The sequence below is a fragment of the Ranitomeya variabilis genome, chromosome 2, assembly GCF_051348905.1.
Source record: "Ranitomeya variabilis isolate aRanVar5 chromosome 2, aRanVar5.hap1, whole genome shotgun sequence".
Classification (NCBI taxonomy): Eukaryota; Metazoa; Chordata; class Amphibia; order Anura; family Dendrobatidae; genus Ranitomeya; species Ranitomeya variabilis.
The window spans coordinates 180001777-180251879 of NC_135233.1; the positions used below are offsets into that span (position 1 = coordinate 180001777).

At 44.3% G+C, this 250103-nt stretch overlaps 2 protein-coding genes and 1 pseudogene across 5 annotated transcripts; 1 reads left to right on the forward strand and 2 right to left on the reverse strand.

Moving 5' to 3' along the window:
- Positions 1-25720: 25720 nt before the first annotated feature.
- LOC143804798 (uncharacterized) lies at positions 25721-84327 on the reverse strand. The gene is made up of 3 exons (XM_077283247.1): positions 83871-84327; positions 26899-27055; positions 25721-26776 (listed from the first exon to the last, which is right to left on the reverse strand). Exons 1-3 carry the CDS (start codon positions 83917-83919, stop codon positions 26413-26415), a joined length of 570 nt encoding a protein of 189 aa, XP_077139362.1. The 5' UTR covers positions 83920-84327; the 3' UTR covers positions 25721-26412.
- Positions 68620-175929, forward strand: SRD5A2 (steroid 5 alpha-reductase 2). 4 transcript variants are annotated; one of them, XM_077283245.1, is made up of 7 exons: positions 68690-68705; positions 68823-68908; positions 116522-116929; positions 162687-162850; positions 166085-166186; positions 166496-166646; positions 173442-175929. In XM_077283245.1, exons 3-7 carry the CDS (start codon positions 116658-116660, stop codon positions 173506-173508), a joined length of 756 nt encoding a protein of 251 aa, XP_077139360.1. In that variant the 5' UTR covers positions 68690-68705; positions 68823-68908; positions 116522-116657; the 3' UTR covers positions 173509-175929. The 4 variants fall into 4 exon arrangements, with proteins under 4 accessions (XP_077139357.1, XP_077139360.1, XP_077139361.1 ...); XM_077283242.1 differs by lacking the exon at positions 68823-68908 and having other exon boundaries at positions 68620-68705; XM_077283246.1 differs by lacking the exons at positions 68690-68705; positions 68823-68908 and adding an exon at positions 86469-86708.
- Positions 175930-208356: 32427 nt separating this feature from the next.
- LOC143809210 (piwi-like protein 1) lies at positions 208357-216235 on the reverse strand (annotated as a pseudogene).
- Between the last annotated feature and the right edge of the window lie 33868 nt (positions 216236-250103).

Genomic DNA, 250103 nt, shown 5'->3' on the forward strand with positions numbered 1-250103 from the left:
TGCAAGCCGGCGAGAAATTGTGTGGTTCATTTTCTCCTGTTGCCCTTCTGAAAATGAAAAAAATGGGGCTAAAGCAACATTATTGTGGAAATTTTTTTTTTTTCATTTTCACGTCCCAATGTTATAGAATTCTGTGAAGCACACACAAGTCACATTTGGGCATTTTCTGGCATATAAGCCCCTAAAATTACCTTCAAATGTGACATGGTCCCTAATACAATAAGTTTTGTAAATTTAGGTTTGAAAAATAAAAAATTGCTGCCAAACTTCTAACTCTTCTACATTTGTTGGTTACAAATGTAGAAGAGTTAGACGTTTGGCAGCAATTTAAAATAAATAATTTTAGTGGCATGATTATGTGTTTTAAAGGGAATCTGTTAGAAGATTTTATTATGTGATATGAAGGCTGAATGAAATAAGTGCTGAGACATTGAATTCAGTGATGTAATTTATTAGACTGTGTGCTGTTGTTTTAATACAAAGAGTGTTTTTATCATAAGGAAATTATTAGTGCCTGGACTAGGTATGCTGTACCAACTTTATTAGATTCTACATCTAAGGCTGTGTGCCCACGTTGCGTTTTTTATGCATTTCTGCTGCGTTTTTTGCCGCAGCGGAAACGCTAAAAAACGCTTAAAAAACGCATTTCCATGCAATCCTATAGGATTACGCAGTTGCTGTGCCCATGCTGCGGATTTTCCCACTGCGGAATTGCATAGCGGTAAAATCCGCAGCATGTTCATTATTTCTGCGGATTTCAATGCCCACCATGCGTAAAGTGAGCGCTTCATGTGGGGATGGTACCCAGTCTGGAGGAGAGGAGACTCTCCTCCAGACCCTAGGAGCCATATACCTGAAAAAGAAGAATTAAAATAAAAAACAGGGATATACTTACCTTTTGATGGCCCCGGAGTCCTCTCGCCTCTCAGCGGTGCACGGTCACGCAACCATGATGTCACAAAGATCCTTTGCGCAAAGCATTCCTGGGAAAGGAATGTACCGAGAGCGCCGCTGAGGAGATCGGGGGCCGTCGGTAGGTGAGAATAACCATATTTTGTAGTTTTTTTTATTATTTTTAACATTCTATCTTTTACTATTGATGCTGCATAGGTATAAAGTATAAGTGACCAAGTAAGTAACCTTGCCGTGCACTTTGGGTCCTGATCTCTACAGGATTCTCAGTAACTCTGCCATGCACTTTAGCCATTTGAATGCAGGATCTTGCACCTGCCGTCCTCGGGACGTCTTAGGGGATTGCTGACATCTTTTCTCTTACTTTATCACAAATGGTACAGCGCCCCACAGGCTTTCATTATTTGGCTGCCTACTCTATGCTATAGGCTTATTGGCTGAGGCAGGATTGTGGGAATCGTGCATTAGTCCAAGAATTGGTACTATGAAACTTTGTTTATCTCTGCAGTATGTATATGGGAAACCAATTTATATATGTACTGATGGCACTTGCTCTAGGCCAGCTGGCAGCTTAAGGTTATTGGTGCGTGTTATGCAGAACTATTTACCATTTTTTGTGTATGTTATTTTAGGACACACATTTATGTGTCTGTAAAAACTGCTATATTTATTGCCAGATTTGATTGTATCTATAAAGGCATTAATAATTGTGTGCATATTATCTCCTGGGGGATCTTGGTCGTTGCACTTGGCCTGTTGGACTTTTTAAATGTTTTTAAACTGTGTGTCCGTCTTTTGCTCCTGTTTTTGTAATGTTTATCGAATAAAGATTCATATGGTTAGTTGATCCCACTAGTGTGCATATCTTTTCTTCTTCTTTTTTGTGTTCTCTGTTGTCTATATGCACGTGGTCGATCCCTGATAACAATATTTGTTGCGGTGCCCGCTCTCTCTTAGTTTTCAGCCCTGCTCCTGAAGGTGCGAAGACTTTGCTCGCACATCCGCCGGTCGCCCGTACACTCCAGCCGTATGCAGAACCATCAGCAATCGCTGAATCTTCCCCAGCACCGCCTAATAATCGACGTTGCAACAAGGTGGAACTCCACACTGCACATGGTTCAGAGGCTGTGCGAACAGACGCGTGCTGTAATTAATTTGTGGGAGGATACACATACACGGGCAGGCACTTGGATGGCAGACATGGAGTTGTCTGGTGTGCAGTGGTCGAAGCTACAAGACCTCTGTCAAGTCCTTCAGTGTTTTGAGGAATGCACACGGCTGGTAAGTGCAGACGACGCCATCATAAGCATGAGCATCCGACTAATGCGTCTGCTGATGCAAAGTTTGATGCACATTAAGGAGCAGGCGTCTGCAGCTGAGGAGGAGGGAAGCCTTGATGACAGTCAGTCATTGTCTGCTCAGGGAACTCTCCTGGACGAGGTGGCGGATGAAGAGGAGGAGGAGGAGGATGATGGGGATGAATATTTATGGGAGGAGGATGCTTCTCAGGGGGCAATAGAAACTGGGGGTGTTGCAAGGTCAGGTACAGGGTATTTGCGGGACACAAGTGATGCTGATTTGCAAGAAAGTGCTCCTCAACCCAGCACAAGCAGTGAATTGACACCTGGAACATTGGCCCACATGGCTGAGTATGCCTTGCGTATCCTAAAAAGGGACCCCCGCATTATCAAAATGATGACCGATGACGATTACTGGTTGGCCTGCCTCCTGGATCCACGATATAAAGGAAAATTACAAAATATCATGCCACATGAGAACCTTGAGCAAATATTGGCTACCAAACAAGCCACTCTTGTAGACCGTTTGGTTCAGGCATTCTCAGCACACAGCGGCGGTGATGGTTCTCACACGAGCCGTAGGGGGCAACATGGCAGAGGTGTTAGAGGTGCACAAATCCGAAGTGGCGTTGGACAGAGGGATTTTATGACCAGGTTGTGGAGTGATTTTGCAATGACCGCTGACACGACAGGTACTGCTGCATCGATTCAAAGTGACAGGAGGCAGCATTTGTCCAGTATGGTTACGAACTACTTTTCCTCCCTTATCGATGTTCTCCCTCACAAGTCATTCCCCTTTGATTACTGGGCATCTAAAATAGACACCTGGCCTGAATTGGCAGAATATGCATTGCAGGAGCTCGCTTGCCCTGCTGCTAGTGTGCTATCAGAAAGAGTCTTCAGTGCTGCTGGTTCAATACTGACCGAAAAAAGGACACATCTGGCTACCCAAAATGTTGATGATCTAACCTTCATTAAAATGAACCAATCATGGATTTCAAATTATTTTGCCCCACCTTCCCCTGCTGACATGTAGCTTGCCTGAAAAATGTCTTGCTTTTGGCCTCCTCTTACTGACTTCTCCAATTCCTCCATTTGCAGCTGCTGAATGTCCACCATAGGCCATTTTTATACCTCCCTAAATGGTCTGACTCCCCCCACAGGGCCGTGGTCATCACCTGGCGCAAGCACCAGTGCGAGTGCTGTTTGCCTGGATAGGTGGGTGTGCCCACTCTTGGGCGATGGCACTGTCACAGGGTCCCTCATAGTACAATGAAGTGTCTCTGATGGTGGTGGTGCACAACCAACGTCAGACACACCATCGTAATATGAGGGGCCCTATGCCAGTACCGCCGCCCATGAGAGAGTGTTCCCCCCAGCTCGAACAGTGCTCTACCACTTGCAATACTTACCTCTCCCTGCTCCACTACCGTGTAGTCTGTGCTGTTAAATCCTTCAATGGCACTGCCAATACAAATTTGTTGAAATGATAGATGATAGTTAAAATATACAGGGGCCCTGGCCTCCATTTAGACCAGTTAATACTTTGCGCCTACTATCACTGTCTGCTACTCAGCAGAGGAGCCCACCCCTGTACATAGCTATGCCACCTGTTTATTTATGAACAATTTTTTGGCAGACATTTAGCCTACTTTATTATTTGGGCCTACTAACTGTGTCTGCCACTCCTTACAGTTGTCCTCCACTGAACAAAGCAATGCCGCCTGTTTAGTCCTGTTACCAATTTTGAACTGCATTTAGCCTACTTTATTATTTGGGCCTACTAACTGTGTCTGCCACTCCTTACAGTTGTCCTCCACTGAACAAAGCAATGCCGCCTGTTTAGTCCTGTTACCAATTTTGAACTGCATTTAGCCTACTTTATTATTTGGGCCTACTAACTGTGTCTGCCACTCCTTACAGTTGTCCTCCACTGAACAAAGCAATGCCGCCTGTTTAGTCCTTTACCAATTTTGAACTGCATGTAGCCCACTTTATTATTTGGGCCTATATCTGTGTTTCCTCCTCATCCTGCCCATTGCCCAGCCACTGCTAGATGAGTCTGCTGGTACATTGACCCAGACCACTACATTCCCCTTGCACTCTACACAGCCGGAATCTGACCCTGCTGAAAGTCAGGTTCCCCTTCCCGCATACTATACCACCTTACATGGGGACAAAGAGGAAGGTGCAGATGAAAGTGCAGGTTCCTTCATCAGGTCGGGGGGCATACTCGTTGGCGACGTCACTGGCACAGGGCCCCTCATAGTACGCAAAAGTGCCTCTGCCGGTGGGAGGCACCACCCACCGTCAAACACACCGCCGTACTATGAGGGGCCCTGTGCCAGTGCCAATGCCAACGAGTGGGCCCTCCTGCTTGCTCAGGATCACAGCACTTGCAAAGTTGAAATACTTACCTCTCCCTGCTCCACCGCCATGACGTATTCCGCGTTTCCTGGGCCCACGAAAATCTTGAGCCAGCCCTGCCCCCCCACAACTTTAGCCAAATGACGCCTAGTTTTCAATGCCTAACTATTATTATAAAGTAAATTAAGATTGACAAGCTTCAGTAATAAGAATTGATGTTTTTGGCATTAAAATGAGCACTGTATGTGTTTTCCTGTCCTCCACTCACTGCCGACATTGATTCCCCATTGACTTGCATTGGGTTTCGTGTTTCAGTCGGCCCCCGACTTTTCGCAATAATCGGCCGATTTTACCCGACCCGACTTTTGACAAAGTCGGGTTTCGCGAAACCCGACTCGATCCGAAAAAGTAAAAGTCGCTCAACTCTAGTCATTACCATTACATGGCTCAATTAAATTGGAGAATCATACACAATGGGTTAATTTAGCAAAGTTCATTGCCAGGACATAACTCAATATGTTTCCCCTTTTTACAAGGTTCACCAGGAGTGATGATTCAGGCAATAGACATAGAGCATAGAAAATATGTACTTAGCTGATCAGCAGAAAAAATGATGGTATCTTGAATAAGGATGCCATTTGATAAGGTCCCTCTAGTTGCAAAGGGTATAATCCCTCTGGACGGTCTGCATACTGATTGGTATATCTGGCATCTTAGTACACACCCCGATAATTAGCGAACGTTCCAACAATATATTGCTCTTACTGTGATCTACTTGTTCAGTATTGATATAAACACAAGATGAAATGGAATATAGAGGTAAAACAGTAAATTTTTATTGAACAAACATCATAAAAATCACAACTAGCGTGAAAAGGGTGTGAAAAAAAAACAAATGGAGACCAGTCTGAAGCATACAAGAAAGAACACACCACATCTAGTTACATGTGTGTGAGTTATACTGAGGGTGAGAGAAGCACACCACAACCCCTAGATTAATATCTATGTAATACCAAGTGGGCATAAATATAGGCTTGGGGGAGGCACATTACCACAGCTGGAGGAAGCTCAGGCTGGCCAAAAAATGGCAGAATCCTGACAAGCATTTTGCATATAGAAGACCGCTTTCTCAAGGAGATAATAGGTATGGTGGCAGACCACACAACTATTTGCACGCAAGCTCATCTGAAGAAGCTACATAGTAAAAACCCTACCATACAGGATCCCCTGAGTGAGACAGAAGGAGGCACTACAAAATCTGGAAGATCTGTTGGGCAAACAAATATCTGAACACCAAGGTGGGTTCCTGCAGACTGTAATGCCTAAATGGACAAAGTCCCCCCCCCCCCCCGGCCATAAGTCTGACATTTGAAATATTCACAAAATTGGTATCTGAAGATTTCAAAAAATTATCCTCGAGGCGGAGCTATGACAACCTCACATATTGCCATCAGACAACTTCAATTATATCACGATGTTGTCTACAAATCGACTGACAAGGGTGGAACATTGTCGTATATCCTAATGACAAATATGAGCAGGAAGCTTTCCGGCAACTAAAAGATTCAGATAGATATATGAAATTATCATATAAAACAGTGGTCTCCTTCTCGTCTCAACTCCAGGAGATCCTTATTAAAGCGTTTGAGGAAGGAGTCATTAGCAAAAAACGCAAAGGAAGGATTAATAGTCAGATTCCCAAAGATCCCTACATTGTACCCATTGTAAAAATCCACAAAAGTGCTGTCAGGCCACCTGGGCGTCCAATCATATCTAGAATTGAAGGGTTATGTGATCCAATTTGCAAATGTATTGATTTTTATCTGATGCCCATAGTAGGGATACTACCATCCTATGTTCGGGACATGACGGACGCCTGGGTTGATGGCAACTTTGTGAATAAAGGTACCTTGCTCATCACTGCCGACATTGAGACATTAAACACCTGCATTAGCCATAAACATGGCTTAGATGCGACCCGCCTCTTCTTGGGGGGCCTCCCACCTGGACGGCCCTATGTGTCAGCTTATTCTCAAGCTGCTGCACTTTGTTGTCACCCTCAACTTGTTTGTATTTAAAGATTCCTTTTATCTTCAGAGACATGGCATGGCCATGGGTGCAGCCTGCGCTCCCTCGTACGCTAATCTCTTCCTTTGTTTGTGGGAGAGATTCCTTTTTGGTGACGCGGGTGTGCAGGCCGCCGACCATGTGCTGTGCTGGCTCAGATATATTGATGACATTCTGTTGTTGTGGAATGGGATGGTGCAGCAGCTCAAGATACTCATGGAGCAACTAAACACCAATTCACACAACATCAGCTTGACATATAACTACAGTGTCAAAAGATGGTTTTCCTGGACATCACTCTTGAAATTGATGAGAACCAGTGTATACAGACTGATGTCTACAGGAAACCTTCAGTTAATGACCTGATACTTGCAGACTCTGCTCACAGTCCTTCCACCTGTCAGTATTCCGGGTTTTCGAAGTCACCTTGTGAATGATCTTGCCCTTTGTTAAGATGGAGTTTGCTGTTTTTGTCTGCCCTGCTTCCTGTTCGTTTGTTTAAAACCCGGCTCAGGTGTCAGCCTCCTTGCTGGAGTATTCTGCTTTCATTCCCCTTCAGCTCAGCTGCTTGTTCTACTGTGCTTCTACCCATGGCTCTGGACATTCTCTGCCTATGTAAGCTACACTCTCAGTTATCTTTAGTCTGTTGACTTTGGAACTTAACCCTTGGTTCACTCCTCCTGGTAAGAACTCTGTTTCTGAACTGTATTTTGGAACTATGTTGCTGGACTGTGTTTTTGCTACTTAATCCTTCATTTACTCTCCCCAGTGGGAGCTACTGGAATCTACACCAGTATAATACTTTAATGTGAACTTGTTCTGGACTTACCCGTGTTTATGCCACAACTGAGATCAACTTGAGAACTTGTTTCTGGATTTACCCGTGTTCATGCCACACCTGGGATTAACCTGAGGACTTGTTCTGGACTTCCCTGTGTTTACTACATACCTGGATTTGACTCTTTCTGCACCGACAGTGTTTTGGATCTGCACCACGTCACCTGTCACACTCACCTTGCCGCGGACTCTACCCTAAGAACTCTGCCGATTTGCTGTATATGGTTAAGGGACTTGTTTCATTGCGGGTTATCAGTATACTGTTTTGGGTGTTATTGCTGTGGTACAAAATACACTATTTGCACTAAAGAAACCTGTCTCTGTCTGTTCATTGCCCCATGCTACCAGAATCCTCGAGTTCCTACAATAGTATTACACCATCTTTAGATTCGTCCCAGTTGGACAGTTCCTAAGAATGAGGCAGATCTGTTCCTCAGATGACAAATTTGAGATACAAGCCAGTGATCTTAAAAAAAGATTTGGACAAAAAGGCTATAGTTATAGATGTATTAAAAGCAGCTATGACAGAGCAAGGACAACACCTCGTAACAACCACTTATATCAAAAGAAATGGGCATAGGTACCAATGATAACATTAGATTTATATCCACGTATAATCATGAGTGGACAAGTGTGAGGAACATCTTGGCCAAACATAGCGCCATACTTAAGACAGAACCCTCCCTGGGATCCCATTTGGGCAACTTCCCAATCTCAATGATCTTCTAGTAAAGAGTCACTGTGTTCCTATCAAATCCAATCATTTTGGATCAAAATACCAGTGCTGGGATGTTTCTCATTCGGCCACTGTCTTGCCTGCACCAATGTTCTCCGCTGCTCCACATTCAACTCTTCCAAAATATCTAAATAATTTCAAATGATACATTACATGTCGTACAGTAGCACAAATGTAATCTACTATGCCATATGCAGTTGCCCACTTGTGTTCCTAGGCTTAACATCTAGGGAACTTCAAGTACGGGTGTGAGACATTGGCGTGGCAAAGACAGTGGCCAACCTCTCCGATCTCAAAACAATCCCCGCCATTTTAAGGTTTATCACAACTGTGACCCTAGATTGTTTACGTTAGGGGTATTAACATAATCCATACAGGGATCAGAGGAGGAAACACCAAAAAACTCCTAGCCCAATGCAAAATCAAATAGTGGATAGTGACACCAGACACAATGACCCCTAAAGGTGTGAATGAGACACCCAGTTTCACCCCTTTCTTGTAAATGTGTGTACCAATGTTCCTTATTTTTATTCCTATTCTGCTTCCCATTTTATTCCGGATGTTCTGTTTTTAACATTCTTTTGTATTTTTATATGTAGTTATTTTTGTTTGTATATTCCTTTTTAGTGTTGTTACCTCTGTAGGTTTTTGTACTCACTGTGCTGCGGTTTGAGGTAGGTACAGGAAGCAGTTTCATGAAAATGTTCAGGCAGGTCTATAAGGAATGCATAAACCGCTCAGGGAATCAAACCAAAGAACAGTCTTCTCCGGCTCCCAGAGAAAACGCAAAGTAAAAAGTCCATACTGCGGGTCCGCAAGCTCAGGATAGTGTCTGGTTCTTTAGGCCTTAGCACAGACCAACACACATCTCCAGACCGAAACACTGAATGAGACACTAGGTCTTCATTTTATCTGCCAAACCACGCCCCTGGGGTGGGGATATATGAGCAGTCATTCCTACCCATCTCTTTTGACTGCTCGTAAAACCCGGCCCTGGAATGGCCTAATAACTCTAAATAACTCTCTCCGCACTATATGTGGTGGAGCATGCTTCCAAGCTCACATCATCACGGCTAATAGCCGCGATGACACATATCTCCCCTCACGGACTCGTCTGGCGGCCATCTTACAAGGGTTTATGGTGTCTTAAGTATTACAAGATGGCATTTTTAAGAGCTTTGAGCCAATTCAGTTAGTTGGTCATTCCACTTACATGTAGAGCTTTTTACCAATATTTACAACTCAGGCATGCATATATTACACAGATGAACTGTGCCATCTGTGTGGTTAGAATGATGGTACTGGAATGGAATTTTGGGTTTCCTAGAAGATGATGTTGAATTAGATTCTCCAGTCTCATTGGGCACTTTACCCATATTGTTCCAAGTTAGAAAGCTGATGACCTATCACTGGTTGGACGTAACTTCCTCCTCAATTGCTGAACTCCCCACCGCCGTCAGGATACCTTGTCCCTAGTAGTAACCTATTACTGGCTAGTGCACTGGCCAGCAAGGCGCACTAGTCTCACCTCTGCAAATAACACACGCAGGGCAAAGTGATAAACACCAAAAGGGACAAGGTAAGAAAAACACCACACTTAGCTTGCGAACACCGCTGCTAAGCTCCACAACGTAGATAACAACAGCAACTGGACTCCAATCACCAGATGAGGCTAACACCAGATAGCTGCTCCTTCTAGGATGGTCTCCAGTAAGAAACTGTATCACCAATGTCAGCTGATGCATCGGGTGACCTTTTAATGGATGATGGGAGTGTCACTACCTGCATCAGCTAAACCAGCAGCACTGCCGTAACATCAGATTTCCAGAGCGGGAAAGAAACTGACATTAACCCGCGATGGTCTAAAAGGAAAAAAGTTTTAATCTGAGTGGAACCAGAGCTGCCACAAATCCAAAAATGTATCTTGACAGTACCCCTTTTCAGTGAGGCGCCTTTGGACCCTCAACACTAGACCTCACCAGAAAACGACACATGGTGAGGATGCCTCGATCCACCTGACTTTACCTCTGCAGTCACCTGAACCTCAGGTTTACGACGAACGCAGCCCAATGGAGGTGACAATAACATAGGCTCCGGAGGTGCCACAAATCTTCTGTGGAATGAGTTGTGTATGTGCATTACAGGGGGAACTCCAGCTGGAAAGTCCCCAGGCTGAGAATGGCGGACACCCGATATGACCCGATCACCCAAGCACACTTCCACTTGATGTTTTTGGTGGACACCCACACGTACTCGTATACACACAGGTCCGGACCTGAACGTTTATTTCCTCGCATATGTTTGCCAGAAGATGGTGAACTCTTTGAGGAACTGACAACAGAGGTATCCCCCTGTGTCACCACACTCATACCCCCACAATGCAGAGGAAACCACCACCCTCCTTTGACCCATCCTCCTAAGAGGACTCTGACACACAGGGTGACGACATGCGCGACCGGAAGATGGTAAGACGAGCAATGCAGGAAATGACCCTGGGTGATGATATAGAGGCGTTTCTGACTGCTTTTGAGCGGGTAGCAGACCAGTGGGCGGAGTGCTGGCCACCTATGTAACCAGCGAGCCCCAGAAGGCTTATTACGACCTGCCCTTACAAGATGCCCAGGAATATGCCAAAGTAAAAACTGAAATACTGGCATGCTCAGGGATGACTATGTCTGTCCGAGCACAAAGCATTCATCACTGGGCGTATTGCGGTGATAAACCCTCACGCTCACAAATGTTCAACTTGCTGTATCTGGTGCAGAAATGGTTGTAGCCAGAGTACTCCACCCCAGCCCAGATAGTGGAGTGGGTTGTAATGGACAGTTTTATCCATTACCTTCCAAGGCCGGTACAGACATGAGTTTCCCAGGGGATTGCCAAAATGCGGATGACCTGGTCAGCCTAGTAGAAAGGTACCAGGTGGTCGACAAGTCCCTAAGGAAGCTGGGGGGGTCGTGCATCTCCATACCAAGTGGGAGCCCGAGTCCCAAAAGAGGGGTAGCAGAGCCACAACTGGGGGAAGTCTCAAGTCCCAAAGAGCTGTTGAAGGGTTGCAAAAGACTACCGGTAAAGACCTGACCTGTTGGCGGTGTCACAGTCCTGGACACATTTCTGCCCATTGTCCTTGGTCTTTTGAGCAGATGGATTGCAGCCTAGGCAGGCGCTGCTCGTATTTTGCTTATCCTGCTTACAGCATGGACCATCAGCCCGGAGATGGGCCTCGGTCATGTCCCGTGTCCATCAATGTGGTGCTGGTGTCAGGACTATTGGACTCGGGGAGTTTCGTGGCCCTGATAAGGGCCACACTTCCCCACCAGTTGATCCCAGGCAAAAACGTGGGCGTCTACTGTATCCACGGCGATGCCAAGGACTACCCCATTGCTAGAGTGTATATAAAAACAAACTGTGGCACTGAGTCCCATGAGGTCGGGGTTGTGAAAGACTTGCTACACCCCGTGGTAATCAGGTAGGACTTCAGCCTGCTTTGGGACTTGTGGGGAAAGGCTGGGATGCTAAGTGACTCAGACAGAAGCCAACTCAACCCTAATAAATCCCCATCTCAGCCAGAGGTGGAGGAGTTCCTCTTGTGTGTCCTGGCAGGTGATGAGGATGAGACTGTGGTCAATGAGGCTGAGGTTCCTGATCTGGGGGTTTCTGGGGAAAATTTTGGTTTGGCTGAGATGCGGAATCTTACCCTAAAAAATGCATTAGAAAATGTGCCTGTGATAGATGGGAGCTGACACCAGGTTCCCGCACTTCATGGTTAATGCCCAGTTACTGTATTGGGTGACCACACTGAGGGGAGGGGAGATAGTGGAGCAGCTCTTGGTTCCAGGTCGCTACCGGCGGAGGGTTTTAGACATGGCCCATTCACATGTTTTGGGGGACATCTGGGGGTAGAGAAAACACAGGAAAGAATAATGCAGAGGTTCTATTGGCCGGGGTGCAACCAGGAGATCCTAAATTATTGTAGGTCCTGCCTCACTTGCCAGACAACTGCTCCCTCTAGTCACTTCCGAAGTCCCCTAGTTCCATTACATGTGATAGAGGTCCCATTTGAAAGGATTGCCATGGACCTAGTGGGTTCTCTAGTTAAATCTGCATGAAGGTACCAATACATCTTAATGGTCATGGACTATGTGACCTGGTACCCTGAAGCTGTACCACTAAGAAACTCCTCGGCCAAGATTATAGCCTGGGAACTTGTTTATATTTTTGCATGCACGGGTTTGCCGAAGGAGATTTTGACAGTTCAGGGAACCCCTTTCATGAGCAAGGTAATGAGGGAGTTGAGTAAGGTCCTTCAGATTGCCCAGCTGCAAACCTCAGTCTACCATCCATAGACAGACGGAATAGGAGAGCGCTTCAATAAGACCTTGAAGGCGATGTTCAATAAGGTCATTGAGAAGGACGATCAAGACTTGGACTATCTGCTTCCATTCCTGCTCTTCTCAATCAGAAAAGTTCCACAAGCTTCTACTGGCTTCTCACCGTTCAAGCTCCTGTATGGTGGACATCTGTGAGGGCTCCTGGACATTGCCAAGGAAATCTGGGAAGCTGAGGTCATGCCACACCGGAGCGTCATAGAGCATGTAACCCAGTAACAGGAGAGGATGGCGAAAGTGATGCCAATCGTAAAGGAGCATCTTCTGCAGGCACAGGAGGCACAGGTAAGGGTGTATAACCATTCAGGGAGAGTGAGACAGTTCGAGCCCGGGAACCGCGTGCTAATGCTTATCTCCACAGTGGAGAGCAAGTTCCTAGCCAAGTGGCAAGGCCCATACGAGGTGGTGGAAAAACTGAGTGAGGAGAATTACAAAGTACACCAACCAGGCCGAAGGAAGCCACACTAAATATACCATGTGAAGTTGCTCAAGCCATGGCGAGATCGGGAATCGCTGGAAACCTTTTGTCTGGGAGCCTGTCTGATCATGTCAGGGGTTAACTTTTTTCACCCTCAGTCTGGTCTCAGGTTTGCTATTTAGCCCCGCTGTGTCCTGCAGATCATGTCAGTGATAGTTTCTGCCTAATGCTGCTATAGCTGACTCTGATTGCTCCAATTTGTCCTGCTGTGTTTACTGTCTTAACCCATGTCTCTGTTTTTCCCTGTTCCCATCTTGACTGAGTGTTTCTCTTTGGTGCGAAGACTCCCTGGTTTGACTTGGCTTGTATCCTGACCTGTTTCTGTCCTTTGTCTTTTTGCTTATCCGCTCCTGACAGTTACTGACCCCCTGGCTGGTCTCTGACCGCGAGTTTGCTTATTCCTTTGGTACTGCGCTACAGTCTAGGATTTGACCCGGATTGTTTGACTATTCTGCTGCCACCTTTGGTAGCCTCACTGTTGCACTGCAGGTTAGCTCTGTTTAGGTGCAGACCTGCATCCTCTCTACTGCCATCTAGTGAAGCCTGCACCTACCTGCATTGCAGCAGCATGACATTATAACTAACCAGAAAGTTTTTTTATATCTCTGCTCTGCTTTCTATGGATCCTCTCCGCACCTTGGCAGATCAAATGGCTAGTTTGACACAAACGATACAGGATATGTCTGTGGAACATAGGGCTTTGGCCACGTCTCATAACCACCTGCAAAGAGAGCTTTCTGACACAGTGAGATCTTTTCAGGGATCTTCTTCTCAGTCTGGCTGTAACCACTCTGACACTGTTGATGTCTCATTGCACGCTCCTGAACCTACGGTCAGGCTCCCAGATACCTTCTTAGGGGAAAAGGAAAAGTTCTGTACAATCAAGGAGAATTGCAAGTTGTTGTTTTCTCTTAGACCCCGAACTTCTGGAGATGAGAGTCAACAAGTGGGAATAATAATTTCTTTACTTCAGGAGGGATCTCAATGATGGGCTTTCTCTTTACCTGCTACTGCCCCTGAACGTATGTCTGTTGATAAGTTCTTTGAGGCCTTAAGGCTTGCTTTTGATGAGCCTGATCAGGTTGGGGTGGCAGAGGACACAATCATGAGTCTCTTTCAGGGTAAGCTATCGGCTGAATGGTATAGCTCTGAATTCCGTCGATGGTCCACTGAGGTGTCCTGGGATGATTCTGCGCTGAGGTGTTAGTTCAGGAGAGGAATGTTGGATCACCTGAAGGATGCTCTGGCTCTCCATCCGCCACCCAGCTTACTGGAGGAGGCTATGACTCAGGCTATCCATATGGATCGGAGGCTGCGGGAAAGTGGTGTTACATAGCAAGAGGTTCCGTTGCTCCCAGCTAATCCTGTTGTTTTGCCACCGTCGGAACCTATGGAGGTGGGGGCACTTTTTGGAGGGGGCAGTTCATCGGATCACGGTGATTACGGACCACAAGACACTGCCTTACATTGAGTCTGCCAAGCGGATAACTCCTAGGCAGGCAAGGTGGTCACTTTTTTTTCTCGTTTTCATTTTTCTACCACCTTTCTGCCTGGTTCCAAGAATGTCAAGGCGGATGCCTTATCTCTGTCATGATCCAAACTGGGTTTTGAGTCCTGTCTTCCCTTTTCCTGGTCTGATCATGTCAGGGGTTACCTTTTCTCAGCCTCAGTCTGGTCTCAGGTTTGCTATTTAGCCTTGCTGTGTCCTGCAGATCATGTCAGCTATAGTTTCATCTAAGGCTACTTTCACACTAGCGTCGTGCACTGCACGTCGCAATGCGTCGTTGTGGAGAAAAAAATTGGAAATTGGTTCCATTGCCAATTCCAGATAGACCTTGGACTCATTTGTCCATGGATTTTATCAATGATCTCCCTACTTTCAATGGCAAAACTGTAATCTGGTTGACAGATTCAGTAAACAGGCGCATTTTGTACCTCTGGCAGGATTGCCTAATGCAGAAACACTATCTACGTTCTTTGTTGAGCACGTTGTGTGGTGCATGGCATGCCTTTAAGTGTGGTTTCTGATAGAGCGGTACAGTTTGTGTCCAAATTTTGGAGGGCATTTTGTAAAAAATTGGGTGTTTGCTTGACCTTCTCCTCTGCCTACCATTCTGAGACCAACGGTCAGACGGAGAGGATCAATCAGTCACTTGAACAGATTTTGCGCTGTCTTCAGCAGGATGATTGGTGTTCTTCATTGCTAGTGGCTGAGTTTGTGTTTAATAATCGGATTAACCAGTCCACTGGCACCTCTCCTTTCTTTTGTAATTACGGCTTTCACCCCCATTTTGGTGAATTTCCTAGGCTGGATTCAGGATGTTCAGGGGCTGATCAATGGTTGGGGGAGGTGTGGAGGGAGGTCCAGAAGAATATTGGGGAGACTCAGGGCAAACATAAACATTTTGCTGACAAGTGACGGTCGGTAGGACCTATAATCCTGGTAGGAGATGAAGTGTGGTTGTATACCAAGAAAATCGTCTGAAAGTTCCTTCTACTAAGCTAGGGCCCACGTATATTGGTCCTTACGAGATCATTGAGGTTGTCAATCCAGTTGCCTTTCACTTATGCCTACTTCCGTCACTTCAGATTCCCAATGTGTTCCATAAGTCCCTTCTTAAGACATTTGTACCTTCCTCTGTGGAGTCTCCATCCCCTCCACCTCCTGTCTCTGTGGATGGCCAGACTGAGTATGAAGTTGAACGGATTGTGGATTCTTGCATGGTCTGCAATTCACCTCAGTATTTGGTCCATTGGAGGGGTTACGGTCCTGAGGATCGATCTTGGGTCCCGGTGCAATCTGTCCATGCTGATCGATTGGTTCGGGCATTTCTTATATGTTATCCTGGGAAACCTGGGGGTCCGGTGGCCCCCCTTGAGAGGAGGGTACTGTCATGATCCAGACCGAGTTTTGAGTCCTGTCTTCCTTTTTTCCAGTCTGATCATGTCAGGGGTTAGCCTTTCTCAGCCTCAGTCTGGTCTCAGGTTTGAAATTTAGCCCCTCTGTGTCCTGCAGATCATGTCAGCTATAGTTTCTGCCTAATGCTGCTGTAACTGACTCTGATTGCTCTGATTTGTCCTGCTGCATTTGCTGTCTAAACCCGTGTCTCTGTTTTCCCCTATTCCTGTCTTGACTCAGTGTTTCCCTTTAGTGTGCAGACTCCCTGATTTGACTTGGCATGCATCCTGACCTGTTTCTGTCCTGTCTTTTGGCTTATCCGCTCCTGACTGTTACTGACCCCCTGGCTTGTCTCTGACCGTGAGTTTGCATATTCCTTTGGTACTCTGCTACAGTCGAGGATTTAACCCTGCTTGCTTTGGCTATTCTGCTGCCACCTTTTGTAGCCTCACTGTTGCACTGCAGGTTAGCTCTGTTTAGGTGCAGACCAGCTTTCCCTCTACTGCCATATGGGGGAAGCCTGTATTCACCTGTATTGCAGCAGCATGACACATACGTAGGAGGTCATGCATGATTTGTTGACAGTGCCACATGTAAGAGTGAGCCTCAGGCCCTATAGAGTTCCAGAAGCATGTCGGGAGGTAATAGCCAATGAGGTGATGAGGATGTTAGATCTTGGCGTGACTGAAGAATCGAAAAGTGGATGGTCGAGTCCCATTGTCCTCGTGCCAAAGCCCAACAGTGAGTGGCGGTTTTGCAGTGATGACTGCAAACTGAACGGGGTCTCCAAATGTGATGCATATCCAATGCCCCTTGGTGAATGAACTCATTGAGAGACTGGGAATCACTAGGTACATTACAAACATCGACCTAATGAAGGGCTACTGGCAGATCCCCATGTCCCAGAGTGCTAAGGAGAAGACGGGCTTCTACACAAGAATGCCTTTCGGTCTACAGGGGGCTCCAGCAACCTTCCAGAGGGCTATGGATCAGGTCCTGGCTCCGCATGAAAAGTATGCCGCAGCCTACCAGATGACACTGTGGTCTTCAGCCCTGACTGGGGTAGTCATCTACCAAAGGTACAGGCAGTTCTGGATGCATTGAGGAATGTGGGGTTCACTAAAAAAAAAAAAAAAAATGTGCTATAGGAAAGGAAGAGGCCAAATACCTAGGCTATGTCGTCGGGCGGGGAGAGATCAAGCCCCAGATAAACAAGATTGAGGCGATCCAGAAATGGCCACAACCTCTTTCCAAGAAGCAACTGAGAGCGTTTCTTGGAATTGTGAGTAACTACCGGTGGTTTATACCAAGATTTGCCATGATTGCCGCACCGTTGACGGACCTCCTTCAAGGCACAAGATCGACGTTGATTAAATGGTCTGCTGAGACTGAGGCTACTTTCACACTAGCTTCATACGACGCACGTCGCAATGCGACGTTGTGATGTACTGATGCACTGTGATAGCGCCGCACAACGGTGGCAGCGGATGCAGTTTTACAACGCATCCGCTGCCCCATTGTGATGTGCGGGGAGGTGGGGGCGGAGTTCCAGCCGCGCATGCGCGGTCGGAAAAGACGGTCACGACGGACCAAAAAACGTTACATGTAACGTTTTTTGTGGCGACGGTCCAACGCAACATGACGCAACTGTCGCACGACGGTTGCGATGTGTGGCAATGCGTCGCTAATGCAAGTCTATGGAGAAAAAACGCATCCTGCAAGCACTTTTGCAGGATGCATTTTTTTCTACAAAACGACGCGTAGCGACGTGCAGTGCATGACGCTAGTGTGAAAGTAGCCTGAGATGGTGTTCTAGGAGCTGAAGTAGGCTCTATGTAAACATCCAGTTCTGGTCGCACCAGACTTCAGCAAGGAGTTCATTGTTCAGACAGATGCATTAGAACTCGGCTTGGGAAGAGTGCTTGGCCATAAAATGGGCTGTAGATACCCTGAGGTACTAACTGTTAAGCCATAGGTTTCAGCTGATATCTGACCATGCCTCTCTGAGGTGGTTGCAGGAAAAGTAAGGTAAAAATGCTCGGGTAACTAGATGGTTCTTAGGCCTCCAAGATTTCACTTTTCATGTCGAGCATAAGTAAGGAAAGTTGCACTGGAACACAGATGCCCTGTCCAGACTCCCCTGCTTAGCAAGTGAAGGTATCAAAACCCCCGGTTTTGGGCAGAGGGGGGTAATATGTGACAAAGTCACTGGTAAGGTAATAGAATGGAGATATGTGTCACTGCGCTTAATGGCGTCAGTGATATGAAACTAGAGTATTTTCCTCCAGCACACTACGTGTTGTGAGGGTTATATTAAAGTTGCATAAAGGGCTGGTTTCATGTGGACCTTCATAGAGCGGGTGGGAGAAGGTCCACTTTATCTCCACTGGCAGAGTTACCAGGACCTGTGTGATGTCATGATCATGTAATCCTTCACATGATGGAAAAAGTCACATGGTCTGGGGTTTAAGTAAATGGGCTCTACAGGCAGTCTGGGTTCAGCAAGCTTGCAGAGAGGAGTCTCCAGTGGCTTTTGTGTCTTCTAGAGGACAGACTGAACCTGTGGTGCTCTAGAGCGGGGTGCCACCCGCAATGTATGGACTGTATTGCAGCATTTTGTTTTTTTGTTGCTTTTTCCTGTTTTAGCCAGAAAGGCTGAGTTTATTTTCCGCTTACTATTAAACCAACCCAGGATTTAAAGAGATGGTGTTCCTATTTTTCCTACCTCCGTATACCGCCACTTGAGTTGAACTGCCACATTAGATAAAAAAGGAAAACACTGAAACGGAACTTGTGCGGGATAAAGTTACAATGATTCATATCAAGAGATTTGGGCTCCTAAAGTGACTCACTGTTCAAGTTAATGCATCAATACATCTCTACCTATCCAATCGTATTAATACTTACCCTATATCGGGGTAAGTACCACAATATGTTACTAATCTGGACTTGATAGAGTAAGATACAATAAATAGATCAAACAGAGATGAAGCATACATATAAACCTCTAAAAATAGGAACATATATCAATTCCTTGAGCAGAGAGTAAATTGTAAAGTGCAATGTGCAATAGAGCAATAAATCACTTAAATAGATAAATACTGAAAGGTGTTGGAGGTTACCATAAGTGCATGGTTTTTACAATCCAAACAAGAATTCCAAACCATCTCATTGGTTGACCATGACAGGTTTTTACAAGTGTGGACATTTTCCATGTAAAACATGTTCACATTCTAAAAAAACTTCGACTTTTTCAGATAATAAAAATGAAAAAAATCTACAAAATTAAAAATTTTTTGAATTGCAATTCTGACCATGTGATCTATATTATTGAGTGCTTAGCAGGTAAATTTCAATATGTTGGTTCCACTATTCGCAAATTAAAAAATAGAATAAGAGAACATTTATATGACATTTCACAACCAACTACACGTGATATTTCTAATTTTTCAAATCATTTTCTTACCGTTCACAATAGACAAACTATGTTCCTTCAAGTTTTTGCAATAGAACAAATTAATATACAGTAGATCCACTGGGTGGGGTCAGAGAGATGAAATTAAGTGATAAAGTAGCATTTTGGATATATTTATTAAATACACGTGTTCCATCAGGTTTAAATCTTAAAAAATAAATCATGTTGCATTATTGATTGTTCTTTGTTTGTTTCATCAACATTAGCTTGACAATTCCAGCTTTTAACATTTAATGCATTGTTTTATATATTTGTTGAAGGTGGTGGTGGTGTGAGCTTTATTTTTTTTTCTTTCCACACCTGTTATGTCTTTGTATAAATTGATGCTATGCCTGGCCAGAGCTAACTGAGACTAAGAGCACTTGTGTGTTCGAAATGCGTACAGTTTATACAGGCACTCTCCTTCCAATATATCCTGGTTTTGTATGTCTCATAGCCTATTTCTATATTAAATGAATACTATTAAAGTTAAGTGATTTTATCTCTTGGAGCTGGATTCCCCTATTTCCACATGTGCCTCTCTAGGCGTCTGGCAGAGACGCGAATCCATGCTCAAGATTTCCTGGACTCATAAAGAAATTCATCTAAAGGGTGAGCTGAATATATCCTTTTTTGCTGCATCAATATATCTCTACCTATCCAATTATATTAATATTTACCCTATATCGGGGTAAGAACCACAATAGGTTACTAATCTGGACTTGATAGAGTAAGATACAATAAATAGATCAAACAGAGATGAAGCATACATATACACCTCAAAAATAGAAACATATCTGAATTCCTTGAGCAGAGAGTAAATTGTAAAGTGCAATGTGCGACAGAGCAATAAATCACTTAAACAGATAAATACTGGAAGGTGTTCGAGGTTACCATAAGTACATGGTAAACAGCTAGAAAGACTCAATGTATTATGTAAATTATATCATAATGAGTGTTAATAATCACAATAAAGAGACACTGTAGCAGGCAGACTTTCCCTAAATCAATCTACAGTGGGGAAAAAAAGTATTTAGTCAGCCACCAATTGTGCAAGTTCTTCCAATTAAAAAGATGAGAGAAGCCTGTAATTGACATCATAGGTAGCCCACAACTATGAGAGTCAAAATGAGAAAACAAATGCAGAAAATCACCGTGTCTAATTTGGCAAGATTTATTTTGCAAACTATGGTGGAAAATAAGTATTTGGTCATTAACAAAAGTTCATCTCAATATTTTGTTATATATCCTTTGGCAATGACAGAGGTCAAACGTTTTCTGTAAGTCTTCGCAAGGTTGGCACACACTGTTGGTAGTATGTTGACCCATTCCTCCATGCAGATCTCCTCTACAGCAGTGATGCTTTGGGACTGTCACTGAGCAACACAGACTTTCAACTCCGTCCAAAGGTTTTTTCTGGGGTTGAGATCTGGAGACTGGTTAGGCCACTCCAGGACCTTCATATGCTCCTTATGAAGCCACTCCTTCATTGCCCTGGCGGTGTGCTTGGGATCATTATCATGCTGAAAGACCCATCAACTTTTCATCTTCGATGCCCTTGCAGATGGAAGGAGGTTTGCACTCAAAATCTCATGATACATGGCCCCATTCATTCTTTCCTGTACACGGATCAGTCATCCTGATCGCTTTGCAGAGAAACACCCCCAAAGCATGATGTTGCCACCCCCATGCTTCACAGTAGGTATGGTGTTCTTTGGATGCAGCATTCTGTCTCCTCCAAACATGACGAGTATTGTTTCTACCAAACAGTTCTACTTTGATTTCATCAGACCATATGACAGTCTTCTAATACTCTTCTGGATAATCCAAATGCTCTCTAGCAAACTTCAGACAGGCCCGGACATGTACTGGCTTAAGCAGGGGAACATGTCTGGCACTGCAGGTTCTGAGTCCCTGGCGGCCTAGTGTGTTACTGATGGTAACCTTTGTTTCGGTGGTCCCAGCTCTATGCAGGTCATTCACTAGGTCCCCCTGTGTGGTTCTGGGAATTTTACTCACCATTCTTGTGATTATTTTGACCCCACGGGGTGAGATCTTGCGTGGAGCCCCAGATCAAGGGAGATTATCGGTGGTCTTCTATGCCTTCCATTTTATTATTGCTCCCACAGTTGATTTCATCACACCAAGCTGATTGCCTATTGCAGATTCAGTCTTCCCAGCCTGGTGCAGGGCTACAATTTTGTTTCTGGTGTCCTTCGACAACTCTTTGGTCTTCACCATAGTGGAGTTGGGTGTGTGACTGTTTGAGGTTGGGGACAGGTGTTACTGATAACAAGTTTAAACAGGCGCCATTACTAGAGGTAATGAGTGGAGGACAGAGGAGCCTCTTAAAGAAGAAGTTACAGGTCTGTGAGAGCCAGAAATATTGCATGTTTTTAGGTGACCAAATACTTATTTTCCACCATATTTTGCAAAATAAATCTTGCCAAATCAGACAAGGTGATCCTCTGGATTTGTTTTCTCATTTTGACTCTCATAGTTGTGGGCTACCTATGATGTCAATTACAGGCCTCTCATCTTTTTAAGTGGGAGAACTTGAGCAATTGGTGGCTGACTAAATACTTTTTCCCCACTGTATATGCTACTGTGAATGCATTGTCAGAGCATAGCTGTAACTACATGTTACACAAATTTAAATAGTGATTATACCAAGAAAGTTATAGTTACATAGTCAAAACATGGCAGAAAGTAAGTAACGTTGCCCAAGAGCACAGATCGGATCAGTGTCACACCTTGACGTGTGTTTAGGCCAATCTTCCTCAGAAGGGGTGTATCAAGTTTGTATGAGTTTAGCAATCAAAAGAATATAAAAATCACCTCTTACTTTTCAAATAATTTTACCCTTGCAGAACTGTGTTATTAGTGGACAATTAATGCTGTAAAAATTTTTTAAAAAAGTAAAAACAATGGTGGAATTGTGTTTTTTTTTTCACAACTTCACCACACTTGTTTTTTTTTTGCCATTTTTCCTTGCCCTATATGATAAATTGAAAGATGGCATTCAAAACCTCAAGTTGTCCTGCAAAAACGTAGCCCTCATATGACTATGTTGTAGAAAAAAAATTAATATTTGAAAAGAGGGAGTAAAAAATGAAGCCTCAAAAACAAAAATTGTCTTCTCTCTGAGAACACTCAGCCAAATTGGTTCAGAGAAGAAAACAGTTGAAGGTAACTAATTTTGTGGTGCTGAAAACAAATATGATGATAAATGATACATTTGCTGATTGGCTCTACTTTTCAAGATCCACAGGAGGTTGCAATTAGTTAAGACACCTTTCATGCAGGATTATAGAAAAATTGCGTCTTTATTATTTCATCATCATTATTGCATTGTTAGTAGCTAGTGTATTATATCATCTCTTTATTGTCTTGTGCCTTCAGCATTCTGTCATCTTAGGGTACTTTCACACATCAGGTTTTTGGCGCCTTGCCGATTCCAGCGTAACGCCGCAGAGCCGGATCCGGCATAATTTGTGAAAACTGTATTGGACGGTTCCGGTTTTTCGATGGATCCGATACCCGGATCCGGCGGAAAACTGAATCCGTTCCATACGGTTGGCATCCGTTTCTTCAGTTTTTTCATCTGGTTTTTTGACGGATCTGGTTTTCAAAAATGCCCCAGGGAGGCTCCAAAATGTGATTTGCCCCCTGAAAACTATATATACAGTGTTCTTACAGCCCATCAGTGACAGGTTGTAGAGGAGCAAGTGTTTTGAGAGCAAGATGGATGTCGTTATTGCAAGTATTCTGAAGATAACGTGGATTTCACTGTGGAGGCAAATTGCTTGAAAACAATTGTTCTGGAGAAGGAGTGAGAGAGACAGTGCATCATGCGTTTACGCCAATGGCGTTTGTGGATCCACCGCATCACTCACAGAGAATGACAAGTGGGGTGTTTTCTACACTGTAAATGGAGCTACGAGGAGACCCAGAGAAATAATTTTTCTCATATGTGCGGATGAAAGCGGAGAACTTCGATCTATTGGTGGACTGAATTGGACATGTAATCCGAAGGAGTGATACATATTGCCGATTCTCAATTTCACCGGCGGAGCGTCTGATGGTCACTCTTCGGTAAGCCATTGTTATTGTATCTCATCCTGTAAAGCACACTTTAATGTTGTTGCTAGTAAATTTTTTTAGAATAGTTTTTAGTGATCTTTTTTATCATATCTCCTACTGTTTAATGCTGCCTTATAACTGTAATGTTATTGCTGGTATTTTGCAATAATGTTTGCCTTGCTTTTATTCACAGATTCCTTGCAACTGGAGAATCCCTTTCATCACTCTATTTCCAGTTCAGACTTGGAATTTCCACCATGTCCGGAATTGTCAAGCACACCTGCCGTGCACTCTGGGACTCTTTGCACGGTGAATTTATACCACATCCCACAATGGAGAGTTGGTTGGAAGTAGCCGAGAAATTCCAGCAAGTGTGTCAGTTTCCCAATTGCGTGGGCGCAGTGGACGGGAAACATATCCGCATCGTGAACCCAGCTGGTTCTGGCTCGGAATATTTCAACTATAAAAAAATACTTCTCCATTGTGCTGATGGCCATTGCCGATGCGGAGTACAAATTTATAGCAGTGGATATTGGGGAGTATGGCCGCTCCAATGATTCCCAAGTTTTCAAACTGTCTGCAATGGGGCGTCATCTGTATGGAAACACCTTCCAATTCCCCCCCCCCTAAAAAAAAAACCACTGCCTCAAACCTCTGGGCCACCAATGCCTTTTGTTTGTGTTGGGGATGAAGCGTTCCAACTATCGGAACACCTGCTGAAACCCTACTCCAGTAGTGGATTAATGCAAGCTAAAAGAATTTTTAACTACCGCCTCACACGAGCACGGAGAATGGTGGAGTGCGCTTTTGGGATTTTGACCGCCAAATGGCGAGTTCTATTTACAGCTATAAACTTGAAGACTGACACGGTTGATGAGGTGGTGAAAGCGTGTGTTGTCCTGCACAATTATGTGATATGCAAGGACCATATTTCCATTGAAGACCACTCTGAAGACACCACCTTGACTGATTATAACAACATTACGTATAGACGTTCTGTGGCAGTTTCCCGAATGAGGGACCAATTTGCAGAATACTTTATCTCACCTGAAGGAAGAGTAGACTGGCAGGATGAGAGAGTTTGAACAATTTTTCTTGGACCTTGTTAACCGTATTTTACCTTATTGTAGCCAAGTTGTGTACCTGTTTATGTTGCCCCCAAAGTATTTAACCTTTCACCTTATATTAACAAAGTTGTGTACCTGTTTCTGTTGTACCCAAAGTATTTTACCTTATTTTACCAAACTTGTGTACCTGTTTGAAGTATTTAACCTCTAACCACATTCTTAAATGTATTATTATACCTTATAAATAAAATACAAATTTTGTTTCACCAAAACAGTTTTATTAAAGAAATTTTGTTAACAAAAATAACTTTTATAAGTTAGCATAATTTGGGGTGGAGATATTGCTGGAGGGGCTGTCAGATTGGGACACTTCGACAGTGGGAGTGTTGAGAGAGGAATATGGTGGTGTGTTATGATCTGGTGGCCTAGGAGCAGCATGAGACCTACTCTGGAGAAGGTGGTACCTGTACTGACCGCAGACCCTGAACTTAACACCGCAACTAGAAGTAGCCGTGGAATGTACCTAACACTCCCTAGACATCTCGACACAGCCGGAGGACTAAATACCCCTAGAGATAGAAAAGGGAAAACTATCTTGCCTCAGAGAAAATCCCCAAAGGATAGACAGCCCCCCACAAATATTGACTGTGAGAGGAGAGGGAAATAACATACGCAGACTGAAATCAGGATTTAGCAAAGGAGGCCACTTCTAGCTAAATAGAAAGGATAGGACAGAGTACTATGCGGTCAGTATTAAAACACTAAAAAATATTCACCACAGAAAATACAAAATCTCCACATCTAACTAAAGATATGGAGGGTATATCTGCATCTCCAGAGATACCAGCTTGGCTGAACAAATCCTTATACAGACCAAGCTGGACAAGACAAAACATGAAAAAGAACTGAACAAAAAGGCCCACAGCATGTGGGCTGCAAAAAACAAGGCCAGAACTTATCTTTGTTGAAATGAACAGCAAAGCAGGAGAGACCAGGCAGAGATGTGAATCCTCCAGGAACAATGGACAACTGGCCCTGACTAAAGGGTCAAGCAAGACTAAATAGCCCAGTCAGAATTGCAATAAGTGGACACACCTGATGAATGCTGCGATCCAAAGACAGCAGCACTACCACTTATAACCACCGGAGGGAGCCCAAGAGCAGAATTCACAACAGTGGTGGTGGTGAAGGATCAGTAGGTAGTGGTGAAGAGGTGGAGAAGGAAAGTGAAAGGGTGGACAGGAAACTGGAAGTTGGATTTGGAATTTGAAATGATGAAGGGGTGTAGTTGATGGATTGGGAGGCAGAAGAGGTGATGGGTGGAGAAAAGGGTTGGGATAGTGACATGATGGGTGAAGGAGACTGGTGGTAGTGGCAGGGAGAGGAGGCGCGGAAGATGTTGTTGGGAACTGGTATGGGGCAGGATGTTGGTACGGGTCAGGATGCTGGGACTGGGCATGAGCAGAATGTTGGTAAGGGTCAGGATGCTGGGACCGGGCACGATGCTGGTACGGGTCAGGATGCTGGGACGGGGCACAGGCAGGATGCTGGTACAGGGCAGGATGCTGGTACATGTCAGGATGATGGTAGTGGCTGGAGAGAGGGACAGTGGCTGGAGGGGGGCAGGTGCAGGAGGGGGGGCAGGTGTGGTGGCTTGAGAGGTAACAAGCGCTAGAGTAGACTGGCACAATTGCATTACTTGCATCTGCTGATCAGGAGATAGCTTATCCATGCGCTCGAGTACCGACCGGAAAAAAATGTGGTTCAGTGATTGACTTGCTTCTGAATGCATCCATAGCAGAAGTGTATGCAACTCGAGAATGCTTTTATTTACCAAATTGAAACCAGCATCCATTTGCCCGGACAAAACTTTGAGACAGTTCTGGAAGGATGCATTCAGGTGCAAGAACCATCTGGCGCTGCCACCCCAAAGCCACAGGTGTAGTAGAGGTGGCAGCATCAGAGGGGTGGGGTAAAGGAAAAGCTATATCCTCACCAGCAGATTCATGCAATGCAGCCGGCCAGGATGCTCCAGCGCTGGTGGATGGGACCGAGAGATCAGATGTGAGGGAAGGCTGGGAAGGTGCAGAGGGGCCGGGACTGTCGAAGTGTCCCGCGGTGGCGGACTCCTGAGGGATCGCCGCAGAAGGGTTCAACTCTGCTGCAGGCTCCCGAGTGCTGCCGACGGTGCTGTGGAACAAAAAGAAAAGAAAATATAATTAATATACTGATATTGCATAGCCCGGCTGAAACAGCAAAAGAGGGTTAGACATGTAAAACATTGGTTATTAAATGTGGTGGGTAATATTTACCTTCGGCTCAAGATCGTTGACCTGAAGAACGACAGGGCTTGGGCATATTTATATCTGCTCCTGCGTCCTCCAGATCCACTCAGGGCCCGCATCTCTTTGTTGAACTCCTTCTTGAAGCAATCCCTGATCAACCGCCACCGCTTGACAATCCACTCACCTGTAAAAAAAGGAGAAACACAAATTGGTTAGGATACAATACTTTAAATCCATCAACATAACTGAACTGTGTATACTGTACTTACGTGCTTGATTCTGGGACCGAACATCGAGGTCCAGATTTGCTCCCAGAGCCGATGGGTCACAATGACATCAGCGTGGCGGCGGTCAGCCATGTTCCACAGCAGCTCCCTCTTTCTGATCAGATCGATGAGGAGGTCAATATTTAGCCCGACCTCCTCACCATCCGACTCAAGAGCACGCTGTGAAGCCTGTTAACCCCTTTACTCCCAAGGGTGGTTTGCACGTTAATGACCAGGCCAATTTTCACAATTCTGACCACTGTCCCTTTATGAGGTTATAACTCTGGAACACTTCAACGGATTCTGGTGATTCTGACATAGTTTTCTCGTGACATATTATACTTCATGAAAGTGGTAAAATTTCTTTGATACTACCTGCGTTTATTTGTGAAAAAAATGGAAATTTGGCAAAAATTTTGAAAATTTCACAGTTTTCCAAATTTGAATTTTTATGCAATTAAATCACAGAGAGATTTCACACAAAATACTTAATAAGTAACATTTCCCACATGCCTACTTCACATCAGCACAATTTTGGAACCAACATTTTTTTGGTTAGGGAGTTATAAGGGTTAAAATTTGACCAGCAATTTCTCATTTTTACAACAGCATTTTTTTTAGAGACCACATCTCATTTGAAGTCATTTTGAGGGGTCTATATGAAGAAAATAACCAAGTGTGACACCATTCTAAAAACTGCACCCCTCAAGGTGCTCAAAACCACATTCAAGAAGTTTATTAACCCTTCAGGTATTTCACAGGAATTTTTGGAATGTTTAAATAAAAATGAACATTTAACTTTTTTTCACAAGAAATTTACTTCAGCTCCAATTTGTTTTATTTTACCAAGGGTAACAGGAGAAAATGGACCCCAAACGTTGTTGTACAATTTGTCCTGAGAACGATGATACACCATATGTGGGGGTAAACCACTGTTTGGGCGCATGGCAGAGCTCAGACACGAAGGAGTGCCATTTGACTTTTCAATGCAAAATTGACAGGAATTGAGATGGGACGCCATGTTGTGTTTGGAGAGCCACTGATGTGCCTAAACATTGCAACCCCCCACAAGTGACAATATTTTGGAAAGTATACCCCCTAATGAACTTATCTAGAAGTTTGGTGAGCACTTTGACCCACCAAGTGCTTCACAGAAGTTTATAATGCAGAGCCGTAAAAATAAAAAAATCATATTTTTTCACAAAAATGATTTTTCACCCACAATTTTTTATTTTCCCAAGGGTAAGATAAGAAATTGGACCCCAAACGTTGTTGTACGATTTGTCCTGAGTACGCTGATACCCGATATGTGGGGGTAAACCACTGTTTGGGCGCATGGCAGAGCTTGGAAGGGAAGGAGGGCCATTAGACTTTTCAATGCAAAATTGACTGGAATTGAGATGGGACGCCATGTTGCGTTTAAAGGGCCACTGATGTGCCTAAACATTGAAACCCAAAAAAAGTGACACCATTTTGGAAAGTAGACCCCCTAAGGAACTAATCTAGATGTGTTGTGAGAGCTTTGAACCCCCAAGTGTTTCACTACAGTTTATAACGCAGAGCCGTGAAAATAATAATTATTTTTTTTTTCCCACAAAAATGATTTTTAGCCCCCAGTTTTGTATTTTCCCAAGGGTAACAGGAGAAATTGGACCCAAAAGTTGTTGTGCAATTTGTCCTGAGTACGCTGAAACCCGATATGTGGGGGGAACCACCGTTTGGGCGCATGGGAGAGCTCGGAAGGGAAGGAGAGCCATTTGGAATGCAGACTTAGATGGAATGGTCTGCAGGCGTCACATTGCGTTTGCAGAGCCCCTAATGTACCTAAACAGTAGAAACCCCCCACAAGTGACCCCAAATTGGAAACTAGACCCCCCAAGGAACTTATCTAGATGTGTTGTGAGAACTTTGAACCCCCAAGTGTTTCACTACAGTTTATAACGCAGAGCCGTGAAAATAAAAAATCTTTTTTTTTCCACAAAAATTATTTTTTAGCCCCCAGTTTTGTATTTTTCCAAGATTAACAGTTGAAATTGGACCCCAAAAGTTGTTGTCCAATTTGTCCTGAGTACGCTGATATGCCATATGTGGGGGAACCACCATTTGGGTGCATGGCAGAGCTTGGAAGGGATGGAGCGCCATTTGAAACGCAGACTTAGATGGATTGGTCTGCAGGCATCACATTGCATTTGCTGAGCCCCTAATGTACCTAAACAGTAGAAACCCTCCACAAGTGACCCCATATTGGAAACTAGACCCCCCCTGGAACTTATCTAGATATGTTGCGAGAACTTTGAACCCCTTACAGATTATAACGCAGAGCCGTGAAAATAAAAAATCTTTTTTTTCCACAAAAATTATTTTTTAGCCCCAGTTTTGTTTTTTTTCCAAGGGTAACAGGAGAAACTGGACCCCAAAAGTTGTTTTCCAATGTGTCCTGAGTACACTGATACCCCATGTGTTGGGGTAAACCCCTGTTTGGGCACACGGAAGAGCTCGGAAGGGAAGGAGCACTGTTTTACTTTTTCAATGTAGAATTGGCTGGAATTGAGATCAGACGCCATGTCGTGTTTGGAGAGCCCCTGATGTGCCTAAACAGTGGAAACCCCCAATTCTAACTGAAACCCTAACCCTAGCCCCAACCCTAACCCTAGCCCTAACCCAAGCCCTAACCCTAGCCTTAACCCTACCCCTAACCCTACCCCTAAACCTAGCCCTAACCCTAGCACTAACCCTAGCCCTAATCCTAACCCTAGCCCTAATCCTAACCCTAGCCCCAATCCTAACCCTAGCCCTAATCCTAACCCTAGCCCTAATCCTAACCCTAGCCCTAACCCTAACCCTAATGGGAAAATGGAAATAAATACTTTTTTTTTAATTTTATTATTTTTCCCTAACTAAGGGGGTGATGAAGGGGGATTTGATTTACTTTTATAGCTTTTTTTAGCGGCTTTTTATGATTGACAGCCGTCAGAGACTAAAAGACGCTTTTTATTGCAAAAAATAGTTTTTGCGTTTCCACATTTTGAGAACTATAATTTTTCCATATTTTGATCCACAGAGTCATGTGAGGTTTTGTTTTTTGCGGGACGAGTTGACAGTTTTATTAGTAACATTTTCGGGCACGTGTTTTTTTTTATCGCGTTTTATTCCGATTTTTGTGAGGCAGAATGACCAAAAAACAGCTATTCATGAATGTCTTTTGGGGGGCGTTTATACCGTTCTGCGTTTGGTAAAATTGATAAAGCAGTTTTATTGTTCGGGTCAGTACGATTGCAGCGATACCTCATTTATATTTTTTTTTATGTTTTGGCACTTTTATACGATAAAAACTATTTTATAGAAAAAATAATTATTTTTGCATCACTTTATTCTGAGGACTATAATTTTTTTCTTTTTTTGCTGATGATGCTGTATGGCAGTTCATTTTTTGCGGGACAAGATGATGTTTTCAGCGGTACCATGGTTATTTATATCTATCTTTTTGATCGCGTGTTATTCCACTTTTTGCTTGGCGGTATGATAATAAAGCGTTGATTTTTACCTCGTTTTTTTTTTTTTTACGCGTTCATTGAAGGGGTTAACTAGCAGGACAGTTTTATAGGTGGGATCATTATGGACGCGGCGATACTAAATATGTGTACTTTTTTATTATTATTATTTAGATAAAGAAATGTATTTATGGGAACAATATTTTTTTTTCTTTATTTAGGATTTTTTTTTTTTTTTTTACACATGTGAATATTTTTTTTTACTTTACAACATTGCCCCAGGGGGAGCATCATGTTATGGGGTCAGATCGCTGATCAGACACTTTGCACAGCACTGTGTCAGATCAGCGATCTGACATGCAGGGCTGCAGGCTTACCAGCGCTTGCTCTGAGCAGGCCCTGGTAAGCAACCTCCCGGCCGGACCCGGATGCAGCCCCGTGGCCATTTTGGATCCGGGGCCTGCAGGGAGAAGAAGGTAGGAGACCCTCGGAGCAATGCGATCACAACGTGTTTCTCCGAGGGTCTCAGGGAGCCCCCTCCCTGCGTGATGCTTCCCTATGCCGCCGAAACACTGCGATCATGTTTGATCGCAGTGTGCCAGGGGTTAATGTGCCAGGGGCGGTCTGTGACCGCTCCTGGCACATAGTGCTGGATGTCAGCTGCGATAGTCAGCTGACACCCGGCCGCAATCGGCCTCGCTGCCACCGTGAGCGCGGCCGATCGCATATGACGTACTATCCCCTCACTGGGAATTAAGTCCCAGGTCACCTCAACGGGATAGTACGTCATATGGGATTAAGGGGTTAAAGGGGCTGTCACGGTGGCTGCGACCCGGTCCTTGGCCCTGGGCATCCAATTAAATGGGGAAAGGTCTTTTAAGGGGAATTGTGGTAAAGTCTGGCGTGAAGCTATCTGTGGTGTTCGGTTAATAGGGGGGCCGACGCTGCTTTAAAGGGGTCCTCTGGGGGATGTTGTTGCAGCAATGATGGTGACGCTTCCCACAGGTGAAGTGGGGTCCCCAGGGCTCCCAAGGTGTGTGGCAAGGGTGTTGTATGCTTACGAATAAGTGGAAGACACAGTATGATAAGTGTCATGATTCCCAATGGCAGGGACATAGGCAAAAACAGGACTAGCTCTAGGAAGATGGAATCTAAGCTGACCGCGATGCTGAACCTAACGCACAACTACCAGTGGCCGGGGAACGTACCTGCGTTTTATCCCTAGACGTCTCGCACCAGCCGGAGATCTAGCTACCCCTACCAGAGGAAACACAGACCTGGCTTGCCTCCAGAGAAAACCCCAAAGTAATAGTAGCCCCCAACATATAATGACGGTTAGTTAAGAAGAAAACACATACGCAGTATGAATACAGGTTCAGCAAAGAGAGGCCCACTAACTAGATAGCAGAAAATACAAAAGTGGACTTCGCGGTCAACTCAAAACCCTACAAAATACCATCCTGAAATGACTTTAAACTCCGGTATCAACTCATGACACCGGAGTGGTCATTTCAGTTCACTAGAGCTTCCAGCAGCAAGATTAATATAAATGCACGCTGGACAAAAGGTACAAATGATCAAACTTATCTGACTCAGCAGACTTGGAGCAGGTAGCAAGTAACAGAGGAGCTCTGGTAACATTGATAGCCGGCAAGTAAATGAGTGAGAAGCCAGACTATATAGGAAACTCCCATTTCCTGATGGGAACAGGTGCACTGGAGATAGAAGACCGAAGTCAACCAGTACCACCAGTAGCCACCAGAGGGAGCCCACAAACGGAATTCACAACAGTACCCCCCCCTTGAGGAGGGGGCACCGAACCCTCATGAGAACCACCAGGGCGATCTGGACGAGCCCTATGAAAGGCGCGAACCAAATCAGAGGCATGAACATCAGAGGCAGTCACCCAAGAATTATCCTCCTGACCGTATCCCTTCCATTTAACCAAATATTGAAGTCTCCGTCTGGAAATGCGAGAGTCCAAAATCTTCTCCACAACATACTCCAATTCACCCTGCACCAGCACAGGAGCAGGAGGCTCAACAGAAGGAACAACCGGTATCTCGTACCTCCGCAACAAAGACCGATGTGTTATGGTTCTCAATGGCAAGAGAACATAGCCCAGCATACATAAGAACAAGCTCTTGGAAGGATGGAAACTAAAACTGACCATGAACTAAACCTGCCGCACAACTAACAGTAGCCGGGTAGCGTGCCTACGTTTTATCCCTAGACGCTCAGCGCCAGCCGGAGGACTAACTAATCCTAGCAGAGGAAAATACAGTCCTGGCTCACCTCTAGAGAAATTTCCCCGAAAGGCAGACAGAGGCCCCCACATATATTGGCGGTGATTTTAGATGAAAATGACAAACGTAGTATGAAAATAGGTTTAGCAAAATCGAGGTCCGCTTACTAGATAGCAGGAAGACAGAAAGGGCACTTTCATGGTCAGCTGAAAACCCTATCAAAACACCATCCTGAAATTACTTTAAGACTCTAGTATTAACTCATAACATCAGAGTGGCAATTTCAGATCACAAGAGCTTTCCAGACACAGAAACGAAACTGCAGCTGTGAACTGGAACAAAATGCAAAAAACAAACAAGGACAAAAGTCAGACTTAGCTGGGAGTTGTCTAGAAGCAGGAACATGCACAGAAAGGCTTCTGATTACAATGTTGACCGGCATGGAAATGACAGAGGAGCAAGGTTAAAGAAGTTGTCCACTACTATAACCTTTTTTTTTTTCTTTCATAAATCTTGCTATTATGTGCCACTGAAAACATCTACTGTGTTTATTTTAGCAATATTATCTTTTATCATGCTGTAGCAGCACATTTTAGTGCTGGATTCAGCTCTCATGGAGTTAATCGACAACTTCCTTTCTCCTGAGTCATTGTGCTCTAATACTACAAGTTCCATGATGCATTGCACTGCTACTAAGCCTGAACCTAGCACACCCACTCCAAAACACACCCCAACCCCTCCCTCCTCTCCCTCCTCTAGCTTCAAAAAGATTTGTGATGTCATTTCTGTCCAACCTCCTGTTTTACATTTGTCCAACCCACACTCCATTACACACAGATAGATAGAGGGATAGATAGATAGTAGATAGATAGATAGATAGATAGATACATACAGATATATATCTATGTCTATTTCCATAGGTATGTCCATATCCATGTTTCTAAACCCCTTCACCCCCTGGAGCTTTTTTGTTTTCGTTTATCGCTCCCCTTCTATCCGGAGCCATAATTTTTCCGTCAGTATGGCCATGTGAGGGCTTATCTTTTGCGGAACAAGTTCTACTTTTGAACGCCATCATTGGTTTTAGCATGTCGTGTAGCAGGAAATGTGAAAAAAATTCAAAGTGCAATGAAATGGCAAAAAAAGTGCAATCCCACGCTTGTTTTTTGCTTGGCTTTTTGGCTAGGTTCACTAAATGCTAAGGCTGTGTGCACACATTGTGGATTTGATTGCAGATCCGCAGCGTTTTTTGCTGCACTGAATTGCATCAAATCCGCAGTGTAGTGTACAACCAATGTAAGTCTATGGGAGCCGCAGACTTGTGCACATGCTGCGGAAAAAGCCGCACCGAAACCGCACCAAGAACTGCATCAAAACCGCACCAAAAACTGTATCAAAACCGCACCAAAACTGCGAAACTGCACCAGGTTTTGATGCAGTTTTTGGTGCAGTTTTGATGCAGTTTTTGGTGCAGTTTTGATGCTTTTTTTGGTGCGGTTTATGCGCGGTTTTAATGCCGTTTTTGGAAATAAGTAAATAAACGGAAAATGTGCATGATTTGAATGGAAACATGCATGAAAAAACGGATTCCAAGGCCGGATTCATCATTTCACAGCTCAGTTTCATACTTTTTTTGCCGGATCCGTCGCTGTGCGTTTTTTCGCCGGACAGAAAAAACGTTCCTCTGTATGTGTTTTCCATCCGGCGGAAACAGCTTTTTTTGACGGATCCGGCAAAAAACGGATGAAACTCTATGAGAAAAAGATGGATCATCGGAAAAAAATGGATCCGTTTTTTTCAAAACTCGCCGGATTGTGCCTCACGGCAAAAACCTGATGTGTGAAAGCACCCAAATATATGGATAGATACATCTATGTATCTATAGATATATCTATAGATAAATATATCTATAGATAGATATATTCATAGATATATAATAGAAAGGCCGATGTTTCTATAAGGCTACTTTCACACTTGCGTTTTTCGCAATCCGTCTTTTTGGGAAAAAAACGGATCCTGCAAATGTGCTCGCAGGATGCGTTTTTTACCCATAGACGTGTATTAGTGAAGGATCGCGACGGATGGCCACACGTCGCGTCCATCGTGCAACGGATGCGTCGTGTTTTGGCGGACCGTTGGCACATCCGTCACGTCTGCCATTTTCTACCGCGCATGCGCGGCCAAAACTCCGCCCCCTCCTCCCCGGACTTCAGAATGGGCAGCGGATGCGTTGAAAAACTGCATCCGCTGCACACGACGTGCACAAATTTCACAACGTGCGTCGGTACGTCGGCCCAACGCATAGCGATGGACCCGTGCCGACGCAAGTGTGAAACAGGGCTTAATGAGCGTTTAATTTAATAAAAAACTGAAAAAAATGGCGTGGGCTCCCGCGCAATTTTCTGTGCCAGAGGGGGAAAGCCGACGGCCGAGGCCAATATTTGTAGCCTGCTATGAATATCAGCCCGCAGCTGTCTGCGTAGCCTTTACTGGCTATTAAAATAGGGGGACCCCCCAAAAAAAATGACGTGGGGTCACCCTATATTTTATAGCCAGAAAGGCTACGCAGACAGCTGCGGGCTGATATTCATAGCCTAGAGAGGGGCCATGGATATTGGTCCCCCCCCCCCGGCTACAAATACCAGTCCGCAGCCACCCCAGAAATGGCGCATCTGTAAGTCTACGTTCACATTAGCGTTCGGCGCCGCAGCGTCGCCGCATGCGTCATGCGCCCCTATATTTAACATGGGGGCGCATGGACATGCATTGTGCTGCGTTTTGCGACGCATGGGTTTTTTTGGCCGCAAGCGTTGGGCGCAGAGGACACAGCAAGTTGCATTTTTTTTGCGTCCAACTTTCGGCCAAAAAGGACGCATGCGTCGTTTTAGCGTGCGTTTTGTTGCATTTTTGTTTGCGTTGCGTCTCCGACGCTGCGGCGCACAACGCAAATGTGAATGTAGCCTTAGATGCGCCAATTCCGGCACTGAGGCTGGTTTCACACTTGCGTTTTTGGACGCTGCGTTTTAGCGCTAAAAAACGCATGCGTTTTTTTCCTATACTTAACATTAAAAACGCATGCGTTTTTTCACATGCGTTTTGACGCGTTTTCGGCAACGCATGCGTTTTTGAACGCGCGCGTTTGTTTGCGTTAAAAACGCATGTGTTTTTATAGAAAAAAAAAAACAGAAAAAACACTGAAAAACCACCCACCACCATCAGGGTGATAAAGGGATCCAAACCCTAACCCTACCCCTATAACCTCACCCCTAACCGTGTAATGAACATTTTATGACATAGTGCCACGATATTTAAGTGCCACGTATGTAAGTGCCACGTATGTAAGTGCCACGTATGTAAGTGCCACGTATGTAAGTGCCACGTGTATAAGTGCCACGTATGTAAGTGCCACGTGCCACGTATGTAAGTGCCACGTATGTAAGTGCCATGTATGTAAGTGCCACGTATGTAAGTGCCACGTGCCACGTATATAAGTGCCACGTATGTAAGTGCCACGTATATAAGTGCCACGTATGTAAGTGCCACGTGCCACGTGCCACGTATGTAAGTGCCACGTATGTAAGTGCCACGTGCCACGTATATAAGTGCCACGTATGTAAGTGCCACGTGCCACGTATATAAGTGCCACGTATGTAAGTGCCACGTGCCACGTATTTAAGTAAGTGCCACGTATGTAAGTGCCACGTGCCACGTATCTAAGTGCCATGTGCCACGTATGTAAGTGCCACGTATGTAAGTGCCACGTGCCACGTATGTAAGTGTCACGTATGTAAGTGCCACGTATATAAGTGCCACGTATGCAAGTGCCACGTGCCACGTATATAAGTACCACGTATGTAAGTGCCACGTGCCACGTATCTAAGTGCCATGTGCCACGTATGTAAGTGCCACGTATGTAAGTGCCACGTGCCACGTATGTAAGTGTCACGTATGTAAGTGCCACGTATATAAGTGCCACGTATGCAAGTGCCACGTGCCACGTATATAAGTGCCACGTATGTAAGTGCCACGTGCCACGTATATAAGTGCCACGTATGTAAGTGCCACGTGCCACGTATTTAAGTAAGTGCCACGTATGTAAGTGCCACGTGCCACGTATATAAGTACCACGTATGTAAGTGCCACGTGCCACGTATCTAAGTGCCATGTGCCACGTATGTAAGTGCCACATATGTAAGTGTCACGTATGTAAGTGCCACGTATATAAGTGCCACGTATGCAAGTGCCACGTGCCACGTATATAAGTGCCACGTATGTAAGTGCCACGTATATAAGTGCCACGTATGTAAGTGCCACGTGCCACGTATTTAAGTAAGTGCCACGTATTTAAGTGCCACGTGCCACGTATATAAGTACCACGTATGTAAGTGCCACGTGCCACGTATCTAAGTGCCATGTGCCACGTATGTAAGTGCCACGTATGTAAGTGCCACGTATGTAAGTGTCACGTATGTAAGTGCCACGTATATAAGTGCCACGTATGCAAGTGCCACGTGCCACGTATATAAGTGCCACGTATGTAAGTGCCACGTGCCACGTATTTAAGGACAATGGCTCCTGCAGTGCATCACTGAGGTTACTATACACTGGTCTCACTTTATGGCAAAAAGCTGCGTGGGAACTTTCTCATACAGCATACCATAAAGTGAGACTAGGGACTATTTTCTCACAGGGGCGTAGGAATACATTGTGAGGAATACATTGTGGAAGGATACCTTCCTCCCCTCATTGTGTTCCTGGAGCCCCTAGAGAGTGGTTGCATCACCTGATGCTCCTGCTCTCTACGGGAGATCGTCGTGGGACACTCGTTTTAATTGGATTTCTGCGGATCAGGGAGTATAGTGTTTGTTTATTATTTTAATATTTTTTACAGATGACAATGGCTTCGGGGATCAAAGTGACAAGTGATGGTGAGTATGTACTCTATGTTATATGTACTGTATGTATGTTGTATGTATGTACTGTATGTGGCATGTCACATGAAGTCACATGTTGCATGTTGTCGCATGCTGCATGTCGTCGCATGGCGCATGTTGTCGCATGACGCATGTTGTCGCATGCTGCATGTCGTCGCATGTCATCACATGCTGCATGTCGTCGCATGGCGCATGGCGTTGCATGGTGCATGTTGTCGCATGCTGCACGTTGGCGCATGTCGTCGCATGCTGCATGTCGTCGCATGGCGCATGTTGTCGCATGGCGCATGTTGTCGCATGCTGCATGTTGTCGCATGGCGCATGTTGTCGCATGGGCATGTTGTCGCATGCTGCACGTCGTCGCATGGTGCATGTTGTCGCATGGTGCATGTTGGCGCATGTTGTCGCATGCTGCATGTCGTCGCATGCTGCACGTCGTCGCATGGCGCATGTTGTCGCATGGCGCTTGTTGTCGCATGCTGCATGTTGTCGCATGGCGCATGTTGTCGCATGGCGCTTGTTGTCGCATGCTGCATGTTGTCGCATGGCGCATGTTGTCGCATGCTGCATGTTGTCCCATGGCGCATGTTGTCGCATGGCGCATGTTGTCGCATGCTGCACATCGTCGCATGGCGCATGTTCTGTATGTGTGTATGTACTGTATATGTGTTTTTTTTTTTTACATTCAACACATTAGCCGGATGATGGGACTACTACTGTCCCATCATTGGCTAATGTGTCACTCACTGTCACTGTAGCAGGTAGAGCCCGATGGGACTTGTAGTCCCATCGGACGATGCCTGCACAGAGACACTGGGGCTCTGCATGCCGGTATGTGCGGGCGGCGCCGGTACGTGCGGACCGTGGCTCTGCGTGCCAGCATGTGATGGCCGGCGCCGCCGCCCGCACATACCGGCACCGGCACGCAGAGCCACGCACATCACATCGAGGATTCCCTGCCTAGCCCCGCCCCCAGCACATGCACAGCCCCGCCCGCCCCCAGCACAGCCCCGCAGGCAGCGGGGCCGGGGCTCTGCATGCCGCGCCGGTATGTGCGGGCCGGGGCTGTGCGGGCCGGCGCTGCCCGCACATACCGGCGCCGGCCCGCACATACCGGAGCCGGCACGCAGAGCCCCGCACATCACATCGTGTATTCCCTGCCTAGCCCCGCCCCCAGCAAGTCCCGCCCGCCCCTAGCACAGCCCCGCAGGCAGCCCACAGCCCAGTCACTCTTGAGTGACTGCTGACTGTGCGGCTGGGACACGCCTGCTGCTGACGTCACGTCAATTTCCAGAGCCTGGAAATTGACGTGACGTCGGCGGAAATAAGCGGCGGCTGCAGCCTGGGGATCACGTGACCCGGACTCAGCCGCCGCTACTGCGCCGCTCACAGGCGAAAACGGCAACGGAAGGTAATCACACAATTCATCAGGGGCCCCGGGGGGATACATTGGGGGGTTAATTGAAAGTAGTGGACAACCCCTTTAAATAGCGACTCCCACATCCTGATGGGAACAGGTGAACAGAGGGGATGATGCACACAAGTTCAATTCCACCAGTGGCCACCGGGGGAGCCCAAAATCCAATTTCACAACAGTACCCCCCCCTCAAGGAGGGGGCACCGAACCCTCACCAGAACCACCAGGGCGATCAGGATGAGCCCTATGAAAGGCACGGACCAGATCGGAGGCATGAACATCAGAGGCAGTCACCCAAGAATTATCCTCCTGACCGTATCCCTTCCATTTGACCAGATACTGGAGTTTCCGTCTGGAAACACGGGAGTCCAAGATTTTTTCCACAACGTACTCCAACTCGCCCTCAACCAACACCGGAGCAGGAGGCTCAACGGAAGGCACAACCGGTACCTCATACCTGCGCAATAATGACCGATGAAAAACATTATGAATAGAAAAAGATGCAGGGAGGTCCAAACGGAAGGACACAGGGTTAAGAATCTCCAATATCTTGTACGGGCCGATGAACCGAGGCTTAAACTTAGGAGAAGAAACCCTCCTAGGGACAAAACGAGAAGACAACCACACCAAGTCCCCGACACAAAGCCGAGGACCAACCTGACGCCGGCGGTTGGCAAAAAGCTGAGTCTTCTCCTGGGACAACTTCAAATTGTCCACTACCTGCCCCCAAATTTGATGCAACCTCTCCACCACAGCATCCACTCCAGGACAATCCGAAGATTCCACCTGACCGGAGGAAAATCGAGGATGAAACCCCGAATTACAGAAAAAAGGAGACACCAAGGTGGCAGAGCTGGCCCGATTATTGAGGGCAAACTCCGCTAAAGGCAAAAAAGCAACCCAATCATCCTGATCTGCAGACACAAAACACCTCAAATATGTCTCCAAGGTCTGATTCGTCCGCTCGGTCTGGCCATTAGTCTGAGGATGGAAAGCAGACGAGAAAGACAAATCTATGCCCATCCTAGCACAGAATGCCCGCCAAAATCTAGACACGAATTGGGTTCCTCTGTCAGAAACGATATTCTCCGGAATACCATGCAAACGAACCACATTTTGAAAAAACAGAGGAACCAACTCGGAAGAAGAAGGCAACTTAGGCAGGGGAACCAAATGGACCATCTTAGAGAAACGGTCACACACCACCCAGATGACAGACATCTTCTGAGAAACAGGAAGATCCGAAATAAAATCCATCGAGATGTGCGTCCAAGGCCTCTTCGGGATAGGCAAGGGCAACAACAATCCACTAGCCCGAGAACAACAAGGCTTGGCCCGAGCACAAACGTCACAAGACTGCACAAAGCCTCGTACATCTCGTGACAGGGAAGGCCACCAGAAGGACCTTGCCACCAAATCCCTGGTACCAAAGATTCCAGGATGACCTGCCAACGCAGAAGAATGAACCTCAGAAATGACTTTACTGGTCCAATCATCAGGAACAAACAGTCTACCAGGTGGGCAACGATCAGGTCTATCCGCCTGAAACTCCTGCAAGGCCCGCCGCAGGTCTGGAGAAACGGCAGACAATATCACTCCATTCTTAAGGATACCTGTAGGTTCAGAATTACCAGGGGAGTCAGGCTCAAAACTCCTAGAAAGGGCATCCGCCTTAACATTCTTAGAACCCGGTAGGTATGACACCACAAAATTAAACCGAGAGAAAAACAACGACCAGCGCGCCTGTCTAGGATTCAGGCGTCTGGCGGACTCAAGATAAATTAAATTTTTGTGGTCGGTCAATACCACCACCTGATGTCTAGCCCCCTCAAGCCAATGACGCCACTCCTCAAAAGCCCACTTCATGGCCAAAAGCTCCCGATTCCCAATATCATAATTCCGCTCGGCGGGCGAAAATTTACGAGAAAAAAAAGCACAAGGCTTCATCACGGAGCAGTCGGAACTTCTCTGCGACAAAACCGCCCCAGCTCCGATTTCAGAAGCGTCGACCTCAACCTGAAAAGGAAGAGCAACATCAGGCTGACGCAACACAGGGGCGGAAGAAAAGCGGCGCTTAAGCTCCTGAAAGGCCTCCACAGCAGCAGGGGACCAATCAGCAACATCAGCACCCTTCTTAGTCAAATCAGTCAATGGTTTAACAACATCAGAAAAACCAGCAATAAATCGACGATAAAAGTTAGCAAAGCCCAAAAATTTCTGAAGACTCTTAAGAGAAGAGGGTTGCGTCCAATCACAAATAGCCTGAACCTTGACAGGATCCATCCCGATGGAAGAGGGGGAAAAAATGTATCCCAAGAAGGAAATCTTCTGCACCCCAAAAACGCACTTAGAACCCTTCACACACAAGGAATTAGACCGCAAAACCTGAAAAACCCTCCTGACCTGCTGGACATGAGAGTCCCAGTCATCCGAAAAAATCAGAATATCATCCAGATACACAATCATAAATTTATCCAAATAATCACGGAAAATGTCATGCATAAAGGACTGAAAGACTGAAGGGGCATTTGAAAGGCCAAAAGGCATCACCAAATACTCAAAGTGGCCCTCGGGCGTATTAAATGCGGTTTTCCACTCATCCCCCTGCTTAATTCGCACCAAATTATACGCCCCCCGGAGATCTATCTTAGAGAACCACTTGGCCCCCTTTATGCGAGCAAACAAATCAGTCAGCAGTGGCAACGGATATTGATATTTAACCGTGATTTTATTCAAAAGCCGATAATCAATACACGGCCTCAAAGAGCCATCTTTCTTAGACACAAAGAAAAAACCGGCTCCTAAGGGAGATGACGAAGGACGAATATGTCCCTTTTCCAAGGACTCCTTTATATATTCTCGCATGGCAGCATGTTCAGGCACAGACAGATTAAATAAACGACCCTTAGGGTATTTACTACCCGGAATCAAATCTATGGCACAATCGCACTCCCGGTGCGGAGGTAATGAACCAAGCTTAGGTTCTTCAAAAACGTCACGATAGTCAGACAAGAATTCAGGAATCTCAGAGGGAATAGATGATGAAATGGAAACCAAAGGTACGTCCCCATGCATCCCCTTACATCCCCAGCTTAACACAGACATAGCTTTCCAGTCGAGGACTGGGTTATGAGATTGCAGCCATGGCAATCCAAGCACCAACACATCATGTAGATTATACAGCACAAGAAAGCGAATAATCTCCTGATGATCCGGATTAATTCGCATAGTTACTTGTGTCCAGTATTGTGGTTTATTACTAGCCAATGGGGTGGAGTCAATCCCCTTCAGAGGTATAGGAGTTTCAAGAGGCTCTAAATCATACCCACAGCGTTTGGCAAAGGACCAATCCATAAGACTCAAAGCGGCGCCAGAGTCGACATAGGCGTCCGCGGTAATAGATGATAAAGAACAAATCAGGGTCACAGATAGAATAAACTTAGACTGAAAAGTGCCAATTGAAACTGACTTATCAAGCTTCTTAGTACGCTTAGAGCATGCTGATATAACATGAGTTGAATCACCACAATAAAAGCACAACCCATTTTTTCGTCTAAAATTCTGCCGTTCGCTTCTGGACAGAATTCTATCACATTGCATATTCTCTGGCGTCTTCTCAGTAGACACCGCCAAATGGTGCACAGGTTTGCGCTCCCGCAGACGTCTATCGATCTGAATAGCCATTGTCATGGACTCATTCAGACCCGCAGGCACAGGGAACCCCACCATAATGTCCTTAATGGCATCAGAGAGACCCTCTCTGAAATTCGCCGCCAGGGCGCACTCATTCCACTGAGTAAGCACAGACCATTTACGGAATTTTTGGCAGTATATTTCAACTTCATCTTGCCCCTGAGATAGGGACATCAAGGCTTTTTCCGCCTGAAGCTCTAAATGAGGTTCCTCATAAAGCAACCCCAAGGCCAGAAAAAACGCATCCACATTGAGCAACGCAGGATCCCCTGGAGCCAATGCAAAAGCCCAATCTTGAGGGTCGCCCCGGAGCAAGGAAATCACAATCCTGACCTGCTGTGCAGGATCTCCAGCAGAGCGAGATTTCAAGGACAAAAACAACTTGCAATTATTTTTGAAATTTTGAAAGCAAGATCTATTCCCCGAGAAAAATTCAGGCAAAGGAATTCTAGGTTCAGATATAGGAACATGAACAACAAAATCTTGTAAATTTTGAACTTTCATGGTGAGATTATTCAAACCTGCAGCTAAACTCTGAATATCCATTTTAAACAGGTGAACACAGAGCCATTCCAGGATTAGAAGGAGAGAGAGAGAGGAAGGCTGCAATATAGGCAGACTTGCAAGTGATTAATTGAAAGCACACTCAGAACTGAAGGAAAAAAAAAAAATTTTCAGCAGACTTCTTTTTTCTCTCCTTTCTCTGCCAATTAATTTAACCCTTTGTGGGCCGGTCAAACTGTTATGGTTCTCAATGGCAAGAGAACATAGCCCAGCATACATAAGAACAAGCTCTTGGAAGGATGGAAACTAAAACTGACCATGAACTAAACCTGCCGCACAACTAACAGTAGCCGGGTAGCGTGCCTACGTTTTATCCCTAGACGCTCAGCGCCAGCCGGAGGACTAACTAATCCTAGCAGAGGAAAATACAGTCCTGGCTCACCTCTAGAGAAATTTCCCCGAAAGGCAGACAGAGGCCCCCACATATATTGGCGGTGATTTTAGATGAAAATGACAAACGTAGTATGAAAATAGGTTTAGCAAAATCGAGGTCCGCTTACTAGATAGCAGGAAGACAGAAAGGGCACTTTCATGGTCAGCTGAAAACCCTATCAAAACACCATCCTGAAATTACTTTAAGACTCTAGTATTAACTCATAACATCAGAGTGGCAATTTCAGATCACAAGAGCTTTCCAGACACAGAAACGAAACTGCAGCTGTGAACTGGAACAAAATGCAAAAAACAAACAAGGACAAAAGTCAGACTTAGCTGGGAGTTGTCTAGAAGCAGGAACATGCACAGAAAGGCTTCTGATTACAATGTTGACCGGCATGGAAATGACAGAGGAGCAAGGTTAAATAGCGACTCCCACATCCTGATGGGAACAGGTGAACAGAGGGGATGATGCACACAAGTTCAATTCCACCAGTGGCCACCGGGGGAGCCCAAAATCCAATTTCACAACACCGATGGAAGACATTATGAATAGTGAAAGATGCCGGTAGGTCCAAACGAAACGATACAGGATTAAGAATCTCCAAAATCTTATAAGGACCTATGAACCGAGGTTTAAACTTAGGAGAACAGACCCTCATAGGGACAAAACGAGAAGATAACCACACCAAGTCCCCAACGCGAAGACGATTACCAGCACGACGATGACGATTAGCAAACTGCTGAGTCTTCTCCTGGGACAACTTCAAGTTGTCCACCACATGACTCCAAATCTGGTGCAATCTATCTACCACAGTGTCCACTCCAGGACAATCCAAAGATTCCACCTGACCAGATGAAAAACAAGGGTGAAACCCCGAATTGCAGAAGAAAGGAGAAACCAGAGTGGCAGAACTAGCCCGATTATTAAGGGCAAACTCCGCCAACGGCAAAAAGGCGACCCAGTCATCCTGATCAGCAGACACAAAACACCTCAAATAAGTCTCCAAGGTCTGATTAGTACGCTCTGTCTGGCCATTCGTCTGAGGATGGAAAGCAGACGAAAAAGACAAATCAATGCCCATCCTGGCACAGAACGCCCGCCAAAATCTAGACACAAATTGGGATCCCCTGTCAGAAACGATGTTTTCCGGGATACCATGTAGACGAACCACATTTTGAAAAAATAGAGGAACCAACTCCGATGAAGAAGGCAACTTGGGCAAGGGTACCAAATGAACCATTTTAGAAAAACGGTCACACACCACCCAGATGACGGTCATTTTCCGAGAAACCGGGAGATCCGAAATAAAGTCCATAGAGATGTGTGTCCAAGGCCTCTTCGGAATAGGCAAGGGCAACAACAATCCACTAGCCCGAGAACAACAAGGCTTGGCCCGAGCACAAACACCACAAGACTGTACAAAAGTACGCACATCCCGAGACAGGGAAGGTCACCAGAAGGACCTGGCCACCAAATCTCTGGTACCAAAGATTCCAGGGTGGCCTGCCAACACAGAAGAATGAACTTCCAAGATGACTCTACTGGTCCACTCATCTGGAACAAACAGTCTCCCAGGCGGACAACGATCAGGCCTATCCGCTTGAAACTCCTGCAAAGCACGTCGCAAGTCTGGAGAGACAGCAGACAATATCACCCCATCCTTAAGGATGCCCGTAGGCTCAGAATCACCAGGGGAGTCAGGCTCAAAACTCCTAGAAAGGGCATCTGCCTTCACATTTTTTGAACCTGGTAGATATGAGACCACAAAATTAAATCGGGAGAAAAACAACGACCAGCGCGCCTGTCTAGGATCCAGACGCCTGGCTGACTCAAGATAAATCAGATTCTTGTGATCAGTCAAGACCACCACCTGATGCCTAGCACCCTCAAGCCAATGACGCCACTCCTCAAAGGCCCACTTCATAGCCAAAAGTTCTCGATTACCAACATCATAATTTCGCTCGGCGGGCGAAAATTTTCGAGAAAAGAACGCACATGGTCTCATCACCGAGCAATCAGAACCTCTCTGCGACAAAACCGCCCCCGCTCCGATCTCTGAAGCATCAACTTCAACCTGAAAAGGAAGTGAAACATCAGGTTGACGCAACACAGGAGCAGAAGAAAAGCGGTGCTTAAGTTCCCGAAAGGCCTCCACAGCCGCCGAGGACCAATTGGAAACATCAGCACCCTTCTTAGTCAAATCCGTTAGAGGCTTAACGACACTTGAAAAACCAGTTATAAATCAACGATAGAAATTAGCAAAGCCCAAGAATTTCTGAAGGCTCTTAAGGGAAGTCGGTTGCGTCCAATCACAAATAGCCCGAACCTTGACAGGGTCCATCTCAATAGAAGAAGGGGAAAAAATATACCCCAAAAAAGAGATCTTCTGAACTCCAAAAATACACTTTGAACCCTTTACAAACAAAGAATTAGCCCGCAAAACCTGAAAAACCTTCCTAACCTGTTGAACATGCGACTCCCAGTCATCGGAAAAAATCAAAATATCATCCAGGTACACAATCATAAATTTATCCAGATATTCACGGAAAATATTGTGCATAAAGGACTGAAAGACTGAAGGGGCATTAGAAAGACCAAAAGGCATTACCAGATACTCAAAATGGCCCTCGGGCGTATTAAATGCAGTTTTCCACTCATCTCCCTGCTTAATCCGCACCAAATTATACGCACCCCGAAGGTCAATCTTAGAGAACCACCTTGCCCCCTTAATACGAGCAAACAAATCAGTCAACAGTGGCAAAGGATACTGATATTTGACTGTAATTTTATTCAACAGCCGATAATCAATACAAGGCCTCAGGGAACCATCTTTTTTACCCACGAAAAAAAAACCTGCTCCCAAAGGGGATAAGGATGGATGAATATGTCCCTTTTCCAAGGACTCCTTAATATACTCTCGCATAGCAGCATGCTCTGGCACAGACAGATTGAACAAACGACCTTTAGGAAATTTGCTGCCAGGAATCAAATCTATAGCACAATCGCAATCCCTGTGAGGAGGGAGCGAACTAAGTTTAGGCTCCTCAAAAACATCACAATAGTCAGACAAAAATGCCGGAACCTCAGAGGAAGTAGATGAAGCAATGGGAACCAAGGGTACTCCCTCATGAACCCCCTGACATCCCCAGCTTAATACGGACATTGTCTCCCAATCAAGAACTGGGTTGTGAGTTTGTAACCATGGCAATCCAAGCACTAAAACATCATGCAAATTATGCAACACAAGGAATCGAATCACCTCCTGATGGTCTGGAGTCATACACATAGTCACTTGTGTCCAGGATTGAGGTTTATTCCAAGCCAATGGTGTGGAGTCGATACCCTTCAAAGGAATAGGGACTTCCAGAGACTCTAGACTAAACCCACAGCGCCTGGCAAAAGACCAATCCATAAGATTCAAGGCGGCGCCAGAGTCCACATAGGCATTCACATTAATAGATGATAACGAACAAATCAAAGTTACAGACAAAAGAAACTTAGACTGCAAGTTGCTAACTGCAAAAGACTTATCAACCCTTTTAGTGCGTTTAGAGCATGCTGATATAACATGAGCAGAATCGCCACAATAGAAACACAACCCATTTTTAGGCCTATAATTCTGCCGTTCACTTCTGGACAGAATTCTATCACATTGCATATTCTCCGGTGCCTGCTCAGAAGACACCGCCAAATGGTGCACCGGTTTGCGCTCCCGCAAACGCCGATCAATCTGAATAGCCATTGTCATGGACTCATTCAGACCTGTGGGCGTAGGAAACCCCACCATGACATCTTTAACGGCGTCAGAGAGACCCTCTCTGAAATTCGCCGCCAGGGCGCACTCATTCCACTGAGTAAGCACAGACCATTTACGAAACCTTTGACAATATATTTCAGCTTCATCATGCCCTTGAGAGAGGGCTATCAAGGCCTTTTCAGCTTGAATCTCCAAATTCGGTTCCTCATAGAGCAACCCCAACGCCAGAAAAAACGCATCCACATTGAGCAGCGCAGGATCCCCTGGCGCCAATGCAAATGCCCAATTCGGGGGGTCACCCCGCAGCAAGGAAATAACAATCTTAACCTGCTGAGCAGGGTTTGTTTCCAGCGGAGTGAGGTCTCAGAGAAAGATACAATTTACAATTGTGCTTGAAATTCAAAAAACGAGATCTATCTCCAGAAAAAAACTCTGGTATAGGAATTTTAGGTTCAGACATAGGAGCATGTATGACGAAATCTTGTATATTTTGAACCTTAGAAGCAAGATTATTCAGATTTGAAGCTAAACTCTGGATATCCATTTTTCAGCAGCTGAGATCTGAGCCATTCAGGGATTAAGAGGAGGGAAAGAAGCGGACTGCAATTATGGCTAAACAGACTTCAGAGTAAAAAAAAAAAAAAAAGGTGTCAGAGACTTCTTTTCTCTCCTACTTCAGCCAATACTTAACACATTAGGGCCGGCTATACTGTCATGATTCCCAATGGCAGGGACATAGGCAAAAACAGGACTAGCTCTAGGAAGATGGAATCTAAGCTGACCGCGATGCTGAACCTAACGCACAACTACCAGTGGCCGGGGAACGTACCTGCGTTTTATCCCTAGACGTCTCGCACCAGCCGGAGATCTAGCTACTAGGGTTGAGCGAAACGGGTCGATCATTTTCAAAAGTCGCCGACTTTTGGCTAAGTCGGCGTCTCATGAAACCCGATCCGACCCCTGTGCTTGTCGGCCATGCGGTACGCGACTTTCGCGCCAAAGTCGCGTTTCAATGACGCGAAAAGCGCCATTTCTCAGCCAATGAAGGTGAACGCAGAGTGTGGGCAGCGTGATGACATAGATCCTGGTCCCCACCATCTTAGAGAAGGGCATTGCAGTGATTGGCTTGCTGTCTGCGGCGTCACAGGGGCTATAAAGGGGCGTTCCCGCCGACCGCCATCTTACTGCTGCTGATCTGAGCTTAGGGAGAGGTTGCTGCCGCTTCGTCAGAAGCAGGGAGAGCGTTAGGCAGGGTCCACTAACCACCAAACCGCTTGTGCTGTAGCGATTTCCACTGTCCAACACCACCTTCGGTGTGCAGGAACAGTGGAAGCTATTTTTTTTTTTTTTTCCTCAGCGCTGTAGCTCATTGGGCTGCCCTAGAAGGCTCCGTGATAGCTGTATTGCTGTGTGTACGCCACTGTGGAAACCAACTGCTTTTTTCAAAGCACATATCCTCTTGTTCCTTTCTGCACAGCTATCTTTTTTGTTTGTCCACACTTTTTATTTAATTTGTGCATCAGTCCACTCCTATTGCTGCCTGCCATACCTGGCTTAGATTACTGCAGGGAGATAGTAATTGTAGGACAGTCCCTGTTTTTTTTTTTTTTTTTTTGTGGGAGATTAAGATTGGCATTTCTGCTACAGTGCCATCCCTGTGTGTGCCATCTCTCACTGAGTGGGCCATAGAAAGCCTATTTATTTTTTCCGTGATTTGTGTTCTAAATTCTACCTCAACACAAAAACACTACATCAATCAGTGGGAGAAAAATATTGGCCTCAGTCAGGGCTTGTGTGCCACTGCTGTGTGTGCTATCTCTTATTCAGTGGGCTATAGAAAGCCTATTTATTTATTTATTTATTTTCTTATTATTTGGTTTCTAAAGTCTCCCTGAAAAAAAAATAAAAAAATAAAAAAACAGTGGGAGAGTAATATTGCCCTTTCAGCTTGTGTGCCAGTCTTGACTCCTGGGTGTGCCACCTCTCTCTCTCATTCAGTGGGCCATAGAAAGGCTATTTATTTTTTTGGTTTTTTTAATATTATTTGGTTTCTAAAGTCTCCCTGAAAAAAAAAAAAAAACATAAAAAAACAGTGGGAGAGTAATATTGCCCTTTCAGCTTGTGTGCCAGTCTTGACTCCTGGGTGTGCCACCTCTCTCCCTCTCATTCAGTGGGCCATAGAAAGCCTATTTTTTTTTTTTTTTTAATATTATTGGGTTTCTAAAGTCTCCCTTAAAAAACAAAAAATACATAAAAAAACAGTGGGAGAGTAATATTGCCCTTTCAGCTTGTGTGCCAGTCTTGACTCCTGGGTGTGCCACCTCTCTCCCTCTCATTCAGTGGGCCATAGAAAGCCTATTTATTTTTTTTTTTAAATATTATTGGGTTTCTAAAGTCTCCCTTAAAAAACAAAAAATACATAAAAAAACAGTGGGAGAGTAATATTGCCCTTTCAGCTTGTGTGCCAGTCTTGACTCCTGGGTGTGCCACCTCTCTCCCTCTCATTCAGTGGGCCATAGAAAGCCTATTTATTTTTTTTTTTAAATATTATTGGGTTTCTAAAGTCTCCCTTAAAAAACAAAAAATACATAAAAAAAACAGTGGGAGAGTAATATTGCCCTTTCAGCTTGTGTGCCAGTCTTGACTCCTGGGTGTGCCACCTCTCTCCCTCTCATTCAGTGGGCCATAGAAAGCCTATTTATTTTTTTTTTAAATATTATTGGGTTTCTAAAGTCTCCCTTAAAAAACAAAAAATACATAAAAAAACAGTGGGAGAGTAATATTGCCCTTTCAGCTTGTGTGCCAGTCTTGACTCCTGGGTGTGCCACCTCTCTCCCTCTCATTCAGTGGGCCATAGAAAGCCTATTTATTTATTTTTTTAAATATTATTGGGTTTCTAAAGTCTCCCTTAAAAAACAAAAAATACATAAAAAAACAGTGGGAGAGTAATATTGCCCTTTCAGCTTGTGTGCCAGTCTTGACTCCTGGGTGTGCCACCTCTCTCTCTCATTCAGTGGGCCATAGAAAGGCTATTTATTTTTTTGTTTTTTTTAATATTATTTGGTTTCTAAAGTCTCCCTGAAAAAAAAACAAAACATAAAAAACAGTGGGAGAGTAATATTGCCCTTTCAGCTTGTGCGCCAGTCTTGACTCCTGGGTGTGCCACCTCTCTCTCTCTAATTGTGGGCCATAGAAAGCCTTTTTTTTTTGTTTTGTTTTTTATATTATTTGGTTTCTAAAGTCTCCCTGAGAAAAAAAAAAAATAAATTAGGTGGGAGATTAATATTGACATTAGTGCTTGAGTGACAGTCCTGCGTGTGTGTCATCTCTGTGATTTTGTGCCACAGAAAACAGAGTGTGTAACATTGTGCCTGATTTTCCTTGTGGTCTCACCAACCTGTTAAGGGATATTGAAATCATACTGAAGTTATAGCTCACCGTGTAAGTTGTTTGACAGCAACAAATAAAGTTACTTTGGTTAAGATTTTAAAACAATGAGGAAGTCTGGTGCAAGAGGTCGTCGTGGGCGTTCATTGTCAGCTGGTAATGATGGTAGTGGTAGTGGAGCATCAGGTGGTCGTGGGGATAAAAATATTCCACCTAAGTCTGGAGCTGTGGAGCCAGTTTCGTCGTCAGGCTACACAAGGCCTCGAACGCTCTCTTTTCTGGGAGTAGGAAAACCGCTTTTAAAGGCGGAGCAGCAACAGCAAGTTTTGGCTTACATTGCAGACTCAGCCTCTAGCTCTTTTGCCTCCTCTTCCGAAACTGGTAAATGTAAAAGCAGCGCGTCGCTTGTGGATGTTCACGGTCAGGGACAAGTCGCTTCCTTGTCCTCCTCAGCAAAAACTACAACAAGAGAGAAGGATGCAGCAGGCGACACAACGGGTCACTCCATGGAGCTCTTTACACATACCGTCCCTGGCTTAGAAAGTGAAACATTTAACAGGCCATGCCCGTTACAAGTAGATTCTGACATGGAGTGCACTGATGCACAGCCACAGCCAGAGTACTATGCTGCTCCTTTGACTCAGACCACCACATTGCCCTCTCAGGGTACAGATCCACAATCAGACCCTGATGAGACTATGTTGCCCCGCCACGAACGCTATACCACCGACCGACACAGTGACACAGACGAAGTTGCACACGAGCTCGAAGAGGAGGTAATAGATGACCCAGTTATTGACCCCGATTGGCAGCCATTGGGGGAACAGGGTGCAGGCGGCAGTAGTTCAGAAGCGGAGGTGGAGGAGGGGCCGCAGCAGGCATCAACATCGCAACAGGTTCCATCTGCCGGGCCCGTATCTGTCCCAAAATGCGTGTCAAAGCCAAAACCTGTTGGAGGACAGCGTGGCCATCCAGTTAAAGCTCAGTCTGCAATCCCTGAAAAGGGATCCGAGTCTAGGAAGAGTGCAGTCTGGCATTTTTTTAAACAACATCCAACTGATCAGCGCAAAGTCATCTGTCAAAAATGTTCAACTAGCTTAAGCAGAGGTCAGAATCTGAAAAGTCTAAATACTAGTTGCATGCATAGACACTTAACCACCATGCATTTTCAAGCCTGGACTAACTACCAAACGTCCCTTAAGGTTGTAGCACCCTCGGCCAATGAAGCTAGTCAGCAACGCAACATCCCTTCCGTCACTGTAAGGCCACCATTTTCCGCACCACCGGCAGTATCTGTGCAGGTTTCTTTGCCAGCCAAAAGCAGTCAGGGTCAGGGAACCACCAGTTTTGTAGGAGGAAATATTGCATCTAGGGCACCGGCGGAAACAATACCGTCTCCAACCGTCTCTCAGTCTGCCATGTACACCGGCACACCCGAAAGTTCCACGATCTCCAGCTCTCCAGTCCAGCTCACCCTACATGAGACTCTGGTTAGAAAAAGGAAGTACTTATCCTCGTATCCGCATACACAGGGTTTTAACGCCCACATAGCTAGACTAATCTCGTTAGAGATGATGCCCTACCGGTTAGTTGAAAGCGAAGCTTTCAAAGCCCTGATGGAGTACGCTGAACCACGATACGAGCTACCCAGTCGACACTTTTTTTCCAGAAAAGCCATCCCAGCCCTGCACCAGCATGTTAAACAGCGCATCGTCCATGCACTCAGGCAATCTGTGAGTACAAAGGTGCACCTGACTACAGATGCATGGACCAGTAGGCATGGCCAGGGACGTTATGTGTCCATCACGGCACACTGGGTGAATGTGGTGGATGCAGGGTCCACAGGCGACATCAATTTAGGGACAGTTGTGCCTAGCCCACGGTCTAGGAAACAGTTGGCTGTAGGCGTTCGCACCCCCTCCTCCTCCTCCTCCTCGTCCTCCTGCAGAAGCTACAGCTCTTCCACAGAACGCAGTCTGCCAACCACTCCATCGGCAGATGACACTGTTGCACACCAGTTGTCCCATTATGGGCCAGCTACTGCCAAGCGTCAGCAGGCTGTATTGGCTATGAAGTGTTTGGGCGACAACAGACACACCGCGGAAGTTCTGTCCGAGTTCTTGCAACAAGAAACGCAGTCGTGGCTAGGCACAGTAGATCTTGAGGCAGGCAAGGTAGTGAGTGATAACGGAAGGAATTTCATGGCTGCCATCTCCCTTTCCCAACTGAAACACATTCCTTGCCTGGCTCACACCTTAAACCTGGTGGTGCAGTGCTTATTGAAAACTTATCCTGGGTTCTCCGACCTGCTCCTCAAAGTGCGTGCACTTTGCTCACATATCCGACGTTCGCCTGTACACGCCAGCCGTATGCAGACCTATCAGCGGTCTTTGAACCTTCCCCAGCATCGCCTAATCATAGACGTTGCAACAAGGTGGAACTCAACACTGCACATGCTTCAGAGACTGTGCGAACAGAGGCGTGCTGTTATTTATTTGTGGGAGGATACACGGGCAGGCAGTAGGATGGCAGACATGGAGTTGTCAGGTGTGCAGTGGTCTAAGATACAAGACATGTGTCAAGTCCTTCAGTGTTTTGAGGAATGCACACGGCTGGTTAGTGCAGACAACGCCGTAATAAGCATGAGCATCCCCCTAATGCGTCTGCTGATGCAAAGTTTGACGCACATAAAGGAGCAGGCGTCTGCACCAGAGGAAGAGGAAAGCCTTGATGACAGTCAGCCATTGTCTGGTCAGGGCAGTGTACAGGACGAGGTAGCGGGCGAAGAGGAGGTGGAGGACGAGGAGGATGATGGGGATGAGTATATTTTTAATGCCGAACCTTTCCCAGGGGCACAGGAAATTGGTTGCGTGTCACGGCCGGGTTCTGGTTTTTTGAGGGACACAAGTGACGTAGATTTGCCTGCAACTGCCCCTCAACCAATCACAACCGGAGATTTGACAACTGGAACTTTGGCCCACATGGCGGATTATGCCTTACGTATCCTAAAAAGGGACACACGCATTACGAAAATGATGAACGATGACGATTACTGGTTGGCCTGCCTCCTTGATCCACGCTATAAAGGCAAATTGCAAAATATTATGCCACATGAGAACTTGGAACTAATATTAGCAACCAAACAATCAACTCTTGTTGACCGTTTGCTTCAGGCACACAGCGCACGTGATCGTTCTCACACGAGCTCCAGGGGGCAGCAGACTAGGAGTGTTAGGGGTGCACACATCAGAAGTGGCGTTGGACAGAGGGGTTTTCTGACCAGGTTGTGGAGTGATTTTGCTATGACCGCAGACAGGACAGGTACTGCTGCATCAATTGAAAGTGACAGGAGACAACATTTGTCCAGTATGGTTACTAACTATTTTTCATCCCTTATCGATGTTCTCCCTCAACCGTCATTCCCATTTGATTACTGGGCCTCCAAATTAGACACCTGGCCAGAATTGGCAGAATATGCATTGCAGGAGCTTGCTTGCCCGGCAGCAAGTGTCCTATCAGAAAGAGTATTCAGTGCTGCAGGTTCAATATTAACCGAAAAAAGGACTCGTCTGGCTACCCAAAATGTTGACGATCTAACATTCATTAAAATGAACCACAACTGGATTTCGAAATCTTTTGCCCCACCTTGCCCGGCCGACACCTAGCTTTCCTATGAAAAGCTCTTGCCTGTGAATTACTTTTCTAATGTCTAATTTGCTGCAGCTGATTGTACAGCATACGACATGTTTACACCTCCCTAAATGGCCAAACTCCCCACACGGGGCCGTGGTATCGCGACTTGGCGCAAGCACCCGTGAGACTGCTGTTTGTCTGAAGAGGTGGGTGTGCTCGCTTTTGGTTGACGGCATTGCTACTGGGTCCCTCATAGTACAATGTAGTGTCTCTGGCGGTGGTGGTGCGCACCCAACGTCAGACACACCGTTGTAACATGAGGGGCCCTGGGGCGGTCCCGCCGGCCTCAAGAGAGTTCCCCCCTACCCCAGCTCAAAATGTGCTCTACCACGTGCAAAATTATGTCGCACAGCTCCACCAATCTTTAGTCTATTCGCTGACATCATTCAATGTCTGGCACTGACAATACAAATTTGTAGACATCTATGATGCAACTTAAAGTAGTCTGTGTCTGTGTCCTATATTGGCACCATTAAATAGTTACTGCCAAATTACTATGTCAGAAACTCAGTAGATGAGCCCACCCCTGTACCTAAGTATGCCACCTTTTTTTTTGTTTTGGTTGTTTTGCGAGACATTAACATCTATTTATATTTTGGGAGTACTGGGACAGACACTCCTTGCACTACTCCTCCACTCACCACCAAGCTGCCTGTGTATCCATGTAACCGCTGTAAAGCTGCCATGAGCCTATTGTTTGTTATTTTAGGCCTTTGATAGCCTGTCTGCGGTCCCTACTTTAAATACTCCTCCACTCACCACCAGCTGCCTGCCCGTGTATCCATGTAACCGCTGTAAAACTGCCATGAGCCTATTGTTTGTTATTTTAGGCCTTTGATAGCCTGTCTGCGGTCCCTACTTTAAATACTCCTCCACTCACCACCAGCTGCCTGCCCGTGTATCCATGTAACCGCTGTAAAACTGCCATGAGCCTATTGTTTGTTATTTTAGGCCTTTGGTAGCCTGTCTGCGGTCCCTACTTTAAATACTCCTCCACTCACCACCAGCTGCCTGCCCGTGTATCCATGTAACCGCTGTAAAACTGCCATGAGCCTATTGTTTGTTATTTTAGGCCTTTGATAGCCTGTCTGCGGTCCCTACTTTAAATACTCCTCCACTCACCACCAGCTGCCTGACCGTGTATCCATGTAACCGCTGTAAAACTGCCATGAGCCTATTGTTTGTTATTTTAGGCCTTTGATAGCCTGTCTGCGGTCCCTACTTTAAATACTCCTCCACTCACCACCAGCTGCCTGCCCGTGTATCCATGTAACCGCTGTAAAACTGCCATGAGCCTATTGTTTGTTATTTTAGGCCTTTGATAGCCTGTCTGCGGTCCCTACTTTAAATACTCCTCCACTCACCACCAGCTGCCTGCCCGTGTATCCATGTAACCGCTGTAAAACTGCATGAGCCTATTGTTTGTTATTTTAGGCCTTTGATAGCCTGTCTGCGGTCCCTACTTTAAATACTCCTCCACTCACCACCAGCTGCCTGCCCGTGTATCCATGTAACCGCTGTAAAACTGCCATGAGCCTATTGTTTGTTATTTTAGGCCTTTGGTAGCCTGTCTGCGGTCCCTACTTTAAATACTCCTCCACTCACCACCAGCTGCCTGCCCGTGTATCCATGTAACCGCTGTAAAACTGCCATGAGCCTATTGTTTGTTATTTTAGGCCTTTGATAGCCTGTCTGCGGTCCCTACTTTAAATACTCCTCCACTCACCACCAGCTGCCTGCCCGTGTATCCATGTAACCGCTGTAAAACTGCCATGAGCCTATTGTTTGTTATTTTAGGCCTTTGATAGCCTGTCTGCGGTCCCTACTTTAAATACTCCTCCACTCACCACCAAGCTGCCTGCCCGTGTATCCATGTAACCGCTGTAAAACTGCCATGAGCCTATTGTTTGTTATTTTAGGCCTTTGATAGCCTGTCTGCGGTCCCTACTTTAAATACTCCTCCACTCACCACCAGCTGCCTGCCCGTGTATCCATGTAACCGCTGTAAAACTGCCATGAGCCTATTGTTTGTTATTTTAGGCCTTTGATAGCCTGTCTGCGGTCCCTACTTTAAATACTCCTCCACTCACCACCAAGCTGCCTGCCCGTGTATCCATGTAACCGCTGTAAAACTGCCATGAGCCTATTGTTTGTTATTTTAGGCCTTTGATAGCCTGTCTGCGGTCCCTACTTTAAATACTCCTCCACTCACCACCAAGCTGCCTGCCCGTGTATCCATGTAACCGCTGTAAAACTGCCATGAGCCTATTGTTTGTTATTTTAGGCCTTTGATAGCCTGTCTGCGGTCCCTACTTTAAATACTCCTCCACTCACCACCAAGCTGCCTGCCCGTGTATCCATGTAACCGCTGTAAAACTGCCATGAGCCTATTGTTTGTTATTTTAGGCCTTTGATAGCCTGTCTGCGGTCCCTACTTTAAATACTCCTCCACTCACCACCAGCTGCCTGCCCGTGTATCCATGTAACCGCTGTAAAACTGCCATGAGCCTATTGTTTGTTATTTTAGGCCTTTGATAGCCTGTCTGCGGTCCCTACTTTAAATACTCCTCCACTCACCACCAGCTGCCTGCCCGTGTATCCATGTAACCGCTGTAAAACTGCCATGAGCCTATTGTTTGTTATTTTAGGCCTTTGATAGCCTGTCTGCGGTCCCTACTTTAAATACTCCTCCACTCACCACCAAGCTGCCTGTGTATCCATGTAACCGCTGTAAAACTGCCATGAGCCTATTGTTTGTTATTTTAGGCCTTTGATAGCCTGTCTGCGGTCCCTACTTTAAATACTCCTCCACTCACCACCAGCTGCCTGCCCGTGTATCCATGTAACCGCTGTAAAACTGCCATGAGCCTATTGTTTGTTATTTTAGGCCTTTGATAGCCTGTCTGCGGTCCCTACTTTAAATACTCCTCCACTCACCACCAGCTGCCTGCCCGTGTATCCATGTAACCGCTGTACCACTGCCATGAGCCTATTGTTTGTTATTTTAGGCCTTCGAAGCCTGTCTGCGGTCCCTCCTTCCACTAGGCCTACACTGACCAGACCACTGCTGCCCGTGTACCCCTGGAACCAATTTTAAAGTGCCTACAGCCAGCCCATTTTATTGTGTTAGGCCTTCGAAGCCTGTCTGCGGTCCCTCCTTCCACTAGGCCTCCACTGACCAGACCACTGCTGCCCGTGTACCCCTGGAACCAATTTTAAAGTGCCTACAGCCAGCCCATTTTATTGTGTTAGGCCTTCGAAGCCTGTCTGCGGTCCCTCCTTCCAATAGGCCTACACTGACAAAGGTACACCTGACAACAGACACATGGACCTGTAGGCATGGCCACGGAAGGTTACGTGTCCTTTGTGGCTCAATGGGTTAATGTATTGGATGCATGGTCCACACAGGGGACAGCCTGCTAAGTCTGTATGCAGTCCCTAATTCGTGTTGCCCTCAACTGAATAAAGCTGAGCTTCTACCTTCCAGCTCTGATTAACTGCTGTTTTTAAACACATTGGTGGTTCCGGCCTACTAACGGTATCTGCCCCTGCCTGGTGTTGCCCTCAACTGAATAAAGCTGAGCTTCAACCTTCTGGCTCTCATTAAGTGTTTTTTAAAAAACAAAATGGTGGTTAGGGCCTACTAACGGCTTCTGCCCCTCCCTGGTGTTGCCCTCAACTCACTAAAGCTGAGCTTCTACCTTCCGGCTCTGATTAACTGCTGTTTTTAAACACATTGGTGGTTCCGGCCTACTAACGGTGTCTGCCCCTGCCTGGTGTTGCCCTCAACTGAATAAAGCTGAGCTTCAACCTTCTGGCTCTCATTAAGTGTTTTTTAAAAAACAAAATGGTGGTTAGGGCCTACTAACGGCTTCTGCCCCTCCCTGGTGTTGCCCTCAACTCACTAAAGCTGAGCTTCTACCTTCCGGCTCTGATTAACTGCTGTTTTTAAACACATTGGTGGTTCCGGCCTACTAACGGTGTCTGCCCCTGCCTGGTGTTGCCCTCAACTGAATAAAGCTGAGCTTCAACCTTCTGGCTCTCATTAAGTGTTTTTTAAAAAACAAAATGGTGGTTAGGGCCTACTAACGGCTTCTGCCCCTCCCTGGTGTTGCCCTCAACTCACTAAAGCTGAGCTTCTACCTTCCGGCTCTGATTAACTGCTGTTTTTAAACACATTGGTGGTTCCGGCCTACTAACGGTGTCTGCCCCTCCCTGGTGTTGCCCTCAACTGAATAAAGCTGAGCTTCAACCTTCTGGCTCTCATTAAGTGTTTTTTAAAAAACAAAATGGTGGTTAGGGCCTACTAACGGCTTCTGCCCCTCCCTGGTGTTGCCCTCAACTCACTAAAGCTGAGCTTCTACCTTCCGGCTCTGATTAACTGCTGTTTTTAAACACATTGGTGGTTAGGGCCTACTAACGGCTTCTGCCCCTCCCTGGTGTTGCCCTCAACTGAATAAAGCTGAGCTTCAACCTTCTGGCTCTCATTAAGTGTTTTTTAAAAAACAAAATGGTGTTTAGGGCCTACTAACGGTGTCTGCCCCTCCCTGGTGTTGCCCTCAACTGAATAAAGCTGAGCTTCAACCTTCTGGCTCTCATTAAGTGTTTTTTAAAAAACAAAATGGTGGTTAGGGCCTACTAACGGTGTCTGCCCCTCCCTGGTGTTGTCCTCAACTGAACAAAGCTGAGCTTCCACATTCTGGCTTTCGGCCTATACTATCAGATATTAAACTGCATTTGGCCTACTAGTGTGGTTAGGCCCTTGAAACAGTGTCTGCTGCTCTTGGGTTTGCTACTCCACTGAACAAAGCAATGCCGCCTGTTTAGTCCTGTTACCAATTTTGATCTGCATTTAGCCTACTTTATTCTTTGGCCCTATATCTGTTTCCTCATCATCCTGCCCATTGCCCAGCCACTGCTAGATGAGTCTGCTGGTACATTGACCTAGACCACTACATTCCCCTTGTACTCTACACAGCCAGAATCTGACCCTGCTGAAAGTAAGGTTCCCCTTCCCGCATATTATACCACCTTACACAGGGACAAAGAGGAAGGTGCAGATGAAAGTGCAGGTTCCTTCATCAGGTGGGGGGGCATACTCGTTGGCGACGTCACTGGCACAGGGCCACTCAGAGTACGCAAAAGTGTCGCTGCTGGTGGGAGGCGCCCCCGCCATGCAAACACACCGCCGTACTTTGAGGGGCCCTGTGCCAGTGCCAATGCGAACGAGTGGGCCCCCCCTGCTTGCTCAGGATCACAGCACTTGCAACGTTGAAATACTTACCTCTCCCTGCTCCACCGCCATGACGTAGTCCATGTTTCCTGGGCCCACTAAAACCTTGAACCAGCCCTACCCCCACAACTTTTGCCAAATGACCCCCAATTTCCAGTGCCCAACTATTATTATAAAGTTAATTAAGATTGACAAGCTTCAGAAAACAAGAATGGATGTTTTTGGCAGTAAAATGTGCACTGTAGGTGTTTTCCTGGCCTCCACTCACTGCCGGCTATGCTTCCCCATTGACTTGCATTGGGTTTCGTGTTTCGGTCGATCCCCGACTTTTAGCGATAATCGGCCGACTTCACTCGACTCGACTCTGGACTAAATCGGGTTTCACAAAACCAGACTCGATCTTAAAAAAATGAAAGTCGCTCAACCCTACTAGCTACCCCTACCAGAGGAAACACAGACCTGGCTTGCCTCCAGAGAAAACCCCAAAGTAATAGTAGCCCCCAACATATAATGACGGTTAGTTAAGAAGAAAACACATACGCAGTATGAATACAGGTTCAGCAAAGAGAGGCCCACTAACTAGATAGCAGAAAATACAAAAGTGGACTTCGCGGTCAACTCAAAACCCTACAAAATACCATCCTGAAATGACTTTAAACTCCGGTATCAACTCATGACACCGGAGTGGTCATTTCAGTTCACTAGAGCTTCCAGCAGCAAGATTAATATAAATGCACGCTGGACAAAAGGTACAAATGATCAAACTTATCTGACTCAGCAGACTTGGAGCAGGTAGCAAGTAACAGAGGAGCTCTGGTAACATTGATAGCCGGCAAGTAAATGAGTGAGAAGCCAGACTATATAGGAAACTCCCATTTCCTGATGGGAACAGGTGCACTGGAGATAGAAGACCGAAGTCAACCAGTACCACCAGTAGCCACCAGAGGGAGCCCACAAACGGACTTCACAACAGATAAGCCTTTACCTGGTTTACTGTAGATGTAACAGGCCTCAGTCCAAGGTACCAGGTACAGGTGTAGATAAGGTCCAGCCGGCTTGGAGGCAATAGGGAACTCCTCTCCCCAGTTGAGGTCCGTAAGCCTTTCCTACCAGCGCTGTTATATGTGAGGTCCCTGGCTCCTCTGGTGCTGCTGCGTCTCAGGTGTGGTGCGGGCTGATCACTACAGTTCTTAGCCCTCCTGTTCTGCCAAGTGTCCTACAGTTCCACTAAGGCCTCGCCTCGGGCTCCCGGTACCTGGCTTTCGCGCTATGGCTACGAGGGTATCCTCCCCGCTGTTCCCTTCTGAGCCCTTTATTTCTCCTCTGCTCCTTTCCTCTGTAGCTCCACCACAATCAACCCTTCAGGCTATCGCTCTTTCCAGAGGATGCAGCTCCCACGTGGCTGCCAGGCCTCTCTCTCTGTTTCAGACATCCTTCTGTCTCAGTGTCTCTCTCTAACTGACTTAACTCCTCCTACAGACCAGGACACTTAAGGTACCTTCACACGAAGCGACGCTGCAGCGATAGCGACAACGATGTCGATCGCTGCAGCGTCGCTGTTTGGTCGCTGGAGAGCTGTCACACAGACCGCTCTCCAGCGATCAACTATGCCGAGGTCCCCTGGTAACCAGGGTAAACATCGGGTAACTAAGCGCAGGGCCGCGCTTAGTAACCCGATGTTTACCCTGGTTACCAGCGTAAAATCTAAAAAAAACAAACAGCACATACTTACATTCACGTCCCCCTGCGTCCACTTCCTGACTGACTGAGCGCCGTACAGTGAGAGCAGAGCGGTGACGTCACCGCTGTGCTGCTTTCACTTTCACTTTGCGGCGCTGAGTCAGAGGAGGAAGCAGACTGCAGGGGACGCAATGTGAGTATGTGCTGTTTGTTTTTTTTACATTTTACGCTAGTAACCAGGGTAAACATCGGGTAACTAAGCGCGGCCCTGCGCTTAGTAACCCGATGTTTACCCTGGTTACCAGTGTAAAATATCGCTGGTATCGTTGCTTTTGCTTTCAAACACAACGATACACAGCGATCGGACGACCAAATAAAGTTCTGGACTTTATTCAGCGACCAGCGACATCACAGCAGGATCCTGATCGCTGCTGCGTGTCAAACGAAACGATATCGCTAGCGAGGACGCTGCAACGTCACGGATTGCTAGCGATATCGTTATAATGTCGTTTCGTGTGAAGGTACCTTTAAAGCTCAGGGAAGCTCTCCTGTATCCTGGTCGTGAGCTCCCCCTCCTAGCCTAGATTTGGAATGTGTTGCATGTGAAGGAAGGCAACATCACTTTAACAACCGGTCCCCCGGGGTGTTACACTCCCAAACCCCCCCCCGCCGGTAACACCAGTACTCCCGGACTGGGAAAAGAAAAACATAATCAACAGGTTGAAGGCAATTTTTGAGACATGCATGTCAACGAGTTAAAACTTGAACATCCCTTTAAGTTCCCTATATTTATATATATATATATATATATATATATATATATATATATATATATATATATATATATACACTATTCCGCATGTGGTAAAATTGGTAGGGCTGCTTCATTCTTTTGGGTCAGTACAATTACAGTGATACCTCATTTATATAGTTTTCTTATGCTTTGGTGCTTTTACACAATAAAAACTTTTATTCAAAAAATAATTATTTATGCATCACTATATCCTGAGAGGTATAACTTTTTTAGTTTTTCTGCTGAAAAGCTGCCATACAGCTCTGTTATTTGCGGGACAAGATGACTTTTTCAGTGGTACCATTTTTATTTCCATTAATTTTTTTATCACGGCTTATTGCACTTTTTGTTCGGTGGTATGATTATAAAGCATTGTTTTTTGCCTCAACTGTTTTATAGATCAGGTCGTTATGGATATGGCGATACCAAATATGTGTACTTTTATATGCTTTTTTTAGTTTGTTTATTTACATGTATTTATTGGAAAAATATTTTTTTTCTTTATTTGGTGATTTAAAAAAATATATATTTTTACACTTTTTAATTTTTTTGTTACTTTTTTACATTGTCCCATCCTTGGACATCACTGTATAGCATCAGATCGCTGCTCTGATGCTCTGCAATGCTTTACAGCAGAGTATCAGAGCAGCATCTGACAGGCAGGGAAGGAGGCATGTCAGTGTCTGCTCTCAGCTGGCGCTCACAAGCCACCTTGCCTGCTGGACCCCGCGGCCATCTTTCGGCTGGGGGGTTTCCACGGAGACCATAAGGATAACGCAATTGTATCAGAGCAGTATATGTATGACGCATGTCGTGAAGGGGTTAAAGATTAATTTCTTACTCTTGCATCTAGTCTTTTGTCCACCAAACTGCAGAGCAGTGAATGATGGGTACAGCAGTCTTTGTGCTCATGGGTGCTCCTGTAAAATGACTGTGGGGTGTTTATGGTTTGCCATGATGGGCAAGAGACTGCTGAAGACCCCTCTGCCTGCCATAACAGTACTCCTGTGAAATCCAGACCATTATTTTTTCTATACACAGCAATACTTAAGGGGTTAAAATAAATGTATTTAAACAGGAACCGATGATCCAGATTTTACGGCTTGCTCATGGGGAGAAATACTTTCAGTTTCTTAATTTTTGTAAGGTTAATTTAAAGAGGACTTTCAACCTCTTAAACTGCACATTCCTGCACATAGTAGTATGAATGTACAGGGTGGAGCGCGGTAATTTGCTGATTTGGGAATGAAATAAAAAAATTTTGATCATTAGAAAAATTTATTTTATATTTTAATTATACTGAACAGTAATGGAATTTTTAAATTACATGGTTTTAAATAGTGTATCTGGCAAATGTCGACCTTCGCTATCCACACACTGCTGCATACGTTTTCTGAAGTTTTCATGAACTCTAACAAGCATGTCCACTGGTATTCTGCCAATTTCAGCTTCAATATTGTTCCTTAGGTCTTCCAAGGTGTTGGACGGTTGATATACAGTTGATATACGGTTGATATACACCTTAGACTTCAGGTAACCCCAAAGGAAAAAATCGCATGGGGCTAAATCTGGTGAGCGTGCTGGCCAGTTCACATCTCCCCTCAAAGAGATAAGCCATCCAGGAAACATTTGCCTCAAACAATTCATGGTAACCCTCGCTGTGTGTGCAGTGGCACCATCCTGTTGGAACCATGTATCCTCTAGTTCCATTGCCTCAAGAGCCGGCTGAAAATAATCCTGTATCATAGACAAGTACCATTCGGAGTTCACAGTTATGGCACGACCGTTATCCTGAAAAAAGTAAAGACCAATGATGCCTACTCGTGATATGGCGCACCACACAGTGACGCGGTCCGAATGCAGAGGTCTCTCGTGAACTTCTCTGGGGTTTGTTTCACTCCAGTAACGCATATTTTGTTTGTTTACACACCCACTGAGGTGAAAATGTGCCTCATCAGAAAAAAACACAATTGCGTCACGGGGTATCGTTGCTAACATGTCTTCACAAGAGGTCCGCCGTGTCAAATAGTCCCGTGCTGACAATTGTTGGACCACGCACATTTTATACGGGTGAAAATTCAGTTCATCATGAAGAATCCGGTGGAGAGAACGTCTTGAAATGCCAAGAGCAAATGATTGCTTCCGAGCAGAGCGTTTCGGAGATTGCAGTACTGCTGCTCTAACTCTCTCGATGTTTTGTGGTGTTGTAATCCTTCTCTCAGGTCCCGTTCGTACACATGACACATTCCCTGCTGTTCTGAATGCATTCACCCAATTTACAATTGATTGCCGTCCAGGAACACGTCCGCGTGGAGGAACAGCGAATTGTAAACGAAAAGCACGCTGCACTGCAATGATCGAGTGGGCATTTGAAAAATACGCTTCAACACAAAATGACCTCTCCTCACGTGTCCACTGCATGATGGCAACTGAAAGGCGGAGGAATACAAATCTCCCATCAGCCACTGTAAGCCACACCCACTCTCCCCTCTCTTCGACCGACAGTGCCGCCACAGCATGCAGTGCAAAAAAGCAAATTACCGCGCTCCACCCTGTATATGAAACATTTTTTTCAGTTTTCATTTTCTCCTGTGGGGATACAGGACGCCTAAATTACTGCCTCTTAATGTGTAGGGGCCCTTTCACACTACATTTTTTCCCACGTTCGGTGGCCCCCTTAGGGCTTATGTCCAAACCTACCACAAAATGGAACTTGGACGTATACACCGATGAAGCCATTGACTATAACAGAGCAGACCAAGTCACCGTTTACTCTGTCGTGCATTATTTTTGACTGTATTTGCCTACTTGAGGCGGACACCAAGTCTACTTTGTAAAACTGTCATCCTCGAATAAGTGCATACAGCCAAATGGGTTTTCAACTTACTTCTGACAGTTTTGAATTTGTTTGAATTCCAGAGGATGGGTTTTATTCAGTAGAAGTCTTGGAGGTGATTGGGTGAGGAACGTATGAGTGTGGAAGAGAAAAGAAGGTCTTGCGAGGACTGGAGATTAAGTGTGAGAAGATATTGGGAGATTAGTTTGGAGGTACAGTGGCATGTAAAACTTTGTGCACCCCTGGTCAAAATTACTGTTATTGTGAACAGTTAAGCAAGTTGAAAATTAAATGATAGCTAAAAGACTTAAAAGTTAAAAATGTCATGTTTCCTTTGCATTTTAGGCAAAAAAAATATATTGTTATATTGTTATAAATTACAAAAAGAAAAATGGTCTGATGCTAAAGTTTGTGCACCCTGCAAAGTTAGTGAATGTGGCCAAGTACAGAGATATCCTGGATGAAAACCTCTTCCAGAGTGCTCTGGACCTCAGACTTGGCCGAAGGTTCACTTTCCAACAAGACAATGACCCTAAGCACACAGCTAAAATTACAAATGAATGGGTTCAGAACAACTTCGGGACTATTCTTGACTGGCCCAGCCAGAGCCCTGACCTAAGCCTGATTGAGCATCTCTGGAGAGACCTGAAAATGGCTGTCCACCAATATTCACCATCCAAACTGATGGAACTGGAGAGGATCTGCAATGAAGAATGGCAGAGGATCCCCAAATCCAGGTGTGAAATACTTGTTGTATCATTCCAAAGAAGACTCATGGCTGTACTAGCTCAAAAGGGTGCTTCTACTCAATACTGAGCAAAGGGTCTGAATACTTATGTTATGACCATGTGACATTTCAATTATTCTTTTTTAATAAATTTACAAAAATTACTACATTTCTGGTTTTTTTTCAGTCAAGATGGCGTGCAGAGCGTACATTAATGTAAAAAAAAATTAACTTTTTTGAATTTACCAAAAATTGTAAAATGTAAAGGGGTCTGAATACTTTCTGTACCCACTGTATACCAGAAACTATAGCTCTCCATCATCACAAGAAGCAACATCTGTAGTTCATTTGGGAAAAGCAAGCCAGCCAACAATATGAGCAAGCCTCAAGTTGTTTTCCTACTACTTCACTTCATGTTCATCTTTCTATCAGCCGGGCCACATCCTCATGTGATTGGCAAATTTTCTGATGATTCTACTGCCTTATGATTTTTTCCTTTTTCCTCTATCCTGGTTCTGACTTGGGGGACCTGACCATTTCTGCTTCATTGGCCAGCGAGTATTCTGAGGACTCAACACAGGGCCCCTGTGCAAAACATCCACATCCCTGTACAGGGGATAAAGAGTGAAGGCCAGGAGTCAAGTCACTTGGGACCTGATAGACAGGGCAAAGCCTGGCCGTGGTGCCCTATTTTGATCTGGCAGACAACAATTTTTGCATCATCTTTTGTGGAAAAAGCCATGGCTTCTTCCGTTTTCCCCACCTGTGTATAAACATCAGCAAGGCAGGCATCTGCTCCTAAAAAGCTATAATTTTTAGTCCGTTTTTACAATTTAAGTAGCATAATACGTCTGTTAGCGCAGTATGTAATAACTGTGGGTTGTTGTTTACCAACTATTTGCTCCTAGCCAGATAAGTTGAAGTCACTTTGACATTTCTAAATCTGCACTTCCACTGAAGAGCTAGAAAGAGATTAAACCCCTTAACGACCTCCCCCTGTTTGGTGTGGGCTCCAGCAATGAACCCACACCTTTTCCGGCACATGACAGCCGATCTGTTCATTTGACATGTGCCGTTAACAGCCGCAGGAGGAATCGCGATCCTCTCTGTTAACCCTTTAAATGCCACTGTCAAATGCTGACAGCAGCATTTAACATGCATCTCCGGCAATCACGCCGGAAATCCGCCCATCGGTGACCCCCAACACGTGATCGCGGGTCACCGATGGGTTGGCATGACAACCAGAGGTCTCCTGGAGACCTCTATGGTTGTCACTGCCGGTTTGCTATGAGCGCCACTTAGTGGTAGGCGCTCATAGCAAGTGAAGTATTCTGCTACATGCAGGTGATGTTATCACCTCACATGGAGACTATTGAAGCATACTAAAAGTGAAAAAAAAAGTTTTAAAAAATATTTAAAAAAATTTAAAAAATTAAAGTTAAAATCACCCCCCTTTTGCCCCATTCAAAATAAAACAAGAAAAAAATCAAGCATGCGCATATTTTGTATCAACGTGTTCAGAATCACCCGATCTATCTATAAAAAAATAATTAACCTGATCACTAAACAGCTTAGCGAGAAAAGTCAAAACACCAGAATTACATTTTTTTAGTTGCCGTGACATTGCATTAAAATGCAATAACTGGTGATCAAAAGAACGTATCTGCACCCAAATGGTATCATTAAAAACGTCAGCTCGGCACGCAAATAATAAGTCCTTACAAGACCCTCAATCACAAAAAATGGAGACGCTACAAGTATCTAAAAAATGGTGCAATTTTTTTTTTCTAACAAAGTTCGTAATTTTTTTTCACCACTTAGATAAAAAAGAACCTAGACATGTTTTGCCACTATGAACTCATAATGACCTGGAGCATCATAATGGCAGGTCAGTTTCAGCATTTAGTGAACCTAGTAAAAAAGCAAAACAAAAAACAACTGTGGGGTTCCACTTTTTTTTTGCAATTTCACCACACTTTGAATTTTTTTCCCATTTTCCAGGACACGATATGTTAAAACCAATGGTGTTGTTAAAAAGTACAACTCATCCCGCAAAACACAAGCCCTCGCATGGCCATATTAACGGAAAAATAAAAAAGTTATGGCTCTGGGGTAAGAAGGGGAGCAAAAAACGAAAACGCAAAACCGAAAATACCTCCAGTCATGAAGGGGTTAATACAATTCTATTAGACCTGAGAGTCTAATCTCTCCTGTTAAATTGTAGGCTTAACAGCATTTGAAAATCAAATTTTTGGGAAATGTTCGCCAAAGCTGAGCTGACAAATTTGAATTTTGATTTTCTGTACTAGTTATATTTACTCAATATCCCATCAAAATGATCTCAGATTTATAATAAGAATTTATATACAGGAATATGCCATATGTTCCACACATCATGTGTAAATAAAAAAATAGATTTATTAATAAATAGATATATCTACAAAGTGTCACAAAAAAGTGCTGTCAGTGACACAATGTACAGTACATACGGTACTTTTTTTTGGCCATGGTTTTGTTCTTGGCTAAGAAAGCCAAGGGTCAAATCTTCCTAGCAAACCATACTCATACTAGTGTTAGATTATACCAGGTATGTAATCTCAATGTACTTAGAGTAACTACTACACAAGTTAATAAATAACTACTAGTTCTTTGTATGCTTAAAAGGTGCAACAGATGACCTTAGATTTGCATGAAACAGCAGAGTTGAATTGGTGTGCGTGATAGAGAAACAGTGACTTGTAAGTAGCAATATCTCTTTTCATAAAGTCTTGCTTAATTTTCTTGCCCTAGTCTTTTGTAAACTTGATGGCTTGTATTTCTAAGATTTGCTAATACTACGCTCATTGCATTGGCAGATTTCCTAGATACAAAACAAGATAAGGAAAAAGACAAATACGGAGCAGCAAATCTGTGATGGATAATCCATACGTTACCTTCATTAGTAAGCGTAGATGCACATTGCTTTTTATTTGAATTTGGCCTACGGAATTTATTGTCCTAAAATATATAGAGTAACACCTCTTTGAGCCCAAAACCCAAAATTGCAAACACAATGGTCCTCTCAAAGAGGAGTTATAGAGAAGGCAGGTTAAAGTGTCTAATGCAGTCAGTAAAGAAGTAAGCCACACAAAAAACAACCCCAAATGCTCCGAGCAGAAACACAAATTGATACCGCATTATGCTTACCATAGACAATAGTAATTCCCCTGCAGTGCTGGACAGTATTCTTGAGCTCTAACTTTGCAGTGCCGCAGGTACGATGGTAGGACAACAGCATGCAAGTCCTCTAACACCGTAACCAACTTTGACACAATTGCAGGTGTTCAGGGCTTTCATACCAGCAGGCAGTGTTGGACTGGGGTGTAAAGAGCCCACCAGTGACATTGATTCTGGGGACCCACTTTCCAGTTACATGAAATATTACCTGACCTTTGATCACAATTTAGTACAAATTATAAGCTAAGTAGTCGTTAAAATATACATGAAATGCTGATGTTGTATGTACACATATCATGTACGGGAGTGGGGGGGGGCCTAGGCCCCTGGGGGGATACATCTGTACCCCAATGGATCAGTCAGAGCCTGCCAGCAAGAATAAGGATTGACATTACATTTGCATATCACACATAACCAAATTAGAATATTCATAAAGATGCATAATACAGTATTGAATACCACTATATAACAAGGAAAAATAAGGGGCATTGCACTACATCGGACCTACTTGTTCTTATGTGCCATTTCTTAATTCTAAGACTGTACTTCAGTGAATGTTATCACAAAGCAGAGATCACGATATGGTTAGATAGGGCAGCTGCCTTCATTCAGTGATCTGTTATGTGTGTATTGGGTTGTATCCACAAATGTATCATGTTATTGTGCTTATTGGCCTTTGTATCATGCTTTATAGCAATAGCCTTTATTTTAGGGTGACCTCAAATGTGGAGGCTTTTTCAAGTTTCTGTCTCTGTGTTTATGTTTTTTTATAAGAATTAATAAAATGCGGTACATAACTTGTTTCATAGTGGTGTGTACCATATTCTATAGTGTATAAATTTCTAAATGTACTAACCAGGCTCAGACTAGGACCAAGAAAACAGCTGCGGTCCACCTCCCCCTCACAGTCACAGTCGAGCCTACATTTGTAAGCTCCTTATATGGACCATAGTGCCCAGACAGACCTTGGTTCTTCTGACCCAAACTTACAGCTTCATAGGGATACAGGTAAATTTCACAAAATTAGCATATCCTCAAAAGGTTAATTTATTTCAGTTCTCCAATACAAAAAGTGAAAGTCATGTATTATATAGAGTCATTACAAACAGACTGATGTATTTCAAGTGTTTATTTCTGTTAATGTTAATGATTATGGCTTACAGCCAATGAAAACCCAAAAGTCATTTTCTCAGTAAATTACAATACTTTATAACAGCTTGAAAAATAATTTTAAAATCCAAAATGTTGGTCTATTAAAATGTATGCTCAGTAAATGCACTCAATACTTGATCGGGGCTCCTTTTGCAGCAATTACTGCATCAATGTGGTACAGCATGGAGATGATCAACCTGTGGCATTGCTAAAGTCTTATGGAAGACCAGCTTGCTTTCATAGCAGCCTTCAGCTAGTCTGCACTGCCTTGGATTGTCTTGGATGTCATAAAGTATTCTAATTTACTGAGATAATGATGCTTGAGTTTTCATTGGCTGTAAGCCATAATCATCAACATTAACAAAAATAAACACTTGAAATAGATCACTCTCTTTGTAATGACTCTATATAATATATGAGTTTCATTTTTTGGATTGAAGAACTGAAATAAATAAACTTTTTGATGATACTCTAATTTTGTGAGATGCTCCTGTATATGAGACTGTTAGTTCAAATAATGGCACCCACAGTAAGGCCGGGGTCACACGAGCGAATATTCTCTTGTGCGAGTGTATCGGGAAGATTATGCTAATGACACTGGGATCAAACTCTGTCACAGCTTGATCCGAGGGTCACCTTAGTGTGGTCCGATTCTCCTCAATGAGAGAATCGCAGCACAGGTGCAGGGAATATAGAGAACAAAATTTCTCCATATTCTCCATTGACTCTGTGCGGAGTACATTGGACTGCACTAGGACAGTGTCGGATTGGGGTGGCAAGGGCCCACCAGCAACATTGATTTTGGGGGGGGGCACTTTTCATTACACGATCCTCATTCACAAAATTACCTGTATCTCTATATAATAATAAACTGGGTAGTAGTAGTTTGGTTACTGAATGATGAGATGCTCCTTTTTTTCCTGTACAGAGTGAGTCAAGTGAATTATGCCAAGTACTGCTCACACAGTGGGGTGGGAGTCCAGATCTGCACTGGGGCCCACCAGGGGATTGCCCTGTTACACTATGGGCCAGTCCGAGCCTGCACTAGGATGACATGTCAGTGCAGTTGGATTTTTCACATGCACCCATAAACTTGAATGGGCAAAAGCGATCCAATCGCCTAATGCACTCCCAGCATGCTGCAAAAAAAAAAATTGCAGATCTTCACTGCCCTATAGTTTTACATTGGTCCGAGTGCAATCCAAATTTTTAGCAAATTGCACTCATCCGATTTATTCGTTCGTGTGAGCGATCACAAACATCGCGGTTGTGAAGGCGTGTTAGGCTGCTTTCACACTAGCGTCGGTACAGCCCGTTGTACCGACACATACTGTGAAAAAAAATGCCCGACGTGCGCAGCGGACTAGACGCACAAAAAAAGTTACATGTAACGTTTTTTTGTGCCGGCGGTGCGCCAAAACACACCGTGCGTCGCTAATAAAAGTCTATGGAGAAAAAACGCATCCTGCGGGCAACTTTGCAGGATGTGTTTTTTCTCCACAACGACGCATTGCGACATGCAGTGCCCGACGCTAGTGTGAAAGTAGCCTAAGGGTAGGTTCACATTGCGTTAGTGGGTGATCGCTAACGGACAGCGTTGCACGGCGAAAATGTCGCAATTAACGCCGTGCAACGGGTCCGTTAGCGCACCCATTGACAGCAATGTAAATTTCACCTGTAGCGCATCGCTAGCGCGTGCCTTTTTCGGCTGGCGCTAGCGATGTGCCGTTCTTTTGTAGCGCGCCTCGGACGCTGCTTGCAGCGTCCGCGGCGCGCCCAAGGTCCGTTCCCCGCTCTCGCAGATCGGGGATCTGCGAGAGCTGGGACGTTAGCACGACCCCTAAACGTGGCCCCTACAAAAACATTGCGTTAGCGCAATCCGCTAGCGCTAAACAGATTGCCCTAACGCAATGTGAACCTAGCCTTAGACGTGTGAATGCAGCATAACTTTGTCACTATAGTAACTGTCTGCAGGCTCTCTGCTCAGCAATTACATACACCATTAAGTATATCATCTCCCTCCCCACTGCCTCTGTAGTCTTTAGTCGAATATAGAGGTGTATAGTTCTAATTTCTTATAAATTGTGTTATATGCATCACTATCACAACAAATTTGACATGTCATAAAGGCTCTAAAACACTCATCAAGAAGTGCTGCTGTCCTGTGAGAGCTCATGGACTGTTATATTTAGGCCACAATCACACTAGCAGTATTTGGTCGGTATTTTACATCAGTATTTGTAAGCCAAAATCAGGAGTGGAACAATCAGAGGAAAAGTATAATAGAAACACGTCACCACTTCTGTATTTATCAACTGGTTTTGACTAACAAATACTGATGGAAAATACTGAATGTGTGAACATGGCTCTTAGTATCACAAAAGATCAGTATTTGGCTGCATTTTCTCTTCTGTGATTTGTCCTTTGTCCTAGTGTAAAATCTCATGGCTTTCAATACAACTTTTACTTCAATCACACCAAACATGTTCCTTTCTGGTCCCTGGTGTTCTCAGTTCCAAACTCTATTATTCCCTAGAGTAACTAAGGAGGTAATAGCACAAGTAGAACTTGGCACCAGTTTTAAAACCATATATTATCAGAAATTATTATAAAGATTGGCATTTTGTCTAAAATAAAAAAGATAATTGAATCAAATAGTGTCAAGTTTATTAAAATACTCTCTACACCGTTTTAGACTGCCCTAAATTCATGAAATGAAATCTACATCAAATATGAACAGGTGTAGTTTTAAGCCACAATTTGCAACATTTTCTGGCATGAAGCTTAATAAATCTGTCTAAACGTTGATGGCTATGCCCCCTCCTGTTACTCTATATCAGTGGTGCATTTTTATGTCCAAGGCCCACATTGTCATACCGAACTAATCCAACTTACATGAATTCATCACCAGGACCATCGTCATCATATCACCAGAACCAAGTTTGAGTATTTGAGGAGGATTTGGAGAGTTTCGGCTCCAAAAACTCAGTGTAGACATACATTAACATACACTGAGTTTTTGAAGCAGAAATTGAGCCGAAAACGGCAAATCAAGGTTTGAGGAATTTTCATTTTTCACATAATCATGAGACACACTATGGATTGCTACATGTGTACAAGATCAGAACCACTGACAGTAGATGAGGGCAGCGCTAGAACTACTGTCAGCAGATGATTGCAGTGCCAGAACCACCTTCAGTACATGAATGCATGAAAGCTTAGTACAGCAATCACTTACAGTGTCAGGTCAGCCCCATACACAATTTTATCACATGAACCTGCATTTCCTACTATGCCTTTAAGAAGATGCTGGGAGTTGTTGTTACCAACCATTATCAGACTACAAACCATTCAAAAACAACAGTACTGATGTGATGTAGTCAGCATAGAAATTAAACATTTACACCCAGGTACCTTATAGTTGACATCTTTCCCATCCTTTCTGTCTCCACATAGTACAAACGCCCTGATGAGATTTCATGCCCAGAACTCATCTCTCCAACGTCCCTCTTCTTCATCTTTAGCAGCACTTCCCAACAAGGTGCCCTTAAAAATAAAATGATCGTAATAATGCTCCATAAATAAAAATATTTCCCATGCTGTGACCATGAATAAATAATTGCCCCTCACTGTGCTTTCTGCACAAAATATCCCCATCACACTGCACCTCTCAATAATATTTCCCAGCACTTTCTCCATAAAATCCCCCCACACTGCCCTCTGTATAACATCTCCAACACTGCCCCTCTCTATATTACACCCCCCCCGCTGTCCCTCTGTATAATATCCCCCACACTGTCCTTCGCCATAATTCTCCCCCACATTGCTGCTCTCCATAACATCCCGCCATGCACACATTGCCCTTCACTATTCTGTATACCCTTTCACAATTTTTCCCCCAATTGCCCCATAATATGCCTTTGCAGTAACACCCTGCTCCAAACCCCTTTCCCTCCCCTCCCATCTACAGTAATTGTCAGGGCATGTGCTCTTCGGCTCATCCATGGAGAGCTTACCATTACCCTTCACGTTCTCGTCACCTCTGCACAGCACTGTGTTGACAGCAGCAGTGTGATTATGTCAATAGCTTGACAAACTAATCACGCTTCTGCACGTCGGGGCGGGGGCTCATGGGCACACATTTTCCCCGTCTTGTGTCTCTAAGACACAAATACATTTTGACATAAGAAAATGAGAACTTTAGTTTCCCTACTCTCTGTGGGCCACCATGGAACCTATGGCGGGCCCTCGGGCCACATGCTGTGAAGACTTTCTACTGTATGTACATATGTTTTCAACTTCTATCCTGATTAGAGCAAAAAACTCATTTGTTTGCGCAATTTGTAGTTCTTTGGAACTTACTTTATGTCAAGAACTATAGACTACTTAATGAGAATCTGTCACCCCAAAAATGGCCTATAAGCTAAGGCCACCAGCATCAGGGGCTTATCTACAGTATGCTGTAATGCTGTAGATAAGCCCCCAATGTATCCTGAAAGATGAGAAAAAGAGCTTATGTTATACTCACCCAGGGGCGGTCCCACTGCGGTCCGGATCCGATAGGCATCGCGGTCCGGCGCCTCCCATCTTCATACGATCACGTCCTCTTCTTGTCTTCTTGCTTGCTATATATAAACATAGTCTATATATATATATATATATATATATATATATATATATATATACTGTATATATATATATACAGTACAGGCCAAAAGTTTGGACGCAGCTTCTCATTTAAAGATTTTTCTGTATTTTCTTGACTATGAAAATTGTACATTCACACTGAAGGCATCAAAACTATGAATTAACACATGTGGAATTATATACTTAACAAAAAAGTGTGAAACAACTGAAATTATGTCTTATATTCTAGTTTCTTCAAAGTAGCCTCCTTTTGCTTTGATGACTGATTTGCACACTTTTGGCATTCTCTTCATGAGCTTCAAGCGGTAGTCACCAGAAATGGTTTTCACTTCACATGTGTGCTCTGTCAGGTTTAATAAGTGGGATTTCTTGCCTTAGTTGGGGTTGGGACCATCAGTTATGTTGTGCAGAAGTCTGGTGGATACACAGCTGATAGTCCTACTGAACAGACTGTTAGAATTTGTATTATGGCAAGAAAAAAAGCAGCTAAGTAAAGAAAAATGAGTGGCCATCATTACTTTAAGAAATGAAGGTCAGTCAGTCAGTCCGAAAAATTGGAAAAACTTTGAAAGTGTCCCCAAGTGCCAATGCAAAAACCATCAAGCGCTACAAAGAAACTGGCTCACATGAGGACCGCCCCAGGAAAGGAAGACCAAGAGTCACCTCTGCTTCTGAGGATAAGTTTATCCGAATCACCAGCCTCAGAAACTGCAGGTTAAAAGCAGCTCAGATTAGAGACCAGGTCAATGCCACACAGAGTTCTAGCAGCAGTCACATCTCTACAACAACTGTTAAGAGGAGACACTGTGCAGCAGGCCTTCGTGGTAAAATAGCTGCTAGGAAACCACTGCTAAGGACAGGCAACAAGCAGAAGAGACTTGCTTGGGGTAAAGAACACAAAGAATGGACATTAGACCAGTGGAAATCTGTGCTTTGGTCTGATGAGTCCAAATTTGAGATCTTTGGTTCCAACCAACATGTCTTTGTGAGACGCAGAAAAGGTGAACGGATGGACTCTACATGCCTGGTTCCCAACGTGAAGCATGGAGGAGGTGGTGTGATGGTGTGGGGGTGCTTTGCTGGTGACACTGTTGGGGATTTATTTTAAATTGAAGGCATACTGAACCAGCATGGCTACCACAGCATCTTGCAGCGGCATGCTATTCCATCCGGTTTGCATTTAGTTGGACCATCATTTATTTTTCAACAAGACAATGACCCCAAACACACCTCCAGGCTGTGTAAGGGCTATTTGAGCAAGAAGGAGAGTGATGGGGTGCTACGCCAGATGACGTGGCCTCCACAGTCACCAGACCTGAACCCAATTGAGATGGTTTGGGGAGAGCTGGACCGCAGAGTGAAGGCAAAAGGGCCAACAAGTGCTAAGCATCTCTGGGACCTCCTTCAAGATTGTTGGAAGACCATTCCCAGTGACTACCTCTTCAAGCTCATCAAGAGAATGCCAAGAGTGTGCAAAGCAGTCATCAAAGCAAAAGGTGGCTACTTTGAAGAACCTAGAATATAAGACATAATTTCAGTTGTTTCACACTTTTTTGTTAAGTATATAATTCCACATGTGTTAATTCAGAGTTTTGATGCCTTCAGTGTGAATGTACAATTTTACAATTTTCATAGTCATGAAAATACAGAATAATCTTTAAATGGGAAGGTGTGTCCAAAATTTTGGTCTGGACTGTATACTGTATATATATATAATGCAGGGAGCGTCACTCTGTCCATCCCCTTTATAGACTGCGCAAGCACAAACGCCTGCGCAGTCTGGACCCCACAGAGTGACGCAGCCCAGGAGATCGCGGTATGCATAAGCACTGAACGCATACCACAATCTCCGATGGAGAAGCCAGGAGGTTGAGTATGCTATATTCACCTGTCCCTGTTCCACCGCTGCATGCCGCTCTGTCTTCCGCATCCCCTGCATGTGACGTTCAGGTCAGAGGGCGCGATGATGTGATTAGTGTGCGCTGCCCTATGCCTGAACAGTCACAGCCAGAGGACCCGGAAGACAAAGCGGTGAGCAGCGGTGGAACTGGGACAGGTGAATATAGCAAGTGCTGGGGGCCTGAGCCAGCGGCGACTCCGGCACCTGACCCCCATAGCATGCTGGTGTCCCCGCCTGCTCAGGCCCGTGGCACTCAACACCCAGCGACGATAGGTGAGTATGTCATTTTTTTTTTTTTAATCGCAGCAGCATACGGGGCATATTCTACTATGGAGCATCTTATGGGGGCCATCAACCTTTATGGAGCAGCATACGGGGCATTTTATGCTATGGAGCATCTTATGGCGGCCATCAACCTTTATGGGGCAGCGTACGGGGCATATGGATGGAAGCAGCACAGGATGGGAGCAGCACATTACAGAATGGGGGCGCAGGATGGGAGCAGCACATAACAGGATGGGGGCGCAGGATGGGAGCACCACATGACAGGATTGGGGTGCAGGATGGGAGCACAAGACAGGATGAGGGCTCAGGAAGAGAGTAGCACATGACAGGATGGGGGCGCAGGATGGCAGTACCACATGATAGGATTGGGGCGCAGGATGGGAGCACATGACAGGATGAGGGCTCAGAAAGAGAGTAGCACATAACAGGATGGGGGAGCAGGATGGGAGCACCACATGACAGGATTGGGGCACAGGATGGGAGCACATGACAGGATGAGGGCTCAGGAAGAGAGTAGCACATGACAGGACGGGGGCATGATGGGAGCAGCACGTGACAGGATGGGGGCGCAGGATGGGAGCACCACATGACAGGATTGAGGTGCAGGATGGGAGCACATGACAGGATGGAGGCGCAGGATGGGAGTACCACATGACAGGATTGGGGCGCAGGATGCGAGCACATGACAAGATGAGGGCTCAGAAAGAGAGTATCACATGACAGGATGGGGCGCAGGATGGGAGCAGCACATGACAGCATGGGGGTGCAAGATGGGAGCACCATATGACAGAATGGGGGTGCAGGATGGGAGCAGTACATGACAGCATAGGGGTGCAGGATGGGAGCACCACATGACAGGATTAGGGTGCAGGATGGGAGCACATAACAGGATGAGGGCTCAGGAAGAGAGTAGCACATGACAAGATGGAGGTGCACAAAACAGGATGAGGGTGCAGGATGGAGACTGCACATGACAGGATGGGGGCGCAAGATGGTAGCAGCACATGACAAGATTAGGGCGCAGGATGGAAGCAGCACATACCAGGATGGAGACCATATACCAATATACTGTAAATGCTCGCCACCCGGGCGTTGAACGGGTTCAATATCTAGTATATATATATATATATATATATATATATATATACATATATTTTGTGAGATAGCGCTACCTGAGTGTGTTGGGGAATACTTACTTGGCAATGGGATTAAAGCACTCAGGCATGGTTTCTCACAAAGCAAGCCTTCAGTCCATAGCCTCCCCAGGTGCTTCCAGGTATTCAGTCCACTCCAGGACATTCCAGCACACAGGCTATCAGTCTATGGCCTCACCATGTGCTTCCAGGAATCTAGTCGACTCCAGGACATTCCAACACACAGGCCATTCACAGGACCTCACACTTTCACCGTTCAGGTCCATACACTCTGAACATGTGACCCAAACCCTGGTCACATTATGTACCTGTAACCACCTCCATAGGTGGGAGGTGTGTGTGGTTAGGTAGACTCACCCAGCTCTCTAACTAACCCTGCAAGCCTCCCTTTACAAACTATAAAAATACTTGTTGGACTACAGGTCCCAGAACAACAATACTGCAGGCTTACAGCGCAGACTCCCTCTGTGACACATACCGGCCATTTACAATCATGCCGGACACAGTTTCATTATCACCATTACACTACTGCTGACGTCACTTAGGCTGCGCAGACTCCCCGCCTGACGCGGTGAACTTGACAGCATGGATAAATGTTCAGAAACTTTCCCACGCTAATGAGTTCATGTCTGGTCAGGCGGGGAGGCTGCGCAGGCAGCTTGTCATTCATTCCTCTGTGGTTTACAGCCCGGCAGGGAGCATTAGCACCACTCCGGGTTGTAAACGATTTAACCCCATGAGATGGATTGCAGCATGGGGCTTGACTGTACAGCTGACAGGTATGGGATATTGTTGCTTTTTTATTTTGAAATTTTTTTTACAGAAGAATGAGGGTTTCGCTTGGATTGAGAGTGTAATAAAGATATTTAACCTGTGTGTTTAATTATTTCATTAAAAGACTTTATTCTTAATGTGTGTGCGTATTTTTAACCCTTTCATACTATTGGATTAATAATGGATAGGTGTCTTATTGACACCTTTCCATTATTAACCAGGCTTAATGTTACCTTACAATAGCAAGGTGACATTAACCCCTTATTACCCCATATGCCAATGCTACAAGGCAATGGGAAGAGAGAGGCTAAGTGCCGGTTTCTGGGGTGGCTGGGGGCAAATTTTTTTTAGCCGGGGGAGGGGGCAATAACCATGGTCCCTCTCTAGGCTATTATTATCTGCCCTCAGTCACTGGCTTTCCCTCTCTGACAGAGAAAATTGTGCGCCAGCCCACGCCAGTTTTTTTCGTGAATTAATCCTTTAATTTAACACCTACAGCTCCAAAATTTAACACACACACACTCTACTAACATTATTAGTGAGGGACATATAAAAATCTAACTGATATGCAATGGTTTACTGTGTGTAAACCATGTCTTATATCCTGTCGGGTTCTGCAATGATTTTTACAGAACCTGACAACTGAATTATCGGCTATTCTGCTATCAAGCTCTGTATGAAACCTAAATATATATATGTGTGTGTCACTGGCATATATATATATATATATATATATATATATATAGTGCCTTGCGAAAGTATTCGGCCCCCTGGAACTTTTTAACCTTTTCCCACATATCGTGCTTCAACCGTAAAGATACCGAATGTAAATGTTTGAAGAATTAGCAAGTGGAACACAATTGTGAAGTTGAACAAAATTTATTGGTTATTTAAAATTTTTGTGGAAATTAAAAAATATTTAGAATTGAGAGTCCTCAGTGGTTGATACCTAGGGAAAAAAAAAACCAAAGGGAGAGGGGAAAAAACCCATGGATAAGCCAGGTGACATGAAGCAGAATTACCATGGGTGTTTTTTTTCCTATACTATGTTGTGCATAAATATGTGATTCTTCAGAATTTGTTTTAGTCTTTGCCTGATGAAGAAGTATGTAGTCTCGAAAGCTTGCAATTTGTTACCATCTTTTCAGTTAGCCATTAAAAGGTATCAACCACTGAGGACTCTCAATTCTAAATATTTTTCTATCTACTGGCTAACACGGTACCAAGATATATTTCTTTCCTGTGTGGAAATTCAAAAACTGAAAAGTGGGGCGTGCAATATTATTCGGCCCCTTTAACTTAATACTTTGTTGCGCCACCTTTTGCTGCGATTACAGCTGCAAATCGCTATCTGTTTTGTATATCGAGAGACTGAAATTCTTGCCCATTCTTCCTTGGCAAACAGCTCGAGCTCAGTGAGGTTTGATGGAGATCGTTTGTGAACAGCAGTTTTCAGCTCTTTCCACAGATTCTCGATTGGATTGAGGTCTGGACTTTGACTTGGCCATTCTAACACCTGGATACGTTTATTTGTGAACTATTCCATTGTAGATTTTGCTTTATGTTTGGGATCATTGTCTTTTTGGAAGACAAATCTCCGTCCCAGTCTCAGGTCTTTTGCAGACTCCAACAGGTTTTCTTCAAGAATGGTCCTGTATTTGGCTCCATCCATCTTCCCATCAATTTTAACCATCTTCCCTGTTCCTGCTAAAGAAAAGCAGGCCCAAACCATGATGCTGCCACCACCATGTTTGACAGTGGGGATGGTGTGTTCAGGGTGATGAGCTGTGTTGCCTTTACGCCAAACATAACGTTTGGCATTGTTGCCAAAAAGTTCGATTTTGGTTTCATCTGACCAGAGTATGTTCCTCCACATGTTTGGTGTGTCTCCCAGGTGGCTTGTTGCAAACTTTAAACAACACTTTTTCTGGATATCTTTTAGAAATGGCTTTCTTCTTGCCATTCTTCCATAAAGGCCAGATTTGTGCAGTGAACGACTGATTGTTGTCCTATGGACAGACTGTCCCACCTCAGCTGCAGATCTCTGCAGTTCATCCAGAGTGATCATGGGCCTCGTGGCTGCATCTCTGATCAGTCTTCTCCTTGTTTGAGATGAAAGTTTAGAGGAATGGCCGGGTCTTGGTAGATTTGCAGTGGTATGATACTCTCTCATTGATTTGTTGTCTTTCTTTTCATCTCCATCTTGTCCAAACAGCATGATGACTTTTCATATCCACAGCTCGTCTCTGCAGATTTCCATCTTCTGCAGCACATCCTGATATGGTGCCCTTAAAAGTAAAAGTGTTATCAAAATGCCCTCTGCATGAAAATATCTGTCCATATAATGCTCTAAATAAGTCTACTATGATGTGTATATATATATATAAGGCTTGAGAAAGGTCCCTGTTGGGACCGAAACGTCGCTTTCTGGGCTGATTAAATACCTCCTTTTCACTACAAACGGTGTGCTGCCTCCAATTTTTCTGGATATATATATATATATATATACACATACACCTATTCTATGTGTAGACTTTATTTTATCTATTCTATTCTAACCTGTCAGTGTGATTTTACTGTACACCGCACTGAATTGATGGCTTTTCTATGGGTCACTGGTGCGTATTTCTCGCAAGTTACACTGATGGTCCGTGTGGTGTGCGAGTTTTTCTTGCAGCCATAGACTTTCATTGGTGAGTCTCGGACGATATACGCTGCAAATAGCAGCATGCTGCGATTTCCCTCGCACGTATAATATGGCCGAGAAAACAACCGATGATGGGAGCTGCCCATAGATTAGGATTGGTCCCAGTGCTATGCGACTTTTTATCGCATAGCACTCATTTGTATTACGCTCTATTGTGACTCCGGCCTTACCCTTTATAGAGCGTGGGTCTGCGATAATTCACAAGGGAATAGTCCATAAAAACAATGGACCAGACTCATTATTGCATTCACATCTGTTTTTCATCAAGTTTTTGGTATTTTTCACTTTTTTGTTTACACTAAATTCATCTTTCCTTTTGCGTTTTCTTTTGTCTTTTTTTTTTAAGTTCAGCACTGTGGGTAAGGTTTAGGTTTTTTTGATGATTTCGCCTGATTCATCATTTGTAACTTTTCAAAAAGTCACAAGATTGGCGGCAAATGTACTCTAGTCACCCCAAAAGTGATTTTATATACGCAATTAATTTTTTGCAACATTTCGAAATGTTATAAAAAGTCACAAAAAAAAGACAATTTTTTTTTACTTTATACAAACTTCATGAACAATGGCCCTGAGTAATCAAAGTGATTATGCCAGAATTATGTAACAAATCACTTTAAAAAGTCACAACACATTTATACAACTCGGAATGCGAATTTTTTTTGTCACTTTATGTTTTTACTGCAGTTTTGCCCTCCTCAGAAAAAATGTCCCGAACTGGGGAGGATGAGGTCCAAACAGTACCGTGATGCCACAGTTCATCTAATCCATGATGAGCTGTAGTATGCCTTACTCCAGAAATTTTCTCTCTGAAGTAAGATTTGCAGTGATGTGCAGGTTTTTGCTATGTAATTGGAAGACATCATGAGGTCAGGGTTAAAATATACATTTCAACAATGTTTCTTTTATCAAGCTCTCTCCTGTTGTTTACTTGCAATGATTGTTTTAGCACCAGGAGCTTACTCGGACACAGCATTATGGGAGCCCAAGCCCGACTCCAACCCCTCCTATGAAAGCAGCTCACTGTCTATAGACATTGTACAGATGCTTCTCACAAAATTAGCATATCATCAAAAAGTTAATTTGTTTCTCTTCTTCAATACAAAAAGTGAAACTCATATATTATATAGAGTCATTATAATCAGAGTTATCTACCGCATTTCAAGTGTTTATTTCTGTTAATGTTGATGATTATGGCATACAGCCAATAAAAAACTGAAAGTCATTATCTCAGTAAATTAGAATATTTTATAACACCAGCTTGAAAAATTATTTTAAAATCCGAAATGTTGGCTTACTGAAATGTATGTTCAGTAAGTACACTCAATACTTGGTCAGGGCTCCTTTTGCATCAATGTGGCGTGGCATGGAGGCGATCAGCCTATGGTACTGCTGAGGTGTTATGGACACCCAGGTTGCTTTGATTGCAGCCTTCAACTCATCTGCATTGTTGGGTCTGGTGTCTCTCATCTTCCTCTTGACGATACCCCATAGATTCTCTATGGGGTTTATGTCAGACACAGAGGCTAGCTAGGGCTTCGGTTGCTTGGGGTGAAACTTCTGAGTGGGTCCCTAACAAGGTAAGCTTAATTACAACTGGGTGACGCACCCTAATAGTGGATGTAGGAGCAGTGTTTGAACTGGGGTGCCAAGGGCCCACGAGTAACATTGACTTTGGGCGGCCTCACTTTTTACCTGTATGCAAATATTATGCTCCCCTCATTCACAAATTTTCCTATGCTTCTATATAATAGCAAATTTGGTAGTTTGGTTAATGAGTGATGAGATGTTGCTTTTTCTGTACAGAGTAAATCAAGTGATTTATGCCAAGTATTGCTCATACAGTGGGGTTGGGGCCTATATCTACACAAGGGCCCACCAGAGGATTCCCCTGTTCCCCTATGGGCCAGTCCGAGCCTGTGTAGGAGAACCTCAGCAGATGACCGCGCTGTTACTGAAAATAATTTCTATTTAAAGACCAACATGGATATTACCGCCATATGGTCAGTGTTAGATACCAGTCCTACGGAACATATAAGTGATTACAATACAGTTATAGACAGTGACTTACAGGTGACATTCTTTCTGATGGAATCGTTCACTTTTCCCATCTTTTCCATCTGACCCAGACCGCTATGACAACTTCCAGCCAGGACTCAGCTGCAGAAATCACAACAAAGACATATTTCATGTCTCATATTTTCAGCACTGTCCCATCTATTCCCAACCTGCACAAACTCCTTATCCTGCTGATACCCCAATGCTGAGCTGCTGCTGCTGTATGTATCCCTATTACTGCACCTGCTGTGTGGTTCTCTGTGCCTTCTAACTTCTAAAGCAATCCTCTAGAATAGGGGTCCTCATACTATGGCCCGCTGGCCACATGCGGCCCACCGAGGACATTTATCCGGCCCGCCTGTCCTGCTTAGCAACTGACTTGTTCCGAACCCGCAGTGTGCATGTTTGGAATGTGGGTCGCACTCTCCGACTCCCCTCCTTCTCTCTGTCTCTCGACCAGAAGCAGAACTACCTGGGTAGCAGATGTAGCAGCTGCTTCAGGGCCTGTGGTCTCAAGGGACCCCGAGCCCCGTGGTCTCAAGGGACCCCGAGCAGCTGTTCCTCCTACCTCTGCTACACTGGTAGTTAATTTCCGCGGCCGCCCATGGGCCCGGCCGGCATTGAACTTCACTACAGTTCAATACCGGCGGACCCTGTAATCGCGGGCCCTGATGACGTCACGCTGCCAGTGCCAGAAGAAGACGAAGTTGAACGGGTGCCTATTCAGAGCAGCGGGGGACATAGGTGAGTACTTTTTTTTGTTTGTTTTGTTTTTACGCCGAGTTCAGTCTATCATGCTTATTGGGGACATTTACCTGCCTATTGGGGACCCATGCTGCCTATTGGGGAAATTTACCTGCCTTTTGGGAACCTATGCTGCCCATTGGGGACATTTACCTGCCTATTGGGGACCTATGCAGCCTCTTGAGGACATTTACCTGCCTATTGGGGACTCTCGTACCACACCAGTCTGAGCCTGAGGTAAAAGCAGAGTTCCACCAATATGGGCACTGGTGAAGTTGAAATGATATGGACTGGCAAGGCTGCATTGATGGGCACTGATCAGACTGCATTGATGGGCAGTCCAGTCTCTATGTCTCTGTGTGGGCAATTTTATTGCTGGTATATTGTTTTTGCAGCGCTGTATATATATTGGTATTTTACTAATAGCAATTTGGAATCCCTAGGAAACAATGATATCAAGAAAGAGAAAAAATGACTCGGAGTGTTGGATATTCAAAGAACAGGACTTATGATTACTTTTTCATGCAGTACAAGGAAAGAGCTGTGTGTTTGATATGCCAGAATATAGTGTCTGTGTTCAAAGAATACAATTTGCGTCAACACTATCAAACTCAACATAAAGATAAATATGATGCTTTGGTCAGAGAAGTGAGAAAAGATAAAATATTAAAACTGAAAAATACATTGACAACTCAGCAAAATACTTTTGTGAAGCAGAAGTAGCTAAATATTTCATCACTGCAAACAAGTTTTCAAGTTGCCAAGCTAATAGCGTGCACTGGCAGACCATTCAAGGAAGGATAATTTGTTAAAGAATGACTTCTTTTTGTTGCCAAACAGATGTGTCCATAGAAGGCCAATTTATTTAGAACAGTGAGTCTTTCAGGAACTACAATTACACGAAGGATTGAAGAAATGGGAGACAATTTGCATCAGGATTTGCAAAACTCTGCAAAAAAGTTGCTATTTTCCTTTGCACTCGACGAAAGTAATGCTATTCGTGATTCTGCACAACTTCTAATTTTTATTCGTGGGATGAATGACTATTTCGAAGTCACAGAAGAGATTGCCGCACTGCAAAGCCTCAAAGGAACAACTACAGGAGATGATATCTATGAAAAGGTTTGCCAAACTGAGTGGTTTGGAGCTGGACTGGACTGGGCTAAACTAGCCAGTGTGACAACTCCTAGCATGGTGGGGTCTAAGAAAGGAGTGATTGCCCTCATTAACCAAGAGATGGACAAATATAACCAATAGCCATACACTGCCTCATCTATCAACAGGCACTGTGTAGTAAATCACTGAAGTGGGACTCTGTTATGAAAATTGTGGTATCTTGTGTTAACTTAATTAGAGCTAATGCATTAAACCAAAGACAATTTCAGGAATTTCTGTCTGAGCTAAATGTTGCCTATGAAGATGTTCTGTTCCACACAGAAGTCTGTTGACTGAGTTGAGGGAGAGTTTTGAAACATTTCTATGACTTACTTCCACAGATTACAGAGTTACTTAACAGTTTTCATGTGCAACTTCAAGGAAAGCATTTGAAGTAAAATTATGCCTCCTCATCAAACAAGTGAAGGAGGAAAATTTCTACGATCTCCCCACAACTAAAAATCTGTTAGCAGAAAAAACATTGGTTTCATTCCCAAACAAAACATGTGTGGATTCACTGGAAAACTGACAAAAGCAGTTCCAATTTAGATTTAAAGAGTTTCATCTCCATGAACAGGACATACAGCTTTTCTGTAACTCATTTTCTATTGACATTGAAAATGTGGATACTATTTACCACATGGAACTGGCTGAACTGCAGATCTGTGACTCTCTGAAAGACGCATTCAAGTCAAGCAGCCTTCCTAATTTCTATGCATCTCTCCCCTCTGAAACATATCCTAATCTCAGGAACCATGCACTCAAAATGGCAACCATCTTTGGCAGCACTTATGTAGGTGAACAAGAATGAAACATCTGAAATCTCCAACCAGACCTATACTAACTGATGCACTCTTGCATCACTTGTTACAACTAGCAGTGACAAATATGGAACCAGACACTGACCCTCTCATTAGCCAAAAGCAGGCCCATAGTTCCCATTGAAATACCGGTAAGTTTGTTGATTTAACTTTACTTGTTCTTCATTTTAAATATTGTGTTTGTTTCTGTTTTGTTTGTTTTTTACTTCAAAATAAGATATGCGCAGTGTGCATAGGAATTTGTTCATAGTTTTTTTAAACTATATTCCAGCCCTCCAATGGTCTGAGGGACAGTGAACTGACTCCCTGTTTAAAAAGTTTGAGGACTCCTGCTCTAGAATATAGTAATACCGGGTGCAAGTGCTCTAGAAAACAGTACCCACATTTTGTCCCCTAGAAAGTAATAATGCTCTGTGTGCCCCTTTGACAGTCACAGTAACCTGAGGTCCCCTATGACAATAAGTCCCGTGTCCCGTGTCTCCCCCTGTACAGCTCCCTTATACACAGTGATGCTCTCTTATACACAGTATAATGCCCCCTCACTATATAGTACCACTCACACAGTATACTGACCTCTTAGTATCCCCCAAACTGTTTGATGGCTACAACACTGTAGGATGGCCCCCTCATTGTAATCTCCACACTGTATGATGGCCCCTTAGATAGCCTCCATATAGTATAATGCACCAGATAGTCCTCAATATAGTATAATGCACTCCCCATAGGCCTCTATATAGTATAATGCACCAAATAGTCCTCAATATAGTATAATGCACTCCCCATAGGCCTCTATAGTTTAATGCACCAGATAGTCCTCAATAAGGTATAATGCACTCCCCATAGGCCTCCATATAGTATAATGCACTCCCCATAGGCCTCCATATTGTATAATGCACTCCTTATAGACACTCCCCATAGGCAGACTCTATCTAATATACACTGTGTTCCAAATTATTATGCAAATTGGATTTAAGCGTCATAAAGATTTAATTGTTTTGTTTTTCAAATAAACTCGTGGATGGTATTGTGTCTCAGGGCTCAATGGATCACTGAAATCAATCTTAAACACATGTGATAATTGGTTTTCCAGGTGATTCTATTTAAAGGAAAACTACTTAAAAATGATGTTCCACATTATTAAGCAGGTCACAGTTTTCAAGTAATATGGGAAAGAAAAAGGATCTCTCTGCTGCTGAAAAGCATCAAATAGTGCAATGCCTTGGTGAAGGGATGAAAACATTAGAAATTTTCCAAAAACATAAGCGTGATCATCTTACTGTTAAGAGATTTGTGGCTGTATCTGAGCACAAATGTGTTTGTGTGATAAAGGCATAATGAGGAAGATTTCTGCCAGGCAAGTTCATCGGATTAAGAGAGCAGATGCTAAAAAGCCATTACAAAGCAGCAAACAGATATTTGAAGCTGCTGGTGCCTCTGGAGTCCCTCGAACCTCAAGGTATAGGCTCCTTCAAAGGCTTGCTGTGGTGCATAAACCTACTATTCGGCCACCCTTAAACAGTGTTCGCAAGCAGAAATGGTTGTATTGGGCCCACACATACATGAAGACTAATTTCCAAACAGTCTTGTTTACTGATAAGTGTTGAGCAACCCTGGATGGTCCAGATGGATGGAGTAGTGGATGGTTGGTGGATGGCCACCATGTCCCAACAAGGCTGCAACATCAGCAAGGAGGTGGAGGAGTCATGTTTTGGGCCAGAATCATGGGAAACAGCTGGTAAGGCCCTTTAAGGTTCCTGAAGGTGTGAAAATGACCGCTGCAAAGTATATAGAGTTTCAGACTGACAACTTTCTTCTATGGTCTAAAAAGCAGAAACGTGCCTTCAGGAGCAAAATCATCTTCATGCTGACAATGCCCCATGTCATGCTGCAAAGAATACCTCTGAGGCATTGGCTGCTATGGGCAAAAAAGGAGATAAACTCATGGTGTGGCCACCATCTTCCCCTGACCTCAACCCTATAGAGAACCTTTAGAGGATCATCAAGCAAAAGATCTATGAGGGTGGGAGGCCGTTCACATCAAAACAGACAGCTCTGGGAGGCTATTCCAACTTCATGCAAAGAAATACAAGCAGAAACTCTCCAAAAACTCACAAGTTCAATGGATGCAAGAATTGTGAAGGTGATATCAAAGAAAGGGTCCTATGTTAACATGTAACTTGGCCTGTTAGGAGGTTTTGGAGTTAAATAGCTTTTTTGTTCAGTGAATGTGACCTCCTAATGCTGCAAATTCAACAAATGAGCATTTTCAATTCTTTAAAACATATCAAATGTTTAGAAATTCTACTGTGCATAACAATTTGGAACAGTGCATTTTGAGTTTTTATTCATTTTGGAGATTATACTGTTATCATTGGGCTGTTTCTTCAATAAAATTCGATGTATAATCTAACGGGTGATGACTTTTATTAGACTGACTGTCATTTGCACCGACCATTTAGGAAAATCTGATAAAAATGTAATTTGCATAATAATTTGGAACATCTAATATATAAAGCTGAATGTGTGTATGTGTGTATGTGTGTATGTCTGGGATTGGCATCTGAACCGTCGCAGCTACAGCCACAAAATTTTGCACAGTCACACGTCTGGACCCCGAGAGCGTCATAGGCTATGTTGTGAGGTGAAATTTTAACCCCGCGCTTTCCAATTCACCAAACAATTTTGCCCCTACCTACATAATGGGGAAAAAGTGAAAGGAAAAGTGTTGGAGGCGTCGCAGCTACAGGCACAAAATTTTGCACAGTCACACGTCTGGACCCCGAGAGCGTCAAAGCTATGTTGTGAGGTGAAATTTTAACCCCGCGCTTTCCAATTCACCAAACAATTTTGCCCCTATCTACATAATGGGGAAAAAGTGAAAGGAAAAGTGTTGGAGGCGTCGCAGCTACAGGCACAAAATTTTGCACAGTCACACGTCTGGACCCCGAGAGCGTCAAAGCTATGTTGTGAGGTGAAATTTTAACCCCGCGCTTTCCAATTCACCAAACAATTTTGCCCCTATCTACATAATGGGGAAAAAATGAAAGGAAAAGTGTTGGAGGCAAATTAACAGCTGCCAGATGTGAACAAGGGGGACTTAAAGAATGAGAGCGATGGCGCCAAAGAGTATATACTGTACAGTTGCTAAGGTGGGGCCCCGACATGGGATAATCACCACACCACCACGGGGATATGAACACACACACAAAATGCGCCACACACTACCACGTGCTCGAACACATCTACCACCCTCAGCGCACATTTCACCACACATACACCAACCTCGCCACATAAAAGTCGAAACACAAAAGTCGCTGCTCAAAACTCGGCACGCGCAAATTTCTCCACATGCAAAACTCGCCACACGTGCAAAACTCACCTCATGGAAAACTCGCCACACGCAAAACTTGCACACGCGGAAAAATTGCCACATGCACAAAAGTTGCAACACATGCAAAAGTTGCCGCACACAAAACTTGCACATACTCAAAAGGCACCACACATAAAACTCACCACGCGCAAAACTTGCCATGCGCAAAACTTGCTGCACACAACTTGCTACACTAACCTGTCACATGCAACTCGACACACAAAAAGTTGCTACACGCATGTCGCCACACAAAACTCATCTCACAAAAGTCGCTACATGCATGTCGCCACACGCAACTCAACACTCACAACTTGACACACGAAACTCGCCCTAAAACACACACAAGTCTGGTATTATCCTTAAAAAAAAAAATCTGATTAATAAGCAGACAAACTACAAGAGCAACAAATGTACCATATAGGAATCCGGCAGCTGTCAGTCACATGACCAGTCTATTATGTGTATGTGTGAGCTAATATATACTGCCAGGGGGTGGGTGTTATGATCCTAGTGGCTGAGGATCACAAAACAGACTAGCTAAGTTTATGAACATAGACACGAGCTCTAGGGAGGTGGTAACTGGACTGACCGCAAACCTGATCCTAACCAACACACTAAAGGAAGCCGGTGAACGTGCCTAAAATCCTGGACGTCTCGACGCAGCCTGAGAAACTATCTACTCCTGGAGGGAAAGTAAGACCTCACTTGCCTCAAGAGAAATCACCCCAAAGATATAGGAAGCCCCCAACAAATAATAACGGTGAGGTAAGGGGAAAACACAAACGTAGAAATGAAAACAGATTAAGCAAATGAGGCCCGCTAATACTAGATAGCAGAAGACAGATAGGGAACTGTGCGGTCAGTAAAAAACCCTATGCAAAATATCCACGCTGAGAATACAAGAACCCCCACACCAACTAACGGTGTGAGGGGAGAAACTCAGCCCCCTAGAGCTACCAGCAAGCAAGGAAATCACATATTAGCAAGCTGGACAAGAAACAAAAATAAACCAAGAAACATATGACCACTGATGGTCAAAAAATGAACCAAGCAAAACTTAGCTTCTCTTGAAGAGACTGATAACGAAGGACTGCAGGAGAGCTCCAAAATAGCACTGAAGACATTGACAGCAGGCAACAACTGAGAGTCCAGGTGAACTAAATAGGAAACCAGCTAAGAGATAACGAGACAGCTGATCCTGCCTCAGACCTGCAGAATGACACAAAGAACCACCAGAGGGAGCCCAAAGACAGCACTCACACAGTACCAGTTGTGACCACAAGAGGGAGCCCAAAATAGAGTTCACAACAGTACCCCCCCTTGAGGAGGGGTCACCGAACCCTCATCAAAACCCCCAGGGCGATCAGGATGAGCCACATGGAAGGCATGAACCAAATCGGCCGCATGAACATTAGAGGCGACAACCCAGGAATTATCCTCCTGACCATAGCCCTTCCACTTAACCAAATACTGAAGCCTCCGTCTAGAAATACGAGAATCCAAGATCTTCTCCACCACGTACTCCAATTCGCCCTCAACCAGCACCGGAGCAGGGGGTTCAACAGAAGGAACCACAGGCACCACATACCTCCGCAACAAAGACCTATGGAACACGTTATGAATGGCAAACGACGCTGGGAGGTCCAAACGAAATGACACCGGGTTAAGGATTTCCAAAATCTTATAAGGACCGATGAAGCGAGGCTTGAATTTAGGAGAGGAAACCTTCATAGGAACATACCGAGAAGACAGCCATACCAAATCCCCAACAAGAAGTCGGGGACCCACACCGCGACGGCGGTTGGCAAAGCGCTGAGTCTTCTCCTGTGACAACTTCAAATTGTCCATCACATGGTTCCAAATCTGCTGCAACCTATCCACCACAGAATCCACCCCAGGACAGTCAGAAGGCTCAACCTGACCCGAGGAAAAACGAGGATGAAAACCAGAATTGCAGAAAAAAGGCGAAACCAAAGTAGCAGAACTAGCCCGATTATTAAGGGCAAACTCGGCCAATGGCAAACAAGTCACCCAATCATCCTGATCAGCAGAAACAAAACATCTTAAATAAGTTTCCAAGGTCTGATTAGTTCGCTCGGTTTGACCATTCGCCTGAGGATGGAAGGCCGGCGAAAAAGACAAATCAATGCCCATCTTAGCACAAAAGATCCGCCAAAATCTGGACACAAACTGGGATCCTCTGTCAGACACAATATTTTCAGGGATGCCGTGCAAGCGAACCACATTCTGAAAAAATAGAGGAACCAAATCGGAGGAGGAAGGCAACTTAGGCAAGGGCACCAAATGGACCATTTTGGAAAAACGATCACACACCACCCAGATGACAGACATTCTCTGAGAAATAAAATCCATGGAAATGTGCGTCCAAGGCCTCTTTGGGACAGGCAAAGGCAAAAGCAAACCGCTGGCATGAGAACAGCAAGGCTTAGCCCGAGCACAAATCCCACAGGACTGCACAAAGGAACGCACATCCCGCGACAAGGAAGGCCACCAGAAGGACATAGCCACCAAATCTCTGGTACCAAAAATCCCAGGATGTCCTGCCAACACCGAAGAATGAACCTCGGAAATAACTCTGCTGGTCCATCTATCTGGGACAAACAGTCTCTCTGGTGGGCAACGGTCCGGTCTATCCGCCTGAAATTTCTGCAGCACTCGTCGCAAATCTGGGGAAATGGCAGACAAAATCACTCCCTCTCTGAGGATACCAGCCGGCTCTGAAACTCCCGGAGAGTCAGGCACAAAACTCCTAGAAAGAGCATCAGCTTTCACGTTCTTCGAACCAGGCAGGTACGAGACCACGAAATCGAAACGGGAGAAAAACAACGACCAACGAGCCTGTCTAGGATTCAGCCGCTTGGCAGACTCGAGATAAATCAGATTTTTGTGATCAGTTAAGACCACTACATGATGCTTAGCTCCCTCAAGCCAATGTCGCCACTCCTCAAATGCCCACTTCATAGCCAACAACTCCCGATTACCAACATCATAATTTCGCTCGGCAGGCGAAAACTTTCTTGAAAAGAAAGCACAAGGCTTCATCACAGAGCAATCAGAGCTTCTCTGAGACAAAACAGCCCCTGCTCCAATCTCAGAAGCATCAACCTCGACCTGAAAAGGAAGAGAGACATCAAGCTGACACAAAACTGGAGCCGAAGAAAACCGGCGCTTCAACTCCCGAAAGGCTTCCACGGCCGCAGGAGACCAATTAATCACATCAGAACCCTTCTTGGTCAAATCCGTCAAGGGTTTAACCACGCCAGAAAAATTAGCAATGAAGCGACGGTAAAAATTAGCAAAACCCAAGAACTTCTGAAGACTCTTAACAGATGTAGGCTGAGTCCAGTCATGAATAGCCTGGACCTTGACTGGGTCCATCTCAATAGTAGAAGGAGAAAAAATAAAACCCAAAAAGGAAACCTTCTGTACTCCGAAAGACATTTTGAGCCCTTCACTAATAAGGCATTAGCACGCAGGACCTGAAATACCATCCTGACCTGCTTCACATGGGACTCCCAGTCCTCAGAAAAGACCAAAATGTCATCCAGATACACAATCATAAATTTATCCAGATATTCTCGGAAGATGTCATGCATGAAGGACTGGAACACAGAAGGAGCATTAGAGAGTCCAAAAGGCATCACCAAGTACTCAAAATGGCCTTCGGGCGTATTAAATGCTGTTTTCCATTCATCCCCCTGCTTAATGCGCACAAGGTTATACGCACCACGAAGATCTATCTTGGTGAACCAACTGGACCCCTTAATCCGAGCAAACAGATCAGACAACAATGGCAAAGGATACTGAAATTTGACCGTGATTTTATTTAGAAGACGATAATCTATACAAGGTCTCAGAGAACCATCCTTCTTGGTCACAAAAAAGAATCCTGCACCAAGAGGGGAGGAGGACGGGCGAATATGTCCCTTCTCTAAAGACTCCTTTATATAGCTCCGCATTGCGGCATGTTCTGGTACAGACAAATTAAAAAGTCGTCCCTTAGGGAACTTACTACCAGGAATCAAATTTATAGCATAATCACAATCCCTGTGAGGAGGCAGGGCACCGGATCTGGGCTCATCAAATACATCCTGGTAGTCCGACAAAAACTCAGGGACCTCAGAAGGAGTGGAAGAAGCAATTGATACCAAAGGAGCATCGCCATGAATCCCCTGGCAACCCGAACTTGACACAGACATAGCTTTCCAATCCAGAACTGGATTATGGGCCTGCAGCCATGGCAGACCCAACACGACAACATCATGCAAATTATGCAGCACAAGAAAGCGAATCACCTCCTGATGTACAGGAGTCATGCACATGGTCACTTGAGTCCAATATTGAGGCTTATTCTCAGCCAATGGTGTAGCATCAATTCCCCTCAGTGGAATAGGGAATTCCAAAGGCTCCAGGACAAAACCACAGCGCCTGGCAAACGACAAATCCATCAGATTCAGGGCAGCACCTGAATCCACAAAAGCCATAACTGAGTAGGATGACAAAGAACAAATTAAAGTAACAGACAAAATGAATTTAGGCTGTATAGTACCAATGGTGACAGGTTTAGCGATTTTTTTAACGCGCTTAGAGCATGCTGAGATAACATGAGTTGAATCACCACAGTAAAAGCACGACCCATTTTGACATCTATGATTTTGCCGCTCAGTTCTGGTCAGAACTCGGTCACATTGCATAGACTCAGGTCTCTGTTCAGAAAACACCGCCAGATGGTGCGCAGATTTGCGCTCCCTCAAACGCCGATCAATCTGAATGGCGAAAGCCATTGAGTCATTCAGACTTGCAGGCGTGTGGAACCCCACCATAACATTCTTAATGGCTTCAGAAAGACCTTCTCTGAAATTTGCAGCCAGGGCACACTCATTCCATTGAGTAAGCACTGACCATTTCCGAAATTTTTGACAATACACCTCAGCTTCATCCTGGCCCTGAGAAAGAGCCAGCAAGGCCTTTTCTGCCTGGTTCTCAAGATTAGGTTCCTCATAAAGCAGTCCAAGCGCCAGAAAAAACGCATCCACATTCAGCAATGCAGGATCTCCTGGCACCAGAGAGAAGGCCCAATCTTGAGGGTCGCCATGTAACAAGGAGATAACAATTTTAACTTGCTGAGCGGAATCACCAGAGGAACGAGGTTTCAAAGATAGAAATAATTTACAATTATTCTTAAAATTCAGAAACCTAGATCTATCTCCAGAAAACAACTCAGGAATAGGTATTTTTGGCTCTGACATAGGGCTATGAACAACAAAATCCTGAATGCTTTGCACCCTTGCAGCAAGATGATCCACACGAGAAGTCAGACTCTGAATATCCATGTCTGCAGCTGAACACAAAACCACCCAGGGATTAAGGGGATGAGAGAAGCTGGACAGACTGCAGCAAAGATAGAGAGAAAAAAAAAAAAAATTGTACTCAGGGCTTCTCTTATCCCACTTCTGCGATGCATTAAACACTTTTTTGGCCTGCTGTACTGTTATGATCCTAGTGGCTGAGGATCACAAAACGGACTAGCTAAGTTTATGAACATAGACACGAGCTCTAGGGAGGTGGTAACTGGACTGACCGCAAACCTGATCCTAACCAACACACTAAAGGAAGCCAGTGAACATGCCTAAAATCCTGGACGTCTCGACGCAGCCTGAGAAACTATCTACTCCTGGAGGGAAACTAAGACCTCACTTGCCTCAGGAGAAAGCACCCCAAAGATATAGGAAGCCCCCAACAAATAATAAAGGTGAGGTAAGGGGAAAACACAAATGTAGAAATGAAAACAGATTAAGCAAATGAGGCCCGCTAATACTAGATAGCAGAAGACAGATAGGGAACTGTGCGGTCAGTAAAAAACCCTATGCAAAATATCCACGCTGAGAATACAAGAACCCCCACACCAACTAACGGTGTGAGGGGAGAAACTCAGCCCCCTAGAGCTACCAGCAAGCAAGGAAATCACATATTAGCAAGCTGGACAAGAAACAAAAATAAACCAAGAAACATATGACCACTGATGGTCAAAAAATGAACCAAGCAAAACTTAGCTTCTCTTGAAGAGACTGATAACGAAGGACTGCAGGAGAGCTCCAAAATAGCACTGAAGACATTGACAGCAGGCAACAACTGAGAGTCCAGGTGAACTAAATAGGAAACCAGCTAAGAGATAATGAGACAGCTGATCCTGCCTCAGACCTGCAGAATGACACAAAGAACCACCAGAGGGAGCCCAAAGACAGCACTCACACAGTACCAGTTGTGACCACAAGAGGGAGCCCAAAAACAGAGTTCACAACAGGTGGGCTTACTGTTGGCTGGGGATTTATCAGGCTGCCAATTTAGCTTACAAATACTGAGGTAAAAATACTGACTAAATAACGTGTGAACGAGGTCTAATACAGGAGGAGATGACATACAGATATATACTATATACAGGAGGAGATGACACACAGGTATATACTATTTACAGGGGAGATGACACACAGGTATATACTATATACAGGAGATGACACACAGATATATACTATATACAGGAGAGATGACACACAGGTATATACTATATAGAGGAGGAGATGACATACAGGTACATACTACATACAGGAGGAGATGACATACAGGTATATACTATATACAGGAGGAGATGACACACAGGTATATACTATATACAGGAGCAGATTACCTACAGGTATATAGTATATACAGGAGATGACATACAGGTATATGCTATGTATAGGAGGAGATGACATACAGGTATATACTATATACAGGAGATGACACACAGATATATACTATTTATAGGTGAGATGACACACAGGTATATACTATATACAGGAGGAGATTACATACAGGTATACAGGTAAGACCTCCTTCTCTACTCCCCTCTCATCTCTTCTTCCCACAACCGCATCCAAGACTTCTCCCGTGCTTCCCCCATACTCTGGAACTCTCTACCCCAGCACATCAGACTCTCGCCTACCATAGAAACTTTCAAAAAGAACCTGAAGACTCACCTCTTCCGACAAGCCTACAGCCTGCAGTGATCCTGAACCTACTGAACCGCCGCACAACCAGCTCTGCCCTCTCCTAGTGTATCATCACCCATCCCCTGCAGATTGTGAGCCCTCGCGGGCAGGGTCCTCCCTCCTTATGTACCCATGTGCCTTGTTTAGTTTTTTTTTTGCTCATGTCTAATGTATTTGTCTATATTTGCCCCGTATTTCACATGTACAGCGCCATGGAATAAATGGCGCTATAAAAATGAATAATAATAATAATAATAATAATAATAATATACTATATATAGGAGGAGATGACATACAGGTATATACTATATACAGGGAAGATGACACACAGCAGGTATATACTATATACAGGGGAGATGACATACAGGTATATACTATATACAGGAGATGACATACAGGTGTATACTATATATAAGGGAGATGACAAACATGTATATACTGAGGTGAAAATGAGAGGTGTGAGGTAAAAATGAAAAGGTGTGAGTGCAAAATGAGAGGAGTGAGGGAAAATAGTGGAGTCATCGGAAAATGACAGATGTGAGGTCGAAATGACAAGTGTTAGGGGGGAATGAGAGGAGTGAGGGGGAAAATAAGAGGAGTGAGGGGGAAAATGAGAGGAGTGAGGGAGAAAATGAGAGATGTGAGGGGGAAAATGAAAGATGTGATGGGGAAAATGAGAGGCGTGATGGGAAAATAAGAGAAGTGAGGTGCTATAACTAACCACAGATATTTGCTATGCCCAGGCAATGCCGGGCTCTTCAGCTAGTAGTGTATAAAGCTGAATGTGTGTATGTGTGTATGTCCGGGATTGGCATCTGAACCGTCGCAGCTACAGGCACAAGATTTTGCACAGTCACACGTCTGGACCCCGAGAGCGTCACAGGCTATGTTGTGAGGTGAAATTTTAACCCCGCGCTTTCCAATTCACCAAACAATTTTGCCCCTATCTACATAATAAGGAAAAAATGAAAGGAAAAGTGTTGGAGGCAAATTAACAGCTGCCAGATGTGAACAAGGGGGACTTAAAGAATGAGAGCGATGGCGCCAAAGAGTATATACTGTACAGTTGCTAAGGTGGGGCCCCGACATGGGATAATCACCACACCACCACGGGGATATGAACACACACACAAAATGCGCCACACACTACCACGTGCTCGAACACATATACCACCCTCAGCGCACATTTCACCACACATACACCAACCTCGCCACATAAAAGTCGAAACACAAAAGTCGCCGCTCAAAACTCGCCACGCGCAAAACTCTCCACATGCAAAACTCGCCACACGTGCAAAACTCACCTCATGGAAAACTCGCCACACGCAAAACTTGCACACGTGGAAAAATTGCCACATGCACAAAAGTTGCAACACATGCAAAAGTTGCCTCACACAAAACTTGCACATACTCAAAAGGCACCACACATAAAACTCGCCACGCGCAAAACTCACCATGCACAAATCTTGCTGCACACAACTTGCTACACTAACCTGTCACATGCAACTCGACACACAAAATGTTGCTACACGCATGTCGCCACACAAAACTCATCTCACAAAAGTCGCTACATGCATGTCGCCACACGCAACTCAACACACACAACTTGACACATGAAACTCGCCCTAAAACACACACCAGTCTGGTATTGTCCTTCAAAAATAAAAATCTGATTAATAAGCAGACAAACTTCAAGAGCAACAAATGTACCATATAGGAATCCGGCAGCTGTCAGTCACATGACCAGTCTATTATGTGTATGTGTGAGCTAATATATACTGCCAGGGGGGAGGGCTTCCTGTTGGCTGGGGATTTATCAGGCTGCCAATAGCATCCAATCATAGCTCAGCTTCTATTTTGCTACAGTTAATTAATCTGAGCTCTGATTGGTTAATATAGGCAACAAAGACATTCTCAGTATAACAAAGCTAATATATGTTGTGAAATTCTTCTATTAGCTTAGTTTTTGCCTTTTAATAATTACATTTCTATCTATTTGTTTTGTGGTTTTTGTGTGCAGAATACATTTTTGTTAACACATTCTATTTTGCTAACAGCAGTCATTAACCCGGGCGAAGCCGGGTAGTACAGCTAGTATATTATAAAGCAGATTCTGTCTACTGCACTCTGGTGCAGATCCTGCATGATACACTCTGGTGTAGATTCTGCCTGCTGCACTCTGACAAGTACACTGCCTGATGCACTCTGATTCAAACTCTGCCTGCTGCACCATCCAGTCTGTACTTCTGGGTCCAGCTGCCGATCGTTCGTTGGTCTGTCCTGGAGTGGCACCTGGAGTTCATCGGGAGCCAAGTCAGTCAGTCAGTAGTCTCTAGTCAGTTCACTAGAGTCAGTATCTAGAGTTCACTAGAGTCAGTATCAGAGGCTCTAGTGAACATTTCGGTGCTCGCTTAGTCACGCCCCACCAGGCTTTCTGCGGTCCAAGGCACAGTGGTTCTACAAACCACATCCTTGTGACACCTCTCCACTCTTCCTCCAGACTCTGGGACCTTGATTTCCTAATGAAATGCAAAATTTACTTTCCTTGTGGAGTATGTCAATGACTGTCTTCTGGACATCTGTCAGGTCAGCAGTCTTCTCCATGATTGTCGCATTGTATTATGGGTAACAGTAGAAAGGTCAATACAGTATGTTATGAAACTCTTGGAACACAATGATGTGACTAAGTATAATATCTATGCAACCTTCTATTATAAACACTATTCTTAATGTTCTTTTTATCTAGCAGTTATACGACTATTAATGCCTTTATGTCTCAGCTTAACGGGCTTTACTCTCAGTACTAGGCCCATCCCCATTGTAGTCTCTGTAAACTCCTCTGATTGTTACACTGACCCTAGCGGGGGTCACTGGTATTTCCTGCTGGGCCACAAGTTTAAGATATGCGAGTCACTGGGTATAAAGTTTACTCGTCACACTGTCAGTCTCCATTCCGTGAAGCACAGCCTCAACCTACACCCTGTACCCTACGTCTATACTGGAAGTAACAGCTCACAAGAATGGTCCTATACTACATCCAAATCATCTCCAGAGCCTGTGTCAGAACTAGTCATGGTCTTCTACTGGCGCTGCCTGCTGTCTTGTACTGGTGCTGCTTGCGATTTTCTACTGGTGCTGGTCAAGGACTGATACCAGCGCAGGTTACAGATCTTCCTCACAGCTCAGGCCTTCTCCGACGTCTGAACAATCTCAGACCCTTCTGTTTTGAGTGGCTGTAACCCTACTTCGCGACCACTCAACCTGCCTGGTACAGTTCCTACTCCCTTCTCGACCTGGCCAGGCTGTTTATATTTTGTAATTGTGACATAACTGTCACCTGACCCGGTGTCTTCACAATCCCTTTCCTGGGGGAACATAGGTTCCCACTAATAGTTTTTTTGCTTTCACTTTCTTTTTCGTCCTTGATCAGCAGGTGGCGGTGTTCGTCCACAGATACTCGGCTTTAAACACTTTTATTTGTCCCTTTACTTTTTCATCCTCTTACAAATGTATAAGAATTTAGAAATGGCATTTTGATATTTAGCTATAAAAGATCTACTATGTTTGGCCACAGGCTAGATGGCCTAGGATTTATTTTTGTACCGTGCTGTACTTGCTTTGCATTGAGTCTATGGATATTAAAGCTGATTGCAGCCCGAGTCAGACCTGAATCACAGCTAGCCATCATTCTTGGATTTAGCTCAACTTACATAAAATCACTAAGAGATTAAGTAAATAACACCATTTACCTGATGACAACACTACTTGTGAATGAATGTGATATATCAGACAGCAATTCAGCAGTCAGTTCTTGAAGTTGATAATGCCTGCCAAAAGTGGTGAAAAGGAAGAGCATTGAGAACAATAAAAGCCCATTGGGCATAAAGAGCAGCGCTTACCAGTATGTATAACAGGCGACAGACACCAGGTTGGATCCAAAATAGCTATTTTAGTTGCTCTTTATGCCCAGTGGGCTTTTGTGGTGATATTTACTTATTTGATTGGCACTAACATGTGCATGGGCTCCAAAGCCTCATGGACACAAACTAAAATAGATGGCTAGCTTGTTTGGTTTATTTCCACAGAAAACAATTGGAAATGGATAATGGACAGGTCTGATCACATGCACCTTCATAAGCTGCCATTTTGTGGGCAGAAAAGCTGTGCGGTCTCTAGAAGGCTGCTATAACAAGTGCAAGAGGAGAATCTGTAATACACATACATTTTGTATACTTTTTGCTTGATGTGATGTGCACAAGGCTTTTCGGTCCATCCAATCCGTCAATATTGTCATTTTACAAGCCAGTCTTAATGGAGGGGCATTTTGGAGTAGGATGCGCCAAATCTTTAAGAGCACTTAATGTATTCGTTGCAAGTTTTCAGTGGCTTTGCGTCTCTGTAAACAGGTGCTTGTGATGCAACTGTGCAGAAGATGAAGACACAGCAGTAACTTAACCAAATATTACTTATTACTAACACAACAATTTGAATAATTCAGATACAAAATTAAACAGGATTAGCAGGTTATTATAGAACAAACAAATGCTTTACAACTTGAACGTAAGTCCCTTCTTCTGATTGAAGTAGCAGTAACAAAAATAACAATTAAACCCTATCATACAAGAAACTAAACATTTACAATAGATACAACATACAAGCATCTCTATTTTATTACTTTGTCCTAAAGTGCATCACAGTCAGTCGTGTATCCCTTACTGTCATTATCCTGTCACTCTGGTTGTAATGACGTACGCCGTAAAGCCCTAACATCAGTCTACATTACTACTCCTTTAGGTTTCAAGTCCCTTCTTGTTGAGTCGCTTCTAGCACATGTTATGCTGGCGGCTTCTGTTTCCTGAAGCATGTCCTGTCCCCTGCGTACTGTACTTCTGCATTTCAGTTTGCGGATCTCACAAATGTCCCTCCAACATGACCGCCTTGCTTCTCGTGGCTCTGGTCCCATTCGCTTGGTTCTGGCTCCATTCACTTAGCTCCACTCAGGTTCAGGCTCAGTTCTTCTCTCAGATCTGGTTTCTTGATTCTTTACTTGGGTCTACTCACTCGGCTCTGTGCTTGGATCTGGTTTCTCGATTCTTCTATTAGGTCTGATCACTTGGTTGTCCACTTGAATTTGGTTACTCGATTCTTCACTTCGGTCTGGTCTCTCGTAATGGCAGCTATGAGCCAACCTTGTTGCACCACACGTCTGTTCTGTTAAAGGTTCAGGTACCAACTCCGCTCCTTCTCTTCCATCTTGGGCATTTTATAATTCCTAACTGAAATACCCCAGTTTTCAGACACAAAATACTTTGATGAATTGATCCCACAGTCTTGACAAAAACATTAGTGAACAAGTTCAGTCACGTGTGCTGAGTTCCTCAACAGATGTACAACACTACCAAGAAAGGAGAATGAAGGAGTATATAGGTATAAAAGGTTATATTTTATTAACAATGCATTATACAGTAAAATGCAAAAGTACAAAACTAATAAAGTGCACAAGGATGGAATAAGGAAGGAACCCCCGGTGTGAGTGGCCGGCTCAATCAATACGCTGCTCAATGTAATGTTAGTGCCAATCAAGCAAGTAAATATCACCACAAAAGCCCACTGGGCATAAAGAGCAGCTAAAATAGCTATTTTGGATCCAACCTGGTGTCTGTCGCCTGTTATACATACTGGCGCCCAATCTCTCAGTTGTGTATCCTCAAAAATAGTTTAAGACTTGTTTTATATGTTGGTATATATATAAAAATGATCCGCGCTGGGTTCTCCAGTTTTGTAGCCACTAGATACCTCCAAAAAACAATAAGTATTTGCACCTTTTATATGACTTTTAAAAACTATTAAAAAATATATTTGTGTTGTGTTTTAAAATAACTCCACCGTGGAGCACGACATTACCATAAGAAAATTCTGAGCAAGATAATAAATTGAATTTTTACCTGGTGCGGTACAGTCGATAATGTCCACAGTTCCCTTTAATCGGTCTTTGTAAAAGTCCAAATGTGGAAAAATGCGGCTTCGGTGGAGTTTTTTTTCTTTTTTCTCTTTTGCTTTCACTTGAGCGGGCTCCAGGCAGTGCCCCGGCCGGCGGCAAAACAGCCCTATGCTCGCTCACTGCTAGTAGCGACTATGCGCTGTTGTGCAGCTCTCGGTTCTCTGCCTACGCAAGGTCCTGCAGAGTAGTTTAATAGTTTTTAAAAGTCATATAAAAGGTGCAAATACTTATCTAGTGGCTACAAAACTGGAGAACCCAGCGCGGATCATTTTTATATATATACCTGTTTATAGCTACTAATACAGAAGGGTGGCACTGTATTTGTATCTGCTGCAGGATTCACAGTTTCTGAAGCGCTACTGGAGTCTTTAATTTTATCTCTTGTTTTATATGTTGTCAGAGCTGCCACCAGGAATTTCAGCGTCCCATACTGGCAAAAATGTCATGCTCCCTTGAGACTCCACCCAAGCTCCACCTCCAACCCTTGAACCTTCCAGAGTTCCACCACACACTCTTGGTAAAACTCCACTTCTACACCATGTTCTCACCAATCACACATTAATAGTTCCCATTGAACACCATATCACATACATAGCTATCAGCTTTTGTTTTGGCCAAAAGATTTTTTAAGATGCTACCACAGCAAAGTAGACTCTTTTGGCACTGCCCTACTCTACTCTAACCTATTAAACATTTCTTAAAAATATCCAATACTCTTTTTAGGTATGTTTTATTTATTTTCTGTAAGAGAATGTGTCACATACATTTTTTAAAATGACGAATAATACCATATACAAGGGACAAATACCGTCACACCATGACCAGACCACACATTACCATCACATAATAACCGAATGAAACCACATACAATGAACAAATACCACCACTCCATGACCAGACCACTAATCTAAGGGTACCGTCACACAGTACCATTTTAATCGCTACGACGGCACGATCCGTGACGTCGCAGCGATCGTATGAATATCGCTCCAGCGTCGTAGACTGCGGTCACACGTTGCAATCACGGCGCTGGAGCGATGCCGAAGTCCCCGGTAACCAGGGTAAACATCGGGTAACTAAGCGCAGGGCCGCGCTTAGTAACCCGATGTTTACCCTGGTTACCAGCGTAAACGTAAAAAAAACAAACAGTACATACTTACATTCCGGTGTCTGTCCCCGGCGTTCTGCTTCTCTCCACTGTGTAAGCGCCATAGCCGGAAAGCACAGCGGTGACGTCAGACGTCACCGCTGTGCTCGCTTTCCGGCCGGCGCTCACACTGCAGAGAAGCTGAGACGCCGGAGGACAGACACCGGAATGTGAGTATGTACTGTTTGGTTTTTTTACGTTTACGCTGGTAACCACGGTAAACATCGGGTTACTAAGCGCGGCCCTGCGCTTAGTTACCCGATGTTTACCCTGGTTACAAGCGAACACATCGCTGGATCGCTGTCACACACAACGATCCAGCGATGTCAGCGGGTGATCAAGCGACGAAAGAAAGTTCCATACGATCTGCTACGACGTACGATTCTCAGCAGGATCCCTGATCGCTGCTGCGTGTCAGACACTGCGATATCGTAACGATATCGCTAGAACGTCACGAATCGTACCGTCGTAGCGATCAAAATGGTACTGTGTGACGGTACCCTTAGGTTGGGACTGGAGTTGTAATTATCACCTAGGCAGGTTAACGATGCAGTTATCGTTGTTTCCTCCATCCACGGTCATACAACAACTCCAGGAAGATGGTCAAAATACAATCCTCAGTCCACAAGTTCCCAACCCAGAATCGGTAGTTTCAAGGCTCTCATTCCAGGCGATACCCCGTGTCTCAACTTTTGGTTCGCCCACAGCTTTTGGTATCTCCTGCCAGTATAGTATGCAGTCATGCATACTATACTGCCCCATTTGACTTAATTCTGCCCCATGTCATTTTCATTCTGCCCCATATGTCTAAATTCTGCCCCATGTCTCTCTATTGTGCCCCATATGATCTCCCATCCTGCCTCCATAGGGCGGCTTTACAAAAAAGTTTTAAAAGTTTCTCCTTACCTGACCGCTGTCCAGCCGGCGATGTGTGCTCCACCGTCAGCTCCCAGCCTGTGATTGGCTGGCAGCTGTTAACCATTGCCGTGCGGAAGCCACCGAGGACGCACGTTCAGTTACTGAACCGGCAGAATCCTGCCGCTGGGGCCCGGTGAGTAGAAGCAGAAGGACCCCATATGCCATTAACCTCTTTCTGACATCTGACGTACTATCCCGTCGAGGTGGGCCCGTATGACCACCGACGGGATAGTATGTCATATGCGATCGGCCGCGCTCGCGGGGGGAGCGCGGCCGATCGCGGCCGGGTGTCAGCTGACTATCGCACGGACCGCCCCCGGCATATTAACCCCCGGCACACTGCGATCAAACATGATCGCAGTGTACCGGCGGTACAGGGAAGCATCGCGCAGGGAGGGGGCTCCCTGCGTGCTTCCCTGAGACGATCGGTACAAGGCGATGTACTCACCTTGTACCGAGCGTCTCCTCCCTGCAGTCCCCAGATCCAAAATGGCCGCGGGGCTGCATCCGGGTCCTGCAGGGAGTACTTCCAGGTGCAGACCAGGCTTTGGTAAGCCTGCACGGCTGTATGTCAGATCGCTGATCTGACAGAGTGCTGTGCAAACCGTCAGATCAGCGATCTGTGATGTCCCCCCCTGGGACAAAGTAAAAAAAAATATTTCACATGTGTAAAAAAAAAAAATAAAAAATTCCTAAATAAAGAAAAAAATATATATTATCCCCATAAATACATTTCTTTATCTAAAAAAAACAAAAAAAACAATAAAAGTACACATATTTAGTATAGTCGCGTCCGTAATGACCCAACCTATAAAACTGTCCCACTAGTTAACCCCTTCAGTGAACATCGTAAGAAAAAAAAAAAAAAACGAGCCAAAAAACGCTTTATTATCATACCGCCGAACAAAAAGTGGAATAACACGTGATCAAAAAGACGGATATAAATAACCATGGTACCGCTGAAAACGTCATCTTGTCCCGCAAAAAACGAGGTGCCATACCGCATCATAAGAAAAAAATAAAAAAGTTATTGTCCTCAGAATAAAGCAATGCCAAAATAATTATTTTTTCTATAAAATAGCTTTTATCGTATAAAAGCGCCAAAACATAAAAAAATGATATAAATGAGATATCGCTGTAATCTTACTGACCTGAAGAATAAAACTGCTTTATCAATTTTACCAAACGTGGAACGGTATAAACGCTTCCCCCAAAAGAAATTCATGAATAGCTGGTTTTTGGTCATTCTGCCTCACAAAAATCGGAATAAAAAGTGATCAAAAACTGTCACGTGTCTGAAAAAGTTACCAATAAAAACAACAACTCGTCCCGCAAAAAACAAGACCTCACATGACTCTGTGGACCAAAATATGGAAAAATTATAGGTCTCAAAATGTTGAGACGCAAAAACATTTTTGCTATAAAAAGCGTCTTTTAGTGTGTGACAGCTGCCAATCATAAAAATCCATTATAAAAAGCGCTATAAAAGTAAATCAAACCCCCCCTTCATCACCCCCTTAGTTAGGGAAAAATAATAAAATTAAAAAAATGTATTTATTTCCATTTTCCCATTAGGGCTAGGGTTAGGGTTAGGGCTAGGGTTAGGGTTAGGGCTAGGATTAGGGTTAGGGCTAGGGTTAGGGTTGGGGCTAAAGTTAGGGTTAGGGTTGGGGCTAAAGTTAGGGTTAGGGTTGGGGCTAAAGTTAGGGTTAGGGTTTGGATTACATTTACGGTTGGGATTAGGGTTGGGATTAGAGTTAGGGGTGTGTCAGGGTTAGGGGTGTGGTTAGGGTTACCATTGGGATTAGGGTTAGGGGTGTGTTCGGATTAGGGTTTCAGGTAGAATTGGGGAGTTTCCACTGTTCAGGCACATCAGGGGCTCTCCGAACGTGACATGGCGTCCGATCTCAATTTCAGCAAATTCTGCGTTGAAAAAGTAAAACAGTGCTCCTTCCCTTCCGAGCTCTCCCGTGAGGCCAAACAGGGGTTTACCCCAACATATGGGGTATCAGCGTACTCGGGACAAATTGGACAACAACTTTTGGGGTTGAAGTTCTCTTGTTATCCTTGGGAAAATAAAAATTTGGGGGGCTAAAAATCATTTTTGTGGGAAAAAAAAGGATTTTTTATTTTCACGGCTCTGCGTTGTTAACTGTAGTGAAACACTTGGGGGTTCAAAGTTCTCACAACACATCTAGATAAGTTCCTTGGGAGGTCTAGTTTCCAATATGGGGTCACTTGTGGGGGGTTTCTACTGTTTGGGTACATGAGAGACTCTGCAAATGCAACGTGACACCTGCAGACCAATCCATCTAAGTCTGCATTCCAAATGGCGCTCCTTCCCTTCCGAGCTCTGCCATGCGCCCAAACAGTGGTTCCCCCTCACATATGGGGTATCAGCGTACTCAGGACAAATTGGACAACAACTTTTGGGGTCCAATTTCTCTTGTTACCCTTGGGAAAATACAAAACTGGGGGCTAAAAAAATCATTTTTCTGAAAAACAAAAGAATTTTTATTTTCACGGCTCTGCGTTATAAACTGTAGTGAAACAGTTGGGGGTTCAAAGTTCTCACAACACATCTAGATAAGTTCCTTGGGAGGTCTAGTTTCCAATATGGGGTCACTTGTGGGGGGTTTGTACTGTTTGGGTACATCAGGGGCTCTGCAAATTCAACGTGATGCCTGCAGACCAATCCATCTAAGTCTGCATTCCAAATGGCGCTCCTTCCCTTCCGAGCTCTGCCATGCACCCAAACAGTGGTTCTCCCCCACATATGGGGTATCAGCGTACTCAGGACAAATTGTCAACAACTTTTACAGTCCAATTTATCCTGTTACCCTTGTGAAAATACAAAACTGGGGGCTAAAAATCATTTTTGTGAAAAAAAAAAGAATTTTTATTTTCACGGCTCTGCGTTATAAACTGTAGTGAAACACTTTGGGGTTCAAAGCTCTCAAAACACATCTAGATAAGTTCCTTAGGGGATCTACTTTCCAAAATGGTGTCACTTGTGGGGGGGTTTAATGTTTAGGCACATCAGGGGCTCTCCAAACATGACATGGTGTCCCATCTCAATTCCAGTTAATTTTGCATTGAAAAGTCAAACGGCGCTCCTTCCCTTCCGAGCTCTGCCATGCGCCCAAACAGTCGTTTACCCCCACATATGGGGTATGAGCGTATTCAGGACAAATTGCACAACAACTTTTAGGGTCCAATTTCTTCTCTTACCCTTGGGAAAATAAAAAATTGGGGGCAAAAAGATCATTTTTGTGAAAAAATATGATTTTTTAATTTTACGGCTCTGCATTATAAACTTCTGTGAAGCACTTGTTGGGTCAAAGTGCTCACCACACATCTAGATAAGTTCCTTAAGGGGTCTACTTTCCAAAATGGTGTCACTTGTGGGGGGGTTTCAATGTTTAGGCACATCAGGGGCTCTCCAAATGCAACATGGTGTCCCATCTTAATTCCAGTCAATTTTGCATTGAAAAGTAAAATGGCGCTCCTTCCCTTCCGAGCTCTGCTATGCGCCCAAACAGTGGTTTACTCCCACATATGGGGTATCGTCGTACTCAGGACAAATTGCACAACAACTTTTGTGGTCAAATTTCTTCTCTTACCCTTGGGAACATAAAAAATTGGGGGCGAAAAGATCATTTTTGTGAAAAAATATGATTTTTTATTTTTACGGCTCTGCATTATAAACCCTTGGTAAAATAAAACAAATTGGAGCTGAAATAAATTTTGTGTGAAAAAAAGTTAAATGTTCATTTTTATTTAAACATTCCAAAAATTCCTGTGAAACACCTGAAGGGTTAATAAACTTCTTGAATGTGGTTTTGAGCACTTTGAGTGGTGCAGTTTTTAGAATGGTGTCACACTTGGGTATTTTCCATCATATAGACCCCTCAAAATGACTTCAAATGAGATATGGTCCCTAAAAAAAAAATGGTGTTGTAAAAATGAAAAATTGTTGGTCAACTTTTAACCCTTATAACTCCCTAACAAAAAAAATTTTGGTTCCAAAATTGTGCTGATGTAAAGTAGACATGTGGGAAATGTTACTTATTAAGTATTTTGCGTGACATATCTCTGTGATTTAAGGGCATAAAAATTCAAAGTTGGAAAATTGCAAAATGTTCAAAATTTTCGCCAAATTTCCATTTTTTCACAAATAAACGCAAGTTATATCAAATAAATTTTACCACTAACATGAAGTACAATATCTCACGAGAAAACAGTGTCAGAATCACCAGGATCCATTGAAGCGTTCCAGAGTTATAACCTCATAAAGGGACAGTGGTCAGAATTATAAAAATTGGCCCGGTCATTAACGTGCAAACCACCCTTGGGGGTAAAGGGGTTAATGGTAGAAATGCCCTGATGGCAGCCCTGTATGTAGTTAAAGCCAATAGCATTCTAAATATTTGACATGGCATTTCCAATTTTAGTCTAAAAGGTAGTCTTCTTTTATAACATTATTAGGCTCCACTCTCTCATGAACAGTTAAATTCTGTATTTTTCATGAATGAAAGAAATTCTGTAGCATTTCCTGTTATTTACATTTCCACTGAGGTTTGGAGAGAAACATAGGATGGAAAAAAAATAAATAAATCTTGGATGTTCTCTGAATAACTATTTGTTAACATGATTACAAAATAATCTGAATATTTTGCCAACCAATGTTTTCTGGTAGACCTAAAGGAAAGGAACATTTCAAGGGAAAAAAAGACTTCTAATCTCACTCTATAGTTAATTCATACTGGCTTAAAATATGTTTATGATATTGTAATGTTTAAAGGAACCTATCAGCTGATTAACGCAGCATAAACTAAAGGCACCATGAATCAGAGACTGGCTCCTGCATTCTAAATATCTATGATTTACTCGGAAACACCGGCATTTCAGAGAAAAACATACTTGAGAGGGCACCCAGGAGTGAGGTGACTTATCCAAGAGCCAGGTTCCCACTGGCTCCTTCCTGCTCACTTGGTAATGTTGACAGGTCTGTCCATATGTGTCTATATAAAGAGATTTGTCACAGGAGGGAGCAGAAGCTCGCCTATTGGGCTAGTCACTTTATTCCTGGCCACATTTTCAACTTGGTTTTTCTCTGAAATTGCAACAATGTTTCACAGTAAAATGTAGAAATTTAGAATACAGAGCTGACCTCTAAAGGTTTGGGCAGCATAAATCAGCTAATATGCTCCCTTTTATTAAAGGGGTTGTCCAGTCTTAAACTACAAGTCTGCAGTCACTTCATGTGACTGCAGACTTGTGAATCCTAACATCGCAAGCAGTGCGACCGCTCTAAAGATAGTTTTAGACAGGTGTAACAGGCCAAATTAACGCCTGTCCAGAATTAACCCGGGTATGGTTTGGCCCAGGCCAGAGTATAACCCAGGAGATAAACTATCCTGGGAAAAACTATACCCGGAGATGTAAAATAGCCTAGGCCAACCTATACCCCTCCAGGTTACAATATACCCCTCTATTTTATGAGCCCTTGTAAATTCGATGGATTTTAGAGGTGATTTTTTAATACATTAAAACTGACGCAAACGTATTGGGAAGGAACTTGTTTTATTAATCACATGATGAAGATTGATCTTACAATACCACCCCCCCTGAGGAAGGAGCTGCGTTGTCGCTCCGAAACGCGCGTCGGGGTGGGCCCTGGGTCCCCCATTTGCTGCACACGTCAGGTATGACATCTTTGTTTACACCTATTGAGGTGTTGGATATCGGGCCTGCTTTACTATTATTAATTATGGCAATCTATTTATTCATATGGGCTGTTATCCGAGTGTAATTCAATACAGTGTGTGTTAGCTATGGGTGGTACCCTAGGCCCCTTTGTTTGTACAGTGTACTGCTGATCAGTGTTCCACCATCCCTACCTTTGTCCTTTGTGCCTATGTATTTGTATTGATTTTAGTGGATGTTAATAAAAGTGATATTTTATGGGATATAGCTGCGTTTTGTGGTGATTAGGATATCTGTTTATTGCAGTTGTCCCTATTTAGTCCGTAGCATACATATATGGGGTAGTATACTAGTTGTATGTATATACTAAGGTGCAATATATCATGATTTTCCCCGTATGTACTATGCATGCTACAACTTTATGTCCGGAGATGTAAAATAGCCTAGGCCAACCTATACCCCTCCAGGTTACAATATACCCCTCTATTTTATGAGCCCTTGTAAATTCGATGGATTTTAGAGGTGATTTTTTAATACATTAAAACTGACGCAAACGTATTGGGAAGGAACTTGTTTTATTAATCACATGATGAAGATTGATCTTACAATACCATGTGAATGATAGCAGATATCAGTCATTATATCTGAGATTACACTGTTGTTCATTAAAGGGAACCTGTCACCCCCAAAATTGGTGAGCTGCGACCACCGGCATCAGGGGCTTATGTACAGCATTCTGTAATGCTGCAGATAAGCCCCCGATGTACCCTGAAAGATGAGAAAAAGAGGTTAGATTATACTTACCCAGGGGCGGTCCCGGTCCGGTGGGCATCGCTGTCTGGTCCGGGGCCTCCCACCTTCTTACGATGATGTCCTCTTGTATTCACGCTGCGGTTCCTGCGCAGGTGTACTTCGTGTGCCCTGTTGAGGGCAGAACAAAGTACTGCAGTGAGCAGGCGCCGGGCCTCTCTGACGTTTCTCGGCACCTGCGCACTGCGGTACTTTGCTCTGCCCTCAACAGGGCAGACAAAGTACGCCTGTGCCGGAGCCACAGCATGAATACAGGAAGAGGACGTCATCGTAAGAAGATGGGAGGCCCCGGACCGGACTGCGACACCCATCGGACGAGAACCTGACCGGGACCTCCCCTGGGTGAGTATAATCTAACCTCTTTTCCTCATCTTTCAGGATACATCGGGGGGCTTATCTACAGCATTACAGAATGCTGTAGATAAGCCCCTGATGCTGGTGGGCTTAGCTCACCTTCGATTTTGGGGGTGACAGGTTCCCTTTAAGATATGTGCTTTTTTAGAATGCAATTGTTATTTGATATTATCACTTGACTGGTTGATCTTATCACTTTACAATGTCTCTGGTTGAAAAGTGTGCAGATCTCATTCTGTTATACTCAGACACACAGCTGCTTTTAATAAGCAACTACTGAGAAGTGCGGTAGGATTCTTTACCCCATGATATCTTTGTGGAAGTCTAATATTTTTACTGACTGAAGTCTTTCTGGTTCAAGTAATAAAAGTCTATGTGTTTGGAACTTTAAGATTTAAGTTATTTATCTTCTCACATGACTTACCTGACAAACCTGAACCCCCAATAAAATGTTGAAAACATTTTTTTTGTGCATATCACTCAATGTTTTTGATATCAAGGGCATGGGGGGGGCATAGTATACCCAGGTATAGTCTGGACTCAGGGTATACTGTGGCCTGTTACACCGGACAACTCCTTAAAGAGTCCTAGACCTTTATGAATCATTCCTTGTGAAACATACATTGGGTGCGGAGGGACTCTCTTAACACCTTGCTGCTATCTCGGAGACATGTGTGTATTTACTATCTAATTAAAATTTTGATTTAATATATATTTGATCTTATATAAGGGGCCTAGATAACTTAGATAATGCATTATCAATTGCCTTACTTCCTACACCATTATTTTATACTTTTTGTTACCCATATCTTACCCCCTTATACTCCTATCTGACATATACATTATAGTGTAGCAAGGCTTGTACAATAGCTTAAACTTTGTCATATAGATGTTCCCTGGTTTATATTTGTTTCTGTGGTGTCTCATTTTATCTATATATATATATACTGTATACTGTATATGTGAAGTTGCTCTATTTGTATATAACCTATTCAGATCACGCTTTCTGACTTCAGTTTAGGTTAGGTTTGGCAAAACAAGATTTTGTGTATGTCTGAAAAAGACAAGCACTGTCAAGATGGAGCCCAAACAGTTTACACAGTGAGTCAGTTGGATCATTCAAGTTAATGGCTTCAACAGGTCCCTGTCGCAACACAGTGTTTCGGAGATTCTGACAGAAGCCTCGATTCAGAGGCGTAGCTAGGGTTTTGGTTCAGGGGGGGGCGAAGCTTCTGAGTGGGCCCCTAACCAGGTAACCTTGATTACAACTCGGTGACGCACCCTTATAGTAGAGGAGAACCTCAGCAGATGACCGAGCTGTTACTGAAGATAATCTCTATATAAAGAGCAACATTGATATTACCGCCATATGGTCAGTGGTAGATACCAGCCCTGCACAACATATAAGAGATCACAGCACAGTTAGACAGGGTTCACATTGGATCAATGGCAATGCGCTGACAGCATCCATTGCATAGCGGCACTAACGCTATGTAACGGATGTGTTGGCGCACTCATTGCCCTATAGGAAGACCCTGCAGTATAAGCAGCACCCCCATAGGCAGAACCTGTAGTATAAGACAGTACCCCTATAGGCAGACCCTGTAGTATAAGGCAGTACCCCTATAAGCAGACCCTGAAAGTATAAGACAGCACCCCATAGGCAGACCCTATAGAATAAGGCAGCACCCCATAAGCAGACCCTGAAGTATAAGACAGTACCTCAAAAGGCAGACCCTGTAGTATATGACAGTACCCCTATAGGCAGACCCTGAAGTATAAGACAGTACCCCTATAGGCAGACCCTGTAGTATAAGACAGTACCCCTATAGGCAGACCCTGTAGTATAAGACAATACCCCCATAGGCAGACTCTGTAGAATAAGGCAGTACCCCTATAGGCAGACCCTATAAGTATAAGGCAGCAACCCATAGGCAGACCCTGTAGTATAAGGCAGCACTCCCATAGGCAGACCCTGTAGTATATGGCAGCACCCCTATAGGCAGACCCTGTAGTATAAGACAGTACCCCTATAGGCAGACCCTGTAGTATAAGACAGTACCCCCATAGGCAGACCCTGTAAGTATAAGGCAGCACCCCATAGGCAGACCGTGTAGTATAAGGTAGCACCCCCATAGGCAGACCCTGTAGTATAAGACAGTGCCCCTATAGGCAGACCCTATAGTATAAGACAGTACCCCTATAGGCAGACCCTGTAGTATAAGGCAGCACTCCCATAGGCAGACCCTGTAGTATATGGCAGCACCCCTATAGGCAGACCCTGTAGTATAAGACAGTACCCCCATAGGCAGACCCTGTAAGTATAAGGCAGCACCCCATAGGCAGACCGTGTAGTATAAGGTAGCACCCCCATAGGCAGACCCTGTAGTATAAGACAGTGCCCCTATAGGCAGACCCTATAGTATAAGACAGTACCCCGATAGGCAGACCCTGTAAGTATAAGACAGTACCCCTATGGGCAGACCCTGTATTATAAGGCAGCACCACCATAAGCAGACCCTGTAGTATAAGACAGTACCCCTATAGGCAGACCCTGTAAGTATAAGACAGTACCCCTATAGGCAGACCCTGTAGTATAAGGCAACACCCCCATAGGCAGCCCCCATAAATAAACACAATAAATACTCACCTCTCTTCCTCCTTGATCAAGCGGTTGTCTGAGCTCCCGCACCCACTCATCTCTTGACAGCGGGCAGTGACGTCATCGGGCCCACTGTGAGTGTCAGTGTCGCCAGACGCTGACAGGGGGATGATGGGAGAAGGAGCATAATGCTCCTTCCCTCATCAATGCGGTGAGCTGTATCAGCTAGATGCCAATACAGCTCACCTTGCGATGACAGGCGGGGGGCCCACTGTTGGCACCGGGTGGGCTGCCTCAGAGCTCCGGGCCCGGGGCGCTCTCACCCTCTGCCCCCCTGGTACCAATGCTATTGCCTCGACTTAATACTTTAAGCCATCTCAGCCAGTTCTACCATACACAGGTGCGCTTGTTTGACCAAGTGCTCCGGTGTTCTCTATGAGAAAGTCACTGGCTGATTTGTTGGCTGCCGGCTTATCTCACGCAAAACAATACTATCAACAATCCAAAATCGGATATGTGAAATCGACATTTCTCCCAATCATCAGTTGGTCGGCGAGCTCATAGACATAAGACTATCAGCTGAATCTGTCTATAATGGTAGGTATGGCCAACATTAGTCTAATATGTATAGAGGCATTTAGGTGTATCTGGCCATATCTCCTAGGCTTTGGATGGGTCAGTTAATTAGCATATTCACCTAACATAGCATAAAAGTGGGTAAACAGGGGGCCTGTCACATATTTTTTGTTTCTGCCCATGAGCTTCAGGTACATCTCCGAATACGCAATTACTGGTTTGGCATCCATAACAACTGCCAAGCAGGGGCATAATGAACACGGTCACAGAGAGTGTGACCATAACCATGCCCATGAAGAAGGGGGGGAGCGCTGACACCAGCAGCAATTTCAGCTAGATGTGCATCTTAGCACAACACTTTTTGCAGCTCCTCTTGCTCTATAACAAGCCACCTGCCAACATAGCATTTTCAGCTGGACAGGTTCCCCTTAAAGGGACTCTGTCAACACAGAATGACTATTCAAACTAAGTCCTGCCACTCAGTGCCTCACGGCACGGCCAATCATTTACATACACCTTCCCATCTGCTTGCTTTCCCTATATCTCCTCCCTTCTCTGGCTCTATCAAGCCAGAGCTGTCAATCAAAGAAAGGGGGGGGTGGAAATACAGGAAAAAGAAGCAGGTAGAATGTGTACTTAAAGGTGCTGCCAGAGGAGTCGAGAATTGGCTTATTCTTCTCTCCCAGTTTCCCAATTATATAGCAAACACCTATACACACCTCCAGTGTCGGCGCCATTTCAGCCATATTGGCAATGTCTCTACTGAGGCTCGCATAACATTGTTACATCACACAAACCCTGCAGCCCATCAGTGGCCCCTTCACTCTCCTCACTTTTGGACAAATGACATATTTACAGGAAGTGAGCGAAGGTGGGGAGAGTGAAGCAGACGTTGATTTGCCCCAGGCTCAATATTACGCGAGCCCCATGAAAGACAGTGCCAACACCGCTGGAACGACGCTGGCACTGGAGGTGAGTATTTTACTGGGGCAAACATAAGGACAACCCCTTTAAGGCTCTGCTTTATGCCACTAACATAATTTCACAAAAGGTTATGCTATGCAGTGAATTTACATTAAAGTGACCAGAAATGCAAAGTACTGATTTTAACTAATGTACTATACAGTATGTACAATGTACTACTTCTGGAAGATATATATGATTTATTCTTTTATTTAATATTGGAAAGGGCAATATATTACATATGTATATACTAAGTAAGCTTGTTACCATGCATGAATGAATGCAGCCCCCTTACTCACCCACCAAAAAATGTACTTTTAAGTTGAAACAAGAGTAAATTTTCTACCATTAATTGTATGGTGTGCATGTGGTATGTAGTGTTGATAATCAGTTGTAAAAGTTTGTTTATTCTGCTTCCACTCTCTCTTTGTGCATTTTTTCCCAGGAAGGAAACTTGAGCAGCTCAGTAGTGGTGTTTCTACAAGTATTCATAGTGATTGAGGAGGTGGATATAACAACACTCCCGTGTTTCTGAGACGTGCTACACAGCTTGTGATCCTGAGTCAACGTTGAACTGAAGAATGTACTGTACCCAAGATTTAGACTTTTACATGAGTATATTATTACTCATTGTAGGACTCTTATTTTTTTTGAGTCAACTGAGAGAGCCTGCACTTTATGGGAAGCATATTGAAAAAATGCATACCCAAACTGGTATTCCAGCAAAGTGGGGCTGGTTGATCCAGGAGCTACCTTCCTTCCTAATTCCTTTTGTGGCTTTACTGTATAATCAGTCCTTTGATACTGTTGGAAGTAAGCTGCTCTTCATGTTTTGCGGACACTATTTTCAAAGGTAAGAAGTAACAATGTACTTATTTTTAAGCGGTTTTTTGATATTTTAAAGTTCTAAGATAAATTTGTTGAACGCAAGTTTTCTACATCAATAATAAACGCGGAGGGATTAAGGTTCTATATACAGACTGTGCTCATATAATGCAAGTAGTGCCCTTAATAACATTTGCACATAGTTTATAAGCATGTATCCTTAGATGCGTTAGTCACATTTTTATAATATTATAGCTTTGCTTTTTAAATAGAGGCAAAATATGTCAAAATAATTGTAAGAAGTAAAGATTGTAGACAGGTCTGACAATTTGTTCATGATTGCTAAGTCAACAATGAACAATAATATATATATATATATATATATATATATATATATATATATATATATATATATATATATATATATATATATATATACAGTATATATAATCCCAGAACAGAGACTTGATGATAGTGCATAATGTTTGTTTATTTGGGAGTATCTGTAACAGTATTTCAGTGAATGCATTATACCAATTAACAGCACACTTAAATTTATTGATTTTTGTTCCTAGTTAAAGGAGGTCAAGCACCCCCGAAAATGCATTTTAATTGGGCTATACAGTGTTGTAGGGAAATTAGCCCCTATAAAACCATGTTAGCCCTGTACCTGTTACTGGTACTGGTACAGAGCCTTATATCATAACTTTTAATTTGTTATGCCACCTCATTTGCATATTGAAGCCGCTTCGTGGTGTATTAGTGTAGTGAGCGGCATCACCAGAAAGAAGATGGGAAGGAGAATGCTCCCGGCTACTGTGTGCACATGTGGCTGGGCATAAGCAGTGCGCAATCACACACACATACACACACACACACAAACACACACACACTGTCAGCAATAAGACACACATACACACACACACACTGTCAGAAATCAGACACACACACACACACACACACACACACACACACACACACACACACACACACACACACACATAGTCAGCAATCAGACATGGCCCCCAACATGCATAATAGGTATAACAGTGCATCAGACTCTTAGCGAGGCTAAGGGTGTACCAAGGGTCTTATTTTCCATACAAACTAAAGTTCCTTCTCAGGCTCTATGCCAGCAACAGGTACAGCGCTTATATGGTTTTTATAGGGGCTAAGTGCCCTACAACAAGGTATAGTCCTATTAAAATGTATTTTGGGGATGATGGACTCCCTTTAAGTTTGTGTAGAAGAGGAATCATTAAGGGCTCTTTGAGATGTCAGTGATTTTTCTCATGCACAAAAATTGAAATCAGTGGATGATGGGATCTTTATACTGGCATAAAAAATGAGGGATATGCTGTAGACAACATGATTTTATACTAGGAAAGATTTAGAGACAAAAATAAAATATCAACCATTGATATGTCAAAATTTTAGTCACTCATTAATTATTCATAACCCAGTCTTGACCCTTAAACCAAGATCCACACCAGGACTAAATTATTACATTTCAGACCAGATCCTTAAATCACACAGGTCTACAAAAAATATTTTTTGTAATCATCTCAGCCCTTCAGTTTGACAAAACAAAAGTAGCAGTCATCACTATGATTTTTGGGTTCTCTCCAAATCATGGGAACAGCAAATGGCATAGCCACTTTCCTCATATTCAACCAGTCACAAAGACCATTTGAACAACTTGAGGATATCACACGAGGGGCCCAGCATTTGTGTTGATCACCAAGTGGACGCTTACAGTACATCTGGTACATCTTTTTAACCCCTTTACCCCCAAGGGTGGTTTGCACGTTATGGACCGGGCCAATTTTTACAATTCTGACCACTGTCCCTTTATGAGGTTATAACTCTGGAATGCTTCAATGGATCCCAGTGATTCTGACATTGTTTTCTCGTGACATATTGTACTTCATGATAGTGGTAAAATTTATTTGATATTACCTGCGTTTATTTGTGAAAAAATGGAAATTTGGCGAAAAATTTGAAAATTTTGCTATTTTCCAACTTTGAATTTTTATGCAATTAAATCACAGAGATATGTCACACAAAATACTTAATAAGTAACATTTCCCACATGTCTACTTTACATCAGCACAATTTTGGAACCAAAATTTTTTTTTGTTAGGGAGTTATAAGGGTTAAAAGTTGACCAGCAATTTCTCATTTTTACACCACCATTTTTTTTAGGGACCACATCTCATTTGAAGTCATTTTGAGGGGTCTATATGATAGAAAATACCCAAGTGTGACACCATTCTAAAAACTGCACCCCTCAAGGTGCTCAAAACCACATTCAAGAAGTTTATTAACCCTTCAGGTGTTTCACAGGAATTTTTGGAATGTTTAAATAAAAATGAACATTTAACTTTTTTTCACAAAAAATTTACTTCAGCTCCAATTTGTTTTATTTTACCAAGGGTAACAGGAGAAAATGGACACCAAACATTGTTGTACAATTTGTCCTGAGTACGCCGATACCCCATATGTGGGGGTAAACCACTGTTTGGGAGCATGGCAGAGCTTGGAAGGGAAGGAGCGCCGTTTGACTTTTCAATGCAAAATTGACAGGAATTGAGATGGGACGCCATGTTGCGTTTGGAGAGCCACTGATGTGCCTAAACATTGAAATCCCCCACAAGTGACACCATTTTGGAAAGCAGACCCCCTAAGGAACTTATCTAGAGGTGTGGTGAGCACTTTGACCTACCAAGTGCTTCACAGAAGATTATAATGCAGAACCGTAAAAATAAAAAATCATTTTTTTTCACAAAAATTATCTTTTCGCCCCCAATTTTTTATTTTCCCAAGGGTAAGAGAAGAAATTGGACCCCAAAAGTTGTTGTACAATTTGTCCTGAGTATGTTGATACCCCAAATGTGGGGGTAAACCACTGTTTGGGGCGCATGGGAGAGCTCGGAAGGGAAGGAGTGCTGTTTGACTTTTCAATGCAAAATTGACAGGAATTGAGATGGGACGCCATGTCGCGTTTGGAGAGCCCCTGATGTGCCTAAACAGTGGAAACCCCCCAATTATAACTGAAGTTTATAATGCAGAGCCGTAAAAATAAAACAAACATTTTTTCCCACAAAAATTATTTTTTAGCCCCAAGTTTTGTATTTTTCTGAGGGTAACTGGAGAAATTGGAACCCCAAAGTTGTTGTCCAATTTGTCCTGAGTGCGCTGATACCCCATATGTAGGGGGGAACCACCATTTGGGCGCATGGGAGGGCTCGGAAGGGAAGGAGCGCCATTTGGAATGCAGACTTAGATGGAATGGTCTGCAGGCGTCACATTCCATTTGCAGAGCCCCTAATGTACCTAAACAGTAGAAACCCCCACAAGTGACACCATTTTGGAAAGTAGACCCCCTAATGAACTCATCTAGATGTGTTGTGAGAGCTTTGAACCCCCAAGTGTTTCACTACAGTTTATAACGCAGAGCCGTGCAAATAAAAAAAAAAAAATTTCCACAAAAATTATTTTTTAGCCCCCAGTTTTGTATTTTTCCAAGGGTAACAGGAGAAATTGGACCCTAAATATTGTTGTCCAATTTGTCCTGAGTACGCTGATACCTGATATCTGGGGGGGAACCACCGTTTGAGAGCATGGCAGAGCTCGGAAGGGAAGGAGCATCATTTGGAATGCAGACTTAGATGGATTGGTCTGCAGGTGTCACATTGCGTTTGCAGAGCCCCTAATGTACCTAAACAGTAGAAACCCCCCACAAGTGACCCCATATTGGAAACTAGACCTCCCAAGGAACTTATCTAGATGTGTTGTGAGAACTTTGAGCCCCCAAGTGTTTCACTACAGTTTATAACACAGAGCCGTGAAAATAAAAAAACTTTTTTTCCCCACAAAAATTATTTTTTAGCCCCCAGTTTTGTATTTTCCCAAGGGTAACAGGAGAATTTGGACCCCAAAAGTGGTTGTCCAATTTGTCCTGAGTACGCTGATATGCCATATGTTGGGGTAAACCCCTGTGTGGGCACATGGGAGAGCTCGGAAGGGAAGGAGCACTGTTTTACTTTTTCAACGCAGAATTGGCTGGAATTGAGATCGGACGCCATGTCACGTTCGGAGAGCCCCTGATGTGCCTAAACAGTGGAAACCCCCCAATTATAACTGAAACCCTAATGCAAACACACCCCTAACCCTAATCCCAACGGTAACCCTAACCACACCTCTAACCCAGACACACCCCTAACCCTAATCCCAACCCTATTCCCAACCGTAAATGTAATCCAAACCCTAACTTTAGCCCCAACCCTAACTTTAGCCCCAACCCTAACTGTAGCCTTAACCCTAGCCCCAACCCTAACCCTAGCCCTAACCCTAGCCCTAACCCTAACCCTAGCTCTAACCCTAGACCTAACCCTAATCCTAACCCTAGCCCCAACCCTAACCCTAGCCCTAACCCTAACCCTAACCCTAGCCCTAATGGGAAAATGGAAATAAATACGTTTTTTTAATTTTTTAATTTTTCCCTAACTAAGGGGGTGATGAAGGGGGGTTTGATTTACTTTTATAGCGTTTTTTTTAGCGGATTTTTATGATTGGCAGCCGTCACACACTGAAAGACGCTTTTTATTGCAAAAAATATTTTTTGCGTTACCACATTTTGAGAGCTATAATTTTTCCATATTTGAGACCATAGAGTCATGTGAGGTCTTGTTTTTTGCGGGACAAGTTGACGTTTTTATTGGTAACATTTTCGGGCACGTGACATTTTTTGATCGCTTTTTATTCCGATTTTTGTGAGGCAGAATGACCAAAAACCAGCTATTCATGAATTTCTTTTGGGGGAGGCGTTTATACCGTTCCGCGTTTGGTAAAATTGATAAAGCAGTTTTATTCTTCGGGTCAGTACAATTACAGCGATATCTCATTTATATCATTTTTTAATGTTTTGGCGCTTTTATACGATAAAAACTATTTTATAGAAAAAATAATTATTTTGGCATCGCTTTATTCTGAGGGCTATAACTTTTTTATTTTTTTGCTGATGATGCTGTATAGTGGCTCTTTTTTTGCGGGACAAAATGACGCTTTCAGCGGTACCATGGTTATTTATATCCGTCTTTTTGATCGCGTTTTATTCCACTTTTTATTCGGCGGTATGATAATAAAGCGTTGTTTTTTGCCTCGTTTTTTTTTTTTCTTACGGTGTTTACTGAAGGGGTTAACTAGTGGGACAGTTTTATAGGTTGGGTCGTTACGGACGCGGCGATACTAAATATGTGTTCTTTTATTGTTTGTTTTTATTGTTTTTTTTTTTTTATTTAGATAAAGAAATGTATTTATGGGAATAATATTTTTTTTTTTTTCATTATTTAGGATTTTTTTTTTTTTTTTTTACACATGTGGAAATTTTTTTTTAAACTTTTTTACTTTGTCCCAGGGGGGGACAACACAGCACTCTGTCAGATCACCGATGTGCCTCACAGCACTGCAGGCTTACCAGCGCCTGCTCTGAGCAGGCACTTGATAAGCCACCTCCCTCCCTGCAGGACCCGGATGCCGCGGCCATCTTGGATCTGGGACCTGCAGCGAGAAAGGAGGTAGGAGACCCTTGGAGCAACGCGATCACATCGTGTTGCTGCGGGGGTCTCAGGGAAGCCCGCAGGGAGCCCCCTCCCTGCGCGATGCTTCCCTATATCGCCGGCACACCGCGAAAATGTTTGATCGCGGTGTGCCGGGGGTTAATGTGCCGGGGGCGGTCCATGACCACTCCTAGCACATAGCGCCGGATGTCAGCTGCAATAGGCAGCTGACACCCGGCCGCGATCGGCCGCGCTCCCCCCGTGAGCGCGGCCGATCGCGCTGGGCGTACTATTCCGTCCTTGGAAAGTAGGGCCCACCGCACATGGACGGAATAGTACGTCCAATGACAGAAAGGGGTTAATATCATGAATGATTGAACGTACTTGGCCTTTTGATGTAAAAAAACTACACACACAGCAGAATCTGTTTGGATGATTGGGGCATTTTTCTCCTTTAAATCAGATCAAACAGTAGAGTAAGTTCAGTTCAATGGTGGTGACAAACTTTAAAAAAAAATGCGATGACCTGACCGACTATATGTAGATATTTCCCCAAACGTTCCTGTTGGGACTGAAACGCCGCCTTCTGGGCTGATTACATAGCTTCTTTTCACTACATACGGTGTGCTGCATCCAATTTTTTTGTTTTTTTATAATTGAGGTTTGGTATTTGCCTGGCGGGCTCTGCACCCGGACTCTTTCTTTGTGCTGCTCTAATTTTCTTTCTCTTAGATATTTCCCCAGGGATGACAGAAGCAGCTTGTATTTAGAACTGATTTTACTGGAGGAAATCTGGTAGATAACTATATACAGTTGTGAGGTAAACGGGTGAGCCTATTCCTTACAGATGAACATTTGCAGTCAGGCAGCTTCTCAGTGTGATATTGGCTGCTTTCTGTAGAGACCCTCACTCAGTTACACCTCAGTGGCTGAGCTGTTTTCTTCCATCTGAGGCTACTTGCCCTCCCAGAAATGCAGTGAAAATCCTCTCACAATGGTGGCTGTCCCCCGCCTTCCCTTCAATGTCCTTGTGGCAGGGCTCAGATCCCTGTAGAGGCCTGTTTCCTGTCAGAGTCTGACATACCGGTACTTGCTGCCATCACCATTTTTTTTGACTGATTCAAATCTTAACGCTTTTTTTTTTTTTTTTTTTTTTTTCAAATTCAAATCTTAACGCCTCATAACATAGTAACATAGTTTTTTAAGGTTGAAGGAAGACTTTACATCCATCTAGTTCAACCCGTATCCTAACCTAACATGCCCTAACATGTTGATCCAGAGGAAGGAAAAAAATAGCTCCTTGCCATAACATGTGACTTTCCGAGAAGCAGTCATTGGTTGACTGCACTGTCAATACTCCTTCCCATAATATAAGACTCACTAAAACCTTTACTGATGTTTTCCCTGTAAGAAAATTCACAATTAAGTAAGACAAGCAAAGAAATGGGAATAACATAGGAAAAACCACATACATTGAAAATGCAGAAATAACATAATAATAAAAATACATCAAACTCCATAAAACAGACATATTACCTTTGCTGATGATTTTTTTGTGTTGACCATTGTTATCAGACCCTAATGTGTTAAATGATCAGAATCCTTACTAGACCTTAAGGGAACAATATTTTAGAGAAATAAATAGTACAGGCAAATTTAAGAAACCTTGTAATATAAGGTATCAGAGAAATCTGATTCCTTCCTCACTACCTCCAGTCACTTCTTCCTCTCCCCATTACCTCCCAAACTTTTGATTCACTCTGAAGAAGCAGCTGAACTTCCTCTTTCTCAGACAAGATGGACTTTCAGCTCATTGTGGTGTCATGTTACATAGGCCATTATAGTCTGTAGAGAGAAGCAGATGAAGGAGGAGTATGGAGCAGAATGAGGAAACAGGCAGAGGAAGACACAGAAAAATGGTGCTGAACTATCTAATAAGTCTTTAACCTCACTCCAGTCCTGCATTGATATCTTTACTAATTCATACTGCCGTGTAATTTGCTCCATGTTGCTGATTGTTCCTATGTGATTAAAAACATATGAAGAGCAGGAATCCCTCTCTGTGCACTGTGATGCGTATGATAGAGATCATAGCAGCTAGTCTCCTTCCCCAATTCTCAGTTGATTGTAACTTAAAAGGGTATTCCAATCTCCAAGATCCTATCCCAATATGCAGTAGGTGTAATAATAATAATATCAAATACCTCCAATTAGAAATGAGGTATAGTTCTTCTGATTCGCTATGTCGCTCACCTCATATAGGGCATTGAAGTAGCTTAGGTATCCATGGTTATGACCACTCATAGTGATTGTTAGATTGTTAGTTAACTAGTTAGCTAGTGGTCTTAAACATGGATACCTAAGCTATTGCAATGTCTACACATGAGGAAAGAGATATAGTGAATCAAAAGAACCATATTTCTAATATGAGGTATTTGCTAATATTATTCTTATTTCACCTACTACATATTGGGATAAGATCTTTGAGATGGGAATACTCCTTTAAAGACTGAAAATAAAAAAAGGTTATATCCAGCTCACAAGTTAGATGAATACAATTCCTCAGACAGTGCATGGAAATGAAGCCTGTGTTGGCAACTAAGAACGCATAGTTTGACACGGGTCAGTTTTTGCACTTCACAGAGGCACTGCACCTTTATTATATGGATAATTTTTAATATTTTTTCAATAAACTTGTTGTTTTTAACTTAATTTTTCCCCGAACCTGTTGCTGGATATATCTCCCTTTTGAATTCCCTTTAAAGACTGAGTCTGCATAGGAGAAAACTGGTGAAATGCACAATAAATGTCATGCAATGGGCAGAAATAATGTTATTCCTCAAATATACAAAGAGGACGTCTTATTGCGAAAAATTATCTGAAAAGACATATACCATTTAGAATATACTGTATGACTCCAGGTAAGACTCTGGACTAGGGAAGCACACATTTTTTTGGTCCAAGGGCCACTTTGTTAGATTGAACCAATGCCAAGGACTGAAATAAAACTTGGCAATCAAGCAAAAAAGTTCCAGCAACAGACATCCAAAATCAGGTTATTGAGTAGATGGTAAAAACTTCATTTTATTACAATGCCTTTAAAAGCATGCTGTTAAAACAGTGAGTGATGGATTACGTGTTTCGAATGAAAGTTCTTAATCATAACCATGGTTCGAAATGAGTAACCCATCAGTCACTATTTTAACAGCATGTTTTTAAAGGCATTGTAGTAAAATGAAGTTTTTACCATCCACTCAATAACCTGATTTTGGATGTCTGTTGCTGGAACTTTTTTGCTTGATTACCACAGCCGCTTTTTCGGAGTACCATCCTGGAGTCCACACCCAAAGCCAGAGCAATTCATCTAATGGTGAGCTGAATAACTTTTTTTTTTTCTATATTGAAATTAAACTTTGGTATTACCTCCTATGACAGGATTATGGAACTAACTCATATAATATCCACCTCTTGGGCTTAAAGGGCATTTCAGGCACAGTTCACAACAGGCAGGTTTGGTACAACTGACAGCAACCAGTTTTACTGGTTCAGTACAACAGCAAAACAAAGAATAAACTCTTTACTCATAGCAACTTTCCAAGAACAGAGAAAGCCCTCAGTTGTGAACTCTGAGCACTTTTATAGCATACCTGAGCTTTGAAGCTGATTAGCCAGTCATCACAGTTCCCTGCTACCAAACTGGCTGGCATCACAGTTCCCTGCTACTACTGTTCCCCTGGTCCTGTTACATAACCGTACCCTCATTTTGATCTTAGGAGGCGGATCATTCTTAGCTACTAAACTATAGACCATGGATATGTCATCTACCTTACCAAGATGACATCCAAGTCTATGCTTTACAAAAAATTATAATGTATTATCACATTTGTATGACCTAGGAGCTCAAAAACAGATCCCAATGTAAAAATTCTCCTAAAATACTGCCAATAGTTCATACCCACTAGTCTAATCCCTTTATTATTCCCCTTTTTATTTGATGGTTTACTTATCCAGCTTACCAGTTTTCAAATTAAGTATCATGCCTATAACATTCATCCTCTTCTTATGTACATCCACACCTGTCCTCTTGTTTATTGATATATTTTCTTTATTCACCTTGTTCCCATATTGAGACACAGAATTAGGGCTGATACTCACCTGCGAGAAACTCGGGTGAGTCTCGCACGTTAATACCCGGCACTGCACCCGGCACTCAGACTGGAGCATGCGGCCACATAGCAATACATGCAGCCGCACGCTCCGCTCCTGAGTGCCGGCAGCAGCGCCGGGTATTAACATGCGAGACTCATCCGAGTTTGTCGCAGGTGAGTATCAGCCCTTAGGTATTCCCTTTGTTATGCTGCACTCAATGTCTCAAGTACTGTACCTTCCTTAAATCAATAATTCCCTAAATAAAAAATAAAGAATTTGCAAAAAAAAAAATACTTTCCTATTGTTCTGCAGAAATGTCTTTACCCCTTATACCTGAGCACCTGATAATATACAGTGTGGAAAATAAGTATTTGACACACTGCCGATTTTGCAAGTTTTCCCATCTACAAAGAATGGAGAGGTCTGTAATTTTTTATCATAGGTACACTTCAACTGTGAGGGACAGAATCCAACAATACAAAACAGAATATCACATTTTATGATTTTTAAATACTTAAATTGCATTTTATTGCATGAAATAAGTATTGGATCAGCAAGATTTCTGGCTTTTACCTGTTAGTTTTTCTTGCAGGGTGCGTGTCCACTGGCCAGATTAACGGCGCTTTGGACAGAGCGGAAAACCCGCTCCGCCCAAAGCACCGCCCCCTTCTGTACGCACAGTGATTCAGGATGTGTTCATTGCACACATCCGAAATCGCCACACCCTATACATAGGACTGTTATTTACCTTGCGGCGATGGTTGTACGCAGCGTTCAATACACAGCTAATCCGGATGTAATCTGGCCCGTGGATACATACCCTAAGAAGCCCTCCTACTCTGCACTTATTACCTGTATTAGTTGCACCTGTTTGAACTTGTTACCTGTATAAAAGACACCATTCCACACACTCAATCACACTCCAACCTTTCCACCAGGGCTAAGACCAAAGAGCTGTCTAAGGACACCAGAGACAAAATTGTAGACCTGCTGTCATGACCTCGGATACTTACCTGCCTTATCCCATCCCTTGGTGCGCTCCAGACTCTGTCCCTTGTCGCTCCTCATCTGTCTTCTCCGGGTCTCGGTGCGTCGTATCCTCGCGCATGCGCAGTCGTGCCTCCTTCGCTGCTGGGTTCCCTGGGAGGTCGCGACCTGGTGGCTCCTCCCCAATATGGTGGTGCCCATCGGGTATTTCTTCCCGGCATCTTCCTAGGTAAGATACCTGTGCTTCTTAGGGCATTTTGTTGCATTTCTTGCCTTCGCCCTCTTTATCCTCAGGCCCCTCTTTGTCTCTTCTGTTCTAGCCCTGTGACCCTGCCGTTCCGGTCCTGTGTCTCTCCCATGCCAGCCCAGAGTTTCTGCCGTGCCTGCCTTGTGTCTCTCCTGTTCCTGCCCTGTGTCTCTGCCGTGCCTGCCCAGAGTCTCTGCTGTGCCTGCCTCGTGTCACTACTGTGCCAGCCTTGTGCCATAGCCGCACTCGCCATGTGTCTCCGCCATATCTGTCCTGTGTCTCTGCTGTGCCACACCTGTGCCTTAACCGTACCAGTCAGGCATCAAGTCTTGTCTCCCAGTTTTCCCTGCTTCTATCCATTTCCTTCGGTCTTCTGTCTCTTTTCCTCTCCTTCCTTGTAGTCGCCCCTTTGGCTCTAGCAGTTGTGTCTCCATCCCCCTTGGGCCTGCTCCTAATGCTCCCTGTATAGGGGGTGGTTCCATCTGGTCTGCTCGCCCTCGGGGGCTCTAGAGCCAAGACCCAAAGGGTCCACTCTCGGGTTCTTCTTGAATCCTAATACCTGCACAATCCTGAAGGTCACGCAAGGTCCCCTTGCTCACGCCAGCACATTTCCAGGCTCATTTGAAGTTCACCAATGACCGTCTGGATGATCCAGAGGAGGCATGGGTGAAGGTCATGTGGTCAGTGAGACCAAAATCAAACTTTTTGGTATCGACTCCACTCGCCGTGTTTGGAGGAAGAAAAAGGATGAGTACAACCCCAAGAACATCGTCCCAACCATGAAGCATGGTGGGGAAACATCATACTTTGGTGATGCTTTCTTGAAAGAGGACAGGACAACTACACCGTATTGAAGGAAGGATGGATGGGGTCATGTATCATGAGATTTTGGCCAAAAACCTTCTTCCCTCACTAAGAGCATTGAAGATGGATTGTGGCTGGGTCTTCCAGCATGACAATCACCTGTAACACACAGCCAGGACATCTATGGAGTGGCTCTGTAAGAAGCGTTTCAAGGTCCTGGAGTGGTTTAGACAGTCTTTAGACCTGATCCCAATAGAAAATTTATGGAGGGAGATGAAACTCAATGTTGCCCAGTGACAGCTCCAAAATCTGAAAGATCTGGAGAAGATATGTATGGAGGAGTGGGCCAAAATCCCTGCTGCAGTGTGTGCAAACTTGGTCAAGAACTGCGGGAAATGTCTGACCTCTGTAATTGCAAACAAAGGTTTCTGTACAAAATGTTAAGTTCTATTTTTCTAATATATCAAATACTTATTTCATGCAACAAATTAATTATGCTAAAATCATTCAATGTGATTTTCTGGATTTAATTTAAGATGCTGTCTCTCACAGTTGAAGTGTACCTACAATAAAAAATATAGACCTCTCCATTCTTTGTAGGTGGGAAAACTTGCAAAATCATCAGTGTATCAAATACTTATTTTTCACCACTGTGGGTTACACGCCCATTCATGATGATATATATTTGCTCACGAAAGTAGTGTAGCTACTGGATGGGCAGAGGTGCGGTTGTCTCCAGACCCACCCTCATGGGGCCCATCTGAAGCTATCATAATCCTTAACTGTTCAGCTGTGCAGTGCAGCAAGGATGCATGATCTCCCTTGTTGTGAATTTACCTTTTGGCTCCCTCTAGTGGCTACTAGTGATTTGACTCTGGGTATGTCATTCATCCCTTGTATGCTCACCTGGGTCGTTAGGTCAGGGGTGTTGCTATATAAGCTCCCTGGACCTTCAGTTCAATGCCTGGCAACGTTGATATCAGAGCTAATCTGTAGTGCTCTTGCCTACTGATCCTGGTTCCTGCTTGATTAAGCTAAGTCTGCTTTCTTGCTTTTTGCTATTTTGTTTTTGTTTGCATTTTTGTCCAGCTTGTATATAATCTGTATCCTGTCCTTGCTGGAAGCTCTAGGGCGGCTGGGGTTCTCCCCCCGGGCCGTTAGACGGTTCGGGGGTTCTTGAATCTCCAGCGTGGATTTTGATAGGGTTTTTGTTGACCATATAAGTTATCTTGCTACATTCTGCTATTAGTAAGTGGGCCTCTCTTTGCTAAAACCTAGTTCATCTCTGTGTTTGTCATTTCCTCTTACCTCACCGTTATTATTTGTGGGGGGCTTGTATCCTACTTTTGGGGTCTTTTCTCTGGAGGCAAGAGAGGTCTTTGTTTTCCTCTTCTAGGGGTAGTTAGCTCTCCGGCTGGCGCGAGACATCTAGCGACCAACGTAGGCATGTTCCCCGGCTACTTCTAGTGTTGGCGTTAGGAGTAGATATATGGTCAACCCAGTTACCACTGCCCTATGAGCTGGATTTTTGTACTTCGCAGACTTGCTGATATCTCTGAGACCCTCGCCATTGGGGTCATAACAGTTTGCCAGGCCGTATTAAATGTTAAATGCATTGCAGAAGCGGGATTATAAGAAAGAGAGTTCTGAGTTTTTTTTTCTCTCTCTCATTTTTTTTTCTTTTCCCCTTTACCTCTGAGTGGCTTGTGATTGCTGCAGACATGAATGTCCAGACCTTGATTACAAGTGTGGACCAGCTTGCTGCTCGTGTGCAGGGCATACAAGATTATGTTATCAGAAATCCTATGTCAGAACCTAAGATACCGATTCCTGAACTGTTTTCCGGAGACCGATTTAAGTTTAGAAATTTCAGGAATAATTGTAAATTGTTTTTGTCCCTGAGACCCTGTTCCTCTGGAGACTCCGCTCAGCAAGTGAAAATTGTTATTTCTTTTTTACGGGGCGACCCTCAGGATTGGGCTTTCTCGCTGGCGCCAGGAGATCCGGCATTGGCTGATATTGATGCGTTTTTTCTGGCGCTCGGTTTGCTTTATGAGGAACCCAATCTTGAGATTCAGGCAGAAAAAGCCTTGCTGGCTATGTCTCAGGGCCAGGACGAGGCTGAAGTGTATTGCCAAAAATTTCGGAAATGGTCCGTGCTGACCCAGTGGAACGAGTGTGCATTGGCTGCAAATTTTAGAAATGGCCTTTCTGAAGCCATTAAGAATGTGATGGTGGGTTTTCCCATTCCCACAGGTCTGAATGATTCCATGGCCCTGGCTATTCAAATCGACCGGCGGTTGCGGGAGCGCAAAACCGCAAATTCCCTCATGGTGTTGTTTGAACAGGCACCTGATTTAATGCAATGTGATAGAATCCTGACTAGAAATGAGCGGAAAATTCATAGATGCCAGAATGGCTTGTGTTACTACTGTGGTGATTCTACACATGTTATCTCAGCATGCTCTAAACGTCTTACTAAGGTTGTTAGTCCGGTCGCCATTGGTAATTTGCAACCTAAATTTATTCTATCTGTAACTTTGATTTGCTCACTGTCATCGTATCCTGTCATGGCGTTTGTGGACTCAGGTGCTGCCCTGAGCCTTATGGATCTGTCATTTGCCAAGCGCTGCGGATTTGTTCTTGAGCCATTGGAAAATCCTATTCCTCTTAGGGGTATTGATTCTACGCCATTGGCAAAAAATAAACCGCAGTTTTGGACACAGGTTACCATGTGCATGACTCCCGAACATCGGGAGGTAATACGTTTTCTTGTTCTGCATAAAATGCATGATTTGGTTGTTTTGGGTTTGCCATGGTTACAGACCCATAATCCAGTCTTGGACTGGAAGGCTATGTCAGTGTCAAGTTGGGGCTGCCATGGAATTCATGGAGATTCCCTGCCCTTGTCTATTGCTTCTTCTACGCCTTCGGAAGTTCCGGCGTATTTGTCTGATTATCAGGATGTCTTCAGCGAGTCTAAGTCCAGTGCACTGCCTCCTCATAGGGAATGTGACTGTGCAATAGATTTGATTCCTGGCAGTAAGTGTCCTAAGGGGAGACTGTTTAATCTGTCGGTACCTGAACATACCGCGATGCGTTCATATATCAAGGAGTCTCTTGAGAAGGGGCATATCCGTCCTTCTTCTTCCCCTCTTGGTGCGGGATTCTTTTTTGTGGCCAAAAAGGACGGATCTTTGAGGCCTTGTATTGACTATCGGCTTTTAAATAAGATCACTGTCAAATTTCAGTATCCTTTGCCGCTGTTGTCAGATTTGTTTGCCCGGATTAAAGGTGCCAAGTGGTTCACCAAGATAGACCTTCGTGGTGCGTACAACCTTGTGCGCATTAGGCAGGGCGATGAATGGAAAACCGCATTCAATACGCCCGAAGGTCATTTTGAGTACTTGGTGATGCCATTTGGGCTCTCTAATGCACCTTCAGTTTTTCAGTCCTTCATGCATGACATTTTCCGGAAGTATCTGGATAAATTTTTGATTGTTTATCTGGATGATATTCTGTTTTTTTCTGATGATTGGGACTCGCATGTGGAGCAGGTCAGGATGGTTTTTGAGATTTTGCGTGAAAATTCTTTGTTTGTAAAAGGCTCAAAGTGTCTCTTTGGTGTACAGAAGGTTCCCTTTTTGGGGTTCATTTTTTCCCCTTCTGCTGTGGAGATGGATCCAGTCAAGGTCCGAGCTATTCATGATTGGACTCAACCCTCATCAGTTAAGAGTCTTCAGAAGTTCTTGGGTTTTGCTAACTTCTACCGTCGTTTTATCGCAAATTTCTCTAGCGTTGTTAAACCGCTGACGGATATGACCAAGAAAGGCTCTGATGTAGCTAACTGGGCTCCTGCTGCCGTGGAGGCTTTCCAGGAGTTGAAATGCCGGTTTACTTCGGCGCCTGTTTTGTGCCAGCCTGACGTCTCACTTCCCTTTCAGGTTGAGGTGGATGCTTCGGAGATTGGGGCAGGGGCCGTTTTGTCGCAGAGAGGCCCTGGTTGCTCTACTATGAGACCTTGTGCCTTCTTCTCTAGGAAGTTTTCGCCGGCAGAGCGAAATTATGATGTGGGCAATCGGGAGTTGTTGGCCATGAAGTGGGCATTTGAGGAGTGGCGTCATTGGCTCGAGGGTGCTAAGCATCGTGTGGTGGTCTTGACTGATCACAAAAATCTGATGTATCTCGAGTCTGCTAAACGCCTGAATCCTAGACAGGCCCGCTGGTCATTGTTTTTCTCCCGTTTTGACTTTGTGGTCTCGTATTTACCAGGTTCTAAGAATGTGAAGGCCGATGCTCTGTCTAGGAGCTTTGTGCCTGATGCTCCTGGAGTCGCTGAACCTGTGGGTATTCTTAAGGAAGGAGTTATCTTGTCAGCTATTTCTCCAGATCTGCGACGTGTGTTGCAGAGATTTCAGGCTGGTAGGCCTGACTCTTGTCCACCTGACAGATTGTTTGTGCCTGCTAAATGGACCAACAGAGTCATTTCCGAGGTTCATTCCTCAGTGTTGGCAGGGCACCCGGGAATTTTTGGCACCAGAGATCTGGTGGCCAGGTCCTTTTGGTGGCCTTCCTTGTCAAGGGATGTGCGGTCATTTGTGCAGTCCTGTGGTACTTGTGCTCGAGCTAAGCCTTGCTGTTCACGTGCCAGCGGGTTGCTCTTGCCCTTGCCAGTCCCGAAGAGACCTTGGACACATATCTCTATGGATTTCATTTCGGATCTTCCGGTGTCTCAGGGCATGTCTGTCATCTGGGTGATATGTGATCGTTTCTCCAAGATGGTCCATCTGATTCCTTTGCCTAAGCTGCCTTCCTCTTCTGATCTGGTTCCTGTGTTCTTCCAGAACGTGGTTCGTTTGCACGGCATTCCTGAGAATATTGTGTCGGACAGAGGATCCCAGTTTGTTTCCAGGTTCTGGCGATCCTTTTGTGGTAGGATGGGCATTGAATTGTCGTTTTCGTCCGCTTTTCATCCACAGACTAACGGACAAACGGAACGAACTAATCAGACTCTGGAGGCGTATTTGAGGTGTTTTGTCTCTTCTGATCAGGATGATTGGGTGACCTTCTTGCTGTTGGCTGAATTTGCCCTTAATAATCGGGCTAGTTCTGCCACCTTGGTTTCGCCATTTTTCTGCAACTCCGGTTTCCATCCTCGTTTTTCCTCGGGACATGTGGAGCCTTCTGACTGTCCTGGAGTGGATTCTGTGGTGGATAGGTTGCAGCGGATCTGGAATCATGTGGTGGACAACTTGAAGTTGTCACAGGAGAAGGCTCAGCATTTTGCCAACCGCCGCCGCGGTGTGGGTCCCCGACTTCGTGTTGGGGATTTGGTATGGCTGTCTTCTCGATTTGTTCCTATGAAGGTCTCCTCTCCCAAATTTAAGCCTCGATTCATTGGTCCTTACAAGATATTGGAGATCCTTAATCCTGTATCCTTTCGCCTGGATCTTCCGGTTGTCGTTTGCCATTCACAACGTATTTCATAGGTCCTTGTTGCGGCGGTACGTTGTGCCTGTGGTTCCTTCTGCTGAGCCTCCTGCTCCGGTGTTGGTTGAGGGCGAGTTGGAGTACGTGGTGGAGAAGATCTTAGATTCTCGTCTCTCCAGGCGGAGGCTTCAGTACCTGGTCAAGTGGAAGGGCTATGGTCAGGAGGATAATTCCTGGGTGGTCGCCTCTGATGTGCATGCGGCCGATTTAGTTCGTGCCTTTCACGCCGCTCATCCTGATCGCCCTGGTGGTCTTGGTGAGGGTTCGGTGACCCCTCACTAAGGGGGGGGTACTGTTGTGAATTTACCTTTTGGCTCCCTCTAGTGGCTACTAGTGATTTGACTCTGGGTATGTCATTCATCCCTTGTATGCTCACCTGGGTCGTTAGGTCAGGGGTGTTGCTATATAAGCTCCCTGGACCTTCAGTTCAATGCCTGGCAACGTTGATATCAGAGCTAATCTGTAGTGCTCTTGCCTACTGATCCTGGTTCCTGCTTGATTAAGCTAAGTCTGCTTTCTTGCTTTTTGCTATTTTGTTTTTGTTTGCATTTTTGTCCAGCTTGTATATAATCTGTATCCTGTCCTTGCTGGAAGCTCTAGGGCGGCTGGGGTTCTCCCCCCGGGCCGTTAGACGGTTCGGGGGTTCTTGAATCTCCAGCGTGGATTTTGATAGGGTTTTTGTTGACCATATAAGTTATCTTGCTACATTCTGCTATTAGTAAGTGGGCCTCTCTTTGCTAAAACCTAGTTCATCTCTGTGTTTGTCATTTCCTCTTACCTCACCGTTATTATTTGTGGGGGGCTTGTATCCTACTTTTGGGGTCTTTTCTCTGGAGGCAAGAGAGGTCTTTGTTTTCCTCTTCTAGGGGTAGTTAGCTCTCCGGCTGGCGCGAGACATCTAGCGACCAACGTAGGCATGTTCCCCGGCTACTTATAGTGTTGGCGTTAGGAGTAGATATATGGTCAACCCAGTTACCACTGCCCTATGAGCTGGATTTTTGTACTTCACAGACTTGCTGATATCTCTGAGACCCTCGCCATTGGGGTCATAACACTCCCTACACTATTGCTACAAGAAAGATATATATATATATATATATATATATATATATATATATATATATATATATTGGTACCTTGTTAGCCAGTGGATAGAAAAATTTTTGGAATTGAGAGTCCTCAGTGATTGATAACTTTTAATGGCTAACTGAAAAGATGGTAACAAATTGCAAACTTTCGAGACTACCCCGGTCTGTTCATCAGGCATAGAATAATAGAAATTCTGAAGAATCACATATTTATGCACAACACAGCACAGAAAAATGCCATAGATAAGACAGGTGACATGAAGCAGAATTACCATTATGTGAGTGATAAACAGTTATGTCCATAAATATTGGAACAGTTCATAGATAAGGAGTGTGAATGTTTTATTGTCCTCTGATTGGGGTCTGGTTCTATGTTATGATGTACCCACATGGTCTGAGGAGCAAATTCCTTAATTGATATAAAAGACATAAATCCATGTGACACATTCATTCCTGCACTGAGAGTGTCAAAGGTCATCATCAGCTTATATTCCCAGACTCTTCTGTCTCTTTGAGATTTGAAGTTATCTTTTAATACAAGTAATTTCATGTCCATAATGCTATGAACAGGGAGACAAAAATGTATTGCCACAGGTAGAACCATTCTTATTTCTCTTATTGTATGGCAATGAGAGTTCATCCTTGTTCTCAGTTTCTGCCCTGTCTCCCCTATATACAGACCCCCAGTTGGACATTTAGAATGAATAATTAAGTACACCACATTAGAAGTGATGCAGCTGAAAGTACCTGGTATCTTGTAGTCCTGATGTGAATTGGGGATCTTTATCTTGTCCATGGTCATTATAAATGGACAGGTTTTACATTTTTTCTGGTTGCAAGGAAAGGTTCCTGCAGCTGTTGGAGAGGACAGGGAGCTTCTGACAAGGATACTTCTTAGATTTGGGGTTGCCTAAAATACAGTAGTGGGGGGGACTGGAAAAATAGATTGTAAGCAGGCATCTTTTTGTAGTAAAGGTTGTAATTTCCGTGCAGCTCACCTTAGCACTAGACTACTAGAGGCACCCGATTATTTTCTTCTTTAGCTTTGTAATATAGCAGGTGATTCCTTGATATTCTAGTTGCTCGTGTAATTTGGTTTTGAATTGTTCTTGGATGGTAGCCCTGATTCAAAAAGGTCTTTTTGAGGTGACCAAGGTGTTCATCTCTATCCATGGGGTTGGAACATATGCGATTGTATGTGATGGCTTGGCTGTAGACAATAGAGTTTTTTATTTGTTTTGGATGGAAACTGTTATGATCCTTAGTGGTTGAGGATCACAAATTACTCTAGCTAAGTAACAAACATAGGACAAGCTCTAGGGAGGTGGTAAACTGGACTGACCGCAAAACTGAACCTATCCAAACACACTAGAGGTAGCCGGTGAACGTGCCTAAAAATCCTAGACGTCTCGAGCCAGCCTGAGGAACTAACTAACCCTAGAGAGAAAGAAAGACCTCTCTTGCCTCCAGAGAAATAATCCCCAAAGATATAGAAGCCCCCAACATGTAATAACGGTGAGGTAAGAGGAAGGCACATACACAGGGGTGAAAACAGATTCAGCAAATGAGGCCCACGAATACTAGATAGCAGAAAATAGAAAAGGGGTCTGTGCGGTCAGTAAAAAACCCTTACAAAATATCCACACTGAGATTTCAAGAACCCCTGCACCAACTAGCGGTGTGGGGGGAGAAACTCAGTCCCCTAGAGCAACCAGCAAGCGAGGAGATCACATTTTAGCAAGCTGGACAAGAAACATGATGAATGCTGATAATCAAAAAATGAACAAACAAAAACTTAGCTTGTCTTGGAGAGACTGGGAGCAAGGTAGTCACAAGGAATCTGAAGAGCACTGAATACATTGATAGCAGGCAAGGAACTGAGTATCCAGGTGAGCTAAATAGGAAACCAACCAAGGATAATGAACCAGCTGATGCAGCCAACCTGCAGAAAGACAACACTACAGAGTACCGCTTGTGACCACTAGAGGGAGCCTAAAAATAGAGTTCACAACAGTACGCCCCCTTGAGGAGGGGTCACCGAACCCTCATCAAGACCCCCAGGGCGATCAGGATGAGCCGCGTGGAAGGCACGAACCAAATCGGCCGCATGAACATCAGAGGCGACAACCCAGGAATTATCCTCATGACCATAGCCCTTCCACTTAACCAAATACTGAAGCCTCCATCTAGAGATACGAGAATCCAAAGTCTTCTCCACCACGTACTCCAATTCGCCCTCGACCAGCACCGGAGCAGGAGGCTCAACAGAAGGAACCACAGGTACCACATACCTCCGCAACAAAGACCTATGGAACACATTATGAATGGCAAACGATGCTGGGAGATCCAAAAGAAAAGACACCGGGTTAAGGATTTCCAAGATCTTATAAGGACCGATGAAGCGAGGCTTGAATTTAGGAGAGGAGACCTTCATAGGAACATACCGAGAAGACAGCCACACCAAATCCCCAACACGAAGTCGGGGACCCACACCGCGGCGGCGGTTGGCAAAGCACTGAGCCTTCTCCTGTGACAACCTCAAATTGTCCACCACATGGTTCCAAATCTGCTGCAACCTATCCACCACAGAATCCACCCCAGTACAGTCGGAAGACTCAACCTGACCCGAGGAAAAACGAGGATGGAAACCAGAATTGCAGAAAAAAGGCGAAACCAAAGTTGCAGAACTAGCCCGATTATTAAGGGCAAACTCGGTCAATGGCAAAAAAAGTCACCCAATCATCCTGATCAGCAGAAACAAAACATCTCAAATAAGTTTCCAACGTCTGATTAGTTCGCTCGGTTTGGCCATTAGTCTGAGGATGGAAGGCCGACGAAAAAGACAAATCAATGCCCATCTTAGCACAAAAAGTCCGCCAAAACCTGGACACAAACTGGGATCCTCTATCAGACACAATATTTTCAGGAATGCCGTGCAAGCGAACCACATTCTGAAAAAATAGAGGAACCAAATCGGAGGAGGAAGGCAACTTAGGCAAGGGCACCAAATGGACCATCTTGGAAAAACGATCACACACCACCCAGATGACAGACATTTTCTGAGATACTGGAAGATCCGAAATAAAATCCATGGAAATGTGCGTCCAAGGCCTTTTCGGGACAGGCAAAGGCAAAAGCAAACCGCTGGCATGAGAACAGCAAGGCTTAGCCCGAGCACAAATCCCACAAGACTGCACAAAGGAACGCACATCCCGCGACAAGGAAGGCCACCAGAAGGACCTAGCCACCAAATCTCTGGTACCAAAAATTCCAGGATGACCCGCCAACACCGAAGAATGAACCTCGGAAATAACTCTGCTGGTCCATCTATCCGGGACAAACAATCTCTCTGGTGGACAACGGTCAGGTCTATCCGCCTGAAATTTCTGCAGCACTCGTCGCAAATCTGAGGAAATGGCAGACAAAATCACTCCCTCTCTGAGAATACCAGCCGGCTCAGAAACTCCCGGAGAGTCAGGCACAAAACTCCTAGAAAGTGCATCAGCCTTCACGTTCTTCGAACCAGGCAGGTATGAGACCACGAAGTTGAAACGGGAGAAAAACAACGACCAACGAGCCTGTCTAGGATTCAGGCGCTTGGCAGACTCGAGGTAAATCAGATTTTTGTGATCAGTCAAGACCACCACACGATGTTTAGCTCCTTCGAGCCAATGTCGCCACTCCTCAAATGCCCACTTCATAGCCAACAACTCCCGATTACCAACATCATAATTCCGCTCGGCAGGCGAAAATTTTCTTGAAAAGAAAGCACATGGCTTCATCACAGAGCCATCAGAGCTTCTCTGCGACAAAACAGCCCCTGCTCCAATCTCAGAAGCATCAACCTCGACCTGGAAGGGGAGAGAGACATCTGGCTGACATAAGACTGGAGCCGAAGAAAACCGGTGCTTCAGCTCCCGAAAGGCCTCCACGGCCGCAGGAGACCAATTAGTCACATCAGAACCCTTTTTGGTCAAATCCGTCAAAGGTTTAACCACGCTAGAAAAATTAGCGATGAAACGACGGTAAAAATTAGCAAAACCCAAGAACTTCTGAAGACTCTTAACAGACGTGGGCTGAGTCCAGTCATGAATAGCCTGGACCTTGACTGGGTCCATCTCCACAGTAGAAGGGGAAAAAATAAAACCCAAAAAGGAGACCTTCTGTACTCCGAAGAGGCATTTTGAGCCCTTCACAAATAAAGCATTAGCACGCAGGACCTGAAACACCATCCTGACCTGCTTCACATGGGACTCCCAATCATCAGAAAAGACCAAAATGTCATCCAGATAAACAATCATAAATTTATCCAGATATTCTCGGAAGATGTCATGCATGAAGGACTGGAACACAGAAGGAGCATTAGAGAGTCCAAAAGGCATCACCAAGTACTCAAAATGGCCTTCTGGCGTATTAAATGCTGTTTTCCATTCATCTCCCTGCTTAATGCGCACAAGGTTATACGCACCACGGAGATCTATCTTGGTGAACCAACTGGCACCCTTAATCCGAGCAAACAAATCAGACAATAATGGCAGAGGATACTTAAATTTGACTGTGATTTTATTCAGAAGACGATAATCTATACAAGGTCTCAAAGAACCGTCCTTCTTGACCACAAAAAAAAATCCTGCACCAAGAGGGGAAGAGGATGGGCGAATATGTCCCTTTTCCAAAGACTCCTTTATATAACTCCGCATCGCGGCATGCTCTGGTATAGACAAATTAAAAAGTCGTCCCTTAGGGAATTTACTACCAGGAATTAAATTTATAGCACAGTCACAATCCCTATGAGGGGGCAGGGCACTGGACCTGGGCTCATCAAATACATCCTGGTAGTCAGACAAAAACTCAGGGACCTCAGAAGGAGTGGAAGAAGCAATAGACACCAACGGAGTATCGCCATGAATTCCCTGACAACCCCAACTTGACACAGACATAGCTTTCCAATCTAAAACTGGATTATGAGCCTGCAGCCATGGCAGACCCAAAACGACATCATGCAAATTATGCAAAACTAGAAAGCGAATCACCTCCTGATGTACGGGAGTCATGCACATGGTCATTTGCATCCAATACTGAGGCTTATTCTCAGCCAATGGCGTAGCATCAATTCCCCTCAGAGGAATAGGAAATTCCAAAGGCTCCAGGACAAAACCACAGCGCCTGGCAAACGACAAATCCATCAGATTCAGGGCTGCACCCGAATCCACAAAAGCCATAATCGGGTAAGACGACAAAGAACAAATCAAAGTAACAGACAAAATAAATTTAGGCTGTATAGTACCAATGGTGACAGGTTTAGCGATTTTCTTTAAGCGTTTAGAGCATGCTGAGATAACATGAGTAGAATCACCACAGTAAAAGCACAACCCATTTTGACGTCTATGACTTTGTCGCTCAATTCTGGTCAGAGTTCGGTCACATTGCATAGACTCAGGTCTCTGTTCAGAAAATACCGCCAAAGGATGAGCAGATTTGCGCTCCCGCAAACGCCGATCAACCTGAATGGCTAAAGCCATAGAATCACTCAGACTTGTAGGGGTGGGAAACCCCACCATAACATTCTTAATGGCTTCAGAAAGACCTTCTCTGAAATTTGCAGCCAGGGCACACTCATTCCATTGAGTAAGCACCAACCATTTCCGAAATTTTTGACAATACACCTCTGCTTCATCCTGACCTTGAGAGATAGCCAGCAACGCTTTTTCTGCCTGATTCTCAAGATTAGGCTCCTCATAAAGCAGTCCAAGAGCCAGAAAAAATGCATCTACATTAAGCAATGCAGGATCTCCTGGCGCCAGAGAGAAAGCCCAATCTTGAGGGTCGCCACGCAACAAGGAGATAACAATTTTAACTTGCTGAGCGGAATCACCAGAGGAACGAGGTCTCAGAGATAGAAATAACTTACAATTATTCTTAAAATTCATAAACCTAGATCTATCTCCAGAAAACAACTCAGGAATGGGTATCTTTGGTTCTGACATAGGGCTATGAATAACAAAATCCTGAATACTTTGCACCCGTGCAGTAAGATGATCCACACTAGAAGTCAGAGTCTGAATATTCATGTCTGCAGCTGAGTTCAAAACCACCCAGAGTTCAAGGGGATGAAAGAAGCTAAACAGACTGCAGCAAAGGAAAAGCGGGAGGAAAAAAAAAAAATGTACTCAGGTCTTCTTTTTATCCCACTTCTGCGATGCATTAAACACTTTTTGGCCTGCTATACTGTTATGATCCTTAGTGGTTGAGGATCACAAATTACTCCAGCTAAGTAACAAACATAGGACAAGCTCTAGGGAGGTGGTAAACTGGACTGACCGCAAAACTGAACCTATCCAAACACACTAGAGGTAGCCGGTGAACGTGCCTAAAAATCCTAGACGTCTCGAGCCAGCCTGAGAAACTAACTAACCCTAGAGAGAAAGAAAGACCTCTCTTGCCTCCAGAGAAATAATCCCCAAAGATATAGAAGCCCCCAACATGTAATAACGGTGAGGTAAGAGGAAGGCACATACACAGGGGTGAAAACAGATTCAGCAAATGAGGCCCACTAATACTAGATAGCAGAAAATAGAAAAGGGGTCTGTGCGGTCAGTAAAAAACCCTTACAAAATATCCACACTGAGATTTCAAGAACCCCTGCACCAACTAGCGGTGTGGGGGGAGAAACTCAGTCCCCTAGAGCAACCAGCAAGCGAGGAGATCACATTTTAGCAAGCTGGACAAGAAACATGATGAATGCTGATAATCAAAAAATGAACAAACAAAAACTTAGCTTGTCTTGGAGAGACTGGGAGCAAGGTAGTCACAAGGAATCTGAAGAGCACTGAATACATTGATAGCAGGCAAGGAACTAAGTATCCAGGTGAGCTAAATAGGAAACCAACCAAGGATAACGAACCAGCTGATGCAGCCAACCTGCAGAAAGACAACACTACACAGTACCGCTTGTGACCACTAGAGGGAGCCTAAAAATAGAGTTCACAACAGGAAACTGTCCCATTTAAGGTATGTTGGACGGTTGATTGGCTTCTGATACAGGGATACATTCCTGTATCAATCAGGTCTACCATCCAAGAGCAATTCAAAACCAAATTACATGAGGAACTTTAATTGCCAGATTGGCCTCATGATACACAGGGCCAAGAAGCAATCCCTGCAGCTCTACAGGAGAAAATGGCAGCAGAGCGGAGTTGCAGGGATCCGTCCTCTGCTTCCTGCCCAGAGCTTTCTGTCTGATAAAGGCGCGCAGCTGGATGTCGTCAGCATGACGCACACTTGTGTCAGAACTCAGAGAGAAAGTTGCTGGCGACGACAATGCTGCGGAGGAACAGTCGTAGAGGTGAGTTGTATTGTGTGTATTTTTTAATTTATCCAATACACTGGGGAAAGAACACTGTGGGGTGGTGAGGGAGAACAATGATGAAGATGAGGGATAGGGAGCTGAGCTGAGGTGTGGTCAGGAAAACAATGATGAGGCTGGTGGACACTGAATTGTGGTGGGGGAGATCAATGATGAGGGTGGGGGAGAGGACATTGAGGTGTAGTGTGGGAGAACAATGATGGGGTAAGAGACGACACTGAAGTGTGGTGGGGAGAAAAATGATGGGGATGGTGTAGAAGACACTGAGGTGTGGTCTGGAGTACAATCGTGGGTGTGATGGGGATGACCCTGAGGTGTGTTGGGGGAGAACAATGATGGAGATGGTGGAGAGGACACTGAGGTGTGGTTAGGGAGAACAATAAGGGGGATGGTAGAGAAGACACTAAAGGGTAGTGGGGAGAACAATGATGGGGATTGTTGAGAAGACACTGAGGGGTGGTGAGGGAGAACAATGATGGGAATGGAGGAGAGGACACTAAGGGGTGGTGGGGAGAACAATGATGGGGATGGTGTAGAGGACACTGAGGTGTGGTGGGGGAGAACAACAATAGGGATGGTGAGGACACTGAGGCTTGGTGGGGGAGAAAAATAATGGGGATGGTGGACAGGACACTAAGGTGTGGCTGGGGAGAACAATAATGGGAATGGTGGAGAAGACACTAAAGGGTGGTGGGGAGAACAATGATGGGGATGGTGGAGAGGACACTGAGGGGTGGTGGGGGAGAACAATGATGGGAATGGTGGAGAGGACATTGAGGTGTGGTGGGGAGAACAATGATGGGGATGGTGGAGAGGACACTGAAGTGTGGTGGGGAGAACAATGATGGAGACTGTGGAGAGGACACTAAGGGGTGGTAGGGAGAACAATGATGGGGATGGTGGAGAGGACACTGAGGTGTGGTGGGGAGAACAATGATGGGGTTGGTGGACAGGACACTGAGGTGTGGTGGGGAGAACAATGATGGGGATGGTGGAGAGGACAATAAGGGGTGGTGGAGAACAGTGGTGGGGATGATGGAGAGGACACTGAGGTGTGGTGGGGAGAACAATCATGGGGATGGTGGGGGAGAGCAATGATGGGGGTGGTAGAGAGGACCCTGAGGTGTGGTGGGGAGAGAAATGATGAGGGTGGGAGAGAGGACACTGAGGTGTGGTGGGGAGAACAATGATGGGGGTGGTGGAGACGATACTGAGGTGTGGTGGGGAGAACAATCATGGGGATGGTGGGGGAGAACAATGATGAGGGTGGGAGAGAGGACACTAAAGGCCCCGTCTCACTTAGCGACGCTAAAGCGATCCCGACAATGATACGACTTGTCAGGGATCGTTGCTGCGTCGCTATGTGGTCGCTGGTGAGATGTCAAACAGTGAGATCTTCCCAACGATCGCAGCTGCGATCTCACTGTTTGACATCTCACCAGCGACCTGTAGCGACCTGTACAACGATGTCACATGGGAGCTATTATGACGATTCAGTGTCTGAGTCGTCAACGAGGTCATTGTTAAGGTGTCAAACACAGCGATGTGTGTTACCCAGTGGGACCTCAACGATCAAAAAAAGGTCCAGGCCATTCCGACACGACCAGCGATCTCACAGCAGGGGCCTGGTCGCTGCTACGTGTCACACATAGCGAGATCGCTACGGAGGTCGCTGTTGCGTCACAAAACTTGTGACTCAGCAGCGATCTCGCTAGCGATCTCGCTTAGTGAGACAGGGGCTTAAGGTGTAATGGGGAGAACAATGATGAGGTTGGGGAGAGGATACTGAGTGGTGATGGGGAGAACAATGATGAGTATGGGGAGAGGACACTGAGGTGTAGTGGGGAAGAACAAAGATGGGGTGGTAGAGAGGACAATGATGAGGCTGGGGGAGATAAAAATGAGTGATGTTGGGGAGAGAACAGTGGAGGGGAAGGGGTAAGGAGGGGGTGGGGAATTTGGATGGGAGTAAGGGGGACTTATAATGGACTTTTAAACGGTGAGCCGGAGGTTTACGTTAGAGATGGATGTAACATGAATTACATGGTGGAGGAAGGTGTTAAGCCCCTGACCGCACAGTCCCACCAGCACAAAGCCACAGCAACAATGGCCGCCACACAGTACCCACACCACAATGAAAGGAGCACTGAAACTCACCTTCCTCCAGCTCTTCAGCTGGGCTAGACCCCTTATTTTACAGTCTCCTACTAATTAAAATCACCTGTGCCAAATGGTAGGAGTGCTGGCCCACGAAAGAAACAAGAACATGCTTTGCACACAAAGAAAAAAAAGAGCAAAAGAGCATGAACCGCACCTCCAAAAATCATACAGTCATATGAAAAAGTTTGGGCACCCCTATTAATCTTAAGCTTAATGTTTTATAAAAATTGTTTTTTTTTGCAACAGCTATTTCAGTTTCATATATCTAATAACTGTTGGACACAGTAATGTTTCTGCGTTGAAATGAGTTTTATTGTACTAACAGAAAATGTGCAATCTGCATTCAAACAAAAGTTGACAGGTGCATAAGTATGGGCACCCTTATCATTTTCTTGTTTTAAATACTCCTACCTACTTTTTACTGACTTACTAAAGCACTTTTTTTGGTTTTGTAACCTCATTGAGCTTTGAACTTCATAGCCAGGTGTATGCAATCATGAGAAAAGCTACTTAAAGTGGCCACTTGCAAGTTGTTCTCCTGTTTGAATCTCCTCTGAAGAGTGGCATCATGGGCTCCTGAAAACAACTGTCAAATGATCTGAAAACAAAGGTTATTCAACATAGTTGTTCAGGGGAAGGATAAAAAAAGCTGTCTCAGAGATTTAACCTGTCAATTTCCACTGTGAGGAACATAGTAAGGAAATGGAAGAACACAGGTACAGTTCTTCTTAAGGCCAGAAGTGGCAGGGCAAGAAAAACATCAGAAAGGCAGAGAAGAAGAATGGTGAGATCAGTCAAGGACAATCCTCAGACCATGCAGGGTCAGCTGATGTGGTGGTGACCACTCCCATCATACCTTAAATGGTCACCTGATACATCAGCTGACTGCTGGTGATAGAGCAATCTTCAGTGACCAAACCTGAGGGAGGAGCTCTCTTGGTGCAGTGGTGCTTCTGCTGGGTTCATTATCCTGGTGCCTTTATTCTGCTGTGCGGTGCTTTGCAGCAGAGAAAGCAAAGTGTGTATTTCCTCATTCTTTTTGTGTTTGTCACTATCCCCGTGTGGCAATATCTGCAGTGGTGTGGCTAGTGCCCATCGCCGGCCTGTACACTAGCCAGAGCAGAGTTAGGTAACAGGGACGAGGTATCCTGACGGCGGTGGAAATAAGGACCCACTTAGGGCATTAGGGGAGTGTAGGGACAGGCTCAGGATTGAGTTCAGGGGTGTCCCTTCCTTCATTTCCCTATTGATAGGGCCTTCCTCCCTCCCTTTTCCATCCTGTTGTGAATTTGTTGTGCCGTCCATTTACTGACCCCCCGTAGGGGTTTCTTTAGATACCGTGACAACAGAGCTCTGACTGGTGGTAATGATCTTACCGACGATCATAGCCAGTGTCTGCCATGCTATCATTCAGATGAACGGGTTCCGGGTTTGGGTACTGTTCTGGTACCCGAACCAAACTTTCTGTAACTGTTCGGCTGAACCTGCCCGACCCGAACATCAATGGGTTCGGCCATCACTACCCACTGTATGTGCCATCTGGCACTATTTGAAACTTACATTGTGCTGTCCGCATAACAAAAGAGACTAGTGCAGGATGCTATTTTTTCCACACATTGACTTATGGTCATGTGCTGTCATTGAACTGTCCACTTTTCACAAGGACAGCACACTGACTAAACTTACTAGAAGCCATGAACTGTCTTTGCAGAATTTTCTGTCCAAACATCTTCAATCCTATTATGAAGCACATTCTGAAGCATATCCTCACCTAATATAGTAACACAAACTGAAAAGATAGGGCAATGTAAAACAAAAGTGCTAATACTATAGTTTTCCCCTGAACATTATAGTAATAGCACCTTTTTTACATTAGTATATCATTTGAAATATTCTCTAACAATGAAGAGACTGTAAATGTATTAAAATTGTTAAATACCCTAGATCACATGTGCAGATAGATGCAGCCATTACAGTTACGATGTAGCCTATGCTACAAATATACGGCTGTGTCACTGTACATGCATTTATTCAACAATGTCATTGTTAATGAAGCGCAACTTCAAAAACCTCACTCTAACTATTTGTTCAAGTCTTGCAAGAGTGATCACTGGTGTTGTGGCGGCACCTCAACAAGAACCATAGAAAAACAATTCAGTGTAGATCAAAAAGAACACCTGAGTCAAAGGCCAGGCTTAGACGTGACATAGACTATCACCATGGTTTTATGGGTCTGCCTTATTGTTGTTAAAGGTTACAACCATCAAACTATGAAAGAAGTGACCTTTGAATAAAGTTCAACCAAAACATGGCTTCAAACAATTGTACACATCATTATGCCATCTTAACAAAAGCATGGTGCACAGTAGGGCTATACACAATGAGAGACAAGAAATTTCAAAGAAAATGCTTTAAAGGGGTTGTCCCATTTCAGAAAATCTTGATCCCCAGGTAGTTTGTTAGAATAAAACAAACCACAATTTACTTGCCTTCCCACTTCCCAGAATCCAGGACTGAGTCTCCTCCGCTGCTCCCGTTGTCTAAAATTGACAGCAGCTCTGAAGTCACGTTGCAATCAGAAAGCTCAGCAGCTCTGAAAGGGCATTTCATTCACAATGGCAGAGTCACTAAGTTCACTGATCGGCTGCAGCACTGTCTATGTCAGCACCCCAGCCAATACTAGACACCAGTAAGAACAACAGAGACACACCCCTGGACTTGGAGACACTGAACAGGGAGTAAATCTTGGTTTGTTTTTTTTATACAATGGCATGTAACAGTTTGGGCCCCCTTGTAAAAACTGTTGTACTGTTATTGTGAACAGTTAAGCAAGTTGAAAATTAAATGATCACTAAAAGGCCTAAAGTTAATAACGACACATTTACTTTGTATATTAGGCAATATATATATATATATATACTGGATGGTGGCCCGATTCTAATGCATAGGGTATTCTAGAATATGTGTGAAGTTTATTTAAGAAGATTTTAGAATAATACAATGAATACACAGAATTCGGCTGGCCAGGCGCGACCAATTAGCGAAGCGTGGTTCAAATCCCGTGCCAATTCGCGTCCGGAGTGCGTCTGCTGCTGATTGTTCACGGCTGGCCACGTAGTATATAGCACAGCCACGTGGTATATAGCACAGCCACATTGTATATAGCAGCCCACATAGCATATAACACAGCCACGTAGTATATAACACAGCTCACGTAGTATATAACAGCCCACTCAGTATATAACACAGCCCACATAGTATATAACATAACACAGCCACGTAGTATATAAGAGCCCACGTAGTATATTGCACAGCCACGTAGTATGTAGCACAGCCCACATAGTATAGTGCACAGCCCACATAGTATATTGCACAGCCATGTAGTATATTGCACAGCCCACGTAGTATATAGCACAGCCATGTAGTATATAGCACAGCCACGTAGTATATTGCACAGCCCAGTAGTATATTGCACAGTCCACGCAGTATATTACACAGCCCACGTAGTATATAGCACAGCGACATAGTATATAACAGCCCACGCAGTATATAACACAGCCCACATAGTGTATAACAGCCACGTAGTGTATAACACAGCCCACGTAGTATATTGCAGAGCCACGTAGTATGTAGCACAGCCCAAGTAGTATATTGAACAGCCCTCATAGTATATTGCACAGCAAAATGTAAATAATGTTGCAAGGACAGTGTGCATAATATATAATATTTCTGTTTTGCAATTTATATTGTGAGTGATGGAAAAAAGTCCTATTACCACAACTATTACGAACAGTTGTTCGCTCTACATACTTGCACGCCGAACAGTCCCCACATTGAAAAGAACCCCATCTTGGACCAACACTATCTGAAAAGAAAGATTATTGAGGTGCCACATAGTGGCTATGTGCAATCAGATCTTTTACGTTTCCAGATTGTCTCCACGTTACTGCCAGATGGTTACGGATATGCTGCTTCAAGTCATCATCGGCCAGTAACACTGACCAATATTTGCCAAGAATCGCCATAATTGCCTTCCATTCAGAATTGAAGTCAGTAATCAGCCTTACAGGTTGTTTATTTATGGAGGCCCTATTTTTTGATTGATGTAACAACTGTGTTCTTGGTGAGAATTTAGCCCTTCTATAACCTGCTCTGATAACTTTGCGATTATAACCTCTCATTTTGAGATTGTCTTTTAGAATATTGGCCTGCTGTTTGAAAAGCAAATCACTGGAACAGATGCGCTTAAATCTTAAAAACTGACTAATTGGTACAGACTTGAAAGTTTGGGGGTGGTGTGATGACTCGGTTTGCAATAACGTGTTTGTGGCAGTGGACTTGCGAAATACATCGGTTTTAATAAAGTCTCTTATGTCTTTTTCCACACTCACATCAAGAATATCCACTCTGTCCTTGCTGTATTTCCACGTCAGGCGAGTAATGAGATGGTTGTTATTGAGCCTATTAAGAAAAGATTTGAGAGAGGATTCAGAACCCTGCCAGATAAAAAGTATATCATCGATATACCTAGACCATGAGATCACAGCATCAATGTCCTCCAAATTTTATATGACCTCCCTTTCCCACAGCCCCAGGAAAAGATTGGCATACGAGGGCGCACAGGTCGCCCCATAGCTGTTCCCTGGAACTGTAGGAAGTATCTGTCCTTAAAAACAATAAAAAATATGCGTCAGAGTAAATTGCAAAAGGTCAATTATAAATTGAATTAGATCTTCATCCAAATTTGTCATTCGTAAACAGGACATCGATGCTGCGATCCCATGGTCATGCCGTATAGACGTATACAACGCTTTCACATCACAGACAACCAAAACCATGTTGTCCTCCATTTGTATGTCATTAAGTCTATTGAGTATGTCAGTCATATCTTTGATAAAAGATGGAAGTGTTTCTACACATTTTTTAAGGTAATAGTCTATGAATCTGCACACTTGCTCAAACTCCCTACACCTGACACAATAGGTCGCTCAGGTGGATTATTCGCATTTTCGTGGATTTTTGTATTAAATAAAAGGTAGGGATCACTGGGTGATGCACAGTCAATGCTTCAAACATTTTTGAAGTAATCACTCCTCTATATCTACCTGTCAACAGTATAGAATCTAGTTCAAGTTTGAATCGATGTAGAGGGTTACTGTCCAACTTCCTATAACAGTCTGTCATATTAAGCTGTCTAAAGACTTCACACTCATACATATCTACAATCCAGAGCACAACATTTCCCCCCTTATCAGCTGGTTTGATCACCACATTTTTCATGTTTTTAAATTCCTTAATTGCTCTATTCTGAGTTGATAACAGATTAAATGTAGATATTTGTTCTGTAATTTGGGCCATATCTTCCCTAACCAATTTTACAAATATATCTACATTAGGGCATAATCCCAAAGGGGGAAAATGTTGCGATCGTGCATGCAGATATGTAGGCCCATGTTCAGTATCTGATGGTCCCTGCTCGGCTAAGAGATGTTCAAGATCAGCCAGTGCCTGTTGTTCAATATTTGTAGGGAAAATTTGCTTAGATTGATTGGTAAAGTATTTTTTAAAAGACAACTTTCTGGCGAAGAGTTCAAGATCCTTAGTCATATTAAATGAATTAAAGGCAGCTGAAGGTGCAAATGTCAACCCCTTCTCTAATACCCGTATCTGTGCTGTGGTGAGGGTAATGTTTGACAAATTAATTACCTTTAATTTCGCCGATACTGCCTTTCGCATAAGTCCTTGTTCTTGGTGGAGGAAGGGGTGTGACGGATTTGTGGGTTGGCCGATCTGAACTGTTGTCCTCCCCTAACCCACTCTGCTTTCCTTAAAAACGTTCTCCACATGATTCCTCTGATTGGCTAGAGGTTATAGAGGATGAGCGTGAAAATGGCTTATGGCCAATTTGGCTATATTGACATCTATAGACTTTCTTCTGTGAATAATCCTGTAAATCACATTGGAATTTATGAGTTTTTTTACTCTGTATGTCTTGTTCCCATTTAATCAATGCAGTTTCTACTTCCTTATCAAATTTGGTGCATTCATCAGTAGATAGTATAGACTGTATCTTTACTCTTAGGATATCAATTTCACCTTCAATCCCCTCCAATTTCTTGCTATCCAACCCAATCAGCAGTTCCAACAACATACATGAGAATTTAGAAAGGGTATCTTTCCTCTTATTGGTAAAGGAACTGTCCCCTTTGTTAGTGGTTGGATAGATCTGGATTCTTAGCCCCCTTGGGATAATATCTTTTTGGAGATAATTCTCCAGTGCCACCTTGTTCCACCAGATTTTAGTGCGTTTCTTCAAAAGGTCCTTAATTTTGAGTTTCAAATCTCTAGCATCATTGGTCTCTGTTGTAGTCCCTGTTTTCTCACCAAATAGGAGCCCTAATTGGTTAATCCAAGTTTTATCGCGTTTGCGAAAGTCCATGTACTCAGTTTTTGAGGCATCTGTAATCACAGAAAATAAATAGTATGAAGCAAAAAAAACTTCCTCACTACAAATAATATTGATCCCTTAAAAAATACAACTTACACCAATTGTGAACAACTGAAGGATCAGTAAATAGTGTATATAAAAAATATATCAAATTAGAACAATAATGCATAGTATAAACACAGAAAATAATTAAAAATAGGGCTATACAAGTGTACTTAGAGACAGCCAACTAAGACCAACTACAACAGGCATGCCATAGCACATATCAATAGCATAACAGTATTAGTTCATTGGAGCAACAAGTAACATTAGATATGTCTATGGAATATCCCATTCCAATGAACACTGTGACAAAAAATATAAAGTGGCTGTAGTGCATAGAGGACCACAAATGCCACAAATGAATAGCACATTAAATCAATAAATAGCATGGTCCCATTAAAGGAGATGCCTCAGAAACAGCAATTAGCTATAATTTGTAATACAAAAGTAGTCAGTATGTAAACAATCCTATGCTGAATATTCAAGGGAAAGCGCCCCCCACCCGCAACAACAACTCTGTGTTTATACTATGCATTATTGTTCTAATAAAATTTGATATATTTTTCAAAAGATGGAAGTAGAGAGGAAGCAGGTCTGCACCTAACAGAGCTTACCTGCAGTGCAACAGTACCACAGGTGGCAGCAGAATAGTCAAAACAAGCAGGGTCCAATCCTAGACTGTAGCGCAGTACAAAAGGAATAAGCAAACTTGCAGTCAGAGACAAGCCAGTGGGTCAGTAACAGTGAAGAGCGGATAAGCCAAAAGACAAATGACAAAAACAGGTCAGGACACACGCCAAGTCAAACCGGGGAGTCTGCACACTAAATGGGAACCCTGAGTCAAGACAGGAACAGGGGAAAACAGAGACACGGGTTCAGACAGCAAACACAGTAGAACAAAACGGAGCAATCAGAGTCAGCTTACAGCAGCACTAGGCAGAAACTATAACTGACATGATCTGCAGGACACAGTGGGGCTAAATAGTAAACCTGAGACCAGACTGGGGATGAGAAAAGTTAACCCCAGACATGATTAGACCAGGAAAAGAGAAGACAGGACTCAAAACCCGGTCTGGATTATGACAGTATCCTCCTCTCAAGTGGGGCCACTGGACCCCAGGTATCCCAGGATAACTTATATGAAAGGCCCAAACCAATTGATCAGCATGCGACAATCCACAATTCGTTCAACTTCATACTCAGTCTGGCCATCCACAGAGAAAGGAAATGGAGGGGATGGAGACAGCAGTGGAAGGTACAAATGTCTTAAGAAGGGACTTAAGGAACACATTGGGGTCCGAAGTGACGGATGTAGGTGTAAGTGTGAGGCAACTGGATTGACAACCTCAATGATCTCGTAAGGACCAATAAACCTGGGCCCTAGCTTAGTAGAAGGAACTTTCAGATGAATGTTCTTGGTATATAACCACACTTTATCTCCTACCAGGAATATAGGTCCTACCGACCGTCGCTTGTCAGCAAAATGTTTATGTTTGTCCTGAGCCTCCCCAATGTTCTTCTGGACCTCCCTACACACCTCCCCCAACCATTGACATGCAATCTCAGCCCCTGGACATCCTCAATCCAGCCTGAAAAATTCACCAAAATGGGTGTGAAAGCCGTAATTACAAATGAACGAGAGGTGCCAGTGGACTGGTTAATCCAATTATTAAATGCAAACTCAGCCACTGGCAATGAAGAACACCAAGCATCCTGCTGAGACATAGCAAGACACCGCAAAATCTGTTCAAGTGACTGATTGGTCTTGTCCGTTTGACCGTTGGTCTTGGGATGGTAGTTAGAGGAGAAGATCAAGCAAATACCCAATTTTTTACAAAATGCCCTCCAAAATTTGGACACAAATTGTGCCCTTCTATCAGAAACCACACATAAAGGCACGTTATGCAACTGCACAACGTGCTCAACAAACAACTTAGATAGTGTCTCCGCATTAGGCAATCCTGACAGAGGTACAAAATGCGCCTGTTTACTGAATCTGTTACCCACTACCCAGATTACAGTTTTGCCATTGGAAGGAGGGAGATCAGTGATAAAATCGATGGACAAATGAGTCCAAGGTCTATCCGGAATTGGCAATGGCACCAATTCCCCTGCCAGCCGGTTATGGTAGCTCTTAGCAAGGGCACAGGTATCACAAGCAGACACAAACACAGTGACATCAGAGGTCAAGGAGGACCACCAAAACAGCCTAGAAATGGCTTTCCAGGTGGCTGAGATCCCTGGGTGTCCACTGAGAGCAGAATCGTAAACTCCTGGAGAACTCTCAACCGGTGCTAAACAGGGACCAAGAGCTTATTATCAGGCAAGGAGGGAGGAACAAGAGACTGAGCCTCCCAAATTTCATGCTCCAATTCAGAGGATACCTCAGCAACAACCACCCCATGCAGAAGAATGGAGGGGGGGTGATATCGGATCAAAACTGCAAGATAAGGTATCCGCTTTGACATTCTTGGAACCAGGCCGAAAGATAGAAAAATGAAAACGAGAAAAAAAGCAACCACCTTGCCTGCCTAGGAGTTAACCGCTTGGCAGACTCAATGTTAGACAGGTTCTTGTGGTCCGTAATCACCGTGATCCGATGAACCGCCCCCTCCAAAAAGTACCTCCATTCTTCAAAAGCCAATTTTATGGCCAAAAACTCACGATTACCAACATCATATTTCCTCTCTGCAAAAGAAAACCTCCAGGAGAAAAAGGCGCATGGTCTTAAATTGATCAAAGTAACGGGTCCCTGAGATAACACCGCCCCCACTCCCACCTCCAATGTGTCCACCTCTACAATGAACGGTTCTGATGGATCGGGCTGAACCAATACAGGAGCAGACATAAAACACTTCTTTAATGTAGAAAATGCTTCAACTGCCAAGGGTGACCAAACTTTGAGATCAGCCCCATTTCGAGTGAGATTGGGGAGTGGCTTGACCACCTGAGAAAACCCCTTGATGATTTTTCGATAATAATTGGCGAAACCCAGAAAACGCTGCAGACCCTTGAGGTCTCTGGGTTGCACCCAATCAACAATGGCCTGTACCTTCCTGGGATCCATCTGAAACCCATTGGCAGAAAGGATGATTCCCAGAAATGAAAGCTCCTGGACACAAAACAAACATTTCTCGGGTTTAGCGAACAGAGAATTTCCCCGTAACCTATGACGAACAGCACGTACATGAACAATGTGGGATTCCTTGTCAGGGAGAAAACAAGGATATCATCCAGGTATACAACCATTAAGTGCCCGATAAAATCAGAAAAAACAACATTCATAAATTTCTGAAACACTGCGGGCGCATTCATGATACCGAAGGGCATGACCAAATTTTCAAACAGACCCTCGGAGGTGAGAAATGCCGTTTTCCATTCATCCCTTTCCCAAATGCGGATAAGGTTATATGCTTTCCTGAGATGGAGTTTGGAAAACTATTTAGCCCCAGACAATAGGGTAGGTATTTATCACCATAATTTTATTTAGTTCCCGGGAATCAAGGTACGGGCATAAACCACCCTCTGTTTTCTTAACAAAAAAGAATACAGCAGTTACAGATGAAACAGAAGTACGGATGTGACCTTTACGTAGACTATCAGATATACTGTATAGTTTTTCATAGCGGTGCGTTCCGGGCCAGAAAGATTGTACAAACGGGCTTCGGGCAATTTAGAACCCAGAATAAGATTAATTGTACAATCATATGGACGATGTGGTGGCAAGACCTCAGCCTCTTTTTTGGAGAACACGTCCCCAAAATCCTTCAGGTACTCCGGAATACCCTCCAGATTAATCGTAGACACAAAAACAGCAGAAAGACAACCACTGGAACAATTAGGACCCCATTTAACAATATCACGAGATCCCCAGTCTATAACAGGATTATGCCTCTGTAACCAGGGGAACCCAACACCAGTCTGACAGGAAGATTCATAACATAAAATTAGATTTGTTCCTGGTGTAAGGAACCCACCTTGAGGAGGAACTCCTCAGAGACAAACTTAATAACATTTTGAGCCAATGGTGTCTTATCAATAGCAATGGTATTAATGGGAGTGTCTAGCCTAACTGTCCCTAACTTTAACTTGGACACCAGACTAGAGTCAATGAAGTTCATGGATCCACAGTCCACAAAAGCTGAAGTAGATACATAACCTCCATAACACAGTTCCACCTCTAACAAAACTTTTTGAAATGATGAAAATGGTACATGAGAGTCTGGGTGACTTCCTCGACAATCACCCAGACTCGGAAGCTTGTTAATTGATGGACAAGAGGGGCAGTCCTTCTTCCAATGTCCCAAATCTCCACAATAAAAACATAATCTCCCATCACGTCATCACTTCCTTTCATTCTCCTTGGAGTTGGTGGTCTCCACCTCCATAGGTTCAGATGATGGCAAAACAACAGGATTAGCGGGGAGCAATGGAACCTCTCGCTGTGTGACACCGCTTTCCGCAGCCTCCGATCCATACGGATAGCCTGAGTCATAGCCTTCTCCAATGAGTTGGGTGGTGGATGGAGAGCCAGAGCATCCTTCAGGTAATCCGACAGTCCTCTCCTGAACTGACATCTCAGTGCAGAATCATCCCAGGACACCTCAGTGGACCAGCAACGGAACTCGGAACTAAACCATTCAGGCGATAGCTTACCCTGAAAAAGAGTCATGATTGTGTCTTCTGACTCTCTGACCCGGTCAGGCTCGTCAAAAATAAGTCCTAAGGCCTCAAAGAACTTATCCACAGACATACGTTCAGGGGCAGTAGCAGGTAAAGAGAAAGCCCTGAAAAGATCTTACTGTGTCAGAAAACTCTCTTTGCAGGTGGTTATGAGACATGGCCAAAGCCCTATGCAGACAGATCCTGCATCATTTGTTTCAAGCTAGCCATTTGATCTGCCAAGGTACGCAGCGTATCCATGGAAAGCAGAGCATAGAAAATAAACTGTTTCAGGTCAGTTATAATGTCATGCTGCTGCAATGCAGGTAGGTGCAGGCTTCACTAGATGGCAGTAGAGAGGAAGCAGGTCTGTACCTAACAGAGCTTACCTGCAGTGCAACAGTGAGGCTACCACAGGTGGCAGCAGAATACTCAACACAAGCAGGGTCAAATCCTAGACTGTGGCACAGTGCAAAAGGAATAAGCAAACTCGCAGTCAGAGACAAGCCAGGGGGTCAGTAACTGTCATGCGGGTACTGGGTAGACTACAGCTGATTACCCGGGCCCCTGCGATATCCCTCAGACTAGGGAAAACCCTGTCTGTCCCTCTTCCAGAATTTACACTGATGGTGTGCTTGTCTGGGCTGTTATGATCCGGTGACCTTGGAGCCGCATGAGACTTTCTCTGGAGTAGGTGGAACCTGTACTGACCGCAAACCCTAAACTGACACCGCAACTAGAAGTAGCCGTGGGGTGTACCTAACACATCCTAGACACCTCGACACAGCCGGAGGACTAAATACCCCTATAGATGGAAATGGGAATTCTATCTTGCCTCAGAGCAGAATCCCAAAGGATAGGCAGCCCCCCACAAATATTGACTGTGAGTATAAGAGGAAAGACACACGCAGGCAGAAAACAGGATTTAGCAAAAGAGGCACCTCTAGCTAAATAGAAAAGGATAGGACAGAATACTGAGCGGTCAGTATTAAAACCCTAAAAATATCCACAGCAGATAATACAAAAATTCCACCATCTAACTAAAGACATGGAATGTATATCTGCATCTCCTGAGAATCCAACATGACTGAAAAAATCCAAACACAGTCTAAGCTGGACAAGAAAAAAGAATGAATAGCACTGAATTGTAAAGCACACAGCATGTGTGCTGCAGTAACAAAAACCAGACACTTATCTTTGATGATTTGGCAGCAGGGCAGGAGGAACCAGACAGAGATGCAAAACCTCCAAGAACAATGGACAACTGGCAAGGGCTAATGAATCCTGCACACCTAAATACCCCAGTCAGAGCTGCAATCAGCAGGGACACCTGCCCAGGATTGCAACCCAGGGACAACTGTATTACCACCAACAACCACCGGAGGGAACCCAAGAGCAGAATTCACAACACTGGGCCGCCAGGCCTAACCCTGACTCCTGTTTCAGTCCTATGCTGAAACCTCCACCCGCCACCCAGTGATTAGACCACACACCAACCCCTACAGAAAGCACAGACAGGGAAAACTAAAAATGCACCACGCCGCAGACACACAGGAAAACACTAAAATGTGCACAGGGCAAAACAAATACAAATATAGGGAGGAGAAATATGACAAAGGATAATACACCACCAGATAGAATATTTCTTCTCCTAGACCACCACTCCAGACCGAGATCACCAGGCACAAGACATAAGCTATAATCGGCGACGCCCAAAGTCCAGAATGACTATTGGCCACGGGCGTGACCCAGCCTCCAACCCGATTACCAGCTAGATTAACCCCGGACAACCTGGATAAAGTCTAGCCGGCGCCACAGAACATATAGTGGACGAATGTGGAATTACCGCTGTCTGTCGGACGCCCTAGTGTGAATAGCGTCCGACATGACAGTACCCCGCCTTCTACGAGGGACCCCAGGGCCCTCACGACTTATAGGACCCGGCTTGACCGGATGGCGGCTGTGAAACATACTGACCAGCCGGTCCGCATGTATGTCTGAAGCTGGTACCCAAGACCTCTCCTCCGGCCCATAACCACGCCAGTGTACCAGATACTATAATGTGCGGCGCACTATACGAGAGTCAACCACCTTGGAGACTTCAAACTCCAAATTGCCATCTACCAAGACTGGAGGTGGCATCGGCGCCGCGTCCACGGAACCCACCACCTTCTTTAAAAGAGATCTGTGAAACACATTGTGTATCTTATAAACCGTAGGAAACTCCAATCGGTAGGCTACCGGGTTAATGATGGCGGCGACCCTAAATGGACCAATAAACCTTGGACCCAATTTCAGGGATGGTACTTTGAGTTTTATGTTTTTTGTGGACAACCACACCCAATCACCCACACTCAGGTCCGGACCTGGCACACGTCTACTGTCAGCCACTCGTTTGTACCTTGCACCCACGCTCAGCAAGCGCTGTTTCACTCTCGTCCAAACGGATGACAGTTGTGCTCCTAGCTGGTCCTCCTCCGGAACGCCAGCAGAGCCACCCTGACACAGAGTACAAAATTGAGGATGGTACCCGTAAACACAAAAGAACGGGGACTCCCCAGACGATTCCTGGCGGTGATTATTAATGGCAAACTCAGAGAAAGGAAGGAACGTCGACCACTCCTCCTGATTGTCAGAAACAAAGCAGCGTAAATACTGCTCCAAATTCTGGTTCATACGCTTGGTCTGACCATTTGACTGAGGATGAAACGCTGAAGAATGCGACAACTTGATCCCCAGCCGTGAGCAAAATGCTTTCCAAAACTTTGCCACAAACTGAGTACCCCTATCCGACACTATGTCAGACGGGACCCCGTGAAGTCTGACCACCTCCTGCACAAAAACCTAAGCCAGAGTCTTCGCGTTAGGCAACGAAGGCAAGGACACAAAGTGCGACATCTTTGAGAACCGATCAACAACCACCAAGATGACCGTGTTCCCAGCTGAGGAGGGTAGGTCTGTAATAAAATCCATAGAGATCTCCGTCCATGGCCTACTTGGTACCCCTAAAGGATGTAACGAGCCAGCAGGACGGGAGCGAGGCGTCTTAGCCCTAGCACACGTGGTACATGCTGACACGGCCGAATATAATGTCATGCGGGTACTGGGTAGACTACAGCTGATTACCCGGGCCCCTGCGATATCCCTCAGACTAGGGAAAACCCTGTCTGTCCCTCTCCCAGAATTTACACTGATGGTGTGCTTGTCTGGGCCGCCAGGCCTGACCCTGATTCCTGTTTCAGTCCTATGCTGAAACCTCCACCCGCCACCTAGTGATTACGATACGATACGATACGATACACTTTATTGATCCCGTGGGAAATTATGGTATCACAGCAGCACAACTTAAATCATAAAAATCATAAAAAGAATTACTTAATTGACATGACAGTGGAGCTGACAGAAGAACATTATACATTATACATTAGAATAGGACATACACAACGAGTGGACTGAAATGTAGAGAAATAAAGTAGACATTCACCTTGGTGGTTTAACCCTAATGTTATTGTTGTACATTCCCATAGCAGTTGGCACAAACGATTTCCTATATTTTTCCTTCTTACACCTCAGAAGTATTAGCCGGTTACTGAAGGTGCTCTTCTGTCTCATGAATAGCTCATATAATGGATGTGCATTATTGTTCATAATTGCCATACACTTTTTCAGAGTTCTTCTCTCCACTACCTCCTCAAAAGAGTCCAGATTGCAGCCCACAGTAGAACTTGCCTTCTTAATAATCTTATTCAGCTTATTAGCATCAGAGGCCCGCACACTACTACCCCAGCATATGATTGCAAAAAAGATGGCACTTGCCACTACAGATTGGTAGAACATTTCTAACATTTTGCTACACACATTAAAAGACCTCAGTTTTCTTAGGAAATGCAATCTACTCATCCCCTTCTTGTAAACAAACTCTGAGTGGCATCTCCAGTCCAGTTTGCTATCCAAATGGACCCCTAAATATTTGTAACTCTCCACCTGCTCTACCTCCTGACCAGCAATAGTGATCGGTAAGCATTCCATCTTTATCCTGCTATAGTTGGCCACCAACTCCTTAGTTTTCTTAACATTTAGTTGTAGATAGTTACCATTGCACCAATCCACGAAATTCGACACCACCCTGCTGTATTCCTCATCCCCCTGATCTCCCCTAATGCATCCCACAACCACGGAGTCATCCGAAAATTTTTGAAGGTGGCAAAGATCAGATTTATACTGAAAGTCTGAAGTATACAGAGTAAAAATAAAGGGCGCAAGCACCGTTCCCTGGGGGGCACCTACACTGCTCAATAATCTCCTTGACACAACTGCTCCCATCTGTACAAACTGTAGCCGATCTGATAGGTAGTCAGTTATCCAATTTCTCATCCCCTCCTCAACCTTCATATCAGTCATCTTTTTGTGTAGTAAACCACACACTAGTAGACCACACACCAACCCCTACAGACCAGTAGACCACAGTAGACCACACACCAACCCCTACAGAAAGCACAGACAAGGAAAACTAAAAAACGCACCACACTGCAGACACACAGGAAAACACTAAAATGTGCACAGAGCAAAACAAATACAAATATAGGAAGGAGAAATATGACAAAGGATAATACACCACCACATACGATATGTCTTCTCCTAGACCACCACTCCAGACCGAGATCACCAGGCACAAGACACAAGCTATAATCGGCGACGTCCAAAGTCCAGAATGACTATTGGCCACGGGCGTGACCCAGCCTCCAACCCGATTACCAGCTAGATTAACCCCGGACAACCTGGATAAAGTCTAGCCGGCGCCACAGAACGTATAGTGGACGAATGTGGAATTACCACTGTCTGTCGGACGCCCTAGTGTGAATAGCGTCCGACATGACAGTAACACTCAAGAGTGAATAAGCCAAAAGACAAATGACAAAAACAGGTCAGGACACACGCCAAGTCAAACCGGGGAGTCTGCACACTAAAGGGGAACACTGAGTCAAGACGGGAACAGGGGAAAACAGAGATACGGGTTCAGACAGCAAACGCAGTAGGACAAAACGGAGCAATCAGAGTCAGCTTACAGCAGCACTAGGCAGAAACTATAACTGACATGATCTGCAAGACACAGCGGGGCTAAATAGCAAACCTGATACCAGACTGAGGCTGAGAAAAGTTAACCCCAGACATGATCAGACCAGGAAAAGGGAAGACAGGACTCAAAACCCGGTCCGGATCATGACAATCACAACTTGTCATGAATTAGGGGTGCGCCTTTTAAGGAATCAGTAGGGTGTGATTCCAACAACTATAGTCTCTGGTCAAATAGTGACCTGAATAAAGCAAAACACAACTAGAAGGGCGACTTTAACCCCTTCACCCCCGGAGCTTTTTCCGTTTTCGGTTTTTGCTCCCCTCCTTCCCAGAGCCATAACTTTTTTATTTTTCTGTCAATATGGCCATGTGAGGGCTTATTTTTTGCGGGACGAGATGTACTTTTGAACAATATCATTGGTTTTACCATGCCTTGTAACAGAAAACGGGAAAAAAATTCCAAGTGTGATGAAATTGCAAAAAAAGTGCAATCTCACACTTGTTTTTTGTTTGGCTCTTTTGCTAGGTTCACCAAATGCTAAAACTAACCTGCCATTATGATTCTACAGGTCATTATGAGTTCATAGACACCTAACATGTCTAGGTTATTTTTTATCTAAGTGGTGAAAAAAAATTCCAAAATTTGCTAAAAAAAAAAAAAAAATTGCTTGATTTTCTGATACCCGTAGAGTCTCAAATTTTCGTGATCTGGGGTCGGGTGAGGGCTTATTTTTTGTGTGCCAAGCTGGTGTTTTTATTGATACCATTTTGGTGCAGATACGTTTTTTTGATCGCCCGTTATTAAATTTTAATGCAATGTTGCGGCGACCAAAAAAACGTAATTTTGGCGTTTTGATTTTTTTTCTCGCTACACCATTTAGCAATCAGGTTAATCCTTTGTTTTTATTGATAGATCGGGCGATTCTGAACGCGGCAATACCAAATATGTGTAGGTTTCTTTTTTTTTATTATTGTTTTATTTTGATCGGGGCGAAAGGGGGGTGATTTGAACTTTTATATTTTTTTATTTTTTTTAGATTTTTAAACACTTTTTTTTTAATTTTGGCATGCTTCAATAGCCTCCATAAGAGGCTAGAAGCATGCACTACACGATCGCCTCTGCTACATAGAGGTGAAGTACAGATCACCTCTATGTAGCAAAAATGGTGGTGTACTTTGAACGCCGACCACAAGGTGGCGCTCAAAGCAATCGGCCATCAACAACCATAGAGGTCTCAAGGAGACCTCTGGTTGTTATGGCAATGCACCGCTGACCCCCAATCATGTGACGGGGGTCAGCGGTGCGAGCACCCCCGGCCGGGAGCGCTAGTTAAATGCCGCTGTCAGCGCTTGACGGCGGCATTTAACTAGTCATTGCGCGCACATGTCAGCTGTACAAAACAGCTGACATGTCGCGGCTTTGAGGTGGGTTCACCTCCGGGGCCCACCTCAAAGCGGGGGATCTGCCAGCTGATGTACTATTCCGTCAGCTGGCAGAAAGGGGTTAATATTAAAATAATACAGGTGCGGACATTCAAGAACTGTTGTCAAGGTAAACTACTCCCCCAAATATTTCCTACTAAGTGATTAGAAGTTTTCAGTAAAGATTCTTCCCATTACGCTAAATATTTCATTTTAATAGTTTATCAAATGGAATATTGATTCTTCTGTCAGCTCCTTACTTTATAACTTTCATGTTTTTCAGGTCATTTATCTTTTCGGCCCTTACAAGAGGACGCCATATACCATTATTTATAGTAGCTTTGGCATTTATATTTTGTTCTTACAATGGTTTCTTACAAAGTCACTGCATGATATATGTTGCTGCATACCCCAATGACTGGTACATGGATATTCGCTTTCAATTAGGTAAATGAATAAAGTCAATACTTTATAGCTATGCTTCTTTCTGTCTACAGTGGGGAAAATAAGTTTTTGAAACACTGCCACTTTTGCAAGTTTTCCCACCTACAAAGAATAGAGAGGTCTGCAATTTTTATTGTAGGTACACTTCAACTGTGAGAGACAGAATCTTAAAAAATCCCTAAGATCACATTATATGATCTCTAAATAATTAATTTACATTTTATTTCATTAAATAAGTATTTTCTCATCTACCAACCAGCAAGAATTCGGGCTCTCACAGACCTGTTAGTTTTTCTCAAGAAGCCCTCCTACACTGCACTCATTACCTGTATTAACTCCACCTGTTTGAACTCATTACCTGTACAAAAGACACCTGTCCACACAATCCCACTCCAACCTCTCCACCATGGCAAAGACCATAGAACTGTCTAAAGACACCAGAGACAAAATTGTAGACCTGCACAAGGCTGGGATGGGTTACAGGACAACAGGAAAGCAGTTTGGTGAGAAGGCAACAACTGTTTGCAGAATTAATAAAAATTTAAAAACCACAAGATGACTGTGGTTTACTCAGCCTGGAGCTCCATGCAAGATCTCACTTTGTGGGGTAGGGATGATTCTGAGAAAGGTCAGAAATCAGCACAGAACTACATTGGAGGACTTGGTCAATGACCTAAAAAAAATGGGACCAGTCTCAAACATTACCGTTACTACCAGACCAGACTGTCATGGATTAAAGTCTTGCAGGTCATGCAAGGCCCACCTGCTCAAGCCCATGTCCAGACCCGTTTGAAGTTCGCCAATGACCATCTGGATGATACAGAGGAGGCATGGGAAAAGGTTATGTGGTCAGATGAGACCAGAATAGAACTTTTGGCATCAACTCCACTCGCTGTGTTTGGAGGAAGAAGGATGAGTACAACCCCAAGAACACTGTCCCAACCGTGAAGCATGGTGGGGGAAACATACCTTGGTGATGCTTTCTGTAATGGAGACAGGACAACTATACCGTATTAAAGGGAGGATGGATAGGATCATGCATCATGAGATTTTGGCCAACAACCTTCCCTCACTAAGAGCACTGAAGATGGGTCTTCTAGCATGACAATGACCCAAAACACACAGCCAGGGCAATTAAAGAGTGGCTCCGTAAGAAGCATTTCAAGGTCCTGGAGTGGTAAGTCAGTCTCCATACCTGAACCCAATAGAAAATCTTTGGAGGAAGCGGTAACTCAATGTTGCCTAGCGACAGCCCCAGAACCTGAAAAATCTGAGGAAAATCTGTATGGAGGAATGAGCCTAAATCCCTGCTGCAGTGTGTGCAAACTTGGTCAAGAACTACAGGAAATGTCTGACCTCTGTAATTGCAAACAAAGGTTTCTGTATCAAATATTAAGTTCTGTTTTTGTTTTGTATCAAATACTTATTTCATGCACTAAAATGCAAATTAGTTATGTAGAAATCATAGAATGTGATGTTCTACATTTTTTTAAGATTCTGTTTCTAAGGGCTCATTTCCACATGCGAGGCACAAGTCCGTGTCTTGCATGTGGAAACCAAGCTCTGGCGCCGGCACTTTGGAGCGGAGCTGTGCAGCTCCATGTGTTCCAATGCGGCCGCACGCTCCGCTCTGGAGTGCTGGCTCCACAGCTTGGTTTCCACATGCGAGATACGGACGTGTGCCTCGCATGTGGAAATGAGCCCTCACAGTTGAAGTGTACCTTTGATAAAAATTGCAGACCTCTCCATTCTTTGTACGTGGGAAAAGTTGCAAAGTCGGTAGTGCATCAAATACTTATTTTCCTATCTATCTATCTATCTATCTATCTATCTATCTATCTATCTATCTATCTATCTATCTATCTATCTATCTATCATATCTCCTTATTGTATATTGCTAACCCCTTCATTACGGAGCCCTTTTTCATTTTTGCATTTCTGTTTTTTGCTCCCCCACTTCCTAGAGCCATAACTTCTTTATTTTTTGGTCAATATGGCCATGTGAGGGCTTTTCTTTGCAGGATAAGTTGTACTTTTGAACAACACCATTGCTTTTATCATATAGCGTACTCAAAAACAGGAAAAAAATTCCAAGTGCGGTGTGATTGCAAAAAAGTGCAATTCCACAACTGTTTTTTGGATTTTTTTACCATGTTCACCAAATGCTATAAATCACCTGGCATTATGATTCTGCAGATCATTACAAGTTCATAGACACTAAACATGTATAGATTCTTTTTTATCTAAGTGGTAAAAAAAAAATCCAAAGTTTGCTAAAGAAAAAAATTGCATCGTTTTCCTATACCTGTAGCGTCTTATTTTTCGTGATCTTGGATCAAGTGAGGGCTTGTTTTTTTGCGTGCCGAGCTGGTGTTTTTAATGATACTATTTTGGTGTGGATACGATCTTTTGATCGCCCGTTATTGCATTTTAATGCAATATTACGGCGACCTAAAAAACATAATTCTGGTGATTTTACTTTTTTTTTTTTGCTACGCCGTTTACCAATCGGATTAATTCTTTATATAACTTGATAGATTGGGCGATTCTGAACACGGTGATACCAAACATTTGCATGTTTGATTTGTTTATTGTTTTCTATTTTGAATGGGGGAAAGGGGGGTGATTTAAACTTTTATATTGTTTTATTTTTTAATATTTTTTAAAACTTTTTTTTTACTTTTTGCATGCTTTAATAGTCTCCATTAGAGACTAGATGCTGCCACACCCCAAACTGCTCTGCTACATACAGGCGATGATCAGATAGCCTGTATGAAGCAGAATTGCTCACTTGCTATGAGAGCCGATCACCGAGCAGCGCTCATAGCAATCTGACAGTGACAACCATAGAGTTCTGCTGGAGACCTCTGGTTGTCATACCAACCCATCGGTGACTCACGATCATGTGACGGGGTCTTCGATTGGAAGGATTTCCGTCACGCTTGCCGGAAGCACCCGTTAAATGCCGCTGTCAGAGATTGACAGCGGCATTTAACAGGTTAACAGTTGCGGGTGGATCGCGATTCTATTCACAGCTGTTAGAGGCACATGTCAGTTGTTTTGAAAGATGTGGGCTCAGCGCCAGAGCCCATATCAAAGGGGGAGACACAACATGTGCAGTACTAGTACCACATATGTCCTGAAGGGGTTTAAATGCTGTTAAAAAGTTTACAATGACAATAAAATGCATGAATCTACAGTATTACATATCTTATATTAACTTTATTCCAATTTCAGGGCTTGCCATATTCCTTTTTGGAATGGGTATTAATATACACAGTGACCATATTCTGCGCAAATTAAGAAAACCAAGTGAAGTTTCTTACAAGATTCCACAAGGTAACACGTCAGATTATTTAGATCCTATGTACATATTGGCAAATAATATTTACTAATCGTTTTGCCCCTTTGAAAGGTTATACCCAAAATAGCAAGTTATCCTCTATCCATATGACATGGGATATTGGATAACTGGCTGATTGCTGGGGACCACTGGGACTTTGAGCAACTTTCAGAGCTTTGCTAGGCCCTATCTTGAATAGAACAGAAGTCCGCATGTCTGCTCTTTTGGTGGTTTAACATAGTGCTTATCAAACATGATATACATGTGTTCAGATGAGGTTTGTTAATATAATTATTTTTTTGCAGGAGGAATGTTTAACTTTGTATCTGGAGCAAATTTCTTTGGTGAAATTGTGGAGTGGTATGGTTATGCTATAGCAACATGGTCTTTGCCAGCATTTGCCTTTGCAGTGTTTACCACAGTTAGCATTGGGCCAAGGGCTTATCATCATCACAAGTAAGACACAACTTTTTCTTTCTTTGTTAGAATTTATTTTACTTCATGTGAAAATAATAAAGCAAATACCGAGCTCCTAACAGAGCTGTATCTACATTTTACAATTTTAGAAAGCGAAAAAAAATAGTTGACCACATTTTTTTATTTAGCTGCTATGTACCTACCAATGAAGTTAATGTAATTAGGATTTTCTACAGGATAAGTACTAAACTCTGACCTTACTCAAAATTTGGGCAGATTCATCAGACTGCTTGGGCCCAATTTCTATTGCAAAATGATTTAAAAATTTGCAAAATTGTTGTGCAACCAAAGTAGAGCAAAACCTTTACAACGTTTGCCACTTTCACCCCAGTCCTGGCTACCTCTGCCAAAGTGGGTAGAACATGGGCGGGATTGGTGTGGAGGATCCTGGCCTCTCAATTCATTAAATGTTACTCCATTCCTTTTGCCAGAAGTCCCTGACTAAGAGTATGTGCCAAATTCATTAAGTAGCGTGCACCTCCTAATAAATTCTGCGTTTCCTACTCCAACACACAACTTAAAAAGACTGACATGTACATGTAGTCTCAATAAATCTGTCCCAATTTTTTCTTGCCTTGTTATACACTGACGTACAAACTTTGCTGTATACCAAATACTACTCTTCTCAATAACGATCCCATAAAATGGCCTCTTTCACACATTTTTCCTGATATATATTCCCTGTAGCTTCTCTCTCTTTAAGTTGAAATTCAAACCGCTACTACCAATCCCCTAGTTTCTGCTCCCGGCCCAACCCCTGTCATGTGGGGTCTCAACTTAATTTCTTCAGTCCCACCCCCCTTCTATAAAAGCAATTTATAACTATTTTCAGCATACTTAGCACTAAATGAACGCTATTCAGAGAATAGATGAACTAGCGATTTCCTTGCTTTCGTTCTCACATGATCGCTGGTGCCTATTTTTCCTTGTAACTGGGACTGTTATGAATTTATGTCTCCCAGACGTATGTAATGTATATTATGTAACAAATTTGTATCAAGCATTATCAAACATGAAATAAATGTTTCAAGTGTTAGAAAAATGCAATAAAAATTCCCTTCCCCAGCCTGCAATAAAATAATGGAAAATGCTATTAAAGGGGGTATTGTGGTGTGAGCAAATTATCACTTGCATGCTAGGTTCATTTTCTTCTAGAAGTAGTATTGTGCCTAGGAAAGAGGCGGGGGAGATACACAACAGTTTTAGTGATCAGTGTGTTTCCAGCAGATCTAAAATGATCTAACAGATACAGGGTCGGACTGGGGTGTCTGGGGACCACCAGGGGAATGGAGTCTATGGGCCCACCCTACAGCTATATGCAAATATCTATAAGTCTATTTAAAACTAAGATACCGCGCTAAAACACACTATGTGTATTACTCAAAACTAACAATATAAACCAATCAATTTAAAACACAAGGATCAATAATGATAAATATCAATAATGATAATCGCAAATAGTCGTAGTAGCAAGTAGTAGTAATAATAATAATAACCCAAATGAACTGCCGCCACTACAAATGCCAAAAACCAGAGCCAGTATAGGTGTTGAAATTAGAAGTAACCTCTGCTCCTTACCAGGGGTGGCTTGATAGAAGTACGGTTGGTATAGAGGTGCTGGTAGTAGGTGTCAGTAGTTCTAAATATTAGACACCCGGCGGCAGGAGTGGATATCAGGATGCCCGTATCAGGGAACGTGCAGAGCCAGCAGCGCTCCGGCCGGTAGCGATGCTGGATGCGCGTATGAAAAAATGGCCGCCGCTGCTAGGAAGCAGCGTGTGACGTCACAGATACTACGGCGTCTAGGACAGGGCAAAAAGCTAAACCAACGCGTTTCGAGGGACTGGTTTTTCCAGCAGGACAATGCGCCATGCCACACAACTAGGTCAATCAAGGTGTGGATGAAGGACCAACACATCAAATCCCTGTCATGGGCAGTCCAATCTCCAGACCTGAACCCCATTGAAAACCTCTGGAATGTAATCAAGAGGAAGATGGATAGTCACAAGCCATCCAACAAACAAGAACTGCTTACTTTTTGTACCAGGAGTGGCATAAGGTCACCCAAAAACAGTGTGAAAGACTGGAGGAAAGCATGCCAAGACGCATGAAAGCTGTGATTATAAATCATGGTTATTCCACAAAATATTGCTTTCCGAACTCTTCCTGAGTTAAAACATTAGTATTGTTGTTTCTAAATTATTCAAAACTTTTTTTTTTGCATTATTTGAGGTCTGCAAGCAATGCATTTTTTTGGTTATTTTGACCATTTCTCATTTTCAGAAAATAAATACAAAATATATTGCTTGGAACTTCGGAGACATGTTGTCAGTAGTTTATAGACTAAAAGAACAATTTACATCTTACTCAAAAATATACCTATAGAGAGAAAAATTAGATTAACTGAAAATTTTGCAGTGGTCTCCTAATTTTTCCCAGAGCTATATATAGCCATCCTGGCTGTTTCATATATATATATGTATATATACACTCACTGGCCACTTTATTAGGTACACCTGTCCAACTTCTTGTTAACACTTAATTTCTAATCAGCCAATCACATGGCGGCAACTCAGTGCATTTAGGCATGTAGACATGGTCAAGACAATCTCCTGCAGTTCAAACCGAGCATCAGTATGGGGAAGAAAGGTGATTTGAGTGCCTTTGAACGTGGCATGGTTGTTGGTGCCAGAAGGGCTGGTCTGAGTATTTCAGAAACTGCTGATCTACTGGGATTTTCACGCACAACCATCTCTAGGGTTTACAGAGAATGGTCCGAAAAAGAAAAAAAATCCAGTGAGCGGCAGTTCTGTGGGCGGAAATGCCTTGTTGATGCCAGAGGTCAGAGGAGAATGGGCAGACTGGTTCGAGCTGATAGAAAGGCAACAGTGACTCAAATCGCCACCCGTTACAACCAAGGTAGGCCTAAGAGCATCTCTGAACGCACAGTGCGTCGAACTTTGAGGCAGATGGGCTACAGCAGCAGAAGACCACACCGGGTACCACTCCTTTCAGCTAAGAACAGAAAACTGAGGCTACAATTTGTACTAGCTCATCGAAATTGGACAGTAGAAGATTGGAAAAACGTTGCTTGGTCTGATGAGTCTCGATTTCTGCTGCGACATTCGGATGGTAGGGTCAGAATTTGGCGTAAACAACATGAAAGCATGGATCCATCCTGCCTTGTATGGAGCATCTTTGGGATGTGCAGCCGACAAATCTGCGGCAACTGTGTGATGCCATCATGTCAATATGGACCAAAATCTCTGAGGAATGCTTCCAGCACCTTGTTGAATCTATGCCACGAAGAATTGAGGCAGTTCTGAAGGCAAAAGGGGGTCCAACCCGTTACTAGCATGGTGTACCTAATAAAGTGGCCGGTGAGTGTATATATATATGCATCCTGGCTCCCCCATATATATGTATATGCACCCCGACTCCCCCATATATATGCATCCTGGCCCCCCCATATACAGTATATCCATCCTGACTCCCCAATATATATCCATCCTGGCCCCCTATATATATCCATACTGGCTCCCCATATATATCTATCCTGGTCTCCCCATATATCCATACTGGATTCCCCATATATATGCATCCTGCCCCCCCCCCATATATATGCATCCTGGTCCCTTGTCCTGCCCCCCCCATAAATCCATCCTGCCTCCCATATATATGCATCTTGGCTCTACCATATATCCATCCTGGCTCCCCCATACTGTATATATATGCATCCTAGCCTCCCATATTTTGTCATCCTAGCTCCCCAATATATCCATCCTGGCTCCCCATATATATCCATTCTGGCCCCCCATATATGCATCGTGGACCCCCCATATATATGCATCCTTGCCCCCCATTTATATGCATCCTGGTCCATTGTCCTGTCCCCAACAAATCCATCCTGCCCCCCATATATATGCATCCTGGCTCCACACTATATATCCCTCCTGGCTCCCCCATATACATCCATCCTTGTCCTGCCCCCCATATATCCTCCTGGCCCCCCCATATATATACATCCTGTTATCTTGTCCTGCACCCCCCATAAATCCACCCCGGCCCCCCATATATCGATCCTGGCCCCCCATATATATGCATCTTGGCTCTACCATATATCCATCCTAGCTCCCCACATATATGCATACTGGCTCCCCCATATACACTGCTTAAAAAAATACAGGAAACACTTAAACAACAAAACATAACTCCAAGTAAATCAAACTTCTGTGAAATCAAATTGTCCTCTTAGGAAGCAACACTGTTTGACAATCAATTTCACATGCTGTTGTGCAAATGGAATAGACAACAGATGAAAATTATTGGCAATTATCAAGACACACTCAATAAAGGAGTTGTTCTGCAGGTGGGGACCACAGACCACATCTCAGTACCAATGCTTTCTGGCTGATGTTTTGGTCACTTTTGAATATTGGTTGTCCTTTCACACTCGTGGTAGCATGAGACGGACTCTACAACTCACACAAGTGGCTCATGTAGTGCAGCTCATCCAGGATGGCACATCAATGCGAGCTGTGGCAAGAAGGTTTGCTGTGTCTGTCAGCGTAGTATCCAGAGGCAGGAGGTGCTACCAGGAGACAGGCCAGTACACTAGGAGATGTGGAGGGGGCCATAGGAGGGCAACAAACCAGCAGCAGAATCGCTACCTCAGCCTTTATGCAAGGAGGAACAGAAGGAGCACTGCCAGAGCCCTGCAAAATGACCTCAGCAGGCCACAAATGTGCATGTGTCTACGCAAACGGTTAGAAACCGACTCCATGAGGATGGTCTGAGTGCAAGACATCCACTGAAGGTTGTTGTGCTCACAGTCGAACACCGTACAGGAAGCTTGGCATTTGCCACAGAACACCAGGATTGGCAAATTCGCCACTGGCGCCCTGTGCTCTTCACAGATGAAAGCAGGTTCACACTGAGCTCATGTGACAAACATGACAGAGTCTGGAGATGCCATGGAGAGCGATCTGCTGCCTGCAACATCCTTCAGCATGACCGGTTTGGCAGTGGGTCAGTAATGGTGTGAGGTGGCATTTCTTTGGAGGGCCCCACAGCCCTCCATGTGCTCGTGAGAGGTAGCCTGACTGCCATTAGGTACCGAGATGAGATCCTCAGACCCCTTGTGAGACCATATGCTGGTGCGGTTGGCCCTGGGTTCCTCCTAATGCAGGACAATGCCAGACCTCATGTGGCTGGAGTGTGTCAGCAGTTCCTGCAAGATGAAGGCATTGAAGATATGGACTGGCCTGCCCATTCCCCAGACCTGATTCCAATTGAACACATCTGGGACATCATGTCTCGGACCATCCACCAATGTCACATTGCACCACAGACTGTCCAGGAGTTGGCAGATGCTTTAGTCCAGGTCTGAGAGGAGATCCCTGAGGAGACCATCCGCCACCTCATCAGGAGCTTTTTTCCTGCTCCGCATATATGCATTCTGCCGCCCCCTTATATCCATCCTGGTCCTTTTTTCCTGCCCCCATATATCCATCCTGCTGCCCCCCTTATATCAATCCTGGTCCTTTTTTCCTGCCCCTCATATATCCATCCCAGGGCCGGACTGGCCATCTGGCAATTCTGGCAAATGCCAGAAGGGCCTGTCTGGCCATGGGATGCCTTGTCTGCTAAGTTGTTAACAGAATTGGTGTTCTCAAGATACTCATACTGTTAAGAGTTTCGACAAAGCACAAAGTCACTATCACTTATCCCAGCAGGTCAGGGGAATCATTAGAAATATTGGTCTTGTAGTAAATCTTCCTTTCCTCCATCCAGGGTAATATTAGTAATATTTTCCATCTGGTGCTTGGAGACGGGGACAACATGGGCCTGTGTGATTTCAAATGCCAGTACTGAATTTCTGCCCCAGTTCGTACCTGATCCATCCTTCCGCCCCCCTTATATCCATCCTGGTCCTTTTTTTCTGCCCCCCATATATCCATTCTGCCACCCCCATATATCCATCCTGGCCCCTTATCCTGGCTTCATGGGGAGAGAGAGACAGAGAGAGACAGAGACATATAGAGAGAGACAGAGACAGACAGAGAGAGACAGAGACAGACAGAGAGAGGCAGAGACAGACAGAGACAGACAGAGAGAGACAGAGAGAAAAAAAGGTTCATCTTGCCTTCCTGCACTCCCAGCACCGAGCGGTGTCCCCCTTCTCTGCAGGTTTGGTGCGCACATAGTAAGATGGTTGCCAACCTAGCAGAGGCCGGCAGCTGATGTGCGCCCGTCACATGCGGCTCATGACACTGACATCATACGCTGGTGATATCCAGCTGGCGCACATTTGACATATACGATCGGGACGTGTGCCACAGCGGTTCAGGTAATGAACACTGCGTGCACGCGCCCCTGCACATTCTCTGTGTGATTTTAAAGGACCCGTGCCCCTAAAAACTGCAGACTTTTTTTTGCTTCTTCTCCTTTTCTCCTTCCCACAGCCAAGGGCCCAATGGGGTTTTCTCCAATACCTCGCCAGGCCAGTCCGACCCTGAACAGATATCATCCACCTAGTGGAGAGGAACATTTCCCTAGACCTGAATGCTTCTTTAAAATATATTTTCTTTCATATTGATTACAGCAAAAACAAATACTATACTTTTTAGGTTTACTGTAATAACTTGAAAAATTAATTCAACTAATTAGTGTGAAACGTTTATTATTAGTAGTAGTAGTAGTAGTAGTAGTAGTAGTAGTAGTAGTAGTAGTAGTAGCAGTACTTTGCTAATATTATTATTACTTGTTTTTCAGGTTTTACCTGCAAAAGTTTAAAGACTATCCCAAAAATAGGAAAGCTGTGATTCCTTTCATTTTTTAAGCATGATTTTTTAACTCCATTATATGCAAGGCCATGGACCGACTGTTTTGCAGTTATACAATATATGAATTAAAACAAAGTCTTCCAAAATGTATGTGATTAATTTACAGCTAGTATGATCATATTAATTATTTCATGCTGATTTGTAACAATTAGTTTATGGTATTGCCCTTATTCACTGTTCCAAAATATTCTCTTTTGTGTTTTTTGTACAAAAATAAGAGAAAACAAAGAAAATGGAGAATAGAACATTATTTTTCTGAATTCATTGTAGATGATCTGCAAAGATCTGGAAGTTAGAAGAATATCAAACAACTTTTTTTTAATGTCAAGATAAACCTAATATTTGCCTTTTGTACCATGCTGATAAGATTTGCAAAGACACAAAATATAATATCACATCATTTAAGAAAATTGTGGAATTTATAAATGTTCTTTACTTAATGCACATAGGTCACACAGAGAGTACAAACAAGCTGCACATGATCATGTTCTCTATCCAATCTATATGCTTTAAAAAAGAATTCTATTTTTCTACATGGTGAGGGCCACAAATGCGCACTTCTGAAGTTGCCTATATATTGCTGAATACCATCAAAGATATTTATGTGATCATCTGTTGTGAATTATTGCTGCAATATGAGTATGGTAGAAATCTCCACTTTGTTCTAGGATTAACAAAGTACAATAGGTCAAAACAAATTCATAAAACAATCCCATGTGCCTGATGAAGAGGCCTGAGTAGTCTCCAAAGCTTGCAATTTGTTACCATCTTTTCAGATAGCCATTAAAAGGAATCAACCACTGAGGACTCTCAATTCATAATTATTTTTTTAAAACAATCCCAGACATCAGGACCAGCAGCGGACATATCATTTTTGCAAAGGGACCCAAGAGGTAAGGGGGCCACATCCGCCTATAAAGCAGGTAGAATTGTGCATTATGATGAGTTATTGGACTGCAAAGGGCCTGTATTTAGTTCTTGCACAGGGATCCTCTTCTGTCTGTACCCACCAGTGATCCTGACACATTCATTACCACTAATTTTGTAATGTGTGAGTTCTCTTTTTTACATGTATGTCTTTTACCTCACTGAAACCAATAAGAAGTTTATTCTAATGTTTTCTTTTAAGTTTACAGCTGAATCTTTAGGTTACATAGCAATTAGTTTGAGCATTTTTTGCTTTGTTTTCTATTTCTTTTAGTGGACAGACTTTGCTTTATTATTGAGACCAAAACAGTACCAAAATTAGAAAAAAACACATCAGGACAGATCCAATGTCCCAGTATACAAACAATATACAATATAGTTCACAAAAATTGTGGGTCCCTATATAAAGCTCATCGTCATATTTTGCACCTCGTATTACCATCAGTAAAATTTTAAGCCATCACACAATAATATGAAATACATAGTCTCTCCTCAAGTATTGATAATGGGATCTTTCTTGGTTACTGCTTTTCAGCCCCTATTGAAGTGAATGGAAGCTAAACTGCAAAACCCAAAAATGGCATACAGAGCTTTGGTGTTCTGGTTTTGTGCACAGGGTAGTTTCAGAGTGGAGGCTGCAGGCCATGATAACAGATGACTGGAGATGCTAAGTGTCGGGGTGCCAACCAATCTGATATTAATAGGTTGATATGTAAACTTAATTACAATCCTTAAGGGGAACCTGTCATATTGAATATGATTTGTAATCTGTGGATATCATGTTATAGAGCTGGAGTTGCTGAGAAGATTAATATACAGTTTTATGGAAAAAGATTGACTTTAATTTGTCATTTATTCATTAAAATTATACTGTATCTGGGCTTATACACTCACTCTTTCATTGAAAACTATCAATTATTGACTGAGACTGCCCACTGGACTCGCAAGTGTAGAATAAGCAGAGATTTAATTTGCAGAAGTTAAAAAAAGAAAAGAAAAGATCAATGGGGGGGATGTAACAATAACTAAAGAACCTTTGCTTTGACGCTGTACTGATGGGACAAAGTCACATGTTTAAACAGAAGGTGATTGCTTCAGCCAAGTACATAAAAAGGTTAGTTTAATATTTTATAACATTTCTTCCTTTGACTAATTTTTTGCAAATGTTTTTTGCCGATAAAATAATGTAAGTTGCAAATAATCATTTACTGCAAAAATATAAATCAGGATCTCCTGCACTGTAACATGAGCAAAAAGTTAAAAAAAAAAACAAAAAAAAAAAGCAAAAGGTAAAGGTTTACATTTAAAAACATCAGCACTGAAAATAAAACCTCACTAACAACAATTAAGAAAAAGAGAGAATAGAAGAAGAGTTGTCCCACTAATATCCTAACCTGGAACAAATGGGAAATTGGAAAAATTCATCATGTCATTTCTGTTTTGTTGACAATTGTATTTACATAATAAAAGCAACCCCAATGTAAACAGCATTTGTCTATGTGATTTTGTTTAATTTGCATGGAAAAATTCCATTCCAAAAATGTAATATTCCCAAAAGTACTGGTAGTTTATCTATGGTGCTCTACATTAGATCTGTATGTAATAATGTAAGAGGGTAGTGACTGAGTATCTGTCAGTGTAAGGGAAGGTGCAGATGACCCTATTTTCGGTCTCAGGGCAATCCGTCAAAAAATCATATCGCACTAAGACCAATGTTATTCTACGGTGCCGGGCACATCAAATTTTTTTTCTCGGACAAAATCTGTCCAAGGAAAAAAAATTGCAGCATGCCCAATTTGCATCTGATACTGGGATCACACTCGGCTATGCAAATCAATAAGTTAATGGAAACATTGGAACACATCCGCGTGTGATGCCTTTTTCACGAACTGACAGAATGGAGAAGATTGAGAAATTTTTTTCCACATCCAAGAAAATCAGATTCCACTCTGATCACACTCTGATCAAAGTGTGATTAGCATAATAGACCCAATTTTCTGGGATGTGGGAAAATACAGTGGTGTTAACCTGGGCCTAAGAGTGCCAAAGAACTGCCAATCACATGTCAGCTGAGACCTAAAAGACACTTCCTGCAAGTTTTTTTCATTTCTGAAACACATGAGAAGGCCATATAATTACGGTACATTTATTTTTGTTTTTAATTCGTGGGCAGTACAATTATTTTATATCATTTTTAAATTGCCGTACTCCATGTAGACTTGCTCCAGGCCCTTTAACAACTTCTCTGTGTGCACTAACACGACTTAGGCCACATTCGCATGTTCAGTTTTTGATCAGTATTTTACATCGTTATTTGTAAACCAAAATCAGGATTGAGTAAAAAATGCAGAAGTGGTGACATGTTTCTATTATACTTTTCCTCTGATTGTTCCACTCCTGGATTTCGTTTACAAATACTGATGTAAAATACTGACTAAATTCTGAACATGTGAACATGGCTTTAGAAGCTTACTCAAGTTTTTCTGGCGGCTTTGCACATTCTGACTATAGTGCACAATTTTCCACTACTTTACAAAAACTCTGCAAATTGCAGCAATGAATGACCGATGGGTTTTAAGTATGATTGTAGCCTGAGACTGTACACAGTGCCTTGGGGAGATTAGGAATAGGGTCACTCGTAAACGTTATATTGCTGGACAAAAATGAACATAACAAAGCGTTATCATTAAGTGTGGTAGGGTAGGATTTTGGGGTTGTCTTCAGTTGTGACTAGTAGTTTCACAGTATCAGTAGATTATTTTAGGCCTCATTCAGGCATCAGTGAATGTTGTCTTATGCAAAAAAAATGACCTGAGTGTCATCAGTATTTTGGATCTGAGGTACATCAGTGTTTGGTCAGCTGTCAATTTTTACAATCAGTGCTTCATCAATGATTTTCACCGATAAAATAACCTATAAAATAATAAATAATTAGATTCAAAGCTTCTCCTGTCCATTTCAATATTAATTATGGACAGCACATGGAATGCACACTGATGCTATTTGTTTGCAGTCTGTGCTCTTTATGCTCAAAAGGACTTGTATGGGTAATTTGCATCTATGATTCTGGTAAAAGATGAGTATGTGAGAAGTCCCATAGACTATAATGAGTGAGTGTTGTATCAGTGAACGCTACGCATAAACCATGTATGTGAAAAATTGTTGTCTGAATGAGGCCTTAGATAGGAGGTTGTCTGTGAAAATATCACCAGCAAATTTCTGTGATGTATGTATCTAATTTGTGAGTGGTATGTGTGCTGCTTGCATCTTAGGTGTGAACAGTGTGTGAGCATTGAGGGACCTCAATGATCAGCAATCCAATCGTATATATAACTGGCGGAATGTCAGTGAACGCTAACGTTCGTTTTTTCATAACGGTTCAGGATCTAGGTCCAGATCCACATCAGTTAAATCCTTCACATCAGGTGATGAATGCCAATCAAGCTTCAGGGGTTTTTCAGATGGGGAAGACGGTAATAATAAGAAAGCAAAAAGGGTCAATGCAAGACAGACCTCGAGAAATAAGCAGGATAGTAATAAAAAAATACCTAAAACTTGCTTACAGGTAATTACCCTTTCTTTGCATAAATTGACTGAGGTCCAATTAGATGTTCTTGAGAGGGGTCTTATATTTGTGGGCACTAACTCTTTTACTTCTTTGTAGCTATAAAGAATTTGCATATCTTCTTGCAAATTAATTCTTACGAAATTGCATAATCGTAATCGTAACACTTCGTGTCAGGGATTTGACAGTGATGCTGAGAGGGAAGCTATGTATATTAGTGGTGGAGGATCTATTGAAAGAACAGATGCATGATAATGAAGGTATGTTTCCCTGGTCGATATTGCCTAGATCCATGAGGTCCCCCGCCCCCTTGTCACTCTGCCCAGCAGTGGAGATTTTCACAAAATTAGTCATGGAGAATTTCAAGGACCTATCTACAAGATGTAGATTCAATAATCTAACACATCAACAAAGGATGGCATAGTGTGATTTACAATCTTTAGATGATGTGGTGTTCAAGGTGGCTGACAAGGGGGGGAACACCATGGTCTGGCCAACTGAAAAATATAAAAAAGGAAGTGTTCTGTTAGTTGAGGGACAAAAACTCCCTGATATGAAAAAGAGATTGTTGGTAAGAAGGTTTTGGAGGGACTGAATGTAAAAGCACCTAAGATCCCTACCGTGTATCTCCTACCCAAAGTGCACAAAGATCCCTTCAACCCACGGGGACGCTCTATAGTGTCCGGCAATAACAGATTATGCCATCCTATCTGTAAATTTATAGATTTCTACCTTAAGTCACTGGTTGTGACACTCCTCTAGTACGTTAAAGACACGACTGATGTCCTGACCAGGATTGACGGGATGTTTGTGGGACCAGATGTCTTATTAGTAACAGCTGACATCGAAAACTGTCTATACCACCACCATCAGACATGATGACAGGTTGGAGGCTGTCCATTTCTTCCTGAGGGGCAGCAACAGGGACAGTCAGACTTGTGAATTAGAAACAACAACAAAAAAAAGGCAACAAAAACCTGACTGGCACATCCAAACTAGTCTGAATAGGTGCATACCGGGAGCAGCTACTTCCTGTGATGCGGCTACAGTGCAGTTTAGCGCAACCTCCGCCAGGGGGTGCTGGTGAGGGAAGAGAGGTTGCACACTCACAGCGTAGCAACACTGAGCAGCCGCACAGGTGTCACAGGTAACGAAAGAGTGGTCAGACGAGCAGAGCCAGAAACTGTCAGGAGAAGAACTACCAGAGGTCACAGCAATGCATGTAGTCAGAGACAAGCAAGAAGTCAGAGCCAAACAGGAGCATGGTATCCAAAACATGAGACATAAGATGAAGTCGGGGTACAAGCCAGAAGTCAAAGACGGTCAGGGAACAAGGTATCAGCGACGGAAAGCAAGAGGTGGGGTTCGAGATCAGGCCGAGTCATACACTGTAAGGAAAACCACCAAACGAACACTAAGTCAGGGATAGGGAACGGGTCTCACACAAATACGGGAAGTCAGGCAGAAGGATCATCAGGGTATACGGGTCAGCTGCTCTAGCCTGGAAGCATGAACTATCACTGACATCGGCCAGCAGACTGCAGAGGACTGAAAAAGCCCAACCAGCTCCTAAACAAGGCAGAGGGGGTTAACCCCCCATGACCAGTCCAGTGATAGGATAGCAGAAAACAAACTCCAGACTGGATCATGACACCTCCATATACAATATACCAAAAAGGTTGCACTCTATCATGCTAAAGCATGTCAATGTGAAATATATGAAATATGTATCGCAATATGGCTTTTGAATATTGGGAAAAAATGAATGAGATGCTTTGCACAAAATTTGGACAAATAATGTCTGCCCATTAACCATCGTCAAGGTGGTCTCTGTTGTGAACTCTGTTTTCGGGCTCCCTCTTGTGGTCACAGGTGGTATTGTGTGAGTTTTGTTTTTGGGCTCCCCCTGGTGGCTTTGTTTGTTATCCTGCGGATCTGTGGCTGTATCAGCTGCCTCGTTATGCACTAGGGAGTTTCCTATTTAGCTCTGCATCACCTTCACTTGTTGCCATCTGTCAATGTACTCAGTGCTATTCTGATTACTCCTGATTATCTTCGGTTTCAGTCTCTTCAGGAGAAGCTAAGTTCTGTTTAATTATTTTTTGCTCATCAGTTTGCAATATGATTTCTGTGTATGATGAGTTTAGTCCAGCTTGCTAATATGTGATTTCTTCTGCTGGTTTGCTCTGGGGTACAGAGTTGCTTCCCCCGCACAGTTTGTTGGTGCGGGGCCTCGAGCTATCTCTGCGTGGATATTTTGAATAGGGTTTTTAATTGACCGCACAGTTCCCTTTCTATTTTCTGCTTTCTAGTGTTAGCGGGCCTCATTTGCTAAATCTAATTTCATCTCTGCGTTTGTGCTTTCCCCTTAACTCACCATTAATATTTGTGGGGGGCTATTCTATATCTTTGGGGTCATTTCACTGAGGCAAGAGAGGACTTTCTTTCCCTCTAGGAATAGTCAGATTCTCAGGCCGTGAAGAGACGTCTAGGATTTTCAGGTCACGTTCCACGGCTGCCTATAGTTGTTTGCGGATAGGATCAGGTTGCGGTCAATTCAGTTACCACTTCCCCAGAGTTTGTAGTCGGTTTAGTTACTTAGCTAGTCCTACTTGCGATCCTTGCCACTAGGATCATAACAGGTCTCATAAGACTGATGGGTCCCTAACCAATGTGAATACTTGTAATTAGGGCTGCCACTAGGAATTTCAGGGCCCCATACCGGCAAAATTTTCAGGCCACCTTGAGACTCTGCCCAGGCTCCACCCCATCTCCATCTCCACCCTTCGAACCTTCCACAGTCCCATAGTTCACTCTTGGAAAAACTCAACTTCTCCACCACATCCTCATCAATCAGATATTAACAGTTTGCATAAAACACCAGAATACATTCATAATCAGCAGCTTTTTTTCTGGCTAAAATAATTTTTAAGCCACCAAAACGACACTGTAGACTCTTTTGGCTGGACCCTACTCTACTCTAACCTATTAAATATAAATATATTTTTATGTATTTTTCCTTAAGAGAATGAGTCACATACATTTTTTAAAATGACCATTAATACAACATACAAGGGACAAATACCGTCACACCATAACCAGACCACATATTACCACCACATAGTAACCTATAATACCACATACAAGGGACAAATGCCATCACACCATGACCAGACCACATATTACCACCACATAGTGACCTACAATACCACATACAAGGGACAAATACCACCACACCATGACCAGACCACATATTACCACAACATAGTGACTGAATACTACAATACTGATCATTAATAAAAAAAAACCAACACAATACTAAGTGACATTATACACAGAAGCTCTGTACATAGTATATAGTGTCAGTGTACAGGTAATACATTGATCACTGGTGACATTATACACAGAAGCTCTGTACAGAGTATACAGTGTACAGTGTCAGTGTACAGGTAACGCACTGACTCACCAGTGATGTCTCTAGCTGAAGTCCTTCATCTTTGCTTTTCTTTTTCATGCAGCACAGACAGCCATCACTTCTTCCAGCCAGGAGTCATCTCTGCATAAAATAACACAGTTACCTAGAGCACTGCTTCCAGAGCACATTCCCCTCTTTTTTCCCTTTCTTCTACACTACACATCTGAATATAGATATGCACTCACCATTAATACATAATTGGTTATTATGCAACCCACCATGCCAAATATAAATTACAATACGCCACTGAGCCCCTTCTAGCTATACATAGCCACTTTCTCCACCTAATAAATATATAAATTCATTAGCACCTGCTCTCTTTCCCCCAATTCATTACCAGTCACTGCATACTCAACGCCCCCCCATTATGTACCTACCGCTCCCCCTACTCATTATATTTACATGCCCCTTCCCTCCAATTCATTGTCATGTCTTCTCTCTCCCACCCTCTATTCATTATCAACAGCTCTACCCCCACATTCAATAGATCATTTACTCCCCCATCCTCAAATTCATTATTATTTGCTCTCTCTCGATCATCATTTGCTCTCCCACTGTCCACCTTCAATTCAACTGCTGTCCCTCTTCCCTCACTCTCAATTCATCATTTGCAGTCTCCCATCCCCTCCCCCTCTTCATCATATGCAGGCCCCCTGAACCAACTTCATCATGTGCAGTCCCCTTGTCCCCCACTTCATCATGTGCAGTCCCCTTTTAACACCCCACATCATCATGTGCAGTCCCCTTTACCCCATGTCATCCTTTGCAGTTCCTTTTAACCCCATGTCCTTTTACCCCATGTCATCCTCTGCAGTTCCTTCATGTGCAGTCCCCCTTAACCCCCTCCTCACATCATGTGCAGTCCCCTTTTAACCCCCCACATCATCATGTGCAGTCCCCTTTAACCCTCCCCACATCATCATGTGCAGTCCCCCTTTAACCCCCTCCCCACATCATCATTTGCAGTCCCCCTTTAATACACCCACATCATAATTTGCAGTCCCCTTTACCCCCATGTCATCCTTTGCAGTTCCTTTTAACCCCCACTTCATGTGCAGTCCCCCTTTAACCCCCTCCCCACATCATGTGCAGTTCCTCTTTAACCCCCATCATATGCAGTCCCCGTTTAACCCCCTCCCAACATCATCATATGCAGTCCCCTTTACCCCATGTCATCTTTTGCAGTCCCCCTTTAACCCCTACTTCATTTGCAGTCCCCCTTCAACCCCCCACATCATCATGTGCAGTCCCCCTTACTCCTTCCCCCGTCATCATGTGCAATTCCTCCTCTTCCTCCCCTCACCCATTTAATTCATTTTGTACATTCATTTTTGCATTCTTACCTCACAGTCGCTCCCCAGCAGCGTGGCTCTGCCTCCATCATCCAGAACATGTCGGGCGTCATCGTGCATGCGTCGTTACCTGATACAGAAGACGGGAGGGGACAGGAGCTATGGAGCCATCAAGGTAAGATGGCCCTGCACAGCTCCGGGAAAGCTCCCTGGCCCTAGTGCCGACAAGTGCGCCGCAGTGCGAACCACTTTACTGCACGATTGGGCCTCATGAAAAGTAGCACATAAGTGGGGCCCCGGACCTGCGGGCCCCTCTGTGTGCTACTGTAAACCGGGTTCTATACAGCAGTAAGGGCAGTAATGCCCTGATGGCAGCCCTCCCTGTAATGCAACTGCAAGGCAGTTGCACGCAACCTCCACCAGGGGGCGCAGGTAAGTGAAAAAAAGGTAGCACTCACCATGTAGCACCACAGTGCAGAGTGCGGACTGCCACTAGGAGGCGGCAGAGTAGTCAGACAGACCGGTCAGCAACAAACTGGAAGACGAAGTACCAGAGGTCACAGCAATGCACTTGGTCAGAGACAAGCCAGAAATCGGAACCAGATGGGAGCGCGGGATCCAAAACGTGAGACAGAAGACATAGTTGGGGAATGAGCCAAAGAGTTAAAGAGTCAAAGCCAGACGGGAAACGTAGTAACAGAGATAGAAAGCAGGAGGCAGGGTTCAGAATTGAAGCTGAGTCTTACACTGTAGGGAACCACCAAACACACAGGGAAGTCAGGGAAAGGGAACAGGTCTTTTGAACCTCTTGCCACACCTCCCCCAACCGTTGAACAGCTAGATCAGCCCCAGGACACCCTGAATCCAGTCAGGAAAATTCCCCAAAATGAGGGTGAAACCCATAATTACAGAAAAAAGGGTAGGTGCCCGTGGACTGATTAATGCGATTATTAAAAGCAAATTCAGCCATAGGCAAAGAGGAACACCAATCGTCCTGCCGAGCTGCGGTCAGACATCACAAGATTTGTTCCAGGGAATGATTGGTCCTCTCTGTCTGACCATTAGTCTCAGGATGATATGCTGAAGAAAAGGTCAAACAGATACCCAACCTTTTACAAAAGGCCCTCCAAAACTTGAACACAAACTGCACTCCCCTGTCTGAAACCACACTCACAGTCACACCATGCAACCACACCACATGTTCAACAAACAATTTAGCTAGCGTCTCTGCATTAGGCAGGTCTGTTAAAGGTACAAAATACGCCTGCTTGGTAAATCTATCCACCACCCAAATGACCGTTTTACCACTAGAAGGAGGAAGATCGGTGATAAAATCCAAGGACAGATGAGTCCATGGACTATCAGGAATTGGCAATGGCACCAATTCCCCGACCGGCCAACTATGGGCATTCTTAGCATGAGCACATACATCACAGGATGACACAAACTTCACCACATCCGAGGCCAACGAGGACCACCAAAACAACCTAGAAACAGCTTTACAGGTAGCCAAGATTCCAGGATGCCCACTCAGGGCTGAATCATGAAACTCCCAGAGTATACTGAGATGAAATTGAATGGGCACAAAGAGCTTATTACCCGGCAATGATGGAGGGGCAAGAGATTGGGCCTCACAAATCTCCTGCTCCAATACCGAAGATACCCCAGCCACCACTACACCGTGCTGAATAATGGAGGAAGGAGGTTCAGGAGGTGATATCGGGTCCAGACTACGAGACAATGCATCAACATTGACATTTTTAGAACCGGGTCGAAAGTTAATAGAGTATTGAAACCGTGGGAAGAAAAGTGACCATCTCGCCTGACTCGGTGTCAACCTTTTAGCAGACTGGATGTATGCCAGATTCTTATCTGTAATTACAGTGATTCAAAGGACTGCTCCATCCAAAAAATGCCTCCATTCTTCAAACGCCAGTTTAATGGCTAGTAACTCTCTGTTACCTACATCATAATTCTTTTCTACAAAAGAGTTTCTTCAAGAAAAAGGCACAAGGTCTTACATTGGTCAAAGTGGTAGGTCCCTGGGACAATACCGCCCCCACCCCCACCTCCGAGGCGTCCACCTCCACAATAAACGGTTCAGATGGATCTGCTTGAATCAATACAGGGGCAGACATAAAACATTTCTTTAACGCCAAAAATGCAGCTGCGGCTGGAGCAGGCCAACTCTTGATATCAGACCCCTATCGGGTCAAATCAGTGAGGGGTTTGACAATTTGAGGAAACCCCCTTTTACATTTCCTATAATAATTAGCGAACCCCAAGAGCCGCTGAAGGATTTTAAGACCTCTGGGTTGCACCCAGTCCACAATGGCTTGAACCTTTCTGGGGTCCATACGAAACCTCTCAGCAGACAAGATGAACCCCAGAAAGGACAATTCCTGAACCAAAACCAAACATTTCTCTGGTTTAGCAAAAAGACAGTTCTCCCGGAGCCTCTGGAGAACAGCCCGCAGATGACTTATGTGGGCCTGCTTCTCCGCAGAGTACACTAGAATGTCATCTAGATAAACTACCATGAAGCACCCAAGGAAGTCAGAAAAGACATGGGTAATAAAATTCTGGAAAACTGCTGGCGCATTAGCCAGACCGAAATGCATAACCAAATTTTCAAACAACTCTTCAGAGGTGAGGAATGCGGTTTTCCACTCATCCCTCTCCCGTACACGGATAAGATTGTATGCCCCTCGGAGATCCAATTTAGAAAACCACTTGGCCCCAGAAAATTGTTTATATAAGTCAGGGATAAGTGGGAGAGGGTAAGTATTCCTCACAGTAATTTTATTTAACTCTCGGATATCGAGCCATGGACGCAAACCACCATTTAAAAAAAAAAAAAAAACCCAGCCGCCACAGGAGACACGGAGGGGTGAATATGCCCTTTATGGAGACTCTCAGAGATGTATTCTTTCATGGCAGCTGGTTGCACCCAGTTCACAATGACTTGAACCTTTCTGGGGTCCATACAAAACCCCTCAGCAGACAAGATAAACCCCAGAAAGGACAATTCCTGAACCAAAACCAAACATTTCTCTGGTTTAGCAAAAAGACAGTTCTCCCGGAGCCTCTGGAGAACAGCCTGCAGATGACTTATGTGGGTTTGCTTCTCCGCAGAGTACACCAGAATGTCATCTAGATAAACTACCATGAAGCGCCCAAGGAAGTCAGAAAAGACATGGGTAATAAAATTCTGGAAAACTGCTGGCGCATTAGCCAGACCGAAATGCATAACCAAATTTTCAAACAACTCTTCAGAGGTGAGGAATGCGGTTTTCCACTCATCCCTCTCCCGTACACGGATAAGATTGTATGCCCCTCGGAGATCCAATTTAGAAAACCACTTGGCCCCAGAAAATTGTTTATATAAGTCAGGGATAAGTGGGAGAGGGTAAGTATTCCTCACAGTAATTTTATTTAACTCTCGGATATCGAGCCATGGACGCAAACCACCATTTAAAAAAAAGAAAAAAAACCCAGCCGCCACAGGAGACACGGAGGGGTGAATATGCCCTTTATGGAGACTCTCAGAGATGTATTCTTTCATGGCAGCTGGTTGCACCCAGTTCACAATGGCTTGAACCTTTCTGGGGTCCATACAAAACCCCTCAGCAGACAAGATAAACCCCAGAAAGGACAATTCCTGAACCAAAACCAAACATTTCTCTGGTTTAGCAAAAAGACAGTTCTCCCGGAGCCTCTGGAGAACAGCCTGCAGATGACTTACGTGGGTCTGCTTCTCCGCAGAGTACACCAGAATGTCATCTAGATAAACTACCATGAAGCGCCCAAGGAAGTCAGAAAAGACATGGTTAATTAAATTCTGGAAAACTGCTGGCGCATTAGCCAGACCGAAATGCATAACCAAATTTTCAAACAACGCTTCAGAGGTGAGGAATGCGGTTTTCCACTCATCCCTCTCCCGTACACGGATAAGATTGTATGCTCCTCGGAGATGCAATTTAGAAAATCACTTGGCCCCAGACAATTGTTTATATAAATCAGGGATAAGTGGGAGAGGGTAAGTATTCCTCACAGTAATTTTATTTAACTCTCGGAAATCAAGCCATGGACGTAAACCACCATTTAAAAAAAAAAAAAAAAAAAACATCCGCCACAGGAGACACAGAGGGGTGAATATGCCCTTTATGGAGACTCTCAGAGATGTATTCTTTCATGACCAGACAGATTATACAAATGGGTCTTGGGCAATTTAGCATTGGGAAAAAGGTCAACTGGTCAACAGTACAATCAAGTGGGCGGTGTGGTGGTAAAATCTCAGCCTCTTTTTCGGACAACACATCCTCAAAGTCCTTCAGGTACTCCGGAATACCCTCCAGACTGACGGATGACATAGACATAGTAGTAAGACACTTTTCAGAACAATTAGTTCCCCACTTAACAATATCCCGGGACCCCCAGTCAATAAACGGGTTATGTAGTAGTAACCAAGGACCAGACCAGCAGTAAGATTATCCAAGACAAAACATGACATACGCTCCTGGTAAAAGGCCCCCACATTGAGGATGAATTCTTCAGAAATAAAATGGACACTATCCTTGGTGAGGGGTGTAGATTCAATGGCCATAATGTTTATGGGAGTCTCCAACCTAACTGTCCCTAACTTACAGCTGGCCACCAGTTTAGAGTCAATCAGGTTCAGGGATGACCCACAGTCCACAAAAGCAGAAGTAGGAGTAAAACAGTTCTCAACACCAAGTTCCACTTTAAACAGTACTTTAAGGAATGAGCAAAAAGGTACTTGTGAGTCTGCGCAACCTCCTCGGTAGTTACCCAGTCGTTTCCCGACACCTTGGGAGTAGGAGGACAGGAGGGACAGTCCTTCTTCCAATGTCCTGAGGCACCGCAGTAAAAACAAAGTTTGCTCTCCCGTCGACGTCTCCTCTCCTTGATGGTGATGGCCCCTACTTCCATGGGCTCAGAAGGTTGTGAGGGTTCCAGCTTAACTGGAAGGAAAGGAGCCTCCTGATGCACGACTCCTCTCTATCTTAACCTCCGATCCATGCAAACGGCCTGAGTAATGGCTTCTTCCAGAGAGCTGGGAGGAGGGTGGAGAGCCAGAGCATCCTTTAAATGATCAAACAGTCCCCTCCAGAACTGACACCTGAGTGCTGAGTCATTCCAGGACACCTCTGGGGACCATCCAAAACTCCAAACAGTAGAGAGCTTTCATTCAGAAAGAAACACAATAGAGTCCTCTGCCAATCTGACTCAGTGTGGTTCATCAAAGATGAGGCCCAGAGCCTCAAAGAACCTGTCCTGTCATGGTTCCCAATGGCAGGGGAACGTCAGGACACATAAATAACGGACAAGCTCTTGGGTGATGGAATCTCGAGCTGACCGTGAGCTAAACCTACCACACAACTAATAGTGGCCGGGGGGCGTGCCTAAGTTTTATCCCTAGACGTCTCTCGCCAGCCGGAGGACTAACTAACCCTAGTAGAGGAAAAAACAGACCTGGCTTACCTCTAGGGAAATTCCCCCGAAAAGGAGACAGAAGCCCCCCACATATATTGACGGTGAGTTCAGAGGAAAAGACATACGCAGTATGAAGGTAGGTTCAGCAAAGCGAGGTCCGCTTACTAGATAGTAGAAAGATACAAAAGGGAACTGCACGGTCAGCTGAAAACCCTTTTAAAATACCATCCTGAAATTACTTTAAGACTCATGTGTCAACTCATGACACCGGAGTGGTAATTTCAGCCCACAAGAGCTTCCAGCTACAGAGAAAGATATAACTGTAAACTGGAACAAAAAATGCAAACAAACTTAGGACTAAGAGTCCAACTTAGCTGATCAGTAGTCTAGGAGCAGGAACATGCAACAGAAAGGCTCTGGTTACATTGATGGCCGGCAAGGCAATGACTGAAGAGCAGGAATAAATAGGAACTCCCCACTACTGATGAAAACAGGTGAACTGAGAAAGAAAACACACCCGAGTCACCAGTACCACTAGCCACCACCAGAAGGAGCCCAAAAGCAGATTCACAACAGTACCCCCCCCTCAAGGAGGGGGCACCGAACCCTCACAAGAACCACCAGGGCGATCCGGATGAGCCCTATGAAAGGCACGAACCAAATCAGAGGCGTAAACATCAGAAGCAGTTACCCAAGAATTATCTTCTTGACCATAACCCTTCCACTTAACCAGATATTGTAGTCTCCGTCTGGAAATACGGGAGTCCAAAATTTTCTCCACAACATACTCCAACTCACCCTCAACCAGCACAGGAGCAGGAGGCTCGGTAGAAGGAACAACCGGCACCTCATACCTCCGCAACAACGACCGATGGAAGACATTATGGATAGCGAAAGATGCCGGAAGGTCTAAACGAAAGGATACAGGGTTAAGAATCTCCAAAATCCTATAAGGACCGATGAACCGAGGCTTAAACTTAGGAGAAGAAACCCTCATAGGGACAAAACGGGAAGACAACCACACCAAGTCCCCAACACGAAGACGAGGACCAACACGACGACGGCGGTTGGCAAAATGCTGAGTCTTCTCCTGGGACAACTTCAAATTGTCCACCACCTGTCCCCAAATCCGATGCAACCTATCCACCATAGTATCCACTCCAGGACAATCCGAAGACTCCACCTGACCGGAAGAAAAACGAGGGTGAAACCCCGAATTGCAAAAGAAAGGAGAAACCAAAGTGGCAGAACTAGCCCGATTATTGAGGGCAAACTCTGCCAACGGCAAAAAGGCAACCCAGTCATCCTGATCCGCAGACACAAAACACCTCAAATAAGTCTCCAAGGTCTGATTAGTTCGCTCCGTCTGGCCATTAGTCTGAGGATGGAACGCAGACGAAAAAGACAAATCAATGCCCATCCTAGCACAGAATGCTCGCCAAAATCTAGACACGAACTGGGTCCCCCTGTCAGAAACGATATTTTCCGGAATACCATGCAAGCGAACCACATTTTGAAAAAACAGAGGAACCAATTCGGATGAGGAAGGCAACTTAGGCAAAGGTACCAAATGAACCATCTTTGAAAAACGGTCACACACCACCCAGATGACAGACATTTTCTGAGAAGCAGGGAGATCAGAAATAAAATCCATAGAGATGTGAGTCCAAGGCCTCTTCGGAATAGGCAAAGATAACAACAATCCGCTAGCCCGAGAACAACAAGGCTTGGCCCGAGCACAAACATCACAAGACTGCACAAAAACTCGTACGTCTCGAGACAGGGAAGGCCACCAGAAGGACCTAGCCACCAAATCCCCAGTACCAAAGATTCCAGGATGACCTGCCAACGCAGAAGAATGAACCTCCGAGATGACTCTACTGGTCCAATCATCAGGAACAAACAGTCTACCAGGCGGGCAACGATCAGGTCTATCCGCCTGAAGCTCCTGCAAAGCCCGTCGCAGGTCTGGGGAAACAGCAGATAATATCACCCCATCCTTAAGGATACCTGTAGGTTCAGAATCACCAGGGGAATCAGGCTCAAAACTCCTAGAAAGGGCATCTGCCTTCACATTTTTAGAACCTGGTAGGTATGAGACCACAAAATTAAACCGAGAGAAAAACAACGACCAGCGCGCCTGTCTAGGATTCAGGCGCTTGGCAGACTCAAGATAAATCAGATTCTTGTGATCGGTCAATACCACCACCTGATGTCTAGCCCCCTCAAGCCAATGACGCCACTCCTCAAAAGCCCACTTCATAGCCAAAAGCTCCCGATTACCAATATCATAGTTTCGCTCGGCGGGCGAAAATTTTCGAGAAAAGAACGCACAAGGTCTCATCACGGAGCAGTCGGAACTTTTCTGCGACAAAACCGCCCCAGCTCCGATCTCGGAAGCGTCGACCTCAACCTGAAAAGGAAGAGCAACATCAGGCTGACGCAACACATGGGCAGAAGAAAAGCGGCGCTTAAGCTCCCGAAAGGCCTCCACAGCAGCAGGGGACCAATCAGCAACATCAGCACCCTTTTTTGTCAAATCAGTCAAAGGTTTAGCATCATCCGAAAAACCAGTTATAAATCGACGATAAAAATTAGCAAAGCCCAAGAATTTCTGAAGGCTCTTAAGAGAAGTAGGTTGCGTCCAATCACAAATAGCCCGAACCTTGACAGGATCCATCTCAATGGAAGAAGGGGAAAAAATGTACCCCAAAAAAGAAATCTTTTGAACCCCAAAAATACACTTAGAACCCTTCACACACAAGGAATTAGCCCGCAAAACCTGAAAAACCCTCCTGACTTGTTGGACATGAGAGTCCCAGTCATCCGAAAAATATCAAAATATCATCCAGATACAAAATCATAAATTTATCCAAATATTCACGGAAAATGTTATGCATAAAGGACTGAAAGACTGAAGGGGCATTTGAAAGACCAAAAGGCATTACTAAATACTCAAAATGGCCCTCGGGCGTATTAAATGCGGTTTTCCACTCATCCCCCTGCTTAATTCGCACCAAATTATACGCCCCACGAAGATCAATCTTAGAGAACCACTTAGCCCCCTCTATTCGAGCAAACAAATCAGTCAGCAGTGGCAAAGGATACTGATATTTGACTGTAATTTTATTCAAGAGTCGATAATCAATACACGGCCTCAAAGAGCCATCTTTTTTAGACACAAAGAAAAAACCGGCTCCTAAGGGAGATGAAGAAGGACGAACATGTCCCTTTTCCAGGGACTCCTTAATATACTCTCGCATAGCAACATGTTCAGGTACGGATAAATTAAACAAACGACCCTTTGGAAATTTACTGCCTGGAATCAGATCTATGGTACAATCGCAATCTCTGTGAGGAGGGAGTGAACCAAGCTTAGGCTCCTCAAAAACATCACGATAATCAGACAAAAATGCCGGAATCTCAGAGGGAATAGATGATGAAATGGAAACCAAAGGTACGTCCCCATGAGCCCCCTGACATCCCCAGCTTAACACAGACATTGCTTTCCAGTCAAGGACTGGATTATGAGATTGTAACCATGGCAATCCGAGCACCAAAACATCATGTAGATTGTACAACACAAGGAAGCGAATCATCTCCTGATGGTCTGGAGTCATACGCATAGTCACTTGTGTCCAGTATTGTGGTTTATTACTAGCCAATGGCGTAGAATCAATACCCTTCAGAGGTATAGGGACTTCCAGAGGCTCTAGATTAAACCCACAGCGCCTGGCAAAGGACCAATCCATAAGACTCAAAGCGGCGCCAGAGTCGACATAGGCGTCCGCGGTAATTGACGATAATGAACAAATCAAGGTCACAGATAGAATAAACTTAGACTGTAAAGTGCCAATTGAAACAGACTTATCAACCTTCTTTGTGCGTCTAGAGCATGCTGATATAACATGAGTTGAATCACCACAATAGAAGCACAACCCATTTTTTCGCCTAAAATTCTGCCGTTCGCTTCTGGACAGAATTCTATCACATTGCATATTCTCTGGCGCCTTCTCAGAAGACACCGCCAAATGGTGCACAGGTTTACGCTCCCGCAAACGCCGATCAATCTGAATAGCCATTTTCATGGACTCATTCAGACCTGTAGGCGCAGGGAACCCCACCATAACATCCTTAATGGCATCAGAGAGACCCTCTCTGAAATTCGCCGCCAAAGCGCACTCATTCCACTGAGTAAGCACAGACCATTTATGAAATTTTTGGCAGTATATTTCAGCTTCATCTTGCCCTTGAGACAGGGCCATCAAGGCTTTTTCAGCCTGAATCTCTAAATTAGGTTCCTCATAAAGCAACCCCAAAGCCAGAAAAAATGCATCCACATTGAGCAACGCAGGATCCCCTGGTGCCAATGCAAATGCCCAATCTTGAGGGTCACCTCGCAGCAAGGAAATTACAATCTTAACCTGCTGTGCGGGATCTCCAGCGGAGCGAGGTCTCAGAGAAAGAAATAATTTACAATTATATTTGAAATTCAAAAAACGAGATCTATCTCTGGAGAAAAATTCTGGTATAGGAATTCTAGGTTCAGATATAGGAGCATGTATAACAAAATCTTGTAAATCTTGAACTTTTGTGGCAAGATTATTCAAACCTGTAGACAAACTCTGAGGATCCATTTTAAGCAGGTGAGATCAGAGCCATTCAAGGGTTAGAAGGAGAGGGAGACAAAGACTGCAATTAGAGCTGAAATGCAACTGATTCAACTATAGAGCAAGCACCAAGGGAAAAAAAAAAAAAAATTGCAGACTTCTTTTTCTCTCCTTTCTTCTGCCAACAGTTTTAACACTTGGCCGGCCATACTGTCATGGTTCCCAATGGCAGGGGAACGTCAGGACACATAAATAACGGACAAGCTCTTGGGTGATGGAATCTCGAGCTGACCGTGAGCTAAACCTACCACACAACTAATAGTGGCCGGGGGGCGTGCCTAAGTTTTATCCCTAGACGTCTCTCGCCAGCCGGAGGACTAACTAACCCTAGTAGAGGAAAAAACAGACCTGGCTTACCTCTAGGGAAATTCCCCCGAAAAGGAGACAGAAGCCCCCCACATATATTGACGGTGAGTTCAGAGGAAAAGACATACGCAGTATGAAGGTAGGTTCAGCAAAGCGAGGTCCGCTTACTAGATAGTAGAAAGATACAAAAGGGAACTGCACGGTCAGCTGAAAACCCTTTTAAAATACCATCCTGAAATTACTTTAAGACTCATGTGTCAACTCATGACACCGGAGTGGTAATTTCAGCCCACAAGAGCTTCCAGCTACAGAGAAAGATATAACTGTAAACTGGAACAAAAAATGCAAACAAACTTAGGACTAAGAGTCCAACTTAGCTGATCAGTAGTCTAGGAGCAGGAACATGCAACAGAAAGGCTCTGGTTACATTGATGGCCGGCAAGGCAATGACTGAAGAGCAGGAATAAATAGGAACTCCCCACTACTGATGAAAACAGGTGAACTGAGAAAGAAAACACACCCGGGTCACCAGTACCACTAGCCACCACCAGAAGGAGCCCAAAAGCAGATTCACAACACTGTCCACAGACATTCCCTCAGGGGTGGTCGGGGGTAAGGAAAAAGCCCAAGACTGTGGACACTCCCTCAATAAAGATATAATTATCCCCACCCGCTGACTTTCATCCCCTGAAGATCGGGTTCTAATGGAAAATAGTAGTTTACAACCCTCCCTGAACATGCGGAACTTATACTTCTCACCAAAGAAAGTGTCAGAGAGTTTCACCAAAGGTTCAGGAGAGTGCAGAGGCACGTCAGTCACCTTACCAGACTTACTGACAGAGGGAGTCCCCTGGGCTTCCTTAACTGTCTCAGCCATTTCCCTCTGCACCTGCTTCTGGGAATTAACCAAAGCCCTGTGCTCCACAGATAACTCCTGCATCATCTCAGTTCGGTTTGCCACTTGGTCCACCAGAGTACGAAGCGGGTGCATACCATAGGAAGGAAAAAAATGCAAAATCCCCTTTAAATGCTTGGGTCAGTGATAATGTAATGCAAATGCAAGGCAGTTGCATGCAACCTCCACCAGGGGGTGCAGGTAAGGGAAAAAAGGTAGCACTCACCATGTAGCACCAGAGTGCAGAGTGTGGAGCGCCACTAGGAAGCGGCAGAGTAGTCAGACAGGACGGTAAGCAACAAACAGGAAGACGAAGTATCAGAGGTCACAGCAATGCACGTGGTCAGAGACAAACCAGAAATCGGAACCAGGTAGAATTGTGGGATCCAAAACGTGAGACAGAAGATGTAGTCAGGGTACGAGCCAAGGAGTCAAAGCCAGACATGAAACGTAGACAGAAAGCAGGAAGCAGGGTTCAGAATTCAAACCGAGTCAAACACTATAGGGAACCACCAAACACACACTAAGTCAGGGAAAGGGAATGGGTCAGGCACAAATATGGGTAGTCAGAGATAGAAGGATCATTAGGGTATTGTCATGTCGGACGCTATTCACACTAGTGCGTCCGACAGACAGCGGTAATTCCGCATTCGTCCACTATACGCTCAGTGGCGCCTACTAGATTTTATCTAGGTTGTCCGGGGTTAATTTAGCTGGTACTCGGGTTGGAGGCTGGGTCACGCCCACTGCCTTTAAATAGTTCTGCTGGACTTTGGGCGTCGCCGATTATAGCTTGTGCCTAGTGATTTCAGTCTGGAAGGTGGTCTTGGAGTAGAAATATCGCATCTGGTGGTGTATTATCCTTTGTCATATTTCTCCTTCCTATATTTGTATTTGTTTTGCCCTTTGCACGTTATAGTGTTTTCCTGTGTGTCTGAGGCGTGGTGCATTTTTAGTTTTCCCTGTCTGTGCTTTCTGTTGAGGTTGGTGTGTGGTCTAATCACTGGGTGGCGAGTGGAGGTTGCAGCATAGGGCTGAAACAGGAGTCAGGGTCAGGCCTGGTGGCCCAGACAAGCACACCATTAGTGTAAATTCTGGGAGAGGGACAGACAGGGTTTTGCCTAGTCTGAGGGATATCGCAGGGGCCCGGGTAACCAGCCTTAGTCTACCCAGTACCCCCGTGACATTATAATCGGCCCCAAAATTTTGTATTCCATGGATCCCATGACTTCCATAGCTCACCAGTTGGAGGCGCTGTCCTTACAGGTCACTGAGTTGAAGGGGGCGGTTCAGCAACAGGGTCTAGTAGTATCTAATGTGCACGCTGAAACTGCAGGTAGAGTTGCAGAGCCAAAGATCCCTTTACCTGAGAGGTTTGCTGGGGAACGCAGTAAATTTGTTGTTTTTCGTGAAGCTTGCAAATTATTTTTTCGTATGCGCCCGGTTTCCTCAGGTAATGAGGCTCAGCGTGTGGGCCTGGTATTATCCTTACTGAACGGAGACCCCCAAGCTTGGGCATTTTCTTTACCATCTGATTCAGCTGCATTTAACTCAGTGGAGTTTTTTTTTCTGCTCTTGGTCTCATTTATGATGATCCTGACAGAATGGCTCTAGCAGAATCTAAAATTTGCGCTCTCCGCCAAGGGGAGCGAATGGCGGAGGATTACTGTTCTGAATTTCGCCGCTGGGCGGTGGACACACAATGGAATAACCCCGCGCTGCGGAGTCAGTTTGTTCATGGGGTTTCGAGAAGGGTTAAACAAGCCCTCCTGATGTATGAGACTCCTGCTTCTCTAGAGTCTGCTATGAGTCTTGTTGTCCACATTGATCGCCGTTTGCGTCAGGGGGTGCAAGAGACGCCGCCTATGGGGGAGGGTGTAGGTGCACATGAGGTTGCTGCAGGTGAGCCCACGGAGCCTATGCAAATCGCAGGGGTGTCACATCATCGAGCCCCCTTGCTCAGGAAGCAGGGAGCCTGTTTTTGCTGTTGTAAAAATGGGCATTATGTAAATGCTTGTCCTCTGTTATCTAAGAAAAGCGCAACGGCGGAAAACTACTAAGCTCAGAGGGTGTGGAAGAGGCTAATCTGAGCTTATGCATATCTTCCATTGTGGTCTCTCAATGTATGCTTCCTGCCAAAGTTATGGTCGCTGGCAGAGAGCTGCCAATCACTGTTTTTGTGGATAGTGGTTCGGCCACTAATCTCATTGATGTGGAGTTTGCGCGCACGGCCGGATTCACGGTCGAAAAACTGCCTCATCCTATCTGGGTGGTCACCATCAATTCTGCTCCTTTCCCACAGGGGGAGATTACTGAGTTTGTGGCTGAGGTGAAACTCCATATTGGGGTCCTACATTTCGAGCAGGTTACATGTAGGGTACTCAGTAATCTTCCTGCACAAATGGTTTTGGGTTTTCCATGGTTATCTATGCACAACTTGGTGATTGACTGGAAAACTCAGGACATAATCCAGTGGAGCAGATTCTGCCAGGAGAATTGCCTGGCCACATGAGTGTCCGCTGTGACTCCTAGCATTCCTGAGTCATTGCTGGATTTCGCGGATGTGTTCTCTGAGAAGGGTTGCTCAGAGTTGCCTCCACATCGCCCCTATGACTGTACTATTAGGTTTAAACCAGGGGCCAAATTGCCGAAAGCAAGGATGTTTAACATCTCTGGTCCTGAGAGGCAAGCTTTAAAAGACTACATTGCTGAGAGTTTGAGCAAAGGGCACATCAGGCCTTCGTCCTCGCCTGTGGCAGCGGGGTTCTTCTTCGTTAAGAAGAAAGATGGCGGACTACGCCCGTGTCTGGATTTCAGGGAGTTAAACCAGATTACGGTTCGTGATCCATACCCTATGCCACTGATACCTGACTTGTTCAACCAGGTGGCTGGTGCTAAGTGGTTCTCCAAGCTTGACCTCAGGGGGGCGTACAACCTCATAAGAGTCCGTCAAGGTGATGAGTGGAAGACGGCTTTTAATAATCCTGAGGGTCATTTTGAAAATTTGGTGATGCCATTTGGGTTGACAAACGCGCCTGCAGTATTTCAACATTTCATAAATGATGTGTTCTCGCATGTCCTGGGGAAATTCGTTATTGTGTACCTAGATGACATTCTCATTTATTCATGCGACCGTGATACTCATTTAGAGCATGTGAGGCAGGTGTTACAGCTACTCAGAGAGAATAAGCTCTATGCAAAACTTGAGAAATGTGTATTTTCGGTTCAGGAGTTGCCTTTCTTGGGTTATATTGTGTCTGCTTCAGGGTTTAAAATGGACGCCGCTAAGGTGCAAGCGGTGCTGCGTTGGGAACAGCCTGATAACCTAAAAGCGCTTCAGCAGTTCCTTGGGTTTTCTAACTATTATAGAAAGTTTATCAAAGATTTTTCTACCATTGCTAAACCGCTTACTGACATGACGAAAAAGGGTACCAATTTCTCCGCCTGGTCTGAGGCTGCTGTGCGCGCATTCGAATTTCTGAAGAACAGTTTTGCTTCGGCCCCCATTCTGCTGCAACCGGACATATCAAAACCATTTACCGTGGAAGTCGGTGCATCTAAGGTTGGAGTAGGGGTGGTGCTGTCACAAGGCTCATCCTTGGGCGAGTTGCGTCCATGCGCCTACTTTTCCAAGAAGCTGTCGCCCGCCGAACGTAACTACGATATCGGCAACAGGGAGTTGTTGGCTATCAAGTTGGCTTTTGAGGAATGGCGACACTTCTTGGAGGGGTCGGTCCACCAGGTTACAGTTATCACTGACCATAAAAATCTGCTTTATTTAGAGTCAGCCAAGCGTCTGTCTCCCAGGCAGGCTCGCTGGGCGTTGTTTTTCACGCGATTCAACTTTTTTGTTACTTACCGGCCGGGGTCTAAGAACACTAAGGCAGATGCTTTATCCAGGTGTTTTCTGGGGGGAGAACCTCGGGAAGATCCGGTACCCATCCTCCAAAAGGGTGTAGTGGTCTCGGCTCTCACGACAGAGGTTGAGGCTGAGATTGCCGAGGCTCAGGAGGAGGTACCACCAGAGCTTCCCATTAACAAATTGTTTGTACCGCTCCAGATTCGCCTAAAGGTGTTGGCTGAGCATCATGATACTGTTCTGGCTGGCCTTCCAGGGGTTAGGGGTACCTTGGAGTTGGTGTCGCATCGGTTTTGGTGGCCCAAAATCCAACAGGACGTGGTCTCGTACGTATCAGCATGTACCACGTGTGCTAGGGCTAAGACGCCTCGCTCCCGTCCTGCTGGCACACTACATCCCCTAGGGGTACCAAGTAGGCCATGGACGGAGATCCCCATGGATTTTATTACAGACCTGCCCTCCTCAGCTGGGAACACGGTCATCTTGGTGGTTGTTGATCGGTTCTCAAAGATGTCGCACTTTGTGTCCTTGCCTTCGTTGCCTAACGTGAAGACTCTGGCTCAGGTATTTGTGCAGGAGGTGGTCAGTAGTGTTGAGCGATACCGTCCGATACTTGAAAGTATCGGTATCGGAAAGTATCGGCCGATACCGGCAAAGTATCGGATCTAATCCGATACCGATACCCGATACCAATACAAGTCAATGGGACTCAAGTATCGGACGGTATCCCTGATGGTTCCCAGGGTCTGAAGGAGAGGAAACTCTCCTTCAGGCCCTGGGAACCATATTAATGTGTAAAATAAAGAATTAAAATAAAAAATATTGCTATACTCACCTCTCCGACGCAGCCTGGACCTCACTGAGGGAACCGGCAGCGTTCTTTGCTTAAAATGCGCGCTTTTCCTTCCTTCCGTGACGTCACGGCTTGTGATTGGTCGCGTGCCGCCCATGTGGCCGCGACGCGACCAATCACAGCAAGCCGTGACGTAATTTTCAGGTCCTTCTAGGCATTCAGTATTTTAAAATTACGTTCCGGCTTTGTGATTGGTCGCGTCGCGGTCACATGGGCGACGCGACCAATCACAAGCCGTGATGTCACGGGAGGCAGGAAACGCGCGCATTTTTAAAATTACGTCACGGCTTGTGATTGGTTGCGTGCCGCCCATGTGACCGCGACGCGACCAATCACAACAAGCCGTGACGTAATTTTAAAATACTGAATGCCTAGAAGGACCTGAAAATTACGTCACGGCTTGCTGTGATTGGTCGCGTCGCGGCCACATGGGCGGCACGCGACCAATCACAAGCCGTGACGTCACGGAAGGAAGGAAAAGCGCGCATTTTAAGCAAAGAACGCTGCCGGTTCCCTCGGTGAGGTCCAGGCTGCGTCGGAGAGGTGAGTATAGCAATATTTTTTATTTTAATTCTTTATTTTACACATTAATGTTGTTTCGATACCGATACCCGATACCACAAAAGTATCGGATCTCGGTATCGGAATTCCGATACCCGCAAGTATCGTCCGATACCCGATACTTGCGGGGTTCCGTCTGACATCGTGTCTGATAGAGGTACTCAGTTTGTGGCAAAATTTTGGAAAGCATTTTGCTCACGGCTGGGGATCAAGTTATCGCATTCTTCGGCGTTTCATCCTCAGTCAAATGGTCAGACCGAGGGTATGAACCAGAATTTGGAGGAGTATTTATGCTGCTTTGTTTCTGACAATCAGGAGGAGTGGTCGACGTTCCTTCCTTTGGCGAAGTTTGCCATAAATAATCACCGCCAGGAATCGTCTGGGGAGTCCCCGTTCTTTTGTGTTTACGGGCATCATCCTCAATTTTGTACTCTGCGTCAGGGGGGCTCTGCTGGCGTCCCGGAGGAGGACCAGTTAGGAGCACAACAGTCATCGGTCTGGAGGAGAGTGAAACAGCGCTTGCTGAGTGTGGGTGCTAGGTACAAATGTGTGGCTGACAGTAGACGGGTGCCAGGTCCGGACCTGAGTGTGGGTGACTGGGTGTGGTTGTCCACAAAAAACATAAAACTCAAAATACCATCCCTGAAATTAGGTCCAAGGTTTATTGGTCCATTTAGGGTCGCCGCCATCATTAACCCAGTAGCCTACCGATTGGAGCTTCCTACGGTTTATAAGATACACAACGTGTTCCACAGATCATTATTAAAAAAGGTGGTGGGTTCCGTGGACGCGACACCGACGCCATCTCCAGTTTTGGTGGATGGCAATTTGGAATTTGAAGTCTCCAAGGTGGTTGACTCTCGTGTACTGCGCCGCACATTACAGTACCTGGTACACTGGCGTGGTTATGGGCCGGAGGAGAGGTCTTGAGTACCAGCCTCGGACATTCATGCGGACCGGCTGGTCAGTATGTTTCACCGCCGCCATCCGGACAAGCCGGGTCCTATAAGTCGTGAGGGCCCTGAGGTCCCTCGTAGAAGGCGGGGTACTGTCATGTCGGACGCTATTCACACTAGGGCGTCCGACACACAGCGGTAATTCCGCATTCGTCCACTATACGCTCAGTGGCGCCTACTAGATTTTATCTAGGTTGTCCGGGGTTACTTTAGCTGGTACTCGGGTTGGAGGCTGGGTCACGCTCACTGCCTTTAAATAGTTCTGCTGGACTTTGGGCGTCGCCGATTATAGCTTGTGCCTCGTGCCTAGTGATTCCGGTCTGGAGTGGTGGTCTTGGAGTAGAAATATCGTATCTGGTGGTGTATTATCCTTTGTCATATTTCTCCTTCCTATATTTGTATTTGTTTTGCCCTGTGCACGTTATAGTGTTTTTCCTGTGTGTTTACGGCGTGGTGCATTTTTAGTTTTCCCTGTCTGTGCTTTCTGTTGAGGTTGGTGTGTGGTCTAATCACTGGGTGGTGGGTGGAGGTTTCAGCATAGGGCTGAAACAGGAGTCAGGTTCAGGCCTGGTGGCCCAGACAAGCACACCATTAGTGTAAATTCTGGGAGAGGGACAGACAGGGTTTTCCCTAGTCTGAGGGATATCGCAGGGGCCCGGGTAACCAACCTTAGTCTACCCAGTACCTCCGTGACAGGTATACGGGTCAGTTGCTCAAGCCAGAGACTGGAACTATCACTGACAAAAGCTACCAGAAACGGCACCAATAAATAGCCACCCACGAACCAAAGAGAAGCAGGAAAGGTTAAACCCAGCATAACCAGGCCAGGAAAAGAAAAGCAAGAAGCAAACTCTGACCTGGATCATGACAATACCTCTCTTAGGCTGATGTCTAAATTCCTGGGTGAATGTGGACACCTCTCTCATTAAAGCCTGCACTAATAGGTAGCTAGGAACCTGCTGTAATTAAAATCACCACATGGTGAAGGGCAGAGTGCTCAGTCAGTAAGCTAACACAGAAACAGCAAAAAACTGACTGGCACATCCAAACTAGTCTGAATAGGTGCATACCGGGAGCAGCTACCTCCATATACAATATCTAAAAAAAAGGTTGCACTCTATCGTGCTACAGCATGTCAATGTGAAATATATGAAATATGAATAGCAATATGGCTTGTGAATATTAGGAGAATATAAATGAGATGCTTTGCACAAAATGTGGCCTAATAATGTCTGCACATCAACCATCATCAACGTGGTCTCATAAGACTGATGGGTCCCTAACCAATGTGAATACCTCTCTTAGGCTGATGTCTGAATTCCTGGGTGAATGTGGACACCTCTCTCAGTAAAGCCTGCATTTAAGGGTAGCTAGGAACCTGCTGTAATTAAAATCACCACATGGTGAAGGGCGGAGTGCTCTGTCAATAAGCTATCATGCCTATCAACCATCGTCAAGGTGGTCTCATAAGACTGATCAGACTTGTGAACTAGTACTTGAGCTGCTCTATTTCATCCTCACATCATTTTTTTGTGCTTAAGAATTCTTTTTATTTACAGAAAGGCGGCACTGCCATAGGTGCTGGCTGTGCCCCTTCATATTCCATCCTCTCTTTGGGTTTCTGGGAGAGGTCACTTAGCCATCTCCACCACCACCATGTCTTCCACATGGTCAAGTCTGAGTAGCCGTGAGTGTGGACCGCATATTACTCACCCTGATACTCCTTCCTCCCACTATGCCAAGTGCCCTGAGACAACTGATCCCACACTTGGACACTCCGAAGAGCTGTTCAGTTTTCCTTTTCAAGATTCTGGCATGTCAGCCAGTCAACTTGAAGTGGGGCCAGATGAGATCACATATGTAGCGATGCTCAAAGCTTTGACCAGCCACGGTCACACGAAGGTGATGGTGGGAAAGTGTCACAAGAGGTGGACAATGATGAGACAAAATTCCCAGAAAGTCAGGAGGAGGAGCAGGGTGCAGATGTGGAAGACGAGGTGGTGGATGACATAGTGACTGACCCAACCTGGCAGGAGGACATGCAGAGTGAGGACAGCAGCACACATGGGGAAGGAGGCATATCACCCCAACAGGCAGGAAGAAGCACTGTGGTGGCCACAGACAGAAGGCGTGCATCCGTTCCCCATAACACCAACATGAGGGTAGTTGCCATTCCAACTGTTAGATCTTCCCGAGTCTGGTTATTTTTCAAAGACTCTGCTGATAACCCCAAACAGGCCATTTGCAGCACCTGCCATGCCCGCATCAACAGGGGCAGCAAAACTACCAGCCTGATCACCACCAGCGCGATCCGGCACATAGCAGCAAAGCACCTGACTTTGTGGGCTGAACCCTAGGCTCCAGGAACACTTTCTGCAGGTGACACCACTGCTTCTTCCAATGTTTTGCGTAGAAGCCAATCCCCAGTTTACTAGAGGCATGTGAAAATGCCTCTAGCCCTGAATCCGTTGTTGCCCACAGTCAAGCAGCACCATCATCAAGCCCATCCACGTCCTTGTCCCAGCACAGCCTTCAGTTGTCTATACCCCAGTCATTGGAACTTAAGCGGAAATACCCAGCCAACGCCCCACAGGCCACAGTACTAAATTCTAACATTTCTCTTCTGCTTGTGCTGGAAATGTTGCCTTTTAGTCCTCTGGGGTGATGTTATGGCAGCTAGATGGTGTAACTTCCCACAGGTGAAGTATATCCCCAGGGCTCCCGGTGTGTAGAAGGAAGATGGTGAATGATGCAGTAAAGAACGAGGACACAGGTTTGCAGTCTCTTTACCTGGTTTACTGAAGACTTCAGGCAGCCACAGTCCAGGGTACCAGATCACAGGGCAGGCAGGGTCCGGCTGGCTTGGAAGCGAATCCAGAGTCCCCTTTACCAGGTGGAGTTAAAAGCCTTCCTCTAGCGTGGTGGTGTTGTGGTCCCTTACTGCCTATAGCTTCAGATAAGGTCCTCACAGTTCTTCTCTCTGTCCCCCATATAGGATAGGACAATACCTGTATGACAGGTAACTCAAGCCTTTTTACAGGGACTCTATCCCGCCCCGGGCTCTATGCGTTACTGTGTCTTCAGGTGAGTGGTGGACAGGTAACTTGCAATTCAGCTGTCCTGCCGGTTTCTGATGTAAGTCCTAGAGTCCCTTACAACCTTGGAGGTCTGGCTACCGGTTATTTGCGCTTTGCGAGGGAGACAATCTGTTCGCTGCTGTCCTCCCCCTGGTGTCACTCTCCTATGCTTTGCTCTCCTGCTCACTCACTGAACAATGTTCCGCTTTCTGTATGTCCCTTTCTTTAGGAGCTGTAGTACTTCAGACTACATGGCCCCTTCAGACCTTCTTCCTGCCTCAGACTGTTCCAGTCTGCTTCCTGGCACTTTCTGACTGAACTCTCGTTCCAAACCACAATATATCTCAATATGCAGGGGAGTCACCTAGAAATAGGATCAAAAGCTCCCCCTTGTGGCCTGGAGTGTGGACATGTTGTGTATATTGTGATTACCTGATAAAAGACATCCTTCATCGTTTCCAAACGTAACATCACTCTCCCCGTGAGGAAAGCAATGCTTCTGTGATGACCAGGACCCTAGGGCGCCACACATGCACTTCGTGTATGGGCGTTACAAGCCTAGTAGACCTGCTCCTTATCATCGGGCCTAGTTTTTAATTGTGCTAGTTGGGCAGGGGAGTCTATGTGCACATATCCACATAACTGCAAGGCTAGCAGGCACTGTATGTGAGTCTATAGATCTCACTGCATACATCAGAAGGCTCCATTACTGTCTGCTGTTGCGTATTTTATATATACCTTGCTGCAGTTATCCATGGCAATTTTTTTTTTTTTTAAGATTATGCCTGCTCATTTTCTTATAAAGCAATCCATAGCCCCCTTTTTGACATTTATTTGCTTGGTCACACTGCAGAATACAGCCAGGTCGTTGCAATACAAGAGCGTAAAAATATAATTTTTTACCTATTTTTGGAGGGGTCCAGGCATCAGATGTGAGTGGGCCTAACAATCTGTCCTTTTTTGGGGGGTACTATCTAATATTTTGTAGTGTCATAACATTTTTGGACACCATTTTGCTGCCCTAAAAAACTTCAGCTGGCCCCTCAAAAATTAGCTACAGTTGTTATATTTATCACTGTGTGTTGTACGTCACACGCATCGCATATAATTGCGCTAAATATCTTAACATTTTAGAACTCCAATTTTATTTTTGGGTGTCATAGCCAAATTTTTGACAAAATTTTGGAGTGCCAAAAAAAGGCCACATTTTGATCAGTCTGTTATCTCTGGCTGACGCCTGGTGTATCAGTGGTGTCAAAATCCGTGCTTTGCAGGCATACGTTGCATTCTTCTGTCTGCTACCTTTGGTCTACTCAGTATTTATTGTTTAAAAATTTTTTAAAAAATTATACAGTCTGTTATCTCCGTCACACGCCTGGTGTATCTGTGGTGTAAAAATCTTCTGTTTGCAGGCATACGTTGCATTGCGCTGTCTGCTAGCCTTGGTGTACTCAGTATTTATTGTTTTACAAAAAAAAAATTAAAGAAAATGTATACAGTCTGTTATGCCAGGCTGAGTCCTGGTGTATGTGCGGAGGAAAAATAGTAGCTTTGCATATTAATTATATATTACATATAAATTTCATGCACGTCATATTGATTTTCTTGACATTACTTTATTTGTGGGGGAGGATGGGAATATCGAGACGGATTTGTACCGCAAGGATACTGCGGTTAATTCCCTGCTACACGCCTCCTCCGCACATAGTTTTTCTACCATCAAGGCTATCCCAGTTGGTCAATTCCTGAGGAACAGGCGGGTGTGTTCTACGGAGACACGCTTTAAACAACAATCAGCCATATTGAGTGACCGGTTCAAAGACAGGGGATATAGTGGCCGCTGTATCAGGAGAGGATACAGACGAGCGAAATATACCAACAGAGAGGACCTTTTGGTACCGAGAGCTATGCCCCAGGAAAATTCGAGTAAGATCAGGTTCATTTCAACTTCAAATTGTCGCTGGGAGCAGATTCGTGGCATATTATCCAAACATTGGTCTGTCTTATGTACTGATAATACCCTTGCGGTACATCTATCATCTGGCCCTCAGATGACACAGCGCAGAGGGAAAAATTTACGTGATTATCTTGTCCATAGCCATCATGTTACCAAACAGCCTACAATCTGTGGTACTAGTACTAGGAGAGTTGGCTGTTTTCCATGTGGATCTTGCGAAGCTTGCCCTAATGTCCTGCGCTGTGGCACGTTTAAATCTTCCGATGGGAGCAGGGAGTACAAAATTCGTGATTATATATCATGTAGTACAACTCATGTAATTTATTACGCTACCTGCCCCTGCTCCCTCATTTATATCGGCCTGACTTCGAGGGAGTTAAAAATCAGGACACGTGAGCATGTACGGGACATTAGGGCAGCACGAGATATAGTAGACGCTGAGGCTTTAGCGTCTCTTAAGACACTTCCGAAACATTTTAGATCCTTCCATGGATCGGACCCGAGCGGCCTTAAGGTGCGGGGCATTGACCGGATCCATGGTGGTATTAGGGGTGGGAATTTAATCCAAATCCTCGCACAACGTGAATGTCGGTGGATAGCCACCCTGGACACCATGGCCCCTAAGGGACTCAATGAGAAGTTGTCCTTTGCCCCGTTTCTGTGATTTTTTGAGGGGTTCATTATACTCCCTTTTTGATCTTTTTTGGCGTCTGTATCCACCATTGTCTATGTTTACTGTGTAGCAGATACGTAGCTGTATATATATATATAGATCTCTTGTAGATGTCTTCTCCACCCTATTTTTTAATTGGCGTTTTATTAATGTTGTGTCAATTGTTTGTTTCCAGTTTTTAGTGTTCATCCATCCCTTTGCCCCAGGTGCTAGGCGCATGTTACCTGATGAAATCTATGCTCTCAAGAATTCCCACATATGGTTATCCCACAGCTATATTCGACTTGAGTGGAGATTGAACGTGCATCTCTTTTGATACCCTATGCCATACATCCCAGCAGGATTACTTCAATCTATCTACATATGGTGATCGGCATCTACTTTGTTGCAAATATGTCTTCAAAGGAGTCCGGTATGAATATTATGAGCCCAGTGGTATGATAGACTTTTTGATGCCTGGAAAGAACCCTCGAATGGGAATTGGATATCGGAGATGTGTAGTACCCATTTATTTTCCCTTTCTGGGTACCGGACGTATATTCCCCAACAAAGTTATATGCCTTAGGACTCTTGATTATGGAGACTTTGCACTTTATTTTATCTGGGATTGATTGGGCACCTTTAATGATGTCCAATCTCATATATTGCAGTGGGATTTTCTCAAACTAACCATATATTATGATTGTGCGTATGAGATTTGTAATTTTGGTATTTTTGTATATATTTTGTCATGCACTAGGCCACTTTATGAATGATATGAGCTTCTATGAGGGAAATATTGAATATTATGTCCATGATCAGTATAAGGTATTTTTTACAGGTCTCGTTCATATTTCTTTTTTTCACATAGGGTCTTAGTTAATATTGACCTCGATTGTTAGTATGTTCTTTATGACATATTCATTATATATACCTTTTAGAAGGCTTATTGCACAGGAAGTTTTAGAATAGACCTTTGTTAATTGTGTATCTTTTAGGATTTGCTGATTTATTTTTTGTGAAAGTCACTATTCTAGTCTTTTTTCTTTTTCCTTAAATCTTATTTTTCACTTGTCACTATCCCCTAGCAATCCAATAATATGGCTGTTGTTTTTGGGGCTTCACAAATATGGATTCTGTGGCGCGCATGCGCAGTTGTTTTAAGCACACTATTTACTTACTTAATTGCCGCTTGGAGTAATTTAATTAGAATGGTGCACGTTTCTTCACACGCCCCTTCCTGGAAAATATGCATACCTGGACATTAATATTCTTATTTTTTCCTCATGCCGTAGTCAGGAGCTGTTATAACCTCCTATGCCCTAGTGCGCATGCGCCGCTGGAGTAACGCAGTACCACACCATCTATGTGGCTATCTCTTCAGGCGATGTGCGCTTGCTTTATGACGTCATTTGGCAAACCTTTTTGCCTGCAGGCGCACACCGTATTGACGGTCACATGACGAGATGGATACTTCCGGTTTGCGTTCCTCGGGGCTCATGCGCCGCACCTGTGGGCAATGAAAGGGATTTCTATTTAAACTAAGGGGACACAACACACGCTACTCCCCTTCTTGAAGAAGCACTTACGCGAAACGCGCGTCAAGGGGTTACAGCAGGCGGACCTAGGACATCTGTACTTATGGGTGAGTGATGGCAACCTATTGATCTGTGTAGGGGGTCTGGGGGCTCTTGGAGGCTGGTGTATAGAGTCTGGATATTGGATCTACTTGGAATTTAAGTGTACCCTCCTTCCCTCTCACTGGGTGCTGCCATACCAGCCCTCACTTGATAATAATTTCGGTCCATATATGCCTGCTGTACTAGCAGGTTCCCTATATAGCCCCTCTTAATTGTTTCTCTGCCCACTGATTGGGCTGTTGTCATATTTTGTATATTTTAAATATTGCAATAAAATTTACAGTTTTTATCTTCTATATTTGTTAGTGTCTTTTTACTCCATGTTCTCTAGCTTATTATAAGTTGCATAGTTCTGCCTGCTAGCTTTGTTTAACTCATTTTATTTATTTTTTTTTCAAAAAATCAGAAAAAAAAAATTATACACTCTGTTATGTCACGCTGAGACCTGGTGTATCTGTGTTGGAAAAATCGTAGCTTTGCAGGCATAAGTTTCAAAGTTCTGTCTGCTAGCCTTGTTCAACTCATTTTTTTTTTTTTTTCAAAAAATCAGAAAAAAAAAAATTATACAGTCTGTTATGTCACACTGAAGCCTGGTGTATCTCTGGTGGAAAAATCATAGCTTCGCAGGCATTAGTTGCATAGTTCTGTCTGCTAGCCTTGTTCAACTCATTTGTATTTTTTGTCAAAAAATCTGAAAAAAACAAATGTATACAGTCTGTTATGTCACGCTGAGGCCTGGTGTATCTGTGGTGGAAAGATCGTAGCTTCGCAGGTATAAGTTGCATAGTTCTGTCTGCTAACCTTGTTCAACTCATTTTTATTTTTTTCAAAAAATCAGAAAAAAAAAGTATACAGTCTGTTATGTCTGCTAGCCTTGTTCTACTCTTTTTTTTTCTTTTTTTCAAAAATTCACCAAAAAACCCACAAAAAAGTCCTCGACTTCAACCAACACTGCCCGGTTCATCTTGATACGCATTTGCTGTGTGATCTTGAACAGGTTCTGCAGAAGAGCGTTAGCCTTATCCTAATTTCTCCGGATGTAAAAGAGCAGCCTTATTCATATGTCGGGGGCTGATCAGGACGGGACTCCTCAGCTCTCGCAACCAATCAGCAAACTGTGGATTATATTCAGCAGATTTGTCTTTTTGCATGATTTATTTCCGGAGGTGCGATTCTCCCTTCGAACTGTAGCAAGCATTGAAATTCAGCCCCTAGTCACGTAGCTCTTTCTGAACGCTCTCATCCTTGTGTATGTAGTTCATGAACTTCCCAACTTGCCACTCCCTCTGTTCTGGTGGTAAGCGGGTGCGAACGGCCACGTCTTTCATGACATTGAAGTCGTTTTTCATTCTGTTGGTCAGACCTGTTAGGTTACAGAACTCTGGCACAAGTACGATGGCTCCATCTGTGGCTCCCGGCTTGGGCCTCCGGGGGATGTTCACGATTAGCGGCTGGATCATAGCTTTCACTTGTTCATTGTATTGGTTCTTATAGTAGTCCACAATGCTGATCTCGCTTCCGTCTGCCTTCTTGAAGGTGGACGCTGTAGTCCTGTTCCAGGCCATCTCGTCTAAACGGTAGGTTTTAGTGTTGGACTTGGTGAGGACGATCTGTCTGATCAGCTCCTTGCAGCAGGCGTCCTGGAACCTCTAAGGGCCACACGAGGAGTAGAGGCTGCTCATGATGTCGTGCACAGTCTCATTCCTGAGGGCTTTATGGTTGACATCAATGCTCATCATGATGCTGGACTCGTACTGGAGGATGGAGGTGGAAAACCCCGGGCAGATGGCGAGTCGGTGAGCTCTGACTTCAGTGGCGTCGCTCAGGTTGTAATAGTTGCATCCTATCTGCTTCATATCCATTATCTTCAGGAGTCTTCGGAAAATTATGTTATAGAAATGGAAGCAGGTGGGCGAGGTCAGTGGAAGCTGGTTGGTCAGGGTGATTGTTATCCTCATGTTCTCTCCATTTCGAGTTTGGCTGAACACCTCAGTGACCTTATACAGTCTTTTTGGTAAAAACATCACAGTTCCATCAAAAGCCCACGCCTTCCCAATGGTTTCTTCATGCTGGTACAGGAGGCCATACCGCAAACACTTGGACTTAATGGTGGGGTTGAAGTCAATGTGATACTGGTACAGGGCCCACTGTGGTTGGGACGCCAGCTTGATGTGGTTGGTCACAAGAGCAATCTTGGTTCCAGAGGTACCAGCTTTAAAATTTTGGATGTGTTCGATAGTCTGCCGGGTGTTCACCCCGACATCATGGAAGTCATGCTGTTACGGAACTGCAACACAGAACTAGGATAGAAAGGGTAAAACTGACCCTGCACTGAGACTAGGCTGATACCCTATGATGGAGTGGGTGACCCATTCCTTGCGAATAGACCCACCGACGATCCTAGGTTAATCTCAAGCAAAGACCTAATAGATAGGGGGAAGGAGGTCCCTAAAAGATCTAAGGACTGGGTATAAAACAGGTCACCTCTTAATAGAAAATATAGAGAAGGCTGCATTAACCAAACGAAAACAGAAACTAAGGATAGCAGAACTGGGGGTCCCAGAACTGCACAATATCAAACACAGAAAGCTATCAAAGCACCTAGCCAGAACTCTAGTGGATTAACACTGCTGTCCAGCAAGGACTGGGAGGAAGGACACCTTCATCACCTGACGTAAGACAACCCAGCACCAGGGGAAAAAGACCAGCAGCCAGAAACCACAACAAGATGGCAGATTGTCAAAAACAAAACAGATTCTAACAGTACCTCCCTTTTTACGAGGATCCTCCGGATCCTCTAGGCCGAGCCTTATTCGGAAATCTGTGAAAAGCCTTAATCAGCCTTGAGGCCAAGATGTCCTCAGCTTTCACCATGGAATTATCCTCAGGACGAAACCCTTCCAGGACACAAAATACTGCAACCTTCCTCTGTGCCACCTGGAATCTAAAATGCGTGAAATCTCAAACTCGCCGTCCTCATCAACTGGAGGAACAGTCGGCATCGCCTCCTTATCTGGTGTGTCAACTTTCTTCAGTAAAGAAACATGAAAAACTGAATTAATTCTCCAGGATGAGGGGATGTCTAATCTCACCGCTGCCGAGATGACAACCTGAACCACTTTGAAGGGTCCTACAAACTTAGGCCCCAGTTTTTTAGAAGAGATCTTCAAACGCAGATTCCTAGAGGACAACCAGACCATGTCCTCAACTGAAAACAATGCCTCCCTTCTTCTTCTTGTCAAAATATTTATTTGCCTCCTATTTGCCTCTTTCAGATTATGGCATACATTGGTCCAAGCCCTGTCCAAATTTCCATAAAAACTCACCTCCTCAGGCACCGCTGCCCCAATCTTTGAAAATGGACCGAAAGATTGATGCCTCCCTGTACAGCAAAAAAAATGAGAACACCCAGCTGAGGAAGACGTATGATTATTAAGAGCAAACTCAGCTAGTGATAGATATTCCGACCACATCTCCTTATTGTCTGCTACAAAACATCTCAAAAACTGCTTGACGTCCTGGTTCCTTTCGGTCTGTCCATTGGACTCCGGATGATAACCTGACGAAAATGACAAACGAACCTTTAATCTGTCACAAAAAGCACTCCAAAAGCGAGCCACAAACTGTGGTGCTCTATAGGAAACAATGTCCGCGGGAACCCCATGGAGCCTGACAATCTCTTTCATAAATGCCTTAGCTAGAGTCTTGGCGCAGGGTAATTTATTGAACGGGACCAGATGACACATCTTACTAAATCGGTCCACAACAACCCAGATGACAAAAAACCCTCAGAGACTGGCAGATCGGTGATAAAATCCATAGCAAGATGTGACCATGGCGAACTAGGAACCTAGGGCACAGCAAACCTGCAGCCGGGGCATGTGAGGCCTTCGACCTAGCGCACACAGTACACTGTACACTTGATGATTTCTCTTTGCCACCCTGGCCACCAGAAACTTCGACCGATTGACTTTCTAATTTCTGAAATCCCTGGATGACCAGCCAACCGAGACTCATGACATTCAGCAAACAAAGCTCTCCGCAAGGTTCTAGGCACAAATAATTTACCATATGGAGTGTTAGTTGGTGCAGCATTCCGGGCCTCTGGAATGCTACTCTCCAACTCAGAACCCAATGCTGCCACCACCACCCCTTTCTGCAAAATACATTCCTCCTTCTCAGTATTAACTGCTGGAGAGAAACTACGAGGCAAGGCATCCGCTTTAACATTCCTTGTCCCAGGGATATATGTTACGGAGAAATGAAACTGGGCAAAAAACAGTGCCCACCTAGCTTGACAGGCATTCAAACGTTTAGCGGCATCCAGATATATCAGGTTCTTATGATCAGTAAAAACCTGTACCGGATGTCTAGCCCCCTCCAAAAAATGTCGCCAATGCTCAAACTCGTGTTTAAAAGCCAGCAACTCTCTGTTCCCAACATTATAGTTGAGCTCAGTTTCCAAATTTTTTTTAGAAAAGAAAGCACAGGGATGCACCTCATCCTCTCCCTCCTGGGACAGAACTGCCCCCACCCCTACTGAAGAGGCATCAACCTCCACCAGAAATGGCTTGGTCTCATCTGTCAGGATCAAAATAGGAGCAGAGCTAAACCTCTTCTTGAGATGCTCAAAAGCCTTAAAAGCCTCAGAAGACAATGGGACAATATTAGAACCCTTCTTGGTGAGATCAGTTATAGGTTTATGAATTTTCTGTAATAATTAGCAAACCCTAAAAATCTCTGAACTGACTTCAAACATTCAGGCCTAGGCCACTCCAGCACTGCCTGAACCTTCACCGGGTCCATCTCAAACCCATCACTGGAGACAAGGCACCCCAAAAAACTCATTTTCTGTACTGCAAACTCGCACTTCTCCAATTTAGCAAAGAGCGAGATTTCGCTCAAAATCTGTAGAACTTCGCGGACTCTCTGCCAATGCGACTCCAGATCAGGTGAATAGATCAAAATATCATCCAAATAAACAATAACACTTCTACCGATCAACGACCTCAGAATGTCATTAATGAAATTTTGAAAAAACGAAGGCGCATTAGTAAGGCGAAAAGGCATCACCAGCCACTCAAAATGACCTTCCGGGGTATTAAAGGCTGTCTTCCATTCATCGCCCTCCTTCACCTGCAGCAAATTATATGCCCCACGAAGGTCAATCTTAGAGAACCACTTTGCTCGTTAGTTGGTTAAACAAATCCAGAATAAGCGGCAATGGGTAAGGATTGCACACAGTGATCTTATTAATCTCCTGAAAATCCAGACACGGCCTAAGGCCCCCATCCTTCTTTTTGACAAAAAAGAATCCTACAGCCACAGGGGACTTAGAGGGTCTTATATGACCTGCAAGTAAACTAGTCTGTAGGTATTCTTTTAAGGCCTCTCTCTCGGGAACCGTCAGATTAAATAAACAACTCTTAGGAAGTGTGGCACTTGGGACGAACTCAATAGCGCAGTCGTAATCTCTATGGGGTGGTAGAGCTTGCGACTCAACCTCTGAAAATACCCTCCAGAAATCCTGAATGGCTTCAGGTAGCTCCTTCTTCACAACAGCAGCAATGTGAACATTACAACAATTACCATAACACCCCTGACCCCAGGACCTTATAGTACTAGACGACCAGTCCAGCAAAGAATTGTGCATTTTTAACCAGGGTAAACCCAGGACGACTAGGCAAGGTAAATTAGCAAGGACAAACAAGTCTGCACACTCCTGATGTTCCATGTCCACAATAAGTGGGAACCCGGTAACCTTTCGAGAATAACCACAACAGGAATAGGAGATGACAATGGTTCAGAATGAAACTTATATTTGCCTAGGAATTGTTGATTACCGTATTTTTCGGACTATAAGACGCACCGGACCATAAGACGCACCCCAAATTTGGGGTGAAATTTGCAGAAAAAAAGGTTTTTTATAAGATGGGGGTCCGTCTTATTGTCCGAATTTACAGTATCTTACCTGAGGGCTGGCGGTGGCAGAGCAGGGTCACAGGAGGCATGGTGTCGGCAGAGGTGGGGTGATGCGGTACGGCATGCACATGAGCAGGGTCCCTTCCTGCTTAGGTGGGTGACGCCACGGCCTGGTGTCCATGGGAGGGTTGCAGCAGTGGTTACCGGCAGAGGTGCGGCAGCGGCAGAGGTGCGGGGATGAGGAGGTGCAGTGAGCGGTATGGCGTGAGCGGGGTCCCTTTCACAGGTGAGGTGATGCAGCAGCCCGGTATGCAGCAGAGCCGGGTGAATCATGTTGTTATCGGTGGTGGTGGCCATCTTCCTGAGGCCGCGCATGCGCAGATGGACTGCTCTGCTTCCCGGGGCTTCAGGAAAATGGCCGTGGGAGGCCGCACGTGCACAGATGGAGATCACAGCAGCCATTTTCCTGAAGCCAAGATCTAAATCTGCGAACTCGGCTTCAGGAAAATGGCCACCGTGATCTCCATCTGTGCAAGTGCGGCCTCCCGCGGCCATTTTCCTGAAGCCCCGGGAAGCAGAGCACTCCATCTGCGCATGCGCGGCCTCAGGGAGATGGCCGCCACCACCGATAACAACATGATTCACCCGGCTCTGCTTCTTACCGGGCTGCTGCATCACCTCACCGGTGAAAGGGACCCCGCTCACTGCGCCTCCTCATCCCCGTACCTCTGCCACCGCACCTCTGTCGCCGCACCTCTGCCGCCGCCACCACCACACCACTGCGGGTAAGTTTGCATTACGACTATTAGACGCACCCCCTATTTTCCCCCCTTTTTTTGGGGGAAAAAGTGCGTCTTCTAGTCCGAAAAATACGGTAATCAAATTAAGTGCAGAACCACAATCCACCATTACCTGAAAATCAATGGAATGACCATGATATGTGGTATCAGCAGAAAAAAAAACTCCTGCGTACCGTAAAAACACAATACGAACTGGAGTGTTACTCCTACTGACCTTTTTTTCCTCTTTCCTTATGCGAACCTCACATTGCTTAATAAAATGGTCAGTCCTACCACAATACAAAAGCAAAGCCCTTCAGAAAACCTCTTCTCCCTCTCCTGGGAACGAGAGGACATCGCCCCAAGTTGCATCGGTTCCCCGCTGTCGACTGGGCTATCCTGAGAGACTGGGTTCAGCATTATAAGAGCCTTCTCTTCATTCTGTCTGCCTCTCAATCTTCTATCCACATGGATAGCTAACTGCATAGCAGTTTCCAAAGTATCAGGTGCAGGATATGCAATGAGCAAATATTTAACTCTTTCACTCAAACCTGCTAAAAACTGACTCTTGAGCGCTGGGTCATTCCACCTGACCTCTGCGTACCATCGTCTGAACTGGGTGCAATAACTCTCAGCATCAACAGAACCCTGTTTAAGCCATCTGAGCTCTGCCTCAGCTGATGTGGCCCGAACAGGATCATCAAATAACAACCCCATAGCAGAAAAAAATGTTTTACTGATGTCAAACAAGGATCATCAGGATGTAATGAAAATGCCCAGATTTGGGGTTCACTTCGCAATAAAGACATAATAATCCCCGCACACTGTAAATCACTCCCTGAGGATCTGGGTCTAAGCCGAAAATATAGTAAACATGCATTTTTAAATGTAAAAAATTCCTGCCGTTTACTAGAAACAAAAATTAAGGTAATCCTACTTTAGGTTCTTCAGAGCGTGCTCCAGAGTAATTACTCACGTGCTGTTGCAGGTCGGCTACTTCCAAAGTTAACCCTTGCAAGCATTGATCACGTTCTTGGACGCTGCACATATTGAAGGAATCCGGGAAAAGATTTTTTTTATATATATGTGTGGCTGGACAAACTGTTATGGAACTGCAACACAGAACTAGGATAGAAGGGGGAAAACTGACCCTGCACTGAGACAAGGCTGATACCCTACGATGGAGTGGGCGACCCATTCCTTGCGAATAGACCCACCAACGATCATAGGTTAATCTCAAGCGAAGACCTATAGATAGAGGGAAGGAGGTCCCTAAAAGATCTAAGGACTGGTTATAAAAACAGATCACCTCCTAATAGAAAATACAGAGAAGGCTGCAGAAACCAAACGAAAACAGAAACTAAGGATAGCAGAACTGGGGGTCCCAGAACTGCACAATATCAAACACAGAAAGCTATCAAAGCACCTAGCCAGAACTCTAGCGCATTAACACTGCTGTCCAGCAAGGACTGGGAGGCAGGTGCTGGGTAATAAAGGGTGATACAATCACCTGACCTAAGACAACCCAGCACCAGGGGAAAAAGACCAGCAGCCAGAAACCACAAGATGGTGGATGGTCAAAAACAAAACAGATTCTAACACATGCCTAACACATGCCTACAGCCGCCTCATTCCCCGATAGACACTTCAGCAAGTCCGGCTGACACCTGCAGAACCTGGGGAGATGGTCTCTCTGCTGCCACTGCCGGCAGACCTCTCTGGCGCCCTCTTCCAAGGAGCAAAGGCTCAGGCGCTGGCTGCTGAGATCTGACTGCTGGCCAGGATCCTTGGGGCTGCTGTACCTGTCCAGGTGGTCTTTGTGGGGCATGCTCCTGTACACGAGATCGGCCACGGGCCCGGGATCTTGCTCGTCAGCTCATCTTTTACTTCGTACACAAACCACGCACTAGTGTGTATTGAGGCCTTCATCAATATTTCCTCATTCTCCACCACTAGATCACCATGGTGAACATGTTGTATGCTCCCTCACGGTGTCCGTCCGGCTTCTAGGATGGGTGCCGCCATCTTCCAAAATGCCGGTCGGCAGATTCATTCATTTTGATCACTGTGATAGATCCTGTCACAGTGATCAAAATAAAAAAAATAGTAAATAAACCCCCTCTTTATCACCCCCATAGATAGGGAACATAATAAAATAAAGAAAATAAATTTATTTTTATTTTTCAACTAGGGTTAGGGTTAGAATTAGGGTTAGGGTTGCAATTAGGGATAGAATTAGGGTTAGGGTTGCAATTAGGGATAGAATTAGGGTTAGGGTTAGGATTAGGGTTGGAGTTAGGGTTAGGGTTAGAATTAGGCTATGTGCACACGGTGCGGATTTGGCTGTGGATCCGCAGCAGATTGGTCACTACGGATTCGTAGCAGTTTTCCATCACGTTTACAGTACCACGAAAACCTATGGAAAACCAAATCTGCTGTGCCCATGGTGCGGAAAGTACCACTTGGTATTTTCTGCAGCATGTCAATTCTTTGTGCGAATCCCGCAGCGTTTTACACCTGTTCCTGTATAGGAATCTGCAGGTGAAATCCGCACAAAAAACACTGGAAATCCGCAGTAAATACGCAGATAAAAAGCAGTTCGCTTTACCTGCGGATTTTTCAAAAATGGTTCGGAAAAGTCCACACACAAATCTGCAACGTGGGCACATAGCCTTAGGGTTAGGGTTGGAATTAGAGTTAGGGTTGGGGCTCTCCAAACGCGACATGGTGTCCGCTAACGATTGGAGCTAATTTTTCTTTCAAAAAGTCAAATGGTGCTCCTTCCCTTCCGAGCCTTGCCGTGTGCCCAAACAGTGGTTTACTCCCACATGTGAGGTATCGGTGTACTCAGGAGAAATTGCCCAACAAATTTTAGGATTTATTTTATCCTGTTGCCCATGTGCAAATGAAAAAATTGAGGCTAAAAGAACTTTTGTGTGAAAAAAAAGTACTTTTTCATTTTTACAGATAAATTTGTGAAGCACCTGGGGTTTAAAGTGCTCATTATGCATCTAGATAAGTTCCTTGGGGGGTATAGTTTCCAAAATAGGGTCACTTGTGGGGAAGCTCCAATGATTAGGCACACAGGGGCTCTCCAAACGCGACATGGTGTCTGCTAAAGATTGTAGCCAATTTTTCATTAAAAAAATCAAATAGAGCTCCTTCCCTTCCGAGCCCTGCCGTGTGCCCAAACAGTGGTCCCCCCCCCACATATGGGGTATCGGCGTACTCTGGTCAAATTGGTCAACAACTTTCGGGGTCCACTTTCTCTCTTTACCCTTGGGAAAATAAAAAAATTGTTGCTAAAAGATAATTTCTGTGACCAAAAAGTTAAATTTTCATTTTTTCTTCCATGTTGCTTCTGCTGCTGTGAAATACCTGAAGGGTTAATAAACTTCTTGAATGTGATTTTGAGCACCTTGAGGGGTGCAGTTTTTAGAATGGTGTCACTTTTGGGTATTTTCAGTCATACAGACCCCTCAAACTGACTTCAAATGTGAGATGGTCCCTAAAAAAAATGGTTTTCTAAATTTTGTTGTAAAAATGAGAAATCGCTGGTCAAATTTTAACCCTTATAATTTCCTAGCAAAAAAAAAATGTTGTTTCCAAAATTGTGCTGATGTAAAGTTGACATGTGGGAAATGTTATTTATGAACTATATTGTGTCACATTATTCTCTGTTTTAACAGAATAAAAATTCAAAATTTTAAAATTGTGAAATGTTACAAATATTTGCCAAATTTCCGTTTTTTTCATAAATAAACGCAAAAATTATCGACCTAAATTTACCACTAACATGAAGCTCAATATGTCCCGAAAAAACAATCTCAGAATCGCTAGGATCCGTTGAAGCTTTCTTGAGTTATTACCTCATAAAAGGACACTGGTCAGAATTGCATAAAATGGCCAGGTCATTAAGGTCAAAAGGCTGGGTCATGAAGGGGTTAAAACTGTAACCCCCATGGGGAAATGTTTGTCAGCCCATGCACTTCGTGTATGGGCACTACAAGTCTAGGAGACATGCTCCTTTACATTGGGCCTAATTTTTAATGAGGCCTTCCTCCAAGTCTCATCATTCTCCCCCAATAGATCACCAGGGTTCACGTGTTACGTGCTGCTACAGACAGTCAATTTTTTGGCAAGGGTGTCTATGATCCCCATTAAATATTTTTTTTAAATGTCCCCCCCATGGGGAAATTTTTGTCAGCCCATGCAGGGCATTACGAGTCTAGGGGACCTGCTCCTTTGTAATGGGAGAGATTTTTATGAGGCCCTCCTCCATGTTTCTTCCCAGGGGGGATTGGGGTGCATGCAAATTTGGGTCAAGGCGACCCTTGCATTCAATGCATAAGGAAACAGTATGGCAGGACCAACTGAAGAATGTAAAGTGGGTTTTCCTGTGGCCATCCAGTACCTGGGTTGAAAGGTTTATTGGAGTGCATATAACTTGGTAGCAGGGCAGGCCTTACAGTTAATACATAAGAAAACAGTATGGCAGAACCAACTGAAGAATGTGAAGTGGGTTTTCCTGTGACCATCCAGTACCTGGGTTGAAAGGCTTATTGGGGTGCATATGACTTGGTAGCAGGGCAGGCCTTGCAGTTAATACATAAGAAAACAGTATGGCAAGACCAACTGAAGAATGTGAAGTGGGTTTTCCTGTGACCATCCAGTACCTGGGTTCAAAGGCTTATTGGGGTGCATATGACTTGGTAGCAGGGCAGGCCTTGCAGTTAGTACATAAGAAAATAGTATGGCAGGACCAACTGAAGAATGTGAAGTGGGTTTTTCTGTGGCCATCCAGTAGCTGGGTTGAAAGGCTTATTGGGGTGCATATGACTTGGTAGCAGGGCAGGGCTTGCAGTTAATACATAAGAAAACAGTATGGCAGGACCAACTGAAGAATGTGAAGTGGATTTTCCTGTGGCCATCCAGCACCTGGGTTCAAAGGCTTATTGGGGTGCATATGACTTGATAGCAGGGCAGGCTTTGCATTTAATGCAACATTTCTTCAGGAAGCCCTCCTGTATCTCTCGTGAAAGGGGTATTGGGGTGCGTTGTAATTGTTGGCAGCCCAGCCACTCAATGCATAGGCAATAACAGCATAGGAGACCCACTGTTTAATAATGGCCCTTTAAGAATATTAATTCCGCCTGATGCCCCTCTAAAAATAGGCTTTGTGTATTTAAGAGTCCCTCCTTCATAAATGAAACAAGATGTGTTTCCTTATGTGTCACACACCACATGGCCAGCTAGGGTTGTTAAATGTTACAATGACATTTCCCAGTGAATGCATTTGTGTTGGTTGAAAGCAATGTTAAAGTTGAAAAACGCATCAAAAACGCTGCATGTGAACATAGCCCAAGTGGTGGAGGAGCATTTTGGTATGGGGTTAATTATTTTGCCTTATATAAAAGTCATTAGCCTGGAAAGGATGTACCTTAACATATTTTCAAGCAAAATCCATTTTGGTTTCGTTTTTGTATGTTTTTTGGTGCACCTGTTAAAATGGCGTGAAAATCTGACAACATTGCTTACAGCTGTGACCTTGGAGTCAGAAATGCTTCTAGGGGCGATCCCCATGATGTTCCCATGTAACTTCTGCAGTGTTTCTATCATTTTCAGATGTTTTTAGACCTTAAAACGACCTCCGGGAGATTGCGGTAAAAATACTCAGGTTTCCTATAGACTTACATTGGGCTCGTTGCTCCTAGAGATTTCACTCTAGATCTATCTACAGATCTATTGGTGGACATTTGCAATAGTTTTCCATGATAACTCATACTTTTATTAATCAAATGAGTTGCCAAATGAATTGAAAATCTAGTCCAGACATTGACAAGGTTCAAAAAAAGATTTTTATTTGAAATAATAATTTTCTCCTTCAAACTTTGCTTTCATCAAAGAATGCTCCCTTTGCAGCAATTACAGCATTGCAGACCTTTTCCATTCTAGCAGTTAATTTGCTGAGGTAATCTGGAGAAATTTCACCCCATGCTTCCAGAAGCCCCTCCCACAAGTTGTTTTGGCTTGATGGGCACTTTTTGCTACCATACGGTCAAGCTGCTCCCACAACAGCTCAATGAGGTTGAGATCTGGTGACTGCGCTGGCCACTCCATTACAGATAGAATACCAGCTGCCTGCTTCTTCCCTAAATAGTTCTTGGAGAATTTGGAGGTGTGCTTTGGGTCATTGTCGTGTTGTAGGATGAAATTGGCTCCAATCAAGCGCTGTTCACAGGGTATGGCATGGTGTTGCAAAATTGAGTGAAAGCCTTCCTTATTCAAAATCCCTTTTACCTTGTACAAATCTCCCATGCTTGACAGATGGCATCAGGCACTCTTCCAGCATATTTTCAGTTGTTCTGAATCTGATCTGCGTGTGATGCAAACACCTCAAACTTGGGTTCGTCTGTCCATAACTTTTTTTTCCAATCTTCCTCTGTCCAATGTCTGTGTTCTTTTGCCTATATTACAGTGGCATAAACATGGGTAAGTTCAGAAACAGGTTCACATTTAAATATTATACTGGTGTTGTTTCCTACAGCTCCCACCGTGGGGAGTAAATGAAGGATTAAGTAGCAACACACAGTCCAGAAACAAAGTCCAGAAACATAGTTCAAAAACACAGTTCTTACCAGGAGGAATGAACCAAGGGTTAAGTTCCAAGTCAGCAGACTAATGATAACATAGAGAGTGTAGCTTACATATGCAGGGAATGTCCAGAGCCAGAGGTAGAGACAGCAGCTGAGCTAAAGGAGAACAGAAGCAGAATACTCCAGCAAGGAGGCTGACACCTGAACCGGGTTTTAAACAAAAGAACAGGAAGTAGGGCAGACAAAAACAGCAAACTCCATCTTAACAAAGGGCAAGATTATTCACAAGGTGATTTGGAAAACCTGGAATACTGACAGTCTGTGTTCTTTTGCCCATATTAATCTTTTCCTTTTATTAGCCAGTCTCAGATATGGCTTTTTATTTGCCGCTCTGCCCTGAAGGCTAGCATCCCAGAGTCGCCTCTTCACTTGTAGACATTGACACTGGCGTTTTGCGTGTACTGTTTAATGAAGCTGCCAGTTGAGGACCTGTAAGGCGTCGATTTCTTAAACTACAGACTCTAATGTACTTGTCTTGTTGCTCAGTTGTGCAGCGGGGCCTCCCATTTCTCTTTCTACTTTGGTTAGAGCCTGTTTGTGCTCTCCTCTGAAGGGAGTAGTACACCGTTGTAGGAAATCTTCAGTTTCTTGACAATTTCTCGCATGGAATAGCCTTCATTTCGAAGAACAAGAATAGACTGTCGAGTTTCACATGAAAGTTCTTATTTCTGGCCATTTTGAGAGTTTAATGGAACCAACAAATGCAATGCTCCAGATTCTCAATTAGCTCAAAGGAAGGTCAGGTTTATAGGTGCTCTAATCAGCCAAACTGTTTTCAGCTGTGCCAACATACTTGCACAAGGGTTTTCAAGGGTATTCTAACCATCCATTAGCCTTCTTACACAGTTAACAAACACAAAGTACCAAAAGAATATTGGAGTGATGGTTGTTGGAAATGGGCCTCTATACACCTATGAAGATATCGCATTACAAACCAGACGTTTGCAGCTAGAATAGTCATTTACCACATTAACAATGTATAGAGTGTATTGCTGAATCATTTAATGTTAGCTTCATTGGAAAAGAATGTGCTTTTCTTTTAAAAAAAGGAAATTTCTAAGTGACCCTAAACTTCTGAACGGTAGTGTATCTCTTTCACTAATTGGGGTCAAGTTATGCCATACTATTGTTTTTAAATTAACAAAAAAGCACATTTCCACAACTGCTTTCTGCCAGCTTAGGGCCATAAACTACTCAGTGGGGGGCTGCTAGCATACTAGTATCACTTTGCACAGAGTGTGTAGTGAGAAGGAGCTGGGAGGGGGGTCAAAAAGCCAACAGCATGTGTCTGTAAAGCCATGGAACCTTCTAGAAGTATACTCAGAATATGGCATATTTATAGTATCGTGACACCTGTGTACCTGCACATGCCCTTTTGATTACGTGGGAAAGACTAAGCGTGAGCTACTTGTCCGAATTAGTGAACATCTGGGTGACATTAAACATGGTAGAGACACTCCGCTTGATCGCCACATTAATTCTAAACAATTCTGACCTGTGTCCCTTTATGAGGTAATAACTCAGGAACGCTTCAACAAATTGTAGCGATTCTGAGAATGTTTTTTCGTGACATATTGGGCTTCATGTTAGTGGTAAATTTAGGTCTATAATTTTTGCGTTTATTTGTGAAAAAAACAGAAATTTGGCAAAAATTCTGAAAATTTCACAATTTTTAAATTTTGAATTTTTATTCCGTTAAACCAGAAAGTTATGTGACACAAAATAGTTCATAAATAACATTTCCCACATGTCTAATTTACATCAGCACAATTTTGGAAACAACATTTTTTTTGCTAGGAAGTTATAAGGGTTAAAATTTGACCAGCGATTTCTCATTTTTACAACAAAATTTACAAAACCATTTTTTTATTGAACACCTCACATTTGAAGTCAGTTTGAGGGGTCTATATGGCTGAAAATAACCAAAAGCGACACTATTCTAAAATCTGCATCCCTCAAGGTGCCGAAAACTACATTCAAGAGGTTTATTAACCCTTCAGGTGTTTCACAGCAGCGGAAGTAACATGTAAGGAAAAAATGAACATTTAACTTTTTAGTCACAAAAATGATCTTTTAGAAACAATTTTTTTATTTTACCAAGGGTAAAAGGAGAAACTGGACCCCAATTTGTCCTGAGTACTCTGATACTCCATTTGTGGGGGGAACCACTGTTTGGACGCACGACAGGGCTCGGAAGGGAAGGAGCGCCATTTGACTTTTTGAATGAAAAGTTGGCTTCAATCTTTAGCGGACACCATGTCGCGTTTGGAAAGCCCTTGTGTGCCTAAAGATTGGAGCTCCCCCACAAGTGACCCTGTTTTGGAAACTAAACCCACCAAGGAAATTATCTAGATGCATAATGAGCACTTTAAACCCTCAGGTGCTTCACAAATTGATCCGTAAAAATGAAAAAGTACTTTTTTTCACAAAAATATTCTTTTAGCCTCAATTTTTTCATTTTCACATGGGCAACAGGATAAAATGGATCCAAAAATTTGTTGGGCACTTTCTACTGAGTACACTGATACCTCACATGTGGGGGTAAACCACTGTTTGGGCACACAGCAAGGCTCGGAAGGGAAGGAGCGCCATTTGACTTTTTGAATGAAAAATTAGCTCCAATCGTTAGTGGACACCATATCGCGTTTCGAGAGCCCCTGTGTGCCTAAACATTGGAGCTTCCCCACATTTGACCCCATTTTGGAAACTAAACCCCCCCAGGGAACTTATCTAGATGTGTGGTGAGCACTTTAAACCCCCAAGTGCTTCACAGAAGTTTATAACGCAGAGCCGTGAAAAGAAAAAATAATTTTTCTTTCCTCAAAAATGATTTTTTAGCCCACAATTTTTTATTTTCACAAGGGTAACAGGAGAAATTGGACCCCAAAAGCTGTTTTCCAGTTTTTCCTGAGTATGCTGATACCCCATATGTGGAGGTAAACCACTATTTGGGCACACGTCAGGGCTTGGAAGGGGAGTAGTGACGTTTTGAAATGCAGACTTTGATGGAATGGTCTGCGGGCGTCACGTTGCATTTGCAGAGCCCCTGATGTGCCTAAACAGTAGAAACCCCCACAAGTGACCCCATTTTAGAAACTAGACTCCCCTAGGAACTTATCTAGATGTGTGATGAGCACTTTGAACCCTCAAGTGCTTCATAGAAGTTTATAACGCAGAGCTGTAAAAATAAAAAATAATTTTTCTTTCCTCAAAAATGATTTTTTTAGCCCACAATTTTTTATTTTCACAAGGGTGACAGGAGAAATTGGACCCCAAAAGTTGTTTTCCAGTTTGTCCTGAGTATACTGGTACCCAATATGTGGGGGTAAACCACTGTTTGGGCACACGTCGGGGTTCGGAAGGGAGCACCAGTTGACTTTTTGAACGCAAGATTGGCTGGAATCAATAGTGGCGCCATGTTGCGTTTGGAGACCCCCTGATGTGCCTAAACATTGGAAACCCCTCAATTCTAACTCCAACACTAACCTCAACACATCCCTAACCCTAATCCCAACTCTAACCATGACCCTAATCACAACCCTAACCCTAACACACCCTTAACCACAACCCTAACCACAACACACCCCTGACCCTAATCCCAACCATAACCCTAACCACAAGCCTAAACCTAACCCCAACACACCCCTAACCGTAATCGTAACCCTAATTCCAACACGAACCCTAATTCCAACCCTAATCGTAACTCTAATTTCAAGGCTATGTGCCCACGTTGCTATGTGCCCACGTTGCACCGTTTTTGAAAAATCCACAGGTAAAACGCACTGCGTTTTACCTGCGGATTTACCGTGGATTTCCAGTGTTTTTTGTGCGGATTTCACCAGCAGATTCCTATTGAGGAACAGGTGTAAAATGCTGCGGAATCCGCACAAAGAATTGACATGCTGCGGAAAATACCGAGCGGTATTTTCCGCACCATGGGCACAGCGGATTTGGTTTTCCATAGGTTTACATGGTACTGTAAACATGATGGAAAACTGCTACGAATCCGCAGAGGCCAGCTTGCAGCTGTGACGTTGGAGTCAGAAATGCTTCCAGGGGCGATCCCCCTGATATTCCCATATAACTTCTGCAGTGTTTCTCTCATTTTCAGATGTTTTTAGACCTTAAAAGGACCCCCGGGAGATCGCGGTAAAAATACTCAGGTCTCCTATTGACTTAAATTGGGCTCGTTGCTCGGGTCGAGTACCCGAGTATTCCAATTTGCTCGTCCCGGGCAACGAGCACCCGAGCATTTTAGTGCTCGCTCATCACTAGTAATTTACTTCAGAGGACGTTGGAGGTACGTTTTAGAGCAAGGAAAATGCAGCTAGTAAATATTATAACTTTTACTCCAAAAAAGAAATAAGCAGTGTTTACAAAAGGTATAAAAATGATATTACAAGATGAGACAATTATAGTATGTACAGAATGATTACAAAATAAAAGGGACTAAAGTTGAAAAAAAAAACACTTACAGTTCTCTTATATCATGGCTGGCCATGTGGCTGGGGGAAGGGTGACACATCCCAATGCATCAGAGCAGATTGCACAGTTTCTGTTAGCTGACTTCCTGGGCAAAAAGCTAAAAGCCTACCCTTTTGCCGACCTCTGAGTTTTATACCTGGGCCAAAAGCCAAGGCACTTCCATTGTACTGATATTACAGGGTGGTTGGGGAACTCCCCTTTCTGAACAGTTATGAAATACTCTATTACTCATATCTCTTAGAGTGATCCTCGTAGAAGAAAGACAAAATGATCATTATGCTCAGCATGAAATGGGGGTTCATTTAAGCATACAGACGAAGTGGATACATGACCTGCTTATGAAGAAATCCATTCCTTGGATTTTGTTGGGTTTGGATCCTAGAGATTTCACTCTAGATCTATCTACAGATCTATTGGTGGACATTTGGAATATGTAACTTTTTGTAAAGATTATAAGGGATAACTCAGGAGACTCTTTGCATGGAACAAGACAACTACAGGACACAGTTTTATAAGTGGTAAAGTCTATATTATCACACGGTGATTCAAACAGGTGCAGAGAGAAACTCAAGTCCACAACACTTGGTGTAAATATTAAATGCAGCTTAACAGTCTATAGGAAACCAGAGGAAAATGCAATTATGCAGAAAGTCTATGAAGCACAATTATTCTTGAGGATACTTGACACGAATAAGTCCTTGGTAGTCCAAACACAGATAGATATGCTTATAAGGCAGTTCAAATACTATCTTAGCACAACCAGGGAGGCCTGGGTAAAAGTCTCAGGTTTAAGTAGAGCAGCAACAGCTTACATGTCCAGCAAATGCAGATGAAAACAAACACAAGCAGCCAGATGGAGGATTACTGGAAACCGATGTATGCAGCAGAAACTCAGAGCTGAGTAGCAGGATCTCCACACAGGTTCACAGGAGCAGGTGCAAAGCCAGGGAGTCGTCAGGAGCTGGATGCAAGGCAGAATACTCTAGCACAGACTAAAGGCTGGGGTGGAGTTATATAGCAGGAAGACACAGTGCACATGAGACCAAAGACGCCATCTTGGAAAAGGGCAGTAATGCACAAAAGGTAATCAAAATGTTCAGAGTCCTGACATTACTCCCTCCTTAGAAGCGGCCTCAGGACGATCCTGGACCTGGTTTCTCAGGGAATCTTTGATGAAAACGAGAGATCTTCTGTTGGGCATTGACGTTTTCCACAGGTTCCCAAGAGTCTTCCTCAGGGGGATATCCCTGCCATCTTATAAGATATTGGAGCCAATTCCTGCGAATCCTGGAATCAATAATTTCCTCCATCACAAATTGTTCTTGCCCATCAATCACCACAGGCTGCGGAGGTGGCACAACACGTCCCTGGAAGGTATTAGGAGATTTTAGTAAAGATACATGAAAAACTGGGTGTACCTTCATAGTCCTAGGCAGCTTCAGACAGCAGGCCACAGAGCTCACAATACCGTTGATCTTGAAAGGGCCAATGAATTTCTGTCCAAGTTTTTGTGAAGGAATGTTTAACTTCAGATTCTTAGTTGATAACCACACGGAATCTCCTACCTTGAACATGGGTGCAGGTTTACGGAATCTATCAGTCGATCTCTTATAACGTTCTTGAGCCGTGGTCAGGGATTCCTTCAGAACCTCCAGATTTTGCCTCATCTCAGTCAGCCTTTCCTCAACTGCTGGAACCGGAGAATTAATGGGAGACCTAGGTAAGATACATGGATGATAACCCAGATTGGCAAAGAAAGGAGTGAACTTAGTGGAGGCTGTTGTGAATTTGCGTTTTGCTCCCCCTAGTGGTCATTAGTGATTTGACTCTGGAGCTTCTGTCTTCTCCTATATGCTCACCTGGGCCGTTAGTTCAGGGGCGTTGCTATATAAGCTCTCTGGACCTTCAGTTCAATGCCTGGCATCGTTGAAATCAGAGCTAATCTGTTGTGCTCTTGTGTACTGATCCTGGTTCCTGCTTGTTAAAGCTAAGTCTCTTCCTTGCTTTTTGCTTTTGTTTTGTTTTGTATTTTTGTCCAGCTTGTTCCAATCTGTATCCTGACCTTTGCTGGAAGCTCTAGGGGGGCTGGTGTTCTCCCCCCGGACCGTTAGACGGTTCGGGGGTTCTTGAATCTCCAGCGTGGATTTTTATAGGGTTTTTGTTGACCAAATAAGTTATCTTGCTTTATTCTGCTATTAGTAAGCTGGCCTCTCTTTGCTGAACCTGGTTCATTTCTGTGTTTGTCATTTCCTCTTACCTCACCGTTATTATTTGTGGGGGGCTTGTATCTTGCTTTGGGGTCCCTTTCTCTGGAGGCAAGAGAGGTCTTTGTTTTCTTCTCCTAGGGGTAGTTAGATTCTCCGGCTGGCGCGAGTCATCTAGCGATCACCGTAGGCATGATCCCCGGCTACTTCTAGTGTTGGTGTTAGGAGTAGATATTTGGTCAACCCAGTTACCACTGCCCTATGAGCTGGATTTTTGTATCTCGCAGACTTACACGTACCTCTGAGACCCTGTCCACTGGGGTCATAACAGTATGCCAGGCCAGTATTGAATGTATGATGCATTGCAGAAGTGGGATTATAAGAAAGAAAATTTTGAGTTTTTTTTTTTCCTCTCTCATTTTTTTTTTTCTTTTCCCCTTTACCTCAGAGTGGCTTAAGCTTGCTGCAGACATGAATGTCCAGACCTTGATTACAAGTGTGGACCAGCTTGCTGCTCGTGTGCAGGGTATACAAGATTATGTTATCAGAAATCCTAGGTCTGAACCCAAGATACCGATTCCTGAACCGTTTTCAGGAGACCGATTTAAGTTTAGGAATTTCAGGAATAATTGTAAATTGTTTTTGTCCCTGAGACCCTGTTCGTCTGGAGACTCTGCTCAACAAGTAAAAATTGTTATTTCATTCTTACGGGGTGACCCTCAAGATTGGGCTTTTTCGTTGGCGCCAGGAGATCCGGCATTGGCTGATATTGATGCGTTTTTTCTGGCGCTCGGTTTACTTTATGAGGAACCCAATCTTGAGATTCAGGCAGAAAAAGCCTTGCTGGCTATGTCTCAGGGCCAGGACGAGGCTGAAGTGTATTGCCAAAAATTTCGGAAATGGTCCGTGCTGACACATTGGAACGAGTGTGCACTGGACTGGACTGGAAGGCTATGTCAGTGTCAAGTTGGGGCTGTCGTGGTATTCATGAGGATTCCCTGCCTGTGTCTATTGCTTCTTCTACGCCTTCGGAAGTTCCGGAGTATTTGTCTGATTATCAGGATGTCTTTAGCGAGTCCAGGTCCAGTGCATTGCCTCCTCATAGGGAATGTGACTGTGCAATAGATTTGATTCCAGGCAGTAAATTTCCTAAGGGAAGACTGTTTAATCTGTCGGTACCTGAACATACCGCTATGCGTTCATATATCAAGGAGTCTCTGGAGAAAGGACACATCCGTCCGTCTTCTTCCCCTCTTGGTGCGGGATTCTTTTTTGTGGCTAAAAAGGACGGATCTTTGAGGCCTTGTATTGACTATCGGCTTTTAAATAAGATCACTGTCAAATTTCAGTATCCTTTGCCGCTGTTGTCTGACTTGTTTGCCCGGATTAAAGGTGCCAAGTGGTTCACCAAGATAGACCTTCGTGGTGCGTACAACCTTGTGCGCATTAAGCAAGGTGATGAGTGGAAAACCGCATTCAATACGCCCGAAGGTCATTTTGAGTACTTGGTGATGCCTTTTGGGCTCTCTAATGCCCCTTCAGTTTTTCAGTCCTTTATGCATGACATTTTTCGGAACTACCTGGATAAATTTTTGATCATTTATCTGGATGATATTCTGTTTTTTTCTGATAATTGGGACTCGCATGTGGAGCAGGTCAGGATGGTCTTTAAAATTTTGCGTGAAAATTCTTTGTTTATCAAGGGCTCAAAGTGTCTTTTTGGGGTACAGAAGGTTCCCTTTTTGGGGTTCATTTTTTCCCCTTCTGCTGTGGAGATGGACCCAGTCAAGGTCCGAGCTATTCTTGATTGGACTCAGCCCTCGTCAGTTAAGAGTCTTCAGAAGTTCTTAGGTTTCGCTAACTTCTACCGTCGTTTTATCGCTAATTTTTCTAGCATTGTGAAACCTTTGACGGATATGACCAAGAAGGGCTCCGATGTGGCTAATTGGGCTCCTGCTGCCATGGAGGCTTTCCAGGAGTTGAAACGTCGGTTTACTTCGGCGCCTGTTTTGTGCCAGCCTGATGTCTCGCTTCCCTTTCAGGTTGAGGTGGATGCTTCAGAGATTGGAGCAGGGGCCGTTTTGTCGCAGAGAGGCCCTGGTTGCTCTGTTATGAGACCTTGCGCCTTTTTCTTTAGGAAGTTTTCGCCTGCTGAGCGAAATTATGATGTGGGCAATCGGGAGTTGTTGGCCATGAAATGGGCATTTGAGGAGTGGCGTCATTGGCTCGAGGGTGCTAAGCATCGTGTGGTGGTCTTGACTGATCACAAAAATCTGATGTATCTCGAGTCTGCTAAACGCCTGAATCCTAGACAGGCCCGCTGGTCATTATTTTTCTCCCGTTTTGACTTCGTTGTCTCGTATTTACCAGGTTCAAAGAATGTGAAGGCCGATGCTCTTTCCAGGAGCTTTGTGCCTGATGCTCCTGGAGTCGCTGAACCTGTTGGTATTCTTAAGGATGGAGTTATCTTGTCAGCTATTTCTCCAGATCTGCGACGTGTGTTGCAGAGATTTCAGGCTGATAGGCCTGATTCTTGTCCACCTGACCGACTGTTTGTGCCTGATAAGTGGACCAGCAGAGTCATTTCCGAGGTTCATTCCTCGGTGTTGGCAGGTCACCCAGGAATTTTTGGCACCAGAGATCTGGTGGCCAGATCCTTTTGGTGGCCTTCCTTGTCAAGGGATGTGCGGTCATTTGTACAGTCCTGTGGGACTTGTGCTCGAGCTAAGCCTTGCTGTTCTCGTGCCAGCGGGTTGCTCTTGCCCTTGCCTGTCCCTAAGAGACCTTGGACACATATCTCCATGGATTTCATTTCTGATTTTCCGGTGTCTCAAGGCATGTCTGTTATCTGGGTGATATGTGATCGCTTCTCCAAGATGGTCCATTTGGTTCCTTTGCCTAAGCTGCCTTCCTCTTCCGATCTGGTTCCTGTGTTTTTCCAGAACGTGGTTCGTTTGCACGGCATCCCTGAGAATATTGTGTCAGACAGAGGATCCCAGTTCGTTTCCAGATTCTGGCGATCTTTTTGTAGTAGGATGGGCATTGATTTGTCGTTTTCGTCTGCTTTCCATCCTCAGACTAATGGACAGACGGAGCGAACTAATCAGACTTTGGAGGCTTATTTGAGGTGTTTTGTCTCTGCTGATCAGGACGATTGGGTGACCTTCTTGCCGTTGGCTGAGTTTGCCCTTAATAATCGGGCTAGTTCCGCCACTTTGGTTTCGCCGTTTTTCTGCAACTCTGGTTTCCACCCTCGTTTTTCTTCGGGTCATGTGGAACCTTCTGACTGTCCTGGGGTGGATTCTGTGGTGGATAGGTTGCAGCGGATCTGGAATCTTGTGGTGGACAACTTGAAGTTGTCACAGGAGAGGGCTCAGCGCTTTGCCAACCGCCGCCGCGGTGTGGGTCCCCGACTACGTGTTGGGGATTTGGTGTGGCTTTCTTCCCGCTTTGTTCCTATGAAGGTTTCCTCTCCCAAATTTAAACCTCGTTTTATTGGTCCTTACAAGATATTGGAAATCCTTAATCCTGTATCCTTTCGTCTGGATCTTCCTGTGTCGTTTGCTATCCACGTGTTTCATAGGTCCTTGTTGCGGCGGTACGTTGTGCCTGTAGTTCCTTCTGCTGAGCCTCCTGCTCCGGTGTTGGTTGAGGGCGAGTTGGAGTACGTGGTGGAGAAGATCTTGGATTCTCGTCTCTCCAGGCGGAGGCTTCAGTACCTGGTCAAGTGGAAGGGCTATGGTCAGGAAGATAATTCCTGGGTGGTCGCCTCTGATGTTCATGCGGCCGATTTAGTTCGTGCCTTTCACGCCGCTCATCCTGATCGCCCTGGTGGTCGTGGTGAGGGTTCGGTGACCCCTCACTAAGGGGGGGGTACTGTTGTGAATTTGCGTTTTGCTCCCCCTAGTGGTCATTAGTGATTTGACTCTGGAGCTTCTGTCTTCTCCTATATGCTCACCTGGGCCGTTAGTTCAGGGGCGTTGCTATATAAGCTCTCTGGACCTTCAGTTCAATGCCTGGCATCGTTGAAATCAGAGCTAATCTGTTGTGCTCTTGTGTACTGATCCTGGTTCCTGCTTGTTAAAGCTAAGTCTCTTCCTTGCTTTTTGCTTTTGTTTTGTATTTTTGTCCAGCTTGTTCCAATCTGTATCCTGACCTTTGCTGGAAGCTCTAGGGGGGCTGGTGTTCTCCCCCCGGACCGTTAGACGGTTCGGGGGTTCTTGAATCTCCAGCGTGGATTTTTATAGGGTTTTTGTTGACCAAATAAGTTATCTTGCTTTATTCTGCTATTAGTAAGCTGGCCTCTCTTTGCTGAACCTGGTTCATTTCTGTGTTTGTCATTTCCTCTTACCTCACCGTTATTATTTGTGGGGGGCTTGTATCTTGCTTTGGGGTCCCTTTCTCTGGAGGCAAGAGAGGTCTTTGTTTTCTTCTCCTAGGGGTAGTTAGATTCTCCGGCTGGCGCAAGTCATCTAGCGATCACCGTAGGCATGATCCCCGGCTACTTCTAGTGTTGGCGTTAGGAGTAGATATTTGGTCAACCCAGTTACCACTGCCCTATGAGCTGGATTTTTGTATCTCGCAGACTTACACGTACCTCTGAGACCCTGTCCACTGGGGTCATAACAGGAGGCGCTTTGAGAATTGTTGTATGAAAATTCGGCTAACGGCAGTAATTCCAACCAATCATCTTGGAGATGGCTAACATAGCATCTTAGATATTGTTCCAACGTCTGGTTGGTACGCTCAGTCTGACCATTTGTCTGGGGATGGTAAGCGGAAGAGAGACAGACATTAATATTGAGTGCAGAGCAAAACCCCTTCCAGAATCTTGAAGTGAACTGTACGCCACGGTCAGAGATGATCTCATCCGGGACCCCATGCAGCCAGAAGACATTCTGAATAACCAAGTTCACTGTATCCTTAGCTGAGGGGAGGCCGGTGCATGGAACAAAATGAGCGGCTTTAGTCAGGTGATCAACTACTACCATGATCGTATTCATGCCCCCAGATGTAGGCAGCTCCACAATAAAGTCCATTGATATAGATCCCCAAGGTCGGGACGGAACAGGTAATGGTTGCAGGAGACCCGTAGATGCCACACGAAGAGTCTTGTAATAAGCACATACCTCGCAAGAGAGAACATAGTCCTTAGTATCCTTCAGGCAAGTTGGCCACCAGAAAAATCGGCTTAGGAACTGTTGTGTCTTCTGTACCCCCCTGTGACCAGCCAACTTGGAGTCATGTACCAACTTGAGGATCTGCAGACGGACGGCCTCAGGGACGTAGATACGTCGATCTCTGAACCACATGCCACCCTTAAAGACAAGATTAATATCAACAGGTGGGTTGGCCAGAAATACATCACCGTCATAAGCCTCCCTGCACTTCTTCCACAAGTCCTGATCGTGGATAACTTCGATGAAATTGGCATTAGATAGAATGGTCTTGGACGGGGCTCCATGTACGGAATCCGCAGCATGGATTCGGGATAAAGCATCAGCCTTCCCATTACGAGAACCTGAACGGTACGAGATAACAAAATTAAATTGATTTAAAAATAAATTCCAACGAGCCTGACGAGGAGAAAGACATCTAGCGGATCTGAGGAACTCTAAATTGCGATGGTCAGTAAGCACTACGATCTGTTGTGCAGCTCCTTGCAGATGATGCCTCCATTCCTTGAAAGCCGCAATAATAGCCAGCAATTCCTTGTCTCCCACATTGTGATTCTTCTCTGCTGAGGTTAGTCTACGGGAAAAGAAAGCACAAGGATGTAGCAGACCCTTCTCTCCAGTTCTTTGGGAGAGAATAGCCCCCAAGGCATTATCAGAAGCGTCCACCTCCACAATGAAAGAAAGTGTTGGATCTGGGTGTATCAACAGAGGTGCTGAGGTGAAACAGATCTTAAGCCGATCAAAAGCTTCTTGAGCCTGTGATGACCACTTAAAGGGCTTTTCCTTCTTTGTCAAGGAAGTAATGGGACGGACAATATCAGAAAAATTTCTAATAAAACGTCTGTTGAAATTTGCAAAACCAATAAAACGTTGCACCTCCTTAACGTTCTTGGGTACCGGCCAGTCAAGGATAGCCTGAATCTTACCAGATTCCATGTTCAGCCCCTGAGGAGAGATGATATAACCTAAGAATAGTATCTCAGAACGATGGAACTCACATTTCTCCGGCTTGATATACAGATGGTTCTCTTTCAAACGTCTTAAAACAGCTTTGACATGTTCTTCATGTTCCTGTAGAGAGTCAGAAAAGATTAGAATATCGTCCAAATAGATCACCACAAACTGGTCCAACAAATCTCTGAAAATGTTATTAGCAAAGTGTTGAAACGTTGCAGGGGCATTACAAAGCCCGAAGGGCATCACGAGAAATTCAAAGTGTCTATACCGGCATCGGAATGCTGTCTTCCACTCATCCCCTGGACGAATACGCACCAAATTATAAGCCCCACGAAGATCCAGTTTAGAGAACACCTTAGCATGGCGGACTCTTTCCAGTAATTCGGGAATCAGAGGCAAAGGGTAATGATTCTGTACGGTTACCTTATTGAGTTCTCGATAGTCCACACAGGGTCTCAGGGGCCCATTCTTCTTCTTTACAAAAAATATAGGTGTACCTGCTGGTGAAGAAGGACGTATGAAGCCTTTGGCCAGATTTTCATCAATATACTCCTTTAAGGCTTGAAGCTCAGGTGCCGCCAAAGGATACACGTTACCAAAAGGAATAGCTGCCCCAGGAAGCAACTCAATGGGACAGTCATAATGCCTGTGTGGAGGAAGCTGATCTGCATTCTTCTTGTCACAGATGTCAGAGAACTCTTTATATGCTGAAGGTAAAGTAAATACCTGTACCGGTGGTTCCGTAGCTGTGGACTCGGGGACAGCTTCAGTTAATGCTGAGTTGCTCCTTGTTGGAAAGATAATCTCCTTGGTCTCCCACTTGATAGTTGGATTCTGAGAATGCAGCCAAGGGATGCCTAAAATCACAGGAAAATGAGGAGAAGAAATTAACAAGAAAGAGAGTTGCTCTTGATTAGGCTCCAACAAAATCTCAAGGGGTGCAGTCTTCTGATCCACAGGCCCGGAGATTAAAGGTGACCCATCCACTGTTTCCATGGTAATTGGAGAGGCTCTTTGCTGAATTTCAATACCATGTTCCTTGGCAAATGCGATATCCATAAAATTGCCACCTGCACCAGAGTCAATCATAGCTGCACTGGAAATCCACTGTCCTGTATACAGGATCTTAATTGGGTGAGAACAGTGAGAGTTCTTTTCATTTAGCTCCTTGGCTGGTGAAGTCATAGAAAGTGAATGGAATACAGCGTTTAAAGGCAGGCTACATTCAGAGATGTCAGATTCATCATCATAGTTGTCATATTCCCCTACTGCTGCTAGTACCTTGTTAGGCCGCTTGGGACACTTGGGACAGTTGATTAGAAAGTGGTCAGACTGGCCGCAGTAGAAGCATAGACTTTCACGAAGGCGATGCTCCCGGCGCTCATTACTCTCGCGACTCTGAACAGAATCAATTTGCATGGGCACCTCCTCTACCTCTCGAGATGTTTTACCTGCAGGCTCTTTGGAAGGAAGGGAAAAGTTAGAAATACGGTTATATGCAGCAAACTTCTCCTGCCTACACTCAGTAAGGCGAATGTCAATGTGCACACAATGCTGTATAAATGTTTCCAGCTCTTGTGGTGATTCAGAGCGAGCTAATTCATCCTTTACAATGCTAGACAGACCCCTTTTAAAAATAGGTAATTGTGCATAACTGTCCCAATTAGTATCTACCGCTAATCTCCTGAATTCAGTAGCATACTCAATAACAGAACGTTTAGCCTGGCGTAAAGACAATAAAGCAGATTCAGCGGGTGCACGACGATTAGGGTCATCAAAGATTAATGCCATAGCGGCCAAAAAATCGTCCAAATTATTTAACCGCGGGTCACGATACTCACTCATCGGATTCGCCCAGGCGAGCGCTCGTGCGGTCAGCAGCATTATTACACACAATACTTTGGATCTACCATTAGAAAAACGGTCAGCATGCACATCAAAATATAGCAAACATTGATTCACAAAGCCACAAAATTTGTCGCGATCACCATTAAATCTGAATGGGGGCAACTTAGGTGGGCTAGCTGCTGGCGGTTGCCCAGATGGTAAAGTCGCTTGTGCAGCCATTTGTGTGCTTATGTCCTGAAAAGCCCGTCCATACTGGGACTCTATGCCAGCAAGTCTGTTTTCCTGGGCTGCCATTCGGGTGCTTAAGTCCTGCAAAGTTTATCCAAACACTTGTTGATTGTGTTCAAAGCTTCCAAACTTCTTTTGCAGACCTTCCACATCTTTCTGCAGTGATCTAATTATGGAGAACACCTGCTCTAGTCTGCTTTCTGCAGTCATTGTTCCAGCAGTCTCCTCTTTTGAGGCTAGAGTATCCTGTAAAGATTATAAGGGATAACTCAGGAGACTCTTTGCATGGAACAAGACAACTACAGGACACAGTTTTATAAGTGGTAAAGTCTATATTATCACACGGTGATTCAAACAGGTGCAGAGAGAAACTCAAGTCCACAACACTTGGTGTAAATATTAAACGCAGCTTAACAGTCTATAGGAAACTTCAGAGGAAAATGAAATCACGCAGAAAGTCTATGAAGCACAATTATTCTTGAGGATACTTGACACCAATAAGTCCTTGGTAGTCCAAACACAGATAGATATGCTTATAAGGCAGTTCAAATAATATCTTAGCACAACCAGGGAGGCCTGGGTAAAAGTCTCAGGTTTAAGCAGAGCAGCAACAGCTTACATGTCCAGCAAATGCAGATGGAAACAAACACAAGCAGCCAGATGGAGGATTACTGGAAACCGATGTATGCAGCAGAAACTCAGAGCTGAGTAGCAGGATCTCCACACAGGTTCACAAGAGCAGGTGCAGGTGCAAAGTCAGGGAGTCATCAGGAGCTGGATGCAAGGCAGAATACTCTAGCACAGACTAAAGGCTGGGGTGGAGTTATATAGCAGGAAGACACAGTGCACATGAGACCAAAGACGCCATCTTGGAAAAGGGCAGTAATGCACAAAAGGTAATCAAAATGTTCAGAGTCCTGATACTTTTACACACTACCATTCAAAAGTTTAGACAATTTTGTGTTTTCCATGATAACTCATACTTTTATTAATCAAATGAGTTGCCAAATGAATTGAAAATCTAGTCCAGACATTGACAAGGTTCAAAAAAAGATTTTTATTTGAAATAATAATTTTCTCCTTCAAACTTTGCTTTCATCAAAGAATGCTCCCTTTGCAGCAATTACAGCATTGCAGACCTTTTCCATTCTAGCAGTTAATTTGCTGAGGTAATCTGGAGAAATTTCACCCCATGCTTCCAAAAGCCCCTCCCACAAGTTGTTTTGGCTTGATGGGCACTTTTTGCTACCATACGGTCAAGCTGCTCCCACAACAGCTCAATGAGGTTGAGATCTAGTGACTGCGCTGGCCACTCTATTACAGATAGAATACCAGCTGCCTGCTTCTTCCCTAAATAGTTCTTGGATAATTTGGAGGTGTGCTTTGGGTCATTGTCCTGTTGTGGGATGAAATTGGCTCCAATCAAGTGCTGTTCACAACGCATGGCGTTGCAAAATAGAGTGATAGCCTTCCTTATTCAAAATCCCTTTTACCTTGTACAAATCTCCCATGCTTGACAGATGGCATCAAGCACTCTTCCAGCATCTTTTCAGTTGTTCTGCATCTGATCTGCGTGTGATGCAAACACCTCAAACTTGGATTCGTCTGTCCATAACTCTTTTTTCCAATCTTCCTCTGTCCAATGTCTGTGTTCTTTTGCCTATATTAATCTTTTCCTTTTATTAGCCAGTCTCAGATATGGCTTTTTCTTTGCCACTCTGCCCTGAAGGGCAGCATCCCGGAGTCGCCTCTTCTCTGTAGATGTTGACACTGGCATTTTGCATGTACTATTTAATGAAGCTGCCAGTTGAGGATCTGTGAGGAGTCGGTTTCTCAAACTACAGACTCTATTGTACTTATCTTGTTGCTCAGCTGTGCAGTGGGGTCTCCCACTTCTCTTTCTACACTGGTTAGAGCCTGTTTGTGCTCTCCTCTGAAGGGAGTAGTACACACCGTTGTAGGAAATCTTTAGTTTCTTGGCAATTTCTCGCATGGAATTGTGTTGTGAATTCGGTTTGTGGGCTCCCCCGGTGGTCTGTTATGGTAGTGTCTCTTATGTGCCTTCCTCCATCTCTGATTACCTGTCGTCACCCTCTTGGGGAGTTTCCTATTTAAGGCTGCTTGGCTGTTAGTCACTTGCCGGCCAACAATGTGCTAGTAGCATTCTGTTGCATTCACCTGCCTCAAGTTCCAGTTCAGCTAAGTTGAATTTTGTTTCTTGTTTTGCTATTTTTGTCCAGCTATCTGCAATGTGACTCTTCAGTGCTGGAAGCTCTTGTGGACAGAAAATTACTACTCCAGTGGCATGAGTTGTCACTGGAGTTTAAAGTAATTTCTGGATGGTGTTTTTGAATAGTGATTTTTAGGTCGACCGTGAAGTAACTCTTTCCTGTCCTTCTGCTATCTAGTAAGCGGACCTCACTGTGCTAAATCTGCTGTTCATCCTACGTATGTCATTTCCTCTGAACTCACCGTCAATATCTGTGGGGGCCTACTATCATCTTTTGGGGTTCCTCACTGGAGGTAAGGTAGGCCTGTATATTCCTCTTATAGGGGTAGTTAGATCTCCGGCTGGCGCGTGGTGTCTAGGGCATCGTAGGTACATCCCCCGGCTACTGTAAGTGTTGGGTCAGGTTCAGGTCACGGTCGACCTTAGTTTCCATCACCCGAGAGCTAGTCCGTTTTGTATTTTTTTCCCATGGTCATTGGGGTAACCATAACAGTTTGGCCGGCCAGTAAAAAATCTATGTGTTAAAATATGCACTAAAGTAGGAAGGAGAAGAAAAGGTTTTTTTTTTTTCTGTGTTTGAAAGTGCACCTTAGTTTGATCATTTGTATTCCTTGCTTAAACTGCAGTCTTCAGCCTTTTTTTTTTCTCCTCTCCTCTTAACCTCTGAATGCTTGGGTTACACCCATTTGAAACATGGATCCACAGAGTTTAGTTGCGGGTTTGAATAACCTTGCGACAAAAGTACAGAACCTACAAGATTTTGTTATACGTGCTCCAATGTCTGAACCTAAGATTCCTCTGCCTGAATACTTTACCGGAGACAGATCCCGGTTTTTGAGTTTCAGAGAAAATTGCAAATTGTTTTTGTCTCTGAGATCTCACTCTGCTGGTGATCAGACTCAACAAGTTAAAATTGTTATCTCTCTACTGCGCGGCGACCCACAAAGTTGGGCATTTGCATTATCGCCAGGGGATCCTGCGTTGTTAAATGTAGATGCGTTTTTTCAGGCTTTGGGGTTGCTTTATGAAGAACCTAATTTGGAGATTTTGGCTGAGAAAGCCTTGATAGCTCTTTCCCAAGGGCAAGATGAAGCTGAGATATACTGCCAGAAATTCCGTAAATGGTCGGTGCTTACTAAATGGAATGAGTGCGCTTTAGCAGCTAATTTCAGAGAAGGTCTCTCTGATGCCGTGAAGGATGTCATGGTGGGGTTCCCTGTGCCTACAGGTCTGAATGATGCCATGAAATTGGCTATCCAGATTGATCGGCGTTTGCGGGAGCGCAAATCTGTGCACCATATGGCGGGGTCTTCTGAGGAAGAATCTGTGCACCATATGGTGGTATCTTCTGAGCAAAAACCTGTGCACCATATGGCGGTGTCTTCTGAGCAAAGACCTGTGCACCATTTGGCGGTGACCTCTGAAAAGGCACTAGAGCATATGCAATGCGATCGTGTTTTGTCTAGAGGCGAACGTCAAAATTACAGGCGCAAAAATGGATTGTGCTTCTACTGTGGAGATCCAGCTCATGTTATATCAGCATGCTCTAAACGTATAAATAAGGTTGATAAAAAGGTTGATAAATCTTTTTCTACAGGTACCTTGCAGTCAAAATTTCTTTTGTCCGTGACATTGATTTGTACCTTATCATCTGTGACTGTGAATGCTTATGTGGATTCTGGCGCCGCTCTGAGTCTCATGGATTGGTCCTTTGCCAAGCGTTGTGGGTTTGATTTGGAGCCGTTGGAAGTTTCTATTCCCCTGAAGGGTATTGATTCTACACCTTTGGCTAGCAATAAACCACAATATTGGACACAAGTGACTATGCGTCTTACCCCAGACCATCAGGAGATTATTCGTTTCCTTGTATTATATAACCTACATGATGTCTTAGTGCTTGGATTACCATGGTTACAGATTCATAATCCCGTCTTGGACTGGAAATCTATGTCTGTGTTGAGCTGGGGATGTCGGGGTATTCATGGGGATGCACCTTTGGTTCCTATTTCTTCATCTACTCCCTCTGAGATCCCAGCATTTCTGTCAGATTTTTATGATGTCTTTCAAGAGCCTAAAGTTGATTCTCTCCCTCCCCACAGAGAGTGTGACTGCGCTATTGAATTGATCCCCGGTAGTAAGTTTCCTAAGGGTCGCTTGTTTAATTTGTCTGTACCTGAACATACTGCTATGCGGGAGTATATCAGAGAATCCTTGGAAAAGGGTCATATTCGCCCCTCGTTGTCTCCACTAGGGGCAGGATTTTTCTTTGTAGGTAAAAAGGATGGTTCATTGAGACCTTGTATCGACTATCGACTTTTGAATAAGATTACAGTTAAATACCAGTACCCGTTACCTTTACTGACTGATCTGTTTGCTCGTATAAAGGGGGCTAAGTGGTTCACTAAGATCGATCTACGTGGTGCGTATAATTTGGTGCGGATTAAGCAGGGGGATGAGTGGAAGACCGCATTTAATACGCCTGAAGGCCATTTTGAGTATTTGGTAATGCCTTTCGGTCTCGCAAATGCTCCTTCCGTTTTTCAGTCCTTTATGCACGATATTTTCCGTGAATATCTGGATAAGTTTATGATTGTGTATTTGGATGATATTCTTGTTTTTTCGGAGGACTGGGAATCTCACGTTCAACAGGTCAGGAGAGTTTTTCAGGTTTTGCGAGCTAATTCTCTTTTTGTAAAGGGCTCAAAGTGTAGTTTTGGAGTTCAGAGAATTTCCTTTTTGGGATATATTTTTTCCCCTTCATCTATGGAGATGGACCCTGTCAAGGTCCAGGCTATTTGTGATTGGATGCAACCTACTTCTTTGAAGAGTCTGCAAAAGTTCTTGGGTTTTGCTAATTTCTATCGCCGATTTATAGCGGGTTTTTCTGCCATTGCTAAACCTTTGACTGATTTGACCAAAAAGGGTGCTGATGTTGCTAATTGGTCCTCTGCGGCTGTGGAGGCCTTTCAAGAGCTTAAGCGCCGCTTTTCTTCCGCTCCTGTGTTGCGCCAACCTGATGTGTTACTTCCGTTCCAGGTTGAGGTGGATGCTTCGGAGATCGGAGCAGGTGCAGTTTTGTCGCAGAAAGATCCTGACTGCTCAGTAATGAGACCATGTGCGTTTTTCTCCCGAAAGTTTTCGCCCGCTGAGCGAAATTATGATGTGGGAAATCGGGAACTTCTGGCCATGAAGTGGGCGTTTGAGGAGTGGCGTCATTGGCTTGAGGGTGCTAGACACCAGGTGGTGGTCCTCACTGACCACAAGAATCTAATTTATCTTGAGTCGGCCAGGCGTCTGAATCCTAGACAGGCGCGCTGGTCGTTGTTTTTCTCCCGATTTAACTTTGTGGTGTCATATCTGCCTGGGTCCAAGAATGTGAAGGCGGATGCCCTCTCTAGGAGTTTTGAGCCTGACTCGCCTGGTGATTCCGAACCTACCGGCATCCTGAAGGATGGGGTGATATTGTCAGCTGTCTCCCCAGACCTGCGGCGTTCTTTGCAGGAGTTTCAGGTGGATAGGCCTGATCGCTGTCCGCCTGGTAGACTGTTTGTCCCTGATGATTGGACCAGTAGAGTTATCTCGGAGGTTCATTCTTCCGCGTTGACAGGTCATCCTGGAATTTTTGGCACCAGGGATTTGGTGTCTAGGTCCTTCTGGTGGCCTTCTTTGTCTCGAGATGTGCGCATGTTTGTGCAGTCTTGTGATGTTTGTGCTCGGGCCAAGCCCTGCTGTTCTAGGGCCAGTGGGTTGTTGTTGCCCTTGCCTATTCCTAAGAGGCCTTGGACGCACATCTCTATGGACTTTATTTCTGACCTTCCGGTTTCTCGTAGGATGTCTGTCATCTGGGTGATTTGTGACCGTTTTTCCAAGATGGTTCATTTGGTACCTTTACCCAAATTGCCCTCCTCCTCTGAGTTGGTTCCTCTATTTTTTCAGAATGTGGTGCGTTTGCATGGTATTCCTGAGAATATAGTGTCTGACAGGGGTACTCAGTTTGTGTCTAGATTTTGGCGGACGTTCTGTGCCAGGATGGGTATCGATTTGTCTTTTTCGTCTGCATTCCATCCTCAGACTAATGGCCAGACTGAGCGTACTAATCAGACCTTGGAGACTTACTTGAGGTGTTTTGTGTCCGCTGATCAGGATGATTGGCTTGACTTTTTGCCATTGGCAGAGTTTGCCCTTAACAATCGGGCTAGTTCTGCCACTTTGGTTTCTCCATTTTTTTGTAATTCAGGGTTTCACCCTCGGTTTTCGTCCGGTCAATTGGAGTCTTCGGATTGTCCTGGAGTGGATGCTGTGGTTGATAGGATGCATCAGATTTGGGGACAGGTTGTGGACAATCTGAAGTTGTCCCAGGAGAAGACTCAACAGTTCACTAATCGTCATCGGCGTATTGGTCCTCGTCTTTGTGTTGGGGACCTGGTGTGGCTGTCTTCTCGATTTGTTCCTATGAAGGTCTCGTCTCCTAAGTTTAAGCCTCGGTTTATCGGCCCTTATAGGATTCTGGAGGTTCTTAATCCTGTGTCCTTTCGTTTGGACCTCCCAGCATCTTTTAATATCCATAATGTTTTCCATCGGTCATTATTGCGGAGGTATGAGGTACCGGTTGTTCCTTCTGCTGATCCACCTGCTCCTGTGTTGGTTGAGGGTGAATTGGAGTATGTGGTGGAAAAGATCTTGGACTCCCGTGTTTCCAGACGGAAACTTCAGTATCTGGTTAAGTGGAAAGGTTATGGCCAGGAGGATAATTCTTGGGTGACAGCATCCGATGTTCATGCTCCCGATTTGGTTCGTGCATTTCATAGTGCTCATCCAGGTCGCCCTGGTGGTTCTGGTGAGGGTTCGGTGCCCCCTCCTTAAGGGGGGGGTACTGTTGTGAATTCGGTTTGTGGGCTCCCCCGGTGGTCTGTTATGGTAGTGTCTCTTATGTGCCTTCCTCCATCTCTGATTACCTGTCGTCACCCTCTTGGGGAGTTTCCTATTTAAGGCTGCTTGGCTGTTAGTCACTTGCCGGCCAACAATGTGCTAGTAGCATTCTGTTGCATTCACCTGCCTCAAGTTCCAGTTCAGCTAAGTTGAATTTTGTTTCTTGTTTTGCTATTTTTGTCCAGCTATCTGCAATGTGACTCTTCAGTGCTGGAAGCTCTTGTGGACAGAAAATTACTACTCCAGTGGCATGAGTTGTCACTGGAGTTTAAAGTAATTTCTGGATGGTGTTTTTGAATAGTGATTTTTAGGTCGACCGTGAAGTAACTCTTTCCTGTCCTTCTGCTATCTAGTAAGCGGACCTCACTGTGCTAAATCTGCTGTTCATCCTACGTATGTCATTTACTCTGAACTCACCGTCAATATCTGTGGGGGCCTACTATCATCTTTTGGGGTTCCTCACTGGAGGTAAGGTAGGCCTGTATATTCCTCTTATAGGGGTAGTTAGATCTCCGGCTGGCGCGTGGTGTCTAGGGCATCGTAGGTACATCCCCCGGCTACTGTAAGTGTTGGGTCAGGTTCAGGTCACGGTCGACCTTAGTTTCCATCACCCGAGAGCTAGTCCGTTTTGTATTTTTTTCCCATGGTCATTGGGGTAACCATAACAGAATTGCCTTCATTTTTAAGAACAAGAATAGACTGTCGAGTTTCACATGAAAGTTCTTTTTTTCTGGCCGTTTTGAGAGTTTAATGGAGCAAACAAATGTAATGCTCCAGATTCTCATCTAGCTCAAAGGAAGGTGAGGTTTATAGCTTCTGTAATCAGCCAAACTGTTCTCAGCTGTGCTAATATACTTGCACAAGTGGTATTCTAAAGATCCATTAGCCTTCTTACACAGTTAGCAAACACAGAGTACTATAAGAACACTGGAGTGATGGTTGTTGGAAATCTCATACGTTACCAGCACAAAAGCAACCCCAGACCATCACATTACTTCCACCATGCTTGATAGATGGCGTCAGACGCTCTTCCAGCATTTTTCAGTTGCTCTGCGTCTCACAAATGTTCTTCTGTGTGATCCGAACACTTCAAACTTGGATTCGTCTGTCCATAACACTTTTTTCCAATCTTCCTCTGTCCAATGTCTGTGTAATACTATTGTAGGAACTCGAGGATTCTGATAGCGTGGGGCAATGAACAGACAGAGATGGGTTTCTTTAGTGCAAATAGTGTATTTGTACAACAGCAATAACACCCAAAACAACATACTGATAACCCGCAGTGTCCTGGAATGAAACAAGTCCTTGAAACATATACAGCAAATCAGCAGAGTTCTTAAGGCAGAGTCCTCAGCAAGGTGATCAAAAGGTGAGTGTGACAGGTGACGTGGTGCAGATTCAAACACTGTCAGTGCAGAAAGAGTCAAATCCAGGTATGAAGTAAACACAGGGAAGTCCAGAACAAGTCCACAATTTCATCCCAGGAGTGGCATGAACACGGGTAAGTCCAGAAACTAGTTCACAAGTTGATCCCAGATGTGGCTTAAACACGGGTAAGTTCAGAAACAGGTTCACATTTAAGTATTATACTGGTGTTGTTTCCTACAGCTGCCACCGGGGGGAGTAAATGAAGGATTAAGTAGCAACACACAGTCCAGAAACAAAGTCCAGAAACATAGTTCAAAAACACAGTTCTTACCAGGAGGAATGAACCAAGGATTAAGTTCCAAGTCAGCAGACTAATGATAACATAGAGAGTGTAGCTTACATATGCAGGGAATGTCCAGAGCCAGAGGTAGAGACACACCCAGAACCAGCTGCTGAGCTGAAGGAGAACAGAAGCAGAATACTCCAGCAAGGAGGCTGACACCTGAACCGGGTTTTAAACAAACGAACAGGAGGTAGGGCAGACAAAAACAGCAAACTCCATCTTAACAAAGGGCAAGATCATTCACAAGGTGATTTGGAAAACCCGGAATACTGACAGTCTATATTCTTTTGCCCATATTAATCTTTTCCTTTTATTAGCCAGTCTCAGATATGGCTTTTTATTTGCCGCTCTGGCCTGAAGGCTAGCATCCCAGAGTCGCCTCTTCACTTGTAGACATTGACACTGGCGCTTTGCGTGTACTATTTAATGAAGCTGCCAGTTGAGGACCTGTAAGGCGTCGATTTCTCAAACTACAGACTCTAATGTACTTGTCTTGTTGCTCAGTTGTGTAGTGGGGCCTCCCATTTCTCTTTCTACTTTGGTTAGAGCCTGTTTGTGCTCTCCTCTGAAGGGAGTAGTACACACCATTGTAGGAAATCTTCAGTTTCTTGACAATTTCTCGCATGGAATAGCCTTCATTTCGAAGAACAAGAATAGACTGTCGAGTTTCACATGAAAGTTCTTTTTCTCTGGCCATTTTGAGAGTTTAATGGAACCAATAAATGCAATGCTCCAGATTCTCAACTAGCTCAAAGGAAGGTCAGGTTTATAGGTGCTCTAATCAGCCAAACTGTTTTCATCTGTGCTAACATACTTGCACAAGGGTTTTCAAGGGTATTCTAACCACCCATTAGCCTTCTTACACAGTTAACAAACACAAAGTACCATAATAATATTGGAGTGATGGTTGTTGGAAATGGGCCTCTATACACCTATGAAGATATCGCATTACAAACCAGACGTTTGCAGCTGGAATAGTCATTTACCACATTAACAATGCATAGAGTGTATTGCTGAATCATTTAATGTTAGCTTCATTGGAAAAAAAATGTGCTTTTCTTTAAAAAAAGGAAATTTCTAAGTGACCCTAAACTTCTGAACGGTAGTGTATCTCTTTCACTAATTGGGGTCAAGTTATGCCATACTATTGTTTTTAAATTAAAAAAAAAGCACATTTCCACAACTGCTTTCTGCCAGCTTAGGGCCATAAACTACTCAGTGGGGGGCTGCTAGCATACTAGTATCACTTTGCATAGAGTGTGTAGTGAGAAGGAGCTGTGAGGGGGGACAAAAAGCCAGAATATGGCATATTTATAGTATCGCGACACCTGTGTACCTGCACATGCCCTTTTGATTACGTGGGAAAGACTAAGCGTGAGCTACGTGTTCGAATTAGTGAACATCTGGGTGACATTAGACATGGTAGAGACACTCCGCTTGATCACCACATTACCGTATTTTTCGGACTATAAGACGCACCGGACTATAAGGCGCACCCAGGTTTTAGAGGTGGAAAATAGGGAAAAAAATATTTGAAGCAAAAAAATGTGGTAAAATATTTAATAACATACTATTATATGTGGTGTTATTATATACTAGATTGTGGCCCGATTCTAACGCATCGGGTATTCTAGAATATGCATGTCCCGGTAGTATATGGACAATGATGATTCCGACTGTGCCCGTCGCTGATTGGTCGAGGCAACCTTTTTGACATCATCATCGCCATGGCAACCATTATGACATCTACGTCGATACTGTGCCCGTCGCTGATTGGTCGAGGCCTGGCGGCCTCGACCAATCAGAGACGCGGGATTTCCATTATGACATCATCGTCGCCATGCTATGCCCGTCGCTGGCCCAGGCGGCCTCGACCAATCAGCGAATGAATAAACGGGACAGACAGACAGACAGGAAAAACCCTTAGACAATTATATATATAGATAATAGTATGTTATTATGTTGGAAGCTGCGGGACCAGTGTGTTGTCTGTGAAGTACTATATGAAGACGCAGGAGGGTGAGTATAAGAATGGGGGCACAGGGCTTATATTGAAAGCACCACTCCAGCACTGCAAAATAACACTGGAGTGCTGCTTTAAAATCCCATGGGAGAACTATAACTCCCAGCATGTCCTGCAGATCCTATGACATGCTGGGAGTTATAGTTCACTAAAGGAGTGGCAGAGTGCTTTATTGTGTTTTGGAAAGACTAACCTCTTAATTGTGGCAGCCAGCCTGTGGTGAGGTAAAAGCATCCCATGACTGCACACATAGAGCCCTCTCTCTTATTGCTTTTCCACAGCACAGGTAATGGAAGCCAGCAGATTCTAGTGTTGGAGTCTGAAGGACCTGTGATGATGTCAAGAAGAGGGAGGGCTCTGTGCTGCCATGTGATGCTCCAGCCCGCCCACTTCTGACATCATCACAGATCCTCCTTGTGCACACTGCACAGCACTCAGCTCCAGCCCAGGCAGGTAGGCAGCGATCTCCTCTCCCTCGGATCCTGCTGCTGCTGCCTCCTCCTCCCCCAGACACACGGATCTCCCCAGCTGCTGCAGGAATCAGCGCTGAGGAAACCATGTGTGTCGCTGCTTAAGTGCAGTATTCATTTGCTGCTCCAGCTCACCGCTCAGCTGATAGGTGGGCGGGGAGTAGCTAATGAATATTCACTGCACTTAATCATCGGGACCACATGATTTCCCCAGCGCTGATTCTGGGCAGTGGGGACATTTTTCTGCCTCCTGAAGTGGGATAACAGTGCGATCCCACTCGCTGCTGCCCCCCTCCCCACATGCTACATCCCTACCATAAGACGCACCCACACTTTCCTCCCAAATTTGGAGGAAAAAAAGTGCGTGTTATGGTCAGAAAAATACGGTAATTCTAAACAATTCTGACCAGTGTCCCTTTATGAGATAATTACTCAGGAATGCTTCAACAAATCGTAGCGATTCTGAGAATGTTTTTTCGTGACATATTGGGCTTCATGTTAGTGGTAAATTTAGGTCTATAATTTTTGCGTTTATTTGTGGAAAAAATGGAAATTTGGCAAAAATTTTGAAAATTTCACAATTTTTACAGTTTGAATTTTTATTCCGTTAAACCAGAAAGTTATGTGACACAAAATAGTTCATAAATAACATTTCCCACATGTCTAATTTACATCAGCACAATTTTGGAAACAACATTTTTTTTCACTAGGAAGTTATAAGGGTTAAAATTTGACCAGCGATTTCTCATTTTTACAACAAAATTTACAAAACCATTTTTTTAGGGAACACCTCACATTTGAAGTCAGTTTGAGGGGTCTATATGGCTGAAAATAACCAAAAGCGACACTATTCTAAAATCTGCATCCCTCAAGGTGCCCAAAACCACATTCAAGAGGTTTATTAACCCTTCAGGTGTTTCACAGCAGCGGAAGCAACATGTAAGGAAAAAATGAACATTTAACTTTTTAGTCACAAAAATGATCTTTTAGAAACAATTTTTTTATTTTACCAAGGGTAAAAGGAGAAACTGGACTCCAATTTGTCCTGAGTACGCCGATACTCCATATGTGGGGGGAACCACTGTTCGGGCGCACGACAGGGCTCGGAAGGGAAGGAGCGCCATTTGACTTTTTGAATGAAAAGTTGGCTTCAATCTTTAGCGGACACCATGTCGCGTTTGGAATGCCCCTGTGTGCCTAAAGATTGGACCTCCCCCACAAGTGACCCCATTTTGGAAACTAAACCCGCCAAGGAACTTATCTAGATGCATAATGGGCACTTTAAACCCTCAGGTGCTTCACAAATTGATCCGTAAAAATGAAAAAGTACTTTTTTTCACAAAAATGTTCTTTTAGCCTCAATTTCTTCATTTTCACATGGGCAAGAGGATAAAATGTATCCAACTATTTGTTGGGCAATTTCTACTGAGTACACTGATACCTCACATGTGGGGGTAAACCACTGTTTGGGCACACGGCAAGGCTCGGAAGGGAAGGAGCGCCATTTGACTTTTTGAATGAAAAGGTAGCTCCAATCCTTAGTGGACACCATGTCGCGTTTGGAGAGCCCCTGTGTGCCTAAACATTGGAGCTCCCCCACAAGTGACCCCATTTTGGAAACTAAACCCCCCAAGGAACTTATCTAGATGTGTGGTGAGCACTTTGAACCCCCAAGTGCTTCACAGAAGTTTATAATGCAGAGCTGTGAAAATAAAAAATAATTTTTCTTTCCTCAAAAATGATTTTTTAGCACGCAATTTTTTTATTTTCACAAGGGTGACCCCAAAAGTTGTTGTCCAGTTTTTCCTGAGTATGCTGGTACCCAATATGTGGGGGTAAACCACTGTTTGGGCACACGTCGGGGTTCGGAAGGGAGCACCAGTTGACTTTTTGAACGCAAGATTGGCTGGAATCAATAGTGGCGCCATGTTGCGTTTGGAGACCCCCTGATGTGCCTAAACATTGGAAACCCCTCAATTCTAACTCCAACACTAACCCCAACACATCCCTAACCCTAATCCCAACTCTAACCATGACCCTAATCACAACCCTAACCCCAACACACCCTTAACCACAACCCTAACCACAACACACCCCTGACCCTAATCCTAACCATAACCCTAACCACAAGCCTAAACCTAACGCCAACACACCCCTAACCCTAATTGTAACCCTAATTCCAACCCGAACCCTAATTCCAACCCTAACTCTAATTCCAATCCTAAGGCCCACGTTGCTATGTGCCCACGTTGCACCATTTTTGAAAAATCCGCAGGTAAAACACACTGCGTTTTACCTGCGGATTTACCGTGGATTTGCAGTGTTTTTTGTGCGGATTTCACCAGCAGATTCCTATTGAGGAACAGATGTAAAACGCTGCGGAATCCGCATAAAGAATTCACATGCTGCGGAAAATACCAAGCGGTATTTTCCGCACCATGGGCACAGCGGATTTGGTTTTCCATAGGTTTACATGGTACTGTAAAAGTGATGGAAAACTGCTACGAATCCGCAGCAGCCAATCCGCTGTGGATCCACAGCCAAATCCGCACCATGTGCACATAGTCTAATTCTAACCCTAACCCTAACCGTAACCCTAATTGCAACCCTAACCCTAGTTCTAACCCTAACCCTAGTGGAAAAATAAAAATAAATATATTTTCTTTATTTTATTATGTTCCCTACCTATGGGGGTGATGGGGGGGTTATTTACTATTTTTTTTTATTTTGATCACTGTGATATGATCTATCACAGTGATCAAAATGAATGAACGAATCTGCCGGCTGGCAGATTTGGCGGGCGCACTGTGCATGCGCCCGCCATTTTAGA

Coding starts and splice junctions, on each gene's coding strand:
- SRD5A2 (XM_077283242.1), top strand. CDS start 116,658: ATGTACTGTACCCAAGATTTAGACTTTTACATGAGTATATTATTACTC. Junction 166,187..166,495: donor TTCTTACAAGATTCCACAAG/GTAACACGTCAG, acceptor ATTTTTTTGCAG/GAGGAATGTTTAACTTTGTA. Junction 166,647..173,441: donor AGGGCTTATCATCATCACAA/GTAAGACACAAC, acceptor CTTGTTTTTCAG/GTTTTACCTGCAAAAGTTTA.
- LOC143804798 (XM_077283247.1), bottom strand. CDS start 83,919: ATGGAAAAGATGGGAAAAGTGAACGATTCCATCAGAAAGAATGTCACC. Junction 27,056..83,870: donor CATCAGAAAGAATGTCACCT/GTAAGTCACTGT, acceptor CTTTTTTTACAG/GTGAGTGGATTGTCAAGCGG. Junction 26,777..26,898: donor TCAACGATCTTGAGCCGAAG/GTAAATATTACC, acceptor TTTGTTCCACAG/CACCGTCGGCAGCACTCGGG.